At 44.6% G+C, this 288,358-nt stretch overlaps 2 protein-coding genes across 5 annotated transcripts; one reads left to right on the top strand and one right to left on the bottom strand.

The window, feature by feature from the left end:
• Window positions 1-70,443: 70,443 nt before the first annotated feature.
• Window positions 70,444-204,505, bottom strand: ndc80 (NDC80 kinetochore complex component). Of its 4 annotated transcripts, XM_041204487.1 has the most exons (18): window positions 204,352-204,368; window positions 203,055-203,092; window positions 202,876-202,968; window positions 196,551-196,613; window positions 182,546-182,672; window positions 180,628-180,800; window positions 163,531-163,633; window positions 148,240-148,338; window positions 135,635-135,728; window positions 132,113-132,219; window positions 121,792-121,936; window positions 103,384-103,589; window positions 97,686-97,838; window positions 89,275-89,364; window positions 88,641-88,733; window positions 87,596-87,726; window positions 72,939-73,041; window positions 70,444-72,166 (listed from the first exon to the last, which is right to left on the bottom strand). In XM_041204487.1, exons 1-18 carry the CDS (start codon window positions 204,352-204,354, stop codon window positions 72,044-72,046), a joined length of 1,944 nt encoding a protein of 647 aa, XP_041060421.1. In that variant the 5' UTR covers window positions 204,355-204,368; the 3' UTR covers window positions 70,444-72,043. The 4 variants fall into 4 exon arrangements, with proteins under 4 accessions (XP_041060421.1, XP_041060419.1, XP_041060420.1 ...); XM_041204485.1 differs by lacking the exons at window positions 203,055-203,092; window positions 204,352-204,368 and adding an exon at window positions 204,422-204,505; XM_041204486.1 differs by lacking the exons at window positions 203,055-203,092; window positions 204,352-204,368 and adding an exon at window positions 204,422-204,505 and having other exon boundaries at window positions 202,876-202,965.
• A 43,584-nt stretch (window positions 204,506-248,089) lies between these two features.
• On the top strand, window positions 248,090-252,246 carry LOC121287043 (zinc finger protein 229-like). The gene is made up of 2 exons (XM_041204488.1): window positions 248,090-248,224; window positions 250,731-252,246. Exon 2 carries the CDS (start codon window positions 250,741-250,743, stop codon window positions 252,127-252,129), a length of 1,389 nt encoding a protein of 462 aa, XP_041060422.1. The 5' UTR covers window positions 248,090-248,224; window positions 250,731-250,740; the 3' UTR covers window positions 252,130-252,246.
• The last annotated feature ends 36,112 nt before the right edge of the window (window positions 252,247-288,358 follow it).

Genomic DNA, 288,358 nt, shown 5'->3' with positions numbered 1-288,358 from the left:
ACACACTCACCTTGTGTCTCTCACTCCCGCACACACTCACCTTGTGTCTCTCACCCCGGCACACACTCACCTTGTGCCTCTCACTCCCGCACAGACTCACCTTGTGTCTATCACTCCCGCACACACCTTGTGTCTCTCACTCCCGCACAGACTCACCTTGTGTCTCTCACTCCCGCACACACTCACCTTGTGTCTCTCGCTCCCACACAGACTCACCTTGTGTCTCTCGCTCCCGCACACTCTCACCTTGTCTCTCGCTCCCGCACACACTCACCTTGTGTCTCTCACTCCCGCACACACTCACCTTTTTCTCTCACTCCCGCACACACTCACCTTGTGTCTCTCGCTCCCGCAAACATTCACCTTGTGTCTCTCGCTCCCGCACACTCACCTAGTGTCTCTCGCTCCAGCACACACTCACTTGTGTCTCTCGCTCCCTCACTCAACCACATTGTGTCTCTCACTCCCGCACACACTCACCTTGTGTCTCACTCCCGCACACACTCACCTTGTGTCTCTCACTCCCTTACACACTCACCTTGTGTCTCTCACTCCCTTACACACTCACCTTGTGTCTCTCACTCCCTTACACACTCACCTTGTGTCTCTCAATCCCGCACAGACTCACCTTGTGTCTCTCAGTCCCGCACAGACTCACCTTGTGTCTCTCACTCCCGCACACACTCATCTTGTGTATCTCATTGCCGCACACACTCACCTTGTGTCTCTCACTCCCGCACACACTCACCTTGTGTCTTTCACTCCCGCACACACTCACCTTGTGTCTCTCACTCCCGCACACAATCACCTTGTGTCTCTCACTCCCGCACACAATCACCTTGTGTCTCTCACTCCCGCACACACTCACCTTGTGTCTCTCACTCCCGCACACACTGACCTTGTGTCTCTCACTCCCGCACACACTGACCTTGTGTCTCTCACTCCCGCACACACTCACCTTGTGTCTCTCACTCCCGCACACACTCACTTTGTGTCTCACTCACGCACACACTCACCTTGTGTCTCTCACTCCCGCACACACTCACCTTGTGTCTCTCACTCCCACACACACTCACCTTGTGTCTCTCACTCCCACACACACTCACCTTGTGTCTCTTGCTCCAGCACACAACCAACTTGTGTCTCTAACTCCCGCACACACTCAACTTGTGTGTCTCACTCCCGCACACACTCACCTTGTGTCTCTCACTCCCGCACACACTCACCTTGTGTCTCTCACTCCCGCACACACTCACCTTGTGTCTCTCACTCCCTCACAAACTCACCTTGTGTCTCTCACTCCCGCACACACTCACCTTGTGTCTCTCACTCCCGCACACACTCACCTTGTGTCTCTCACTCCCGCACACACTCACCTTGTGTCTCTCACTCCCGCACACATTCACCTTGTGTCTCTCACTCCCGCACACACTCACCTTGTGTCTCTCACTCCCGCACACACTCACCTTGTGTCTCTCACTCCCGCACACACTCACCTTGTGTCTCACTCCCGCACACACTCACCTTGTGTCTCTCACTCCCGCACACACTCACCTTGTGTCTCTCACTCCCGCACACACTCACCTTGTGTCTCTCACTCCCGCACACACTCACCTTGTGTCTCTCACTCCCGCACACACTCACCTTGTGTCTCTCCCTCCCGCACACACTCACCTTGTGTCTCTCCCTCCCGCACACAGTCACCTTGTGTCTCTCCCTCCCGCACACACTCACCTTGTGTCTCTCCCTCCCGCACACTCTCACCTTGTTTCTCTCGCTCCCGCACACTCACCTTGTGTCTATCGCTCCATCACACACTCACCTTGTGTCTCTCACTCCCTCACACAACCACCTTGTGTCTCTCACTCCTGCACACAATCACCTAGTGTCTCTCACACCCGCTCATTCTCACCTTGTATCTCTCTCTCCCGCACACACTCACCTTGTGTCTCTCACTCCCGCACACACTCAACTTGTGTCTCTCCCTCCCGCACACACTCACCTTGTGTCTCTCGCTCCCGCACACTCACCTTGTGTCTCTCGCTCCAGCACACACTCACCTCTTGTCTCTCGCTCACTCACACAACCACCTTGTGTCTCTCGCTCACGCACACACTCACCTTGTGTGTCTCGCTCCCGCACACACTCACCTTGTGTCTCAAACTCCCGCACACACTCAACTTGTGTCTCTCACTCCCGCACACACTCACCTTGTGTCTCTCACTCCCGCAAACTCTCACCTTGTGTCTCTCACTCCCGCACACACTCACCTTGTGTCTCTCACTCCCGCACACACTCACCTTGTGTCTCTCACTCCCGCACACACTCACCTTGTGTCTATCACTCCTGCACACAGTCACCTTGTGTCTCTCACTCCCGCACAAACTCACCTTTTGTCTCTCACTCCCGCACACACTCACCTTTTGTCTCTCACTCCCGCACACACTCACCTTTTGTCTCTCACTGCTGCACACACTCACCTTGTGTCTCTCGCTCCCGCACACACTCACCTTGTGTCTCTCACTCCCGCAGACACTCACCTTGTGTCTCTCGCTCCCGCACACACTCACCTTGTGTCTCTCGCTCCCGCACACACTCACCTTGTGTCTCTCGCTCCCTCACACAACCACTTTGTGTCTCTCACTCCCTCACACAATCACCTTGTGTGTCTCACTCCCGCACACACTCACCTTGTGTGTCTCACTCCCGCACACACTCACCTTGTGTCTCTCACTCCCGCACAGACTCACCTTGTGTCTCTCACTCCTGCACAGACTCACCTTGTGTCTCTCACTCCCGCACAAACTCACCTTCTGTCTCACTCCCGCACACACTCACCTTGTGTCTCTCACTCCCACACACTCACCTTGTGTTTCTCACTCCCACACACACTCACCTTGTGTCTCACTCCCGCACACACTCTCCTTGTCTCTCTCACTCCTGCACACACTCACCTTGTGTCTCACTCCCGCACACACTCACCTTGTGTCTCACTCCCGCACACACTCACCTTGTGTCTCACTCCCGCACACACTCACCTTGTGTCTCACTCCCGCACACACTCACCTTGTGTCTCACTCCCGCACACACTCACCTTGTGTCTCTCACTCCTGCACACACTCACCTAGTGTCTCTCACTCCAGCACACACTCACCTTGTGTCTCTCACTCCCGCCCACACTCACCTTGTGTCTCTCACTCCTGCAAACACTCACCTTGTCTCTCACTCCAGCACTCAATCACCTTGTGTCTCTCACTCCAGCACACTCACCTTGTGTCTCTCGCTCCCGCACACTCACCTTGTGTCTCTCGCTCCAGCACACTCACCTTGTGTCTCTCGCTCCTGCACACACTCACCTTGTGTCTCTCGCTCACGCACACACTCACCTTGTGTCTCTCACTCCCGCACACACTCACCTTGTGCCTCTCACTCCCGCACACACTCACCTTGTGCCTCTCACTCCCGCACACACTCACCTTGTGTCTCTCACTCCCGCACACACTCACCTTGTGTCTCTCACTCCCGCACACACTCACCTTGTGTCTCTCACTCCCGCACACACTCACCTTGTGTCTCTCACTCCCGCACACACTCACCTTGTGTCTCTCACTCCCGCACACACTCACCTTGTGTCTCTCACTCCCGCACACACTCACCTTGTGTCTCTCACTCCCGCACACACTCACCTTGTGTCTCTCACTCCCGCACACACTCACCTTGTGTCTCTCACTCCCGCACACACTCACCTTGTGTCTCTCACTCCCGCACACACTCACCTTGTGTCTCTCACTCCCGCACTCACTCACCTTGTGTCTCTCACTCCCGCACACACTCACCTTGTGTCTCTCACTCCCGCACACACTCACCTTGTGTCTCTCACTCCCGCACACACTCACCTTGTGTCTCTCACTCCCGCACACACTCACCTTGTGTCTCTCACTCCCGCACACACTCACCTTGTGTCTCTCACTCCCGCACACACTCACCTTGTGTCTCACTCCAGCACACTCTCACCTTGTGTCTCTCACTCCCGCACACACTCACCTTGTGTCTCTCACTCCCGCACACACATCTTGTGTCTCACTCCCGCACACACTCACCTTGTGTCTCACTCCCGCACACACTCACCTTGTGTCTCACTCCCGCACACACTCACCTTGTGTCTCACTCCCGCACACACTCACCTTGTGTATCTCATTCCCGCACACACTCACCTTGTGTCTCTCACTCCCGCACACACTCACCTTGTGTCTCTCACCCCGGCACACACTCACCTTGTGTCTCTCACTCCCGCACTGACTCACCTTGTGTCTCTCACTCCCGCACACACTCACCTTGTGTCTCTCACTCCCGCACACACTCACCTTGTGTCTCTCACTCCCGCACAGACTCACCTTGTGTCTCTCACTCCCGCACACACTCACCTTGGGTCTCTCACTCCCGCACACACTCACCTTGTGTCTCTCACTCCCGCACACACTCACCTTGTGTCTCTCACTCCCGCACCCACTCACCTTGTGTCTCTCACTCCCACACACTTTCACCTTCTGTCTCTCACTCCCGCACACACTCGCCTTGGGTCTCTCACTCCCGCACACACTCACCTTGTGTCTCTCACTCCCGCACACACTCACCTTGTGTCTCTCATTCCCGCACACACTCACCTTATGTCTCTCACTGCCACACACATTCAGCTTGTCTCTCACTCTCACAAACCCCTCACCTTGTCTCTCAGCCCCAAACCTTGGCTCTTACCCCTACACCATGGCTCTCAACCCGTCACCTTTGTCTCACTCCCACACACCCTCACCTTGTCCCTCAGGCCCACATTTTGTCCCGCACGCCCACAACTTGGCTCTCGCTCATACACCCCCTCACCTTTTCTCTCACTCCCATAACACCTCACCTTGTCTCTCACTCACCACACCTTGGATTTCACACCCACACCTTGGCTCTCAATCCCACCCCCCCTCACCTTAACTCTCACTCCCACAAACGCCCACCTTGTCTCTCACTCTCACACATGCGCAACTTGTCTCTCAATCCCACACCTTGACTCTCACCCCCACACCTTGGCTCTCACCCTCACAAACCCTCAGCACAGCTTGTCTCTCACTCCCAAGCCCCCTAACCTTGTCTGTCGCCCCAACACTTTGTCGCTCGCCACCAAAGCTTCTCATCAAGTCCCACATCCCCTCACCTTGTGTCTCTCACTCCCGCACACACTCACCTTGTGTCTCTCGCTCGCGCAAACACTCACCTTGTGTCTCTCACTCCCGCACACACTCACCTAGTGTCTCTCGCTCCCGCACACACTCACCTAGTGTCTCTCGCTCCCGCACACACTCACCTAGTGTCTCTCGCTCCCGCAAACAATCACCTTGTGTCTCTCGCTCCCGCACACACTCACCTTGTGTCTCTCGCTCCCGCACACACTCACCTTGTGTCGCTCGCTCCCGCACACACTCACCTTGTGTCTCTCGCTCCCGCACACACTCACCTTGTGTCTCTCGCTCCCGCACACACTCAGCTTGTGTCTCTCGCTCCCGCACACACTCACCTTGTGTCTCTCGCTCCCGCACACACTCACCTTGTGTCTCTCGCTCCCGCACACTCTCACCTTGTCTCTCGCTCCCGCACACACTCACCTTGTGTCTCTCACTCCCGCACACACTCACCTTGTGTCTCTCACTCCCGCACACACTCACCTTGTGTCTCTCTCTCCCGCAAACATTCACCTTGTGTCTCTCGCTCCCGCACACTCACCTAGTGTCTCTCGCTCCAGCACACACTCACTTGTGTCTCTCGCTCCCTCACTCAACCACATTGTGTCTCTCACTCCCGCACACACTCACCTTGTGTCTCACTCCCGCACACACTCACCTTGTGTCTCTCACTCCCTTACACACTCACCTTGTGTCTCTCACTCCCTTACACACTCACCTTGTGTCTCTCACTCCCTTACACACTCACCTTGTGTCTCTCAATCCCGCACAGACTCACCTTGTGTCTCTCACTCCCGCACAGACTCACCTTGTGTCTCTCACTCCCGCACAGACTCACCTTGTGTCTCTCACTCCCGCACACACTCATCTTGTGTATCTCATTGCCGCACACACTCACCTTGTGTCTCTCACTCCCGCACACACTCACCTTGTGTCTTTCACTCCCGCACACACTCACCTTGTGTCTCTCACTCCCGCACACACTCACCTTGTGTCTCTCACTCCCGCACACACTCACCTTGTGTCTCTCACTCCCGCACACACTGACCTTGTGTCTCTCACTCCCGCACACACTGACCTTGTGTCTCTCACTCCCGCACACACTCACCTTGTGTCTCTCACTCCCGCACACAACCAACTTGTGTCTCTAACTCCCGCACACACTCAACTTGTGTGTCTCACTCCCGCACACACTCACCTTGTGTCTCTCACTCCCGCACACACTCACCTTGTGTCTCTCACTCCCGCACACACTCACCTTGTGTCTCTCACTCCCGCACACACTCACCTTGTGTCTCTCACTCCCGCACAAACTCACCTTGTGTCTCTCACTCCCGCACACACTCACCTTGTGTCTCTCACTCCCGCACACACTCACCTTGTGTCTCTCACTCCCGCACACACTCACCTTGTGTCTCACTCCCGCACACATTCAACTTGTGTCTCTCACTCCCTCACACACTCACCTTGTGTCTCTCACTCCCGCACACACTCACCTTGTGTCTCTCATTCCTGCACACTCACCTTGTGTCTCACTCCCGCACACACTCACCTTGTGTCTCTCACTCCCGCACACACTCACCTTGTGTCTCTCACTCCCGCACACACTCACCTTGTGTCTCTCACTCCCGCACACACTCACCTTGTGTCTCTCACTCCCGCACACACTCACCTAGTGTCTCTCCCTCCCGCACACAGTCACCTTGTGTCTCTCCCTCCCGCACACACTCACCTTGTGTCTCTCCCTCCCGCACACTCTCACCTTGTTTCTCTCGCTCCCGCACACTCACCTTGTGTCTATCGCTCCATCACACACTCACCTTGTGTCTCTCACTCCCTCACACAACCACCTTGTGTCTCTCACTCCCGCACACAATCACCTAGTGTCTCTCACTCCCGCACACTCTCACCTTGTGTCTCTCTCTCCCGCACACACTCACCTTGTGTCTCTCACTCCCGCACACACTCAACTTGTGTCTCTCCCTCCCGCACACACTCACCTTGTGTCTCTCGCTCCCGCACACTCACCTTGTGTCTCTCGCTCCAGCACACACTCACCTTGTGGCTCTCGCTCCCTCACACAACCACCTTGTGTCTCTCACTCCCGCACACACTCACCTTGTGTGTCTCGCTCCCGCACACACTCACCTTGTGTCTCAAACTCCCGCACACACTCAACTTGTGTCTCTCACTCCCGCACACACTCACCTTGTGTCTCTCACTCCCGCACACTCTCACCTTGTGTCTCTCACTCCCGCACACACTCACCTTGTGTCTCTCACTCCCGCACACACTCACCTTGTGTCTCTCACTCCCGCACACACTCACCTTGTGTCTCTCACTCCTGCACACAGTCACCTTGTGTCTCTCACTCCCGCACACACTCACCTTGTGTCTCTCACTCCCGCACACACTCACCTTGTGTCTCTCACTCCCGCACACACTCACCTTGTGTCTCTCACTCCTGCACACACTCACCTTGTGTCTCTCGCTCCCGCACACACTCACCTTGTGTCTCTCACTCCCGCAGACACTCACCTTGTGTCTCTCACTCCCGCACACACTCACCTTGTGTCTCTCGCTCCCGCACACACTCACCTTGTGTCTCTCGCTCCCTCACACAACCACTTTGTGTCTCTCACTCCCGCACACACTCACCTTGTGTGTCTCACTCCCGCACACACTCACCTTGTGTGTCTCACTCCCGCACACACTCACCTTGTGTCTCTCACTCCCGCACAAACTCACCTTGTGTCTCTCACTCCTGCACAGACTCACCTTGTGTCTCTCACTCCCGCACACACTCACCTTGTGTCTCTCACTCCCGCACACACTCACCTTGTGTCTCTCACTCCCGCACACACTCACCTTGTGTCTCTCACTCCCGCACACACTCACCTTGTGTCTCTCACTCCCGCACACACTCACCTTGTGTCTCTCACTCCCGCACACACTCACCTTGTGTCTCTCACTCCCGCACACACTCACCTTGTGTCTCTCACTCCCGCACACACTCACCTTGTGTCTCTCACTCCCGCACACACTCACCTTGTGTCTCTCACTCCCGCACACACTCACCTTGTGTCTCTCACTCCCGCACACACTCACCTTGTGTCTCTCACTCCCGCACACACTCACCTTGTGTCTCTCACTCCCGCACACACTCACCTTGTGTCTCTCACTCCCGCACACACTCACCTTGTGTCTCTCACTCCCGCACACACTCACCTTGTGTCTCTCACTCCCGCACACACTCACCTTGTGTCTCTCACTCCCGCACACACTCACCTTGTGTCTCTCACTCCCGCACACACTCACCTTGTGTCTCTCACTCCCGCACACACTCACCTTGTGCCTTTCGCTCCAGCACACACTCACCTTGTGCATCTCGCTCCCTCACACAACCACCTTGTGTCTCTCACTCCCGCACACACTCACCTTGTGTCTCTCACTCCCGCACACACTCACCTTGTACATCTCTCTCCCGCACACACTCACCTTGTGTCTCTCACTCCCGCACACACTCACCTTGTGTCTCTCACTCCCGCACACACTCACCTTGTGTCTCTCACTCCCGCACACACTCACCTTGTGTCTCTCACTCCCGCACACACTCACCTTGTGTCTCTCACTCCCGCACACACTCACCTTGTGTCTCTCACTCCCGCACACACTCACCTTGTGTCTCTCACTCCCGCACACACTCACCTTGTGTCTCTCACTCCCGCACACACTCACCTTGTGTCTCTCACTCCCGCACACACTCACCTTGTGTCTCTCACTCCCGCACACACTCACCTTGTGTCTCTCACTCCCGCACACACTCACCTTGTGTCTCTCACTCCCGCACACACTCACCTTGTGTCTCTCACTCCCGCACACACTCACCTTGTGTCTCTCACTCCCGCACACACTCACCTTGTGTCTCTCACTCCCGCACACACTCACCTTGTGTCTCTCACTCCCGCACACACTCACCTTGTGTCTCTCACTCCCGCACACACTCACCTTGTGTCTCTCACTCCCGCACACACTCACCTTGTGTCTCTCACTCCCGCACACACTCACCTTGTGTCTCTCACTCCCGCACACACTCACCTTGTGTCTCTCACTCCCGCACACACTCACCTTGTGTCTCACTCCAGCACACTCTCACCTTGTGTCTCTCACTCCCGCACACACTCACCTTGTGTCTCTCACTCCCGCACACACTCACCTTGTGTCTCTCACTCCCGCACACACTCACCTTGTGTCTCACTCCCGCACACACTCACCTTGTGTCTCACTCCCGCACACACTCACCTTGTGTATCTCATTCCCGCACACACTCACCTTGTGTCTCTCACTCCCGCACACACTCACCTTGTGTCTCTCACCCCGGCACACACTCACCTTGTGTCTCTCACTCCCGCACAGACTCACCTTGTGTCTCTCACTCCCGCACACACTCACCTTGTGTCTCTCACTCCCGCACAGACTCACCTTGTGTCTCTCACTCCCGCACACACTCACCTTGTGTCTCTCACTCCCGCACACACTCACCTTGTGTCTCTCACTCCCGCACACACTCACCTTGTGTCTCTCACTCCCGCACCCACTCACCTTGTGTCTCTCACTCCCACACACATTCAACTTGTGTCTCTCACTCCCGCACACACTCACCTTGTGTCTCTCACTCCCGCACACACTCACCTTGTGTCTCTCACTCCCGCACACACTCACCTTGTGTCTCTCACTCCCGCACACACTCACCTTGTGTCTCTCACTCCCGCACACACTCACCTTGTGTCTCTCACTCCCGCACACACTCACCTTGTGTCTCTCACTCCCGCACACACTCACCTTGTGTCTCTCACTCCCGCACACACTCACCTTGTGTCTCTCACTCCCGCACACACTCACCTTGTGTCTCTCACTCCCGCACACACTCACCTTGTGTCTCTCTCTCCAGCACACACTCACCTTGTGTCTCTCACTCCCGCACACACTCACCTTGTGTCTCTCACTCCCGCACACACTCACCTTGTGTCTCTCACTCCCGCACACACTCACCTTGTGTCTCTCACTCCCGCACACACTCACCTTGTGTCTCTCACTCCCGCACACACTCACCTTGTGTCTCTCACTCCCGCACACACTCACCTTGTGTCTCTCACTCCCGCACACACTCACCTTGTGTCTCTCACTCCCGCACACACTCACCTTGTGTCTCACTCCCGCACACACTCACCTTGTGTCTCTCACTCCCGCACACACTCACCTTGTGTCTCTCACTCCCGCACACACTCACCTTGTGTCTCTCACTCCCGCACACACTCACCTTGTGTCTCACTCCCGCACACACTCACCTTGTGTCTCTCACTCCCGCACACACTCACCTTGTGTCTCTCACTCCCGCACACACTCACCTTGTGTCTCTCACTCCCGCACACACTCACCTTGTGTCTCTCACTCCCGCACACACTCACCTTGTGTCTCTCACTCCCGCACACACTCACCTTGTGTCTCTCACTCCCGCACACACTCACCTTGTGTCTCTCACTCCCGCACACACTCACCTTGTGTCTCTCACTCCCGCACACACTCACCTTGTGTCTCTCACTCCCGCACACACTCACCTTGTGTCTCTCACTCCCGCACACACTCACCTTGTGTCTCTCACTCCCGCACACACTCACCTTGTGTCTCTCACTCCCGCACACACTCACCTTGTGTCTCTCACTCCCGCACACACTCACCTTGTGTCTCTCACTCCCGCACACACTCACCTTGTGTCTCTCACTCCCGCACACACTCACCTTGTGTCTCTCACTCCCGCACACACTCACCTTGTGTCTCTCACTCCCGCACACACTCACCTTGTGTCTCTCACTCCCGCACACACTCACCTTGTGTCTCTCACTCCCGCACACACTCACCTTGTGTCTCTCACTCCCGCACACACTCACCTTGTGTCTCTCACTCCCGCACACACTCACCTTGTGTCTCTCACTCCCGCACACACTCACCTTGTGTCTCTCACTCCCGCACACACTCACCTTGTGTCTCTCACTCCCGCACACACTCACCTTGTGTCTCTCACTCCCGCACACACTCACCTTGTGTCTCTCACTCCCGCACACACTCACCTTGTGTCTCTCACTTTCGCACACACTCACCTTGTGTCTCTCACTCCCGCACACACTCACCTTGTGTCTCTCACTCCCGCACACACTCACCTTGTGTCTCTCACTCCCGCACACACTCACCTTGTGTCTCTCACTCCCGCACACACTCACCTTGTGTCTCTCACTCCCGCACACACTCACCTTGTGTCTCTCACTCCCGCACACACTCACCTTGTGTCTCTCACTCCCGCACACACTCACCTTGTGTCTCTCGCTCCCGCACACACTCACCTTGTGTCTCTCGCTCCCGCACACACTCACCTTGTGTCTCTCGCTCCCGCACACACTCACCTTGTGTCTCTCACTCCCGCACACACTCACCTTGTGTCTCTCACTCCCGCACACACTCACCTTGTGTCTCTCACTCCCGCACACACTCACCTTGTGTCTCTCACTCCCGCACACACTCACCTTGTGTCTCTCACTCCCGCACACACTCACCTTGTGTCTCTCACTCCCGCACACACTCACCTTGTGTCTCTCACTCCCGCACACACTCACCTTGTGTCTCTCACTCCCGCACACACTCACCTTGTGTCTCTCACTCCCGCACACACTCACCTTGTGTCTCTCACTCCCGCACACACTCACCTTGTGTCTCTCACTCCCGCACACACTCACCTTGTGTCTCTCACTCCCGCACACACTCACCTTGTGTCTCTCACTCCCGCACACACTCACCTTGTGTCTCTCACTCCCGCACACACTCACCTTGTGTCTCTCACTCCCGCACACACTCACCTTGTGTCTCTCACTCCCGCACACACTCACCTTGTGTCTCTCACTCCCGCACACACTCACCTTGTGTCTCTCACTCCCGCACACACTCACCTTGTGTCTCTCACTCCCGCACACACTCACCTTGTGTCTCTCACTCCCGCACACACTCACCTTGTGTCTCTCACTCCCGCACACTCACCTTGTGTCTCTCACTCCCGCACACACTCACCTTGTGTCTCTCACTCCCGCACACACTCACCTTGTGTCTCTCACTCCCGCACACACTCACCTTGTGTCTCTCACTCCCGCACACACTCACCTTGTGTCTCTCACTCCCGCACACACTCACCTTGTGTCTCACTCCCGCACACACTCACCTTGTGTCTCTCACTCCGCACACACTCACCTTGTGTCTCTCACTCCCGCACACACACCTTGTGTCTCACTCCCGCACACACTCACCTTGTGTCTCACTCCCGCACACACTCACCTTGTGTCTCACTCCCGCACACACTCACCTTGTGTCTCTCACTCCCGCACACACTCACCTTGTGTCTCTCACTCCCGCACACACTCACCTTGTGTCTCTCACTCCCGCACACACTCACCTTGTGTCTCTCACTCCCGCACACACTCACCTTGTGTCTCTCACTCCCGCACACACTCACCTTGTGTCTCTCACTCCCGCACAGACTCACCTTGTGTCTCTCACTCCCGCACACACTCACCTTGTGTCTCTCACTCCCGCACACACTCACCTTGTGTCTCTCACTCCCGCACACACTCACCTTGTGTCTCTCACTCCCGCACACACTCACCTTGTGTCTCTCACTCCCGCACACACTCACCTTGTGTCTCTCACTCCCGCACACACTCACCTTGTGTCTCTCACTCCCGCACACACTCACCTTGTGTCTCTCACTCCCGCACACACTCACCTTGTGTCTCTCGCTCCCGCACACACTCACCTTGTGTCTCTCACTCCCGCACACACTCACCTTGTCTCTCGCTCCCGCACACACTCACCTTGTGTCTCTCACTCCCGCACACACTCACCTTGTGTCTCTCGCTCCCGCACACACTCACCTTGTGTCTCTCGCTCCCGCACACACTCACCTTGTGTCTCTCGCTCCCGCACACACTCACCTTGTGTCTCTCGCTCCCGCACACACTCACCTTGTGTCTCTCGCTCCCGCACACACTCACCTTGTGTCTCTCACTCCCGCACACACTCACCTTGTGTCTCTCACTCCCGCACACACTCACCTTGTGTCTCTCACTCCCGCACACACTCACCTTGTGTCTCTCACTCCCGCACACACTCACCTTGTGTCTCTCACTCCCGCACACACTCACCTTGTGTCTCTCCCTCCCGCACACACTCACCTTGTGTCTCTCACTCCCGCACACACTCACCTTGTGTCTCTCACTCCCGCACACACTCACCTTGTGTCTCTCACTCCCGCACACACTCACCTTGTGTCTCTCACTCCCGCACACACTCACCTTGTGTCTCTCGCTCCAGCACACACTCACCTTGTGTCTCTCGCTCCCTCACACAACCACCTTGTGTCTCTCACTCCCGCACACACTCACCTTCTGTCTCTCACTCCCGCACACACTCACCTTGTGTCTCTCACTCCCGCACACACTCACCTTGTGTCTCTCACTCCCGCACACACTCACCTTGTGTCTCTCACTCCCGCACTGACTCACCTTGTGTCTCTCACTCCCGCACACACTCACCTTGTGTCTCTCACTCCCGCACAGACTCACCTTGTGTCTCTCACTCCCGCACACACTCACCTTGTGTCTCTCACTCCCGCACACACTCACCTTGTGTCTCTCACTCCCGCACACACTCACCTTGTGTCTCTCACTCCCGCACCCACTCACCTTGTGTCTCTCACTCCCACACACTTCACCTTCTGTCTCTCACTCCCGCACACACTCGCCTTGGGTCTCTCACTCCCGCACACACTCACCTTGTGTCTCTCACTCCCGCACACACTCACCTTGTGTCTCTCATTCCCGCACACACTCACCTTATGTCTCTCACTGCCACACACATTCAGCTTGTCTCTCACTCTCACAAACCCCTCACCTTGTCTCTCAGCCCCACACCTTGGCTCTTACCCCTACACCATGGCTCTCAACCCGTCACCTTTGTCTCACTCCCACACACCCTCACCTTGTCCCTCAGGCCCACATTTTGGCCCGCACGCCCACAACTTGGCTCTCGCTCATACACCCCCTCACCTTTTCTCTCACTCCCATAACACCTCACCTTGTCTCTCACTCACCACACCTTGGATTTCACACCCACACCTTGGCTCTCAATCCCACCCCCCCTCACCTTAACTCTCACTCCCACAAACGCCCACCTTGTCTCTCACTCTCACACATGCGCAACTTGTCTCTCAATCCCACACCTTGACTCTCACCCCCACACCTTGGCTCTCACCCTCACACTCCCTCAGCACAGCTTGTCTCTTACTCCCAAGCCCCCTAACCTTGTCTGTCGCCCCCACACTTTGTCGCTCGCCACCAAAGCTTGTCATCAAGTCCCACATCCCCTCACCTTGTGTCTCTCACTCCCGCACACACTCACCTTGTGTCTCTCGCTCCCGCACACACTCACCTTGTGTCTCTCACTCCCGCACACACTCACCTAGTGTCTCTCGCTCCCGCACACACTCACCTAGTGTCTCTCGCTCCCGCACACACTCACCTTGTGTCTCTCGCTCCCGCACACACTCACCTTGTGTCTCTCGCTCCCGCACACACTCACCTTGTGTCTCTCGCTCCCGCACACACTCACCTTGTGTCTCTCGCTCCCGCACACACTCACCTTGTGTCTCTCGCTCCCGCACACACTCACCTTGTGTCTCTCGCTCCCGCACACACTCACCTTGTGTCTCTCGCTCCCGCACACACTCACCTTGTGTCTCTCGCTCCCGCACACACTCACCTTGTGTCTCTCGCTCCCGCACACACTCACCTTGTGTCTCTCACTCCCGCACACACTCACCTTGTGTCTCTCACTCCCGCACACACTCACCTTGTGTCTCTCACTCCCGCACACACTCACCTTGTGTCTCTCACTCCCGCACACACTCACCTTGTGTCTCTCACTCCCGCACACACTCACCTTGTGTCTCTCACTCCCGCACACACTCACCTTGTGTCTCTCACTCCCGCACACACTCACCTTGTGTCTCTGACTCCCGCACACACTCACCTTGTGTCTCTCACTCCCGCACACACTCACCTTGTGTCTCTCACTCCCGCACACACTCACCTTGTGTCTCTCACTCCCGCACACACTCACCTTGTGTCTCTCACTCCCGCACACACTCACCTTGTGTCTCTCACTCCCGCACACACTCACCTTGTGTCTCTCACTCCCGCACACACTCACCTTGTGTCTCTCACTCCCGCACACACTCACCTTGTGTCTCTCACTCCCGCACACACTCACCTTGTGTCTCTCACTCCCGCACACACTCACCTTGTGTCTCTCACTCCCGCACACACTCACCTTGTGTCTCTCACTCCCGCACACACTCACCTTGTGTCTCTCACTCCCGCACACACTCACCTTGTGTCTCTCACTCCCGCACACACTCACCTTGTGTCTCTCACTCCCGCACACACTCACCTTGTGTCTCTCACTCCCGCACACACTCACCTTGTGTCTCTCACTCCCGCACACACTCACCTTGTGTCTCTCACTCCCGCACACACTCACCTTGTGTCTCTCACTCCCGCACACACTCACCTTGTGTCTCTCACTCCCGCACACACTCACCTTGTGTCTCTCACTCCCGCACACACTCACCTTGTGTCTCTCACTCCCGCACACACTCACCTTGTGTCTCTCACTCCCGCACACACTCACCTTGTGTCTCTCGCTCCCGCACACACTCACCTTGTGTCTCTCACTCCCGCACACACTCACCTTGTGTGTCTCACTCCCGCACACACTCACCTTGTGTCTCTCACTCCCGCACACACTCACCTTGTGTCTCTCACTCCCGCACACACTCACCTTGTGTCTCTCACTCCCGCACACACTCACCTTGTGTCTCTCACTCCCGCACACACTCACCTTGTGTCTCTCACTCCCGCACACACTCACCTTGTGTCTCTCACTCCCGCACACACTCACCTTGTGTCTCTCACTCCCGCACACACTCACCTTGTGTCTCTCACTCCCGCACACACTCACCTTGTGTCTCTCACTCCCGCACACACACACACCTTGTGTCTCTCACTCCTGCACACTCACCTTGTGTCTCTCACTCCCGCACACACTCACCTTGTGTCTCTCACTCCCGCACACACTCACCTTGTGTCTCTCACTCCCGCACACACTCACCTTGTGTCTCTCACTCCCGCACACACTCACCTTGTGTCTCTCACTCCCGCACACACTCACCTTGTGTCTCTCACTCCCGCACACAGTCACCTTGTGTCTCTCCCTCCCGCACACACTCACCTTGTGTCTCTCCCTCCCGCACACTCTCACCTTGTTTCTCTCGCTCCCGCACACTCACCTTGTGTCTATCGCTCCATCACACACTCACCTTGTGTCTCTCACTCCCTCACACAACCACCTTGTGTCTCTCACTCCCGCACACAATCACCTAGTGTCTCTCACACCCGCTCACTCTCACCTTGTATCTCTCTCTCCCGCACACACTCACCTTGTGTCTCTCACTCCCGCACACACTCAACTTGTGTCTCTCCCTCCCGCACACACTCACCTTGTGTCTCTCGCTCCCGCACACTCACCTTGTGTCTCTCGCTCCAGCACACACTCACCTCTTGTCTCTCGCTCACTCACACAACCACCTTGTGTCTCTCGCTCACGCACACACTCACCTTGTGTGTCTCGCTCCCGCACACACTCACCTTGTGTCTCAAACTCCCGCACACACTCAACTTGTGTCTCTCACTCCCGCACACACTCACCTTGTGTCTCTCACTCCCGCAAACTCTCACCTTGTGTCTCTCACTCCCGCACACACTCACCTTGTGTCTCTCACTCCCGCACACACTCACCTTGTGTCTCTCACTCCCGCACACACTCACCTTGTGTCTCTCACTCCGAACACACTCACCTTGTGTCTCTCACTCCCGCACACACTCACCTTGTGTCTCTCACTCCCGCACACACTCACCTTGTGTCTCTCACTCCCGCACACACTCACCTTGTGTCTCTCACTCCCGCACACACTCACCTTGTGTCTCTCACTCCCGCACACACTCACCTTGTGTCTCTCACTCCCGCACACACTCACCTTGTGTCTCTCACTCCCGCACACACTCACCTTGTGTCTCTCACTCCCGCACACACTCACCTTGTGTCTCTCACTCCCGCACACACTCACCTTGTGTCTCTCACTCCCGCACACACTCACCTTGTGTCTCTCACTCCCGCACACACTCACCTTGTGTCTCTCACTCCCGCACACACTCACCTTGTGTCTCTCACTCCCGCACACACTCACCTTGTGTCTCTCACTCCCGCACACACTCACCTTGTGTCTCTCACTCCCGCACACACTCACCTTGTGTCTCTCACTCCCGCACACACTCACCTTGTGTCTCTCACTCCCGCACACACTCACCTTGTGTCTCTCACTCCCGCACACTCACCTTGTGTCTCTCACTCCCGCACACACTCACCTTGTGTCTCTCACTCCCGCACACACTCACCTTGTGTCTCTCACTCCCGCACACACTCACCTTGTGTCTCTCACTCCCGCACACACTCACCTTGTGTCTCTCACTCCCGCACACACTCACCTTGTGTCTCTCACTCCCGCACACACTCACCTTGTGTCTCTCACTCCAGCACACACTCACCTTGTGTCTCTCACTCCGGCACACACTCACCTTGTGTCTCTCACTCCCGCACACACATCTTGTGTCTCACTCCCGCACACACTCACCTTGTGTCTCACTCCCGCACACACTCACCTTGTGTCTCACTCCCGCACACACTCACCTTGTGTCTCTCACTCCCGCACACACTCACCTTGTGTCTCTCACTCCCGCACACACTCACCTTGTGTCTCTCACTCCCGCACACACTCACCTTGTGTCTCTCACTCCCGCACACACTCACCTTGTGTCTCTCACTCCCGCACACACTCACCTTGTGTCTCTCACTCCCGCACACACTCACCTTGTGTCTCTCACTCCCGCACACACTCACCTTGTGTCTCTCACTCCCGCACACACTCACCTTGTGTCTCTCACTCCCGCACACACTCACCTTGTGTCTCTCACTCCCGCACACACTCACCTTGTGTCTCTCACTCCCGCACACACTCACCTTGTGTCTCTCACTCCCGCACACACTCACCTTGTGTCTCTCACTCCCGCACACACTCACCTTGTGTCTCTCAGTCCCGCACACACTCACCTTGTGTCTCTCACTCCCGCACACACTCACCTTGTGTCTCTCGCTCCCGCACACACTCACCTTGTGTCTCTCGCTCCCGCACACACTCACCTTGTGTCTCTCGCTCCCGCACACACTCACCTTGTGTCTCTCACTCCCGCACACACTCACCTTGTGTCTCTCGCTCCCGCACACACTCACCTTGTGTCTCTCGCTCCCGCACACACTCACCTTGTGTCTCTCGCTCCCGCACACACTCACCTTGTGTCTCTCGCTCCCGCACACACTCACCTTGTGTCTCTCGCTCCCGCACACACTCACCTTGTGTCTCTCGCTCCCGCACACACTCACCTTGTGTCTCTCGCTCCCGCACACACTCACCTTGTGTCTCTCACTCCCGCACACACTCACCTTGTGTCTCTCACTCCCGCACACACTCACCTTGTGTCTCTCACTCCCGCACACACTCACCTTGTGTCTCTCACTCCCGCACACACTCACCTTGTGTCTCTCACTCCCGCACACACTCACCTTGTGTCTCTCACTCCCGCACACACTCACCTTGTGTCTCTCACTCCCGCACACACTCACCTTGTGTCTCTCACTCCAGCACACACTCACCTTGTGTCTCTCGCTCCAGCACACACTCAACTTGTGTCTCTCGCTCCCTCACACAACCACCTTGTGTCTCTCACTCCCGCACACACTCACCTTCTGTTTCTCACTCCCGCACACACTCACCTTGTGTCTCTCACTCCCGCACACACTCACCTTGTGTCTCTCACTCCCGCACACACTCACCTTGTGTCTCTCACTCCCGCACACACTCACCTTGTGTCTCTCACTCCTGCACACACTCATCTGGTGTGTCTCACTCCCGCACACACTCATCTGGTGTGTCTCACTCCCGCACACACTCACCTGGTTTGTCTCACTCCCGCACACACTCACCTTGTTTCTCTCACTCCCGCACACACTCACCTTGAGTCTCTCACTCCCGCACACACTCACCTTGTGTCTCTCACTCCCGCACAAACTCACCTTGTTCTCTCACTCCCGCACACACTCACCTTGTTCTCGCACTCCCGCACACACTCACCTTGTGTCTCTCACTCCCGCACACACTCACCTTGTGTCTCTCACTCCCGCACACTCTCACCTTGTGTCTCTCACTCCAGCTCACACTCACCTTGTGTCTCTAACTCCCGCACACACTCACCTTGTGTCTCACTCCCGCACACACTCACCTTGTGTCTCACTCCCGCACACACTCACCTTGTGTCTCTCACTCCCCCACACACTCACCTTGTGTCTCACTCCCGCACACAATCACCTTGTGTCTCTCACTCCCGCACAAACTCACCTTGTGTCTCTCACTCCCGCACACACTCACCTTGTGTCTCTCACTGCCACACACATTCAGCTTGTCTCTCACTCCCACAAACCCCTCACCTTGTCTCTCAGCCCCACACCTTGGCTCTTACCCCTACACCATGGCTCTCAACCCGTCACCTTTGTCTCACTCCCACACACCCTCACCTTGTCCCTCAGGCCCACATTTTGTCCCGCACGTCCACAACTTGGCTCTCACTCATACACCCCCTCACCTTTTCTCTCACTCCCATAACACCTCACCTTGTCTCTCACTCACCACACCTTGGATTTCACACCCACACCTTGGCTCTCAATCCCACCCCCCCTCACCTTAACTCTCACTCCCACAAACGCCCACTTTGTCTCTCACTCTCACACATGCGCAACTTGTCTCTCAATCCCACACCTTGACTCTCACCCCCACACCTTGGCTCTCACCCTCACAATCCCTCAGCACAGCTTGTCTCTCACTCCCAAGCCACCTAACCTTGTCTGTCGCCCCAACACTTTGTCGCTCGCCACCAAAGCTTCTCATCAAGTCCCACATCCCCTCACCTTGTGTCTCTCACTCCCGCACACACTCACCTTGTGTCTCTCGCTCGCGCACACACTCACCTTGTGTCTCTCACTCCCGCACACACTCACCTTTGTCTCTCGCTCCCGCACACACTCACCTAGTGTCTCTCGCTCCCGCACACACTCACCTAGTGTCTCTCGCTCCCGCAAACAATCACCTTGTGTCTCTCGCTCCCGCACACACTCACCTTGTGTCTCTCGCTCCCGCACACACTCACCTTGTGTCTCTCCCTCCCGCACACACTCACCTTGTGTCTCTCGCTCCCGCACACACTCACCTTGTGTCTCTTGCTCCCGCACACACTCACCTTGTGTCTCTCGCTCCCGCACACACTCACCTTGTGTCTCTCGCTCCCGCACACACTCACCTTGTGTCTCTCGCTCCCGCACACTCTCACCTTGTCTCTCGCTCCCGCACACACTCACCTTGTGTCTCTCACTCCCGCACACACTCACCTTGTGTCTCTCACTCCCGCACACACTCACCTTGTGTCTCTCACTCCCGCACACACTCACCTTGTGTCTCTCACTCCCGCACACACTCACCTTGTGTCTCTCACTCCCGCACACACTCACCTTGTGTCTCTCACTCCCGCACACACTCACCTTGTGTCTCTCACTGCCACACACATTCAGCTTGTCTCTCACTCCCACAAACCCCTCACCTTGTCTCTCAGCCCCACACTTTGGCTCTTACCGCTACACCATGCCTCTCCACCCGACACCTTTGTCTCCCTCCCACACCCCCTCACCTTGTCCCTCAGGCCCACATTTTGTCCCGCACGCCCACACCTTGGCTCTCACTCATACACCCCCTCACCTTTTCTCTCACTCCCATAACACCTCACCTTGTCTCTCACTCCCACACCTTGGATTTCACACCCACACCTTGGCTCTCAATCTCACCCCCCCTCACCTTGACTCTCACTCCCACAAACTCCCACCTTGTCTCTCACACTCACACATGCGCAACTTGTCTCTCAATCCCAAACCTTGACTCTCACCCCCACACCTTGGCTCTCACCCTCACACTCCCTCAGGACAGCTTGTCTCTTACTCCCAAGCCGCCTAACCTTGTCTGTCGCCCCAACACTTTGTCGCTCGCCACTAAAGCTTGTCATCAAGTCCCACACCCCCTCACCTAGTGTCTCTCAATCCCGCACACACTCACCTTGTGTCCCTCGCTACCGCACACATTCACATTGTGTCCCTCGCTCCCGCACACACTCACCTTGTGTCTCTCGCTCCCGCACACAATCACCTTGTGTCTCTCGCTCCCGCACACACTCACCTTGTGTCTCTCGCTCCCGCACACACTCACCTTGTGTCTCTCGCTCCCGCACACACTCACCTTGTGTCTCTCGCTCCCGCACACACTCACCTTGTGTCTCTCGCTCAAGCACACACTCGCCTTGTGTCTCTCGCTCCCGCACACACTCACCTTGTGTCTCTCGCTCCCGCACACACTCACCTTGTGTCTCTCGCTCCCGCACACACTCACCTTGTGTCTCTCGCTCCCGCACACACTCACCTTGTGTCTCTCGCTCCCGCACACACTCACCTTGTGTCTCTCGCTCCCGCACACACTCACCTTGTGTCTCTCGCTCCCGCACACACTCACCTTGTGTCTCTCGCTCCCGCACACACTCACCTTGTGTCTCTCGCTCCCGCACACACTCACCTTGTGTCTCTCACTCCCGCACACACTCACCTTGTGTCTCTCGCTCCCGCACACACTCACCTTGTGTCTCTCGCTCCCGCACACACTCACCTTGTGTCTCTCGCTCCCGCACACACTCACCTTGTGTCTCTCGCTCCCGCACACACTCACCTTGTGTCTCTCACTCCCGCACACACTCACCTTGTGTCTCTCACTCCCGCACACACTCACCTTGTGTCTCTCCCTCCCGCACACACTCACCTTGTGTCTCTCACTCCCGCACACACTCACCTTGTGTCTCTCACTCCCGCACACACTCACCTTGTGTCTCTCACTCCCGCACACACTCACCTTGTGTCTCTCACTCCCGCACACACTCACCTTGTGTCTCTCACTCCCGCACACACTCACCTTGTGTCTCTCACTCCCGCACACACTCACCTTGTGTCTCTCGCTCCCGCACACACTCACCTTGTGTCTCTCGCTCCCGCACACACTCACCTTGTGTCTCTCGCTCCCGCACACAACCACCTTGTGTCTCTCACTCCCGCACACACTCACCTTCTGTTTCTCACTCCCGCACACACTCACCTTGTGTCTCTCACTCCCGCACACACTCACCTTGTGTCTCTCACTCCCACACACACTCACCTTGTGTCTCTCACTCCCGCACACACTCAGTTTGTGTCTCTCACACCCGCACACACTCACCTTGTGTCTCTCACACCCGCACACACTCACCTTGTGTCTCTCACACCCGCACACACTCATCTGGTGTGTCTCACTCCCGCACACACTCATCTGGTGTGTCTCACTCCCGCACACACTCACCTTGTGTCTCTCACTCCCGCACACACTCACCTTGTGTCTCTCACTCCCGCACACACTCACCTTGAGTCTCTCACTCCCGCACACACTCACCTTGAGTCTCTCACTCCCGCACACACTCACCTTGTGTCTCTCACTCCCGCACACACTCACCTTGTTCTCTCACTCCCGCACACACTCACCTTGTGTCTCTCACTCCCGCACACACTCACCTTGTGTCTCTCACTCCCGCACACACTCACCTTGTGTCTCTCACTCCCGCACACACTCACCTTGTGTCTCTCACTCCCGCACACACTCACCTTGTGTCTCTCACTCCCGCACACACTCACCTTGTGTCTCTCACTCCCGCACACACTCACCTTGTGTCTCTCACTCCCGCACACACTCACCTTGTGTCTCTCACTCCCGCACACACTCACCTTGTGTCTCTCACTCCCGCACACACTCACCTTGTGTCTCTCACTCCCGCACACACTCACCTTGTGTCTCTCACTCCCGCACACACTCACCTTGTGTCTCTCACTCCCGCGCACACTCACCTTGTGTCTCCCACTCCCGCACACACTCACCTTGTGTCTCTCACTCCCGCACACACTCACCTTGTGACTCTCGCTCCCGCACACACTCACCTTGTGTCTCTCACTCCCGCACACACTCACCTTGTGTCTCTCGCTCCCGCACACACTCACCTTGTGTCTCTCGCTCCCGCACACACTCACATTGTGTGTCTCACTCCCGCACACACTCACCTTGTGTCTCTCACTCCCGCACAGACTCACCTTGTGTCTCTCACTCCCGCACAGACTCACCTTGTGTCTCTCACTCCTGCACAGACTCACCTTGTGTCTCTCACTCCCGCACAAACTCACCTTCTGTCTCACTCCCGCACACACTCACCTTGTGTCTCTCACTCCCGCACACTCACCTTGTGTTTCTCACTCCCACACACACTCACCTTGTGTCTCACTCCCGCACACACTCACCTTGTGTCTCACTCCCGCACACACTCACCTTGTGTCTCACTCCCGCACACACTCACCTTGTGTCTCACTCCCGCACACACTCACCTTGTGTCTCACTCCCGCACACACTCACCTTGTGTCTCACTCCCGCACACACTCACCTTGTGTCTCACTCCCGCACACACTCACCTTGTGTCTCACTCCCGCACACACTCACCTTGTGTCTCACTCCCGCACACACTCACCTTGTGTCTCACTCCCGCACACACTCACCTTGTGTCTCACTCCCGCACACACTCACCTTGTGTCTCACTCCCGCACACACTCACCTTGTGTCTCACTCCCGCACACACTCACCTTGTGTCTCACTCCCGCACACACTCACCTTGTGTCTCACTCCCGCACACACTCACCTTGTGTCTCTCACTCCTGCACACACTCACCTAGTGTCTCTCACTCCTGCACACACTCACCTTGTGTCTCTCACTCCCGCACACACTCACCTTGTGTCTCTCACTCCTGCAAACACTCACCTTGTCTCTCACTCCAGCACACAATCACCTTGTGTCTCTCACTCCCGCAAACACTCACCTTGTGTCTCTCGCTCCCGCACACTCACCTTGTGTCTCTCGCTCCAGCACACTCACCTTGTGTCTCTCGCTCCTGCACACACTCACCTTTTGTCTCTCGCTCACTCACACAACCACCTTGTGTCTCTCACTCCCGCACACACTCACCTTGTGTCTCTCACTCCCGCACACACTCACCTTGTGTCTCTCGCTCCCGCACACACTCACCTTGTGTCTCTCGCTCCCGCACACACTCACCTTGTGTCTCTCGCTCCCGCACACACTCACCTTTTGTCTCTCACTCCCGCACACACTCACCTTGTGTCTCTCACTCCCGCACAGACTCACCTTGTGTCTCTCACTCCCGCACACACTCACCTTGTGTCTCTCACTCCCGCACATACTCACCTTGTGTCTCTCACTCCCGCACACACTCACCTTGTGTCTCTCACTCCCGCACACACTCACCTTGTGTCTCACTCCCGCACACACTCACCTTGTGTCTCTCACTCCCGCACACACTCACCTTGTGTCTCTCACTCCCGCACACACTCACCTTGTGTCTCACTCCCGCACACACTCACCTTGTGTCTCACTCCAGCACACACTCACCTTGTGTATCTCATTCCCGCACACACTCACCTTGTGTCTCTCACTCCCGCACACACTCACCTTGTGTCTCTCAACCCGGCACACACTCACCTTGTGTCTCTCACTCCCGCACAGACTCACCTTTTGTCTCTCACTCCCGCACACACTCACCTTGTGTCTCTCACTCCCGCACAGACTCACCTTGTGTCTCTCACTCCCGCACAGACTCACCTTGTGTCTCTCACTCCCGCACACACTCACCTTGGGTCTCTCACTCCCGCACACACTCACCTTGTGTCTCTCACTCCCGCACACACTCACCTTGTGTCTCTCACTCCCGCACACACTCACCTTGTGTCTCTCACTCCCGCACACACTCACCTTGTGTCTCTCACTCCTGCACACACTCACCTTGTGTCTCTCACTCCCGCACACACTCACCTTGTGTCTCTCACTGCCACACACATTCAGCTTGTGTCTCACTCCCACAAACCCCTTCACCTTGATCTCAGACCCACACCTTGGCTCTTACACCTACACCATGGCTCTCAACGTGACACCTTGCCTCTCACTCCCACACCCCCTCACCTTGTCCCTCAGGCACACACCTTGTCCTGCACGCCCACACTGGCTCTCACTCAAACACCCCCTCACCTTTTCTCTCACTCCCATAACACCTCATCTTGTGTCTCTCACTCATGCACACACTCACCTTGTGTCTCTCACTCGTGCACACACTCACCTTGTGTCTCTCACTCCCGCACACACTCACCTTGTGTCTCTCACTCCCGCACACACTCACCTTGTGTCTCTCACTCCCCCACACACTCACCTTGTGTCTCTCACTCCCCCACACACTCACCTTGTGTCTCACTCCCGCACACAATCACCTTGTGTCTCTCACTCCCGCACAAACTCACCTTGTGTCTCTCACTCCCGCACACACTCACCTTGTGTCTCTCACTGCCACACACATTCAGCTTGTCTCTCACTCCCACAAACCCCTCACCTTGTCTCTCAGCCCCACACCTTGGCTCTTACCCCTACACCATGGCTCTCAACCCGTCACCTTTGTCTCACTCCCACACACCCTCACCTTGTCCCTCAGGCCCACATTTTGTCCCGCACGTCCACAACTTGGCTCTCACTCATACACCCCCTCACCTTTTCTCTCACTCACCACACCTTGGATTTCACACCCACACCTTGGCTCTCAATCCCACCCCCCCTCACCTTAACTCTCACTCCCACAAACGCCCACCTTGTCTCTCACTCTCACACATGCGCAACTTGTCTCTCAATCCCACACCTTGACTCTCACCCCCACACCTTGGCTCTCACCCTCACAATCCCTCAGCACAGCTTGTCTCTCACTCCCAAGCCCCCTAACCTTGTCTGTCGCCCCAACACTTTGTCGCTCGCCACCAAAGCTTCTCATCAAGTCCCACATCCCCTCACCTTGTGTCTCTCACTCCCGCACACACTCACCTTGTGTCTCTCGCTCGCGCACACACTCACCTTGTGTCTCTCACTCCCGCACACACTCACCTAGAGTCTCTCGCTCCCGCACACACTCACCTAGTGTCTCTCGCTCCTGCACACACTCACCTAGTGTCTCTCGCTCCCGCAAACAATCACCTTGTGTCTCTCGCTCCCGCACACACTCACCTTGTGTCTCTCGCTCCCGCACACACTCACCTTGTGTCTCTCGCTCCCGCACACACTCACCTTGTCTCTCGCTCCCGCACACACTCACCTTGTGTCTCTTGCTCCCGCACACACTCAGCTTGTGTCTCTCGCTCCCGCACACACTCACCTTGTGTCTCTCGCTCCCGCACACACTCACCTTGTGTCTCTCGCTCCCGCACACTCTCACCTTGTCTCTCGCTCCCGCACACACTCACCTTGTGTCTCTCACTCCCGCACACACTCACCTTGTGTCTCTCACTCCCGCACCCACTCACCTTGTTTCTCACTCCCGCACACACTCACCTTGTGTCTCTCACTCCCGCACACACTCACCTTGTGTCTCTCACTCCCGCACACACTCACCTTGTGTCTCTCACTGCCACACACATTCAGCTTGTCTCTCACTCCCACAAACCCCTCACCTTGTCTCTCAGCCCCACACCTTGGCTCTTACCGCTACACCATGGCTCTCAACCCGACACCTTTGTCTCACTCCCACACCCCCTCACCTTGTCCCTCAGGCCCACATTTTGTCCCGCACGCCCACACCTTGGCTCTCACTCATACACCCCCTCACCTTTTCTCTCACTCCCATAACACCTCACCTTGTCTCTCACTCCCACACCTTGGATTTCACACCCACACCTTGGCTCTCAATCTCACCCCCCCTCACCTTGACTCTCACTCCCACAAACTCCCACCTTGTCTCTCACACTCACACATGCGCAACTTGTCTCTCAATCCCAAACCTTGACTCGCACCCCCACACCTTGGCTCTCACCCTCACACTCCCTCAGGACAGCTTGTCTCTTACTCCCAAGCCGCCTAACCTTGTCTGTCGCCCCAACACTTTGTCGCTCGCCACTAAAGCTTGTCATCAAGTCCCACACCCCCTCACCTTGTGTCTCTCACTCCCGCACACACTCACCTTGTGTCTCTCGCTACCGCACACATTCACATTGTGTCCCTCGCTCCCGCACACACTCACCTTGTGTCTCTCGCTCCCGCACACACTCACCTTGTGTCTCACTCCCGCACACACTCACCTTGTGTCTCTCACTCCCGCACACACTCACCTTGTGTCTCACTCCCGCACTCACTCACCTTGTGTCTCACTCCCGCACACACTCACCTTGTGTCTCACTCCCGCACACCCTCACCTTGTGTCTCACTCCCGCACACCCTCACCTTGTGTCTCACTCCCTCACACACTCACCTTGTGTCTCTCACTCCCGCACACACTCACCTTGTGTCTCTCACTCCCGCACACTCTCACCTTGTGTGTCTCACTCCCGCACACACTCACCTTGTGTCTCACTCCCGCAAACACTCACCTTGTGTCTCACTCCCGCACACACTCACCTTGTGTCTCACTCCCGCACACACTCACCTTGTGTCTCACTCCCGCACACACTCACCTTGTGTCTCACTCCCGCACACACTCACCTTGTGTCTCACTCCCGCACACACTCACCTTGTGTCTCACTCCCGCACACACTCACCTTGTGTCTCACTCCCGCACACACTCACCTTGTGTCTCACTCCCGCTCACACTCACCTTGTGTCTCACTCCCGCACACACTCACCCTGTGTCTCACTCCCGCACACACTCACCTTGTGTCTCTCACTCCCGCACACACTCACCTTGTGTCTCTCACTCCAGCACACACTCACCTTGTGTCTCCTACTCCCGCACACACTCACCTTGCGTCTCTCACTGCCACACACATTCAGCTTGACTCTCACTCCCACAAACCCCTCAGCTTGTCTCTCAGCGCCACACCTTGGCTCTTACCCCTACACCATGGCTCTCAACCCGACACCTTGCCTCTCACTCCCACAGACCCTCACCTTGTCCCTCAGGCCTACATTTTGTCCCGCACGCCCACACCTTGGCTCTCACTCATACACCCCCTCACCTTTTCTCTCACTCCCATAACACCTCACCTTGTCTCACTCCCACACCTTGGATTTCACAACCACACCTTGGCTCTCAATCCGACCCCCCCTCACCTTGACTCTCACTCCCACAAACGCCCACTTGTCTCTCACTCTCACACATGCGCAACTTGTCTCTCAATCCCACACCTTGACTCTCACGCCCACACCTTGGCTCTCACCCCCACACCTTGGCTCTCACCCTCACACCTTGGCTCTCACCCTCACACCTTGGCTCTCACCCTCACACCTTGGCTCTCATCCTCACACCTTGGCTCTCACCCTCTCACTCCCTCAGCACAGCTTGTCTCTTACTCCCAAGCCCCCTAACCTTGTCTGTGGCCCCCACACATTGTCGCTCGCCACCAAAGCTTGTCAGCAAGTCCCACATCCTCTCACCTTGTGTCTCTCCCTCCCGCACACACTCACCTTGTGTCTCTCCCTCCCGCACACACTCACCTTGTGTCTCTCCCTCCCGCACACACTCACCTTGTGTCTCTCAAACCCACACACACTCACCTTGTGTCTCTCAAACCCACACACACTCACCTTGTGTCTCTCACTCCCGCACACTCACCTTGTGTGTCTCACTCCCGCACACACTCACCTTGTGTCTCACTCCCGCACACACTCACCTTGTGTCTCTCACTCCCGCACACACTCACCTTGTGTCTCTCACTCCCGCACACACTCACCTTGTGTCTCTCACTCCCGCACACACTCACCTTGTGTCTCTCACTCTCGCACACACTCACCTTTTGTCTCTCACTCTCGCACACACTCACCTTTTGTCTCTCACTCCCGCACACACTCACCTTGTGTCTCTCATTCCCGCACACACTCACCTTGTGTCTCTCATTCCCGCACACACTCACCTTGTGTCTCTCCCTCCCGCACACACTCACCTTGTGTCTCTCCCTCCCGCACACACTCACCTTGTGTCTCTCGCTCCAGCACACACTCACCTTGTGTCTCTCGCTCCCGCACACACTCACCTTAAGTCACTCACTCCGGCACACACTCACCATGTCTCTCACTCCCTCACACACTCACCATGTCTCTCAGTCCCGCAACCACTCACCTTGTGTCTCTCACTCCGGCACACACTCACCTTGTGTCTCTCACTCCCGCACACACTCACCTTGTGTCTCTCACTCCCGCACACACTCACCTTGTGTCTCTCACTCCCGCACACACTCACCTTGTGTCTCTAACACCCGCACACACTCACCTTGTATCTCTCACTCCCGCACACACTCACATTGTGTCTCACTCCCGCACACACTAACCTTGTGTCTCTCAATCCCGCACACACTCACCTTGTGTCTCTCACTCACTCACACACTCACCGTGTGTCTCTCATTCCCGCCCACACTCACGTTGTGTCTCTCACTCCCGCACACACTCACCTTGTGTCTCTCACTCCCGCACACTCACCTTGTGTCTCTCACTCCCTCACACACTCACCTTGTGTCTCTCACTCCCTCACACACTCACCTTGTGTCTCTCACTCCCTCACACACTCACCTTGTGTCTCTCACTCCCTCACACACTCACCTTGTGTCTCTCACTCCCTCACACACTCACCTTGTGTCTCTCACTCCCTCACACACTCACCTTGTGTCTCTCACTCCCTCACACACTCACCTTGTGTCTCTCACTCCCTCACACACTCACCTTGTGTCTCTCACTCCCTCACACACTCACCTTGTGTCTCTCACTCCCGCACACACTCACCTTGTGTCTCTCACTCCCGCACACTCTCACCTTGTGTCTCTCACTCCCGCACACTCTCACCTTGTGTCTCTCACTCCAGCACACACTCACCTTGTGTCTCTCACTCCCGCACACACTCACCTTGTGTCTCTCACTCCCGCACACACTCACCTTGTGTCTCTCACTCCCGCACACACTCACCTTGTGTCTCTCACTCCCGCACACACTCACCTTGTGTCTCTCACTCCGGCACACACTCACCTTGTGTCTCTCACTCCCGCACACACTCACCTTGTGTCTCTCACTCCCGCACACACTCACCTTGTGTCTCTCACTCCCGCACACACTCACCTTGTGTCTCTCACACCCGCACACACTCACCTTGTATCTCTCAAACCGCACACACTTACATTGTGTCTCACTCCCGCACACACTCACCTTGTGTCTCTCAATCCCGCACACACTCACCTTGTGTCTCTCACTCACTCACACACTCACCGTGTGTCTCTCATTCCCGCCCACACTCACGTTGTGTCTCTCACTCCCGCACACACTCACCTTGTGTCTCTCACTCCCGCACACTCACCTTGTGTCTCTCACTCCCTCACACACTCACCTTGTGTCTCTCACTCCCTCACACACTCACCTTGTGTCTCTCACCCCCGCACACACTCACCTTGTGTCTCTCATTCCCTCACACACTCACCTTGCGTCTCTCATTCCCGCACACACTCACCTTGTGTCTCTCACTCCCTCACACACTCACCTTGTGTCTCTCACTCCCTCACACACTCACCTTGTGTCTCTCACTCCCTCACACACTCACCTTGTGTCTCTCACTCCCTCACACACTCACCTTGTGTCTCTCACTCCCTCACACACTCACCTTGTGTCTCTCACTCCCGCACACACTCACCTTGTGTCTCTCACTCCCGCACACACTCACCTTGTGTCTCTCACTCCCGCACACTCTCACCTTGTGTCTCTCACTCCAGCACACATTCACCTTGTGTCTCTCACTCCCGCACACACTCACCTTGTGTCTCTCACTCCCGCACACACTCACCTTGTGTCTCTCACTCCCGCACACACTCACCTTGTGTCTCTCACTCCCGCACACACTCACCTTGTGTCTCTCACTCCCTCACACACTCACCTTGTGTCTCTCACTCCCGCACACACTCACCTTGTGTCTCTCACTCCCGCACACACTCACCTTGTGTCTCTCACTCCCGCACACACTCACCTTTTGTCTCTCACTCCCGCACACACTCACCTTGTCTCTCACTCCCGCACACACTCACCTTGTGTCTCTCACTCCCGCAAACACTCTCACCTTGTGTCTCTCACTCCCGTACAATCACATTGTGTCTCTCACTCCCGCACACAATCACATTGTGTCTCTCCCTCCCGCACACACTCACGTTGTGTCTCTCATTCCCACACACACTCACCTTGTGTCTCTCACACCCGCACACACTCACCTTGTGTCTCTCACTCCCGAACACACTCACCTTGTGTCGCTCACTCCCGCACACACTCACCTTGTGTCTCTCGCTCCCGCACACACTCACCTTGTGTCTCTCGCTCCCGCACACACTCACCTTGTGTCTCTCGCTCCCGCACACACTCACCTTGTGTCTCTCGCTCCCGCACACACTCACCTTGTGTCTCTCACTCCCGCACACACTCATCTGGTGTGTCTCACGCCCGCACACACTCACCTTGTGTCTCACTCCCGCACACACTCACCTTGTCTCTCTCACTCCCGCACACACTCACCTTGTGTCTCTCACTCCCGCACACTCAGCTTGTGTCTCTCACTCCCGCACACTCTCACCTTGTGTCTCTCACTCCCGCACACACTCACCTTGTTCGCTCACTCCCGCACACTCACCTTGTGTCTCTCACTCCCGCACACACTCACCTTGTGTCTCTCACTCCCGCACACACTCACCTTGTGTCTCTCACTCCCGCACAAACTCACCTTGTGTCTCTCACTCCCGCACACTCACCTTTACTCTCTCACTCCCGCTCACACTCACCTTGTGTCTCTCACTCCCGCACACACTCACCTTGTGTCTCTCACACCCACACACACTCACCTTTTGTGTCTCACTCCCGCACACACTCACGTTGTGTCTCTCACTCCCGCACACACTCACCTTGTGTCTCTCACTCCCGCACACACTCACCTTGTGTCTCTCACTCCCGCACACACTCACCTTGTGTCTCTCACTCCCGCACACACTCACCTTGTGTCTCTCACTCCCGCACACACTCACCTTGTGTCTCTCACTCCCGCACACACTCACCTCGTGTCTCTCACTCCCGCACACACTCACCTTGTGTCTCTCACTCCCGCACACACTCACCTCGTGTCTCTCACTCCCGCACACACTCACCTTGTGTCTCTCACTCCCGCACACACTCACCTTGTGTCTCTCACTCCTGCACACACTCACCTTGTGTCTCTCACTCCCGCAAACACTCACCTTGTGTCTCTCACTCCCGCACACACTCACCTTGTGTCTCTCACTCCCGCACACACTCACCTTGTGTCTCTCACTCCCACACACACTCACCTTGTGTCTCTCACTCCCACACACACTCACCTTGTGTCTCTCACTCCCACACACTCTCACCTTGTGTCTCTCACTCCCACACACTCTCACCTTGTGTCTCTCACTCCCGCACACACTCACCTTGTGTCTATCACTCCCGCACACACACACCTTGTGTCTCTCACTCTAGCACACACTCACCTTGTGTCTCTCACTGCCACACACACTCACCTTGTGTCTGTCAGTCCCGCACACACTCACCTTTTATCTCTCGATCCCGCACACACTCACCTTGTGTCTCTCGCTCCAGCACACACTCACCTTGTGTCTCTCGCTCCTGCACACAACCACCTGGTGTCTCTCGCTCCTGCACACAACCACCTTGTCTCTCTCGCTCCTGCACACAACCACCTTGTGTCTCACTCCCGCACACACTCACCTTGTGTCTCACTCCCGCACACACTCACCTTGTGTCTCACTCCCGCACACACTCACCTTGTGTCTCACTCCCGCACTCACTCACCTTGTGTCTCACTCCCGCACACACTCACCTTGTGTATCACTCCCGCACACACTCACCTTGTGTCTCACTCCCTCACACACTCACCTTGTGTCTCACTCCCGCACACACTCACCTTGTGTCTCTCACTCCCGCACACACTCAACTTGTGTCTCTCACTCCCGCACACTCTCACCTTGTGTGTCTCACTCCCGCACACACTCACCTTGTGTCTCACTCCCGCACACACTCACCTTGTGTCTCACTCCCGCACTCACTCACCTTGTGTCTCACTCCCGCACACACTCACCTTGTGTCTCACTCCCGCACACACTCACCTTGTGTCTCACTCCCGCACACACTCACCTTGTGTCTCACTCCCGCACACACTCACCTTGTGTCTCACTCCCGCACACACTCACCTTGTGTCTCTCACTCCCGCACACACTCACCTTGTGTCTCTCACTCCCGCACACTCTCACCTTGTGTGTCTCACTCCCGCACACACTCACCTTGTGTCTCACTCCCGCACACACTCACCTTGTGTCTCACTCCCGCACACACTCACCTTGTGTCTCACTCCCGCACACACTCACCTTGTGTCTCACTCCCGCACACACTCACCTTGTGTCTCACTCCCGCACACACTCACCTTGTGTCTCACTCCCGCAAACACTCACCTTGTGTCTCACACCCGCTCACACTCACCTTGTGTCTCACTCCCGCACACACTCACCTTGTGTCTCACTCCCGCACACACTCACCTTGTGTCTCTCACTCCCGCACACACTCACCTTGTGTCTCTCACTCCAGCACACACTCACCTTGTGTCTCCTACTCCCGCACACACTCACCTTGTGTCTCTCACTGCCACACATATTCAGCTTGACTCTCACTCCCACAAACCCCTCAGCTTGTCTCTCAGCGCCACACCTTGGCTCTTACCCCTACACCATGGCTCTCAACCCGACACCTTGCCTCTCACTCCCACAGACCCTCACCTTGTCCCTCAGGCCTACATTTTGTCCCGCACGCCCACACCTTGGCTCTCACTCATACACCCCCTCACCTTTTCTCTCACTCCCATAACACCTCACCTTGTCTCTCACTCCCACACCTTGGATTTCACAACCACACCTTGGCTCTCAATCCGACCCCCCCTCACCTTGACTCTCACTCCCACAAACGCCCACTTGTCTCTCACTCTCACACATGCGCAACTTGTCTCTCAATCCCACACCTTGACTCTCACGCCCACACCTTGGCTCTCACCCCCACACCTTGGCTCTCACCCCCACACCTTGGCTCTCACCTCCACACCTTGGCTCTCACCTCCACACTTTGGCTCTCACCTCCACACCTTGGCTCTCACCTCCACACCTTGGCTCTCACCTCCACACCTTGGCTCTCACCTCCACACCTTGGCTCTCACCTCCACACCTTGGCTCTCACCTCCACACCTTGGCTCTCACCTCCACACCTTGGCTCTCGCCCTCACACTCCCTCAGCACAGCTTGTCTCTTACTCCAAAGCCCCCTAACCTTGTCTGTGGCCCCCACACATTGTCGCTCGCCACCAAAGCTTGTCAGCAAGTCCCACATCCCCTCACCTTGTGTCTCTCCATCCCGCACACACTCACCTTGTGTCTCTCCCTCCCGCACACACTCACCTTGTGTCTCTCCCTCCCGGACACACTCACCTTGTGTCTCTCCCTCCCGCACACAATCACCTTGTGTCTCTCAAACCCACACACACTCACCTTGTGTCTCTCACTCCCGCACACTCACCTTGTGTGTCTCACTCCCGCACACACTCACCTTGTGTCTCACTCCCGCACACACTCACCTTGTGTCTCTCACTCCCGCACACACTCACCTTGTGTCTCTCACTCCCGCACACACTCACCTTGTGTCTCTCACTCCCGCACACACTCACCTTGTGTCTCTCACTCCCGCACACACTCACCTTGTGTCTCTCACTCCCGCACACACTCACCTTGTGTCTCTCACTCCCGCACACACTCACCTTGTGTCTCTCACTCCCGCACACACTCACCTTGTGTCTCTCACTCCCGCACACACTCCTTGTGTCTCTCACTCCCGCACACACTCACCTTGTGTCTCTCACTCCCGCACACACTCACCTTGTGTCTCTCACTCCCGCACACACTCACCTTGTATCTCTCACTCTCGCACACACTCACCTTTTGTCTCTCACTCCCGCACACACTCACCTTGTGTCTCTCATTCCCGCACACACTCACCTTGTGTCTCTCATTCCCGCACACACTCACCTAGTGTCTCTCCCTCCCGCACACAGTCACCTTGTGTCTCTCGCTCCAGCACACACTCACCTTGTGTCTCTCGCTCCCGCACACACTCACCTTAAGTCACTCACTCCGGCACACACTCACCATGTCTCTCACTCCCTCACACATTCACCATGTCTCTCAGTCCCGCAAACACTCACCTTGTGTCTCTCACTGCCGCACACACTCACCTTGTGTCTCTCACTGCCGCACACACTCACCTTGTGTCTCTCACTGCCGCACACACTCACCTTGTGTCTCTCACTGCCGCACACACTCACCTTGTGTCTCTCACTGCCGCACACACTCACCTTGTGTCTCTCACTCCCGCACACACTCACCTTGTGTCTCTCACTCCCGCACACACTCACCTTGTGTCTCTCACTCCCGCACACACTCACCTTGTGTCTCTCACTCCCGCATACACTCACCTTGTGTCTCTCACTCCCGCACACACTCACCTTGTGTCTCTCACTCCCGCACACACTCACCTTGTGTCTCTCACTCCCGCACACACTCACCTTGTGCCTCACTCCCGCACACACTCACCTTGTGTCTCTCACTCCCGCACACACTCACCTTGTGTCTCTCACTCCCGCACACACTCACCTTGTGTCTCTCACTCCCGCACACACTCACCTTGTGTCTCTCACTCCCGCACACACTCACCTTGTGTCTCTCACACCCGCACACACTCACCTTGTATCTCTCACTCCCGCACACACTCACTTTGTGTCTCACTCCCGCACACACTCACCTTGTGTCTCTCAATCCCGCACACACTCACCTTGTGTCTCTCACTCACTCACACACTCACCGTGTGTCTCTCATTCCCGCCCACACTCACGTTGTGTCTCTCAGTCCCGCACACACTCATCTTGTGTCTCTCACTCCCTCACACTCACCTTGTGTCTCTCACTCCCTCACACACTCACCTTGTGTCTCTCACTCCCTCACACACTCACCTTGTGTCTCTCACTCCCTCACACACTCACCTTGTGTCTCTCACTCCCGCACACTCTCACCTTGTGTCTCTCACTCCAGCACACAATCACCTTGTGTCTCTCACTCCCGCACACACTCACCTTGTGTCTCTCACTCCCGCACACACTCACCTTGTGTCTCTCACTCCCGCACACACTCACCTTGTGTCTCTCACTCCCGCACACACTCACCTTGTGTCTCTCACTCCCGCACACACTCACCTTGTGTCTCTCACTCCCGCACACACTCACCTTGTGTCTCTCACTCCCGCACACACTCACCTTGTGTCTCTCACTCCCGCACACACTCACGTTGTGTCTCTCACTCCCGCACACACTCACCTTTTGTCTCTCAATCCCGCACACACTCACCTTGTCTCTCACTCCCGCACACACTCACCTTGTGTCTCTCACTCCCGCAAACACTCTCACCTTGTGTCTCTCACTCCCGCACAATCACATTGTGTCTCTCACTCCCGCACACAATCACATTGTGTCTCTCCCTCCCGCACACACTCACCTTGTGCCTCTCATTCCCACACACACTCACCTTGTGTCTCTCACACCCGCACACACTCACCTTGTGTCTCTCACTCCCGAACACACTCACCTTGTGTCTATCACTCCCGCACACACTCACCTTGTGTCTCTCACTCCCGCAGACACTCACCTTGTGTCTCTCACTCCCGCACACGCTCACCTTGAGTCTCTCACTCTCGCACACGCTCACCTTGTGTCTCTCACTCCCACACACACTCACATTGTGTCTCTCACTCCCGCACACACTCACCTTGTGTCTCTCACTCCCGCACACACTCACCTTGTGTCTCTCACTCCCACACACACTCACCAAGTGTCTCTCACTCCCACACACACTCACCAAGTGTCTCTCACTCCCGCACACACTCACCTTGAGTCTCACGCTCCAGCACACACTCACCTTGTGTCTCTCACTCCCGCACACACTCACCTTGTGTCTCTCACTCCAGCACACAGTCACTTTGTACGTCTCTCTCCCGCAGACTTACCTTGTGTCTCTCACTCCCGCACACACTCACCTTGTGTCTCTCTCTCTGGCACACACACACCTTGTATCTGTCACTCCCGCACTCACTCACCTTGTGTCTCTCACTCCCGCACACGCTCACCTTGTGTCTCTCACTCCCGCACACGCTCACCTTGTGTCTCTCACTCCCGCACACGCTCACCTTGTGTCTCTCACTCCCGCACAAACTCACCCTGTGCCTCTCACTCCCGCACAAACTCACCTTGTGTCTCTCACTCCCGCACACACTCACCTTGTGTCTCTCACTCCCGCACACACTCACCTTGTGTCTCTCACTCCCGCACACACTCACCTTTTGTCTCTCACTCCCACACACACTCACATTGTGTCTCTCACTGCCACACACACTCACCTTGTGTCTCACACTCCCGCACACACTCAGTTTGTGTCTCTCACTCCCGCACACACTCACCTTGTGTCTCTCACTCCCGCACACACTCACCTTGTGTCTCTCACTCCCGCACACACTCACCTTGTGTCTCTCACTCCCGCACACACTCACCTTGTGTCTCTCACTCCCGCACACACTCACCTTGTGTCTCTCACTCCCGCACACACTCACCTTGTCTCTCACTCCCGCACACACTCACCTTGTGTCTCTCACTCCCGCACACACTCACCTTGTGTCTCTCACTCCCGCACACACTCACCTTGTGTCTCTCACTCCCGCACACACTCACCTTGTGTCTCTCACTCCCGCACACACTCACCTTGTGTCTCTCACTCCCGCACACACTCACCTTGTGTCTCTCACTCCCGCACACACTCACCTTGTGTCTCTCACTCCCGCACACACTCACCTTGTCTCTCACTCCCGCACACACTCACCTTGTGCCTCACTCCCGCACACACTCACCTTGTGCCTCACTCCCGCACACACTCACCTTGTGTCTCTCGCTCCCGCACGCACTCACCTTGTGTCTCTCGCTCCCGCACGCACTCACCTTGTGTCTCTCGCTCCCGCACGCACTCACCTTGTGTCTCTCACTCCCGCACGCTCTCACCTTGTGTCTCTCTCTCCCGCACGCACTCACCTTGTGTCTCTCGCTCCCGCACGCACTCACCATGTGCCTCTCGCTCCCGCACCCACTCACCTTGTGTCTCTCGAACCGCACACTCACCTTGTGTCTCTCACTCCCACACACACTCACCTTGTATGTCTCACTCCTGCACACACTCACCTTGTATTTCTCACTCCCGCACACACTCACCTTGTATGTCTCACTCCCGCACACACTCACCTTGTATGTCTCACTCCCGCACACACTCACCTTGTATGTCTCACTCCCGCACACACTCACCTTGTATGTCTCACTCCCGCACACACTCACCTTGTGTCTCACTCCCGCACACATGAAAAATGTATCTCACTCTCGCACACACTGACCTTGTGTCTCTCACTCCTGCAATCACCTTGTGTCTCTCGCTCCCGCAAGCACTCACCTTGTGTCTCTCGCTCCCGCACACACTCACCTTGTGTCTCTCGCTCCCGCACACACTCACCTTGTGTCTCTCGCTCCCGCACACACTCACCTTGTGTCTCTCACTCCCGCACACTCACCTTGTGTCTCTCACTCCCGCACACTCACCTTGTGTCTCTCACTCCCGCATCCCCTCACCTTGTGTCTCACTCCCGCATCCCCTCACCTTGTGTCTCACTCCCGCATCCCCTCACCTTGTGTCTCACTCCCGCATCCCCTCACCTTGTGTCTCACTCCCGCATCCCCTCACCTTGTGTCTCACTCCCGCATCCCCACACCTTGTGTCTCACTCCCGCATCCCCTCACCTTGTGTCTCACTCCCGCATCCGCTCACCTTGTGTCTCACTCCCGCATCCGCTCACCTTGTGTCTCACTCCCGCAACCCCTCACCTTGTGTCTCACTCCCGCAACCCCTCACCTTGTGTCTCACTCCCGCAACCCCTCACCTTGTGTCTCACTCCCACATCCCCTCACCTTGTGTCTCACTCCCGCATCCCCTCACCTTGTGTCTCACTCCCGCATCCCCTCACCTTGTGTCTCACTCCCGCATCCCCTCACCTTGTGTCTCTCACTCCCGCACACACTCACCTTGTGTCTCTCACTCCCGCACACGCTCACCTTGTGTCTCTCACTCCCGCACACGCTCACCTTGTGTCTCTCACTCCCGCACACGCTCACCTTGTGTCTCTCACTCCCGCACACGCTCACCTTGTGTCTCTCACTCCCGCACACACTCACCTTGTGTCTCTCACTCCCGCACACACTCACCTTGTGTCTCTCACTCCCGCACACACTCACCTTGTGTCTCTCACTCCCGCACACACTCACCTTGTGTCTCTCACTCCCGCACACACTCACCTTGTGCCTCTCACTCCCGCACACACTCACCTTGTGCCTCTCACTCCCGCACACACTCACCTTGTGCCTCTCACTCCCGCACACACTCACCTTGTGCCTCTCACTCCCGCACACACTCACCTGTGCCTCTCACTCCCGCACACACTCACCTTGTGCCTCTCACTCCCGCACACACTCACCTTGTGCCTCTCACTCCCGCACACACTCACCTTGTGCCTCTCACTCCCGCACACACTCACCTTGTGCCTCTCACTCCCGCACACACTCACCTTGTGCCTCTCACTCCCGCACACACTCACCTTGTGCCTCTCACTCCCGCACACACTCACCTTGTGCCTCTCACTCCCGCACACACTCACCTTGTGCCTCTCACTCCCGCACACACTCACCTTGTGCCTCTCACTCCCGCACACACTCACCTTGTGCCTCTCACTCCCGCACACACTCACCTTGTGCCTCTCACTCCCGCACACACTCACCTTGTGCCTCTCACTCCCGCACACACTCACCTTGTGCCTCTCACTCCCGCACACACTCACCTTGTGCCTCTCACTCCCGCACACACTCACCTTGTGCCTCTCACTCCCGCACACACTCACCTTGTGCCTCTCACTCCCGCACACACTCACCTTGTGCCTCTCACTCCCGCACACACTCACCTTGTGCCTCTCACTCCCGCACACACTCACCTTGTGCCTCTCACTCCCGCACACACTCACCTTGTGCCTCTCACTCCCGCACGCACTCACCTTGTGCCTCTCACTCCCGCACGCACTCACCTTGTGCCTCTCACTCCCGCACGCACTAACCTTGTGCCTCTCACTCCCGCACGCACTCACCTTGTGTCTCTCACTCCCGCACGCACTCACCTTGTGTCTCTCACTCCCGCACGCACTCACCTTGTGTCTATCTCTCCCGCACGCACTCACCTTGTCTCTCACTGCCACACACATTCAGCTTGTCTTCCAGTCCCACATCCCCTCACCTTGTGTCTCACTCCCGCATCCCCTCACCTTGTGTCTCACTCCCGCATCCCCTCACCTTGTGTCTCACTCCCGCATCCTCACCTTGTGTCTCACTCCCGCATCCCCTCACCTTGTGTCTCACTCCCGCATCCCCTCACCTTGTGTCTCACTCCCGCATCCCCACACCTTGTGTCTCACTCCCGCATCCCCTCACCTTGTGTCTCACTCCCGCATCCGCTCACCTTGTGTCTCACTCCCGCATCCGCTCACCTTGTGTCTCACTCCCGCACACACTCACCTTGTGTCTCACTCCCGCAACCCCTCACCTTGTGTCTCACTCCCGCAACCCCTCACCTTGTGTCTCACTCCCGCAACCCCTCACCTTGTGTCTCACTCCCGCATCCCCTCACCTTGTGTCTCACTCCCGCATCCCCTCACCTTGTGTCTCACTCCCGCATCCCCTCACCTTGTGTCTCACTCCCGCATCCCCTCACCTTGTGTCTCACTCCTGCAAACATTCACCTTGTGTCTCTCACTCCCGCACACCCTCACATTGTGTCTCTCACTCCCACAAACACTCACCTTGTGTCTCTCACTCCCGCACACACTCACCTTGTGTCTCTCACTCCCGCACACGCTCACCTTGTGTCTCTCACTCCCGCACACGCTCACCTTGTGTCTCTCACTCCCGCACACGCTCACCTTGTGTCTCTCACTCCCGCACACGCTGACCTTGTGTCTCTCACTCCCGCACACGCTGACCTTGTGTCTCTCACTCCCGCACACGCTGACCTTGTGTCTCTCACTCCCGCACACGCTGACCTTGTGTCTCTCACTCCCGCACACGCTGAACTTGTGTCTCTCACTCCCGCACACGCTGACCTTGTGTCTCTCACTCCCGCACACGCTGACCTTGTGTCTCTCACTCCCGCACACGCTGACCTTGTGTCTCTCACTCCCGCACACGCTGACCTTGTGTCTCTCACTCCCGCACACGCTGACCTTGTGTCTCTCACTCCCGCACACGCTGACCTTGTGTCTCTCACTCCCGCACACGCTCACCTTGTGTCTCTCACTCCCGCACACGCTCACCTTGTGTCTCTCACTCCCGCACACGCTCACCTTGTGTCTCTCACTCCCGCACACGCTCACCTTGTGTCTCTCACTCCCGCACACGCTCACCTTGTGTCTCTCACTCCCGCACACACTCACCTTGTGTCTCTCACTCCCGCACACACTCACCTTGTGCCTCTCACTCCCGCACACACTCACCTTGTGCCTCTCACTCCCGCACGCACTCACCTTGTGCCTCTCACTCCCGCACGCACTCACCTTGTGCCTCTCACTCCCGCACGCACTCACCTTGTGCCTCTCACTCCCGCACGCACTCACCTTGTGCCTCTCACTCCCGCACGCACTCACCTTGTGCCTCTCACTCCCGCACGCACTCACCTTGTGCCTCTCACTCCCGCACGCACTCACCTTGTGCCTCTCACTCCCTCACGCACTCACCTTGTGCCTCTCACTCCCGCACGCACTCACCTTGTGCCTCTCACTCCCGCACGCACTCACCTTGTGCCTCTCACTCCCGCACGCACTCACCTTGTGCCTCTCACTCCCGCACGCACTCACCTTGTGCCTCTCACTCCCGCACGCACTCACCTTGTGCCTCTCACTCCCGCACGCACTCACCTTGTGCCTCTCACTCCCGCACGCACTCACCTTGTGCCTCTCACTCCCGCACGCACTCACCTTGTGCCTCTCACTCCCGCACGCACTCACCTTGTGCCTCTCACTCCCGCACACACTCACCTTGTGCCTCTCACTCCCGCACGCACTCACCTTGTGTCTCACTCCCGCACCCACTCACCTTGTGCCTCTCACTCCCGCACGCACTCACCTTGTGCCTCTCACTCCCGCACGCACTCACCTTGTGCCTCTCACTCCCGCACGCACTCACCTTGTGTCTCTCACTCCCGCACACACTCACCTTGTGTCTCTCACTCCCGCACACACTCACGTTGTGTCTCTCACTCCCGCACACACTCACCTTTTGTCTCTCAATCCCGCACACACTCACCTTGTCTCTCACTCCCGCACACACTCACCTTGTGTCTCTCACTCCCGCAACACTCTCACCTTGTGTCTCTCACTCCCGCACAATCACATTGTGTCTCTCACTCCCGCACACAATCACATTGTGTCTCTCCCTCCCGCACACACTCACCTTGTGCCTCTCATTCCCACACACACTCACCTTGTGTCTCTCACACCCGCACACACTCACCTTGTGTCTCTCACTCCCGAACACACTCACCTTGTGTCTCTCACTCCCGCACACACTCACCTTGTGTCTCTCACTCCCGCAGACACTCACCTTGTGTCTCTCACTCCCGCACACGCTCACCTTGAGTCTCTCACTCTCGCACACGCTCACCTTGTGTCTCTCACTCCCACACACACTCACTTTGTGTCTCTCACTCCCGCACACACTCACCTTGTGTCTCTCACTCCCGCACACACTCACCTTGTGTCTCTCACTCCCACACACACTCACCAAGTGTCTCTCACTCCCACACACACTCACCAAGTGTCTCTCACTCCCGCACACACTCACCTTGAGTCTCACGCTCCAGCACACACTCACCTTGTGTCTCTCACTCCCGCACACACTCACCTTGTGTCTCTCACTCCCGCACACACTCACCTTGTGTCTCTCACTCACGCAGACACTCACCTTGTGTCTCTCACTCCCGCACACACTCACCTTGTGTCTCTCTCTCTGGCACACACACACCTTGTGTCTCTCACTCCCGCACACGCTCACCTTGTGTCTTTAACTCCCGCGCACACTCACCTTGTGTCTCTCACTCCCGCACACGCTCACCTTGTGTCTCTCACTCCCGCACACGCTCACCTTGTGTCTCTCACTCCCGCACAAACTCACCCTGTGCCTCTCACTCCCGCACAAACTCACCTTGTGTCTCTCACTCCCGCACACACTCACCTTGTGTCTCTCACTCCCGCACACACTCACCTTGTGTCTCTCACTCCCGCACACACTCACCTTTTGTCTCTCACTCCCACACACACTCACATTGTGTCTCTCACTGCCACACACACTCACCTTGTGTCTCACACTCCCGCACACACTCAGTTTGTGTCTCTCACTCCCGCACACACTCACCTTGTGTCTCTCGCTCCCGCACACACTCACCTTGTGTCTCTCGCTCCCGCACACACTCACCTTGTATGTCCCACTCCCGCACACACTCACCTTGAGTCTCTCACTACTGCAAACACTCACCTTGTGTCTCTCACTCCCACACACACTCACCTTGTCTCTCACTCCCGCACACACTCACCTTGTGTCTCTCACTCCCGCACACACTCACCTTTTGTCTCTCACTCCCGCACACACTCACCTTGTGTCTCTCACTCCCGCACACACTCACCTTGTGTCTCTCACTCCCGCACACACTCACCTTGTGTCTCTCACTCCCGCACACACTCACCTTGTGTCTCTCACTCCCGCACACACTCACCTTGTGTCTCTCACTCCCGCACACACTCACCTTGTGTCTCTCACTCCCGCACACACTCACCTTGTGCCTCACTCCCGCACACACTCACCTTGTGCCTCACTCCCGCACACACTCACCTTGTGTCTCTCGCTCCCGCACGCACTCACCTTGTGTCTCTCGCTCCCGCACGCACTCACCTTGTGTCTCTCGCTCCCGCACGCACTCACCTTGTGTCTCTCACTCCCGCACGCTCTCACCTTGTGTCTCTCGCTCCCGCACGCACTCACCTTGTGTCTCTCGCTTCCGCACGCACTCACCTTGTGCCTCTCGCTCCCGCACCCACTCACCTTGTGTCTCTCGAACCGCACACTCACCTTGTGTCTCTCACTCCCACACACACTCACCTTGTATGTCTCACTCCTGCACACACTCACCTTGTATTTCTCACTCCCGCACACACTCACCTTGTATGTCTCACTCCCGCACACACTCACCTTGTATGTCTCACTCCCGCACACACTCACCTTGTATGTCTCACTCCCGCACACACTCACCTTGTATGTCTCACTCCCGCACACACTCACCTTATGTCTCACTCCCGCACACATGAAAAATGTATCTCACTCTCGCACACACTGACCTTGTGTCTCTCACTCCTGCAATCACCTTGTGTCTCTCGCTCCCGCAAGCACTCACCTTGTGTCTCTCGCTCCCGCACACACTCACCTTGTGTCTCTCGCTCCCGCACACACTCACCTTGTGTCTCTCGCTCCCGCACACACTCACCTTGTGTCTCTCGCTCCCGCACACACTCACCTTGTGTCTCTCACTCCCGCACACTCACCTTGTGTCTCTCACTCCCGCATCCCCTCACCTTGTGTCTCACTCCCGCATCCCCTCACCTTGTGTCTCACTCCCGCATCCCCTCACCTTGTGTCTCACTCCCGGATCCCCTCACCTTGTGTCTCACTCCCGCATCCCCTCACCTTGTGTCTCACTCCCGCATCCCCACACCTTGTGTCTCACTCCCGCATCCCCTCACCTTGTGTCTCACTCCCGCATCCGCTCACCTTGTGTCTCACTCCCGCATCCGCTCACCTTGTGTCTCACTCCCGCAACCCCTCACCTTGTGTCTCAGTCCCACATCCCCTCACCTTGTCTCTAACTCCCACAACCCCTCACCTTGTGTCTCACTCCCGCATCCCCTCACCTTGTGTCTCACTCCCGCATCCCCTCACCTTGTGTCTCACTCCCGCATCCCCTCACCTTGTGTCTCACTCCCGCATTCACTCACCTTGTGTCTCTCACTCCCGCACACACTCACCTTGTGTCTCTCACTCCCGCACACGCTCACCTTGTGTCTCTCACTCCCGCACACGCTCACCTTGTGTCTCTCACTCCCGCACACGCTCACCTTGTGTCTCTCACTCCCGCACACGCTCACCTTGTGTCTCTCACTCCCGCACACGCTCACCTTGTGTCTCTCACTCCCGCACACACTCACCTTGTGTCTCTCACTCCCGCACACACTCACCTTGTGTCTCTCACTCCCGCACACACTCACCTTGTGTCTCTCACTCCCGCACACACTCACCTTGTGTCTCTCACTCCCGCACACACTCACCTTGTGTCTCTCACTCCCGCACACACTCACCTTGTGCCTCTCACTCCCGCACACACTCACCTTGTGCCTCTCACTCCCGCGCACACTCAACTTGTGCCTCTCACTTCCGCACACACTCACCTTGTGCCTCTCACTCCCGCACACACTCACCTTGTGTCTCTCACTCCCGCACACACTCACCTTGTGCCTCTCACTCCCGCACACACTCACCTTGTGCCTCTCACTCCCGCACACACTCACCTTGTGCCTCTCACTCCCGCACACACTCACCTTGTGCCTCTCACTCCCGCACACACTCACCTTGTGCCTCTCACTCCCGCACACACTCACCTTGTGCCTCTCACTCCCGCACACACTCACCTTGTGCCTCTCACTCCCGCACACACTCACCTTGTGCCTCTCACTCCCGCACACACTCACCTTGTGCCTCTCACTCCCGCACACACTCACCTTGTGCCTCTCACTCCCGCACACACTCACCTTGTGCCTCTCACTCCCGCACACACTCACCTTGTGCCTCTCACTCCCGCACACACTCACCTTGTGCCTCTCACTCCCGCACACACTCACCTTGTGCCTCTCACTCCCGCACACACTCACCTTGTGCCTCTCACTCCCGCACACACTCACCTTGTGCCTCTCACTCCCGCACACACTCACCTTGTGCCTCTCACTCCCGCACACACTCACCTTGTGCCTCTCACTCCCGCACACACTCACCTTGTGCCTCTCACTCCCGCACACACTCACCTTGTGCCTCTCACTCCCGCACACACTCACCTTGTGCCTCTCACTCCCGCACACACTCACCTTGTGCCTCTCACTCCCGCACACACTCACCTTGTGCCTCTCACTCCCGCACACACTCACCTTGTGCCTCTCACTCCCGCACACACTCACCTTGTGCCTCTCACTCCCGCACACACTCACCTTGTGCCTCTCACTCCCGCACGCACTCACCTTGTGTCTCTCACTCCCGCACGCACTCACCTTGTGTCTCTCACTCCCGCACGCACTCACCTTGTGTCTCTCACTCCCGCACGCACTCACCTTGTGTCACTCCCTCCCGCACGCACTCACCTTGTCTCTCACTGCCACACACATTCAGCTTGTCTTCCAGTCCCACATCCCCTCACCTTGTGTCTCACTCCCGCATCCCCTCACCTTGTGTCTCACTCCCGCATCCCCTCACCTTGTGTCTCACTCCCGCATCCCCTCACCTTGTGTCTCACTCCCGCATCCCCTCACCTTGACTCTAACTCCCACATCCCCTCACCTTGTGTCTCACTCCCGCATCCCCTCACCTTGTGTCTCACTCCCGCATCCCCTCACCTTGTGTCTCACTCCCGCATCTCCTCACCTTGTGTCTCACTCCCGCATCCCCTCACCTTGTGTCTCACTCCCGCACACACTCACCTTGTGTCTCACTCCCTCACACACTCACCTTGTGTCTCACTCCCGCAACCCCTCACCTTGTGTCTCACTCCCGCAACCCCTCACCTTGTCTCTAAGTCCCACATCCCCTCACCTTGTGTCTCACTCCCGCATCCCCTCACCTTGTGTCTCACTCCCACATCCCCTCACCTTGTGTCTCACTCCCGCATCCCCTCACCTTGTGTCTCACTCCCGCATCCCATCACCTTGTGCTTCACTCCCGCAAACACTCACCTTGTGTCTCTCACTCCCGCCCACACTCACCTTGTGTCTCTCACTCCCGCTCACACTCACCTTGTGTCTCTCACTCCCGCACACGCTCACCTTGCGTCTCTCACTCCCGCACACGCTCACCTTGTGTCTCTCACTCCCGCACACGCTCACCTTGTGTCTCTCACTCCCGCACACGCTCACCTTGTGTCTCTCACTCCCGCACACGCTGACCTTGTGTCTCTCACTCCCGCACACGCTGACCTTGTGTCTCTCACTCCCGCACACGCTGACCTTGTGTCTCTCACTCCCGCACACGCTGAACTTGTGTCTCTCACTCCCGCACACGCTGACCTTGTGTCTCTCACTCCCGCACACGCTGACCTTGTGTCTCTCACTCCCGCACACGCTGACCTTGTGTCTCTCACTCCCGCACACGCTGACCTTGTGTCTCTCACTCCCGCACACGCTGACCTTGTGTCTCTCACTCCCGCACACGCTGACCTTGTGTCTCTCACTCCCGCACACGCTCACCTTGTGTCTCTCACTCCCGCACACGCTCACCTTGTGTCTCTCACTCCCGCACACGCTCACCTTGTGTCTCTCACTCCCGCACACGCTCACCTTGTGTCTCTCACTCCCGCACACGCTCACCTTGTGTCTCTCACTCCCGCACACGCTCACCTTGTGTCTCTCACTCCCGCACACACTCACCTTGTGCCTCTCACTCCCGCACACACTCACCTTGTGCCTCTCACTCCCGCACACACTCACCTTGTGCCTCTCACTCCCGCACGCACTCACCTTGTGCCTCTCACTCCCGCACGCACTCACCTTGTGCCTCTCACTCCCGCACGCACTCACCTTGTGCCTCTCACTCCCGCACGCACTCACCTTGTGCCTCTCACTCCCGCACGCACTCACCTTGTGCCTCTCACTCCCGCACGCACTCACCTTGTGCCTCTCACTCCCTCACGCACTCACCTTGTGCCTCTCACTCCCGCACGCACTCACCTTGTGCCTCTCACTCCCGCACGCACTCACCTTGTGCCTCTCACTCCCGCACGCACTCACCTTGTGCCTCTCACTCCCGCACGCACTCACCTTGTGCCTCTCACTCCCGCACGCACTCACCTTGTGCCTCTCACTCCCGCACGCACTCACCTTGTGCCTCTCACTCCCGCACGCACTCACCTTGTGCCTCTCACTCCCGCACGCACTCACCTTGTGCCTCTCACTCCCGCACGCACTCACCTTGTGCCTCTCACTCCCGCACGCACTCACCTTGTGCCTCTCACTCCCGCACGCACTCACCTTGTGCCTCTCACTCCCGCACGCACTCACCTTGTGCCTCTCACTCCCGCACGCACTCACCTTGTGCCTCTCACTCCCGCACGCACTCACCTTGTGCCTCTCACTCCCGCACGCACTCACCTTGTGCCTCTCACTCCCGCACGCACTCACCTTGTGCCTCTCACTCCCGCACGCACTCACCTTGTGCCTCTCACTCCCGCACGCACTCACCTTGTGCCTCTCACTCCCGCACGCACTCACCTTGTGCCTCTCACTCCCGCACGCACTCACCTTGTGCCTCTCACTCCCGCACGCACTCACCTTGTGCCTCTCACTCCCGCACGCACTCACCTTGTGCCTCTCACTCCCGCACGCACTCACCTTGTGCCTCTCACTCCCGCACGCACTCACCTTGTGCCTCTCACTCCCGCACGCACTCACCTTGTGCCTCTCACTCCCGCACGCACTCACCTTGTGCCTCTCACTCCCGCACGCACTCACCTTGTGCCTCTCACTCCCGCACGCACTCACCTTGTGCCTCTCACTCCCGCACGCACTCACCTTGTGCCTCTCACTCCCGCACGCACTCACCTTGTGCCTCTCACTCCCGCACGCACTCACCTTGTGCCTCTCACTCCCGCACGCACTCACCTTGTGCCTCTCACTCCCGCACGCACTCACCTTGTGCCTCTCACTCCCGCACGCACTCACCTTGTGCCTCTCACTCCCGCACGCACTCACCTTGTGCCTCTCACTCCCGCACGCACTCACCTTGTGTCTCTCACTCCCGCACGCACTCACCTTGTGTCTCTCACTCCCGCACGCACTCACCTTGTGTCTCTCACTCCCGCACGCACTCACCTTGTGTCTATCTCTCCCGCACACACACACCTTATGTCTCTCACTGCCACACACATTCAGCTTGTCTTCCAGTCGCACATCCCCTCACCTTGTCTCTCACTCCCGCATCCCTTCACCTTGTGTCTCACTCCCGCATCCCCTCACCTTGTGTCTCACTCCCGCATCCCCTCACCTTGTGTCTCACTCCCGCATCCCCTCACCTTGTGTCTCACTCCCGCATCCCCTCACCTTGTGTCTCACTCCCGCATCCCCTCACCTTGTGTCTCACTCCCGCATCCCCTCACCTTGTGTCTCACTCCCGCATCCCCTCACCTTGTCTCTCACTCCCGCATCCCCTCACCTTGTCTCTCACTCCCGCACGCACTCACCTTGTGTCTCACTCCCGCACGCACTCACCTTGCGCCTCTCACTCCGGCACGCACTCACCTTGTGTCTATCTCTCCCGCACACACACACCTTATGTCTCTCACTGCCACACACATTCAGCTTGTCTTCCAGTCGCACATCCCCTCACCTTGTCTCTCACTCCCGCATCCCTTCACCTTGTGTCTCACTCCCGCATCCCCTCACCTTGTGTCTCACTCCCGCATCCCCTCACCTTGTGTCTCACTCCCGCATCCCCTCACCTTGTGTCTCACTCCCGCATCCCCTCACCTTGTGTCTCACTCCCGCATCCCCTCACCTTGTGTCTCACTCCCGCATCCCCTCACCTTGTCTCTCACTCCCGCATCCCCTCACCTTGTCTCTCACTCCCGCATCCCCTCACCTTGTCTCTCACTCCCGCACGCACTCACCTTGCGCCTCTCACTCCGGCACGCACTCACCTTGTGTCTATCTCTCCCGCACACACACACCTTGTGTCTCTCACTGCCACACACATTCAGCTTGTCTTCCAGTCGCACATCCCCTCACCTTGTCTCTCACTCCCGCATCCCTTCACCTTGTGTCTCACTCCCGCATCCCCTCACCTTGTGTCTCACTCCCGCATCCCCTCACCTTGTGTCTCACTCCCGCATCCCCTCACCTTGTCTCTCACTCCCGCATCCCCTCACCTTGTCTCTCACTCCCGCATCCCCTCACCTTGTCTCTCACTCCCGCACACACTCACCTTGCGTCTCTCACTCCGGCACACACACACCATGCGTCTCTCACTCCGGCACACACTCACCTTGCGTCTCTCACTCCCGCACACACTCACCTTGCGTCTCTCACTCCCGCACACACTCACCTTGCGTCTCTCGCCCCCTCACCTTGGCTCTCGCCCCCTCACCTTGGCTCTCGCCCCCTCACCTTGCCTCTCGCCCCCTCACCTTGCCTCTCGCCCCCTCACCTTGCCTCTCGCCCCCTCACCTTGCCTCTCGCCCCCTCACCTTGCCTCTCGCCCCCTCACCTTGCCTCTCGCCCCCTCACCTTGCCTCTCGCCCCCTCACCTTGCCTCTCGCCCCCTCACCTTGCCTCTCGCCCCCTCACCTTGCCTCTCGCCCCCTCACCTTGCCTCTCGCCCCCTCACCTTGCCTCTCGCCCCCTCACCTTGCCTCTCGCCCCCTCACCTTGCCTCTCGCCCCCTCACCTTTGCCTCTCGCCCCCTCCACCTTGCCCTCTCGCCCCCTCACCTTGACTCTCGCCCCTACCTTGCCTCTCGACCCTCACCTTGCTCTCGCCCCCTCACCTTGCTCTCGCACCCTCACTTGCCTCTCGCCCCCTCACCTTGCCTCTCGCCCCCTCACACCTCTTGCCTCTCGCCCCCTCCACCTCACCTTGCCTCTCGCCCCACTCTCCTTGCCTCTCGCCCCTTCACCTTGCCTCTCGCCCCTCACTTGCCTCTCGCCCCCTCACCTTGCCTCTAGCCCCCTCTCTTGCCTCTCGCCCCCTCACCTTGCCTCTCGCCCCCTCACCTTGCCTCTCGCCCCCTCACCTTGCCTCTCGCCCCCACGCTCCCTCACCTTGTCTCTCACCGCCAGCAACACACGCAGCCGCTCTCTCTCACCCCCCCACCCTCACACGCCCCGCCTCCCTCACCCTCACACGCCCAGCCACCCTCACCCTCACACGCCCAGCCTCCCTCACCCTCACACGCCCAGCCTCCCTCACCCTCACACGCCCAGCCTCCCTCACCCTCACACGCCCAGCCTCCCTCACCCTCACACGCCCAGCCTCCCTCACCCTCACACGCCCAGCCTCCCTCACCCTCACACGCCCAGCCTCCCTCACCCTCACACGCCCAGCCTCCCTCACCCTCACACGCCCAGCCTCCCTCACCCTCACACGCCCAGCCTCCCTCACCCTCACACGCCCAGCCTCCCTCACCCTCACACGCCCAGCCTCCCTCACCCTCACACGCCCAGCCTCCCTCACCCTCACACGCCCAGCCTCCCTCACCCTCACACGCCCAGCCTCCCTCACCCTCACACGCCCAGCCTCCCTCACCCTCACACGCCCAGCCTCCCTCACCCTCACACGCCCAGCCTCCCTCACCCTCACACGCCCAGCCTCCCTCACCCTCACACGCCCAGCCTCCCTCACCCTCACACGCCCAGCCTCCCTCACCCTCACACGCCCAGCCTCCCTCACCCTCACACGCCCAGCCTCCCTCACCCTCACACGCCCAGCCTCCCTCACCCTCACACGCCCAGCCTCCCTCACCCTCACACGCCCAGCCTCCCTCACCCTCACACGCCCAGCCTCCCTCACCCTCACACGCCCAGCCTCCCTCACCCTCACACGCCCAGCCTCCCTCACCCTCACACGCCCAGCCTCCCTCACCCTCACACGCCCAGCCTCCCTCACCCTCACACGCCCAGCCTCCCTCACCCTCACACGCCCAGCCTCCCTCACCCTCACACGCCCAGCCTCCCTCACCCTCACACGCCCAGCCTCCCTCACCCTCACACGCCCAGCCTCCCTCACCCTCACACGCCCAGCCTCCCTCACCCTCACACGCCCAGCCTCCCTCACCCTCACACGCCCAGCCTCCCTCACCCTCACACGCCCAGCCTCCCTCTCCCTCACACGCCCAGCCTCCCGCTCCCTCACACGCCCAGCCTCCCTCACACTCCCAGCCTCCCTCACACTCCCAGCCTCCCTCACACTCCCAGCCTCCCTCACACTCCCAGCCTCCCTCACACTCCCAGCCTCCCTCACACTCCCAGCCTCCCTCACACTCCCAGCCTCCCTCACACTCCCAGCCTCCCTCACACTCCCAGCCTCCCTCACACTCCCAGCCTCCCTCACACTCCCAGCCTCCCTCACACTCCCAGCCTCCCTCACACTCCCAGCCTCCCTCACACTCCCAGCCTCCCTCACACTCCCAGCCTCCCTCACACTCCCAGCCTCCCTCACACTCCCAGCCTCCCTCACACTCCCAGCCTCCCTCACACTCACAGCCTCCCTCACACTCCCAGCCTCCCTCACACTCACAGCCTCCCTCACACTCACAGCCTCCCTCACACTCACAGCCTCCCTCACACTCACAGCCTCCCTCACACTCACAGCCTCCCTCACACTCACAGCCTCCCTCACACTCACAGCCTCCCTCACACTCACAGCCTCTCTCACACTCACAGCCTCCCTCACACTCACAGCCTCTCTCACACGCACAGCCTCTCACACGCACAGCCTCTCTCACACTCACACGCACAGCCTCTCTCACACTCACACGCACAGCCTCTCTCACACTCACACGCACAGCCTCTCTCACACTCACACGCACAGCCTCTCTCACACTCACACGCACAGCCTCTCTCACACTCACACGCACAGCCTCTCTCACACTCACACGCACAGCCTCTCTCACACTCACACGCACAGCCTCTCTCACACTCACACGCACAGCCTCTCTCACACTCACACACACAGCCTCTCTCACACTCACACACACAGCCTCTCTCACACTCACACACACAGCCTCTCTCACACTCACACACACAGCCTCTCTCACACTCACACACACAGCCTCTCTCACACTCACACACACAGCCTCTCTCACACTCACACACACAGCCTCTCTCACACTCACACACACAGCCTCTCTCACACTCACACACACAGCCTCTCTCACACTCACACACACAGCCTCTCTCACACTCACACACACAGCCTCTCTCACACTCACACACACAGCCTCTCTCACACTCACACACACAGCCTCTCTCACACTCACACACACAGCCTCTCTCACACTCACACACACAGCCTCTCTCACACTCACACACACAGCCTCTCTCACACTCACACACACAGCCTCTCTCACACTCACACACACAGCCTCTCTCACACTCACACACACAGCCTCTCTCACACTCACACACACATCCTCTCTCACACTCACACACACATCCTCTCTCACACTCACACACACAGCCTCTCTCACACTCACACACACAGCCTCTCTCACACTCACAAACGCACTCTCCCCTCAACCAACACATTGAAAATTAAAAAAATATATATAGGGCAATATTGTATTATTTTGTAAAGACGACTATTTATGGGTGTGGGATTTAAGCAGGGCTGAATTTGATAGCAGTCAGTTTGTCTGGGGTTTGGAAACATGACAAGGATATAGGTGTTGAGTTTAACAAAGAAAATGACAGCACAGGAACAGGCCCTTAGGCCCTTGAAGGCTGCGCTGATCATATTGTCCATCAACGAATACATTTTGCACTTCCTGGGTGTGGATCCCTCTATTCCCATCCTATTCATGTATTTGTCAAGCTGCCTCTTAAACACCACTGTCTTACCTGCTACCACCACCTCCCCTGGCAGCGAATTCCAGACACTCACTACCCTCTGCGTAAAAAACTTGCCCTGCACATCTCCTCTATAGTTTTCTCCTCTCACCTTAAATCCATGTCCCCTAGTAATTGACTCTTCCACCCTGGGAAAAAGCTTCTGACTATCTACTCTGTCCATGCCACTCATAATTTTGTAAACTTCTATCAAGTCGCCCCTCAATCTCCGTCGCTCTAGTGAGAACAATCCGAGTTTCTCCAACCTCTCCTCGTGGCTAATAACCTCCAGACCATGCAGCATCCTGGTAAACCTCCTCTGCACCCTCTCCAATGCCTCCATATCCTTCTGGTAATGTGGTGACCAGAATTACACACAATATTCCAAGTGTGGCCTAACCAAGGTTGTATACAGCTGCAGCATGACTTCCCAGCTTTTATACTCAACACCCCTGCCGATGAAGGCAAGCATGCCATATGCCTTCCTGACTACCTTATCCACCTGCGTTGCAACCTTCAGTGACCTGTGGACCTGTACACCCAGATCCCTCTGCCCGTCGATGCACTTAAGGGTTCTGCCATTTACTGTGTAATTCCTGCCTATATTAGGCCTTCCAAAATTCAGGTACAAGTGAATAGGTTAAATCTAACATTTACATTTTTAGATAAGTTGAGAGGTTGTTTGAATACCAAAGGGGACTCAGATGTGATGTGGAAAATATTTGCATCTTGCAGGAGTTCGTAGGTAAACAAGTAATGGAGAGATGATATTTTATTGACCTAAAAGCAAAGACAAGATTGAAGCACAAAAGATCTTATGTTTGGAAGAGTTTGAGTTTCAAAGGGGTGTGAGAACGATAGAAAGAAGATGGAAAGGAAAAATGTAAATTAGAGTTACTGCAATTAGCTGGAGCTCTTCAGGGAGAGCGAACTAGGTATGGCTGGAGCTGTTGAGATAGCTGGAGCGCTGGGCTGGAGGAGGATGCAATTTGAATTATCCATCCAGTCAAGCTGGAAAAGTCTTTGGCTACAGCAAGAAGTTTTATTCTGAAATGAATTCCACCATCGGGTGGAAGGGGGTGAAGGTCATGCGGTATATCTTTATTAAAGCTATAGATGTTTGCCCTATGTAATATTATTGGATTTCATAGTTAACATCTATAAGGAAGTGTTGCCTGGAAAGTATTTACTAGTGAATTTGACCAAGTAGAGTGTTTTTGGGGAATGTTTTGTAAGACTAACCTTAATTTTGTAACTGTAATCTTGTGTGCTTAAGTTTTCTTAAGTTATGGCCCGTAAGCCAAGTTTCTGCCTGGGATTTAGTGTGCACAATTAACACCAACTGTGGTCATAACAAATTTGGGGGCTCTTTGAGGGATTATTAAAGTTCCTTGATTGTGTTGGAATTTGTGAATCCACGGGATTTGAGTATGATAAGAACACAAACTGAGGAGTTTTGTGTTGAGGGGTTTTAAAGTGGTTAGGTAGCAAGTGTAAGAACAGGATCATATGCAAATCAGCAGGGAAGCTGGAGATTTAGAAAACCTTGTGATCATAAAAATGTTAGTAACAAGGGTCAAGCTGAAGGATGCCAGTCTAATTGAAGATAGAAAGGTGGAAAGTAGAGTTGAAGGAAGGAAACTGATATGTTACCACTGTAATAAGACAAGATCAAGTTGTTGGAAGTTAGGTGGTAAACCAATTGTGGTAATTGGAACTCAAGAAAAGTTCTGGAAATCAGAGTATTGTGGGCTCTAAGATCCAGAGGCAAGAAAACTCATTATTTTTGTACAGTTGGAGCAAGAAGAATCAGTGGTAGCTAGACAAGTGGGAATGTGTTCACAACTTACCCAAGGAGTTCTGAGGGGCAGGTTGTAAAGATGTTGAAAGATTTTATATTTGAAGGGAAAATATATCCATTTGTACGGTGTAGAGTAGGAAAGGTCAAAATTTTAAGGGATACTGGAGGAGGCAGTCCTAAATGTTATGGGATAGCACTACCTGTATTCCAGAAGGCTTATTGCAGGACAGAACATTAATTAAGGGAATCCATGGCAAAGTCAAATCTATTTCATTGTGAAAAGTAAATTTGAAAAGTGATTTGAAAACAGAAGAGATGATTGTTGGGATAGTGAAGAAACTGCCCATTGCAGGAGTTCAGTTTATTCTACAGAATGATATAGCTGGATCATAGATATGGATGATGTCTACTGTAGTAGAGCAACTTGTTGAGACACAAGTAACAGAAGTGCTACAGATGCTCATCCTGGATTGTTTCTAGATTGTGTGGTAATGGGATCACAAGTACATAAGTTTAAACAGAAAGAGGAGGAATCTAAAAGGCAGGGGGAGGATACTGAAATTCAGTTGGCTGGATCAATCTTTGAAAAAATTATTCAGGAGGAGAAGATTAAAAAGGCTGAGGTTGAGATGTTTAGTTCAGTACAGTTAGTGGAATTACAGCAAAAGTATTCAGATTTGAAGAGATATCAGACGGTTTATTCTGAAACAGAATGCATTTGAGAGTGTTATTATATTAAGAACAATGTATTAATGAGAAAAAGAGACTGTCTCATATTCCAGCAGATGAAAAGTGGATGGTAGTACACCAAGCAATGATACCTTCTGGGTACTGGAATGAAATTTTGAGAGTGGCTCATGAAATTCCAATGGCTGGATATTTGGGAATTAGGAAAACTCAAGCTAAGATACAAAAAACATTTCTATTAGCCTGGAATACAGAAAGATGTAGTAAAATTCTGTCAAACATGTCACACACACAACCATAAAAAAGTTACAGCACGGGAGGCCATTCGGCCCATCTTGTCCATGCCAGCCCAAGGACACCCAGGTGCCCTTTCTAATCCCACCTTCCTGCACCCGGCCCATAGCCCTGCAGCTTACAGGACTTTAGGTGCAGATCCAGGTGCTTTTTAAGAGTTTAGAGTATCTGCCTCTACCACCAACTTGGGCAGCGAATTCCAGACACACACTACCCTCTGCGTAAAAAAGTTCTTCCTCATATCAACCCTACACCTTCTGCCACCTATCTTGAATCTATGTCCCCTGGTTCTAGAATTCATCACCGAAGGAAACAATTTTATCCTGTCCACTCTATCTATTTCCCTCATAATTTTGTACACCTCAATCAAGTCACCTCTCAGCCTTCTTTGTTCTAAGGAAAATAACCCCAACCTATCCAATCTCTCCTCGTAGCTACAATTTTCTAACCCTGGCAACATTCTTGTAAACCTCCTCTGCACTGTCTGCAGAGCTATTACATCTTTCCTGTAATGTGGTGACCAGAGCTGCACACAATACTCTAGTTGTGGCCTCACCAGTGTTTTATACAATTCCAACATTATATCCTTACTTTTTGATATTCATGTCAGGTGATAGAAAAGCCTCAGGCAATGATTAAACCTGTAATTCCAATTCCAGTCTTTTAGGAATCTTTTAACAGGTTCCTAATTGATTATGTAAGACCCCTCCCCTAAGACTGAAAGTGGAAATCGGTACTTAGTGACAATCATGGATGTGTCTACCAGATTTCCAGAAGCAATACCTTTAAGGAAAATTACAGCAAAGGTGGTTGTAGAGGAGTTAACCAAATTCTTTTCAAGGTATGGATTACAAAAAGAAATAGTCGGATCAGAATTCGAATTTCATGTCACAGCTGTCTAAAGAAGTAATGAATAAAGTAGGAATAAAGCAATTTGGATCGTCAGCCTATCACCCTAAATCACAAGGTGCCTTAGAAAGGCAGCATCAGACTTTAAAGACTCTGATTAGAGCATATTGCCAAGCCTATCCACATGATTGGGATTGAGGGATTCCATTCTTGTTATTTGCTATTAGGGATGCCCCTAATGAGTCAACAGGGTTCGGTCCTTCCGAGTTAATTTATGGTCATTTCTTTTAAGGAGGGAGATGTGAGAATGGACTTATAAAAAATATTTTGGGGAATATTGTTATTCTGTAAAGAAAGCTGGGTGTCTGTGTGTGTGCTTTAATTAAGCTGGGCAAGAGGTTGATAGGAGTCAGGCTGTCTGGGTTTTGGAAACATGAAAAGGATATATGTGTTAAGTTGAGGTACAAGTAAATAGGTTAGATCTAACATTTGCATTGTTAGGTAAGTTGAGAGGTTGTTTGAATTTCCAAGGGGAGTCAGAGGTGATAGGGAAAATGTCTGCACCTTGCAGGAGTTCATAGGTGAACAAGTAGTGGGGATATGACATTTTATTTACCTAAAAGCAAAGACAGGTGGAAACATGAAAGATCTTATACTTGGAAGAATTTGGGTTTCAAAGGGGTGTGAGAACAATAGAAAGATGATGAAAGGTAGAAAGGTGTATTAGAGCTACTTGGAAGAATTTAAAGATTTACTTCCTCCAGTAATTAGAACCCATGTTGAAGACTAGAGGGTTAAAACAGCTAAACACAGTGGAGATGGCTGACGATTATGAACTGGTCCATAAATCTAAACCTTTTTTCTCTAATCCTCACAAACCTGAGAAGATGGGATGGTGAAAGGAAGGTAAATAGCCAAAGAGAAGGGACAGCTGGGAATACCCCAGGAACTCCTCCTCAGGCCAGAAAGGAAGATGCTGAGGGTGGAAGTGATATTTGAAGGCCTAAGTATTTCCATTGTAACAAGGTGGGGCAATGCTGGATGCTGCCTGGTCTGGAGGTTATTAGCTATGAGGAGAGGTTGGAGAAACTCAGATTGTTCTCACTAGAGCAACAGAGATTGAGGAGCAACTTGATAGAAGTTTACAAAATTATGAGTGGCATGGACAGAGTAGATAGTCAGAAGCTTTTTCCCAGGGTGGAAGAGTCAATTACTAGGGGACATGGATTTAAGGTGAGAGGAGAAAACTATAGAGGAAATGTGCGGGGCAAGTTTTTTACGCAGAGGGTAGTGAGTGTCTGGAATTCGCTGCCAGAGGAGTTGGTGGAAGTAGGTACGATAGTGGTGTTTAAGAGGCAGCTTGACAAATAAATGAATAGGATGGGAATAGAGGGATACAAAGCCCGGAAGTGCAAAATATTTTAGTTGATGGGCAATATGATCAGCACAGGCTTGGAGAGCCGAAGGGCCTGTTCCTGTGCTGTACTTTTCTATGTTCTTTGTTTGCACGGGAAATCCATGGGACTTATTGGGTTACGTAAGGGTGATTCAGGAAAAGGAGCCCTGACTGAAAGTGCAACAGATCAAGTTGTAGTGTTATCTGCAGCTGTGAAACCAAATGTGGACACTGCTGAGTTCAGGAGAGGTGAATGAGGTACATGAAAGTTATAAAGAATTTTTGTCAAGGGGAAAAGTAACCCCTTATCCCTCAAATAAGACAGCTAAACCTAAAGTCATATTTAGAGATACAGGAGCCACTCAAACACTTTTGCTGGGGAATGGCAGAACTTTTCCACGAGAACACATTAAAAGCCAAAGGTTTAGTCAATATGTTGGTGGGGAGTATATACGTGTACCTTTGTGCACTTGGAATGTGATCTATTTTCTGGGACAGTGATGATAAGGGTTGTTCAGCAGTTACCTGTAGATGGAGTTGATTTACTCCTGAGAAATGATTTAGCTGGAGCGAAGGCAGTAGCTTCTCCCATAATTACAGAAAGCCCAAGTGAGGTTAAAGAGATGGAGCAGTTACAGGAAAAGGTTCCAAGAATTTTTCCTTCGTGTGTGATGACCCTAGCAATGGCTAAACAAAGTTCATGATCAAAGGTCAATGTGATACTACAGACAGATGTTTGGCTGGCTGAAACTTTTTTTTTAAAGACTTGGATAATCTGAAAGAGATGTTTAACAAATCTTCTCTAGTTGAGGCTCAACATGCTGATCCAGAGTTAAGACAGGTAGCATAATCAGCAGAAAATGAAGCTGAGGCTAAGGCAGTTCCAGAATGTTATTACATTAGAAATGGAATTCTAATGAGGAAGTGGAGACCTTCTCACAGACTTGCAGATGAGGAGTGGACGCTAGTTCATCAGGTAGTGGTAACGCCCAAATATCATAGAGGCATTATGGATAGAACATGAAATTCCTATGGCAGGACATGTAGGGATATGGAAAACTCAAGCCCAGATAAACCGGCAGTTTTACCAGCCAGGTCTTCATAAGGACATGGTACAGTTTTGTAAAACATGCATGGTAGGAAAACCACAACATGAAATCAAACCAGTATCCTTAATTCCTATACCAGTTTTTGAGGAACCATTCAGTAGCACGTTAGTGGACTGTGTTGGAGCGTTACCAAAAACGAAAGCAGGACACCTAGTATATCCTTGCTATTATGGATATGACAACTCGATTTCCAAAGGCCATCCCTTTAAGAACCATTATGGTTAAGATAATGGTAGAGAAGTTAACCCAATTTTTTTTTTTTACGCGATATGGGTTACCGGTAGAGATCCAGTCGGATCAAGGTTCCAACTTTATGTCTAAAATTTTTCAGAACATGACGGGCAGAATTTTCCCATTGGGGCGGTTGCGCAGGGGCGGGCACAGGCCCGATCGGCGCTCCCGATTGGGTCTGCGCTGCCATTTTACGTAGGCAAGCCAATTAAAGCCCGCCCAACGTGACGCATACCCAGAAGCACTGTGCCTCAGGGAGATTAGTTTAAGTTTTAAACATCTAAATAAAGAAATTAAAAACTTTTAAAACAGTGTCACGAGCTGGGACATGTCAATGAATTTTCAAAAACATTTTTATTGAATTTTTAAACACTTCATGAAGCCTCATCTCGCCCGTGGATGAGGTTCCACGAAAAATGTGAAGGCCGCCTGGGCTCTTCACCTGCCTGTCAACCTTAAGGTTGGATGGGCGGCATTCTTATCCACTTAAATTACTTTCTTAATGGCCTTAATAGGCCTTTGACAGTTTGGCAGGCGCGCAGCTGAACTGAAAATCTAAATGACGTGCGGTGATGTCGGGACGCCCGCCCGATGTCACCGCGCATCATTTCACGCTTCGGCTAGCAGGACCCACCCATGCTCGCTGACTGGAAAATTCTTCCCAATGAGTGGTTTGGGTATAAAACAGTTAAATGCTACCGCATATCATCCAAAAACACAGGGAGCTTTAGAGAGGTACCGTCAAACTCTCAAAATGATGATTAAAGTATATTGTCATGAATATCTCTATGATTGGGGCAAAGGAATGGATTTTCTTTTATTTGCTACCTGACATTCACCAAATGAGTCTACTGGTTTTAGCCCTTTTTACGGAAATGAGATAAGGGGTCCTCCGAAATTAATCAAAGAAAGGTTTTTAGGAGAGAAGGACAATGAAGGATGATATGTTAGATTATGTGTCCGGAGCCTGTAATGTGTCTCAAGAACATCTTAAAGTTTCTCACAAAAGATGAAAAAATGGACAGATAAGCAAGCTGTGACCCGAACCTTCCAACCAAGGTTTGAAGTGTTAGTATTATTGCCATTACAGGCAATATTACCTCTGAAAGCACGGTTCAGTGGTCCATACAAGATAATTCAGAGGATTAGTAAAGTAAATTATTTGATAAATACACCAGATCATAGGGAAAAGAATTGGCTGTGCCATATCAATATGATAAAACAATACTATCATAGGAAGAAAGATAGGAAAGGGCAGGTATTTCAGGTTGTAAGTATAGTGGAGGACGAAAGAGACAGTGAGTGAGGTAGATGGAGACTTAAAACAGTTCACAAATTGAACATCCTACTATCCGGTTAGCTAACATTGAAATATTAGGACAGTTAGATACTATATTTTCATACTTAAGAGGTAGGGCAACGAGAGGATCTAATGAAGTTACTTACAGAATTTAAAGGGATCTGTAGGGATAAACCAGGGTCTACAACTTTAGCCATACATGATGTGGGTGTAGGGGAATTTTCTTCTATAAAGCAATATCCTTATCGGTTAAGTACAGAGAAACAAGCAGAAGTGACAGCAGAAATTCAGCATGTTAGAAAATCGCCTAATTGAGCCCAGTTGATGTTCTTCAGTGGTGTTCGTGCCTAAACCTGATGGGTCAACCAGATTCTGCATAGGCTATAGAAAAGTCAATACGGTAACAAAAATGGATTCCTACCCAATCCGTCATCTAGGAACGTAAGCTCCAACTCATTCATACCAACGCCCATCCAGGACTCTCCACCCCCTTCCCGTCCCTCTGACACCATTCCGTCTTCTAATCCCAGCCCTTGCCGTGTATTCACCATATCCCCCGAGCAAAGGACTGTTTCATACCCTTATGCCCTCAATGAATTCTGGGCTTGGCATGATGTTGAACTTTTCTTCCGTTGCCTTCGTCTCTGTGCTCACTTCTTTGGGCAGGAATCCTCCCCCCATTCCATGGATCCTTTCACCCGCCTCCAGTATTCTTCCTCCACCTGGAGCCCTCCCTTTGGTCTCTCACCTGCTCTTGATCTTTTCATTGAGAACTGCTGGCGTGACATCGGCCGTCTCAATTTCTCTGTTCTTCTCACCCATTCTAACCTGTCTCCTGAGATAAAAACAAAAAAACTTCGGATGCTGGAAATCCAAAACAAAAATAGAATTACCTGGAAAAACTCAGCAGGTCTGGCAGCATCGGCGGAGAAGAAAAGAGTTGACGTTTCGAGTCCTCATGACCCTTCGACAGAACTTGAGTGAATCCAAGAAAGGGGTGAAATATAATTTAAAAACGTCAACTCTTTTCTTCTCCGCCGATGCTGCCAGACCTGCTGAGTGTCTCCTTCTGAACTTGCTGCACTCCGTTCTCTCAGGTCCAACCCTGACTTTGTTATCAAACCAGCTAACAAGGGTGGTACTGTTGTTGTCTGGCGTACTGATCTCTACCTTGCAGAGGCTGAGCGCCAATTCACAGACACTTCTTCCTACCTCCCGCTGGACAATGATGCCACCACCGAACATCAGGCTATTGTTTCCAAGACTGTCACTGACCTCATCTCCTCTGGAGATCTTCCCTCTGCAGCTTCCAACCTCATGGTCTCCTAACCTTGGACAATCCACTTCTACCTCCTCCCCAAAATCCACAAGCAGGACTGTCCCGGTATACCGATCAGGTCGGCCTGTTCCTGCCCCATGGAACTCACATCTTCTTTCTCTCTCCCCTTGTCCAGTCTCTTCCCACCTACATCCACGATTCTTCTGATGCCCTACATCATGCCAACAGTTTCCAGTCCCCTGGCCCCAAACACCTCCTCTTCACCATAGATGTCCAATCCCCCTACACGTCCATCCCCCACCAGGATTGTCTGAGGGCTCTCCGCTTTTTCCTTGAACAGAGATCTGAACAATTCCCATCCACCACCACTCTCCTCCGTCTGGCAGAACTTGTTCTCTCACTGAACAATTTCTCCTTAAACTCGTCTCACTTCCTCCAAATAAAAGGTGTGGCTATGGGTACCTGCATGGGCCCCAGTTATGCCTGTCTCTTTATGGGGTATGTGGAACATTCCTTGTTCCAGTCCTACTCAGGCCCCCCTCCCACAACCCTTTCTCCGGTACATCGATGACTATTTTGGTGCCGCTTCATGCTCTCATCTGGACTGGAAATTTTTTTTATTAATTTTGCTTCCAATTTCCACCTCTCCATCAGTTTCACATAGTCCATCACTGACACTTTCCTTCCCTTCCTTGACCCCTGTCTCAATTTCTGGAGATTAACTGTTCACCAACATTCATTAAAAAATCACTGACTCCCACAGCGACCTCGACCAGAACTCCTTACACCCTGCTTCCTGTAAGGACTCCATCCCATTCTCTCAGTTCCTTCGCCTACGTCGCACCTATTCCGATAATGCCACTTCTGACGTCTTCCTTTTTCCTTAGCCAAGGTTTCCCACGCATGGTGGTTGACAGGACTCTCAACCATGTCCGACCCATCTCCCACGCCTCTGCCCTCGCATCTTCCTCTCCCTCCCAGAACCATGATAGGGTCGCCTTTGTCCTCACTTTTCACCCTACCAGCCTCCGTATTCAAAGGATCATCCTCCATTTCCGCCAACGCTAGCATAATGCCACCACCAAACACATCTTCCCTTCACGCAACCCCCCCAACCCCGTCGGCATTCCACAGGGACCGTTCCCTCCATCACCCCCTACACCTCAACCCCCTCCCATAACACCTTCCCGTGTAATTGCAGAAGATGCAACACCTGCCCTTTTACTTCCCCCTCCTCACCGTCCAAGGGCCCAAACACTCCTTTACTAAGATAGGTTTGTTGAAAGGATATTGGCAAGCACCTTTAACATTGTGAGTTAAGGAGATATCGGTTTTTGTCGCACCAAATGGGCTATTCCAATGCTGAGTAATGACACATGGACTAAAAATGCTCCAGCCACTTTCCAAAGACTAATGAATCAGGTGATTACTAATGTAGTACTGGGTAGTTTACTTGGATGATTTATTGGCTTCCAGCAACACATGGAAAGAACATTTAAAACAACTGTAAGCCTTATTTAACAATTACAGTCGTCAGATCTTGCAAAAAAACGAGTATGCGAAAGCGATTTAGGGCCTATCGTAGGGCAGGGACAAGTCTTGCCAAGAACAGCAAAGGTACAGGCTTTGATGGAATTCCCTGTGCCCAAAAGTAAACATGAAATCATGAGATTTTTAGGGATGTGCGGTTTCTACTGTAAATTTGTGCCAAATTTCAGCACAATAGCAGCTCCACTAACAAAATTATTGCAAAAGAAAGCAAAGATGGTATGAAGAGAGTGCCAGACAAGGTTTTGAGAAGCTGAAGGCAATTCTAACTGATGAACCTGTATTAGCTGACCCTAATTTCACTAAACTCTTCAAGCTAGCAATCGATGCTCGTGACTTGGGGTGGGTACAGTCTTACTGCATGATGATGAATCAGGCCAAGGGAAGCCATTGGGGTACTTTCCTAAAAACTTAACTCAGCATCAAAAGAGATACTCTATGGTAGAAAAGGAATCCCTGGGATTGTTACTATCTCCTAAACATTTTTAGGTATATATCCGACATGGCTGTAAAGAAACATTAGTATATGCTGACCATAACCCTTTGGCACGTTTGGAAAAATTTAAGACTCAGAATGACAGACTGTTTTGATGGAGCTTCCTACTATAACCTTATATCCTGAAGATTGTCTGGAAAGCAAGAAAGTCAGAAAATTGAACAGATTCTGAATAAGAAGCAAATGGCTGAGTGAGTTCATGTTGAATTCTGTTTATATGTTGTAAATATCTTTTTCTGTACACTTTGCAATGAAACACATTTGAAAATGGCGTCTCATCTCTTAAGGGCTGAGGCATGTTAGAATCATATCTCTCAAGACTGAAGTTTTCTTTTACAAAATGTAAGGACCTAGCCTGATCTGGTCATTTAGATGCTAACCTGGGATTTTTTTTTTTTAAAGCAGGCCTCATCCAAGAAATCATCTGACATATATGGCACCAGAGGAGGCGTTGTTTGTTTGTGCTGAACTGCAAAGAACTTTAATGAAGATAGGAGACAAAAAGGCAATCACAAGGCACAGGAAAAATAAACTTCTAAGTTGTGAACCTGCTTGTTAGGAGTCTTGTTGGAGAATCTGAAAAAGGAAGGCTACCTTGACTGGCTCTCTCTCTACCTTGCTTAAAATTGTGTTTGGCTATCAACCTGTAGCCAGAGAACCCTCACTTGAGTGTAATTAGTCTGAATTTGGACCCGCGAAGCTGAGAACTGGTAAGAACTTCCAGGGATCCACTGGGACCAGCTTCGCACGAGAGAACTCCAGGTTGACAGTGTCGAGACCCTGCCGACTTTATCCTTTATTTTATAACACCCATCCTCCAAAGCCCATCTCTGCAGAGAGGCTCTGTTTGTCCTTTGTCTGTGTGCGCGCCCGCACGCTCGAGGATTCTTTAAGGATAGATGGTTATGCATCCCGATTACAATTGTGCGTAGTTACAAGTTAAAAGAAGTTTTGTTTTAAAATAAATTAATCATTCTGAGTTTTTGGAAAAGTCTGGTCAGTCTCTTTTCTTCTGGGTACTAGAGGTATAGGAACACAATTGGCCATTTTGGTAAGAAAATTAAACAATTAAATTAACTGTACGGCCTGTGGAGTCGTGGGGCTTGATAATTTGTGCACTCCTCCCATTTCGGTCATAACACTGTAGATAGCTGGAACATATGAACTAGCAGTAGGCAATTCAGCCCTGCCATTCAATATGATCATGGCTGATCTCATTTGGGCCTCAACTCCAATTTTCCGCCCTCTCCCCGTAACGTTTCAACCTGTTACTAATTAAAAGTTAAAAATCTGTCTATCTCCTCCTTAAATTTATTCAACATCCCTGCATCCATTGCACTCTGAGGTACATCATGCAGTGACAACACAACGCCTGGCTGTGCATCTCTATTTTATTTAATTAGTTATTCAATTTGTTTTTAAATTTCCTACCGGTTTTTAGTTTATCAATCTGTAAAATATTTCAACTATTTACCTTTAATCTGAAAGCAAGTTAGAATAGAGATTCAAAATATACTTTTTAAAATCAACTGGAACTCGCTCTCTCTGCTGAGTTGAAGCTGAAGTATTAGGCCTCAGATCCTGGGCCCCAATAGTCACCTTTAATATGAAATCAACATGGAATGGGTAGTTCAAACTAGCAGTTACTTACCAACTGATGAACTTACAATTTTCCTGTGATGTCACTCTGTTTTTTTTCACTCGGCAACAGTGACTGCAGAGGACACTCTTCCCAGACTGCTTCATGGCAATGGTGACTGCTGAGGACACTCTTCCCAGACTGCTTCACGGTGACTGCAAAGGACAGTCTCTTCCCAGACTGCTTCATGGCGACGGTGACTGCAGACAACACTCTTCCCAGCTGTGCTGGGAGAGCTAGGGATGGTTGGAGCTAGCTGGAGCTGTGAGAGCTGTTGAGATAGCTGGGCCGCTGGGCTGGAGGACGATGCATTTTGAATCATCGATCCAGTCAAGCCAAGAAAGTCTTGGGCTGCAGCAAGCAGGTTTATTCTGAAGTAAATTCCACTGCAGAGTGGAAGAGAGTAAAGATCATGTGGTACACCTTTATTGAAGCTACAGCAGTCTGCCTTGTGTAATATTACTGGATTTCATATTTAACATCAATAAGGTAGTGTTGCCTGGGTTTGACCATGTAGAGTGTTTTTGGGGAATGTTTTGTAAGATTAATCTTCATTGTGTAATTGTAATCTTGTGTACTTAAATTTTCTTTTATTTGTTAATAAAATTTTAACTTATAATTTTTTTTAAATCCCAGGAGTGTTACTGGATCTCTTACAGCTGAGATTGGTACATCTTCTTCTTGGTTTCAGAATGCCAGGAAAAGGTTATGGCCCGTAAGCCAAGTTACCACCTGGGATTTGATTGCACAGCAATTAACACCAGCTGTGGTCATAATAATACACATTCTCCACTGCACCCCCAATCCCCAGCGTACACTCTCCACCCTTGTGCACACATCCTCCCACTCTGTCTCTCACTTGCACACCCACATCTCCCACTCATACCGTCCGCTCCCCTCCCACCAACCAGGGGATCTGCTGCACCTGTCCTCCCAGGCCCGTTCCCCAGTATTCCATCACCCTTCCCCGCACCCTCCTCAACTCCGGGCCTGCTCCCCACCACTCCCGCTCCCGGGGCCACTGCCCGGTGCTCCCTCCCTCTGGGCTTGCTCCCCGGCGTTCCCTACCATTGGGCCCACCCCCAGGCACGCTCCCTCCATCTGGTGCACTCCCTTCTCCTGGGCTGTAATTGGAGGAGCTGGTCCTTGCAGAATCTTCCATTACAACTTATCCATTTGACCGGAATTTTGATAACTGGCTCCATGGGCCACATTTGAGGGCCACGTCTGGCCCATGGGTCATACGTTGGCCAAGCCTGGTTTAGAGCCAGGGGATATAATCTCAGAATTAAGGGTAGGTCAGTTAAGGCTGAGATGAGGAGGAATTTCTTCACTCAGAGGGTGGTGAATCTTTAGAATTCTTTACCCTAGAGGGCTCGGTAAGCTCAATCATTGATCATGTTCAAGACAGAGATCAATAGATTTCTGGAGACTAATGACATCAAGGGATATGCAGATAGTGCGGGAAAGTGGTGTTAAAGTAGATGATCAGCCATGATCTAATTGAATGATACAGCAGGCTCAATGGGCTGAATCACCTATCGCTGTTCCTATGTTCCTAAATAAGGGGAGTTAGAGTCCAATAAAAAAAAGTAAAAGAATATATGCTTAAGCATCCTTTGTTTGTCCTTGAGGCGTATGTTTTAAACGCTGTGGCCGATTTGGGTTAGCTCCTTTCTTGCACACAGACAGATGTAGATAATGTTGAAATTATTACGAAATCTCGGTTCCCTGTCAGGTTTCTAGTAGAATTGGCTTCTTGAACCTGGCAACACACATTCCAAGAATGAGAGAGAGAGGGAGAGAAAGCAGCCATCAGCCTGTTTCCTTTGCTGAAGATGTTTTTGCCATGGCCTATGTCAATTGCAATCTCTCTAGTGGCTGGGCAGCCTTATCTTGATATACTTCATCCTTTGTGTATTTCTAAGAGGTTTTGAGTGTGGCTTTCTGTTTCTAGTACTTTGCATTTTTCATTTAGGTTTGGATGGGTGTCTGGATTACAGAAAATGTCTCCCTTGTCACACTCCGTTGAGGGTGATTTGTTTGTTTCTCACCTTCACCTTGAAATATGGTCTTGCATTTTTTAAGCAGTTTGCTCTGCCTCAGTTCAAATTGCAAAATTTCCAGTCAGTTGAAAAATCATATCTTCAAAAACAAAGTGGGTATAGCCTCATGGCAATATTCAATGGGGAATTAATCATTTCAGGATTCCAAAGAAATCCATGGATATGGAAATTATCCATGGCAAAGATCATAAAAAATTGCAGTGGGCCATTTGGCCCCTCGAGCCTGGTCCACCATTCAATAAAATCATGGCTGATCTGATTGTGGCCTCAACTCCACTCTCCTGCCACCCATCCCCCTGCTAGATCACCCCCTCACGATCAAAACTCTGTCTAACTCAGTCTTGAATACACCCAATGATCCAGCCTCCACTGCTCTCTGAGGAAGAAATTCAGAGAAGAAATGTCTCATTTCAGTGCTAAATGGGAGATCCTTTATTATTCAGCTGTGCCTCCAGTTCTAGATTCCCCTATGAGGGGAAATATCCTCTCAGCATCTACCCTGTCAATTTGCCTCAGAACCTTATATGTTTCAATAAGATCACCTCTCGTTCTTCTAAATTCCAATGAGTATCGGCCCAAACTGCTCAACCTTTCTATATAGGAAAGCTCCAAGCTGCTGCTAATGCAAGTATATCCCTCAAGTAAGAATACCAAATGGTAAAAAATACTCTAGGTGCAGTTTCACCAATGCCCTGTAAAGCTGTAGCAACACTTGCCTACTTTTATATTCCAGTTCCCTTGCAATAAAGGCCAACATTCCATTTGCCATCCTACTGTGGAGTAGAGATTAACGATCAGCTACGATTCAGTCAGTTTGGGGAGCAGGCTCGGCGGTGGTGGTTTTGGGGATTGGATGGGCGTAGGTCTATTCTTCCGCCTATTTCTCATGCTCTTAGAAATCATTGATCGGGTACCTTGTTTTAGCCACATGTAGTAATTTTAATAGAAAAACTCTTATACAGCATTCTTTCAAAGTTTGGAGTTCTGCAGGTGCCAAACATCATTGAGCAGCTTCTGGGTTTTGGCCAGTCATTAAGAACAGTGTTTCAACTTCATCTGACTTGTTACTGAGAATGTTGCTTCATTCAACGCTTGACCTGTATGCCTGCCAGACCCATCCTCCCCTGACTTTCCCTTTCTCCAGTTGCTCTCAGAATTGTCACAGCACAGGTGGTATCCATTCAGACCATTGTATCTCTGCTGGCTCTCTGAATAAGCAATTCACCTATTTCCCCAGCCTTCTCCCGGTAACTCAGCACATTCTTCCTTGTTCCTGTCTACCACACTGACACTCCACTGTCCATGCAATGTTGCTGGTGTTTCACTATTTTAGCAGATAACCAAAGAACTATAAAATACACACACAATCAAAACATACTCTCGCTGTTTATCATCTTACTATTTTACCAACATACACCCAAGAAGCTCACATGCATGCACCGTGGAATAGGAGCACTGAGGTCAGCAAGAACTCATCAACTTGAAAAATTACTTCAAGCTGACGACAGAGTAGGATTCAGTTTTGTAAAGGTAAATGTGAGACTGTGATTAGGAAGTACCTCAACTCATGAAAATAGACTCTCAGGAATGGAAGGCAAAAACATGAACACATTTAGGAAACAACTGAATGCTGCAGCAAAGAGACTTCAGGCCATCTCTAGATACATGGACTATAAGTCAAAAGAATCCGGAAATCCTGAAAATCACACAAGCTAGCTGCTGCCAAACCGAAGACCACTTTCCCTACTCTCTTTCTATGCCAATTATCTGCCCTGTTCCTTTGCTGAGTATTGACTGACCTTTTCTCAAGTGGCCGTATTTTAAATGCGATTCTATACAGCAAGTTACAACAGATATTCAATTATAACTGAACCCAATCATATGTTAACCTCATTAAAAATCAGAGATTCTGGACAGCAATTAAGTAGATTACCTCCCTCCCCCAGAACCTGGCCAAATTGCAGTACTCCTACTTGCCCCAAGAGATCAGCTAACTTTATAAAAAGGGGTTTGAACCAGAGATCTTCCCGGGCTGGAGGGCTTGGTTACTCATTGTATGAATAAAGCAGTTTTTTAATTAAAACAATCTGTAATTGAGATAGAATTTAAGAATCACATTTTTTGAGGATTTGAATAATCAGCATTAAGAGTTATTCATATATAATCTACACTAAATAAGTATCCATAATTCTAGATTGATTACCTTCATGGGTCAAATTTAGACTGAATGGAAAAACCAATCAGAAAAACCAAGCCTCGGCTCCAAAGTTGCTCCAGCAGGATACAAGAAGACTATATCTGAAAACACATTCACCCTGATAATATTACAAATCCAGAAATGTACTGGCTTCCTGGAAGAGATTATGTTGGAGTCAAGCTTCTCACCATCTCAGTCAATAGTGGTTTGATCAGGTGGAAGGCAACACACTCCTGCAATGGTGGAAAATTATTTCTTAATGTACATTGTACATATAGAAACAAGAGACATCAAGAATGCTGTCAACCGGCTATGCACAGTTCACAGAGAGCTGCTCATCTCTTTGCATGATTCTGTTATGGACTTCAGGTCTGTTAAAAAGTCGTCTTTCAAGGATTCTTCATAATCTCTCGTGGCACATTTTTGATAATCCACAAGATAGTTCTAAACAACAACAAAAAAAAAATCACTTTAGTCCAATCAAAAGTCAGCACCCGAGGGAAAATAATTGTAATTCAACATGTAACCGCGGCTTCAATAATCTGTGTAATATGAGTATCTCTACATCAAAGAGGGTAAATACAGGAACCAAAGAAAATCAACTGAGTTTACTCTCCTCTTCCGTTTCTAACAGAGTGGTATTAAATTTAACAGTACAATAGGACGAGCACAGCCACAATCCACCTCTGCTAACCAGTGGGAGCCCTGAACAACTTCCATGCAGCCAGGGAGCTGCATGTACCAAGTGGGAAACTGAGCCACAGTCTAAGCTTGAGGCAGGGTTAGTGAAAGAAACTGTAGATGGGCTGATAGAGGACAAAGTATTTTCATGATTTCTTTGACCTGTTTTTCAGTAGCTTCCAGCACTCCAGTTGGTGTGCTGAACAATTGGTACCAAGGCTCTATTTCTGGAGCTCAAGTACAGTCCAGAACTTCTATCAGGTGCTACCAGGGATTATTCGTAGTATCATTTAGTAGCTTATTAAAGACTTCACTGTCCTGACTTGCATTGAATTTTGATTACATGATGGCTCATTAAAGTCCCAGTCTAGACAAACTCAAAAATGAAAAATGTAAATCTTTACCTGAAAAGTTTAGGAATCAGATATGTTCTATAAATAAAAATGCTACACGAGTGGTTTACAAAACGCATCAAACTAATTCCTCAATATGCATATCCCTCCCTACCACATAACTGAACATTAAAAATTCCTACCTCTACACTGGTGACATGTTGGCTCATTGTATCCAAGCACAACTGTAACTTGTTTACTATTTTTCTCTTTGATTCTGTGGTCTTCTGCTCCACTTCATCAGATCTGAGGAAAATATTGTGTAAGTACAGTATACCTCTTTCCGACTCTAATCATTTGCAGTCAGACACATTTTCCAGAAAGCGGCAGTGAAACAAAAGGCCAAGGAGGTTTTTCCCCAAAGGTGTCTACATGAACACATTAAAATATCTCAGACTTTTACGGTAAGAATCCCTGATCTCTCACTGAACCCTCTGAATGAGCTATCCACAGTTCTGTTTGAACCCTCTAGTTATTAACTCACCCTCATAACTTTCAACAACCCAATTAGATCTTCTCTTCACCTGCTGTGAAAAGAGCCCATGTTTATAACTGCACAGAAGCAGTTCTTTACCTTCTTATAAATAAAACCATTCATGATTCTATGCTTCAACCCTACTATAATTTTGATACCCTGTCCATAATTCATCCTTCTCAAAGTAAGAGAGATAAATTAGGAAATTGAAAGCCCAATCAAGCAAGCATCAGTTATCAGGAAGTTATTACAATCCATTAGGGAGAGAACGACTGAGCATTTGGATAAAGGTAAGTCACATCTAACAAATCCAGTTGATTTGAGTTAACTAACATGGCAGACAGATTATGGGAATGTTTATGGATGTTATTTACAGGGACTTCCAGAATGTATTTAACAAGGTTCCACATAAGAGACTGTTAACAAAACCAGAGAGCATCGAATTGGAGGCTACCTATTATGTCAATTGGTTCGATGAATTCTTCAAGTGAGAACCAGGTCAAATACAATAAGTTGAGAGTGGAGGTGAAGCGGAAAGTAAGACTAGCAAAGAGAGAGTCTGAGAATACAATGGCAGTCAACAGAAATGGAAACCCAAACATTTTAGACCAGCATATAAATAGGGGGTAATAAAGGGTGGAGCAGATCCTATTAAGGATAATGAGCGTGATAGGTGCTTTTGGAGCACAGGATCAACATGCTGGGAGTTACCATTGACCAGAAACTGACTGGACTAGCCATATAAATACAATGGTTACAAGAACAGGTCAGAGGCTAGGAATCCTGTGGTGAGTAACTCACCTCCTGACTCCCCAAAGCCTGTCACAGTATCTTTAAAGTGCAGGAGGCCATTCAGCCCACTGAGTCTGCACTGGCTCCCTGGAAGAGCATTCCACCTAATCCCACTCCCCTGCCTTATCCCTGTAACCATGCACATTCTCTTTTTTCAGGTAGTAATCCAATTCCCTTTTGAATACCTAGATCAAACCTGTTTCCACCACCCTTTCAAGAAGTTTGTTCCAGACTTCAACCACCTCACATTTCCCTCACATCACATTTACTCCTTTAACCAATAATTTTGAATCTGTGCCCTCTAGTTCTTGATGTTCTCTTCAGTAGGAAGTTTCTCACTATTTACCCTGTCCATACCCCTCAAGATCTTGAATACGTCTACCAAGTCCCCTCTCAGCCTTCTTTACTCCAAGGAAAACAGCCCCAAACTCTCCAGTCTATTCTCATAGTTCTTTATCCTGGGAATCATTCTTGTGAATCTCCTCTGTACTCTCTCCAATGCCTTCACATCCTTCCTCAAGTGTGGCATCCAGAACTGGACGCATTACTCCAGATGAGGCCTAACTATTGTCTTATACCAGTCCAACATGGCCTCCTTACTCTTGTACTCAATGCCCCTATTAATAAAGCTTACGAAACTATATGCTTTATTAACTGCTCTCTCAACATGCCCTGCAACCTTCAATGACCTATGTACGTATACACCGAGGTCCCTCTGTTGCTGCACCTCCTTTAGAGGTTCTCCCTTTACTTTTTACTGTCTTTCCATTTCATTCCTGCCAAAACAAATCACCTCACACTTCTCTGCACTGAACTTCATCTGCCATTTGTCTGCCCTATCCACCAACATGTCTATGTCCTTTTGAAGTTCAAGACTATCCTCTTCACACCACAGTCTAGGTCATTATTGTATATCAGAAAGAGCAAGGGTCCCATTACTGACTCCTGAGGAACTCTACTACAAACCTTCCTCCAATCTGAAAAACAATCATTTATCACAATTCTGTTTCCTGTCATTCAGCCAATTTCTTATCCAAGTGCCTACTTTCCGCTTTATTTCAATACCTAGAATTTTGCTCAAGTCCGTTGTGTGGCACTGTGTCAAATGCCTTTTGAAAATCCATATACATCAGAGCAACAGTGTTTCCTTTATCAATCTTCCCTGTTACCTCCTCAAAAAGCTCCAGCAAGTTAGTTAAACGTGATTTTCCCTCGATGAACCCATGCTGCCTTTCCTTAATTATCCTGCACTTGTCTAAGTGATCATTGATTTTATCCCATATTACAATTTCCAGAAGTTTCCCTACCAGAGGTCAAACTGACTGGCCTGTAGTTGCCAGCTTTATCCTTGCACCCATTTTTGAACACGGGTGTAACATCTGCAGTTCTCCAGTCCTCTGGCATCTCTCCTGTGTCTAAGGACGACTGGAAGATTATCACTAATGCCTCTGAAATTTCCACTCTCACTTCTCTCAGTCCCTTTGGATGCAACTCATCCGGTCCTGGTACCTTATCTTTTTTAAGTAAAGATAGCCTTTCCAACACATCCTTTCTCTTGTTTGTAAGTTCTTCTAGTGTACCACTAGAAGAGTTCCTCTCTCATATAAGATAAAAGCTAAATATTGTGGATGCTGGAAATCTGAAATAAAAACAGAAAGTGCTGGAAAAACTCAGCAGGTCTGACAGCATCTGTGGACAGAGAAACAGAGTTAATGTTTTGAGTCCGTATGGCTCTTCTTCAGAACTCTGTACCGACACAGTGTGTACCATCTACAAGATGCACTGCAGAAGTTCACCAAGGCTCCTTTAACAGCACCTTCCAAACCCACGACCACTACCATCTAGAAGGACAAGGGCAGCGGACAGATGGTAACACCACCGCCTGCAAGTTCCCCTCCAAGTCACTCACCATCCTGACTTGAGAATATATCACTATTTCTTCACTTTCGTTGGGTCAAAATCTTGGAACTCCCTCCCTAACAGCAGCGTGTGTGTACCTACACTACACAGATTGCAGCGGTTCAAGAAGACAGCTCATCACCACCTTCTCAAGGGCAATTAGGGATGGACAATAAATGCTGGCCAAGCCAGTGAAGTCCACACCCCTTGAATTAATAAAAGGGTAAAGCTAAAATACTTAATGAGTTCTTTCTATTGGTGTTTACCAAGGAACATGACATAACATCAGTAGATGCGGAGATAAGGGAGGCAAGGGATAGTGGGAAAATTGAAGGGGAGGGGGTAGTGGAGAGACTGGCTATACATAGGGTAGATAAGCCATGTTGTTACATAACAGGTTACTAAAGTAAGTGCGGGTTGAGACAACAGAGAGGCTTGCCTTAATCTTTCAAGCTTCCTTAGATGTAGCGGGGATGCCAGAGGATTGCAGAGTGGTAAATTGTGACACCCTTATTCAAGAAAAGATGTAAGGACAGTCCTAACAACCACAAGCCAGTTAAACATCAGTGGTGGGTAAAATTTTGGAATCCATATTCAGAGGGAAAAAAATCAACAAGCACTTGGAGAAGTTTCAGTTAAGTAAGGAGAGCTAGCACGTATTTGTAAAAGATTGTGCTCAACTAATTTATTTCAATTTTGTTTTTAATTAACAGAGGTTGATGAAGGGAATAGAGTGGATGTTGTTTTAAGAAAGCGTTTGACAAAGTAACACATAAAAGGCTGATTAACAAAATTGAGGCTTGTGAAACAGGATGGTCAGTGTACAGTTGGATGAAAAATTGGCTTAAGGACAGTAAGCAAGTTGCAGTAGGTGGTAGTCATTTTTCTGACTGGAGGGTCGTACACAGTGCTGTTTCCCAAGGTCAGTACTAGGGCGACTGTTTATTCCTAAACATTACTTTAGTTATGTAGATAGATTGGAGAAGTTGGGACTGTTTTCCTTGAAGAAGTTTGACAGGAGATTTGATAGAGGTATTCAAAATCATTAGGGATCTGGACAGAGTAGGTATGTTCCCATTGGTGGAAGGATCAAGAACAAGAGGGTACAGATTTAAGGTATTGGCAAAAGAAGTAATGATGACATGAGGGAAAATTCTTTCACATAATAAGTGTTTAGGATCTGGAACGCGCTGCCTGACAGTGTGGTGGAGATAAGTTCAATCAAGGCATTTGAGGGGGAATTGGATTATTACCTGAAAAGCAAGAATGTGCAGGGCTAAGGGGGCAAGGGAGGGCCAGGGTATGGCACCAGGTAACTTGCTCCTATATAGAGAGCTCTGAAGAAGCGTCATATTGGACTTGTTAACTCAGTTCCCCTTTCCACAGATGCTGCCAGACTTGCTGAGTTTTTCCAGCACTTTGTTTTCATTTAGGCCAGCAAAAAGTTGATAAAAAGGGGGAAAAAATAGAATGAAAGTTATCTAGTCACGAATATAAAAAAGTACATGGTATGAGCTTTTATATGTACATAAGAGAGTAGTTAAAGTAAATATTGGTCCCTTAGAGGCAGAGACAGCATAAATTACGAACTAAAAACAGAAAACGCTGGAAAATCTCAATGTCTGACAGCATCTGTGGAGAGAGAAACAGTTAATGTTGCTCTGAAGTGTCATATGGAGTCAAAACGTTGTGCTGAATAAACTACCTTTTGTTCCAATGTTCAAGGCTTCAGACACCACCTTAACTGGGGTGTAACCAATCCTTTGTATCACCAGCACAACCCCTTAGCCTTTGCATTCAGCGCCATCTATTTATCAAACTAACATCTCATATCCCCGCTTTAAAAAAAAACTAGTTTTTCAGCCCAATGACATGAACAGACTGAAGTTTAGTCCTGGATTTTACACTTTTCCAATCCAAAGTGAGACATCAAAATATATCCCACAGTTGCATCCCAACATTTGGCTCAGCAGCCTCCAACTCATGAGATCATTCCAAAGCAATCATGACCAGATTAAGTTCCAGAAAGCCCAAAATTAAACATGTAATGGGAATGAAAGGCTGTAACAAACAACTACAAAATAGCTTTGTGTCAGGAGAGATTTTCAGATGGACCTCACCATCAATCTTCACTATACAGGATACAAGTAACATCCCAGAAATAGCTGTAAATCAGGAAATGAAAGGGAGGGAGGAACTCAAGAAAATATACAATCACCAAGGAAGTGATACTGAGCAAATTGTTGGAGCTGTGGCTGACAAGTCCCTGGGTTGTGATGGATTTCATCCTAAGGTGTTAAAAGAAGTGGTTCGTGAGCTAGTTGATGTACTGGTTTTAATTTTCCCAAAATTCCCTAGATTTGGGGGAGGTTCCATTAGATTGGAAAATAGTAAATGTAACCCCTTTATTCAAAAAGGGAGGGAGACAAAAAGAAGGAAACTACAGCCAGTTGGCTTAACAATTGACATTGAGAAAATGCTAGAAGCTATTATTAAAGACGATATAGCAGGGCACTTGTGAAAAATTCAATGTATCGGGTAGAGCTAACATGGCTTTGTGAAAGGGAAATCATGTTTAACCAATTTATTGGAGGTCTTTGAATAAGTAACGTGTGCTGCAGATGAAGAGGAACCGGTGGATGTACTGTACTGTTCGATTTTCAAAAGGCATTTGATAAGGTGCCACATCAAAGGTTATTGCAGAAAATAAAAGTTCATGGTGTAGGGGGTAACATTTAGCATGGATGGAAGATTGGCTAGCTAACAGGAAACATAGTGGGCATAAATGGGTTATTTTCTGGTTGGCAAGACAAGTGGTGTGCCACAGAGATCAGAGCTGGGGCCTCAACTTTTTACAATTTATATAAATGACTTGGATGAAGGGACCAAGGTATGGTTGCTAAATTTGCTGATGATACAACGATAGGAAGGAAAATAAGTTGTAAAGAGGACATAAGGAGGCTACAAAGAGATATAGATAGGTTAAGTGAATGGGCAAAGATCTGGCAAATGGAGTATAATGTGGGCGAATGTGAAATTGTCCATTTTGGCAGGAAGAACAAAAAAAAAGCATATTATCTAAATAGTGAGAGCTTGCAGAGCTCAGATGCAGAGAGAGTAGGTGTCCTAGTGCATAAATTGCAAAAGGTTAATATGCAGGTACAGCAACTAAATAGGAAAACTAATAGATTGTTATTGTTTATTGTGAGGGGAATTGAATGCAAAAATTGGGAGGTTATGCTTCAGTTGTACAGGGCATTGGTGAGACCACACCTGGAGTACGGTGTACAGTATTGATCTCCTTATACAAGGAAAGATGTGTTGGAAGCAATTCAGAGAAGGTTTACTAGACTAATACTTAGAATGGGCAGGTTGTCTTACGAGGAAAGGTTGGACAGGCTAGGCTTGTATCTGCAGGAGTCTAGAAGAGTAAGAAGTGACTTAATTGAAACATGTTAGATCCTGAGGGGTCTTTAAAAAAAATCCATTCACAGGAGGTGGGCATCACTGGCTAGGCCAGCATTTATTTGCCATTCCTAAATGCCCTTGAGAAGGTGGTGGTGAGCTACCTTCTTGAACCACTGCAGTCCATGTAGGTATACCCACAGGGCTGTTAGGGTGTTCTAGAATTTTGACCCAGCTACGGTGAAGGAACAGCAATATATTTCCAAGTCAGAATGGTGAGTGACTTGGAGGAGAACTTCCAGGTGATGGTGTTCCCATTTATCTGCTGCCATTGTTCTTCGAGATGGTAGAGGTCGAGGGTTTGGAAGACGCTGTCTCAGGAGCCTTGGTGAATTCCTGCAGTGCATCTTGTAGATGGTACACACTGCTGCCACTGTGTATCGGTGGTGGAGGGAGTGAATGTTTGTGGATGTGATGCCAATCAAGCGGGCTGCTTTGTCCTGGATGGTGTCAAGCTTCTTGAGTGTTGTGGCAGCTGCACTCATCCAGGCGAGTGGTTCGCATTTCATCACATTCCTGGCTTGTGCTTTGTAGATGGTGGACAGGCTTTGGGGAGTCAGGGGGTGAGTTACTCGTCGCAGGATTCACAGCTTTTGACCTACTCTCGTAGCGACAGTATTTATATGGCTAGTCCAGTTCAGTTTCTGGTCAATGGTAACCTCCAGGATGTTGATAGTGGGGAATTCAATGATGGTGATGCCAATGAATGTCAAGGGGCAATGGTTGGATTCTTGTTGGAGATGGTGATTGCCTGGCACTTGTGTGGCGTGAAGATTACTTGCCACTTGTCAGCCCAAGCCTGGAAATTGTCCAGGTCTTGCTGCATTTGGATATGGACTGCTTCAGTATCTGAGGAGCTGTGAATGGTGCTGAACATTGTGCAATCATCAGCAAACATCCCCGCTTCTAACCTTATGATGGAAGGAAGGGTCATTGATGAAGCGGTTGAGGGTAGTTAGGCCGAGGGCACCACCCTGAGGAACTTCTGCAATGATGTCGTGCAGCTGAGGTGATTGACCTCCAACAACCACAACCACCTTCCTTCGTGCTAGGTATGACTCCAACCAGCGGAGAGTTTCCCCCACCTCTGATTCCAGTTTTGCTAGGGCTCCTTGATGCCACACTCGGTCAAATGCAGCCTTGATGTCAAGGACAGTCACTGTCACCTCACCTCAGGAGTTCAGCTCTGTTGTCCATGTTTGAACCAGGGTGAATGTGGAAAGGATGTTTCCCCTTGTGGGAGAATCTAGAACTAGGGGTCAGTGTTTAAAAATAAGGGGTTACCCATTTAAGACAGAGAGGAGAAGAAATATTTTCCCTCTGAGGGCCATGTTTTTGGAACTCTCTTCTTCAAAAGATGGTGGAAGCAGAGTCTTTGAATAGTTTTAAGGTAGAGATAGATAGATTCTTGATAAGCAAGGGGGTGAAAGGTTATTGGGGGTAGGTGGGAATGTGAAGTCGAGGTTACAATCAGATCAGTCATGATTTTATTGAATGGTGGAGCAGGCTTGAGGGGTATTATATTTTATTGACCCAAAAGTAAAGAAGGTGGAAACATGAAAGATCTTACATTTGGAAGGGTTTAAGTTTCAAAGGGGTGTGAGAACAATGCGGCTGAGATGAAAGGGTAAAAAGGTATAGAATCACTGTGGTTAGTTGTTGAGATATTGAGATAGCTGCTGAGCGAGAGAGAGAGCTAGAGATGACTGGAGATGGCTGGAACTGCTTCAGCTAAGCGCTGGGCTGGAAGAGGATGCAGTTTGAATCACCTATCCAGTCAAGCCCGAAGAGCAAGCAGTTCTATTCTGAAGTAAATTCCACCGCAGAGTACAAGAGGGTAAAGGTCATGTGGTACACCTTTATTGAAGTCACAGCAGTTTGCCTTGTGTAATATTACTGGATTTTTCATATTTAAGCATCAAAAGGGAGCGTTGCCTGGAAGGTGTTTACTTGTGGGTTTGACCAAGTAGAGTGTTTTGGGGGAATGTTTTGTAAGACTAACCTTAATTGTGTAACTATAATCTTGTGTGCTTAAGTTTTCTTTTACTGAAGACTGTAATCAACGAACATCCCCACTTCCGGCCTCATATTGGAGAGAAGGTCATTGATGAAGCAGCTGAAGATGGTTGGACCTAGAACACTACCCTGAGGAACTCCTGCAGCAATGTCCTGGGGCTGACATGGCTGGCACCCAAAAATTACAACCATCTTCCTTTGTGCTAGAAATTATCCCAACCAATGGAGAACTCACCCGCAAATTCCAATGACTTCAATTTTGCTACTGCTTCTTGATGCCACTCGGTCAAATACTCCTGATGTCAAAGGCAGCCACTTTCACTTCACCTCTTGATTGCTAGGATTAGTTAATAACTTCATTATCATTGTATCATATGACTGCCAGATGTTAGGAGGTGAATGTGCCAAAATGTGCCTTGGACTTTTTCGTCCGACATTCCTATCTCTCTAGCTTTGATTTGCTGTTGTTTTATATTGAGAGAAAAGTGGACTGAAAATATTCATTAACAACTCATGGAGATGTGAGCTTAACACAAGGTTTAATATATGCTAGTGGCCTCATAGGTCACTGCTCAGTGAGTTTGAGGACACATGGGTTATGATTTGGAGCATTAAAAATATTTATTATTGATTTGATGTGAATAATACAATGGACTTTTCCAGAGTACTATAGGAGTCTTGGCAATTTTTTCTGGCTTCAATTCCATGACTATGTTGGAAACTGAATCAGTAACCTTATTAAATATTTAATTTAATTGTTTCCAAAATGCTAAATTCAAAATGCTCAACAAAAATAGATTCCATTTAAAAACAAAAACTCAGCAAGAAAGATCCATCCATGGCTCACTGAGGAAGTTAAGGATAGTATTAGATTAAAAGAGGATTGTAACGTTGCAAGGAACAGTAGCAAGTCTGAGGCTTGGGAGTGTTTTAGAAGCCAGCAAAGGGACACAAAAAGTTGATAAAAGGGGAAAAAGTGGAATATGAGAGTAAACTAGCCAGAAATATAAAAACAGATGTTAGAGCTTTCACAAGTATATAAAAAGGAATGAGAAGCTAAAGTAAGCATTGGTCCCTTAAAAGCAGAGACAGGATAGATCTTGGGGAATGAGGAAATGGCAGAGGCATGAAAATATTTTGTGTCTGTTTTCAGAAACACAAGTTTCATACCAGAAATAGAGGGTAACCTAAGTGCTAAAAAAGAATGAGGAAATTAATATCAGCAGAGAAAAAGCATTGGAGAAAAGGGACTAAAATCCAATAAATTCCCGGGACCTGGTGGTTTAGGAACATTGGAGCAGGATTTAGATTTAAGGTGAGAGGAAATGTGCAGGGCAATTTTTTTTACACAGGGGGTAGTGAGTGTCTGGAATTCGCTGCCAGAGGAAGTGGTGGAAGCAGGTACAATAGTGGTGTTTAAGAGGCAGCTTGACAAAATAGAGGGATACGGACCCGGAAGTGCAAAATGTTTTAGCTTGACAGGCAATATGAGCAGCGCAGGCTTGGAGGGCCGAAGGACCTGTTCCTGTGCTGTACTTTTCTTTGTTCTTTGGGTAGGCTATTTGGCCCCTTGAGCCTGCTCAGCCATTCAACTAGATCATGGCTGACCATTTACCTCAATGCCATTTTCCTCCACTATCCCCCCGATATCTTTAATACCTAGAAATCTATCACTTTCCACCTCGAACATACTCAATGACTGAGCCTCCACAGCCCTCTGGGGTAGAGAATTCCAGAGATTCACCAGCCTCAGTGAAGAAATTACTCATCTCAGTCTTCAATGACGTACTTCTTATTCTAAAACTGTGTCCCTTGTTTCTAGACCACCCCCCACCCACCCCAATCAGGGGAAACATCCTTCCTGCAAATATCCTTTTGTATGCTACAATAAGGTCGCCTCTCATTCTTCTAAACTCTAGCGAATACAGGTTTAGTCACCTCATGGGGCAATCCTGCCATCTCAGGAATCAGTCTGGTAAACCTTCGTTATACTCCTTCCATGGTAAGGAGACCAAAATTGTACAAAATACCCCAGGTGCTGTTTCACCAAGGCTCTATACAACTGCTTCTGTACTCAAATCCCCTTGCAATAAAGACCAACAACCATTAGTCTTCCTAATTGCTTGCTGCACTTGCATGTCACCTTTAGGTGACTTATGAACAAGGACACCCAGATCCCTTTGGACATCAAAACTTCCCAATCTCTCACCATTTAAGAAATACTTTCCATTTCTGCTTTTCCTGCGAAAGTGGACAATTTTTAAATTTTCCACATTATATTCCATCTACCATGTTCTTGCCCACTTACTTATCCTGTCCAACCCCCCTTGAAGTCTTTTTGCATCCTCACAACTAACATTTCCAAGTTTTGTGTCAATAGCAAACTTGAAAAGATTGCATTTGGTCCCCACATCCAAATCATTGATATAGATTGTGAGTAGCTGGGGCCCAAGCACTGATCCTTGCAGTACCCCACTAGTCACAGTCAACCAACCTGGGAATGACCCACCTATTCCTATCCTTTGTTTTCTGTCCAGAAACAATCCTCAATCCATGTCAGTATATTACCCCCAATCCCATTTACTCTAATTTCACTTGCTAACCTCTTGTGTGGAACCTTATTGAAAGGCTTCTGAAATCCAAAATACACCAGATCCACTATTTCTCCCTTAACTATTCTGCTAGTTAAATCTTTAGCCCTAAAGTTCTAAAAAAGACAGCTGTAGAGATAATGGATGTGCTCGCTATGACTTTCCAAAATCCTTTAGATTTCCAAATGGTTCCATCCATCAGATTGGAAGCAGGCAAACGTAACATCGCTTTTCAAGGAGGGAGAGAGAAAACAGGGAGTGACAGGCCAGTTGGCCTAGTATCAATTGTTGGGAAAATGCTAGAATCTATTAAGGAAGTCTTAACACTGCACTTAGAAAATCATAGCATAATTAGAACAAGTCAAAGTGATATTACAAAATTTGACAAGGGTGTAACAAGTAGGGTAGGTACAGAAGAACTATTAGATGCAGTACACCTGGATTTCCAAAAGACATTTGATAAGGTGCTACACAAAAGGTTAATAGGCAAGATAAGGACTCACGAAGTTGGGGGTAATATATTAGAATGGATACAGGATTGGTTAATGGACGGGAAGCAGAGGGTGGGCATAAACGGGGAATTTTCAAGTCTGACTGTGACTAGTAGAGTGCCATAAGGATCAGTGCTGGGGTCTCTGCTATTTACAATCAGTATTAATAACTCAGATGAAGAGAAAGAGAGTAATGTATCTAAGTTTGCTGATGATACCCAACAAGATGGAAAGGTAAGCTGTGGGGAGGACACAGAGGCCTTCAAAGTAATATAGATTAATTGAGTGGGCAACTATTTGACAGATGGAGTCTAACATGTGAAGCCATTCACTTTGGTCGAAAGAATAGAAAAGCGAAATCTTTTTTTAAAAGGTGTGAAACTTGTAAACATTCATGTTCAAAGGGATTTGGGTGTGCTTGTTCAAGAAAGCAGAAAGTTAGCATTCAGGTGCAGTAAGCAATTAGGAAGGCAAATGGCATGTTGGCCTTTATTGCAAGGGTACTGGAATATAGGAACAAAGAAGTCTTGCTACAATTGTACGGGGTTTTGGTGTGCCACATCAGAAATACCGTGTGTAGTCTTGGTCTCTGTACTGGGGGTGGTATAGTGAAGGTTCACTAAATTGGTCCATGGGAATGTCCTATGAAGAGAGTTTGAGTAAACTGGGCCTATATTCTATGGAGTTTAGGTCATCACATTGAAATGTACAAGATTCTTAAGGGGCTTAATGGGGTAGACACAGAGGTTATTTCCATTGGTTGGGGAATCTAAAATACTTGGGGGGGGTGGTGGCAGAGTCTCAGGACAAGGAGCCGATCATTTAGGATTTCGCTCAAAGGGTTGCGATTCTTTGGAATTCTCTACCCTACAGGGTTGTGGATGGTCCATCGTTGAATACATTTAAGGCTGGGATGCTCTCCATAGTAGGGTTCTTAGACAAAGGAAACCTTCCCTAGGAGGATGTAGAGAAGCTTACATCTTTTAAACTAGATATGACAGCATTGCAGGTGCGGTTGGTGGGAAGAGGGGTGGTGTTATAGGTTTATGGTGGTTTAGGAGACAGATGGATGAGGGGTGACAGTAGGAAGGAGGCAAGCAGCATGAAACCCATTTTCAGTAGCCCCAAAATGAATGGACAACAATTGAGCAGTAATATCTTGGAGACAAGGTTTAGGTAAGCGTCCGACAGTTTCAGCTCTTTTTCCAACATGTTTAGAGAACAAACAAAATTGCTCAAGTTTAATCATGATAGAAAAGCATGATGTGACAGTCATGTGCTAAAGGAAATTAAGTGCAACATTTACAGAACAACTTGACACTTTTTATTCATTCACGGGATTTTTGGGCATTTATTGCCCATCCCTAATTGCCCTTGTTCAGAGGGCATTTAACCGCGTTGTGTGGGTCTGGAGTCACATGTAGGCCAGACCAGGTAAGGACAGATGTCCTAAAGGACATTAGTGAACCAGATGGGTTTTTACGACAATCGACATCAGACTTCTAATTCCAGATTTTTAATGAATTCAAATTTTTGCCATGGTGGGATTCAAACCCGGGTCCACAGAGCAATAATGTCTGTGGCATACTAGTCAGTGACAACACCTCTATGCCACTGCCTCTCCTAATAAATAAACTAATGAATTTCATGTCCTGTTTTCCACCGTTTGAAGAGGATTAACTGTTGTATAACAAGGTGTATGTGCCACGTGAGAGACGGTGCTGGGGACCAAGTATATCAAATTTAACTTTTTAAATGAAGTGACATTTTGATATTTTACTCAGCACCTCAGGTTTTGATGCAATATAACATTGTGAGAATTTAAGTGAGTTGCCATATTATTCTGAAGTCAAGATTAGATATCAAGATGGTATGCAAATGACACTAAATGAGGTACTTGGGAGTAAGAACAGGGTTCGACTGCACTTAAAGGCAGATCAATGGAAAGGGAACTCGAGATTGGTCACATTTTGATGAAAAACATTTTAACCTTGGTTATGGTCATGGGATTTTGGTGGGTAGTTTTACTGTCATCAAAATGTAGCATGTGTCATTGTCAGAAACTTAGATACTGGACGGGGAAGGCTTCAATGCTCCCTGTACTGAGTGCTAAAATTTCAATTGTGTGTCAATGCCCTTATTTGCACTATTCTGGAGCTCCTTACATGCACTGGTTGCAACCATAAGATTAGGAGAGAGTGCTGCTTGCAGCAAATGGCTTTGATTTGTGTAGATTTAAATTTAAATTTTATTTGCGTTCTTATCATAAAACCATGCTAATTTGTTCACATTTGTTCTGGAGATTTGTCCTGGCAGTAGTGGCTCTTTCTCGGAATATGATTTGACAGCATTTTCCAAACCAGTGATCACTACCACCTAAGGGCAGCAGATGCCTGGGAAAACCACCAACTGCAAGTTACTTTCCAAGTCATACACCATCTTGACTTGGAACTATATTGCCGTTCCTTCACTGCCACTGAGTCAAAATCCTGGAACTCCCTCCCTAAGGGAACTGTAGATGTAGGTATAGAATCTACACCACACGGACCTTCCCATTCTTTCATGGGATGTGTGCATCACTGGCAAGGCCGGCATTTGTTGCCCATCCCCAATTGTCCTTGAGTAGTGGGAGTAGTGAGCCATCTTCTTGAAACGACTGCAGTCCAGCTGGTGCCATGAACAAATAAAAAAAGAATGAAACTGCCTGGTTTCAAAAAGCTAAAGTACTTAGAAAACCTGTGAATCCTGCAACAATCATCTAATCTAACCTACCTTTATAGGAGAGACCAGCATTGTATCCTAAAGCAAGAGGTCTGATGTGAGAAGCAGGGAGCACCTTTTAAAACTGGGGAAATATTGAAATGGGACAATGATGCCAACTTTAAATTTCAACAGACACAGGAAAGAGCCTATGACAAAACTGTGTGTTTACACCAACCAAGTCAAGCTCAACTTTACTACTATAGCGTGACAGGCTGAAATTAAATACATTTTGTTATTCTTCACTACAAGCTAGAAGTGACAGAGGAAGAACTCCATGGATTAGATTTGAAAATTGAACCTCTACATACTGGTATTTAGCGATTTTCAGTTGTCCAATTGCTTCATCTAATTCTTCATTCAAATGCTTCTGCAACCGTTTTCTTTGGTTTTCCAGAGATTCAAGCTCCTTGACTTGTTTTGTTGTTTTTCGATCATCTTCCTAAAAAATAATTTGGATTATTAAATAGCCCCAAAATTAAAACTATTTTAAATAACTTAAGAATCTTGTGAAACATGTAGTGTTGTGCACTACATTATTAATTTGCCTACATTCACACTGTATATACCTGCTAACTGCACAGTACCCACCCAAAATCCCACCAGAGATCCTCCAGATTTGGCCACCTTAGCTTAAGAATTTTCCAAGGCTGAGGCACAAACAGAAGGCAGAATTTTATCCAGTAAAGCAGAAACCTGGAAAAACTAACCTGATTCCTAAGTGTTTTAAAGACTTGATAAAAGATTCAAAAGCTATGAGCTATAAAATTAAACCCAAGCATAACAAATGAAGGCTAAGCATATATTACTGTACCAATGATCTCCTGGCTGGTTTCCTGTCTTGCACCTATCACAAACATCAACTCATTCAAAATTCTGCTAACCATATCCTAACTGACGCCAAGCCCCATTCACTCCTCCACTCGCTGACCTACATTGGCTTCCAATCTGGCAATACTGATTTTAAAATTGTCATCCTTATTTCAATCCCTGTATGGCCTTGTCCCTCCCCATCTCTAATCTCCTTCATCTCTACAATCCACAGGTCTGTGCTTCTCCAATTCTGTTTTCTTGCACATTCCCTATTCACATTGTTACACCACTGGCAGCTATGCCTTTGACTGTCTGGGCCCTAAACTTAGAATTCCCTCCCTAAATCTCTCTACTTCCTTTTAGAAACCCCTTAAAATTTCTCTCTTTGACCAAGCTTTTGTCACCTGTCCTACTATCGCCTTACGTGTTTCCATGTCAAATTTTGTTTGATAATTTACACAATGTAACATTTTACACATTTAATAAATGCCATATAAATGCAAGTATGTTTCTTTGTTTATCAGCTACACCGAAAGGTCTCACCTCCTTTTCTTGTTCAATTGTTTCGTCCACTTTTCGGATTTGTTCTTTTAACATTTTCAGATCATTTGCTTTGTCATCTATCATGGTTTGAACCTAGGAGACAGAATAGTTATCTTCAGCATACAAACATACCAATTAGGAGCTGGAATAGGCCACTCGGCCCCTCAAGCCTGCTCCATCTTTCAGTAAGATCATGGCTGATCTGAATGTAACCTCAACTCCAGATTCCTGCCTACCCGATAATCTTTCACCCCCTTGTTAATCAAGAATCTACCTAGCTCTGCCTTGAAAATATTCAAAGACCCTGCTTCCACATCTTTTTGAGGAAGAGAGTTCCAAAGACTCTCAATCCTCTGTCTTCAATGAGCGACCCCTTATTTTTAAACAGTGACTCCTAGTTCTAGATTCTCCCACAAGTGGAAACATCCTCTCCACATCCAGCCTGTCAAGACCCCTCAAGATCTTAAAGTTTCAATTAAGTCACCTCTTACTCTTCTAAATTCCAGTGGATACAAGCCTAACCTGTCCAGCCTTTCCTCATAAGACAGTAGAAAGATACCGTTTCATAGATCCAGTGCAGGTGGTTGACATAGATTTAGTCACACTACATTTCCAACATTGATTATTTCCAAACCTGTTCCCTGGCCTCTTGCACACTCATCTTCTTGTGCTTCAGATGTTCAATGTCATCATTTATTTGCTTCAGTAGGTTCATGATGGCGAGCTGTAGAAATTAAACAAGGTCAAGTTCAGATCACATGAAAATTAGAAAAGATAGATTACCAACAGGATTCCACTGATCCTTTTTTATGGGTTACACAATTCTAAAATGCTACTTTGCATTTTCATCACTTAAAAATGGATTTCCCTTCCTTAACTGTCTTACTTATTAACCACCTTAGGGAAACGTCAAATTATCCACAAATTACCATAGTCACCTCCTGCTCAAGAGGCTCCCTGTTCTTTTCCTCATCTTGGAAAGCAGCTCCTGTCTATCCCACACCCGCTCCCAACTCTGCAGGAGTTCCTCAGGGTAGTGTCCTAGGCCCAACCATCTTCAGCTGCTTCATCAATGACCTTCCTTCCATCTTAAGGTCAGAAGTGGGGAGGTTTGCTGATGATCGCACAATGTTCAGCACCATTCACGACTCCTCAGATACTGAAGCAGTCCTTGTCCAAATGCAGCAAGACCTGGACAATATCCAGGCTTAGGCTGACAAATGGAAAGTAACATTCGTGCCACACAAGTGCCAGGCAATGGTCATCTCCAACAAGAATCTAACCATTGCCCCATGACATTCAATGGCATTACCATCGTGGAATCCCCCACTGTCAACATCCTGAGAGTTACCATTCAGCAACTGAACTGGACTAGCCATATAAATACTGTGGCTACAAGAGCAGGTCAGAGGCTAGGAATCCTCTGATGAGCAACTCACCTCCTGACTCCCCAAAGTCTGTCCACCATCTACAAAGCGCAAGTCAGGAGTGTGATGGAATACTCTCCACTTGCCTGGATGAGTGTAGCTCCCACAACAGTCAAGAAGGTTGACACCATCCAGGACAAAGCAGCCCACTTGATTGACATCCCATCCACAAACATTCACTCCCTCCACCAGCGACGCACTGTAGCAGCAGTGTGTACCATCTACAAGACGCACTGCAGGAACTCACCAAGGCTCCCTAGGCAGCACCTTCTAAACCCATGACCGCTACCATCTAGAACAAGGGCAGCAGACACTTGGGAATACCACCACCTGGAAGTTCCCCAAGTCACTCACCATTCTGACTTGGAAATATATTAACATTCCTTATTGCTGGGTCAAAATCCTGGAACAACCTCCCAAACAGCACTGTGATGTACCTACACCACATGGACTGCAGCGGTTCAAGGAGGCAGCTCACCACCACCTTCTCGAGGGCAATTAGGGATGAGCAATAAATGCTGGCCTAGCCAGCGACGTCCACATCCCATAAATTAATTTAATAAAACATTTATCTGGTTATCTAACCAGAGCAAACAAGTTCTGTCGAAGGGTCATGAGGACTTGAAACATCAACTCTTTTCTTCTCCGCCGATGCTGCCAGACCTGCTGAGTTTTTCCAGATAATTCTGTTTTTGTTTTAGTCTCCTTCAATGCTATGATTTCTAGGATTCTGTACTAGTCCTAGGAATTGTTCCAAGCATGGATTTGTCAGTGAATGATTCAGGGAGAAACTTCACAAGCTATCTCCTGTCTCCTTATGGTGTTGACAGACAGACCTGCTGTGCATTTCCAACATTCCCATTTCAGCTGGTCAACATGCAAAACTTCCTTTTATTTTTCCTTTTTGACAGCTGATTTTCTCAATCTATGAGGACTCCGATAGCAAAAACAAGCATTTTGCAAATAGACCATCCAGAGTGCAAATGGCAGTCACACAGACTCACTCCTCAAAAATCTCAGGAGAGGCATTGTAAAGATTGAAAATGTCTCCTACAGTTGTCTGTTCATCAGGGCATTGTTTTACAAAATGACTGATAAATTTTGAGGTCCAAACCAGACAATATATATCTATATACTTGCTTTATATGCTAAAGAACGTTTTCTATTTTACTCAAATACTCCCTGGAAGAACACAGATCCTGCTCAATCCCCACCCCCATTTAATGCCCCACCTAGCCTAACTCCCTCTCCTACTCAATCCCCAGCTCTACATGGTCAATATCTATACCACAATTCTTACACAACATCTTAATTCATGGTCTCCTCTACACTGGAGAGACCAAATGCAGACTGGGTGACTGCTTTGCGGAACACCTTTGGTCTGTCCAGACCTCCCTGTCACTTGCCATTTCAACACACCACCCTGCTCTCAAGTCCACATGTCCGTTCTTGGCCTGCTGCAATGTTCCAGTGAAGCTCAACGCAAACTGGAGGAACAGCACCTCATCTTCCGACTAGGCACTTTACAGTCTTCTGGGCTTAATATTGAGTTCAACAACTTCAGATCATGAGCTCTCTCCTCCATCTACACCCCCTTTTTCTAATAATTTATAATTTTTAAATAATGTATTTTTCTTTTCCCACCTATTCTTAAATTTATTTCCATTTATTGTTTATCTCCACCTTTTAGCCCATTTCGATCCCTTTCCCCCACCCCACCCCCACTAGGGCCATCTGCCACTTGCTTGACCTGCTTGCTACCCTTAATGTCCCCATTAGTACATTCTTTAGATAATATCACCGCCATCAACACCCCTTTGTCCTTTTGTCTATGAACATCTTTGGCAATCTCTTCTTTGCCTCCACCTATTACTGGCCCTCTATCCAGCTCTACCTGTCCCACCCCCCTCTACCAGCTTATATTTCACCTCATTTCTCTATTTCCTTAGTTCTGATGAAGAGTCATACAGACTCGAAACGTCAAATGTGTTCCTCTCCGCAGATGCTGTCAGACCTGCTGAGTTTTTCCAGCTATTTTTGTTTTTGTCTTAATTCGTGGGTTTAATTATTTCATATCTTTCACTTAAAAAAGCAGCCAGAAAAGCATATAATATCTGCAACACCCAAACTGGCATCCATCAGACATTTATGTTTTAGTTCATACAGAAGGTTCATGAATCGATAACTGACTAGGCCAATGGCATAAAAGAAACATGCTGGCACACACACTGCAAGGTTGAAGCCATAAGAACATCTTGACTGTGTTAACAAGATTTCTTCAATACTGTCACATTGCGTTTAAGTTCCTGCAAAATCTAGAGGTTTAATACTCACAAGTTTCTTGTAATACTTTTCTCAAATTCACTCGATAGGAAGTGAAAGAATATCCTGAGGTGACTCTTCCGATGGGGAATTGTATATTGTGTTCATGGTTTCCCTAGTACAGCTGATGTGGAATGCTCAACAAAATGATGCCATGTGATAAATTGAAGTACTTTTGTCTAGGATTTAACATGGTATCAGCTTCTTGAATTCTGTCACAGAAATTTACTCATTTACAGAAATCGTGCTTTTTGTTCTGGTTATCTAAGCTGGTGACAGCTTCCCAATTGAAGTTATCTGCTCTATTCCATTTCTTGATTGCTTAGAGAAATTTGTTGAGACAGAAACAAAGTCATTTAATTCATACACAAATGTATGATTTGTTCAAATTAGTCTGATCAGCAGCTTTTTGAATTTAACAGTTGGTTAAATTCCTTTCGTCTTTGGTGCTATTTTCATAAGAGCTTTAATAGTCAGCCTTTTTGCTGTCAAATAAATTGTTCAAAGTGGCAAGAGGCTGAATAACTTTCCCAAAAGAATATGCTTAAAGCTTCTGCAAAGTGTTGGGTAGCCATATGCTTCCAATTTGGAGAGATGGCAGAATAGGCTGGGTAAGTAAAGCATCTGCATAAATCATTCGGTTTGGTCAATCAGGTTGTTGAGCTGTAGGCAAAATTGCCACATAAGGAATATTATAGTGCAGCAAAAACAAAAAATGCTGGAAAAACTCAACAGGTCTGACAGCATCTGTGGAGAGAAAGAGAGTTAATGTTTCAATTCTGTATGACTCTGAAGAAGTTTTGTGTTTTTATTTCAGATTTCCAGCATCCACAGTATTTTGCCTTTGTGATAGTGGAGGCCTGGTTCAAATGAGGAGGATGATTAGGACTTAATATTCCTGGCAATAAGGTATTCAGCAAAGATAGGGTGACAGTATTGATGAAAGCACTATTGTTACAGCACCAGAAAGGGATGATGGTCTTCAGGGTTCAAAGGTAGATATTTATTAGAATTAAGGAGGTGAGGAGATATTATATTGCTGGGTGTATACTATAGGCAACCAAATAGTGTTGAGATAGAGGAATCAAATCAAAAATTATATAAAATAATATATTATCTAAAATTATATTATATATAATTACAATGGGCAACTTCAATTATCCAAATATAAACTGGGAAACACATTTAAGAAGAAAAAGAAATAGGAATGCCTAAAATTGATATGAGGAAACTTTCTTCCAACCCAATGAGGAAGAAAGCAGGAACAAGTTCTGGGGAATGACTGCAGGCAAGTGGAGCATATATCAATGGGAGCACTTATGGAACAGTGACCATAATATCATTAGGTTAGAGAAGTTATGGAAAAGAACAACAAATGTGAACACCGGAGGAGGATTTATTTCAGTGAGTTTGAGAGATCTGTCTCAAGTGGATTGGAATCAAAGATTGGCTGGTGAAACATTAATTGATTCTTCAGAGGAGGTACCTAAAGTACAGATTAGATTCGTGCCCACTAGGGGGAAAAGGGCATCTAAACCTAGAGATAAATGTCAGACCTATAACACAGTAGAAAGCCAAACTAAATGCAGAAAAAGCAAATAAGGGGGGGCAGAGAGAGTGCAGGAGAATAGATTAGCAGATAAGACAGGGGCCCCATAAGAACCCAAAAGTCTTTTATAAAGATATAAATAGTAAAAAGGTAGTTAAAGGAAGATTGAGTCAATTAGGGACCAAAAGGAGATATATTCTTGTGGAGGTGGGGATAATAAATTAAGCTTTCACCTATTTTCAATAGGATGCTGCAATATTATTACAGTAAAAGAGGTGGTAAGAGAAATTATATTGAATAAAACGAGATAAAGAGGTACTTAAAAGGTTGGCAATCCTCAAAGTATAAAAGCCATCTAATCTGGATTGAATTCATCGTAGATTACTGAGGGAAGTTAGAAAGGTGATAATAGAGATTCTGGCTTCAATTTTCTAATCCTTCTTAGATGGCGCTAGAGGTCTGAGCCTTTCAAATGTTAGGCCTCATTTAAAAGAAGGGAAAATGTGACAATTATAGGCCAGTTAGTCTAACAGTGGTTTGGGAAAACTTGGATAACAAATTGGAAATAAAATTAATTGTTACTTGGAAAAAGACAGCTTAATAAATGACAGTATGTATTTATTAAAGGTAAATTATGTTTCAGCAAATTAATTGAGTGCTTTAAATAAGGGTAAGGATTAATTTGATTCCTGTTGGGTGTATCGACTTCCAGAAGACTTTTGATAAAACTTGGTTAGCAAAATTGACGCCCATGGAGTTAATGGGGCAGCGATAGTGTGGATACAAAATTAACTAATGGACAGAAAGCAGGGAGTAATGGTGAATAGTTGCTGATCAGACCGGAGGGAAGTATACTGTGGAGTCTCACAGGGGTCAGTATAATCAGTGACCACTGCTCAGTTTGGTATATATTAATGAACTGGACTTGGATATACAGGGTGTAATTTCAAACTTTGTAGATGACATGAAACTCAGAAATAAAGTAATCAGTGAAGAGGACAGTAACAGGTTTGAGGACGACAGAGTTTGGGAAGCCCTAACAAAAACAAAGCCTTCTTTGTGCTGACTTTATTCCAGGTCAAACAACCTGACCAGGTCCCATAGACAAGTTGGTTCCACGCTGATACCTTGGCTCATGCCCTTGAGTCACAAAGTCTTGTATTCAAGTTCCACTCCAGACTAGAGCTGTGAAATACGCAGACACATGGCAGATGCAAATTATTGCAGAGAAGTGATGAATATTGGTAGGAAAAATGAGAGGTGCCAATTTAAACTAAACGGTACAATTTTAAAGGGGATTCTGAAACAAAAGAAACCTAGAGGTGCATGAATACAAATCTTCAAAGGTGGCAGGGCATGTTGCAAACTTTGTTAAAAAAGCATGGGGAATCTTGACTTTATAAACAGAGGCAGAGCAATGAATTTATTCTAAACCTTTATAAATCATTGGTATGGCCTCAGAATATTAAATCCAATTTTGGCCACCACACTTAGGAAAGACGTCAAGGCCTTAGAGAGGGTGTATGCAGATTTATTAGAATGGTACCAAGGATGCAGGATTTCACCTACATGAGAGAAGAGAGAAGCTGGGATTGCTTGCCTTGAGAGCCAAGGTAGTTAAGGAAAGATCTAATAGAGATGTTGAAAATCATGTAGGGTTTTGATAGAGTAAATAAAGAACAACTACTTTCTCCAGTGGCAAAAGGGTTAGCACCTATAGGAGACTGATTTAAGGGAACTGAAGAACCAGAAGAGATGAGAATATTTTCATGCAGAGAGTTATGATCTGGAATGCACTGCTTGAAATGGCAGCAAACCAGGTTAAATAGTATCTTCTAGTGGGAAAAATTTTGCAAGGCTATGGGGAGAGAGCAGAGGGATTGGGACTACTTGGTTAGTTCTGTCAAAGAACAGGCACAATGTGCCAAATGGCTTCCATCTGTGCTGCATTAATCTAGGATATAAAAAGTTAAAATTTATCTCAGTCTAAAGCTGTAAATAATTAGACATTACAAGGAAGTTGCACGTATAATGCTACCACTATTGGTGATTTGCTTTATTAATAAGTGCCAATTAAATCCTGAAAAAGATCTAATTTATTATTCTGTTCTCTTCTGAAGTTGAGTAGGATCCTCTGAAGGCACAAAATAAAATCAATAAGTGTCAAAACAAGTACTCAAGAATATTCTGTTCATTATTCCAGGCATGCCTAGGGCAAGCGATAACAATCTGGAAGACATGGGGCAGGATTTTGCAGGAGCAATGAAGGAACAGAGCTTGCATCATGATGAAAATTGCCTTGATTTCTGTGGGCTGTTGAGTGCCAACCTATGGTTTCCATAGATTTATTTAGCACAATCAGATTGAAGAATCCTCACAGAGTTTAAGCCAGGAAGTATAAATTAGAATTTTTAATCCATTGTAAAATCATGTACAGAAAGTAAAATGGGGGAAAGAAACATGGGATTGAGTGTGAAATAAGAGAGGAAGATAAAATGAAGATTTTTTTAAAGTCTCCAACACAATTCTGAAGAAATAGGATTCCACATTTGTAAAGTTACAAATTCAGTGCCAGGTTACTTGGCAATAATTATAACCTAGAGTTAAAAATTTATTTACACCTGTATGCACCAGTCCTAACTTTTTCTGCTACGTTTATTGGTCAACTAGTGAGCAAATACAGGGAGCTCACACTCTTACAGGGATTTCAATGTTGAGTCAATCATCAAGGTACTGTTACAGGATAGCAAAATAACTTGGATAGCAAATAGCAGATTTCTGCATTTCACTGCATGTGTGGACTCTGGAATTGCTGTCCAATCTATTCCAGTGAATGGTGCTAGCTTCAGTTATCCTCAACTGAAATGCAAGCCATAGGATTCACCTACAAATGGAACAAGGCAGCAAAATATCTCTGGAAAATGAGTGAAAGGAGCTCCAAAGTCCAACACCTGGGGCAGCAAAACTTTTTGCTCAGCGTGTGGGTATGCACCTGACCTGCTTGGTCGTGAAATAGCAACTGATGACGTTGGGCGAGTGTCCTGACGTCATTACGCACTCACGTGATATTTCGGTTGGCGGGCATGTATGAAAGTCAGAAGCGCGCCTGCTGATAATGAAGAGGCCTATTAAGGCTATTAAAGTAATTAACTGAGATTTTTTTGTTGCCCATTCAACATTACGGTTGGCGGGCAGGCGAATTGGCCATGCGGCTTTGCATTTTTTCAGGAAACCTCATCCCTGGGTGGGATGAGGTTTCCGATATTAATTTTAAAAAATAAAAATGCTTAGACAGAATTTTCATCATCCATATGTTCCAGTGACTGGTTCTGATGCATTATTTCACAGTTTTTAAAATCTTTAATTTTTGCGTTTAAATTCTTCAGCTCCCTGAGGCAGCTCTCTGCCCATGCTATGCTGACCTCAGCACCTGACCTCTGCCTGCCCCCACCCCAGCAGCACTGAGGCTTTCAGCGCGCCTTTCACACAGGCTGGCTGTTAATTGGTCAGCCAGCATGAAATTGTGGTTGGGAGTCCATTCCCTGACCTGCCAATTGCAGGTGCCTGCTGAACTAAAAATCCTGCCCCTAGTCCAGTAACTAAATGCATTACTTAAAAGGGAATAGTGGTAACCTAACTCATTAATGCTAATTATCATTTTCATTGATCTATGTTGACTACATGTCAATGCTTCAAATTCTCTATTATGGAATTTAAAAACACAATGTAATTAAAAAAATGTTTTACTTTTATTTTTTCAGTATTTTGTGAAGTCCTTTTCCCAGAGACAATATCCAAAAGGCTTATCTCAAAGTTTTGTGCTTGAGCATTTTCAGCTGCTTTAGGAATTAGCTTGAGTTTCCGAGCCATCGTATGATAGTCCTGCAGTCTGATTTCCAGCTAAAGTAAAGCAATGAGAAAAAGGTGATTGAAGGGGCAGTCTGTAAACCAGTACAAATGAAAAAAAATCAGCATCTTTAGAATACAGGTAGTCAGCATATCAGTTAAGTCTATGAATCAAACCTTTGATTTTCCCCTCACTACTTGTAATAATGTGAGCCACAAGATTAACCACTTGCAGAATATTCTCTCAAAGAAAGTTTACAGCATAAAAAGAGGCTGCTTGGCCCACTGTATCTGTGCCGGCCGAATCCGACTTTCCAGCATTCGGTGCGTAGCCCTACAGGTTACAGCACTTGAGGTGCATATCCAGACACCTTTTAAATGAGTTGAGGGTTTCTGCCTCTACTACCCTTTCAGGCAATGAGTTCCAGACCCCCACAACCCTCTGGGTGAAAAAATGTTTTCCTCATCTCCCCTCTAATCTCTCTGCCAATCACTTTTAAACCTACGCCCCCTAATCACCGATCTCTCTGCTAAAGTAAATAGGCCCTTCCCATCCACTCTATCCAGGCCCCTTACAATTTTGTACATCTCAATCAAATCTCCCCTCAGCCTCCTCTATTCCAAGGAGAACAACCCCAGCCTATCCAATCTTTCCTCTTAGCTGCAATTTTCCAGTCCTGGCAACATCCTCATAAATCTTGTCTGTACCCTCTCTAATGCAACTACATTCTTTCTGTAATGAGGTGGCCAGAACTGCACATAGTACTATAGTTGAGACCTAACTAATGTTTTATACAGTTCTAGCATAACCTTCCCCTGCTCTTATACCCTATGCCTCAGCATAGGAAAGGATTCCATGTGCCTTCTTAACCACCTTATCGATCGGTCCTATTTTCAGGGATCTGTGCACATTTGTTCCAAGGTCCCTCATTTCCTCTACACCTCTCAACATCTTCCCATTTATTGTGTAATCCTTGGTCTTGTCTGACCTCCCCAAATGCATCGCCTCACACTCCTCTGGGTTGAATTTCATTTGCCACTTTTCTGCCCACCTGACCAGTCCACTGATATCTTCCTGCAAAAGTGATGGAAGTCATAGGGTCATAGAGGTCTACAGCACAGAAAAAGGCCCTTCGGCCCATCGAGTCTGCACCGGTCAAACAAGTACCGAACTTTGCTAATCCCATTTTCCAGCATTAGGCCCATAGCCATGTATGCAATGACATGGCAAATGCACATCCAAATACTTCCTAAATGTTATGAGGGTATATGCCTCTACCACCCTTTCAGGCAGTGAGTTCCAGATTCCTACCACCGTCTGGGTGAAAATAATTCTTCTTCACATGCCCTCTAAACCTCCTGCTCCTTATCTTAAATCTATGCTCCCTGGTTATTGATCTCTCCAGCAAGGGGAAAAGTTTCTTCCTGTCCTTCATAAATTTATACATCTCAATTAAGTTTCCCCTCAATCTCCTCAATAACCCCAGGCTATCCAATCTCTCCTCATAACTAAAACTCTCCAGCCCGGCCAACATCCTGGTAAATCTCCTCTGCAATCTCTCTAGTGCAATTACATCCTTCTTATAATGCGAATTCCAGAACTGCACACAATACTCTAGCTGTGGTCTAACCAGCATTTTATACAGTTCCAGCATAACCTCCCTGCTCTTATATTCTATGCTTCAGTTAATAAAGGCAAGTATCCCATATACCTTCTTAACCACCTTATCTACCTGTCCCACAACCTTAAGGAACCGGTGAGCATGCACACCAAGGTCCCTCTGATTCGGGGTACTTCTCAGGGTCCGACCATTCATCGTGTATTCCCGTGCCTTATTTGTCCTGCCCAAATGCTGATGCATTTATCAGTTTATTATCCTCCTGTAATCTAAGGTTATCCTCCTCACTATTTACCACCCCACCAATTTTTGTGTCATCCACGAACTTACTGATCAACCCTCCTACATTCAAGTCTAAATCATTTATATATACCACAAACAGCAAGGGACCCAACAATGATCCCTGTGGAACCCCACTGGACACAGGCATCCAGTCACAAAAACATCCCTCGACCATCAACCTCTGCTTCCTGCCGCTCAGTCAATTCTGGATTCAACTTGCCAAATTGTCTTGGATCCCATGGGCTCTTATCTTCGTTATCAGTCTCCCATGCAAGACCTTATCAAAAGCCTTTCTGAAATCCAAGTAGACTCCGTCAAATGCATTCCCCTCATCTACACACCTGGTCACCTCTTCGAAAAATTCAATCAAATTGATCAGACATGACCTCCCCTTAACAAAACCATGCTGACTATCCTTGATTAATCCCTGCCTCTCCAAATGTAGATTAATTCTGTCCCTCAGAATTGCTTCCAATAGTTTCCCCACCACTGAGGTTTGACTGACTGGCCTGTAGTTCCCTGGCTTATCCCTTCCTCCCTCCTTGAATAAGTACCACATTGACTGCCCTCCAGTCTCTGGCACCTCTCCTGTGACCAGAGAGGTATTGCAAATTATTGCTATCTCCTCCCTTGCCTCACTCAACAGCCTGGGATACATTTCATCTGGGCCTGGATATTTATCTACTTTTAAGCCTGCTAGATAGCTTAGGAACTCCTCCCTTTCTATGCTAATTTCTTTAATTATAACACAGCCCTTCTGCCTGATTTCCTTACCCGCGTCGTCCCTTTCACTTGTGAACAGCGACACAAAGTATTCACTTAGAACCCTACCTACGTCTTCCGGCTCCACACACAAGTTACCACTATAGTCCTTAATGGGCTCTACTCTTTCCCTAGTTATTCTCTTACTCTTTGTACATGTACTTGTAAAATAACTTTGGATTTTCCTTTACTTTACCCACCAATGGTTTTCATGTCCCCTTTTTGCTCTCCTAATTTCCTTTTTAAGTTCCCCCCGACACATTCTATACTCCTCTAGGGTTGTTTTGAGCCCCCGGTATCTGCTAAAAGCCTCCCTTTTTCTCTTTATCCAATCCTGTATATCCCTCGACACCCAGGGTTCCCTGGATTTGTTGGTCCCACCCTTTGTCTTTCCTGGAAAAGTTGGCCCTGTATTCTCCCTACTTCCTTCTTGAATGAGTCCCAATGCTCTGATGCAAATTTACCTAAAAGTAGCTGCTCCCAGACCACTCTGGCCAAATCATATCTGATCTTATTAAAATCAGCCTTCCCCCAATTTAGAACTTTGATTTCTGGTCCATCCTTGTCCTTTTCCATAACAACCTTGAATTTAACAGAATTATTTGTGTATTTAAGACCGAGGTGCATAGGTTCTTGATTGGTAAGGGGATCAAAGGTTACGGGGAGAAGGCGGGAGAATGGGGTTGAGAAACTTATCAGCCATGATTGAATGGCAGAGCAGACTCGATGGGCCGAATGGCCTAACTTCTGCTCCTATGTCTTATGGTCTTATGATCATTATCTGCAAAGCGCTCCCCCACTGATACCTCTTGCCTGGCTTCATCCCCTAAAATTAAGTCCAGAACCGCCCCCTCTCTTGTAGGGCTTTCTACGTACTGGCTTAAAAAGCTCTCTTGGATGCATTTTAAGAATTCTGCTCCCTCTAAACCTATCATACTATGACTAACCCAGTTAATGTTGGGGAAGTTGAAATCTCCCACTATTACTACCCTAATATTTTCACACTTCTCTGAAATTTGCCTGCATTTCTGCTCTTCTATTTCTCTCTGTTTGGGGGCCTATAGTACACTCCCAGCAATATGACTGTTTTTCAGTTATACCCATATGGCTTCATTTGAGGAGCCTTCTAAGATGCCATCCCTCCTTACTGCTGTAATTTGTTCCTTGATCAATATTGCGATACCCCCTCCTCTTTTACCTCCTTCCCTGTCTTGCCTGAGGACCCTAAATCCTGGAATAATGAGCTGCCAATCCTGCCCCTCTCTCAACCATGTCTCTGTGACAGCAATGATATCATACTTCCATGTGTTAATTTGTGCCCTCAACTCATCTGCCTTATTCGTCAGACTCCTTGCATTAAAATAAATTAAAATCCAACCTTGTGTTGTGCCTTAACCTCCCTTGTGCCTTAACTGGCCTATAATTTTTATGCCTTTCAAACTCACTTGCTCCCTCTTCCAATGTTGGCTGTGCATCTCCCCCTGCTGAATTTCCTCTCAGGGTCTCAACTTAAGCAGTAGCATCAGCATTCATTGCCTTAGAACAGACTTCAGTAACTCAACTTTTAGTTAAGATCTAGGAAGAACCCTCTCCATCTCTCCCACTTCAAAACTAATTCTTACCATTGAAAGGAAAACATAAAGCACATTCTAGAAAAAAATACACACCTGTGAAGCAATACAACTTCAGCACTGTCACGCCAAGGGATATGGGGAAAGGCAGAAAAGATAGTTATCAGGCATCCTTGATAGGGTTTAGGTAGGGAAAGGCCAGAGCACTTGAGCCTCATTGGGAAAGCTGTTTCTCCAAACTGTTGTTTGGTTGATCTACCACTCACCACAATATAATATTTAATCTACTAAATTGACACATAGCTGTGGTTTGGTGCCAGATGTATTCTCTGGACAGAGATGTCCATTCTGTAGGCTGAGTGCTAAAAGTCAGAAAAAAGATTGGGATTTGATTGATAACTGGATGAAGAATAAGGTCAAGTATGAAGTCATCCTCATACTTGACCTAAAAAGTACTACTGTAAATAGTGAAAAGCTAGAAACAGTGGAGGTCTCAAAAATTGGAGATCCAGGCAAGTAAATGATTAAAATATAAACAGGTACAGTAAATAAACAAAAATGCTAGTTGCATGCTGGCCTTTATATCTAGAAGATTAGAATACACGGGGGTAGAAATTATGCTGCAGGAATACAAGGCCCTAGTTATACCACATCTGAAGTGCTGTGTTCAATTCTGGGCACCACATCTTAGGAAGGATATATTGGCTTTGGAGAAAGCTTGGATTTATCAGAATGATACCTGGATTCCAAGGGTTAAATTACAAGAAGAAATTACATATTCTCGGGCTGTATTTCCTCTAATTTAAAAGGTTAACAGGCAAGTTATTGAATATTTTAAGATATAAGGGGGACCAATAGGGTAGAGAAAAATTATTTCTGCTGGTTGGGTTAGCTAGAATTGGACACAGTCTAAAAATTAGAGCCAGATCTTCCAGGAGTGAAATTAGTAAACACTTCTTCAGACAAAGGGTGCTAGAAGCTGATGTTAGGTCAATAGTTAATTTCAATTCTGATTGATAGATTTCTGATAAGCATAGGTGTTGAAGGACATGGTTTTCTTTTATTTTTTCAAGGGATGTGGACGTCGCTGGCTAGGTCAGCATTTATTGCCCATCTCTAGTTGTCCTTGTAAAGATGGGGGTGAGCTGCCAGGTAAGTAGGATATAGATCAATCATGGCACCATGGAATGGTAGGAAAGGCTCGAGGGCCTAAATGGCCTACTCCTGTTCCTCGAAGTTTATTTAGTCTTGGCAAACTATAGAATCATTTTATTTACCAGCTGTAATTTTTATTTAAAATTAGAGAATAATTAACAGTTAATTAAGCACTTGTCAATTCATAGTCTCATTACACAGCCCCCTCACCATTTCCTTGGCCTTTGTCACTTTTATCTCTTCATTCCACATCCTTTTTTCTGCATCTTCAAGGCTTTTGTTCAGGAAAATTATTGTCTGATGCAGTTCATTTTTCTCATGATTGATTTTCTTAACATCAACAGCTGAGACTTCCTGTACATCGTATATCTGCTGTAACTTGTTGTTCTCCTCTTTAACTGCATCTAACTCCAGCTCTTAAGTAAAAGACACACAAAACATACATGACGATGCAACATGCACCTCTTATATTAAGATGCTTTGAAGGGAATATAAATAAGCAGTTCTACGTCTAACAGCTGATATTATACTTAGCAAATAATAATCCAACGCTAAAAGTTATTTACTGTGTTTTTGTGGACCAAGTAAGAACGACTTTGATAAGCATTAAAAAGCAAACTGTTACAACAGGCATCTTCAGTAATCTGATGAAGGGTCATGGCCTGAAACTTGAACTATCTCTCTCTCTCTCTACAGGTGCTGCCAGACTTGCTGTGCACTTCCAGCATCTGTAGTATTTTGTTTTTGTGTTGGTGTTTAATTCACTGACGCTTTTCTTCCAGGTATGCATACCTTGAAGAAATTCTGTTCTTCTGATGGGACTTTTGTTTGACTCTTTCACCATGTTCACCCTCATTGCTTTCTATTTCCCTTTGCACATATGATCAAGTATGTACAGAAATCCATTTTTACAGCCACATTTCCTTCCTCAGCAAATGTCTCCAACTCCAACTTATTCCAAGTGGATTCCAACTGAAATTCCACCCTTCATATTTCAGATCCAACCAGGATTATAGGTATCTCCAAGAGATTCAAAGTCCCCGAACTACTGTTCTTGCCGAGAATCCACATTTAGTGTGGTGAGCCACCACATGAACACTCTCCATCTCTCTCTTCAGCAACACCAACTCTATCTCAAAGCTGCCCTGGTATATAGTTTCATTTCAGGCTTTGTATCATCCAGCATTTTAAATAGAAAAACTTTTACTCTTCCTTTCAGATGTTAAGAATCAAACTCCAACAACTCATGGGTACCAACCCCCCTCCAGAATTTTCTTCCCCTTCACTTCTCTCTGACCATCCTTTCTAATTTCACCTCTCACTGTGTATTCATGATACCCCCTGACCTTCCTTTCTCCAAAACTGAACGACCTGTCCTTAGCTTTATTCCTTTATGCACCAACCTTAATAAATTTTGAGGTCAGTATGACATTGAGCTTTCCTTCGCATCATCTTCGACTTCATGCCCACTCTTTTGGACTGGAGTCTTCTCCCCTTTCAACAGGCCCTTTCACTCATCTTCTGTATTCTCCCTCCACATGGATCCCTCTCTCTGGGCTCTTATCCACTTACCTTTTCAACGAGAACTGCAGTGTGACATTGGCCATCTCAATTTCTCTGCTCCCCTCACTCTAACCCATTTCCCTCTGAGCTTGCAGCACTTTGTTCTCTTAGGTTCAACACTAATAATATCAAATCTGCCAACAAGGGTGATGAGCTCTACTAGCAGAGGCCGAACAACAACTCTCTTGAAATTTCCTCCTATCTCCCCATGGACCATGATCCTACCACCGAACATCAAGCCATTGTTTCCAGGAATATCACAGTCGTCTGGAAATCTTCTCTCCACAGCTTCCCACCTGCTTTTACCTCCTTCTCAAGATCCATAAGAAGGACTGTTCTGCGAGACCTATCATTTCAGCCTGCTCCTGCTAAATTGAACTGATTTCTTCCTATCTTGATTGTTTTTTTGCCCCTTGTCCAGGCTCTCCCATCTAGACGTGAAAAAAATCAGTTCTGATGAAAAGTCACAAACTGAAACATTAACTGCTTTTCTCTTCACAGATACTGCCAGACCAGCTACGTATTTCCAGCATTTTGTGCTTATTTCTAATTTCCAGCACCTGCAGTATTTTACTTCTGTTTTCAGGAATTTGTTTGTTTCAGATTTCTTTCTACTAATTTTGTCCCCATCCCTTCTGAAGGGATATAGTTCAACAGCAGCTGGTTGACTCCCAGTACTGTCCACAAAATTACTGTCACTGTTGTACTATCTTGCAACAAGTCTTATCTAACCTATCCAGACAAGAGAGCAATTTTACCAAGTCATGCAGCATTTGATTTTGGCATGAAATATTTTCAAAAATCCATCAATAAATTCTTAAATTTGATAAAATCAAGACATGGCTGGATCAGCTGAAGTACTCCATTGCTGCCCTCTATCAGCTGTTTCACTTGGTAGCAGCATTCAAATATTAAAAAGCCCAATACAAAAAGGAAATTTGTGAACCCCAAAATCAATTTGAACTCATTATTATTCCAACTCTCTGCTAATGCAGGAAGCCCAAGGCACCTATTTTTGAACAAATTTCAAGCTTTATGTAAGTTAGGGCATTAGAAATCAGCAAACAGCATTGAGTAAGAGCACAATCCTTTTGGAGAGTACTCAAGATATTTGTAACATTATTAAGCTGTTTAATCCATTCTAAATTAGTAAATTCAGTGTAAAATGTCTTGCAAAAATTTTTTTAAGATAATTTGATATTTTAATCCACATCCTGATTTGAAGTGAATCAACCAATCTCCACATACTGAGAAAATTGTCATCAGTTTATTTAATGGAACCTTCTATTCAGAATGAAGAATATCCTGGTAATGTAATGGAACAGGATTAATTTGGTTTTGGCACAGCCACATTCCTCACCTGAACAGGAAAGTAAATACTATAAAATAAAGAAAAACTCCTAGAAATGTTTCCAGGGTAGAGTTGTGCAAGATGTTTCTTCAAGCATCATCACCTCTAGTTTCAGAAAGCAAGAGCATATAACATTTTAGAAATTGTGTTTATCCAGCATCTTTCACAGCTTCATGAGGCCTAAAAGAACTCTACATCTAATAAACCAGATGTAGTTACTGTTTTTTGCTTTGTAAGCAAAGTTGGTAGTAAATTTATACACAATTTTCTGCAGCAGCAAATAGGTGAACAGTGTTGGTCAAGGGATGAATGTTGGCCAGGTCTACAGAAGAACTCCCTGGTCTTCACATAATCTCATAGAACATTTCACATCCACCTGATCAGTGCTGCAGCATTCTCATCATATACAGAGCAGCACTCACTGATATATTAGCCAAGTTTAAGTGTTCAAGTCCTGAAATGGCACTTAAACCCAGTTGTTCATTAATGTTCTTTCATTCGATCTATTCCAATCTAAGTGGCAGTGTTACTGAGCAAAAATGACACCAACAGGAGAACTTCACCATCTAAATCACAAAAGCATGAGAATGTAAAACTACATTGCAGACTTGTCACTAATTCTATCATTGTTCTACATGAAATAATTCACAGGCATCTGATTTGCATTCCATGGAATGGATTAGCCTGCAAAATAACCTAGCAAAAAAGTCAACATTAATTCAGCAGGAATCTCACCTGATTAGGAAGTGATAGCTCAAATGAACTATGGAGAATGTTGTCATCTTAACTTCTAAAAATGCTTTTTAGGGGTGCCTCAGAACTCAGCCTTGGAATTACTAGTGTTTTTAATTTGCATCAGAGGTTTCAGAAATGCAGTACAAAGCAGTCAAATGTGACCAAATTAGGAGGGGCAGTGGAATTGGAAGCAGCAGCTCAGAAATTACAAAATATGTAACGGGTAAGTGTAAAGCACTGCATTTAAGTAGGGAAACAAGCAACGTTCCTACTCCATGAATACTGTTTCCAGTAGAAGGGCCAGTAACCAGAAGAGAAAGGTTTAAGACAATTGGCAAAAGAACCAGAAGAGAGATGGAGATTATTTTTTCATGCAGTGTGTGACCTGGAATGCATTGTCTGAAAGGGTGATGGAAAATGTAATAACTTTAAAAAGTAAATAGATATACACTCAAAATGAAAGAATGAGTGTGGCGGAAGACAAAAAAACGTCTGAAAATGTTTTTGTGACAAAGAATCAAGTATTATGAACTGTAGTGAAATGCAAATGCTCCACATGGGTGGAATTATTAGATTTCAAAAGAGTAGAAGCATTTGTTTTCCCTTTGTTTACCTTCTATTAGCGTCAAGAATGTGGGCTAATGCATTTGTATAAAATCACCAGTGACCATAACATTTCAGCAGTGCAGAAATACAGGTTGTCCATATTAACAACAGAACCTTGAAAACTCATTCATAAATCTTTTAGTGTCAAAGTTTTACAAACACAGCTCTGACTAGTTTTGTTTGCCTTTTAGCAGAACACCTCGGTACAAAAGGAGCAATTCAAATCCATCATTCTACTCATGAACAACTTGCATCTATGCCTTTAATGCAGAAAAGGGTGCTCATTAGAAATGTGCAGGTTTTCTCCTTTAACTTGCATTACTTCCGAACAGCTGCACACTATTGATATAAATAACTGAACTGAAATTTTACTATTGCAGAAAGATTGAGTGATGTTACAATTTAGATCTTAAATTGTAATCACAGAGCATAACTACAAAATTAGCAACCACCCTCACTCACAAAGCATCGATGCTCTGCCAGTTAAACTTTCCGATAAACTATATGGACAAAGATTGTCTTCAGTAAGAATAAGGACACAGACGATTAAATACTATGTGAAACATGCTGCTGGGAATGCAGATGAGTGGTTTGTGGAATGAGATGGTCACAGTTGAAAAACGGAATTAAAATGTAGGATTCACACTCAATTACCCTTGGAAGCTGGAAATGAATTTCAGAAGAAAAATCAAAAGCAACTGCTATGTTGCCCAGATAGGCTTTTCTTGCAAATCTTGCTGCCGTTTGTGTGTATTTAATAGCAGGACAAATTAGCAAGTGAGATATCCTTAAATGCATCAAAACTATCTGTGTTGTGGTAATACTGATGCGAACACAGTTATGCTGATCAGGTTGTCATTTACAGGGATGATTCAAGATTACCAAACATCAATTTGTGTAGCAAACTGAAATGGCAAGCAAATTAGGATGAACAGGAAAAGTAATACAAGGGCAAATAAAATGATATAATTACTGTCAACTACTACGAACGTCTCACAGCTAACTGCAGGAGCTGGCAAACAGCAATGTCACGTTCTGAGAATCATGGTACTGATCTGAAGTGACAAGAGCTGAACACTAAATAGTAAGTTGCCCCAACGTGCAGAAAACTCAGCTCTCAGAAACCATAACATTCAGCATAATCATTAGAACTGTCATGAAGATATTAATGTATATAATGTTATTAGAATTATTTTAAATTGGACTTGTAGTAGGATCTGTGTCTGTGGGTATGAGTCTGTGTGTTAAGATTGGGTTAGAGCTAACTAGTCTGGGTGCTTTTATGTCTAGTAGTTTTGAGATGTTAAACAGTAAGAAAGTTAAGGTAAAGAGTACGTTTGCATTTCGTTGAATAAACCATTCAAAGACCACGGGTGAAATCTTGCACCTAGCTAGGAAACACAAAGCAATGTGTTTATATTACTAATAAAATTGGTACTATGAAAGGGGTTTTATTGTTAGAAGAGCCTCAGTTCAAAGGGCCTGGTGATACAATGAAAATTTGCATTCCAAGGGAAGGCTTGGTATAGAAAGAAAAAGAGTTTTGTGTGTCAGAGGAATGCTGCCTATAAGCCCTACCACTGTAGGGCAGCAAAAGAAACAAATTGCAAGGGCCTCATTTTGAATTTGTAAGGTCAAATGTGCTTTGCCTGGTGTCTGTTTAAAGTCTATGGGAAAAAATGCAAGGAAAGATGCAAGGATGGAAGTAATTCAATAGCCCTTTCAAAAAGCCAGCAGACAAAATGAGCTGAATAGTCTTCCTCCAAACTGTATGATTTCACAACTGAATTTTTAAAATTAATTGATGGAATGTGAGCATCACTGGCAAGACCAGCATTTATTGCCCATCCCTAATTGCTGTTGAGGTGAAGGTGGTGAGATGTCTTCTTTAATCACTGCAGCCCATTCAGTGTAGGTACACCCACACTGCTGTAATGAAGTGAGTTCCAGGATTTTGCTGCAACGACAGCGAAGGAATGACAATATAGTTTCAAGTCAGAACAGTGTGCCACTTCGAGAGAACCGGTAGATGATGCGTTCCTATTCATCTTCTATTCCTGTTCTTCTTGGTGGTAGAGATTGTGGGTTTAAAGCACACGGTCAAAGAAGCCTTGGCGAGTTGCTGCAGCACATCTTGTAGATGGTACGCACTGCTGCCACTGTGCCTCGGTAGCAGAGGGAGTGAATGCTTGAAATGGTGGATGAAGTGCTTATCAAGCAGGCTGCTTTGTCCTGCATGATATTGAGTTTCTTGAGAGTTGTTGCAGCCTCACTCATCCAGGCAAGTGAAGAGTATTCCATCACACTCCTGACTTCTGCCTTGTAGATGGTGGGTTGGCTTTGGGGAGTCAGGCGAGGTGAGGTGAACAGCCATGGGTAAAACAGAACGAGTCTGAGCAATCTAAATAAGCTCAGTGTGTCCAATAAATGCAGAAGGGTCATTAATAAAAACAGGGAGAGTTGAACTACATTGCCATACAGTAGAACATAAGTAAGAAAAGGCTGTGATCTTACCCCATTAAGCTCTGGTCATGTGGCACCTCAGTTCTACTACATCTGCTCACAAAGAAACAAGGAATACATTCAAGTGCGAGAGACACTGCAGGAAAGAGTGACGATTCTGATCCTATTGTCAGTCTTGAGTTATAAGGAAAGGTTGGAGAAACCTGAGCTTTTCAGACTAGAAGGTAATTATCTGATAGATGATATTAGAGTTATGAAAGATTGCGATGGGAAGCAAAGCTGTAAACCCAAAATATTACTTTAAGCTGAATTGTAGGTGGAGAACAAGGGGCTATGGATTCAAAGTGAAATATCGTTTTAAGTTTAGGAAATTCTTTTCCATATAGAAGGATGATTTCTGGATAGGTCACTTAAGGCAAAAAAGTGGTATTCTTTAATTGGAGACTGCAATGACATATTGGAGGTAGACATTAGGATCCTATTGGATGAATGTTGTTTTGTGATTTAGATTGCTCTCAGCACATCGTTTGGGACATTAAATGGCAAGTAACATTTGCACCACAAGAGTGCCAGGCAATTACCATCTCCAACAAGAGAGAATCTAATCATCACCCGTTGACATTCAACAGCATTACCATCACCACTCTCAACATCCTGTGGATTACCATTGACCAGAAACCGAACTGGACTAGCCATATAAGTACTATGGCGACAAAAGGAGACCACAGACCAGGAATCCTGCGGCGAGTAACTCACCTCCTGACTCCCCAAAGCCTGTCCACCATCTACAAGGCACAAGTCAGGAGTGTGATGGAATACTCTCCGCTTGGCTAGATGAGTGCAGCTCCAACAACACTCAAGAAGCTTGATACAAAGCTCGATACAATTCAGGACAAAGCAGCCTGCCTGATTGGCATCCCATCCACCACTTTCAACATTCACACCAGCAGTGTCTACCATCTGCAAGATGCGCTGCAGCAACTCGCCAAGGCTCCTTCAACAGCACTTTTCCAACCCACAACATCTACCACTTAGGACAACAGCAGCAGATGCATGGGAATAACCACCTGCAAGTCCAACTCCAAGACAAACACCCATCCTGATGTGGAACTATACCGCTGTTCCTTCACTGTCGCTGAGTCAAAATCCTGGAACTCCCTCCCTTTCAGCACCTACGCCACATGGACTGCAGCAGTTCAAGGCAGCAGCTCACCAACACCTTCTCAAGGCAATAAATGCTGGCCTAGACAGCAACATCCATATCCTGTAACTGAATAATAATTAAAAAAAAGACTGGTCTTTTTAAAATCTATGTGTGATTGTGATACAGGGACAAAATAATCATGGGTAATTTTAATCCACACATGAACTGGAAAAATCAGATTGACTGGGTGAGGAGTTCTTAGAATGCTTGAAATAATTTTTTTTAGAGCAGCATGTTCTGGAACCAACCAGAGAGCAGGTTATATTAGATTTGGCATTGTATAATGTGACAGGGTTAATTAAAGGCCTCAGAGTAAAGGCAACTCTAGGTAGCAGTGACCACAATATGACTGAATTTTATATCCAGTTTGAAAGGGGGAAGAGTGGGTCTAAGACTCTTAAACTTAAATAAGGGCAACTATGTGGGGATGAAAGCTGAGCTAGTTGAAGTGAACTCGGAAACTAGGCTAGAGGACAGATCAATAGAGAAGCAGTGGCATACGTTTAAGGGGATATTTAGAAGTATTCAGAATAAGTACATTCCTACTATAAAGAAAAATTCTAAGGGGAGGACCCACCATCCGTGGTTAACTAGAGATGTTCAGGAACGCATCAAACTTAAGGGAAAAGCATACAGCTCTGCAAAGATGAGTGGCAGGACAGATGATTGGAGAGAATATAAAGAACTGAAGAGAATGAGAAAAGGTTAATCAGGAGGAAGAAATTAGAGTATGAGAGGATGATAGCTAGAAATGTAAAAATGGATAGCAAGAGTTTCTACAGATACTTAAAGAAATGAACAAATATTTTGCTTTTTTGTTCATGATAGAGGATGCCAAAAGCATTCCAGTAGTAGCTGCAAATCAGGAGGTGAACAGGAGAAAGGAACTCGGTGAAATCAAAACCACCGGGGAAACGGTACTGAGTAAGTTAATGGAGCTGCAGGCTGGCAAGTCTCCGGATTCCAATGGACTATATCCTAGGGTCTTAAGAGAGGTGGCTAATGAAGTAGTCGATGCGCCTGTATTAATTTTTCAAATTTCGCTGGTATGTAGCAACTATAACCCCTCTATTCTATTCAAGAAGGGAGGGAGGGAGGCAGAAAACAGGAAATTATAGGCCAGTTAGCTTGATGTCAGTCGTGGGGAAGCTATTAGAATCGATCATTAAGGAGGTTATAGCCGGGCACTTAGAAGAGCTCAAGGCAATTAGGAAGAGCCAGCATGGTTTTGTGAAAAGAAAATCATGTTTAACCAATTTATTGGTTAACAATACCATAGAGGAGGAATTCCTGGAGTGTATACGGGATTTTTTTTGGACCAATACATTGAGGAACCAATGAGAGAACAGGTCATCCTCGACTGGGTATTGTGTAATGAGAAAAGAATAATTGGCAATCTAGTTGTGCAAGGCCCCTTGGGGATGAGCAACCATAATATGATAGAATTCTTCATCAAGTTGGAGAGTTACGTAGTTGATTCTGAGACTTGGGTCCTGAATCTTAATAAAGGAAACTACGACGGCATGAGGCACAAGTTGGCTATGATGGATTGGGAAACATTACTTAAAGGGATGATGGTGGATAGGCAATGGCAAATATTCAAAGAGCGCATGGGTGAACTGCAACAATTGTTCATTCCTGTCTGGCGTAAAAGTAAAAGAGGAAAGGTGGCCAAACCATGGCTTACAAGGGAAATTAGAGATAGTATTAGATGCAAGGAAGAGGCATACAAATTGGCCAGAACAAACAACAGATCTGAGGATTGAGAGCAGTTTAGAATTCAGCAAAGGAGGACCATGGGATTGATTAAGAAGGGGAAAATAGAGTGCGAGAGTAAGCTTGCAGGGAACATAAAAACTGGCTGTAAAAGTTTCTATAGGTATATGAAGAGATTAGTGAAGACAAATGTAGGTCCCTTACAGTCAGAAACAAGGAAATTTATAATGGGGAACAAATAAATGGCTGACCAACTAAATACATACTTTGGTTCTGCCTTCACAAAGGAGGACACAAATAACATGCCAGAAATGTTGGGGAACACAGGGTTTAGTGAGAGGGAGGAGCTGAAAGAAATCAGTATTAGTAGGGAAATGGTGTTGGAGAAATTGATGGGATTGAAGGCCGATAAATCCCCAGGGCCTGATAATCTACATCCCAGAGTACTTAAGTGGCCCTAGAAATACTGGATGCATTGGTGGCCAACTTCTGAGATTCTATAGACTCTGGAACAGTCCCTACAGATTGGAGGGTAGCTAATGTAACCCCACTATTAAAAAAGGGAGGTAGAGAGAAAACAAGGAATTATAGACCAGTCAACCTGACGTTTGTAGTGGGGAAAATTTTAGAGTCCATTATAAAAGACATAATGGCTGAGCACGTGGAAAACTGTGGCAGAATCGGGCAGAGTCAGCATGGATTTATGAAAGGGAAATCATGCTTGACAAATCAACTGGAATTTTTTTGAGGATGCAACTAGTAGAGTTGATGAGGAGGAGCCAGTGGATGTGGTTTATTTGGACTTTCAGAAGGCTTTCAACAAAGTTCCACATAAGAGATTGGCATGTAAAATTGAAGCGCATGGGATTGGGGGTAGTGTATTGAGATCGATAGAAAATTGGTTGGCAGACAGAAAACAAAGAGTAGGAATAAACTGATCTTTTTCCGAATGGCAGGCAGTGACTAGTGGAGTACTGCCGGGATCAGTGCTGGGACTCCAGTTATTCACAACATATATTAATGATTTAGATGAGGGAATTAAATGTAATATCTCCAAATTTGCAGATGACACAAAGCTGGGTGGGAGGGTGAGCCGTGAGGATGCAGAGATGCTTCAGCGTGATTTGGACAAGCTGAGTGAGAGGGCAAATGCATGGCAGATGCATTATAATGTGGATAAATGGGAGGTTATCCATTTTGATAGCAAAATCAGGAAGGCAGATTATCTGAATGGCTATAAATTGAGAGGGGAGAACATGCAACGAGACCTGGGTGTCCTTGTATACCAGTCATTGAAGGTAAGCGTGCAGGTGCAGCAGGCAGTAAAGAAGGCAAATGGTATGTTGGCCTCAATAGCCAGAGGATTCGAGTACAGGAACAGGGATGTCTTGCTGCAATTATACGGGGCCTTGGTGAGACCACAGCTGGAATAGTGTTTGCAGTTTTGGTCTCCTTATCTGAGGAAGGATGTACTTGCTATAGAGGGAGTGCAACAAAGGTTTACCAGAGATAAAAACAAAAATGCTGGAAATCCAAAACAAAAGCAGAATTACCTGGAAAAACTCAGCAGATCTGGCAGCATCGGCGGAAAGAAAAGAGTTGACGTTTCGAGTCCTCATGACCCTTCAACAGAACTGATCTTTCTTTACAAGGAGAGGGAAATATAAGCTGATTTAAGGTGGGGGGGCGGGGAGAGAGAAGTGGAGGGCTGGGGGGGGTGGTGTGTTAGGATAGGAGCAGATCATCAAAAGATGTCACAGACAAAAGAACACAGAGGTGTTGAAGTTGGTGATATTATCTAAACGAATGTGCTAATTAAGAATGGATGGTAGGGCACTCAAGGTATAGCTCTAGTGGGGATGGGGGAGCATAAAAGATTTAAAAATAATGGAAATAGGTGGGAAAAGAAAAATCTATATAAATTATTGGAAAAGAAAAAAAAAAGGAAGGGGGAAGAAACAGAAAGGGGGTGGGGATGGAGGAGGGAGCTCAAGACCTAAAGTTGTTGAATATTCAGTCCGGAAGGCTGTAAAGTGCCAAGTCGGAAGATGAGGTGCTGTTCCTCCAGTTTGCATTGGGCTTCACTGGAACAATGCAGCAGGCCAAGTACATTTGGGCAAGAGTGCAGGGTGGAGTGTTAAAATGGCAAGCGACAGGGAGGTTTGGGTCATTCTTGCGGACAGACCACAGGTGTACTGCAAAGCAGTCGCCCAGTTTACGTTTGGTCTCTCCAATGTAGAGGAGACCGCATTGGGAGCAACGAATACAGTAGACTAAGTTGGGGGAAATGCAAGTGAAATGCTGCTTCACTTGACGGTGAGGAGAGAGGAAGTGAAGGGGCAGGTATTACATCTTTTGCGCGGGCATGGGGAGGTGCCATAGGTGGGGGTTGAGGAGTAGGGGGTGATGGAGGAGTGGACCAGGGTGTCCCGGAGGGAACGATCCCTACGGAATGCTGACAGGGGGGGGGTGAAGGGAAGATGTGTTTGGTGGTGGCATCATGCTGGAGTTGGCGGAAATGGCGGAGGATGATCCTTTGAATGCGGAGGCTGGTGGGGTGCTAAGTGAGGACAAGGGGGACCCTATCATGTTTCTGGGAGGGAGGATGCGCAGGAGATGGGCCAGACACGGTTGAGGGCCCTGTCAACGACCGTGGGTGGAAAACCTCGGTTAAGGAAGAAGAGGACATGTCAGAGGAACTGTTTTTGAAGGTAGCATCATCGGAACAGATGCGACGGAGGCGAAGGAACTGAGAGAATGGGTTGGAGTCCTTACAGGAAGGGGGGTGTGAGGAGCTGTAGTCGAGGTAGCTGTGGGAGTTGGAAGGCTTGTAATGGATATTGATGGACAGTCTATCACCAGAGATTGAGACAGAGAGGTCAAGGAAGGGAAGGGAAGTGTCAGAGATGGACCACCTGAAAATGATGGAGGGGTGGAGATTGGAAGCAAAATTAATAAATTTTTCCAAGTCCCGACGAGAGCATGAAGCAGCACCGAAGTAATCGTCGATGTACCGGAGAAAGAGTTGTGGGAGGGGGCCGGAGTAGGACTGGAACAAGGAATGTTCCACATACCCCATAAAGAGACAGGCATAGCTGGGGCCCATGTGAGTACCCATAGCCACACCTTTTACTTGGAGGAAGTGAAAGGAGTTGAAGGAGAAATTGTTCACTGTGAGAACAAGTTCAGCCAGACAGAGGAGAGTAGTGGTGGATGGGGATTGTAACAATCCTCCGTCTGGCTGAACTTGTTCTCACACTGAACAATTTCTCCTTCAACTCCTCTCACTTCCTCCAAATAAAAGGTGTGGCTATGGGTACCCACATGGGCCCCAGCTATGCCTGTCTCTTTATGGGCTATGTGGAACATTCCTTGTTCCAATCCTACTCCGGCCCCCTCCCACAACTCTTTCTCCGGTACATCGATGATTACTTCGGTGCTGCTTCATGCTCTCGTCGGGACTTGGAAAAATTTATTAATTTTGCTTCCAGTCTCCACCCCTCCAACATTTTCAGGTGGTCCATCTCTGACACTTCCCTTCCCTTCCTTGACCTCTCTGTCTCAATCTCTGGTGATAGACTGTCCATCAATATCCATTACAAGCCTACCGACTCCCACAGATACCTCGACTACAGCTCCTCACACGCCACTCCCTGTAAGGACTCCATCCCATTCTCTCGGCTCCTTCGCCTCCGTCACATCTGTTCCGATGATGCTACCTTCAAAAACAGTTCCTCTGACATGTCCTCCTTCTTCCTTAACCGAGGTTTTCCACCCACGGTCGTTGACAGGGCCCTCAACCATGTCCGGCCCATCTCCCGCGCATCCGCCCTCACGCCTTCTCCTCCCTCCCAGAAACATGATAGGGGCCCCCTTGTCCTCACTTATCACCCCACCAGCCTCCGCATTCAAAGGATCATCCTCCGCCATATCCGCCAACTCCAGCATGATGCCACCACCAAACACATCTTCCCTTCACCCCCCCCCCGTCGGCATTCCATAGGGATCGTTCCCTCCGGGACACCCTGGTCCACTCCTCCATCACCCCCTACTCCTCAACCCCCACCTATGGCACCTCCCCATGCCCACGCAAAATAAGTAACACCTGTCCCTGCACTTCCTCTCTCCTCACCGTCCAAGGGCCCAAACACTCCTTTCAAGTGAAGCAGCATTTCACTTGCATTTCCCCCAACTTAGTCTACTGTATTCATTGCTCCCAATGCTGTCTCCTCTACATTGGAGAGACCAAACGTAAACTGGGCGACCGCTCTGCAGAACACCTGCGGTCTGTCCGCAAGAATGACCCAAACCTCTCTGTCGCTTGCCATTTTAACACTCCATCCTGCTCTCTTGCCCACATGTCTGTCCTTGGCTTGCTGCATTGTTCCAGTGAAGCCCAATGCAAACTGGAGGAACAACACCTCATCTTCCGGCTAGACACTTTACAGCCTTCCGGACTGAATATTGAATTCAACAACTTTAGGTCTTGAGCTCCCTCCTCCATCCCCACCCCTTTTCTGTTTCTTCCCCCTTCCTTTTTTTTTCTTTTCCAATAATTTATATAGATTTTTCTTTTCCCACCTATTTCCATTATTTTTAAATCTTTTATGCTCCCCCATCCCCACTAGAACTATACCTTGAGTGCCCTACCATCCATTCTTAATTAGCACATTCGTTTAGATAATATCACCAACTTCAACACCTCTGTGTTCTTTTGTCTGTGACATCTTTTGATGATCTGCTCCTATCCTAACACACCCCCCTCCACTTATCCTCCTCCCCCACCCCCTCCATTTATCCTCCTCCCCCACCCACCCCCCCCACCACCTTAAACCAGCTGATATTTCCCTCTCCTTGTAAAGAAAGATCAGTTCTGTTGAAGGGTCATGAGGAATCAAAACGTCAACTCTTTTCTTCTCCGCCGATGCTGCCAGACCTGCTGAGTTTTTCCAGGTAATTCTGTTTTTGTAAAGGTTTACCAGACTGATTCCTGGGATGGCGAGACTGACATATGAGGAGAAATTGAGTCAATTTGGTTTATATTCGCTGGAGTTCAGAAGAATGAGGGGGATCTCATAGAAACCTATAAAATTCTAACAGGACTTAACAAGGTAGATGCAGGAAGGATGTTCTCGATGGTGGGGGAGTCCAGAACCAGGGGTCACAGTCTGAGGGTATGGGGTAGACCATTTAGGACAGAGATGAGGAGAAGTTTCTTCACCCAGAGAGTGGTGAGCCTGTGGAATTCGTTACCACAGAAAGTAGTTAAGACAAAAACATTGTATGCTTTCAAGGAGTTGGATATAGCTCTTGGAGTGAAAGGGGGGTCCAAGGGTATAGGGAGAAAGCGGGAGCAGGCTATTGAGTTGGATGATCAGCCATGATCATAATGAATGGCGGTACAGGCTCGAAGGGCCGAATGGCCTATTCCTGCTCCTGGTTTCTATGTCTATGTTTCTATGAATGGCAAAGCAGGCTCGAGGGGCTGAATGGTCTATTCCTGTTCCTATTTCTTATGTTCTTATGTTCTATCCCACCCCCAAACCCCACCACAAGCTATATTTGTGGGGGCATGTCTTCAACACAGTTGAGTAAGGTCACTAGCACTCACCCCAATGTGTCAGTAGAAGGTCGCAGTGGACAAAAGCACCAGAGCAGAGCCTTCCCAGCTGAAAATTCAAGTTTAAAAGTTCCTCATTCCAGAATGATATAAGAAGATGTTGCTTTTAAATGTTTGGTTTTTCAGAAAATTTTGATAGGATTCACACCAACTTCTGGAAGGACCCCGTCAGGAAGTGATTAGAACTTAAAAAACAGGATGCAATCAGAGTAGAACCTGATTTCATCTCCCTCTGACCATTGGCAAGGCCCATAGGCCCAACTGGAATTTCAGGCCAAAATTTTCATCGATGTGAAAACAGTCAATAAGAGAAGGTATTTTACTCAGCCAGTTAATATCAAAAAGCAGGATGTTTTTTTAACACAGAGGTGTGACAATGTGGAACATGCTGCCACACGGAGTCATTGAAGTAGATAGCTTGCACATTTCTACAGCGGTCAGATGCATTAACAGGAGAAGTGAAATGGGGGCAGGGTGGAAGAGGTGATTAGAGCAGGTGATTTATATGGAGCATAGACACCAGCTTAGACTATTTGGGTCGAATGGCACTTCTCACTGCTACACAAGTTGATCAGCATCATCAGATACAGAGGCCAATTCAAATAGCTTTGTTGTGAGAAAATAGTTGTTTAGTAGTACAAAACTTGAGTATTGCTGGGTAAAAAAAAGAGACATGCTGTCGAAGTTTTTCATCTTGCACTCATCAGGGAAAATTTCCAAAAAACCAATTGTAAAGGGAACAACAACTTATACTGCGTTGCTGTGGTGAATGCACCAAGGAACAGTTAACTACCAAGCTTTTGTTTCCATTTAAATCAGGCAGGTCAGCTCTACTTGGTCAAGGTATTGCCAAGGCAAATGAAGCAGGGAATGGCTGTCCCCCAAGCTTTTGTTTAGTTGAAAAAGGCAAAGGACAGGGCCCAGTAAGTGAGCCGCACTGCAAGCCCGGCTGATCATCTTAAATTCAGCATAATTTATGCACAATCAATTGGACAATTACTGTCCAATCACGTAATCATGGTCTCCAACCAGCCCATGCTTGCAAAACTCAAAACATAGGGCAGAATTTTGTCCTTGGCATGCGGGATTGGTAGGGACAGTCGGGAAGCCACCCACGATCAGCAGCACTCAGTGATTTTTTTGCGGGCGGGCCAATTAAGCCCCTCCCTCCTCCCCACCCTCCCTAGCATGACACGCGAGCAGCAGCGCTAAGCACTACCTGTGCGGGCGGGGGGAGGAGTGCGAGCAGGCCTAGCGCGCACTTTGTACATGCACACGAAAGAGCGCTGAATAATCGCCCTGAGGCACAGACTCTGTCACATGAGCAGGGACATGTTTTTAATTAAAATTTAAAAGTTATTTCATTTTTATTTGATTTTGGAAACCTCATTTCACCCATGGATGAGGTTTCCAAAAAAATGCAAAGGCCATTTGGCCTTTTTGTCTGCCAATCAACCATTAGGTTGAACGGGCAGTGAAAAATTAAGCACAATTGATTATTTAATGGCCTTAATAGGCCTTTTAATTGTCGGCTGGCGCGCTGCCGGCTCTGGCGGTGCCCACCAACTGAACTATTGCACAAGTGCGCAGTGATGTCAGCACACTCAGCCGATGTTACTGCGCGTCATTTCATGCTTGGTTAGTGCACCCACCTGCCAAGCTAAAAATTCTGGCCATAGTGTCCAACAATAGATGAGATTCCGTGATTAGATAGCACTTGCCAAACAATCCTGACTGTGCTAAGAATTACACAGACAATTGATTTAAAACTGTCAGTCGAGTTTCAAGTATGGTTCACTTACGCATGCTTGAAGCTACATATATTCACACACAGGGCACTGCCCTTTGCAGACAAAAAGAGCTTGTCCACGGATTACATCTTTTTCAACTAAATAAAACCTTGGGGGACAGCCGTTCCCTGTTTCATTTCCCATGGCAATGCCTTGACCAATCAGCATTGACCTGCATGGTTTGAATTTGATCAGAAGCTTGGCAGTTAACTGTTCCTTAGGACCTTCTCCATGGCAAGGCCTCAACCAGAACCCACTTGCCAACCAATCAGCTCGCTCTTCTCATGCAACATAAATTGTTGTTCCCTTTACAACTGGTATTCTTGGGAATCTGTCCTGATGAGTACAAGACAGAAAGTTTTGAGAGCATGTCTAATGGAACAGAACATTGGCTAGCAGAATGGGCATGGAATTTCATGCAGAAAAGTGTGAGGTGATGCATTTTGGCAGAAGGGAAAAAGAGGGGCATTATAGATTAAATTGCAGTTCTAAAAAGTGAACGTGTCAGAAGGACTTGGGGTTCAAGTGCATAGGTCTTTGAAAATGGCAGAACATAGAGAGAGCAGTTTGCAAAGCATATGGGATCTTGAGCTTCATAAATAAAGATGTCAAGTGCAAAAGCTGAGAAGTTATGCTGAACCTATATAAAGCTCTCCTATAAAAGGTCACAATGAGGGAATAGTGTCCAGTTTTGGCCACACTCCAGGAATGGCGTTAAGGTCTCTGAGATGGTACATAGGAGATTTACCGGAATGGTTTCAGAGACGAGGGATTTAAAAAAATATATATATATTCTTTTGTGGGAAGTGGGCATTGCTGGCAAGGCTAGCATTTGATGCAATTCACAATTGCCCTTGAGAAGGTAAGCCGCCTTCTTAAACAGTCCTCTAATTACAAGTTTGGGATGGAGAAGCTGGGGCTGTTCTTCGAGGCTGAGGGCAGATTTGATAAAAGTGTAGAAAAGATTATGACAGGTTTATCTAATGTAGACAAAGAAAAGCTGTTCCCCTTAGCTAATGGGGTAAGGGCTAGGGGACACAGATTTAAGGCTTTGGGCAAAAGGTGGGGGGAAAATGTGAGCAAGAGCATTTTTTTTTTTTTACACAATGAGTGGTAATGACCTGAAACACTCTAGAAATGTAGTGGAAGCAGAGGTGAATACTTTCAAAAGAAAACTGGATGGGCACTTGAGTGAAATAAACTTACAGGGCTCTGGGAATCAAGCAAGTGAATGGGACTGATTGGATTGCTCTGCACAGGTGTGGACTCAGTAGGCTGAATGGTCTCCTCCTGTGCCTTAATGACTGAAATATGACCAATACAAAAAAGGAAAAAGCCAACTTATAATACAAATTATTTTGCAATTATTTTTGGAACCCTATAATTACTTCATTAAGATACCTCAAATGAGTTAATTTTAAAATTGTGATACAGTTTTCAGTGTGTTGGAAACCATCGTAACTGTATTACTAATTATTCTGCAGTGGAGATACGTTATTTTACGATCAAAATTGTTCAACAGCTTCTCCTTTCTCTCCACAATCCAAGTCTAAAATATGAAGATAAATACCTGCAGACTCGATTTCATCTTTGATCCCTTTTGCTTTCTGCTCCAGAAGAGCTTTGTGCTGCTCCATTTCTTCGAGATATTTCTTGTATTTCTGTTGGTCCTTTTGCAAACTTGTTCTGGTTTTCTCCAGTGCCTGAACCCTGCCCTGAAATCAAAAGTCAAGTTAATGAAGAAATTCCCCCACTATGCGCCAGCTATGGGTTTCTTCACTTAAGTTTAGGGCTCAACTTTTACCCACACATCTAACAACAGGGCAATATTTTCTATAAGTAATAGATTTCTAAAATAAATGAATGAATTGTTTAGTTCCTCGTGAACGTACACCACCTTGGGAAGTGTACATTACTGAATTTGGACTGAGGCGGGAAAAGCGTCAGTATTTTGCTACTAGAATACTGTGCATTGAGTGCATCTTTGGAAACATGATATCTTGCACCTCGTGGGCATCACCATACGAAGTGCATAATTAATTCCAATGATATTGGACTTGAAAGCTCCACTGCAAGAGTAACTAATGGCCGATGGTCTAAAAAACATGATGCCTGTACCATGACACCACAGAGAAAATGGGTTTCAACCTCACCAAGTGATTGAACACAACAGCTGCCCCAAATCCCTCTTCTGAATGGCATGAGTGTTGCAACCCCTACCCTCTCCACCCCAATCCAAGCAAATTTCAGGCCTCGCCTTCCACACCTATGCAGCAAGATTTAGCTCCCAACTCTTGACACCCCACATAAGCCTTGTCAAAACTTCAGAACAATGAGAGGGGGAGCGACCAAGGTTGGGGATTGAGAGGATGTGACCAGTTGGTTGGTGAAGAGCAAAAGAGCAGGACTGAGGCGAAGAGAAAAAACCATTATCTGTATTTATGTGGCTCTTTCAATGTAAGAAAACATCTCCTGGAATGTGATTAAACAAAATTTGACAGTGAGCCACAGAGATTGCAGAGGTGACAAAAACTTTTGTCGAAGAGGGAGGTTTTAAAGGCGGTCTAAAAGGGGGAGGGGAGGAAGAGAGGCAGAGAGGTTTAGGAAGAAAATTCCACAGCTTAGAACCTTGGTAGCTGAAGGCATGTCCGCCAAAGGTGGACAGATTAAAAATGGGGGCTATTCAATTGATCAGAATCAGAATAGCCACAAGTATGAGACAGTGATGGAGCAATAACAAGCATGTTATTTTAAATTGTGAATAAAATTGCTTAGAAGGTAACAAACATCCCAATTACAGTCTGGAAAGGACCACACAAATCCTGTCTGTAACAGCTGGAAGAGATTACGGAGACAGGAAAGGGCTGGAGGGATTCGAAAACAAGAATGAGAATTTTAAAATCGAGGTGCTATTTAACTGGGAATGAAAGAGACTGCCAACTGTCTACTGGAATAGTGAAGTCTAGAGTACAGTCATGGTAAGGATTTCAGCAGATGAACAGGCCCAGGCAATATTACAGGTAACAGATAACCTTAGTGATGGCATGGATATGTGGTCAGTCAAATATAGCCCCAAGGCAGCAAACAGTCTGACTCAGCCGCAGGGAGAAGGATGGAGTTAGTGGCTAGGGAACAGAGTTTCTAGAGTAGACAAAGGAAATTGCTTCAGTCTTCCCCATATTTAGCCTCATCTGGAAATGGATGTCTGACAAGCCATCTCACATTTAAGAGACAGTGGAAACATAAGCACAAAAATAAAAGGAGCAGGAGTAGGCTATTTTGGCCCCTCAGTCCTGCCCCACCATTCAATAAATGATATTGAGTGGGGGGGGGAAAGAGGGGGGCTGCAGAGAAATCTGCCCTCAAAGGCCCCCCAAAAAGCCCATGAATAGCTAAAGACATGTGAGGGAAAATTCGTCCTCATGTGTGGAAATGAAGTAATCTGTGAACAGCTGTTTCTCCAACCAGAGACTGTTCTCTCCCGTGACTGCGGGAGGGCCAGCGGGTGAAGGTGGACCAGAGAGGGTGGGGCCAGGGGGAACCTTGGGGGCAGTCCACGAGGGAGGGAGAACCCACAATGGGGTGGAGTAGGCAAGGGAGAACCTGTGGGGATTTGGAAGTGACACTGCTGGGTGAATGAATGGGGTGTGGTGGAGAGGAGTGCAGGAAGTGAGGCAGACTGTGTCCTCATTCTGCTGTTGACAAATAAATCTTTCAGTTCTTTGCCTGTTAAAAACTAATGTTACATTATATTGGCTCAGTGAATTGAGATCCCCTTTTAACTTCTGAAAATGATTGTTAACCACATTAATTTGTTGGATCATTGTGTAATGTGTTGTAATTAAGGAAAGACTTTTTGTGACAGACATACACCCACCCCGATACTCATACACACACCCCTGCCACCCACACACTGCCCCACTGACACCCCCACATGCACACTCTTTTCTTGAGATTTACTCAAGAGCTAATCCTTGATTTTGGAGGCTACTTTTTCATTCTCAGTAAATCCTTTATTAGGTGATGCAGTCACATAGTAATGGTTACCTTCTCTAGTTGTCGTTTGGTAGTACAGAACTTGAGTATTGCTGAAAAAAGAGACATGCTGAATCTTTTCATCTTGCACTCATAAGGACACTTCGCAAGAAAATCAATATAAGGGGAAAACAATTTATACTGTATGCGAAGAGAGTGACAATTGGTTGGCAAGTGGACTCTGATTGGTAGAGGCATTGCCATGGCGAATCCACCAGTGATGGTGACTGACAGTTAACTGCCAGGCATTGTTTGTGATTTAAACTGCACAGCTTGACCTTGACTGGTCAAGGCATTGCCCTGAGGAATGAATCAGCGAATGGATGTAACTTATTTTGTTTAGCTGAAACAGGTGCAATGTGTGTACATGTTCTTTCTGTTTGCAAAGAACAGGGCCCTGTGTATTAATATATGTAGCGTCCAGTGCACACAAATGTGCCACACTGCGAGCCCGACTGACAACCTTAAATTGGTTGACAGCGTAATTCTTAGCACACAGAGGATTATTTAGCAAATGCTGTCCAGTTGCGGAATCATATCCAATGTTGGACACTGTGTTTTGAGTTTTGCAAGCATGGACTGATTGTAAGTGGTCTGTACCTTGCCCATTTGCGATCAGCAGCTGGGACATGCTGTTTAATACAATCCTGCAGTCTTTGGGACGTATGGCCTATATACTTAGCGTTAGACTGGCACTAAAATTCATTAACCACGTTACTCATTTGAGAGTATGGGTTGATTAGGAAGAACCAGCATGGATTTCTAAAGGGGAAATTGTGTTCAACTAACTTGCTGGAGTTTTTTGAAGAGGTAATAGAGAGAGTAGATGAGGGCAATGCAGTTGATGTAGTGTACATGGATTTTAAAAGACATTCAGTGCCACACAACAGCCTTGAGAAAAGTCTCAGCTCATGGAACAAAAGGGACAGTAACAATATGAATACAATATTGGCTGAGCAATAGGAAACAGAGAGTAATAATATTTTTCGGGCTGGAGGACTGTTTCCAGTGGAGTTCTCCAGGGGTTGGTACTGGGACCCTTGCTTTTCCAGATATATATTAATGATTTAGATCTTGGTGTGCATGGTATAATTTCAAAGTTTGCAGATGGTACAAAACTTGGAAGCATTCTAAACTGTAAGGAGGACAGTGAAGAACTTCAAAAGGACATAGACAAATTGATGGAGTAGACAGATAAATGGCAGGTGAAGTGTGGCAGATAGGTGGCAATGTGGAGAAGTGTGAGGTGATTCATTTTGGTAGGAACATGGAAAGACAATATAAAATAAGGGGTACAATTCTTAAAGGGGTGCAGGAGCAGAGGAACCTGGGTATATCTGTGCATAATTCATTAAAGGTGCCAGGACAGGTGGAGAGAGCAATTAATAAAGCACATAGTATCCTGGGCTTTATTAATAAGGGCATAGAGTACAAAAGCAAGAGGTTATGCTGAGCTTATATAAGACACTAGTTAAACCTCAGCTGGAATATTGTGTACTGTTCTGGGTGCCACACTATAGGAAGGATGTGAACGTATTGGAGAGTGCAGAAGAGACTTACAAGAATGGTTCCACGGATGAAAAACTTCAGTTATGAAGATAGATTGGAGAGGTCGGGACTGTTCTCCTTGGAGAGGAGAAGGCTAAGAGGAAAGTTGATAGAGATGTTCAAAATTATGAGGGGTCTAGATAGAATCAAGAGGGAGAGGACACAGGTTTGAAGTGATTTTCAAAAGAAGCAAACGTGAAGTGAGAAAATTTTTTTTTCACACAGCGAGTGGTTTGAGTCTGGAATGGGCCAAATGGCTTCCTTCTGTGTTGTAACAATACTGTGATTCTGAGAGATAGACAGAACACCTTTTTGGCTTGACGGCAGCATCCTGTTAGAGGCGAATACCACTCGTGTTGCTACTGCATAGTAGCAGCTTTAAACAGCTAGCTTCACCTGCTGCTCAAATTTTCGAGATACCTTGCCCTTCTGGGCTTGCGGTAGACTGTGATAGAGAACTCCTGGCAGATTTCTCAACTAGTACGTCAAGGAAGGGAAGTCCATTTCAAAAGTGAATTTGAGCGCAGCCTGGAGCCATTAAGACATGCAAGGAACTTATTACATGTAGCAGTGGATTTAAATATTATCCACATATCAGTAATATGCGAGGAGTAGGAGTTAGGTGTCATTCCATCAAAGACACGTTTCTCATAGAACTCAACAAAGATGTGTGCGAGAGCTGAGCCTAGAGGGTATCCCATGGCAGCACTATCTAAGTGGGCATACATGGCGTCATTAAAACTGAACTCAACTGTGTGGGTTACCAAGTTCATAAGCGCAATGAATACTGATTCATGCAATGGTCTAGATCGCCATGATATATGCAGTGCAAATATATATGGCTTCCTTAAATGGAACACTGGTGAATAGGCTAGCAATGTCAAATGAACATATGGACACAGCATTGCTACTGATATGCAAGGCCTGCATGGCCTTCGCAAAAGGAATCCTTCACTGTATATGTAGAAAACTTAAGTGTCAAAACTGGTTGTAACAATTCGCCCAACCATTTGGCCAATTCATGTTGTGCAGAACTGGTCATAGATAAGATAAAATAAAGGTACAATGTCTTGATCAATCAGGGTCAAGCTGCCTGATTTAAATTTTGAACAATGCTTGGCAGTTAACTGTTAGCCACCATCACTGGTGCATTCTCCATGGCAATGCCTCTATCAATCAGTGTCCACTTGCCAACCAATCAGCATTCTCTTCACATACAGTATAAATTGTTTTCCCCTCATATTGGCATTCCTGCGAAATGTCCTGATGAGTGCAAGATGAAAAGCTTCGACACGTCTCTTTTTTCGGCAATACTCAACTTCTGCACTACCAAATGACAACTAGAGAAGGTAACATTACTATGTGAGTGCATCACCTAATAAAGGATTTACTGAGAATGAGAATGAAAAAGTAGCCTCCGAAAATCAAAAAGTAGCCTCCAAAAATCAAAAAGTAGCTCCTGAGGAAATCTCAAGACTCAAGAGCAGCCCTCCAGCAGGGGCGGGTGGGGGAACAAATAAAAAAAAAATTCCTGTTCTCCAATTGCTGGAATCGCACTGGAACCACAGAGGTCAGGGGCTCCTCAGGGTAGTGTTCTAGGCCATCTTCAGCTGCTTTATCAATGACTTTCTTTCCATCATAGGGCAGAAATTTGCTCATGATTGCAGTGTTCAATTCTATTTAGAACTCTTCAGATAATGAAGCAGTCCATATCCACATGCAACATGATCTGGGCAACTTTCACTCAGGCTTGCGCTGACGTGTGGTGCAGATGTTTCTCACCACTTAAATGCCAGGTAATGACCAAGAGAGAGTGTAACCATTTCCTGTTGACATTCATTAGCATTGCCATTGCCGAATCCATTTACATCCGGGAGTCGCCAATGACCATAAACTTAAATGGACCCACCAAATAAATACAGTGGTTATAAGAGGTCAGAATCTGAGTAATCCACAGTAAGTGGCGAGGAGAGAGTGGCGTAGTGGTAATGTCACTGAACTAGTAACCCAGAGGACCAAGCTAATGCTCTGGGGACACGGATTTAAATCCCACCATGGCAGCTGGTGGAATTTAAATTCACTTAATGAACCTAGAATTAAAAAGCTGGTATAATGGTGACCATGAAATCATTATCAATTGCCGTAAAAACCCATCTGGTTCATTAATGTCCTTTAGGAAAGGAAATCTGCTGTGCTTACCTGGTCTGGCCTACATGTGACTCTGATTCCAGAGCCACATCAATGTGGTTCACTCTTAAATGCCCTCTGAAATGGCCTAGCAAGCCACTCAGTTGTACCAAACCACTAGAAAGTCTAAAAGAAATGAAACCACTCGGAATTCCCAGCATTGACCTAGGCACCAGAAATGAAAATGACACACCCAGCGTCAAGCCTGCGAAGTCCTCCTTGCAAAGTCTTCTTGGGGCTTGTGCCTGACACAGCCATACTCACGGAATCATACCATAAAGACAATGTCCCAGACACCACCATCACCATTCCTGGGCATGTCCTGTCCCACCAACTGGACCAGAGGTGACGAGACAGTGATATACAGTCGGGGGGGAGTTGCCCTGGGCGTCCTCAACAGTGACTGTCATAGCATCAAGTTAAACATGGACAAGGAAACCTCCTGCCGGTTACCATCTACCATCCCCCAGCAGCTGATGAATCAGTACTCCTCCATGTTGAAGACCACTTGGAGGAAGCATTGAGCGTAGCAATGGCACACAACATACTCTAGGTAACAACAGTGGCTCGGTAGCACCACTACTAAATAGTAGTTTAGCAGTAGGGCACAGTATAAACCAGGAAATACTTGGAGCACATTAGAAAGGTGCGGCAATAATCATGGGTGATTTTAATATGCATATAGACTGGGCTAACCAAATTGGCAAGGGTAGCCTTGAGGGAAAGTTCATAGAGTGTATTAGAGATTGTTTCTTGGAGCAATATGTTGTGGAACCAACCAGGGAGCAGGCAATTCTGGATTTAGTTTTTGTAATGAGATGGGATTAATTAATGATCTCATAGTAAAGGATCCTCTAGGGAAGAGTGATCATAGCATGATAGAATTTCAAGTTCAGTTTGAGAGCGAGAAACTTGAGTCCCACACAAGTGTTCTGGAGTGAAACAAAAGGTAACTAAATTAGGTATGAGGGCAGATTTGGCCCTAGTGGACTGGGCAGGAAGACTACAAAGTAGGACAGTGGCAAATATTTAATTCCTCCCAAGTAAAATTTTTCCCAATGAGAAAGAAACATGGTAAGAGGGGGAAGAAGCATCCATGGCTAAGCAAGGAAGTTAAAGATAACTTAAAGGCAAAAACTAAGGCAAACTAAATTGCAAAGGCAGGCTGGAAGATTGGGAAACTTTTAAAGATCAACAAAAGGTTACTTAAAAAAATAGAGAGCAATGATAAATTATGAAAGAAAATTAGTGCGAATGTAAAAACTGATAGCAAAAGCTTCTACAAGTATATAAAAGGAAAGAGAGTAGTTGAAGTGAATGTTGGTCCCTTGGAGGACAAGACTGGGGACTTAATAGTGGGGAACGCAGAAATGGCAGAGACGCATAATCAATATTTTGCCTGTTTTCAGTGGAGGACACTAGTACCAGCCCAATAGTAACAGATAATGCAGAGGATATAGAGAAGGAAGAAACTAAGAACAATCACCATCACTAGAGAAAAAGTACTGAGGAAACTATTGGGATTAAAGGGTGACAAGTCCCCAGGACCTGATGGCCTACATCCCAGGGTCTTAAAGGAAGTGTCAGCAGAGATGGTGGATGCATTGGCTATAATATTCCAAAATTCCCTGGATTCTGGAAAGGTTCCAGTGGATTGAAAAAATGCTAATATTCAAAAAGGTGGGGGGGGGGGGGGGGGGGGGGGGGGGGGGAGAGATGGTGGGGAGAAGGGGGGTGGTGGTGGAGGCAGAGGGTAGGAAACTATAGACCAGTTAGTTTAACGTCTGTCATTGGGAAATTGTTGGAATCCATTATTAAGGAAGTAGTAGTGGGGCATTTGGAAAGTCAAAATGCAATCCATCAGAGTCAGCATGGTTTTATGAAGAGTAAATCGTGTTTGACTAATTTGCTAGAGTTCTTTGAAGATGTGACATGCAAAGTGGATAACTGGGATCCTGTAGATGTAGGATATCTGGACTTCCAGAAGGCCTTTAATAAGGTGCCGCACAAAAGATAAGATCACATGGGTAATATATTAGCTTGGATAGAGGATTGGCTAACCAACAGAAAGCAGAGAGTAGGAATAAATGGGTCTTTTTCTGGATGGCAAGCTGTAAGTGCCACAGGGTTCGGTCCTTGGGCCCCAACTATTTACAATCTATATTAATGACTTGGATTCAAGGATAGAAGGTACGAAAACTAAATTTGCAGATGACACCAAAATAGGTGGGAAAGTAAGTTGCAATGAAGAAATAAGAAATTTATAAATGGATATGGACAGGTTAGGTGAATGGGCCAGAATTTGGCAGATGGAGTTTAACGTGGATAAGTGTGAGGTTATCTATTTTAGTAGGAAGAATAAAAGGGCGACTTATTATTTAAATAGAGAGAAACTTCAGAATGCTTCAGTGCAGAGGGATCTGGGTGTCCTTGTGCATGAATCGCAGAAAGCTAGTATGCAGGTACAGCAGGTAATAAGGAAGGCAAATGGAATTTTAGCATTTATTGCTAAAGGAGTAGAGTATAAAATAGGGAAATGTTGTTGCAACTGTACAAGGCATTGGTGAGACCGTACCTGGAGTACTGTGCACAGTTTGGTCCCCTTACTTGAGGGAGGATGTAGTTGCATTGGAGGTGGTTCAGAGGAGGTTCACTAGATTGATTCCAGAGATGCGGGGCTTGTCTTATGAGGAGAGATTGAGCAGTTTAGGCCCATACTCGATAGAGTTTAGAAGAATGAGAGGATATCTAATTGAGATATATAGGATGCTAAAGGGGATAGACAAAGTAGACGTGGAGTGGATATTTCCCTTTCTGGGGCATTCTAGAATGAGAGGCCATAGTTTTAGGCTAAGGGGTGGTAGATTTAAATCCGAGATGAGGAGAAATTACTTTTCTCTAAGGGTCGTGAATCTGTGGAATTCACTACCTCAGAGTGCAGTGGATGCCGGGGCGCTGAATAAATTTGAGGAGATAGACAGATTTTTAATTAGTAATGGGTTGAAAGGTTATGGGGAGAGGGTTGGAAATTGGAGTTGAGGCCAAAATGAGATCAGCCATGATCATAATGAATGGCGGGGCAGGCTCAAGGGGCTGAATTGCCTACTCCTGCTCCTATTTCTTACGTTCTTACTGACTGAGCTGGCTAAGTCCTAAAAGATACAGGAGCTGGACCTTTGGCAGGTAGTGAGGGAATCAACAAGATAGAGAAACACGCTTGGCCTTGTCCTCACTAATCTAACTATCTATTGCAGATGCATCTGTCCATGACAGTATTAGTAGGAGTGACGGCTGCACAGTCCTCATGGAGATGAAACCCGTCTTCACATTGAGAATACCCCCATCCCGTTGTGACACTAGCACCGTGCTAAATGGGATAGATTTCAAACAAATCTAGCAAGTCAAAACTGGGCATCCATGAGGCGCTGTTGGCCATTAGCAGCAATAGAATTGTATTCAATCACAATCTGTAACCTCACAGCCTGGCATATCCCCTATTCTAGCATTACCACCAAGCCATGAGATCAACCCTGGTTCATTGAAGAGTGCCAGGAGCAGCATCAGGCATTCCTAAAAATGAAGTGTCAACCTGATGAAATGACAACACAGGACTACTTGCATGCCAAACAGCATAAGCAGCAAGCGATAGACAGAGCTATTGATTCCGCAACCAACAGATCAGATGTAAGCAGGCAAGTTTAAAAGTCCTTGACAGCTCCCCAGTCAATGGTATTACCATCACTGAATCTCCCACTATCAACATCCTGGGGCTTATCATTGACCAGAAACTGAACTGGACTGGCCATATAAATACCAACCATATCCAGTGATCCAAAATCCCAGAATTAATTATTCACACTACAAACTACAAATTATTGCACTGAAATTTTGAATTGAAGATTAGTAAAATGCAGAAAAATTAAAAGGCAAACTAACAGTTCCATTTTCATACTCTGCTATAATGAAACAAGTGCATAGATTTGCTGTAAATTTATTTCATTACAATGGCATTTCATAAGAGATTAGGATAATGGGAAACAGAACACTTCAAGTGTAGATTATGTAAACATGGAAAAATACAACGAATGAGAAAGCAAATGCACTGAATGAATGTTACTAACCGGTTCATTCTGCTTCTCTGTCTCCAGCTTTTCCAGCTCCTCTGTCAATCTCCTATTTTCTGCAGTGACAGCTTCAAACTGGGCTTCATCCACCCCAAAATGCTGCTCTATAATACAAATTCTGATTTTCATTTTCAATAGGTACATGGTCAAGAGTGCCAGCCAAACCATACCTTAGTACACTATTTATGGACTCAGAAGGATTACATTCTTAGGAACATTTCAATTAATCCAATAATGAGCTAAATGACACCAATCAAAAGGTCCCAGACCCAATATCTGGTCTGTGGTAACCAGAGGCCAAAAACAAAGTCATGGTCCCAATTGCTCCCAGAAATGTACAAATGTTGACTGAATGCACCAAAAAAAGTCAACACCTTTGGGGCAAAAAGGGGAGGAGGTAATTGCAGAAAACTCAGGAGTTCTACAGTAATCCTAGGATAGTGCAGATTTAGATTTGATATAAGAGAAACGTTTGGTCCCATCATCCTTTCGGAGTTTATTCAGTTTCTCAGCTTGCAGCAAGAAAATAAGAATTCCAAAGGCGAAATATCAATAAAGGATGCCAGTGCAGAAAAAACATTTATACTATGTTGATAGGTAAAAGCTCCTCCCTTTTAAAGGCATACAAATTTTATTTTTCTATTGGTTATCTATGAATATGGCAAAAACTTACTGACAACATGCAGTTATTTCTAGGCAAACAACTGTGATTATCTTTTGGCAAACATTTTTCCACTTCCTTCAAAAATATACTTATCAGTGGCGCACGTAATTTTTAAAACGCCAGATCAAAGGCCTTGCAAAAATCCACTTAAATTGGTTTCAACTATAACCAGGGAGAGGTGCAGAGCCAAGGACGATAATGTAGAACTTCACATTGATTCATATTGGCTGAAAGAACATGGAGAGACAATATCAAATAAAGGGTTCAACTGGACTTGAGTGTATTTCTATTTAAGTCATTGAGGCGGCAGGACAGGTTGAGAGAGCAGCTAATAAAGCATACAGTATCCTAGGCTAAGAGTACAAAAGCAAGGAGGTTATGTTGAACTTGTATAGGACACTAGTTCGGTTTCAGTTGGAGCACTGCATCCAGTTCTGGGCGCTGCACTTAGGGAGGACCTGAAGGCATTGGAAATAGTGCAGAAAAGGTTCATGAGAATGGTTCCAGTGAAGAGAAACTAGTTATGAAAATAGATTTGAGAAATTAGGGCTGTTTTCCTTGGAGTAAAGGCAGCTAAGAGGAGATTTGAGAGAGGTTTTTTAAAATTATGAGTGGCCTGGACAGATAGGGAGAAACAGTTCCCACTCATGAAACAATCAAGAATGGGAGGGCACAGATTTAAAATGTGATTCAAATAATACTTAAGACACAGATTTCCAGGTGAAGCAGCGATTTACTTGCACTTCTTTAAATTTAGTCTACTGTATTAGCTGCTCACACTGCAGTCTCCTCTGTATTTGGGAGAGTAAATGCAGACTGTGATGATTGCTTTGTGGAACACCTTTGCTCAGTCCTCAAGTATGACCCCAACCTACCAGTTGCTTGCCATTTCAATGCACCATCTTGCTCTCATGCTCAAATTTCTGCCCTCGGCCTATTACACAGTTTCAGTGAAGCCCAACACAAGCTGGAGGAATAGCACCTCATCTACTAATTAAGCACTTTATAGCCTTCTGGACTCAACATTGAGTTGAACAACTTCAGACCATGAACTCTGTCTCTACTTTGATTTTTATCCCCACAGTGACAGTCTGTATCTTGTTCGCGTGTTTTTGCTTTCAGATAACACTGACCCTTTTTCTGCTAGTAACACATTGTTATTTTGCTTTCAGACAATGCTAATGTGAGGGACTAAGACCTCAGCCTGTATAGTTTTTATAAAATATATAGAAGTATGCTTATTGCTGTCTCTAAAAATATAAAACTGGACAAACACCTAACATGGCTGAATCTATATCTATCTGTGACCTTCAAACAAAAGAAGCTACCTGGCAGTATAAGGGAAGCTCACACATCATTATCTCTGGACAGCCACTAGCAATACATTGTGGGCTGCACAGACCAAATTCAATGAGAGCTATACAAAGGCCACTTGCTAAGACAAAGCACCCCGCAACCTTCATTTAAATTCTTAATGGTTGAGACATTCAACAATCTCGCTGACCCAGATGAGGGATACACATCCCTGTCAAAGTGGAGAGGTGGAAGTCATGTGACATGGGCATCTCACTTGTGGAACCAGTGATATTGCCTTGTGGAACTGCAAAGTCAGTCTGCCATTTTACCACCTAACTCGCAGTGTCACAGATCAGGAGCTCTGGCCTAGGTTGGACACCCGGCCCCAACTACACTGATTCCACTGGAAATTCTATACTATCACCTAGAAGACTGATTCATCTCTGCATGCCTATCTCATCACGTGAAGTCAACACCACTGGAAAAGTGAATGATACAACATTGGTTTTCAGCCCTCCAACCTCAGTGAAAAAATACCTCATTGACCTTTGATCCTGGACTCGAACTCAAAAGAAATAATATTTCCTTTCTCTGTGATCTCTGCACTGTAAACCTTTCCTTCCTCTATCTTTTACTGTATGAATACAAAGGAGGCAACGTTGCAATCCTCCACCCATGTTCTGAGTGTGTGCAAATAAACCAACCCCTTGAGTTTATCCGATCTCAAGTTTGATGTGGGGTTAACAGAAAACTGGAACACATCAAAACTGAGGGGTTGGAAAATATGCCACTGCTTATAAAGGGGGAAGCAAAGAAAACAGTTGGACAGGTGGTGAGAGGAGAAATTAGTGCTGTTTACATTAACCACCACCCCCCCCCTCCTGTCCATAACAGCTGAGCTTTATTATTCTGCTATTAACACCTACTCTGGATCAAAGCTTTAGTCTTTAATACTATTACCACTCCCTTTGTGTTGTGCTCCATGATATCTTTGTTTTTTAATCTCTCTTGCCCTCCAACCTATCCATGACCTTCTATATTGCTCCAACTGCCCCTCCCACTCTTTTTCAACAGCATAATAGCCATCACATTTCTACCCCTCACCAGTTCTCAAGAAAAGTCCTTTGGGCTTGAAACGTTAACTCTGTTCTCTCTCCTCTGATGCTGCCAGATCTGCTGAATTTTTCCAGCATTTGTTTTTATTACAGATTTGAAGTGATTGACAAAAGAAGCAAAAGCAATATGAGAAAAAACATTCTCACGCATAGAGTTGTTAAAGTCTGGAATGCACCACCTGACAGTGTGGTGGAGGCAGGTCCAATCAGTGTAAGGTTATGGGGTGAAGGCAGGAGCATAGCACTAAGTGGGTTGATGATTCAGAGAGCTAGTGCAGACACAATAGGCTGAATGGCCTCCTTCTGCATTGTAACAATTCTTTGAATCTGTGACTTCCACATAGATATCACAGGTGCAAAATGAATCCATTGTTCTAGTCAGTGTACTGTGTAGACAAGGATGGGGGCTGTGGGAGAAATATGGTCAATATGAGTCATACTCACTCAGCAAAGTCAAATTCTCAAGGTTCAAGTCTTCATAGTCGTCTATGCCAGAAAGGTAACGTGAATAACACTTATTCGTATAGTCAATGAACAGCTATAAAATGAGTAAACAAGAATTACAAATACATTTCAGTTCCTTTGGAAAATTTTCTTTCCAAAACAGTAAGTGAAAGAACAAGAAAAAGACAATTTCCCATCCACCAGCCCCCATAACAAAGTATTTTAAAAACTTATATTAACATCTTTAATGTAATAAACCGTCCCAAGGCAGCATTATAATACAAACATTTGGCACTGAACCACATACGGCAATACTAGTCAGAGACCAAAAGCATAGTCCGAGAGGTAGGTTTTAAGAAGTGTTTTAAAAGAGAAAAGTGATGTAGAGGCAGAAGGGGATATGGAGGGAATTTCAGAGATTAGGGTCTAGACAGCTGCAGGTAGAATAATTAAAATCGAGAATGTTCAAGAGGCCAGCATTAGATGAGCACAGATTTCGGAGAGAGAGATTGGAGATAGGCAGCAGCTAGGCCATGGAGAGATTTGAAAACAAAGATTAGAATTTTAAAATCAAGACTTTGCTTGACCCAGGAGTACACAGAGGTGATAGGTGAACTGGACTTGGTGTGAGTTCAGGCAGGGGCAGCAGATTTTTAGATGACCTCAAATTTACAGATGGTAGAATGAGAGAAACCAGCCAGGAGTGCATTGAGATGATCAAGTTTGGAGGTAACAAAGACACGAAAGAATGTTTCAGCAGCTATTGAGACAGGGCCAAAGTCAGGTGATGTTACGGAGGTGGAATTAGGCGGTCTTAGTGAAGATATGAATACGGCTGAAGGCTTATCTCAGGGTCAAATACAACACCAAGATTACAAACAGACTGGTTTAATCTCAGACTGGTTTAATCTCAGACTGTTGCTAGGAAAAGGGATAGAGTCAATAGCTAGGAACAGAGTTCAGAATGGGGACCAAAAACCATGGTTTCAACCTTCCCAATATTTAATTGGGGGAAATTTCTATTCATCCAGGGCTGGAAGTCAGTTGAACAGTCTGACAATTTACAGATAGAGGAGTCATCGAGAGGGGTGGTGGTGAGGTAGTGCTGGGTGTTGTCAGTGTACATGTGAAAATCAGATGTCTATGGTATCCTTTCAACTCGGCATCCTTTGGACTTAAGGGAACAGAGATGAGGGCCTTACTGAAGGAACAGCCAAGGTGAGAAACAGTAATAGTTTTAATGGGGACCAGGCATCAAAGGTGGAGCTGAAGATGAGATTGAGCAAATTAGTAGCTGCAGAAATGTTGTGGCAAATGCAGAGCCAAAGTCTAAACAGTTGGAATTTTGAACGTGCATTTCTAAGTGAATTGGGTGTAAAATGGATCTAAGCCATATGGCGAAGTATAAAACAAGACAGATCTTTTCTTTGATAATAGGTTTTTTAACAGGATGCAGCATTACAGGTCTCTGCCTCATAACTACTAATCAGCCCAATGTCTCAGCAGTCCTTTTTATATGCATTCAAAGGCAATTAATCAATTAATAACCACCACCTGCCTACCCTTAACCTTAACATTCAGGATGGAGCTGATAAGTAGCAAGTAACATTTGTGCCACATAAGTGCCAGGCAATGACCATCTCCAACAAGAGAGAATCTAACCATCTCCACTTTACTTCAATGGCATTATGAATGCTGAATCCCCCACGATCAACATCCATTGACCAGAAAATGAATTGGACCAGCCACATAAATACTGTGGCTACAAGAGCAGGTCAGACGCTGGAAACTCTGCAAATAGTAGCTCACCTCCTGACTCCCAAAGTCTGTCCACCATCTACAAGGCAAAGGTCAGGAGTGTGATGGAATATTCTCCACTTGCCTGGATGAGTGCAGCTCCAACACTCAAGAAGCTTGACACCATCCAAGACAAAGCAGCCCATTTGATTGGCACCCATCCACCACCTTACTCCATCTACCACCACACACTGGCAAAAGTGTGTTCCATCTACAAGATGTACTGTGCAGCAATTCACCAAATCCATGACCTGTACTACCTCAAAAGACAAGGGCAGCAGATGCATGGGAATACCACCACCTACAAGTTCCTCTCCAAGTCACACCCTGTCCTGACTTGGAACTATATCACCGTTCCTTCACTGATGCCAGGTCAAAATCCTGGAACTCCCTTCCTAACTGCACTGTAGGTGTACCTACACCACATGGACTACAGCAGCTCAAGGAGGCAGTTCAGCACCACGTTCTCAAGGCCAATTAGGGATGGGCAATAAATGCTGACTTAGCCAGCGATGCTGACATCCTGTAAAAGAATAAAAAATATATATAATTGACATAGCATTAACACTGGGTGGGGGGCTAGTGTTTCCCGGGTTGATGCTGAAGGAAGTAGAGTTGAGGCGTTGAAGGGGGATGGGACTGAAGAGTGGTACAGGGAGGTGATCAGAGATGGCTTTATTACTTACACGATGGGACTAGCAAGACCACGAGTGTGGTTGTGAATCTGGGTTGAGGTGTTTAAATGGAGGGAAAGACGTAAGAGGGAGGGGAGTTAAGTTTGCAGAAGTTATAGTTGAAGTCTCCGACGTGGGGTAATTGAAATAATTGGATATTAAGACTGACATTAAGACATATTTTAACAGCTTTAAAAGTAGACAAGTGTAGTTAAGAGAGCTCTTTCTAAACATGATGCGAAATACAGCCAACACATAGGCATAATGGGTATGGTATTGTGGAGACCCAACGAACAATCACATCATGAAACTTAATGACCTTCACAGGATAGGTAAACAAATGTTAGGGTGATAAGAGCACAGATTGGAAGGCATCAGAACCAAGGCATTTCTCAGCCTACCAGTGAGATAAGAGACATCTGCAGCCCGAATAATTCTGCTCATTAGGTATGTAACTGGAGGTTGTACTAGGCAGTACAGTGAAATATGATAAACAAAAGACATAAATGTGCTACGCAGCCTTCGTATTGGGAACACAATGCTGGTAAATAAAAGTCCCAGGTTACTCGCAGCTTACAGACTCGTGGTTTCTTTTTCCACAACATCTCCAAGAGGAGAAGAAATTACTGCACAGGATTCTATTTGAATCTGCTGCACGTCTCAGCTCCACCTATTTTACTACCTTTAATAACATATCCACCAAACTAGGGGAGGTGGTGGCATAGTAGTATTGTCACTGGACTAGTATTCCAGGAACCTAGGGTAGTACTCTGGGGACCCGAGTTGAAATGGTGAAATTTGAATTCAATAAAAATCTTCTGGAATTAAAACTCTGATGATGACAACGCCATTGCCGATTGTCATAAAAATCCATCTGGTTCACTAATGTCCTTTAGGGAAGGAAATCTGCCATCCTTACCTGGTCTGGCCTACATGCAACTCCAAACCCACAGCAGTGTGGTTGACTCTGAAATGCCCTATGAACAAAGACAACTGGGGATGGGCAATAAATGCTGGCCTAGCCAGCGATGCCCATATCTCATGAATAAATAAAAAATACTGAAAAAAGGATAACCACAGATGTAACAAGGCCCAACATGGGTGTCGTCAGCTAGGCCAGCATTCATTGCCCATCCCTAATTGCCCTCGAGAAGTTGGTGGTGAGCTGCCTTCTTGAACCATTGCAATCCATGTGGTGTAGGTATACCCACAGTGTTGTTAGGAAGGATGAGTGCTAAACAGGCTAAAAAATTCACTACACTTCAAGTGTTTTTGTTGTTGGACCTTACTGTGAGATTTTGCTGACAATGAAAAGTTTTTGACATTAGTCACTGCTCATAGTCATAAAGATCTACAGCACAGAAAAAGGCTTCAGCCCATCGAGTCTGCACCGGTCAAACTACTCTAATTCCATTTTCCAGCACTAGGCCCACAGCCTTGAATGCCATGGCATTGCAAGTGCATATCCAAATACTACTTAAATGTTATGAGGGTTTCTGCCTCTACCACCCTTTCAGGCAGTGAGTTCCAGATTCTCACCACCCTCTGGGCAAAAAAATTCTTCCTCACATCCCCTCTAAACCTCCTGCCCCTTACCTTAAATCTATGCCCCCTGGTTATTGATCCCTCCAAGGGGAAAAGTTCCTTCCTGTCTACCCGATCTATGTCCCTCATAATTTTATACGCCTCAGTCATGTCCCCCTCAATCTCCTCTGCTCCAGGGAAAATAACCCCAGTCTACCCAATCTCTCCTCATAACTAAAACTCTCCAGCCCAGGCAACAATGTAATAAATCTCCTCTGCACTCTCTTCATTGCAATCACATCATTCCTATAATGCGGGTTCCAGAGCTGCACGCAATACTCTAGCTGTGGCCTAACCAGCTTTTTATGCAGGGAAAGGCAGTAGTCAATTTGTGCACATCAATAAACGTGATAATGGCCAGATAATTTGCTGTAGTAATGTTGACTAGGAGATGTGCAAGACCAGGACATCAGGTGAACCAGAGAAGCTGGGATTCTCTCCTAACAACATAGGTTGAGGAGGGGTGTGGATTTAATATATCTGAAGAGTGACTCTCAAAAGGAAATTGGTTATTTGCTTAAAAAGGAAAAATTTACAGTGCAATGGAGAAGCAGCAAGGAAGTGTACTAATGGATAAACAAAAACAAAAATACCTGGAAAAACTCAGCAGGTCTGGGAGCATCTGCGGAGAGGAGCACAGTTAACGTTTTGAGTCCGTATGACTCTTCAACAGAACTAAGGAAAATTAGAAATATAGGCTTGTTCAAGGCCCGGGGAGGTGGGGGGGGACACAAGAAGAGCTGGATAGAGGGCCAGTGATAGGTGGAGATAACCAAAAGATGTCACAGACAGAAGGACAAAGAGGTGTCGACATGGGATTTTGGAGCAGGAAGATCTCTAATGTTCATCTGAACCAGTAAACAACAGTACTTTGGTTTCATGTCTAATTATAAAAATGCCATGACCTACCATTGCCTATAATGTAGCATGTCAGTAGTAAATGGTTTAAAATTTGAATGGCTTAAAATTGATAAGGTTATGGTATTGGATAAGCTGTCTGTACTTAGAGTTTATAAATAGAGGACTGGACGGGATGCAACCAAGGTAACCAAGAGAAGTGAAAGTGGAAATTGTAGAGGCACTGACCACAAATTTCCAGTCTTCTTTAGATTCAGGGATGGTGTCAGAGGACTGTAAAATTGCAAATCTTACACTTTTTTTTGAGTAAGGATGTAAAGATAAAGCCCAGCAGCTACAGGCAAGTTAGTTTAACGTGGGAAAGCTTCCAGAAATAGTAATTTGTGTCAAAATTAATTGTCATTTGGGCAACTGCAGGTTAATTAAGGAAAGCCAATACAGATTTTTCAGAGCAAATGTTTAGCTAATTTGAAGTTTTTTGATGAGGTAATGCTTTTGATGTGGAGTACATGGACTGCCAAAGATGCCACACAACAGACCAGTGGACAAAGTTATAGATCGTGGAATAAAAGAGACAATAGCAACATGTATACAAAACTGTTTGAGGGACAGGTAACAACGAGTAATGGTTAATGGATGCTTTCTGGGCTGCAGGAAGATTTGTTGAAGAGTTCCCCAGTGGTTTATACAAATTAATGACCTAGACCATGGTGTATAGGGCGCAATTTCAAAATTTGCAGATAATATAAAACTTGGAAGCATTGCAAACCATGAGGAGGGAAGTGTAAAACTCCAAAAGGATGTAGACTGGTCGGCGGAATGGACAGACAAATGGCAAATGAAATTTAATGCACAGAAGTGTGAAGTAATTCGTTTTGGTAGGAAATATGTGAACAGACAATATAAAATAAAGGGTGTAATTCTAAAAGGGGGGTGCTGGAGCACAGGACCTGGGTGTATATGTGCCTAAGTCATTGAAGGTGGCAGGACAGATTGAGAGCACAGATAATAAAGCATACAGTACCCTGGGTTTTATTAGTAGACACTTAGCGGAGAAAAGCAAGGAAGTTATATTAAACACATTCAGCCTTAACTGGAGTGTAGCGCCAGTTCTGGGTGCCTGTCATGAAAGTATAATAATTCTTATATTGTTATTTATTGTAAAAATAGGTTAATAGTGGGGTTTGGATAGTTTGTGTTATGAGTGAGAGAATGAGTGTGTGTGTGCATTGGGGATTTAATTGAATTGGAGACAGCTGGTCTGGAGGGTTTGACTCAATAAAAGAAGCTAGGTTTGAAATGCTAAATATATAAACATGGCTGAAGTATAACAATATAAGGTAAGGAGAATTTGCATTTTTAGATAAATCAGGGCAGTCTGAATTTCAAAGAAATGGTAAGAGGTTTACACCTGGCCAGAGAAGCTATGCCAATCAGTGTGTTTATTTTTTCCCCAAAGGTCACTGACAATATTGGCACCATGAAAAGATTTATATAATGAGAAAGGTAAAGTTCAAAGACATACGTGAACAATGGAATTTACATTAAAAGAAAAAAAATGTATAAAGGAAAATGAGACTGAGTTAGGGAAGGCATTGTAAGATCTACCAGATGTGTGAGAAGCCTTCAGTATTTGTGCATTAAGCCTGCTGTCTATAGAAAATGAAGCTGGGAAAAGCCACTTTGAATTCTACGGTCCACAGGCAAGTGTTGACTTGCCTGGATGTTTGAAATCATTTTTTTCTTTTTAAACTGTTGCCTTAACTGGGGTGCAGCTGAAGCTAAATTAATTAGGGGTTTTAGGAGTTATTATAGTAGTAATTTGTAGATCTATGTACCTCCTTGAAATTTTTTCTTTTGTTAATAAATGTTTAATTTAGTGTTTTTTAAAAAATCTCTGAAGTCTTGGTGGACTTATTACTTCTGAATTCAGGGCGTGCATTTCGAAATAAATACAAATTGCAAAACCATTGTGATAGCCTGATCAAATTTCCCTTGTCAATTTAATCCGCCTGGCACACATCATCTGCTGCGTCATAACAAATTGGGATATTTGATATTGGGAGTAGGAGATATAACCCCGATTGGGTCACAAGATGTATCTAAAGGTAAGTTAACAGGGTTGGTGGATAAGTTGCAGCTCAGGTTACCTGAAGGGGCAAAAATAGCAGACATAGTTGAAGTGATAGCACAACATTTAAAGTTGGAAGCGATGCCTGTCATTAGTGAGTCACAGCTGGAGATTGAGAGACTTCAGTTAGAAATGAAGAAGCTTGAATTTGAACAAGGAACTGAAAAAACTTGAACAGGAAGCAAAAGAGAAAGAAAAAAAATGGAAATGACAAAACTGGAACTAGAGGCAAGAGAGAAAGAAAGGGCATTCCAAAGGGAGCTGGCAGAAAGGCAGAAGAGAGAAAAGAAACAGGATTGGGAATCTGAAATGGCGAGGTTAGAAAAGGAGGAAAGGGAGAAGAAAACAAGAGTACCAACTTAAAAAGCTGGACTTTAAAAAGAGGAGACATCAGACACTGATGAAAGTTCTGATGATGAAAAAAACCTCAACTGAAAACCCATTAGGGAGATGTTTAAATTTGTGCAAGTTATTCCAAAGTTTGAAGATAGAGATGTGGAAGCGTTTTTTATTTCATTTGAGAAGATAGCTAAACAGATGAAATGGCCACAAGAAAACTGAACATTGCTGTTACAAGCTGGTTAGAGTAGAGCACGAGAGGTTTATGCTTCACTGTCAGAAGAAATGTCGGTGGATTATGATGTGGTAAAAATGGCTATTTTGAGTGCACGAGTTGGTTCCTGAGGCACACTGGCAGAAATTTAAGAATATGAGAAAACAGCCTGGGAAAACTTACATTGAGTTTGAGAGAGTAAAACAATGTAATTTTGACCAGTGGATGCAGGCATTTAAGATAGAGACAACAAATGTAGCTCTTAGAAGTAATTCTTTTGAAAGAATTTAAGGATTCAATTCCTTTGGTAGTGAGAACTCATGTGGAGGAACAGGGTTAAAACGATAAGACAAACAGCAGAAATGGATGATTATGAGTTAGTTCATAGAGCTAAACCTTTTTTTACATCATCCTTTTAAATCAGAGAAGGATAGAAGGTGGGAAGCTGAAAGGAAGGTGGGTAGCCAGGGGAAAGGAGGAATGGGTGGAAATTCCCAGGAAGCTTTCTCTCAGACTAAAACAGAAGGTGCTGAGGGTACAAGTGACACTCGAAAATTGAGGTGTTTTCATTGTAATAAAGTTGGGCACACAAAGTCAATGTGTTGGAAATTACAAAGAAAATCTGTTGAAATTATTGGCATGCAGAAAAGTTTTGGAGGTAAAAGTACTGTGGGTTCTGAGGTTCAAGCACAGGAAAAACCAGTGGTTTGTGTACAGGTAGAATCAATGATAAGGATAGAAGAGGGAATGTGTTCACAATTTACCCAAGAGAGTTCTGAGGAGCAGGTTGCAGAAATGTTTAAAGATTTTATATGTGAAGGGGAAGTCTTACCATGTGAACAGGGTGGAGTAGGTAAAGATGTTAAAATGTTAAGAGACATAGGGGCTAGTCAATCCTTAATGTTGTGAGATAGTGATATTTGTTGTTCAGAGGGAGTATTTCAGGAACAGGTGATAATAAGTTGGGTTCATGGAGATGGTAAACCTATTCCATTGTGGAAAGTAAATTTAAAGCTAAGTGGAAAACAGGTGAGGTGCTTGTTGGAGCAGTGGAAAAATTGCCCATTGCAGGGGTTTCAATTTATTTTAGGTAATGATATGGCTGGGTCACAGATGTGGGTGATGCCTATGGTAGTTGAGAAGCCTGTAGAAGTGTTTTCAACAGAATTGTTTCAGAAAAAGTAGCCTGGATTGTTTCCAGGTTGCGTGGTAACAAGATCACAAGCTCACAGGTTGAAACAGGAAGAAGAGGAAGTTAAAAGGCAGGGAAAAGGTGTTGAAGTTCAATTAGCTGACACTGTCTTTGATAAGATTGTTCAGGAAGAAAGAATGGAAGAGAATGCAGCTGAAGTATTTAGCTCAAAGCAGTTGGTAGAGTTACAGAAAGAGGATCCACAAATAAAACAGTTAATCAGACAGCTTACTCAGAAAAAGAGGCAAAATGTATTCCAGGATGTTATTACCTTAAGGGTAATGCGTTGATGAGAAAGCGGTGGCCGGATCAGGTTTCAGCAGATGAAAACTGGATGGAAGTACATTAGATTGTCTCCATCTATTAACCTCCCATCTATACCATTTGGGTATAGAAATGAGACACTGAAGTCTTGGTGGACTTAATACTTAGGAATTCAGGGCACGCATCTCGAAATAAGTAGAAATTGCTAAACCATTGTGATAGCATGATCAAGTTTCCCTTGTGAATTTGATCCGCCTGGCACACATCATATGCCGCGTCATAACAATGCCACATGTTAGGAAGGATGTGAAGAGCACAGAAAAGATTAATGAGAATAGTCCTGGAGATGTGGAACTTCAGTTATGTAGATGGATTGGGACTGTTTTCCCTGGAGAAGCCTGAGAGGAAACTTGATAAACGTATTCAAAATCATGAGGGGTCTGGACAGAGTAGATTGGGAAACAATGTTCCCCATTGGTGGAAGAATCGAGAATGAGAGAGCACAGGTGAAAGAAGCAATGGTGAACCAAGGAAAACTTTTTTATGCAGCAAGTGGTTAGGACCTGCAATGCTCAGACAGCGTGTTGAAGGCAGGTTCAATGGAGGCATTTAAGAGGGAATTGGATGTTATCTGAAAAGGAAAAATGTGCAGCACTACAGGGAGAAAGCAGGTGAATGGCACAAGGTAAATTGCTCCAATAGACACGAAGGCAGAATGGCTTCCTCCTGTGCTATACCAATCCATAATATGCATCCTTGTAAATCTCCGCAACCTCTCCAATGCCTTGATATCCTTTTTATGTATGCTAAGATCTTGCTTAACATTGTAGCTCCTTACCAAAAAGTTAAAGATTAAATGAAGAACGTTAAGCAAATCAGATTTTCCCTCTCATAACCAATATAAAAGCTGTCCACCAGTCTTTTGGCACTATACCTTTTCTAATGAATTATGACATGTGCAGCCTTGCCTTTCTCTTCCTTAGATTCATTTCAAATATGTGGATGGAATCCAACTGGGACCAGAGGCTTGATCCTGAGTTTGATTAGTTTATTTAATTTATTTTTATTTTGAACGTATTTATCTCATTGCAAATCACATCATTCAAAGTCACATTTATCTCCCATATCTCCCTAGTAAATACCGAAATGAAACAATTATTTAATATCATCTCCCTATCTTTACCTGTGCTATCATCCTATCTATCTCTTAATGATCCTATTCCCATTTTTAAATGCTGTGTATAATATTTTACTATTTTCTTTTATGTTCCTTGATAATTTAATTTCATTGTTCCTCTTTGCTTCCTAATTGTTTTTTTATTGCTCTCCTAATCTCTTTGTATTCACTCTAATCATGCATTCTCTGCTGTCAATGTACTTAATGGATGTCTATTTTTTAATCCTCAATTGTACCCTTAAGCTTTTATTCATCCATGGAGTCTCACTGGTATTTAGTTTGTTCTTTGCTTTTATAAGAATATATTTTCCCTGCACTCTGTTGAACAATCTTTTAAATTTTGTTCCACATTGTTTCTTGCCAATTTGCCCATTTTATTTTCCCAAATTCTTTTCTGAGCCCCTCAAAATTAGCTTTTCTCTCCAATAACTTGCATTTCATCGTACTTATATCCCTCTCTATTGTCTTAAAGCACATTATATTATGGCCACTCTGTCTTAGAAGCTCCCCTTCATTTACGAATCTTATCTGCTCTACTTCATTTCCCATTAGTAGATACAAAAGTGAATCTTCCCTGTTTGAGCTTTTTACATATTGGGTAAGAAAGGAGTCCTGTACATATTGTAAGAAATCCATTCCTGTATCCCCTTTACCTACCTCGTCTGCCCAATTAATATCAGGGTAGTTGAAATCCCTCATGATTATTTTATGTTGTTTACTCAATTCCCTAATTACAGCCACTCCATTTCCTACTTTTCCTTCTTTACCTTTTCTAAATGTCATACCCTGTAATATTTAATTCTCACTCCCGATTTTTCTGGATCCATGTTTCAGTAATCCCTACTATGTCTGATTCCTGATGCATGATTGCCTCCAGTTCCCATTTTATTACAGACATTGTGTGCACTGTACCTACATTTTAACCCATTTTTAATATGGTTTCCTGCAACTTCATTTTTAATTATCTTTTTAACTTCTGTTCTATAACTCTTATTATTCCCTTGCCATCAATGTCCTCCCTTACTTTATTCTTTCCTATTCTCTCCTTCCAGTTTTGTAGATTCCCCCCCAATCTTTGGAGGAGGATGGTGGGATCAACTGTCTCAAAGGCTGCAAATAGGACGAGGGGGAATAGTTTGTCCGTCACAATCACAGAGAGGGAGAAATAAAATTGGGAATGAAAGACCACATTGCGAGAAAGGAAGGAAAAATAAGACTTCAAGAAAGTAATTTTAAAACTCTTCCCACCGACCCCCGCTCCCCCCACAGTTCAAAACTTGACTCAGCAGTTGTGAAAGTCAATTTCTGACGCAATCACAAGGTATTTACAATTTCAATGACTAGGCTTAACTTGGTGGCAACTTTTTTTTAATTCATTCATGGGATGTCGGCATCGCTGGCTAGGCGAGCATTTATTGCCCACACCTAATTGCCCTTGAGAAAGTGATGGTGAGCTGCCTTCTTGAACAATTGCAGTCTATGACCTAGTCACAGCGCTATTAGGAAGGGAATTCCAGGATTTTGATCCCGCGACAGTGAAAGAATAACAATATATTTCCAAGGCAGGATGGTGAGTGACTTGGAGGGGAACTTCCAGGTGGTGGTATTCCCATGCATTTGCTGCCCGTGTCATTTTAGGTGGTAGAGGTCACAGGTTTGGAAGGTGCTGTCTAAGGAACCTTGGTGAGTTCCTGCAGTGCATTTTATGGATGGTGCTACTGCTACTACTGTGTGTCGGTGATGGAGGGAGTGAACATTTGGGGATGGGGTGCCAGTCAAGCGGGTGGCTTTGTCCTGGGTGGTGTCAAGTTTCTTGAGTGTTGTTGGAGCTGGATTCATCCAGGCAAGTGGGGAATATTCCATCACATTCCTGACCTGTGATTTGTAGATGGTGGACAGGTTTTGGGGAGTCGGGAAGTAAGTTACTTGCTGCAGGATGCCTAGTCTCTGACCTGCTCTTGTAGCACAGTATTTATATGGCTAGTCCAGTTCAGCTTCTGGTCAATGGTAATCCCCAGAATGTTGACAGTGGTGGGATTTGGTGATGGTAATGCTATTGAATGGGTAAAATGCAGTAAGTTCCTTAAAACAAAACATTGAGACCAAGGGGCAGGTGCCATTTTTGCAAGGCTAACAAATGGTGAAGCAGCACAATTTAGTTAGCCTATTGTGGATTATTCGTATTTAACTGAGCGTTGCTGTTCCGTGTTAATATGACTGCAAATTCTGGTTCCTAATAACTCAGAAATAAAAAAAAGAGACCTACATATTAACAAACTGATAAAAATTGATTGTATATTGGATTGGAGTAACCGTTCAATGGCAAAAGCTGATAAAACCCACATATAGTTAGAGGATAATTAGTGATTACGTACCCTATTATTATGCACACCATCGTTCGTCACAGTTTCTACTACATCCCAGTCCTTATCGGCACCAAAGAGGATCTTATCCGGATCAACGGAATTGATCAGCTGTGGGCAAAGTAAATAAGAATAATCATTAGAGTTAAATTTATGCAAGCAGCACTGACCGTAGAGATTGCACTCCCAAAATAGATCAGCAGCTTTCTGCTGGATTTAGAACTGCTGCCAAAAGGCTTACAATAAACAAGATCTTCCTGAAGTCAAGGGTCTCCAAGGACCATGTAAGAGCACGTTATTGCCAAAACTTCAGTGACATAGGCAGAGTCTTTCTCCCAGCTCAAATATAGATGTGGGAGTTCAGGAGAGTGAGTCACCTAAGGCAGGGACAGAGAGATGTTTCAAAACAGCTAAAAAGTAACCTGGAAGGGGACAAGGAAGAACCAGTTATTGCATCTTATGTTGCAGTCAACATGGGAAAGAACAGGGGCGAGGCCTTGATGAGGAAGTGGCAGGAACTAATTAAAAAGGTCCACAAGTATGGTAATCTCAGGGTTATTACCCAATTAGCATAGTGAATCAGGAAAGGCAACAAACAGCCAAGACTGATGTTGGAAGGAGGGATTGTAGATCATAGGACACTAGCACCAGTGCTATTTGAGGGCATAACTATACTGCTCGGACCAAGGTCCTAGTGGAAAGGATAATTAGGATTAACTTTAAATGGGTAAAGGGATGGAGGATCACCATATCCTAAATATATGACAGCAAGATCAGAGTACAATAGAGATAAAGGTAAATACTCAGGGAACAGGAAAGCTAAGGAATAGTAAGCTATTCAGTGAGGTCAAACCAATACAATTGTGTAAATTAGGTTTACAGGGCATTTAATTGTCATAAATAAGCTTGGTTAGCTGTCGGTTCAAAATGGCAATAAAGGAGACGACTCAAAAAATGGCAGAAATGGGTATTAAAATGTTCAGGAAAGTTAGGGAAGGAAAGAAAGGAGGGGTTGGCAGCGTTGATAGAATACAATAGTGCTGGAGAGAGAGGAGCCTTGGAGGGTTCAGGTTCAGAATGTTTGATTGGAGTTAGGAAATGATAGTGGGGCCATTACATTATTTGATGCAATCCATGGGCCAACAACTGACAGGAAAGATGTCGAAAGGCAAATTTGAAAAGTAATTACAAAGGGGTGCAAGAATTATAGAGTGGTGATAATGGGGGACTTCAATTATGCTCATCAGGCTAGGATAGCAATAATGTAAAAGGCAAAGAGGAGAGCTTCTCAAGTTTTCTGGGGAGAATTTTCTTCAACAGTACATTACTGGCCCACTGAGGAAGAAGGCTAGGGTTCAGAATGCACAGGGGTGGGGTGGACCACTTTGCCCTTGAAACGTCACAAAAAGCCTGTGAAAAATTACAAAGAATCAAAGAACCGGTATGGTGCAGACGACCATTTAGTCTATTGTGTCTGCACCAGTTCTCTGAATGAGCAACTGACATAGTTTCATTCTCCCACTTTCTCCCCGTAACCCTGCACATTCTCCCTTTTCAGGTAAGTCTACATACATACAAACATATGAATTAGGAGTAGGCCACTCAGCCCCTCAAGCCTGCCCTGTCATTCAATAAGATCCTCAATAAGTAACTTCAAACTCTCATTCCTGCCTACCGCTGGTAACCTTTCACTCCTTGCTGATCAAGAATCCATTTACCCCTGCCTTAAAAATATTCAAAGACTCTGCTTCCACCGCCTTTTGAGGAAGAGAGTTCCAAAGACACATGACTCAAAAAATTTCTCATCTGTCTTAAATAGGTGACCCCTTAATTTTAAACAGCGACCCCTAGATCCAGATTGTCACACAAGAGGAAACATCCTTTCCACCTCAACCCTGTCAAGACCCCTCTGGATCTTATATGTTTCACTCAAGTCGCTTCGGACTCTTCTAAACTACTGCGGATACAAGCCAAGCCTGTCCAACACAAGACAAACCGTATTAGTCTTGTAAGCCTCTGAACTGCTTCCAATGCATTTACATGAGGAGGCCAATATCGTACACAGTACTCCAGGTGCAGTCTCAACAATACTGTATAACTCGAGCATAACCTCCCTACTTTTGTATTCAATTCCCCTCACAATAAATGATAACATTCTATTAGCTTTCCTAATTACTTGTTGCTCCTGCAAACTAGTCTTTTGTGATTCATGCACGAAGCCACCCAGATCCCTCTGCTTCACAGAGCTCTGCAATCTCTCACCATTTAGATAATATACTTATTTATTCTTCCTGCCAAAATGGAGAATTTCACATATTCCCACATTACAAGCCTATCTATACACCTTTGTAGCCTCAAGTCCTCTTCACAACCTACTTTCCTACTGATCTTTGTGCCATCAGCAAACTTAGCAACCATATCTTCATCCAAGTCATTTATATAAATTGTAAAAAGTTGAGGCCCCAGCACTGATCCTTATGGTACACCACTTGTTACATCTGCCAACCAGAAAATGACCCATTTATAACTACTCTACTTCTTGTTAGCTAGTCAGTCTTCTAACCATCCCAATATGTTACCCCTTACACCATGAGCTTTTAATTTCCGCAATAAGCTTTCATGTGATGGCTTCTAGAAATCTAAGTACAGTGCATCCACCGGTTCCCCTTTACCAACAGCACATGCTACTTCTTCAAAGAACTCCAATAAATTGGTTAAACATGATTTCCTTTGCACAAAACTACACTGATTACCTTGAATTTTTCCAAGTGCCCAGCTACAACATCTGTAAAAATAGGTTCCAACATTTTCCATGTGACGGGTGTTAAGTTAACTGGCCTGTAGTTTCCTGCTTTCTGCCTCCCTTTTTGAATAAAGGAGTTACTTTCGCTATTTTCCATTCTAATGGAACCTTCCCCGAATCTAGGGAGTATTGAAAAATTAAAGCCAATGCATCAACTATCTCACGCGCCACTTCTTTTAAGACCCTAGGATGAAGCCTATCAGGACCCAGGGACCTGTGAGCCCACAGCTCCAACAATTTGCTCAGTAACCTTCCCTGCTGATTGTAATTTTCTTGAGTTCTTCCCTCCCTTCCATTTCCTGATTTACAGCTATTTCTGAAAGTTACTTGTATCCTCTATAGTGAAGACCAACGCAAAACACCTGTTCAATTCCCGTGTCATCTCATTTTTCAATAATTCCCAAGACTCACTTTCTATAGGACCAATGTTCACTTTGTTAACTTTTCTTTTTTAAATATCTATAGAAACTTACTATGTCTTTGTATTTCTAGCTAGCTTTCTCCCATACTCTAATTTTTCCATCCTTATTAATCTCTTAGTCTTTCTTTGCTTTTGTTTTTAATCTTCTGTCCAATCCTCTGACCTGCCACCCATCTTTGCACAATTATATGCTTTTTCTTTAAGTTTGATACTAACTTTAATTTTTTTTAGTTAAGCACGGATAGTGGGTCCTCCCCTTGGAATTTTTCTTTCTCGTTGGAATGTAGCTAGTCTGTGTATTCTGAAATATCTCTTTAAATGTGTGCCACTGTATCTCTATTGACCTATCTCTTAAACTAATTTGCCAGTTCACTTTAGCTAGCTCTACTCTTATGCCCTCATAATTGCCCTTATTTAAGTTAAAATACTAGTCTTGGACCCACTCTTCTCTCCCTCAAACAGAAAGTAAAAGTCAATCATGTTATGCTCACTGCTACTGTGGGACACCTTCATTATTAGGTCATTAATTAATTCTATTTTTAAGATCCTAGTTGATGTTACTACTGGATAAGCCAGATCCCAGTGTTGAACGTGGCTTGATAGATTCTAATTTTTATTTTTTGTTTAGATAGGTAGAGAGTGGCTACTGAACAGAATCACAGGAGTCAGCTGATGGACTTTTAATAAAAGAATAAAACATTTATTAAACAAGGAAAAATGAACTATATTACAATACTCTTTCACCCACAACTAAACCTTTACACATACAGGTTCATAAGGAAAATACAAGTTGCAAAAGCTATCTTATACTCTGATGTTCACAGTAAGTACACAGTCCACATAAACTAATAGGCGACCTGTGGTCAGGCACACCACATTCTGAAACCAAGTGACAGATGCCACCTCAAACAGATATCATGGGTTGCTCATCAACCCCCCAGACGCTTGTCACACCGTGAGCCAACCAATCTCACTGCACTCCATCTTTCACACGAGGGTTTCGAATCCCCACAGAACCCACTTTGAAATCTTCTCCATAACGACACTTTCCTTCGGATGCCTTCCACAAGGGTCAACCTCCAGGGTTTCAAACTCCTTCAATGTTCCTAGATTGCCATGTGCATTCAAGCTTTGCGTTCCATGCATGCACTCTCAGATACTCAGCCATGCCAACAGAACACCACTGCTTCACATGCCCATTGTAAGGAATCACCAACCTTTAGCTGTATCCTCGAATCTACTGGTATCTTGCAAGCCTATTTCGCTTTGTGTGCGCATCTTGTTCCCTTTAAGCTTGGAGCCTTCCTCTCTGCTCCTTACTTTCGCTTCCAGTGAACAGGATCTTGTTCAGATTCCTGTTCTTCTCCCTGGACTTCACCATCTTCCTGGGACCTTTCTCCTGTTCCACTCCCTGGATTTGGGACTTTTCATTCTTTAGAACTTGCTTCCTGCAGTTTTCTCTCCTGTATCCAGCTTCTCCTGGCACCTACTTCCAACTGAACTAAAAAAACTGCTGTTCTGTTTCTCCATGTGTCTGTGGGCCCCCTGTTGCTAGGCAGCAGCCCAACTTTTCTACTTTGTGTGTTTTAACTTTCCTTCAAGAATCGTAAAACCTCACTAAAATGCAGGCATCTTTTAAAGCGAAACCAAAACTCAAGTTCCTCTTTCTTAAGACCAATACAGAAACACAAATTAAACTTAAAGCTAAAACTCATTCCTAATACCCCCCCCAATACAAAAATAACTGACTTAAACTATCTCAAGTTCCTAACACTGTCTCATTGCACCATACGAGGTCTAGTATAAAACAAAAACAGAATTACCTGTAAAAACTCAGCAAGTCTGGCAGCCTCGGCGGAGAAGAAAAGAGTTGACGTTTCGGGTCCTCATGACCCTTCAACAGAACAGACCTGCTGAGATGCTGCCAGACCTGCTGAGTTTTTCCAGGTAATTCTGTTTTTGTTATGGATTTCCAGCATCCGCAGTTTTTTTGTTTTTATCTCTGAGGTCTAGTATAGCCTGCTCTCTGGTTGGCTGCAGAACATGCTGTTCTAAGAAACTATCCTGAAAATATTCTATGAATTCCTCATATAGGCTACCTTTGCCCGTCTGATTTTCCCAGTCTAGATACAGATTAAAATCCCCTATGATTATTGCTGTACCTTTTTGACAAGCTCCCATTATTTTTTTCTTTGTACTCCTTCCTTCCGTGTGTTTACTGTTAGGGGCCCTATAATCATCCAGAAGTGACTTCTTGCCTTTATTATTTCTCATCTCTACCAAAACCGCTTCTACAGCCTGGTTTCCTGAACTTTGGTCATCCCTCTTGTGTGAATGGATGTTTTTTTTTTAAATGTCTTTGGGTGGGTAATATTGTGTTAGTCTGTAAAGAAGGCTGGATGTCTGTGTGTGAGATTTAATTAAGCTGGTCAAGAGATTGATAGGAATCAGGTTGTTGGCAGGGGGCAGGGGGGCTGCTGAAGCATGAAAAGGATAGGTGTTAAATTTGAGGTACAAGTTAATAGGTTAGGACGTTTGCATTTTAGGTAAGTTGAGAGTCTCTTTGAATATCAAAGGGGAGGCAGCAGTAACATGAAGGATCTTTACATCTTGCAGGAGTTCCAGATGTAAATAATAGTGGGGATGTTATATTTTCTTGACCTGAAAGCAAAGACAAAATAGAGACATAAAAGATTTTATATTTGGAGAGATGAGTTTCAAAAAAAATGTGATAATAATGGAACTGGAGATAAAAGAGGGGAAAAAAGTTATTTTAGAGTGTAGAAATAGCTGGAGCTGTTTGAGCTGTTGAGCTCTGGGCTGGAAGAGTATGCCATTTGAACCAGCCATCCAGTCAAGACAGAAAAGTCTGGGCTGCAATCTGAAGTGGATTCCACCGCAGAGTGGAAGAGGGTAGAGGTCATTTAGAGGCCTTTATTGAAACCACAGCAGTTTGCCTTGTGTAATATTACTGGATTTCTTTATAGTTATCAACAAAACAGTGTTGTCTGAAGGTGTTTACTTGTGGGTCTGGCCAAGTAGAGTGTCTTTTTGGGGAATGTTTTGTAAGAATAAGCTTAATTGGATAACTGTAATCTTGTGTACTTAAGTTTTATTTTATTCTTGTTAATAAAAATTTTTAATTATAATTTTTAAAAATACCACAGGTGTTACTGGGCCTCTTACTGCTCTATTGTTCTAATATCATTATTAATTAACAGAGCCATCTCTTCCACCTTTTCCTAGCTTCCGGTCATCCCTAAATGTCACGTACCCTTCAATATACAGGTCCCAATGTGTGTCATCCTGCAGCCATGTCTCCATAATGGCTATCGGATTGTACTTATTTATTTCTATTTGCGCTAACAGTTCTTCTGTTTTGTTTCGAATACTATGTGCATTCAGATACAGAGCTTTTAATTTTGTCCTTTTATTATTTTTGTAATCTCTAGTCTTATCTGTTAATTTACTCTTTCATTTGTACTCTTTCCCTTCCTGTCAAGGTCTGTTTATCCTTTCCCATACTAATACCTTTTTCTTTTGCCTTGCCTTTACTCTTTGATTTACCACATCTTCCCAAATTTATTTTCTTGCCCCCATTATTTAGTTTAAAACTCTCTCTACTTCTCTAGTTATGCAGCTTGCCTTAACACTGGTCCCAGCACGGTTCAGGTGTAGATTTACCTCTGTCGTTGGTACCTACATGAACCACAACCACTGGATCCTCCCCCTGCCATTAAGTTGCTCTCCAGCCCTGAGCAGATATCCCGAAACCTGGCACTGGGCAGGCAAAACAGCCATCCAGAATCGCACTCTGGATTGCAGAGAACACTATCTATCCCTCTGACTATGCAGTTTCCTATCACAACAATCCTCTTCATTATCCCCACTTGAATGGCAACCTTCACCATGGTGCCATGATCAGTCTGCTGTTCCACCTTGCCGTCCTTCTCCTCATCCACATAGGTAGCAAGCACCTTGTACCTGTTGGACAAAGTCAGGGGCTGAAGCTCCCCCATCCCTACATGCTGGCTCCCCTTACCTACCTGACTCGCAGTCACATCCTCCTGTCCCTGACCAACTCTAAAATTCTGCCTAACCTAAACAGAGTGACTGCCTCCTGGAAGAAAGTTCCAGGTGACTCTCCTACTCCCTGATGCCCCACAATATCTGCAACTCAGACTCCAGCTCAGCAACTCAAAGCCAAAGTTGCTTAAGCTGCAGACACTTTCTGCAGATACAGTTGTCCGGGACTCCCATGCATTCCACATATTCCCACATGCTGCAGTCACAGCACACCAACAGTCCTGCCATTTCTGTCCAACTTTATTTAATTAGTCAATTAGTTCATAATTTACACAGATAAAATAACAGAAAGTTGCATCCACCTAACTTGGAGACGGGAAGGGAAACTCCTTCAGCACTGAAGTATGAAAAAAAGTAAAAAATGGAGGATCTCTTTTTCCCTGTGCACTGAATTCCTAACTTCTCACTTAATCGACCCCTCACTCGTGCAGTCTCATGTCCCTTTCTGCCTAGGGAGAAAATGTTCCCCCTGGATCGAGAACAAGAGGGCACATATTAATTAGTAAGCGAAGCAATAGTGAAATTAGGAAATACTTCTTCACGTCTGATTCCCCTTTGAATGTTTCAATTGAATTTGCCAGGCAGTGCATTCCAAACCCTAACCACTTGCTGCGTGAAACCAATTTTCCTCATGTCACTACTGCTTCTTTAACTAATTACTTTAAATCTGTGCCCTCTCGTTCTTGATTCTTTCACAAGTGGGAACATTTCCTCCCTATCTACTCTGTCCAGACTCATGATTTTGAATACGTCTATTAAATTTCCTCTCAGCCTTCTCTTCGCTAAGGAAAACAGTCCTATCTTCTCAAATTTATCTTCATAACTGAAGTTCCTCATCCCTGGAATCATTCTCGTGATTTTTTCCTGCAGTTTCTCTAATGCCTTCACGTCCTAAGTGTAACACCCAGAATTGGACGCAATACTCTAGCTGAGGTTGAATTAGTCATTTAAACAAGTTCAACATAATTTCCTTGCATGTGGACTCTATGCCACTATTAATAAACCCAGAATACTGTACGCTTTAATAACTGCTCTCTCAACCTGTCCTGTCACTTTCAATGACTTAGGCACATATACCCACAGGTCCCTCTGCTACTGCATCTCATGAGAGTTGTACCCTCTATTTTGTACTGTCATTCCATGTTCTTTCTACCAAAATTAATCGCTTCACATTTCTCGGCATTGAATTTCATTTGCCACCTGTCCACCCATTCCAACAACTTTTCCATGTCCTTTTGAAGTTTTACACTGCCCTCCTCATAGTTCACAATGCTTCTGAATTTTGTATCATCTGCAAACTTTGAAATTGCGCCCTGTATGCCAAGATCTAGGTCATTAACATATCAGGAGGTGATACACTTTGGAAGGAATAATTTGACAAGGCATGACACTAGGGAACAAAGGGACCTTGGCATGTGTGTCCATAGATCTCTAAAGGCAGAGGGGCATGTTAGTGGGGTGGAGAAAAAGGCATATGGGATACTTGCCTTTATCAATCGAGGCATACATTACACAGGTAGGGAGGTCATGTTGGAGTTATATAGAAGCTTGGTGAGGCCATAGCTGGCGTACTGTGTGCAGTTATGGTCGCCACATTATAGGAAGGACGTGATTGCATTGGAGGGGGTGCAGAGGAGATTCACCGGGGTGTTGCCTGGGATGAAACATTTAAGTTATGAAGAAAGGTTGGATAGACTTGGGTTGTTTTCGTTGGAGCAGAGAAGAGGCCCTTCGGCCCATCGAGAGGCAACCTGATCGAGGTGTACGAGGTTATGAGGGGCATGGACAGGGTGGATAGGGAGCAGCCATTCCCCTTAGTTGAAGGGTCAGTCACAGGGGGACACAAGTTCAAGGCGAGGGGCAGGAGGTTTAGGGAGGATGTGAGTAAAAACTTTTTTACCCAGAGGATGGTGACGGTCTGGAATGCACTGCCTGGGAGAGTGATGGAGGCGGGTTGCCTCACATCCTTTAAAAAGTACCTGGATGAGCACTTGGCACGTCATAACATTCAAGGCTATGGGCCAAGTGCTGGTAAATAGGATTAGGTCAGCAGGTCGGGTGTATCTCACGTGTCGGTGCAGACTCAATGGTCCGAAGGGCCTCTTCTGCACTGTGCGATTCTATGATTCTGTGAAAACCAAAGGTTCCTACATTGATACCTGGGAAACTCCGCTACAAACGTTCCTCCAGCCCAAAAACATCCATTAATCACTATTCTGTACCCTACCACTCAGCCAATTCCATATCCTTGTTGCTACTGCTCTTTTTAATCCATGAACTATACCTTTGCTCACAAGTCCGTTGTGCGGCGCTGTATCAAATATCTTTCAGAAGTTCACGTGCACCACATCAACAGCATCGCCCTCATCAACCCCTATAAGACCATAAGATGTAGGAGCAGATGTAGGCCATTCAGCCCATCGAGCCTGCTCCGCCATTCAATGAGATCATGGCTGATCTGATAATCCTGAACTCCACTTTCCTTCCTTTTCCCCATAAGCCTCGATTCGCTTATTGATTAAAAATCTATCTCAGCCTTGAATATACTTAACAACCCAGCATCTACAGCCCCCTGCGGGAAAGAATTCCAGATTCACTACCGTCGAGAGAAGAAATTCCTCATCATCTGTTTAAATGGGCTCTGACTTACTCTGAGATTACCATCTAGTCCTAGGCTCTCCAACAAGGGGAATCAGCCTCTCAGCATCTACCCTATCACGCCCCCTAAGAATCTTATACACCTCTCATTCTTCTAAGCTCCAATGAGTACAGGCCCTCTCTTTTACCTCTTCAAAAAACTCCAACAAGTTAGTTAGTTTCCCTTAAGAAATCCATGTTGGCTTTCCTTAATTAACCCACATTTGTCCATGTGACTATTAACTTTGTCCCGAATTACTATTGCTAGAAGTTTCCCCTGCTACAGAAGTTAAACTGACTGGCCTGTAGTTGCTGGGCTTATCCTTACACCCTTTCAAGAACAAGGGCGTAACGTTTGCAATTCTGCAGTCCTCTGGCACCACCCAAGTCTAAGGAAAACTGGAAAATAATGGCCAGCGTCTCCGCAACTTCTGCAATCACTTCCCTCAGTATCCTTGGGTGCGTCTTATCCAGTCATGGTGCTTTATCAACTTTAAGTACAGATAAACTATCCAATGTATCCTCTTTTTCAATATTAAACCCTTCCAGTGTCTGAATTATCTCTTCTTTTACCATGCCTTGGGTAACGTCATCTTCCTTAGGTAAAGGCAGATGCAAAGCATTTATTTAATAGCTCAGCTATGCCCTCTGCCTCCATGTGTAAATCCCCTTTTTGGTCCTTCAACACCCCTACTGTCAATACCTCATTAAATACATTGTTATGGTTTAAAGGCAATTACATTGCTAAAACAGGTGATGGGTATTTGCACTCATATGAATAGGGATAGCTGGGACACTGGGGGGGTTGGAGCAGTGCTAACTGTGAACTAAGTCAATAAACTCTCTCCAGCAAAGAAAGCAGCTGTGTCTGTGTTATAACTTCACCAATCGGTGTAGATCCGAATAACACCTACTCCTCCTTTTACCACTCTTTTATTATTTACATGCCTATAGAAGACCTTGGGATTCTCTTTTATGTTAGCTCCCAGTCTCTTTTTATACTCCCTCATTGCTTCTCTTACTTGCTTCTTCACCTCCCCTCTGAACCTTCTATATTCAGCCTGGTTCTCAGTTGTAGTTTCTACCTGACAACTATCGTATACGTACTTTTCTCCTTTATCTTAATTTCTAGCTACTTTGTCATCCAGGGAGGTCTGGATTTGTTTGCCCTACCTTTCCCTTTCGAGGGAATATTTCTTGATCATGCCCGAATTAGCTCTTCTTTGAATGTAGTCCATTGATCAACTACCGTTTTTCCTGCCAACCTTTGGCTCAAAGACAAGGGTGAGAAATTCAAAACATTGAAAGAAAGATTGGAGGAGTTGCAAGCGTAGGAAAGACAGTACTGTGGGGGGTTGCTGTCTCTCTCATGCTCGTTGCTTCAGCGACTCCAATGACAGGGTCTCTGTCTCCCATACTTGTTGTTCCTTGAGAGACATAATCTATGATAGGAGAAGCAGCAAGGGTGGGAGGGAGGGAGGGAAGGAACCTATCATTGGAGGTGAAGGAGTAATTATCCTGCCCAGTTCCACTGCCGCCATGCAGGAGACATCTGGCTGCGCTATCAATCACTTCAGCCCATCAATATCCTCTGGAGCCAAGCAACCGAGGAAAGGAAGCAAAGGACATGAGAATGCATTCAGTAGAGTTTCACAGAAGCCACGCTGGAATTCAAAGTAGCATTCAGAGAGCTAGAGAAGTGATTTACTGTGTTCTGATGAAGAGAAAAAAGATTTGAGGGAAAAGAAAGGGCAGACTTAAGTGTAATACAGGAAAGCAGTTTCAATATAAGCAACAAACAATCTCTTTAACAGTTACCAAATACAAGAAAACCAAGCTTGAAAACTAGCAAAAGCTGACAAACAACCTCAAAAAAGCTGGCAGAGGCAATACATAGTTGACAACTCAAGAAAAATCTTGCTTATAAGTCTATGACATGTGAATAAAAATAGTTCCATGGGCTTGTGATTTACAATGCAGGTATACTCAACTTTTATTAGGAAAAAAACTATAAGTACAAGAAGTCCTGAAGGGATAAACACAAATGCTAAAGGTACAAAATTGATGGTGAATTTCTGGGACAGAGGGGGGGAATCTGAGGATATACTCAGCTGTAACTTATGAATTGTATTTATAATTTAAATTTGAGAGAAAATACCAAGGAACTAAAGAAGAATGGTGCCCAGAACTCCTCATGTTAGCTGCTTTTAATGACTGGCACTTGGTTAGTGAAAATGAAAAAGCAGCCTCGAAAACCAAAATGTACTCAATAATATTAAGAGGGGCAATTTTTTTCTCAAAATTACCCCGCAGGAGAAATTGCTGTATCTAGTTCTGGAGAATGAGGTTGTCAAGTGGATCAAGTCTCAGAATGGGAATATTTAGAAAACAGTGATCATAGTATCATAAGGCTTGGATTAGCTATGTAGAACAACAAGGAGCAATCCAGAGTAAAACTATTTAAATCAGTGGGTTGAGAATGGATTTGTCCCAAGTAAATTTGAATCAACAAATGGAAGGCAGAACAGTTACAGAACAATGGGCTGCCTTTAAAGAGGAAATGGTTTGGGTTCAATCGAGGTACATTCCAAAGAGGGAAGGTGGGGCACCAAAGCCTGAGTTTTCAGGACAAAGAAAGAAATAGACGGTAAAATGAAGCTGTTAAAGGTACATATTATCAACCTGATATCTATTATAAAGTGAGAACCAATCTGAATGTAGAAACATCAGAGGAGATGTGAAAAAGGATATAGGAGGGAACAAAGTGCTCAGCTAACATAAAAGGGAATCCAGAAGTCTGCTACAGAGATATATAAATAAAAAAATGATGGTAAAAGGAGGTGGGAGTTGATTAGGGATCAAAAAGGCAACTTACACAGGGAGGCAAAAGGCATAGCTATGGCACTAAATGAGTACTTTGCATCTGTATTTACCAATGAAGATGGTGCCCAAGTCACAATGAAAAGGAAGGTAGCTGAGATACTGGCTGGGCAAAAAAGTTGATAAATTGGTGGTATTAGAAAGGCCAGTGTATTTAAAGTTGCTAAGTCACTAGTACCAGATTGGTGGCATCTGAGGATGCTGAGGGAGTGGTGCCAGAGGAGAGAAATGACAATCTGGGACAAAATTAACAGTCACAGGGACAGACGTGCAATAATTAAGGAAACCAACATGGATTTGGAAAGTCAAATCCTATTTACTGTACAATTGAATTTTTGACGACATAATGGAAAGTTGATGAGGTGTACATAGACTTCCAAAAGTGTTTGATTAAATGCTGGTAAGCCTGTTATGTGGCAAAGTTAAAGTCCATGGAATAAAGGGATAGTGGCAGTCGGGATGGATATAAAGTTGGCTGAGTGACAGGAAACAGGGTGGTGATGGTTACTTTTCAGACTGGAGGAAGCTATACAGTGGTTCTCCAGGAGTGGTACTAGGACCACTGCTTTTCTTCATGTATATTAATGACTTAGACTTGGGTGTACAGGGCACAATTTCAGAATTTGTAGATAGCTCAAAACTTGAAGTTGTGAACTATAAGGATAATGACAGACAGGCTGGTGGAGTAGATGAACAGGTGGCAGATGAAATTTAATGTAGAGAAACGTGAAGATACACATTCTGGTAGCAAGAATGAGGAGAGACAGTGTAGACTGACAAGTGCGATTCTAAAGGGGCTGCAGAAAGCTTTGAAGTTGGCAAAGCAGATTGAAAAAAGTGGCTAAAAAGGCATACAGGATCCTAAGTTTTATAAACAGAGGTATAGAGCACAAAAGCGAGAAAGTGAAGAAGAAACTTTATAAAACACTGGTTCACTCTCTGGAGGACTCCGGCAATTCTGGACGCCGCCGTTTAGGAAGGGTATCAAGGTTTTAGGGAGTGCAGAAAGGACTTATGAGAATGATCCCAAGGATAAGTTACTTCACTTAAAATGACAGGTTGAAATGCTTAGGCTGTTTTCCTTTGAGAAGAGAAGGTTGAAAGGAGATTTGATAGAGGTGCTAAGATGGTGGAAGTTGATGCTATAAATAATTTTAAAAGGGAGATGAGAAGCTACTTACGGATGAGGAATAAGGTATGGACAATAAGCTGGGTTGTGGATCCAAGCACAACTGATCTTTGAAAGAGCCAACACATATATAACTAAATGGCTTCCTTCTTTACTGCAAGTTTCTACAGTTTTATCATGGAGATTTCAAATATCTTCAAATGCACTGGTAGGGAGGATGTGAAAGGATGGCTATGCTTAGACTGGATAAGTCCCCGAATATGGATGGCTTGCATCCCAGGTTGCTAAGGGCATTGGAGGCAGAGATAGTGGAAGGAGTGGCCATAATCTTCCAATCTTCCCTGGAAACTGAGAAGGGGACAGAAAGTGGCAAATATGACACCCTTATTCAAGATAGGGTGTAAGGACATTCCTAATAACTGCAGGCCAGTCAGTTTAGCATGACGGGTAATGTTTTAGAAACTACCAGGGACAAAAAACAATTAATTATTAATGAAGAACTATCACAAATTTGTATAGGAAGATTGTGTTTAACTAACAGGGTGTTTAATGAAATAACAGGAGGTTGATGAGGGGAATGTGATGGATGTTGTTTACATGGATTTTAAGTGTTTGACAAAGTGCCAGCTAAAAGGTTGGTCAACAAAAAATAAGACTGATGGAGGTCAGTGTCAGCTTGGATAAAGGTTGGTTTACGAGCAGAAATGAAACCATGGTAAATGGTTTCTATGGTTAACTTTCAGACTGAAGGATGGCAGTGCTTTTCCCCCCAGGGTCAACTTTTTGATGCATATAAATGGCGTGGATATTGGCATACAGAGTAAAATTTCAAAACTTGATACCAAACTTGGAAAGATATTCCAGCCTCAAAAGATACAAAGTTATTTTTCAATTCATTCTCAGGATGAAAATGTCACTGGTCAAGGCTGGCATTTTGTTGCCCATCCCTAGTTGCCCTGAGAAAGTGGTGGTGAGTCCACTGATGCATTCAAGGGCTTGGCTAGGCCACTTCAAAGATTTAACCACATTGTGTTGGTATGAGAATGGAGTCACTTGGCAGCCAGACCAGGTAATGAACCACTTGGGTTCTACAATAATTCAACAATTTCATAGTCATTTGTACTCATGCCCGGTTATTTCTAGGTTATTTTTTCAAACTGATGTGTGCAGCTGACAATTCAAGATTACGCTAGAGTAGCCCAATGTTTCAGTGCACATTTGAAATACAAGAGACTCCCTGTCCACATGCCCAATTGGCAGTAAATATTATCCAAAGCACACTTCAAGCTTCCTTAAAATATATACACCTCCAATCTTTTCTTTTACTTAACGATTAGAGATTCTTACCTTAATATGGTCCATCAGCCAAACCAATGCACCGAGAATTAGTGGCCAAGTGTGGGGAGCTCCAACTGTATACATTGAGCTTTTTGACAATGGAAAGGGATACCTTAAGTGAATAAAGAAATCAGCCCCCAATGAATAAGGATATATCTTAATTTATTTTGCACTGTCTTCCACACACCATGTAATATTGTCCTGCCAAATATACACCAACAAGAATAAGCTTGTGAAACATCAGATACTTGCCTTATTAGTTGAGGTATTGAATACAAGAGCGAGGAGGTTATGACAGAACTGTATAAAACATTAGTTAGGCCACATCTGGGGTACTGTGTGCAGTTCTGGTCACCACACTATAGGAAGAGTGTGATTGTACTGGAGAGGGTGCAGAGGAGATTCACCAAGATGTTGCCTGGGCTGGAACGTTTCAGCTATGAAGAGACTAGATAGGTTGGGGCTTTTTCCTTAGAGGAGAGAAGGCTGAGGGGGGACCTGATAAGGGGCATAGATGGTGGATAGGAAGAAACTTTTCCCCTTAGTGGAGAGGTCAATAATCATGAGACATAGATTTAAGGTAAGGGGCAGGAGGTTTGGAGGGGATTTGAAGAAAGTTTTTTCACCTAGAGGGTGGGGGAGGTATCTGGGACACTCTGCCTGAAAGAGTGGTAGAGACGGGAACACTCACAACCTTTAAGAAGTATTTAAATGAACACTCGAAATGCCATAGCATACAAGGCTACAGGCCAAGTGCTGGAAAATGGATTAGAGGTTAGAGTAGATAGGGGCTTGATGACTGCTGTGAATATGATGGACCAAAGGGCCTCTTTGCATGCTGTAAAACCCTATGACTCTTTCACTGAACTGCCTCACTGTTAATTGTCATTGTTCTACAACAAACATGATCAAATCTTAAGCCAAGAAAACCTTACTAACTTTCTACTGTCTCCCAATACCCAATGCTTATTTTAGATACTGCAAAATATTCAAGAACAGTTTCATCAATTCAGTTCAAGACTAACAAAAATTTATTCAAAGAAAAGCTTGCACATTCATTAAACGTGAGGGGTTCAGACAGAGTAGATCGAGAGTAACTGTTCCCATTGGTGGATTCAAGTTTTACGAAGGCTCCATAATGTTGAACTCTATCAAATACTGCCTTGATGTTAAAGGGCAGTCATTCTCACTTCACCTCTGGATTTCAGCTCTTTTGTCCATATTTGGGCTCAAGCTGTTAATAGAGGTTGGAACAGGGTGCTTGCGGTGCACATTGGACGGCAGGTGAGTTAGTGCCACTTGATAGCACTGTCAATTACACTTTCCATCTCTTTTCTGATGATTGAGAATAGGCTTATATTGTGTTAATTGACCAGAGCAGGTTTGATCTGCTTATTGCAGCAAGGACATACCGGGGCAATTTTCCACATTATCAGAAAAGTGCCAGTGTTGTAGCTGTACTACAAAAGTTTAGCTAGAGGAGCAGCTAGTTAAGGAGCACAAGTCTTCAGCACAACAGACAAGATATTGGGCTCAATTTCCTTTGCTGCATACAGTATGCTCAGCCATTCCTTGATAGCTCATGGAATGAATCAAATTGGCTGAAGACTGACATCTGTGGATGGCGGGGACCTCAGGAAGAGGCTGAGATGGGTTATCCATCTGTATGGCTGTCTATTATTTTAATCAAGATAGCAATGAATTGTAAAAAGCTAAGGGCCCAATACAGATTCCTGGGGGACACCATTAGTCACATCCTGTCAGTATCCATTATTCCTACTTTTCATTTTAATTCATTTATGGGATGTGGGGAGCAATAGCAAGACCAACATTAGAGAGTTGATGGAGTAGTGGTATTGTCGCAGAATTAGTAATCCAGAGACCCAGGTTAATGCTCCGGGGACCCAGGTTCAAATCCCGCCACAGCAGATGGTGGAATTTGAATTCAATAAAAATCTGGAATTAAAAGTCTAATGATGATCAGGAAACCATTGTCAATTGTTCAAAAATTGTAGAAAAGATTGTAAAAACCCATCTGATTCACTAATGCCCTTTATGGAAGGATATCTGTTGTCCTTACCTAGTTTGGCCTACACATGACTCCAGACCCACAACAATGTGGTTGACTCTTAAAGTATCCTCTGAAATAGCCTAGCAACCCACTCAGTTGTGTCAAACAGCTATAAAGTCACCAAAAAGGAATGAAACCGGACGGACCACCCAGCATCGACCGAGGCACCGGAAATGCCAACGCAATCTCCACACTGTCGACTCTGCAAAGTCCTCCTTACTGACAACTGGGGGCTAGTGCCAAAATTGGGAGATCTGTCTCACAAACTATTCAAGCAACTGCCTGACATAGTCATCCTCACTGAATCATACCTTACAGATAATGTCCCAGACACCTCCATCACTATTGCTGGGCATGTCCTGTCCCACTGGCAAATCAGGCCCAGCAAAGGTGGCGGCACAATGATATAAGTCAGGAGGGAGCTGCCTGGGAGTCCTCAACGTTGACTCCAGACCCCATGAAGTCTCATAGCATCAGGTCAAACATGGGCAAGGAAAGCTCCTGCTGATTACCACGTACCGCACCTCCCTCAGCTGATGAATCAGTGCTTCCCCATGTTGAACATCATTTAGAGGAAGCACTGAGGGTGGTAAAGGCACAAAATGTTCTCTGGGTCGGGGACTTCAATGTCTGTCACGAAGAGTGGCTTGGTAGCGCCACTACTGACAGAGCTGGTCAAGTCCTAAATGACACAGCTGCTAGATCAGGTCTGCGGCAGGTGGTGAGGGATCCAACAAGGAAAACATACTTGACCTCACCCTTACCAACCTGCCTGCCGCAGATGCATCTGTTCATGACAGTATCAGTAGGAGTGACCATTGTAGAGACAAAGTCCCGCCTTCACATTGAGGATACCCTCCAGCGTGTTGTGTGGCACTACCACCGTGCTAAAATGGCATAGATTTGAAACAGATCTAGCAACTCAGGACTGGGCATCCATGAGACGCTGTGGGTCATCATTAGCAGCAGAATTGCAGGGATTATACTCGGACACTATCTGTAACCTCACAGACGGCATATCCCCACTCTAGCATTACCATCAAGCCAGGGAATCAACCCTGGTTCAATGAAGAGTGCAGGAGGGCATGCCAGGAGCAGCACCAGGCATATCTAAAAATGAGGTGTCAACCTGGTGAAGCTAACTCGCAAGACAACTTGCGTGCCAAACAGCATATGCAGCAAGTGATAGACAGGGCGAAGTGATCCCAAACCAACGGCTCAGATCTAAGCACTGCAGTCCTACTACATCCGATCGTGAATAGTGGTGGACAATTAAACAACACACTGGAGGCGGCGGCTCCACAAATATCCCCATCGTCCATGATGGATAAGTCCAGCACTTCAGTGACTAACAAGCCCAGAGAACCATGGATGACCAGAGAAATCAGGATATGATGAGAAGGAGAAGAGAGGCTTTTAGCAGGTACAAGGGGAGCAAATCATCAGAGGCATTAGTGGAGTACAAAAATGCAGGGTGGAGCTTAAGAAAGCAATTAGGGAAGCAAATGAGAAAGCTCTGGCTGGTAAAAGTAGGGAAAATCCCAAGATATTCTATAAGTATATCAACAGGAAGAGAATAACCAGGGAAAGAGTAGGGACCAAGGGGGCAATCTATGGGTGGAGCAAGTGGACATCGGTAAAGCGTTGAATGAATACTTAACATCCGTCTTCACCCAAGAGAATGAGGATGAAGGTACAGATCCCGGGGAGAGAGACTGTGAGGTTCTTGAGCAAATTAATATCGGGAGTGACAAGGTATTGGAGCTGTTGGCAGGCTTAAAAATGGACAAATCTCCTGGTACAGATGATGTGTGTCCCAGACTGCTGAGGGAGGCAAGGGGGGAGATCGCAGGGGCTCTGACTCAAATCTTGAATAAAGAGAGGCTGGCGACAGGGAAGATCACAGGGGCTCTGACCCAAATCTTTAATAAAGAGAGGCTGGCCACAGGGGAGGTGCCAGAGGACTGGAGAACAGCCAATGTGGTTCCGCTATTTAGGAAGGGTTGTAGAGATAAGCCAGGGAACTACAGGCCAGTGAATCTCATGTCAGTGGTAGGGGAACTATTAGAGTAAATTCTGAAGGAGAGAATCCAACTCCACTTGGAGAGGCAAGATTTAATCAGGGATAGTCAGCATGGCTTTGTCAGAGGGAGGTCATGCCTAACAAATTTGATTGAATTTTTTGAGGTGACCAGGTGTCTAGATGAGGGTAGTGCAGTTGATGTAGTTTATATGGATTTCAGCAAAGCCTTTGACAAGGTCCCACATAGGAGACTTATAAAGAAGGCAAATGCACATGGGATACAGGGTAATTTGATAAAGGTGGATTCAAAATTGGCTTAGTTGTAGGAGACAGAGGGTATTGACAGGAGGATACTTCAGTCACTGGAAGCCAGTGTCTAGTGGCATCCCACAGGTATCTGTGCTGGGTCCCCTATTATTTGTCATTCATATAAACAACATAGATTACTATGTGGGGGGTAGGATTAGTAAGTTTGCGGATGACACAAAGATTGGCCGGGTGGTTAACAGTGAGGTTGAGTGTCTTGGGCTACAGGAAGATACAGACGGGATGGTCAAATGGGCAGATAAGTGGCAGGTGGAATTTAATCCTGAAAAGTGTGAAGTGATACACTTTGGAAGGAGTAATTTGACAAGGAAATATTCAATGAACGGCATGACACTAGCAAGTTTTGAGGAAGAAAGGGACCTTGGCGTGTGTGTCCATAGATCTCTGAAGGCGGAGGGGCATGTTAGTGGGGTGGTGAAAAAGGCATATGGGACACTTGCCTTTATCAATCGAGGCATAGATTACAAAAGTAGGGAGGTCATGTTGGAGTTGTAGAGAAGCTTGGTGAGGCCACAGCTGGAGTACTGTGTGCAGTTCTGGTCACCACATTATAGGAAGGATGTGATTGCATTGGAGTGGGTGCAGAGGAGATTCACCAGGATATTGCCTGGGATGAAACATTTAAGTTATGAAGAGAGGTTAGATAGACTTGGGTTGTTTTTGTTGGAGCAGAGAAGACTGAGAGGCAACCTGATCGAGGTGTACAAGATTATGAGAAGCATGAACAGGGTGGACAGGGAGCAGCTGTTCCCCTTAGCTGAAGGGTCAGTCACAAGGGGACACAAGTTCAAGACGAGGAGCAGGAGGTTTAGGGGGATGTGAGGGAAAGCTTTTTTACCCAGAGGGTGGTGACGGTGTGGAATGCACTGCCTGGGAGGGTGGTGGAGGCGGGTTGCCTGACATCCTTTAAAAAGTGCCTGGATGAGCACTTGGCACGTCATAACATTCAAGGCTATGGGTCAAGTGCTGGTAAATGGGATTAGGTAGGTAGGTTAGGTGTTTCGCACGTGTCGGTGCAGACTCAAGGGGCTGAAGGGCCTCTTCTGCACCACGAAATTCTGTGAAAAGAAAAGGCTGAAGCATTTACAATAATCTTCAGTCAAAAGTGCAGAGAGGATGATATATCTCAGCCTCCTTCGCCAGAGGTCCCCAGCATCACAGTCTTCAGCCAATTTGATTCACTCCAAGTGATATCAAGAAACAGCTGAAGGCACTGGATACTGCAAAGGCCATGGGCCCTGACAATATTCCGGAAATAGTACTGAAGACTTGTGCTCCTGAACTTGCTACGCCTCTAGCCAAGCTGTTCCAGTACAGCTACAACACTGGCATCTACCAGGCTATGTGGAAAATTTCCCAGGTTTGTCCTGCACACAAAAAGCAAGACAAATCCAATCCGGCCAATTACCGACCCATCAATCTACTCTCCAACATCAGTAAAGTAATGCAGTGCGTCATCAACAGTGCTATTAAGTGGCACTTGCTTAGCATTAACCTGCTCATTGATGCCCAGCTTGGGTACCGCCAGGGCCACTCAGCTCCTGATCTCATCACAGCCTTGATTCAAACATGGGCAAAAGAGCTGAACTCCGAGGTGAAGTGAGAGTGACTGCGCTTGACATCAAGGCCGCATTTGACCGAGTGTGACATCAAGGAACCCTAGCAAAGCTGGAGCCAATGGGATGATCTCCCACATGGGAGACAACTCTCCACTGGTTGGAGTCATACCTAGCACAAAGAAAATAGTTGTGGTTGTTGGAGGTCAGTCATCACAGCCCCAGGACATCACAACAGGAGTTCTTCAGGGTAGTGTCCTCTGCCCAACCACCTTCAGCTGCTTCATCAATGACCTCCCTTCCATCATAAGGTCAGAAGTGGATATGTTCACTGATGACTGCACAATGTTCAGCACCATTCGCAACACCTCAGATACTGAAGCAGTCAAGTCCAAATGCAGCAAGACCTGGACAATATCCAGACTTGGGCTGACAAGTGGCAAGTAACATTCGCACCGCATAAGTGTCAGGCAATGGCCATCTCCAACGAGACAGAATCCAACCATTGCCTCTTGATGTTCAATGACAATGACTGACTCCCCTACTGCCAACATTCTGAGGGTTACCATTGACCAGAAACTGAACTGGACTAGCCATATAAATACTGTGGCTACAAGAGCAGGTCAGAGGCTAGGAATCCTGTGGCGAGTGACTCACCTCCTGACTCCCCAAAGCTTGTCCACCATCTACAAGGCACAAGTCAGGAGTGTGATGGAATACTCCCAACTTGCCTGGATGAGTGCAGCTCCCACAACACTCAAGAAGCTTGACACCATCCAGGACAAAGCAGCCCGCTTGATGTGCACCACATCCACAAACACTCACTTCCTCCACCACTGATGCACAGTAGCAGCAGTGTGCACCACCTACAAATGCACTGCAGGAATTCACCAAGGCTCCTTCAATAGCACCTTCCAAACCCATGACCACTACCATCTAGAAGGACAAAGGCAGCAGATAGATGGGAACACCACCACCACCTGGAAGTTCCCCTCCAAGTCACTCACCATGCTGACTTTGAAATATATCGCCGTTCCTTCACTATCGCTGGGTCAAAATCCTGGAACTCCATTCCTAACAGCACGGTGGGTGTACCTACAACACATGGACTACAGTGGTTCAAGGCGGCAGTTCACCACCGCCATCTCAAGAGCAACTCGTGATGGGCAAGAAAAGTTGGCTCAGCCAGCAATGCCCACGTCCAATGAATGAATAAAAACAAATTTAGTGCCACCCCTAATTGGCATTGGAATGCTGATGAGCCGTGTTTTTGAGCTGCTCTAGTCAGTGTGGTGTAGGATATCTACAGTGTTGTTAGGGCTCTATCTCCTGACCTTTTGCCTACCTACATCAATAGGTTGCCTCCAATTCCACATGCTCTCATTTTCGTTAACATTTTATTATGTGGAACATTGTCAAATCTCTGAGAACTCTTCCAGAAAGCACAGTCAGCTGACCTCGTGGTCAATCTCACTAAGAGCAAGTTCGCTAAGGCTCAGGTGACCTATCCAGGACATATAGGGGGTCAAGGACAAGTACTACCCAAGTACAAGCAGTAGCATAGTTCTTCATTCCCACAACAAAGCCGGAAATCAGGAGGTTCTTGGGGATATGTGCGTTCCACATAAGTTCGTCCCAAATTTCAGCACAGTAGTCGCCCCGCTGACAGGCCCACTACAGAAAAATGTCTAGGTAGTATGGGCTGAGAAATGCCAGACAGCTTTCGAAAAGCTGAAAGCCATTTTAATGGGGAAGCCTGGGCTTGAAGCCCTGAACTTTAAACAAGCATTTAATGTAGCCATCAGCGCGAGTGACAGGGTTAGGGGCAGTTATCCTCTAGGAAGGCAAATCAGGGATAGAGACTGATCGGGTATTTCTCCAAAAAACTAAACAAGCATTGGAAACGGTACTCCACAGTATAGCACGAAACCCTCAGTTTATTACCGGCTCTCAAACACTTTGAGATATATGTCTGAAATCGATACAGAGAGACCACAATCTATACTGACCACAACCTATTAACTTCTGTGGAAAAGTTTAAGACATAGGATGCCAGGTTATTCCGCTGGAATTTATTTCTCCAACCGTGCCACCGAAAAATCACCCACATTGCCGGGAAATCAAATGTGATTACAGACGCCCAATCCAGAACTTAGAAAGACCTGGCTAGAACTGAAGAGATAATATTAACCAAGGCTAGGAGAATCAATGTGCGCTTGTTGTTTTTTATTTGCTTTGTAATGAAATGAGAATGAATCTCATTTCATTCATAGTGCGGGGGGGGGGGGGGGGGGGGGGGGGGGAGGAGAGAGTGTCATGAAAAGCCAATTACAGCCATGAATTACGGGCATATTGAACTTTTTAAGGAAGCCGTATGTGTTTTTAAAGAAATACAGGCAAGGACACTGAGCAAAACATAGATGACGATGTAGTGACCACTTTCTGGAAAAATTCTCATGTGGATTATATTGACAGACCTGTCCTGAGAGAACATGGAATGTCACACCTGAAAAGGTGTTGTGGCCTTCTTCAAGCAGACACTTAAAAGGAAGACAGGAAAAATGCAAAAGACTGAATTTTAATCTCCTGTGGTTGTAGAGGCAAAGACAGATTACCAGCAGTCATTTAAAATCCATCTCTTGTTGATTCATATCTCAGAATGTGTAAAATGGTTGGGATCAAATAAAAACAGATTCTGGGTGCAAGGCATGGTTTTTATCCTTACAGGAACACAGAGGGAAAAATGGATTAAAAAGCTAGTTGCAGAGCAGTGCAGCATGTGCTAGTGTGGTATGCTATGAGTGTGACAGCAAGACGACGACCAACCAGTCACGCCTGCAGTTGCAGGCAAAGTCTCTCTCTCTGTTGCTGGAGGCAAAGCTCAGTGGAAGCCACAACCAAAAAAGACAGGACAGCTTCTTCAGCTATCCTGCAGAAACAAATGTCTCCAAACCCACTGCGAAACTGCCAAAGTCAACTCTACTGAAATCACCCAACTTAACAAGCACAACATCTTGCCATCCCTGCCTCATGGACAAGTCAAAAACTGATTCGTATATATTTGTAAACGTTTATTTGGACTCAACTTATGTCCGGGCTGTGTGTATGTGTGTTGCATTATTATTTTTCACGTGTTTTTAGTAACTAAAACTTCTTTCTATGACTCGAGAGCCAGATTAAATTAGCCCCTTCAAAAAAAAAACATTTGGACTGGAAAAGATATCCACGGGGGAAGGGATCCCTTCTAAATTAACCTTGTCGCGACCAACTGAGGAGATTGAATAAAGAAGGGAAGCCAGCTCATTCCTCCTCATCGGGAGCAGAAGAAAATTGGGGTCCTGTTCAGGAAGTTATCAAATTGGGAGAGCCTTGCCCAGGGACTGGTCGTAACATTATATATTTTTTTTTGACAAAGGGTGTAGCATATGCTCCAGTCCTCTGGCACCACCGACCATGTCTGAAGAGCATTGGAAGATTATGGTCAGTGCCTCCACAATTTCCCCCCATAGTTCCCGAATATCTTCAAATACATCTAATTCAGTTCTGGCCACTTATCAACTTGATGTGTAGCCAATCTTTCTAATATTTATCAACCTCTATCCATCCCTATTTTTAGTTCATCTAACTAATACTTCTTTCATTATGACTTTGGCAGCATCTTGGTAAAAAGAGATGCAAAATATTCATTTAGTACCTTAGCCATGTGCTCTAACTCTATGAGCAGATTCCTTTTTGGTCCCTAATTGGCCCTATTCCACCCCATGCTATCCTTTTACTATTTACATGCTGGATAGGTGTATTCATTTGCATATTAGCATCTTTGCATGCTCTTGCCTTATTTCCTTTTCATCCCCTCTGAAGTTTCTATATTGAGCCTGGTTCTAACTTGCATCAGCCAGACATGTGTCATACACACCATTTTCTGCTTCATCTTACTCTCTCCTTCTTCATCCAGGGACCTTTGGCTTTGATTGCCTTATCTTTCCCCCTCAAGACAATGTACCTCAACTGTACTCAAACCATCTCCACTTTAAAGTCAGCCCATTGTTTTACCTGCCTATCTTTAATTCCAATTTATCTGGGACAGATTAATTCTTGTTCAACTGAAATAGATCCTCTCCAATTCAGTATTTTTATACCAGATTGCGCCATTGTCCTTTTCTAAAGCTAACCTAAGCTTTATGAAAGCTTTACAAGAATGTTGCCAGGGCTTCAAAACTGCAGCTATGAGATTGGATAGGCTAGGGCTGTTTTCCTTAGAACAGAGGAGGCTAAGGGGTGACCTAATTGAGGTGCACAAACTACGGAGGGGCTCAGAGAGGGTAGACAGGAAAGACTTGTTTCTCCTAGCTGAGGGTCAATTACCAGAGGGCATAAATTTAAGGCGATTGGTAGAAGGAATAGAGGGGACATGAAGAAAAGCTTTTTCGCCTAGAGCGTGGTGGGCGTCTGGAATTCACTGCCTAAATTGGTGGTTGAGGCTGAAATGCTCAACTCATTTAAAAGGTACCTGGATCTGCATCCGAAGTGCTATAACTTGCAAGGTTACGAGCCAGGTGCTGGAAAGTGGGATTAAAATGAGCAGCTAGTTTCTCTTTTTGGCACAGGCTGAATGGCCTCTTTCTGCACCGTAAATTTTCAATGGTTCTATGATACGATGATCATAGTTCCCTAAATGTTGCCCTACTGACACGCAATCCATTTGACACACATCATTCCTCAAGACCAGGTCCAGCACTGTTGGCCAGAAACATACGAGCAAAAACATTCTCTTGGACGCACTTTTCCCTCTCTGCATCTTCCCTGAAAACTGTTCCTCTTTTTCATTGTTTGGTGGCCATTCAAGAACATCCATTAGTGTAATGGTACCACTATTTTTTCTTAACACCAACCAAACAGATTCTGTCCTTGGCCCTCCTGGACATTAATCTCCAGCACTAAAATTCTCCTTAATAAATATTGCCAACCCTTCTGTTTTCTTTCCTTTGCTATCTTTCCTGAACATGTTACCATCGAGTGAACAGCACAGAAGAGGGCTATTTGACCAACCGAGTCCATGCCAGCTCTCTGCTGAACAACTCAGTCTGCCCCTTTACCTCACTCTATCCCAAATGCCCTGCAAGGTTGTTCCCCTGAAGTGCCTACCCAATTTCCTTCAGAAACATATATCATTACCTCTTCCACTCCCCCCACCGTATGCAAAATGTTCTAGGTCATTGCCAATCACCATGTTAAAAAAAGGTTCTTCCTCACATTTCCCTGCACCCCTTGCCCAAAACCTTAAATTTGTGTCCTCTGGCCCTGGTACCACCAGCTAATGGGAGTAGCTTTTCTTCATCTACCTGATTTAAATCTTTCAACTTTTCTAACCTAACCATGCAGCTAAAATTCCTCATCCCCAGAGCTATTCTGCTAAATCGTTGTCTCTTCTTAAGGACCTTGACTTCCTTTCTAAAGTGTGGTAGCAAGAACTGGAAACAATACCTAGTTGTGGCCTAACCAGAGCTCTATTTATGAAAATCAGGTCCCATATGCTTTCTTAACCACTCTCAATATGTTGTGCCACCTTCAAAGATCTATGCACATGTAGCTCCAGGTCACTCTGACCCAGCACACTGTTTAGAAATGTGCCATTAAGTCGATAGTGCCTCTCCCTATCACTTCTGCAAAAATGCATCACCTCACACCTCCCAGTATTGAATTCCATCCACCACTTATCTGCCCATTCTACTAGCCTACATCCTGTCCCAGTTGATTGGTATCATCCTCACTGTTTGCCACACCTCCAAGTTTGGTATCATTGACATACTTTGAAATTTTACTCTATATCTTGAAACTTGACTCTATATTTCAATATCCAAGTCATTATATAGGTATACTTCAAAAAAAAGCACTGGTGATCAAAGAAGGGCAAGTGGATGAAGTGACAGTTGGCGACCATATCAGGGACAGTGATCACAATTCAGTTAGATTTAGCATTACCATGGAAAAGGACAGAGATAAGGCAGGAGACTTTTGTCTTGAACTGGGGAAGGCTAATTTTGCAGAAATGAGAAGGGACTTGGCTGAGGTGGACTGGACAGCATTGTTGGAGGATAAAACAGTGGGAAGCACTAAAAAACGAGATCCTTATTGTACAAAATAGACATGTCCCCTACAAAAATAAGAGTAGTACTGCCAAATCTAGACCCCCCCTGGTTGTCTAGAGGAATACAGGGGAAGATCAAACAGAAAAAGAAAGCATACGATAGGCACAAAGAACTAAGCACTGCAGATAGCCTAAATGAATATAGGAAATGTAGGGATGAAGTAAAAAAGGAAATAAGGAAATCAAAGAGGGGACATGAAAAAAGATTAGCAAGTAAAGTTAAAAATAACCCAAAGATGTTTTACCAATACATTAATGCTAAAAGGTTAGTTAAGGAAAAAGTGGGACCTATCAGAGATGAAGATGGAAACTTGTGTGTAGATGCAAAGGCTGTGGGAAGGGTTTTGAATTAATATTTTGTCTCCGTGTTTAGAGGAAAGGGAGGATGTAGATATAGTAGTCCAGGAGGAACAATGCGAGATATTGGATGGGGTAGTCATAAAGAGAGAGGAAGTACTCGAAGGATTGAAATTCTTGAAAGTTGATAAGTCACCAGGGCCAGATGGATTGTTTCGGAGGCTGAAGGAAGTCAGGGAGAAGTTGCAGATGCCTTGAGGATGATTTTCCAATCTTCACTGATACGGGGAGGTACCGGAGGACTGGAGAAACGCAAACGTAGTTCCATTGTGTAAAAAGGGATCAAAGGGAATGCCAAACAATTATAGGCCAGTTAGTCTTACATCGGTGGTGAGCAAATTAGTAGAATCAATGCTGAGAGATAGAATTAACTGTCTTGTGGAAAGGCATGGACTAGTCAGGGATGGTCAGCATGGATTTGTTAAAGGAAGGTCTTGCCTCACAAGTTTGATTGAATTCTTTGAAGAAGTGACAAGAAGGATTGATGAAGGTAGTGCAGTGGATGTTGCATATGTGGATTTTAGCAAGGCATTTGACAAGGCAGATTGGTCAGGGAAGTAAAAGCCCATGGGATTCAGGGTAATGTGGCAAACTGGATAAAAGGTTGGCTTTGTAACAGGAAACAAAGGGTCGATGGATGCCCTTGCAAATGGAAAGTTGTCTCAAGTGGTGTTCCACAGGGCTCGGTGTTGGGACCCTTGCTGTTTGTGTTATATATTAATAATATGGATGTGAACGTGAGGGGCACGATTGGGAAATTTGCAGATGACACAAAGATTGGCCGAGTAGTGGATAGTGTAGAGGACAGTCATAATCTCCAAAACGATATAGATGGGTTGGTGGAGAGGGCAGTAAAGTGGCAGATGGATTCTAACATACAGAAGTGTGAGGTCATACATTTAGGGATGTCAAACAGTTACAGGGATTACACAATAAATGGGAATATACTAAGAGGGGGAGATGAAATGAGAGATCTTGGCGTACAAGTACACAGGTCCCTGAAGGCAGCAGTTCAAGTAGACAAGGTTGTAAAGAAGGCACATGGAATGCTCTCCTTCACTGGCAGAGGTATAGAATATAAAAGTAAGGATATAATGTTGGAATTGTATAAAACACTGGTGAGGCCACAACTGGAGCACTGTGTGCAGTTCTGGTCACCACATTACAGGAAGGATGTAATAGCTCTGGAGAGAGTGCAGAGGAGGTTTACAAGAATGTTGCCAGGATTAGAAAAGTGTAGCTACGAGGAGAGATTGGATAGGTTGGGTTATTCTCCTTAGAACAAAGAAGGCTGAGAGGTGACATGAATGAGGTGTACTTATGAGGGGGATAGAGTAGACAGGATAAAATTGCTTCCCTTGGTGCAGAATTCTAGAACCAGGGGATTCAAGATAAGTGGCAGGTGTAGGGGGGACATGGGGAGGAACTTTTTTACGCAGAGTGTAGTGTGTGTCTGGAATTCGCTGCCCAAGTTGGTGGTAGAGGCAAAAACTCTAAACTCTTTTAAAAAGTACCTGGATCTGCACCTTAAGTGCTGTAAGCTGCAGGGCTATGGGCCAGGTGCAGGAAAGTGGGATTAGAAAGGGCACTTGGGTATCCTCAGGCTGGCATGGACAACATGGGTCGAATGGCCTCCTTCTGTGCTGTAAATATTCTATGGTTCTATGGTGCTTGGGGAATACCACTGTCTACCATCCGTCAGTCTGAAAACAATCATTACCACAACTCGCCGTTTTCTGTCCTCAATCCAATTATTTTTTATCCAAGCTAACACTGACCCTCCTATCCCACGGCTCTCAATTTTGATAATTGGTCTTTTATGTGGTACTTTGTCAAGCACCGTAAAATCTTTATAGACAAACTTCATTCCATTCCCTTCATCAACCTTCTGTTACCTCATCAAAAAACTCATTTAGGTTAATCAAACATGCCTTATACAAATTTTTATAGCCAGGAATACTCAGTACTCAGTCCTGTCCTTTTTTGAATCAGTCTCCATTACCAGCACATCATATGCTGATGTGGCGATCCCTGAACCTGCAGGCTCACCAACCTGATTTACCATGGTTTATGCATTTATATACAAAACTTAACTTAGACCTTGTCCTCCCTCTTAGTCTGACTGCACCTGATACCTCACTATTTCTAACTCTACTGCTACCTTTTTATTTTAATGCTACATCCTGGTTCCCATCCCACGACACTCCTCCACCAACTTAGCTCAAACTCTCCCCTATCATGAAGGGGTATTAATGTATATAATGTTATTGGATTTTTTTTTTTTTTAATAGAGGTTTAGTCTATGTGTGTGTTAATCGGATTAAAGCCAGCTAGTCTGGGTGCTTTGATATATGGTAGTTGAGATATAAACAGTAAGGTAAAGGGTGCATTTGCATTTTGTTAAATAAACCATTCAAGAGTGGGAATGAAATCTTACACCAAGAAATGTTTATATTACTAATAAAATTGAAAAGGGTTCAAAGGGCCTGGTGATACAATGAGAATTTACGTTCAAAAAGGCTGGATATAACAGAAAGGAGTTTGTATGTGCAGTTCAGAGGCGTGTAATATCTTAGCTGCTGTAAGCCTACAACTGTCCGCAAAGGAACCAAATTGATAGGAACATAATTTTGAATTCGTTAAGGTGAAAATGCTTTGCCCGGTGTCTGCTTAAAGCCTATGAGCTGTTGTTGCCTTAGTGGAGATTTGGGAATTTGTTAAAAGTTATGCCAGTATTTGTTGTAAGTTAATAAATGTTTCATTTAGTTTAATATAAAAACCTCTTGAGAACTGGTGATCTTATTCCTGAATTTAGAGCTGCAACTCAAAACATACCAAATGAAAATATAGGTTATGACAGTTGTTTAAAGTTTCCCTCTGGGATTTTAAATAGCTCTAACAACTGCTGTGTCATAACACCCAATAGCACTGGAAAACCACACCAAGACATAGGTCCTGGCTCTGTTGAGGTTCAACCCATCCAGCTTGTATAGGCCCCAGCTCCCTCAGACCTGCTCCCAATGTCTCATAAAGCACTCCCCCGAACCATCTCTCCAGCCATGCTTGATCTTCTATATTCTCCTACTTCTATACTCACTAGCATGTAGTAACCTCTAGATTGATTTTGGTTCCACCTCTGATACTGTTCTGTCTTCATACAAACTCTCCCTTTTAGGTTTATACAATCTCTCTCATTGTTTGTTCACCAAGGTTGCTCATTGAGCAAGTACAGCTCTTTTAGGAGCATGAACACTTATTTACAAACACCTCCCATCCTGAAAAGTGTGAGGTGACACACTTTGGAAGGAGTAATTTGACAAGGAAATATTCAATGAACGGCATGACACTAGGAAGTTCTGAGGAACAAAAGGACCTTGGCGTGTGTGTCCATAGGTCTCTGAAGACAGAGGGGCATGTTAGTGGGGTGGTGAAAAAGGCATATGGGATACTTGCCTCTATCAATAGAGGCATAGATTAGAAAAGTAGGGAGGTCATGTTGGAGTTGTACAGAACATTAGTGAGGCCACAGCTGGAGTACTGTGTGCAGTTCTGGTCGTCACATAATAGGAAGGATGTGATTGCACTGGAGGGGGTGCAGAGGAGATTCACCAGGATGTTGCCCAGAATGAAACATCTAAGTTATGAAGAGAGGTTGGATAGACTTGGGTTGTTTTCAGTGGAGCAGAGAAGACTGAGGGGCGACCTGATCGAAGTGTACAAGATTATGAGGGGCATGGGCAGGGTGGATAGGGAGCAGCTGTTCCCCTTAGTTGAAGGGTCAGTCACAAGGGGACATAAGTTCAAGGTGAGGGACAGGAGGTTTTGGGGTGATGTGAGGAAAAGCTTTTTTACCCAGAGAGTGGTGAGAGTCTGGAATGCGCTGCCTGGGAGGGTGCTGGAGGCGGGTTGCCTCACATCCTTTAAAAAGTACCTGGAGGAGCATTTGGCACATCTTAACATTCAAGGCTATGGGCCAAGTGCTGGTAAATGGGATTAGGGAGGTAGGTCAGGGATTTCTCACGTGTCAGTGCAGACTCGATGGGCTGAAGGGTCTCTTCTGCACTGAGAGATTCTGTTCTGTGAACAGGGTCATCTGTAAATTGTTCTTATGTTTTGCTATCACAGAGCGTAGACTCATTCTGCTATCTTACTTTATGCCACCATTAGCACCTTCTTTAGTTTTTAACACTGCCATTAACATTCCTTTTGTCTTGTGTCCATGATATCTTTTTCAAATCTCTCCTGAGCTCCCACCTTTCCCTGAACTTCTATTTTGCTCCATCTGCTCCATCCTCTTCAACGGTATAAAATCCATCATATTTCTACTTCTCTTCAGCTCGAAGAAGTCATACGGACTCAAAACGTTTCTCTCTCCACAGATGCTGCCAGTCTGAGTTTTTCCAGCATTTTTTGTTTGTATTTCAGATTTCCAGCATCGGCAGTATTTTGCTTTTATTATAGTACTGAAGAAATGCTGCATTATCAGCCTGGACCACATGTTCACATTCTCCAGAAGTGCTTATGCAACATCTTGTGACTTTGAAGATAACATGGTACCTGGAGACAAGCTAACACATACACTACAGCTCTGCAAACACAGTAACTTCAATGTTTCCAGTCTTACCCAAGAGATTTAAAGATCCTGGGAATTTCTTCTTCAAACTTTGAATCAGGCATCTGGTAAGATTGATCGAGCAAGTTATACAAAAAGGAGAAGATCTTCAGAAATTCCTTGGTAGTGGGTGATTGCAGACTCTTTGTCGAGATAGAATGTGGATAACCACATTCCCCGAGGAACTAAAAAAAATAGGATAAAATATTTTCATAACTTTTTGCTAAAATCTCAAATCACAAACAAAATTCTGATATAACATATATTCATGAGAATTCCATGAACCAGACTCCTTCTTTTCAATGCCCTTTGAACATACACCACTGTGTTTGACAGAATGGACCAGAATAATCTAATGACATATGCATGAGCTTCCACATCCCTGTGATAAGAAACATTAGCTTCTATTGGGTCTTTCATTACACACACCAGCCCATATCCTACCAATTCATTGTAGCAAGCAAGGCAGGAAGAATCAGGATGCTGTACCTTCACACTGCCCGGTAGCAGGAGTTACTAGTAGGTTAGTCATTCTCACCTAAAAAAATTTTTTACCCACTGTAAGGATAAATATTAAAGTGACTACTTCCAGCATTGTGCAAATCATTCGGAGTCTTCAAGATCAGTTATTCCATCCAATTAGATGATGTTTTAAAAATGACTCATTTAGTTTAGATGTCATCATTGGTATTACAGCATCTGTAGGTACCTTAGGAGCTCAAACTTGAAAAATGTACTGTTTCAATTCAGTAGCTAAGCCATAAGATAATTCAAAATTTTAAGAAAAAATTGCATCAGCTTCTGTTAAAGAGAACTAATATCTCAATGAGAGGATGAGGAAATGATACAATTTTATCATGGAGAATGCTTTGAAATCTGTACAATTTCATTTTAGGAAGACCCAAAAAGGACACTGAAAAAGTCATCTGGTTCAGCAAGCTTGTGGTCATGCTTTGATCAATTTTCTGCAGAATTGATTTATGAATGAGTCTGTGCTTAAAAAAGTGATTTTGCATAAGTTTAAAAAACTGTAGTCTAGAAGACCAGGTCAGAGCTTGAGATGCTAATGGGTCCAGTATCATAGAGATCTCTGCAAGATCTTAGGATATTAAGCAATTAATGATCTCATCTCAGATGGACAAACATTCCCATCCATTGTGGGGTAATCTTCTATTAATATGGTCACACCTGGAGGTGTCTCAGGAGAATACATACTGCAGAGTTACTAATCTTTTTGTCTTGCTGATAAAGCTTGCAATGTAAACTTGCTGGAAAATCTGCAATAATGCAAGTGTGTCACAACTCCATCCCGCTGCTTCTTGAGATCAGAATTAACAAAAAAAAGGAAAACCTTGTGCTTGGGAGAGAATGCAGTTTAAACAAAGGACAAATTGGAGCAGTTCTTGACCTGGAACTGGAAGCTAAAACAAAGGTGGTCAGTTTTTGTGCAGCTCAAAGCTGTTCAGAAAAGCAATGCCAAAAACTAAAACAGCCAGGCTACAGAGGGGCACCTGGTTTATCTAAGTTCCTGATTTTGAGACATTGTGAAAATCACGTAGAATATGCTATATATACATATACCATCCGTAAACAAGAAAGACTAACAATTTGCACCTGTCCTTGTCTCACTAAGTGTTGCTTGCTCCACTGTTGAAAGAATTTGAGAACTGCATAACACATCAATTCAGATTTTCCACTTTGAATTACCAGGTTCTATTATTACACCCAGTTATACTTTTGTATCATTAGACATTGGGAAGTTTGGCCCAAGTCACTCAGGCTGTTTAGAATGATCAACATCAACATATGAGAGATTATCCAAGACAGGCTCAAAACTTGTAATACTATCCACATGAACACACCTTTGTACACCATTGCCCCACTCCTCTAACCAATCATTTGAAATTATACCAGTTTAAAGTGAAAATACCTCACAAAGCTGTCGAATGCACTGTTGTACAAAAGCCTTATCGTGAAGCGGTCTAGGATCTTTTATCTTTTCCGTGCCTCCACATGCTCCATATAGGTTTGCAGAAAATGTTCCAAGGCTACTTGTTCTACAATAAAAACATTGAAGTTTAGAATAAACATCTTCAAACGCTAATTGTTCAATACCCAAATAGGAGGGGAAAAAAAGCAAGCACCCCAAAGCAGCAATGTAATAATGACCAGATAATGTGATGTTGGTCGAGGAATGGATACTGGCCAGGACACCAGGGAGAACTCCAACAGTATAAGTAGCGCAGCGGTGCAATGATCAGCGCTTAGGCCTCCTCTGCCATTTATAATCTATATTAATAACTAAGTTGAAGGGCCAAGTGTAATGAATTAAAGTTGATTGATGATACAAAACTAGGTGGGAAAGTAAGTTGTGAGGAGGATGCAAAGAGGCTGTAAAAGAGATGTGGGCAAGGAGATGGAGCATAATATAGAAGTGCAAAATTATCCATTTTGGAAAGAAGAATGGAAAGCAATTTTTTGTTTTTAAAAAGGCACACGACTACAAAACGTCAGTCTGAGGTCCTTGTACATGAATCACAAAGTTAACATGAAGGTTCAGTAAGCAGTTAGGAAGGCAAATAGTATGTGAGCTTTTGTTACAGAAAGGCTGGAGCACAAGGCTAATTATGTATGGCTTTGACCAGACCACACTATGAATACTGTGTACAGTTTTTCTCTCTTTACCCAAGGAAGGATATACTTGCCTTGAAGAAGGGCAAAGGTTCTCTAGATTGATTTATGGGATGAGGGCTGTCCTATTAGGAATAAAATGGGCCTATATTCTTTTGAAGGGACCTGTAATATTTTGTTTAAAGCAGACAAAGTTTGAGATCCAAGGTACTCACTAAAGAGAATAAAGCAGTAAGATTCCACAGTTTTTGAACAGACAAAATAAACTTAACTATACAAGGTCAGGCCAGAAGATAAAACAATCTCTTTGGGACATCCCTGTGCCACGACCCCTCTCAGGTATCGTGCCCTCTTTCCGGGTCCTGCTATCACCACTTTTTCCCCACAAAGGCGCACTGAACACTTGGCCCTGGCCCAAAGATCTCTGAAAGCTGTAGCCTGCTCCCAATCCATGCATACATGGATGGGACTTATAGTTCCCAGCCTCCACTCAGGAATCAGGCAAATTGGGATTCTTAACACTCTGACACCTCCAGTGCACTTTCCCTTTGCGCAACCTTTAGCAGCTCTGCCTTCAGGCTCTGGAATATTCTCTCTCCCAACCCTTCCATTATGCTCTCCTCCATTCATGTCCTTCTCAAAATCCACCTCTTTGACCAAACTTGTCACCCATTCTGTTAGACTAAAGCTCAGCGTCGAGTTTTGTTCAATTATTCTGTAAGGGACCTTAGAACAGTCTTTATTTTAAGGATGTTTATATAATTGCAAGTTGATTCAATGCAATTTCTATTCAGAAGCATAAAGGTTGAGAAATTAAAAGTCTTGACTTCAAGATCTGCATTTTAGTCAATATCTGGTGAAATCAGCTCTGGACAAGCACTTATTACTGCAGCATGTGCAAAGTAGCAAAAAACACACCAAATAATCTCCTTCACATAAGAAATTAACTTGTGCTGGGGGTACAAAAGATTTACCCCAAAACTTTTTAAAATTCTATTCTTTAAAGTGATAAATAGATTGGATCTTAGTGAAGTGCAGAACTCCTTTTTGCAATGCAGTGCTAGCACAGAGAGAAGAGCCTGGGGAGCAGGAAGTGGGTGGATGCAAGGAGGTAGACAAGGGGAAAGAGTAAAATAAAAATTCTGCCCTCATTTAATTTTAGAACAAATTACAATGTACACATAGGTAGTAAGTATGACTACAAAAAGACTCAACATCAAGACAAATACAGTAAGCTTTGTGTTATCCAGCGTTGTACAAACTGGAATGCTCTAGTAACTGGAATTTCTGATATCCCCCCAATGCAAATAGTCACTTTACCAACCAGAAGCCAATCAGAAGTTATCCAGGTCCTTAAGTTTTCCCAGTGCCATCGGGTCACCTAGGTACAGCTAGCCAAGCTTCTGATAGAGGCACTGATAGTCCTTCTTTTGGTAATCGCCTTTGTAATTTGTGTGTTTGGTATTGCTTTGTGCATTACTTTGAATTATAAACCTTATCCTGCCATTATGGCATCCAATAAACCAGAAAAAAGCCAAGGTGAGATGTGCAACTGTTATGTTAACATTGAAACAACAAAACGGCCACTTGTAGACGTATTGCAAAGGGCGAGACTCAGAAGGTTTTGATAAAAGAATATAAAATATTGGCTCATCCACAATATACAATATCAGGGCTCAGAAAAAACAATTGCTTAATTTTTTTGTGAGTTCCAAATCAAATAAAGCTGTTGAAGGATGCCGCACTCTATATGTGCCTAAATCAGAGCAGCTAAACAGTGTTTCATATGAATGGTTTTCACTGAAACATTCAGATGATGCCCCTATCTCCAACCCAATGCTCACTGAAAAGGCAAGAATTTTTTAATGAGGAAATTTCAGGAGAGTTCAAAACAGCACAAGCAGAGAGACCTCCAAGAGAGCTTAAAAAATAACGTAAGGGGGGGAGGTCCGAGAGTTCAAAACATATTGAGACGGGATGTGTCCCAGAGCTGGGACGGGGGCTCAGTCTGTGAGCACACCACATTTGGAAAAAAAAAATAAAAAGTTACGTCACAGGGAAACAGATAAGTGATTCATTGATGAGTATTTTGCTCATTTATCTTTCAAAACTCAGGTAATTTATCAGTAATTGTAACATTTTATTAGTATTCGTAAAGCTTAATAAGCGATAAAGCTTATTGAGAGCAGTAGTGTTTTTGGTTACGTTTCAAAAAAGTTAATCATCACGTAATAAAGATGGCAGGGTGGGTGATGTGTTGGAACTGCATGATGTGGCAACTCCCACATGCCATTGTGATCCAGGGCAAACACACCTGCCATAAGAGTCTGCAGCTGCAGGAACTTCAGCTCAGAGTTTATGAGCTGAAGGCCAAGCTGCAGACACGGTAACACATCAGGGAGGGGAGTTACCTGGACAATTTGTACCATTAGGTGGTCACAGCCCTTAGGGTCTTCTGATTTCATCCATGGGCAGGGACAGGAGGATGTGACTGCAAGTGAGTCAGGTACGCAGACCCAGAACATAGAAGTGGAGGAGCATCAATCTTTGCAACTATCACGTTTGATGCTCATGCAACCAGTATGGATGAAAGCGGGGGCTGCAAGGTGGATGAGCGAACTGACTATGGCACCATGATACAGGTAGCCATTCAAATGGGGCAGCTAACAGGAACAGAGTGGTAGTCAGAGGGCTAGATACAGTTCTCTGCAGCTGAGAGCGAGAGTTCAGAAGGCTGTGTTGCCTGCCCAGTGCCAGGATTCAGAAAATCTGCTCTGGGCTAGAGAAAGGAACTTACAAACATACATACTAACATACTGATCAAGAATGGCCACTCGGCCCTTCAAGTCTGCTCTGCCATTCAATAAGATCATGGCTGCTCTGATAGTAACTTCAACCCCACATTCCTGCCTACCCCCGATAACCTTTCACCCCCTTGTTAATCAAGAATATATCTAGCTCTGCCTTAAAATTATTCAAAGGCTCTGTTTCCACAGCTTATTAAGGAAGAGTTCCAAAGACTCATGAACCTCAGAAAAAAAATTCTCATCTCTGTCCTGAATGGGCGACCCTCTATTTTTAAAGTAACCCCTAGTTCTAGATTCTCCCACAAGAGAAAAGTTTGCATCCATTCTGTCAAGACTCCTCAGGACCTTAAAGGTTTCAATCAAGTCGCCTCTTATTCTTCTAAACTCCAGTGGTATTGGTCTAGTAAACCTTCTCTGAACTGCTTGTAACGCATTTACATCTTTCCTTAAATAAGGAGACCAATACTGTACTCCAGTTGTGGTCTCACCAGTGCACTATATAAATGAAGCATAATCGCCCTACTTTTGTAATAAATTCCCCTCCCAACAAACTATAACATTCTATTAGCTTTCCTAATTACTTGCTGTAACTGCATATTAGCCTTTTGTGATTAGTGCACTAAGGCACCCAGATCTCTCAATCTTAGAGCTCTGCAATCTCTCACCATTTAGATAAGTTTGCTTTCTTCTTCCTGCCAAAATGGACCATTTCATATTTGCCCGCATTATACTTGTCATGACAGCGGATCACAGCCAGAATTACTTGCGAACATATTGAACTTTTTGAAGACGGCGTGATTTTTAAAAATGATATACAAGTAAAAGCTGGCTGAGACTGTAAAGTTAACCATTTTATGGAAAATTCCTGTGTGGATTATACTTGACCAACTAGTCCATAGAACCTGGAATGTTGCACCTAAAAAGGTGTCGAAGCCCACCTCAGACAGACACTTGAAAAGGAGATACAATGCAAAAGACTGAACTTTAATCTCCTGTGGTTGCAAAGACAATGGAGGCTGATTACCATCTCAACAGAAACCATCTCCTGTTGAGTTACATCTCAGAATGTGGAAATGGTCTGAGATGAAAGAAAGCAGATTCTGAGTTAACGATGTTTGTTTTCGGGAATATACAAGAAAAGGGGTTAAAAAGCAATCTGCAAATCTGATCAGTGTTCTAATTCTGGTGTGCTGTGAAGGTCACAGCAGAAGAACAGCACTAGGCATCCCCGCAGCTTGCATGTAAAAGTCTCTCCTAGCTCTCTCTCTGCCTGGAGGCAAGTCAGCAAAGCCACAGTCAAAAAGGGAACAGGACAACTCCTTCAGCTAACCTGCAGAAACAAGTGTCACCAAACCAACTGCTCAGCACCTAAGTCAGCTCTACCAGAATCGCCCAAATTAACGACCGCAACGTTTCGCCATCTACTCCTCACGGACAAGCCGAAGACTGATTCACATATCTTTTTTAACTTTTATTTTTACTCAACTCCATTGTTCAGATCTGTGTGTTTGTGTTTTGCATTTATATTATTTTTCTCAGTTTTTAGTAAGTAATAAACTTACTCTTTCTTTGATTCAAGAAAGCCTGGTTAAATTGGTTCCTTCAAAAACAAATACATTTGGGCTGGGAAAAGGTATTCACGAGGAAAGGGATCCATTTAAATTGAACTTTGATGTGACCAACTGAGGGGGTTGAAAAAAGGGGAGCCAGCTCATTCCTCCTCACCCGGGAGCATAACAAAATTGAGGTCTCATTCGGGAAGTTAACAATTTGGGGTATCTCGTCTAGGATTATATATTGGGGGTCCAGTCGTAACATATTCCATTTGCCAGATCTTTGCCCACTTCCTTAACCTATGCCCCGTTGTGGCCTCCTTGTGTCCCTTTCACAATTTAATTTGCTACTTATTTTTGTGCAGTCAGCGAATTTCACAACCATACCGTTGGTCCCTTTGTCCAAGTCAACTTATATACATTGTAAGAAGTTGAGGCCCCACCATGGATCTCTGCGGCACACCACTCATTACATCCTGACAACCAGAAAGGCACCCATTTAGGCCAACTTTGTTTTCTGTTAGCTAGCCAATCTTCTATCCATGCCAATATACTATCCCTACACCACGAACTTCTTATTTTCTGCAACAACATTTGATGTGGCACCTTATCAAATGCTTTCTGGAAATCTAAGTACCGGTTCCCTTTTATCCACAGCACATGCGACTCCTTCAAAGAACTCCAATAAATGGGCTCAACATGATTTCCAGTTCATAAAACCATGTTGACTCTGTCTGATTGCCTTGAATAAGTGCCTAATAATAGCTTCTAACATTTTCCCTAAGGCAGATGTTAGGCTAATTGGCCTGTCATTTCCTGCTTTCTGTCTCCCTCCCTTTTTGAATAGAGGAATAACATTTGCAATTTTCCAATCTAACGGATCCTTTCCCGAATCTAGGGAATTTTAGAAAATTAAAACATCAACTATCTCACTATTCACCTCTTTCAAAACCCAGTCCATCCAGACCCAGGGATTTGTCAGCCCACAGCCTCAACAATTTGCTCAATACCACTTCTTCCCTGCTGATTGTAATTTTGAGTTCCTCCCTCCCTTCCATTTTCCGATTTACAACTATTTCTGGAATGTTACTTGTGCCCTCTCTAATGAAGATTGATGCAAAATACCTGTTTAATTCATCCACCATCTCCCTACTTTCCATTATCAATTCCCCAGATGGACTTTCTACAGGACCAACACTTTGTTAACTTTTTCCTTATTTAAATATTTATGGAAACTCTTACAATCTGTCTTTATATTTCTAGCTATCTTTCTCTCATACTGTAATATTTCCCTCCTTAATTAATCTTTTTGTCATTCTTTGCAGTTCTTTATATTCTGTCCAATTTTGTGACCTGCCACTCTTCTTTATACAATTATATTCTTTTCCTTTAAGTTTGATACTGTCTTTAACTTTTTTAATTAACCATGGATGATGGGTTAGAACTTTTCTTTCTCATTGGAATGTATTTTTTCTGTGCATTCTGAAATATCCCTTTAAATGTCTGCCACTGCATCTCTATTGACCTATCCCTTAATCTCATTTTCCAGTTCACTTTCATGCCCAAATAATTGACCTTGTTTAAGTTTAATATACAAGTCTTCGATACACTCCTCTCTCCCTCAAACCGAATGCAAAATTAAATCATACTATGATCGCTGCTACCTAGGGGTGTCTTCACTATGAGGTTATCAATTAATCCTATCTCGTTGCACAATACCAGGTCTAGTATAGCCTGCTCTCTGCTTAGCTCCAGAGCCTGCTATTCTAAGAAACTATCCTGAAAACATTCTATGAACGCACCCATGCTACCTTTGCCCATCTAATTTTTCCAGTCTATATGTAGATTAAAATCCCCCATGATTATCGCTGAACCTTTTTGGCAAGCTCTCACTATCACTTCCTTTATATTCTGTCCTACCATGTATAGTTACAATTAGGGGCCTGTACACCACTCCAACTAATGACTTCTTGCCTTTATCATTTCTCATCTCAACCAAACTGCTTCTATATCCTGGTTTCCTGAACTTAGGTCATCCCGCTCAAATGCGCCAATACCATCATTAATTAACAGAGCCACCTCTCTACCTTTTCTGTACTTCCTGTTCCTTCCTAAATGGCACATATCCTTCAATATTCAGGTCCCAATCTCTGTCATCCTGTGTCTCCGTAATGGCTATCAGATCATACTTATTCATATTTATTTGCGGTAACAGTTCATCTGTTTTGTTTCCAATGCTGCATGCGTTTGGATACAGAGCCTTTAGTTTTAGCCTTTTACTATTTTTGCAGCATCTAGGTTTATCTATTAATTTACTCTCAGATTTGTACTCTCTGTCCCTTCCTGTCATGGTCTGTGTATCATTTCCCATATTAGTACTTTTCTCTCTTGCCTTGTCGCTACTCTTTCATTTACCACATCTTCCCAAATTTGATCGCTTGCCCCCACCATTTAATTCAAAACCCTTACTTCCCTAATTATGCAGCTCGTGAAGACACCAGCCCCAACATGGTTCAGGTGCAGACCTCCCAATGGTACAGATCCCTCTTTCCCCAATATGGTGCCAGTGCCACACAAAGTGGAACCCATTTCTCCCACACCAGTCTTTGAGCCATGCATTAATCTCTCTAATCTAATTTGTCCTATGCCAATTTGCACATGGCTCAGGTAAAGGTCCAGAAATTATTACCTTTGAGGTTCTGCTTCTTAATTTGGTGCCTAGCTCCTCATACTGACTATACAGAACCTTCTTAGTTGTCCTGCCTATGTCATTGGTACCTATATGGACTATATGGACCTGGACCACTGGATTCCGCCCCCCCATCCCCCTCCCACTGTAAGTTCCTCTCCAGCCTCAGCAAATGTCCCTGGTACTGGGCAGACAACATAGCCACCAGGACTCTCGCTCTTTGCTACAGAGAACAATGTCAATCATCCTTACTATACTGTCCCCTACTACCGCTACACCTCTTTGTGCTCCCACCACATGAATGGCTTCCTGTACCATAGTGCCATGATCAGTCAGCTCTTCCACCCTGCAGCCCCCACTCTCATCCAAACAAGCTGGAAAAACCTCAAACCTGCTGGACAATTGCAGAGGCTGACACTCCTACCCTCTGGGTCCCCTTATCCGCCTCAACTGCAGTCACACCCTCCTGCCCCTGGCTACCTTCCAAATCAGAAGATCCTATCCTAACGAGCGTGACTGCCTTCTGGTACAAAGCGTCCAGGTGACTCTCACCCTCAGAGTCATAGCGCTCTACAGCACAGAAATCCCTGATACGTTGTAGTGACCGCATTCAGACTCCCACTCAATGATTCTGTGCCGAAGCTCCTCAAGCTGCAGACACTTACTGGTTACCCTGGAAACACTGGTATCCAGTAGCTCCCACATGCTGCAGCCATGACATGTCACCTGTCCTGCCATACGAATGTGCTTTAATTAATTACATAATTGTTTTATTTAATTATTTTTTTCCTTCATATATTTGTTATTCTCATCACAAATTCCTGTACGACTTTAAACCTAGGAATAGAATAGACCTTAACCGCTTACCGGATACTCACCAAACAGCTCGTTTCTTCCCCTGGAAGAACCAATTCCTACAGGGTGAAAAAGTTAGAAAAAGCAAAGGAGAACCTCCCTCCCCTCCTCACTGAACTCCCTCAGCTCACCAAACTCTCTCATTCCATTGAGCGCACATTCCGGTGCTGATTGCACCAAGAACGTCTGAATTCATATGTTCTGAACAAAGGGATTAGCTGAGCCCTGGCACAGAAAAAGCTAGTTTCCCTAACTGACTATTTCAGCTGCTGACACTGGATAGCTCTATCACCCTAAGGTCCCTGGATAAGATTTAGAATTTGAACAGTACTTGCAGTTAAATGTTAAAGACAAACAATATTCGATTTTTAAATATCTTTCTAAATTTCCCTCAGCTCACCAAACTCTCATATTCCGTTGAGGTCACACTCCAGTGCAGCGGGAGTGGGAGGATCCAGTGGCATGAACCATGTAGGTATCAACATAGCAGAACCTCTTTTCTAGTTCTGAGTATGAGCAGCTAAGGTCTAAATTAAAACCCAGAACCTCAAAGGTAATACTCTCTGGACTATTATCTGAGCCATAAGCAAATTGGCATAGGGCAAATAAGATTATAGAGTTAAACGTGTGGCTCAAAGTTTGGTGTGGAAGAAATGGGCTTTGATTCATGGGACATTGGCACCAGTACTGGAGAAAGTGGAGCTGTATTGTTCAGACAGTCTTCACCTGAACACTGCTGGGATCAGTATTCTGGCAGATCGTATAACTAGGGCGAAAGAGAGGGCTGTAAACTAGTGGGGGCTAGGGATCAGGGATTGACAGGATGTGATAAATAAAGTAGCAAAGACAAGGCAAGAGAACAAAGTATCAATAAGGGAAATAATGATCACAGTGTGACAGCAAGGGACAGAATGTACAAACCAAGACTAGAGGTTAAAAAAGTAAAAAGGCAAAACTAAAGGCTCTATACCTGAATGCATGTAACATTCGTAACAAAGCACATGAATTGACAGCTTAAATACTAAAAATACCGATGATCTGATGGACATTACAGAGAAATGGCTGCAAGATGACAAAGGCTGGAACCTAAATAATCAAGGGTACGTGACCATAAGACATAGGAGCAGAAGTTAGGCTAATTGGCCCATCGAGTCTGCACCGCCATTCAATCATGGCTGATAAGTTTCTCAACCCCATTCTCCCGCCTTCTCCCTGTAACCTTTGATCCCCTTACCAATCAAGAAGCTATCTATCTCGGTCTTAAATATACTCAATGACCTGGCCTCCACAGCCTTCTGTGGCAATGAATTCCATAGATTCACCACTCTCTGGCTAAAGAAGTTTCTCCTCATCTCTGTTCTAAAAGATCTTCCCTCTACTCTGAGGCTGTGCCCTCGGGTCCTAGTCTCTCCTACTAATGGAAACATCTTCCCCACATCCACTCTATCCAGGCCTTTCAGTATTCTGTAAGTTTCAATCAGATCCCCCCTCATCCTTCTAAACTCCAAGTATAGACCCAGAGTCCTTAAACGTTCCTCATATGTTAAGCCTTTCATTCTTGGGATCATTCTCATGAACTTCCTCTGGACCCTCCCAGGGCCAGCACATCCTTCCTGAGATACAGGGCCCAAAATTGCTCACAATATTCTAAACGTGGTCTGACCAGAGCCTTGTAAAGCCTCAGCAGCACATCCCTGCTTTAATGTTCTAGTCCTCTCGAAATAAATACCAACATTGCATTTGCCTTCCTAACTACCAACTCAACCTGCAAGTTAACCTTAAGAGAATCCTGGAATAGGACTCCCAAGTCCCTTTGCACTCCAGACTTCTGAATTCTCTCCCCATTTAGAAAATAGTCTATGCCTCTATTCTTCCTACCAAAGTGCATGACCCCACATTGTATTCCATCTGCCACTTCTTTGCCCATTCTCCTAATCTGTCCAAATCCTTTTGTAGCCTCCCCGCCTCCTCAATACTACCTGTCCCTCCACCTATCTTTGTATCATCTGCAAACTTAGCCAGGATGCCCTCAGTTTCTTCATCTAGATCATTAATATAAAAAGTGAAAAGTTGTGGTCCCAACACTGACCCCTGTGGAACTCCACTAGTCACTGACCACCATCCTAAGAAGGACCCCCCTATCCCCACTCTCTGCCTCCTGCCAGACAGCCAATCTTCTATCCGTGCTGATGCCTTGTCTCTAACACCATGGGCTCTTATCTTACTGAGCAGCCTCCTGTGCGGCACCTTGTCAAAGACATTCTGGAAGTCCAAGCAGATAGCATCCATTGGCTCTCCTTTGTCTAACCTACTCGTTACCTCCTCAAAGAATTCTAATAGATTTGTCAGGCATGACCTCCCCTTAATGAAACCATGCTGACTTTGTCCAATTTTAACATGCACTTTCAAGTATTCTGAAATCTCATCCTTAATAACGGACTCTAAAATCTTACCAACAACCGACGTCAGGCTAAATCGGCCTGTAATTTCCCCGTCTTTTGTCTCACACCCTTCTTAAACAGGGGGGTTACATTAGCGATTTTCCAGTCCGCTGGGACCCTCCCTGACTCCAGTGATTCTAAAAGGTCATCACTAATGCCTCCACTATCTCTTCAGCTATCTCCTTCAGAACTCTGGGGTGTAATCCATCTGGTCCAGGGGATTTATCCACCTTCAGACCTTTCAGTTTTCCTAGCACCTTCTCCTCGGTAATGGCCACCATACTCACCTCTGCCCGCCCCCCCCCCTCCCCACCGACTCTCTTGAACTTTGGGGATGTTACTCGCGTCTTCCACTGTGAAGACTGACGCAAAGTACCTATTCAGTTCCTCCGCCATTTCTTTGTTCCCCACTACTACTTCTCCAGCCTCATTTTCCAGCGGCCCGATGTCCACTTTTGCCTCTCTCTTACCCTTTATATATCTAAAAAAAAACTCTTGCAATCTTCTTTTATATTACTGGCTAGTTTACCCTCATATTTAATCTTTTCCCTCCTTACTTCTTTTTTAGTTGTCCTCTGTTGGTCTTTGTAGGCTTCCCAATCCCCTGGTTTCCTACTGCTTTTCACCACATTGTATGCTTTCTCTTTAGCTTCTATGCTGTCCCCGTCTTCCCTTGTCAGCCAAGGTTGCCTCGCCCTTCTTTTAGTATGTTTCTTCTTCCTAGGGATGAATTTTTGCTGTATCTCCCAAATTACTCCCAGAAACTCCTGCCATTGCTGTTCCACTGTCTTTCCTGCTAGGCTCATCTCCCAGTCAATTCTGGCCAGCTCCTCCATCATGCCTCTGTAGTTGCCTTTATTCAACTTTAATACCGTTACATCTGATTCCAGCTTTCTCCTCTCAAATTGCAGGGTAAATTCTATCATATTATGGTCACTTCCTCCTAAGGGTTCCTTCACCTTAAGCTCCCTTGTCAAATCTGACTCATTACACATCACTAAATCTAGAATTGCCTGTTCCCTAGTGGGATCCACCACAAGCTGCTCCAAAAAGCCATCTCGTAGACATTCCACAAATTCCTTTTCTTGGGATCCACTACCAACCTGATTTTCCCAGTCTACCTGCATATTGAAATCCCCCATGATCACTGGAACCTTGCCTTTCTTACACACCTTTTCTATCTCCTGGTGCATCTTGTGCCCCACATCCTGACTACTGTTCGGAGGCCTGTACATAACTCCCATTATGGTTTTTTTATCTTTGTGGTTTCTCAACTCTACCCACACAGATTCTATACCATCTGACCCTACATCATTTCTTGCTATCGATTTAATTTCATTTCTTACTAACAATGCAACCCCACCCCCTCTGCCAACCTGCCTATCTTTTCAATAGGATGTATATCCTTGGATATTTAGCTCCCAGTCCTGATCCCCTTGCAGCCCTGTCTCCATAATGCCCACCACATCATACTCTACCGATGTCCTCTTGCTCCACCCATAGATTGCCCCCTTGGTCCCTAAGGGGACCGACAGATTGTCCCCTTATCTTTCCCGGGTTATCCTCTTCCCATTGATATACTTAAAGAATATCTTGGGATTTTAACTTTTACCAGCCAGAGCTTTCTCGTATTCCCTCTTTGCTCTCCTAATTGCTTTCTTAAGCTCCGCCCTGCACTTACTGTACTTCACTAATGCCTTCGCTGATTTGCTCCCCTAAAAGCTTCTCTTTTCTTTCTCATTGTATCCTGAATATCCCTGGTCATCCATGGTTCTCTGGGCTTGTTACTCCTTCCTATCACCCTGGAGGGAACACGTTGAGCCTGTACCCTCCCCATTTTCTTTTTGAACAACCCCCACTGCTCCTCTGTAGATTTCTCCACAAGTAGCTGTTCCCAGTCTACCATGGCCAGATCCTGCCTTATTTTACTAAAATCCGCTCTCCCCCAATCCAAAACATTTTTTTGCAACTTGTCTATTTCTTTGTCTATAACAAGCTACCACCATCAACACCTCTCTGTCCTTTTGTCTATGACATCTTTTGGCAATCTCCTCATATCACTGGCCCTCTATCCAGCTCTACCTGTCCCACCCCACCTTAAACCAGCTTATATTTCACCTCTTTTCTATTTTTCCTTAGTTCTGATGAAGTCATTTGGACTCGAAACGTTAACTGTATCTCTCTCCGCAGATGCTGTCAGGCCTGCTGAGTTTTTCCAGGTATTTTTGTTTTTGTTCTAGATTTCCAGCATCTGCAGCATTTTGCTTTTAAATTGTACCATGTTGTGGTCACTACCACTAAAATGCTCCACCACCATCTCAGCCACCTGTCCGGCTTCATTCCCCAGAATTAGGTCCAGCATTGCACCGTTCCTTGCTGGACCCTCTACATATTGATCTAAAAGGTTCTCCTGTACACATCTCAAGACATCCACTCCACCCAAGCCCTTAACACTATGTCTATCCCAATTAATGTTGGGATAGTTGAAATCACGTAGTATAATTACCCTATAGTTATTGTTTTTACACGCCTCTGCAAATTGTGCACATAGTTGCTCCTCAATTTCCCGCTATCTCGGGGTCTATAATAAACACCTAACAATGTGGCTGCCCCTTTTTTATTCCTAAGCTCTACACATAAAGCTTCATTCGATGCCCCCTCCAAGATATCATCTCTCCTTACTGCAGTAACTGATGCAACTAACAATGCAACGCCTCCTCCTCTTTTACCCCTCCTGTCTCGCCTGAAGATTCTATGTTCCAGAATGTTGAGCTGCCAATCCTGCCCCTCCCTCAACCAAATCCCAGTGATGGTTACTATATTACAATTCCACTATCAATTAGAAAACTATTTTTTGAAGGGTGAGGATGTGGGGGGTGCTGGGGTAAAGAGCAAGAAATCAGATAGAACAACACAATTTTGAAAAAAATTCTCAGGGGAAGTTAAATGCTGACATTACCTTCTTCCAAAGAAGCTGGTTCTTCTCTCAGAGGTTCCTGAACCAAACCGTGTGCGTGACACACTAAAAGACAAAGTTTAGCAGAAGATAAATCTCATGCAATCAGTAATCAAACATAAAACAATGTCCCCTCCTTCCCGGAACCACAATAAGTATATCCCTTGTCCTCACTTTCCACCCCACCAGCTTCCATATTCAAAGGATCATCTGCCACCTCCAGTAAGATGCCACCTAACACATCTTCCTCTTCCCTCCCTTGTCAGCGTTCCGAAGGGACCATTCACTCCGTGACACCCTAGTCAACGACTCTATCACTGCCCAACACATCATTCCCTTCCCATCATTCCCTTCCCTTCCCAAAGTGTAATAGCTGCCCCTTTGCCTCTTTTCTCCTCACTGCCCAAGGCCCAGACAGTTCTTTCAGGTGAAGCAATGATTTACTTGTATTTCTTCCAATTTAATTTACTGGAATCACTGTCCACAAGGCAGTCTCCTTTAAATTGAGGAGACTAAACACAGGCTGGGTGACCACTTTGTGGAACACATTTACTCAGTCCACAAACATGACCCCAACCTTCCTGTCGCTTGCCATTTCAATGGTGATCTTGCTCTCATGCTCACATTTCTGTCCTCAGCCTGCTATAATGTTCTAGTGAAACCCAACGCAAGCTGGGGGAACAGCACCTCAACCTTCCAATTAGGCTCTTTAAAGCCTTTTGGACTCAACATTGAGTACAACTTCAGACCATGAGCTCTGCCCTCCATTTTGATTCACCCGCCACCTCCCAGTCTGTAGCTTATCATTTTTTGCTTTCAGGCAGAGCTGATCTTTATTCTGCTAAGTAAACCTACTCTGGACCAATGCTTTGTTTCTTTACTAGTGTCAGTATCACTCCCTTTGCCTTTTGTTCCATGACATCTTTGGTATTTAATCTTCTCCACCCTCTGGCCTTCCCTTTTGCTCCACTGGATCCTTCCCCACACTTTCTCAAAAGCATAAAGCCTTTCATATCAGTTCCAAAGAGTCTCATATTGGATTCTAAACATCAACTCTCTTCACAGATGCTGGCAGACCTGCTGGATATTCCAGCACTTTGTTTTTATTTCAGATCACAGCATCCACTGTATTTTGCTTTTATTGAAAAAATCCAATTATATAAAAATTAAAAACATAAAACAGGTTTAAATGATAACGGTACAGGGTAGGGCTTTATTTCCCTGCACGGAATCATAGAATTCAGTCTGTCATGTCTGTGCTGGTTCTCAGCAAGAGTAGGTAATGCCCTTTACCGTAGCCCTGCAAATTTCACTTAATTATCCAAAGTTTATCCTCAAAATATCCTCTTCACAGTAAGTTGTGTGTTATCTGCAAACTTTGTAATTGTGTCCTACACACCAAAGTATAGGTCATTAATGTATGTCAAGAGAAGCAGTGGTCCAAGTACCAAACTCCTTGCGAAGCCCATTTAGCCCTTCCACCAGTTTGAAAAACAATCCTTTCCCACTGCTCTTTGGCACTCAGCCAACTTTGCACCCTTGGTCTCATGGGTTTCAACTTTGCTGACATTCAAATTCATGAAGCACAATTTTCCCTTAACAAATTCATAATGTTTAATTTTGTCACAGATTATCGTTTCTAAAAGCTTTCCCATCACCAAGAGGTTAAATTGACTGGCCTTAGATCCTTTTTTAAAAAATATTTAACATTTGCAATTCTCCAATCCCCTGGCACCACCCCTATAGCTAAGGGTACTTCACTTCGTATACGCGGAAACATCCTATCCAGGCCTGATGACATGAATTTTTAAATACAGTCAGCCTAATACCCCTTCCATAAATTTTTAGCCCATCCAGGGTCTCAACTACCTCCTCTTTCACTGTGACAGCATCCTCTTCCTTGGTAAAGAAAGATTCAAAGTAATCACACATTGTTACAGTGCAGAAGGAAGTCTTTTGGCCTATCGTGTCTGCACCAACTTTCCGAATGAGCATTATGACTCAAAGTTGCTCTCCTGACTTTTCCCCGTAACCCTGAACATTGTTTTTATTTAAATAATCATCTAATGCCCTCTTGGATGCCTCGATTGAACCTGCCTCCACCAACCACAATTCCAGACAATGTATTCCAGACCCGAACCACTCGCTGTGTGAAAACGTTTTTTCTCACATCGCATTTGTTTCTTTTGCAAATCAGTTAAATTTTTTTAAAAATATTTGTTCATAGGATCTCCATCTAGGTGAGCATTTATTACCCATTCTCAATTGCCCTTGTTCAGTGGGCAGTTTTCAACCACTTTGCTGTGGGTCTGGAATCACATGTAGGCCAGACCAGATAAGGACAGCAGACTTCCTTCCCTAAAGGACCCAGGTCCCTTGCTCCTGCACACCCTTTTTGTTGTACCCCTTATTTTATATTCTCTCCAAGCTCTTCCTACAAAAATAAATCACCTCACACTTCTCTGCATTGAACTTCATCTGCCACCTGTCTGCCCACTCCACCAACTTGTCTATGCCCTTTTGAAGTTCTACACTCCTCCTCATAGTTTACAATTCTTCTAAGGTTTTTTTTATCATCTGAAAACTCTGAAATTGTCCCTGCACACCAAGATCTAGATCATCAGGAAAAGCAAAGGTCTCAATGCAACCCCTGGGGAACTCCACAACAAACCTTCCTCTAGCCCGAAAAATATATATTAACCATTACTCACTATTTTATATCCATGCTGCTACTGTCCTTTTATTCCATAAGCTATAACTTTTCTCAGGTCTGCTGTACAGCACTGTATTGAATGCCTTTTGGAAGTCCATATACACCACATCAACAGCATTCCCCTTATCAACCCTCTCTGTTACCTCTTCAAAACCCTCCAGCAAGTTAGTTAAACACGATTTTCCCTTAATAAACCCATGCTGGTTTTTCTTAACCCACCCACATTTTTCCATGTGACTATTAATTCTAACCCAAATAATTGTTTCTAGAAGCCCCCCCCCCCCCCCACCCCCCACCACCAAAGTTAAACTGACTGGTCTGTAATTGCTAGGCTTATGCTTACAATCTTTTTTGAATAAGGATACTTATTTAATATCTCAGCCATGCTCTGACTCCATGCATAAATCTTTTTGCTCTCTAATTGGTTCCACCTCTGCTCTTACAATTAACATGCTGATAGAAGACTTTTGGATTCCCTTTCATATGAGCTGCCAATCTCTTCTTATACACTCTTTGCTTCCAATTTTTTTTCACTTCACCTCTGAACTTTTTATATTCAGTTAGATCTCAGGTTGACAATACAAGTGAGAATCAGTCATTTGCACCATTTTACTGCTTCACCTTACTTTCTCTCGTCATCCAAGTAGTTCTGACTTTGCTTGTCCTATATTCCCCCTTTGTGGGAATGTACTTCAACTGTACCCGAATTCTCTCCTCTTTAAAGGTAGCCCATTGTTCTATTAGTTTTTCCTGCCAATCTTTGATCCCAATTTATCTGGGCCACTGAAATTGGGACCTCCTCCAATTAAATACCTTCACTCTGGATTGTTCCTTGTCCTTTTCCATGGTGTCATTGTCCCCTAAATGCTTCCATGCTAACAACATATCACTTGATTCACTTCATGCCCAAAATAATCCAACAATGCCTCCTTCCTCATTTGGCCAAAAAAATACTGATCAAGAAAATTCTCCTCAACGAGATTCAGAAATTCTTGCCCCTCTTTGTCCTTTACACCGTTGCTATCACACTCTAAAGATAATTAAAGTAAAATATAACTACTCTATAATTTTTGCACTTCTCTAATTTCTTTGCAAATTTGTTTTTCTATATCCTTTCCAATAATTATTAACCTATAGAATACACCTAGCAGCCTAAAGGTATTTCTTGTTTCTAAACAATTAGATTCTGCCCCTGACCACTCCAGGCCATCCTCTCTCCAACACGACAATATTGTTTTTAATCAATACTGCCATCTCCTCCTTTAACAGTCCAAATGGCCCAAGAACCTAATGTCCTACCTCGTGCACCATCTCATCAGACATGCACTTATCTACTTCTATACTCACTAGCGTGTGACACTGGGAGTAATCTGGAGATTACTAGCTTTGAGGCCCTGCTTGTCTCCTTCCTAGCCCCCTAAAATCTGCCTGCAGCACTTCATTCTAATTTCTACCAATGTCATTTGTACCTACATGGACCACAAGTTTCCCCCGCCTCCTCCATTCAGAGTGCTCAGTGACATCCTTGACCTGACACCAGAGGAAATGTACCTGGATTAACATCTGTAGCCACAGAAACACCTGACTGCTCCCCTAACTATAGAATCCCCTATCATTATTGTGTGCCAAATCTTCCTCCTGCCACTATGAACAGCTGGGCCAGCCTTGGAATCACAGACTATGATCTGGCTGCATTCCTTAGAGGAACCATCACTCTCACCAATACTAGGAACTGAATACCGGCTGAACAGCAATATGCACTCCAAAGCTCTTTCACTACCTGCCTGGTCTTTTTTTGACTGCCAGATGGTCACCTATTCTCTCGCTGCCTGCATAGCCTTAAGCTGCAGGCTGGCCACCTCTATGTGTGCTATTCACAAAGCTCAGCTGCTTCTCAGACTCAGCTCCCCCAGCTGACGACACTTCCTGCATGTGGTTGTCCAAGATGCGAGAAGCATTCTGGAGTTCCCATATGGCACAGGAGTGCACTCCATGGGATTAAGACGCTCTGCCATCTATTTATTAGACAATTAATTGACTTAACAGAAATAAACTTAAGATTTAAATACTCACCAATCACCTGCTGCCCTTATGCTGATATCAATAATAGGGAGGTAAACTTAAATGCTTTTATTTAACTTTTATTAACTACATACCTCACATTTTAATGTTTTTATATTTCTATCCCTTATTATTTCATTTTAACTTTATCCCCTAGATCTGATTAACTGAATACTGATGGTAACATGGTAAATCATGATTTTAATAATCTGGTCTATACATGCACAAGACAAAGACACACTCAACTAGAACTAATTCTGCATGGTCTGGAGGGGACACTATTGAAACCTCAGCAAGGCTCCACACTGGTGAGTTCCAGCTATGGTGATGACTCATACAAAGTATGAAACTCGATAGAAATGTCATCATTGCCTCTGAGCCAACTGGTAATCAAGCTGCCTGTGATTCCCAACAAAGCGGATTCTCCATTTTACCATTGTGTGACTTCTAAAATTGGGCAAATGTGGTTGAATGTATACAATATAAAATATGAAAGTTTGCAGATATAAAAATAGGGATTGGAAGTCAACCAATGGGCAGGAGCAACATGGAGATAAAATTGGCTAAGTGATTGAAACAGTTGTGGATGGCTGATTTCAGGGCTGGGGGGGAGTTTACAGTTGGGTTCCCCAAAGCTCAGTACTAGGACCACTGATGTTTTTATATACATTAATCACAGAATCTTTACAGTACAGGTGACCATTTGGCCCATTGAGTCTGCACTGGCTCACTGCCACTCCCCTGCCTTATCCCTATGACATTGCTCATTCTTTTCTTTTCAGGCAGCAGTCAATTCGCATTGGAATATCTCGATTGAACCTGCCTCCACCACCCTCTCAGGAAGTTCCTTCCAGACTTCAACCGCCCTCTGGGTTAAAAAAATTTTCCTCACATCACTCCTTTTGCCTATTATTTTGAATCTGTGTCCTCAATTCTTGCTATTTCTCACTATCTGTACCCCTCATGATCTTGAGCACCTCTATCAAGTCTCCTCTCAGCCTTATCTCCAAGGAAAACAGTCCCAACCTCTCCAATCTATCCTCTTGGCTACAGTTCTTTATCCCTGAAATCATTCTTGTGAATCTCCTCTGCACTCTCTCCAAAGTCTTCACAAATTCCTCAAGTATGGCACCCTGAACTGGATGCAGTATTCCAAATGAGGCCTAACTAGTATGTTATACAAGTTCAACATGACCTCCTTACTCTTGTACTCAATGCCCCTACTAACTGCCATGGTGGAATTCAAACCCATGTTCCCAGAGGATTAGCCTGGGCTTCTGAATTTCTAGTCCAGCGACTTAACATCTATGCCACCGCCTGGAAATCCTAACAGCACAAGGCCTGCAGCAGTTCAAGCAGGCAGCTCACCACCACCTGCTCTCGGGAAATAAACACTGGCCTTCCCAGCAATGCCCACATCCCACATAAGAATTAAAAAATATTGAATGGCAAAACAGGATAGAGGGACTCTACTCGTGCACCAATTTATGTTCTCTGCCAAGTTTGGTGATTTCCATCTGTAACCCCTAAAGAAAAGCAAGTTGCTGCACATACCTTTGAGGTGTGATCAGCCCGTATCTGGTGGCCTCACTAACCCTGTGAGGTTGCAATGCTCTGTGACTGTTAGGATTGTGGTTCATTTTGCTGCTTTGAATTAAAAAATAACAAAGAATTTTCATGCAGCTGCTACACTAAACTGTACACAAATCACACAAGGTACTTCAGGTATGTACCATTGCTTCCTGACAATTCTTCCACTGTTACGAGTGACCTGAAACACATGTGCGGTCAAATTACGATCTTTATTGCAACAGTATTTCTTTGAATACAGGGTTTCTCTCTCACATCCCCTCCTCTCGCGCATGCTCCTCTCCATTCTGGGCGCATGTGCTCTCCCAATCCTAGGTGCGTGCGTGAGCTCTCCCCCTCTCAAGCGTACATGCATCTCACTCTCTCCAGTGCTCTCATCATTAGCGCGCGCCCCCTCTCGCACACACGCGCAGCTTCCCCCACCTCACACACCCTTCCAACCCCCCCTCGCTGCCCCGTCTCTTGCGCACGCACACTGTCCCTCCCCCTCCTCCGCCCGACCTCTCACGCGCCCCTCCCTCCCCCACCACCACCTCCAACGCGCGACACTCCCCCCACCACCACCTCCTCCCGCGCGCGCCTCCTCCCCCCACCAACTCCCGCGTGCGCGCCCCCTCCCCACCACCTCATGCGCGCGCGCCCCCTCCCCCCCACCACCACCCGCGCGCACCCCTCCCCCCCACCACCACCCGCGCGCACCCCTCCCCCCCACCACCACCCGCGCGCACCCCTCCCCCCACCACCAACCCCGCGTGCGCCCCTCCCCCACCACCACCCACCGTGCGCGCCCCTCCCCCCCACCCCACCGACCCCCGCACGCACCCCTCCCCCCACCTCCCGCGCGCGCCCCCTGCCCACCCCCAACTCCCGCGCACACCCCCCTCCCCCATCACCTCAAACTTCCCTGCCCTCACGCCTGCCCGCGCCCCCCTTTCTCTCCCTTCGCGCCCGCCTGCCCACCCCCACCTCCCGCGCACACCCCCCTCCCACACCACCTCAAACTTCCCTGCCCTCACGCCTGCCCGCGCCCCCCTTTCTCTCCCTTCGCGCCCGCCCCCGCCCCCCAACACCGCCTCCCCCGCGTACCCCCACCCCCCAACACCGCCTCCCCCGCGTACCCCCACCGCCCCCACCACCGCGCGCCCCCAACCCCCCCACCACTGCCAACCCCCGCGTGCCCCCCACCACCTCGAACCCCCCCGCCACCCACCATCTCGAACCCACCCCCCCACTTCTCTCCACTCGCGCCCGTCCCCCCCCCTTCTCTCCCCTCGCGCCCGCCCGCGTCCCCCTTCTCTCCCCTCGCGCCCGCCCGCGCCCCCCTTCTCTCCCCTCCCGCCCGCGCCCCCCTTCTCTCCCCTCCCGCCCGCGCCCCCCTTCTCTCCCATCGCGCCCGCCCGCGTCCCTTCTCTCCCATCGCGCCCGCCTCCGCTTCTCTACCATCACACGCCTGCCCCTTCTCTTGCGCACACAGACACAAACAGGAACTAACTGAATCTCCATTCCTCACCCAGTCTCCCCGCTCTCTCTACAATTTAGAATTGGCGCCCTAAGCAACATCAAAATAACGGTCACCGGAAACGGAACCGCGTCACACGCCTCACACAACGTCAACCCATGATGTCACTGGGAGGAGCTGCCGGCTGTGATTGGTTGGCTCTGGGCTGGGCCAGGAGCACATCCGAAGAAGTTAGAGATAAAAACAGAATAACCTGGAAAAACTCAGCAGGTCTGGCAGCATCGGCGGAGAAAAAAAGAGTTGACGTTTCGAGTCCTCATGACCCTTCAACAGAACTGAGTGAATATAAGGAGAGGGGTGAAATATAAGCTGGTTTAAGGGGAAGGGGTGGAGAGAAGGCGGGGTGGTGGTTGTAAGGACAAGCAAGCAGTGATAGGAGCAGATCATCAAAAGATGTCACAGACAAAAGAACACAGAGGTGTTGAAGTTGGTGATATTATCTAAACGAATGTGCTAATTAAGAATGGATGGTAGGGCACTCAAGGTATAGCTCTAGTGGGGGTGGGGGGAGCATAAAAGATTAAAAAATATTTAAAAATAATGGGAAAAGGTGGGAAAAGAAAAATCTATATAATTTATTGGAAAAAAACAAAAGGAAGGGGGAAGAAACAGAAAGGGGGTGGGGATGGAGGAGGGAGCTCAAGACCTAAAGTTGTTGAATTCAATATTCAGTCCGGAAGGCTGTAAAGTGCCTAGTCGGAAGATGAGGTGCTGTTCCTCCAGTTTGCATTGGGCTTCACTGGAACAGTGCAGCAAGCCAAGGACAGACATGTGGGCAAGAGAGCAGGGTGGAGTGTTAAAATGGCAAGCGACAGGGAGGTTTGGGTCATTTTTGCGGACAGACCGCAGGTGTTCTGCAAAGCGGTCGCCCAGTTTACGTTTGGTGTCTCCAATGTAGAGGAGACCACATTGGGAGTAACGCATACAGTAGACTAAGTTGGGGGAAATGCTGGTGAAATGCTGCTTCACTTGAAAAGAGTTTTTGGGCCCTTGGATGGTGAGGAGAGAGGAAGTGAAGGGGCAGGTATTACATCTTTTGTGTGGGCATGGGGAGGTGCCATAGGTGGGGGTTGAGGAGTAGGGGGTGATGGAGGAGTGGACCAGGGTGTCCCGGAGGGAATGATCCCTACGAAATGCCGACAGGTGGGGTGAAGGGAAGATGTGTTTGGTGGTGGCATCATGCTGGAGTTGGCGGAAATGGCGGAGGATGATCCTTTGAATGCGGAGGCTGGTGGGGTGATAAGTGAGGACAAGGGGGACCCTATCATGTTTCTGGGAGGGAGGAGAAGGCGTGAGGGCGGATATGCGGGAGATGGGCCGGACACTGTTGAGGGCCCTGTCAACGACCGTGGGTGGAAAACCTGGGTTAAGGAAGAAGGAGGACATGTCAGAGAAACTGTTTTTGAAGGTAGCATCATCGGAACAGATGCGATGGAGGCGAAGGAACTGAGAGAATGGGATGGAGTCCTTACAGGAAGCGGGATGTGAGGAGCTGTAGTGAAGGTATCTGTGGGAGTCGGTTGGCTTGTAATGGTTATTGGTGGACAGTCTATCACCAGAGATTGAGACAGAGAGGGAAGGGAAGTGTCAGAGATGGACCACGTGAAAATGATGGAGGGGTGGAGATTGGAAGCAAAATTAATAAATTTTTCCAAGTCCCAACGAGAGCATGAAGCAGCGCCGAAGTAATCATCGATGTACCGGAGAAAGAGTTGTGGGAGGGGGCCGGAGTAGTACTGGAACAAGGAATGTTCCACATACCCCATAAAGAGACAGGCATAGCTGGGGCCCATGCGGGTACCCATAGCCACACCTTTTATTTGGAGGAAGTGAGAGAAGTTGAAGGAGAAATTGTTCACTGAGAACAAGTTCAGCCAGACAGAGGAGAGTAATGGTGGATGAGGATTGTTCGGGCCTCTGTTCAAGGAAGAAGCTAAGGGCCCTCAGACCATCCTGGTGGGGGATGGAGGTGTAGAGGGATTGGACGTCCATGGTGAAGAGGAAGCGGTTGGGGCCAGGGAACTGGAAATTGTTGATGTGACGTAAGGTGTCGGAGGAATCATGGATGTAGGTGGGAAGGGACTGGACAAGGGGAGAGAGAAGGGAGGCAAGATAACGAGAAATGAGTTCTGTAGGGCAGGAGCAAACTGACACGATCGGTCTACCGAGACAGTTCTGTTTGTGGATTTTGGGTAGGAGGTAGAAGCGGGCTGTCCGAGGTTGGGCGACTATCAGGTTGGAACCTGTGATAGGAAGATCCCCAGAGGAGATGAGGTCAGTGACAGTCTCCTCTGGTGATCTTCCCCCCATAGCTTCCAACCTGATAGTCGCCCAACCTCGGACGGCCCGCTTCTTCCTCCTACCCAATATCCCTGGTGTTAGACTGTCCACCAATATCCATTACAAGCCTACCGACTCCAACAGCTACCTCAATTACAGCTCCTCACACCCCGCTTCCTGTAAGGACTCCATCCCATTCTCTCAGTTCCTTCGCCTCCGTCGCATCTGTTCCGATGATGCTAACTTCAAAAACAGTTCCTCTGACATGTCCTCCTTCTTCCTTAACCGAGGTTTTCCACCCACGGTCGTTGACAGGGCCCTCAACCGTGTCTGGCCCATCTCCCACACATCCGCCCTCACGCCTTCTCCTCCCTCTCAGAAACATGATAGGATCCCCCTTGTCCTCACTTATCACCCCACCAGCCTCTGCATTCAAAGGATCATCCTCCGCCATTTCCGCCAACTCCAGCATGATGCCACCACCAAACACATCTTTCCTTCACCCCACCTGTCGGCATTTCATAGGGATCGTTCCCTCCGGGACACCCTGGTCCACTCCTCCATCACCCCCTACTCCTTAACCCCCACCTATGGCACCTCTCCATGCCCACGCAAAAGATGTAACACCTGCCCCTTCACTTCCTCTCTCCTCACCGTCCAAGGGCCCAAACACTCCTTTCAAGTGAAGCAGCATTTCACTTGCATTTCCCCCAACTTAGTCTACTGTAGTCGTTGCTCCCAATGCGGTCTCCCCGACATTGGAGAGACCAAATGTAAACTGGGCGACCGCTTTGCAGAACACCTGCGGTCTGTCTGCAAGAATGACCCAAACCTCCCTGTCGCTTGCCATTTTAACACTCCACCCTGCTCCCTTGCCCACATGTCTGTCCTTGGCTTGCTGCATTGTTCCAGTGAAGCCCAACGCAAACTGGAGGAACAGCACCTCATCTTCCGACTAGGCACTTTACAGCCTTCCGGACTGAATATTGAATTCAACAACTTTAGGTCTTGAGCTCCATCCCCACCCCCTTTCTGTTTCTTCCCCCTTCCTTTTGTTTTTTTCCAATAAATTATATAGATTTTTCTTTTCCCACCTTTTCCCATTATTTTTAAATATTTTTTAATCTTTTATGCTCCCCCCACCCCCACTAGAGCTATACCTTGAGTGCCCTACCATCCATTCTTAATTAGCACATTCGTTTAGATATCACCAACTTCAACACCTCTGTGTTCTTTTGTCTGTGACATCTTTTGATGATCTGCTCCTATCATTGCTTGCTTGTCCCTACAACCACACCACCCCCCTCCACTTCTCTCCCCGCACCCAACCCCCCCTCCCCCCACACCTTAAACCAGCTTATATTTCACCCCTTTCCTTGGATTCACCTAGTTCTGTTGAAGGGTCATGAGGACTCGAAACGTCAACTCTTTTCTTCTCCGCCAATGCCGCCAGACCTGCTGAGTTTTTCCAGGTAATTCTATTTTTGTTCCGGAGAAGTCAGAGTGTTTCGTGGAGCCGCTTGTGAGCAGACAGCCCAAGAGATAGCTGCAGGAGAGGGAGAGCAACAAAGCAGGTCTTGAAGGAGGAGGGAGTTTTAGAGCTGCTGAGTTCTTGGGCCGTAAATGTGGGGCAAAAGGGGAACTGGAGAAAAGGCCAGAATGGAAGTAACAAAGAGAGTGGTCATGGAATAAAAGGGACAGAACAACATCTGCATACAAAGGAGCACAGTTAGCGTTTCGAGTCCGAATGACCTTTCAACAGAATTAAGTAAAAATAGAAGAGAAGTGAAATATAAGCTGGTTTAAGGGAACGGTGGGGCAGGTAGAGCTGAATAGAGGGCCAGTGATGGATGGAGATAACCAAAAGATGTCACAGACAAAAGGACAAAGAGGAGGTGGGGGTGGGGTGAAGGAATCGAAAAAGGCTAAAAAATAGAGATAAAACAATAAGACATAGGAGCAGAAATTAGGCCAATCAGCTCATCGAGTCTGCTCCGCCATTCAATCATGGCTGATAAGTTTCTCAACCCCATTCTCCCGCCTTCTCCCTGTAACCTTTGATCCCCTTAGCAATGAAGAACGTATCTATCTCGGTCTTAAATACACTCAATGACCTGGCCTCCACAGCCTGCTGTGGAAAAGAATTCCATAGATTCTCTGGCTAAAGCAGTCTCTCCTCAGCTCTGTTCTAAAAGGTCTTCCCTTTACTCTGAGGCTGTGCCCTCAGGTCCTAGTCTCTCCTGCTAATGGAAACATTTTCCCCATGTCCACTCTATCCAGGCCTTTCAGTATTCTGTAAGTTTCAATCAGATCCCCCACTTCATCCTTCTAAACTCCATCAAGTATAGACCCAGAGTCCTTAACTGTTCCTCATATGTTAAGCCTTTCATTCTTGGGATCATTCTCATGAACCTCCTCTGGACCCTCACCAGGGCCAGCACATCCTTCCTGAGATACGGGGCCCAAAATTGCTCACAATATTCTAAATGTGGTCTGACTAGAGCCTTGTAAAGTCTCAGCAGCACATCCCTGCTTTTATATTCTGGTCCTCTCGAAATAAATGCCAACATTGCATTTGCCTTCCTAACTACTGACTCAACCTGCAAGTTAACCTTAAGAGAATCCTGGAATAGGACTCCCAAGTCCCTTTGCATTCCAGATTTCTGAATTCTCTCCACATTTAGAAAATAGTCCATGCCTCTATTCTTCCTACCAAAGTGCATGACCTCACTTCCCCACGTTGTATTCCACCTGCCACTTCTTTGCCCATTCACCTAACCTGTCCAAATCCTTCTGCAGCCTCCCCACCTCCTCAATACTACCTGTCCCTCCACCTATCTTTGTATAATCTACAAACTTAGCCAGTATGCCCTCAGTTCCTTCATCTAGATCATTTATGTATAAAGTGAAAAGTTGTGGTCCCAACACTGACCCCTGTGGAACTCCACTAGTCACCAGCCGCCATCCTGAGAAGGACTCCCTTATCCCCACTCTCTGCCTCCTGCCAGACAGCCAATCTTCTTTCGATGCTAATACCTTGTCTCTAACACCATGGGCTCTTATCTTACTGAGCAGCCTCCTGTGCGGCACCTTGTCAAAGGCCTTCTGGAAGTCCAAGTAGATAACATCCATTGGCTCTCCTTTTTCTAACCTACTCGTTACCTCCCCTTGATGAAACCACGCTGACTTTGCCCTATTTTACCATGCACTTCCAAGTATTCTGAAATCTCATCCTTAATAACGGACTCTAAAATCTTACCAATGACCGACGTCAGGCTAATTGGCCTATAATTTCCCGCCTTTTGCCTCACTCCCTTCTTAAACAGGGGGGTTAAATTAGCGATTTTCCAATCCTCTGGAACACTCCCTGACTCCAGTGATTCCTGAAAGATCACCACTAATGCCTCCACTATCTCTTCAGCTATCTCCTTCAGAACTCTGGGGTGTAATCCATCTGGTCCAGGTGATTTATCCACCTTCAGACCTTTCAGTTTTCCTAGCACCTTCTCCTTTGTAATGGCCATCATACTCACCACTGCCCCCCGGCTCTCTCGAACTTTGGGGATGTCACTCGTGTCTTCTGACGCAAAGTACCTATTCAGTTCCTCCGCCATTTCTTTGTTCCCCACTACTACTTCTCCAGCCTCATTTTCCAGCGGCCCAAAGTCCACTTTTGCCTCTCTCTTACCCTTTATATATCTATAAAACTCTTGCAATCTTCTTTTATATTACTGGCTAGTTTACCCTCATTTCATCTTCTCCCTCCTTAATTCTTTTTTAATTGTCCTCTGTTGGATTTTGTAGGCTTCCCAATCCCTTGGTTTCCCACTGCTCTTCGCTGCATTGTGTGCTTTCTCGTTAGCTTTTATGTTGTCCCTGACTACCCTTGTCAGCCATGGTTGCCTCGTCCTCCCTTTAGTATGCTTCTTCTTCCTAGGGATGAATTTTTGCTGTGTCTCCCAAATTACTTCCAGAAGCTCCTGCCATTGCTGTTCCACTGTTTTTCCTGCTAGGCCCAGCTCCCAGTCAATTCTGGCCAGCTCCTCCCTCATGCCTCTGTAGTTGCCTTTATTCAACTGTAATACTGTTACATCTGATTCCAATGTTTTCCTCTCAAATTGCAGGGTAAATTCTATCATATTATGGTCACTTCCTCCTAAGGGTTCCTTCACCTTAAGCTCCCTTATCAAATCTGACTCATTACACATCACTAAATCTAGAATTGCCTGTTCCCTAGTGGGCTCCACCACAAGCTGCTCCAAAAAGCCATCTTGTAGACATTCCACAAATTCCTTTTCTGGGGATCCACTACCAACCTGATTTTCCCAGTCTGCCTGCATATTGAAATCCCCCATGATCACTGTAACCTTGCCTTTCTTACACACATTTTCTATCTCCTGGTGTATCTTGTGCCCCACATCCTGACTACTGTTCGGAGGCCTGTACATAACTCCCATTATGGTTTTTTCACCTTTGCGGTTCCTCAACTCTACCCACACAGATTCTACATCATCTGACCCTACATCATTTCTTGCTATCGATTTAATTTAATTTCTTACTAACAAAGCAACCCCACCCCCTCTGCCAACCTGCCTATCTTTTCAATAGGATGTATATCCTTGGATATTTAACTCCCAGTCCTGATCCCCTTGCAGCCATATCTCCGCAATGCCCACCACATTATACCTGCCAATTTCAATCTGCGCCACAAGCTCATTTACCTCATTTCGTCGACTGCGTGCATTCAGATTCAACACCTTCAGTCCTGTATTTCCTGTCCCCTTTCTCATTGTCATCCCTTTATCCAATGGATGGAAATACATTTTAAAATAATGGAAATAGGTGGGAAAAGAAAAATCTATATAAATTATTGGAAAAAAAGGGGGGGGATCGGAAAGGGGGTGGGGATGGAGGAGAGAGTTCATGATCTAAAATTGTTGAACTCAATATTCAGTCCGAAAGGCTGTAAAGTGCCTAGTCGGAAGATGAGGTGCTGTTCCTCCAGTTTGCGTTGAGCTTCACTGGAACAATGCAACAGGCCAAGGACAGATATGTGGGCATGAGAGCAGGGTGGAGTGCTGAAACGGCCAGCGACAGGGAGGTCTAGGTAATGCTTGTGGACAGACTGAAGGTGTTCTGCAAAGCGGTCACCCAGTCTGCGTTTGGTCTCTCTAATGTAGAGGAAACCGCATTGGGAGCAACGAATGCAGTAGACTAAATTGAGGGAAGTGCAAGTGAAATGCTACTTCACTTGAAAGGAGTGTTTGGGCCCTTGGACGGTGAGAAGAGGGGAAGCAAAGGGGCAGGTGTTGCACCTTCTGTGGCTGCATAGGAAGGTGCCGTGGGAGGGTGTTGAGATTCTATGTATTCTATGTATTCTATGCCTCGGCTAATAAAGGCAAGTATCCCATATGCCTTCCTAACCACCTTATCTACCTGTCCTGCTACCTTAAGGGACCGGTGGACATGCACTCCAAGGTCCCTCTGATCCTCAGTACTTCCCAGGGTCCTACCATTCATTGTGTATTCCTGTGCTTTGTTTGTCCTGCGCAAGTGCATCACCTAACACTTACCCAGATTAAATTCCATTTGCCACTGAGCAGCACCTCTGACCAGCCCATCTATATCCTCCTGTAATCTAAGGCTATCCTCCTCGCTATTTACCACCCCACCAATTTTCGTGTCATCTGCGAACTTACTGATCAACCCTCCTACATTCAAGTCTAAATTGTTTATATATACCACAAACAGCAAGGGACCCAACACCATGTGGAACCCCCCTGGACACAGGCATCCAGTCACAAAAACACCCCTTGACCATCACCCTCCTCTTCCTGCCACTCAGCCAATTCTGGATCTGGCAATTTGCCAAACTGCGTTGGATCCCATGGGCTCTTAGTGATCTTATCAGTCTCCTATGCGGGACCTTATCAAAAGCCTTTCTGAAATCCAAGTAGACTCCGTCAAATGCATTCCCCTCATCTACACACCTGGTCACCTCTTCAAAAAATTCAATCAAATTGATCAGACATGACCTCCCCTTAACAAAACCATGCTGACTGTCCTTGATTAATCCCTGCCTCTCCAAGTGTAGATTAATTCTGTCCCTCAGAATTGCTTCCAATAGTTTCCCCACCACTGAGGTTAGACTGACTGGCCTGTAGTTCCCTGGTTTATCCCTTCCTCCCTTCCTGAATAACAGTACCACATAGGCTGTCCACCAGTCTCTCGCACCTCTCCTGTGGCCAGAGAGGTATTGAAAATTATTGTCAGTGCCCCAGCTATCTTCTCCCTTGCCTCGTTCAACAGCCTGGGATACATTTCATCCGGGCCTGGAAATTTATCTACTTTTAAGCCTGCCAAGTTGCTTAAAAATTCCTCCCTTTCTATGCTAATTTCTTTAATTATATCACAGACCTTCTGCCTGATTTCTTTACCCACGTCGTCCCTCTCACTTGTGAATGCCAACACACAAGTTATCACTATGGTCATTAATGGGCCCTACTCTTTCCCTATTTATCCTCTTACTCTTAATGTACTTGCAAAATAACTTTGGATTTTCCTTTATTTTACCTGCCAATGTTTTTTCATGCCCCCTTTTTGCTCTCCTAATTTCCTTTATAAGTTCCCCCTGACACATTCTATACTCCTCTAGGGCTTCTGCTGTTTTGAGCCCTCGGTATCTGCCATAAGTCTCCCTTTTATCTTTATCCAATCCTGTATATCCCTCGACATTCAGGGTTCTCTGGATTGTTGGTCCCACCCTTTGTCTTTACTGGAATATGCTGGCCCTGTACTCTCCCTAATTCCTTCTTGAATGAGTCCCACTGCTCTGACGCAGATTTACCTAAAAGTAGCTGCTCCCAGTCCACTCTGGCCAAATCATATCTGATCTTATTAAAATCGACCTTCCCCCAATTTAGAACTCTGATTTCTGGCCCACCCTTGTCCTTTTCCATAACAACCTTGAAGTTAACAGAGTTATGATCACTAGCTGCAAAATGCTCCCCCACCGATACCTCTACCACCTGCCTGGCTTCATTCCCTAAAATTAAGTCCAGGACTGCCCCCTCTTTTGTAGGACCTTCTACATACTGGCTTAAAAAGCTCTCCTGGATGCATTTTAAGAATCCCGCTCCCTCTAAACCTATCACACTATGACTAACCCAGTTAGTTGTTGGGGAAGTTGAAATCCCCCACTATTACTACCCTATTATTTTTACCCTACTCTGAAATTTGCCTACATATCTGCTCTTCTATTTCTCTCTGACTGTTTGGGGTTCTATCGTACACTCCCAGCAATGTGATTGCTGCTTTTTTGTTTTTCAGTTCGACTCATATGGCTTCATTTGAGGAGCCTTCTAAGATGTCATCCCTCCTTACTGCTGTAATTGATTCCTTGATCAATATTGTGATACACCCTCCCCTTTTACCTCTTTCCCTGTCTCGCCTGAAGACCCTATATCGTGGAATATTGAGCTGCCAGTCCTGCCCCTCTCTCAACCGTGTCTCTGTGACAGTAATGACATCAGACTTCCATGTGTTAATTTGTGCCTTATTCGTCAGACTCCTTGCATTAAAATAAATACCATCCAGCCTTGCCAAACTCCCTTGTGCCTTAACTGGCCTATAATTTCTATGTCTTCCAGACTCACTTGCTCTCTCTTCTAATTTTGGCTGTGCATCTCCCCCTGCTGAACATCCTCTCAGGATCCCATCCTCCTGCCAACTTGGTTTAAACCCTCCCCAACAGCTCTAGCAAACTTCCCCGCAAGGATTTGGTCCCATTCCAGTTCAGGTGCAACTTGTCTGCCTTGTACAGGTCCCACCACCCCCAGAAACAGTCCCAATGTCCCAGAATTCTAAAGCCCTCCCTCCTGCACCATCTCTCCAGCCACCCATTCATCTGGACTAACCTCCTATTTCTATATTCACTAGCGCGTGGCACCGGAAGTAATCCAAAGATTACTACCTTTGAGGTCCTGTTTTTTAATCTTTTTCCCATCTCTCTAAATTCTGCTTGCAGGACCTCATCCCTCTTTCTACTTATGTCGTTGGTACCAATATGTACCACAATCTTTTTATGTTTGCCCTCCCCGTTTAGAATGCTCTGCAGCCATTCAGTGACATCCTTGACCCTGGCACCAGAGAGGCAACATACCATCCTGGAGTCACGTCTATGGCCGCAGAAACGCCTGTCTGTTCCCTTTACTATCAAGTCTCCTACCACTATTGCTCTTCCCCTCTTTTTCCTCCACCTCTGTGCAGCTGAGCCACTCACCGTGCCATGAGCGTGGCTGCACTCTCACAATTTTCAAACATAGATAAATGGTTCTCGAGTCAGATGCACCCTGGGGATTTCCTGACTACCTGCCTGACACCCTTCTTATGACTGATGGTCACCCATTCCCTCTCTGTTTGCACTTCCATAAGCTATGGGGTGGCCACATCTAAAAATGTGCTATCCACGATGAGTATTGATTGGAGAATCTAACACTTTTCCTTGGAGATAAGAAAGTTGAGAGGAGATTTGTTCAAAATCATGAGTGGTCTGGAGTATAGGGAGAAATTTGTTCCCATCAGTGAAGGATGGAGAACCAGAAGACACCAGTTTAAGATGATTGGCAAAAGAAGCAATCATGACATAAGTAGTTGGAATGAGTCTGAGAAAATGGTGAAGGCAGGTTCAGTCGTGTCCATCATAAGAGAATTTAATCATTATCTGAAGAGGAAGGATTTGTAGCTCTATGGGGAAAGTGGGGTAATGGGAATAGATGAATTACTCTTGCAGAAAACCAGCAGAGGCACAACAGGCTAAGTGGCCTCCTGTGTTGTACCCATTCCATTATTCTATGAAGAGATTAAACATGAGGGTATTTTAAGTTGCTTGTGTTGGGGGTTAGAGGTAATTTAGGTCAGTGAGGACAGGAGTGATCAGTTTCCCTGGCTTGATGTGAGATAGGAGATAGAAGCAATGTTTTGGATGTGCTCAAGTTTCCAGAGGGTGGAGGATGAGAGTCTGGCTAGGAGTACTTTGAAATACTCAAATTTAGAGATAACAAATCCATAAATGAGGGCTTTAGCAGCAGATGAGCTCAGACAGGGCGGGTATGGAATCAGAAGCACAACTTTGGGTCAAATACGATATTGAGGATGTGAACTGTTATGATCCCAGCTGAGGTTACCCCTGGACAAGCCTGGTCCCAGAGTGGAACCCAGCTTGATAGATCCTAAATTGTTTGTTTAGATATGTGGAGAGTAGCTACTGAACAGGCACAGGAATCAGATGATGAACTTTTAACAAAAGAATAAAACATTTATTAAACAAGGAAAGATGAACTATATTACAATACTCCACCCACAATACTCCTTCACCCAACTATACCTTTACAGATATATACAGATTTGTAAGGATAACACAAGTTACAAAAGCTATGTCCATAGTAAGTACACAGTTCATGGATCAATAAGCACCTGTGGTCAGACACACCACACTATGAAACCAACTGACAGATGCCACCTCAACCAGATGCTATAGATCTCTCATCAACTACCCCCAGACACTTGTCACAACATGAGCAAACCCGATTAGCTGCATTCTGTCTTTTACACAAGGGTTTCCAATCTCCACTCTCCAAGACCTTACCTTGGAATCTTAATCCTTTTTCCTATCTCCTATTTCTTTCAGATGCCTCCCGCAAGGGCTCACCTCCAGGGTTTCGATCTCTCCTTCTGATGTTCCTCTCCCCTGGGTCACATGTGCATTCAAGCTGTCTGCCACACACTCTCTCTCACTGACTCAGCCATCAACAGTACAACATTGCTTCACATGCCCATAGCAAAGAGTTACAAACCTCCAGTTGTCTCTTTGGACCTTCTTACCTCTTGCAAGTTGTTCTCGCTTTAAATCTGATCTCTGCAGCTTGAAGTTTAAACTTGAAGCTTGGAGCATTTCTCTGCCTCACACTCTTAACTTCACTTAACAGAACCTTTTCCAGGTTCCTGTCCTTCATTTGACTAGAAGATCTGCTTTGGACTTTCCCTTCTTCCACTCCCCTGGATTTTGGGGTCTTTTCTTTAGCTTGGGACTGGCTTTCTGTCCCCTTTGCTCCAGTCTTTGCTCTGGCAGCTTCGTTCAAAACCAACTGAACTCAAACAGCTTCCAAAATCAAATTGCTGTTTCCCTTCTGTGTGTATGTGTCTGTGGGAGGCACCTACCTCTCTGGATCCCTGTTGCTAAATAATAGCGCTGTTTTTTACACTCTTGTTTGCTTAACCTTAGCTGCAACAGTCATAAAAACCTCATTAGAAATGGGGGCACCTTTTTAAAGTGAAACTAAAACTCAATTTGATCTTTCTTATTGCACAGATACAGAAATATAAATCAAACTTAAACTTTAAAGCTAAAACTCATTCCTAACACCTACAAATACCGAAATAACTTACTTAAACTGGCAGGGAGTTTGTGGCATGTGCTTAAGATAAATGTTTTGGTCTTCCCAGCATTTAGCTGGTGGCAATTCCAGCCCATCCCAGAATGGATTTCAGTTAAACTGTCTGACAGCATTGAAAGAATGGGGCAAGCAATTATAGGTTGAAGTGTGTAGATGTTGTTATAAAGAGGCAGACACCCTATAGATGAGGAAGAAGATGGGGGCAAAAGGTAGAGTTTGGAGGAAATGATGCACTGGTGGTAAGAGAATTCTTTGTAGGAGGTGCTCTGGCTACAATTGGAGAGGTAAGAGAAGCAAGTGAGGGCAATGTGTGATGTTGTTGCCCTTGTCAAAGGCTGGAGAGGAATCAGAAAGGACAAGAAAAGTTAATGAACTTAGGTCACTGTTACAGAAGTTGTCATTTGCCTTTTAAGTTATGTGTCAGAACTGTGGTATGAACAGAATACTAATTGGAGAGATTCAGACATGGTGTAAGGCGAATGATGGAAAATTCATTTGCAGGGTGTGAGATTGCAAGGCGAGCATTTATTACCCATCCCTAATTGCCCTTAAGACAGTAGTGGTAAGCCACCTTCTTGACAGTTGTTATCCATGTTGTGTAGGTACACTCAGTGCTATTGGGAAGGGAGTTCCAGATTTTTACCCAGCGACAGTGAAGGACCGGCAATTTAATTCACAGTCAAGATGGCAGTAAGACTTGGAGGGGAACTCGCCCATATCTTTCTAGGTAAAGGACATAAGAAATAGCGTTACAGTCTCTGTAGAAACTGATAACCTTTAAAAAGAGTTTTAGTGAAGAGTCATTTGGTAGTACAGAGTGTTGGTGAAAAAGAGATGGTGTGGAAGCTTTTTGTCTTGGTCTCATCAGGACAGATTTGCAAGAAGTTGAAAACTAAAGGGAATAACAGTTCATACTGCATGAAAGGAGAGTGCTAATTGTTTGGCAGTGGACTCTGGTTGGTAGAGGTGTTGCCATGGAGAATGCAGTAGGGAACAGTTAACTATCACAAAAACAGAAAATGCTGGAAGAACTCAGCAGGTCTAGCAGCATGTGTGAAGAAAGAAACAGAGTTAATGTTTTGAGTCCGCATGACTTCTTCAGAGCTAAAGAGTAGAAATGTGATGGAATTTATACTGTTTAGTGGGGATGGAGCAGGTGAAGCTGGATAGAAAGTCAGCGATAGGAGGGGGATAAGGAGAAATTGACAAAGATGAACCGTTAACTGCCCTTCAACATGCCACAGCTCCCCATGGACCCCTATTACTGGACCATCAGTAAGGCAAGGCTCCAGGAAGAACTTAACTGCCAACCTGTGAGAATATGAAGGATACCATGGCATGAGCTTTGCCATATGGAATGCTGTGATTGTGCCAGGGCTTCAGGCAGGGAAGCACATCATGATTGCAGCCCATGGCAACAGTTTGCATGGCATCGTCCAGCACCTTAAGAGTATGTCAGATACTGCAATCACGAAACTCAATCTGCCAACTGGTATTCCAATCATTTACAAGCTGGATATATAGCTGAATCCCACTGAACCAATAAAGCTCCTGGGAGATGAAGTGACTCAAGGCAGCCGTGTAGGCCATAGCACCACAAGGGGAGGTCAAGAAGTGAACCAGACAGAAAATGTCTTGCAAGCCTTTGAGTGATGAAAAGTGCCTGAAACTACATCATGTCGAATTTAACAACATTTACTGTTAAACCATGGTTTTATCATGAAGTTATTTACCATGAAGAAATGTTAAATTAAACATGACATAAAATAAGTTTCTTCTTTCCTCTCCTCCTAAAGTTGTCTCATGGTCTCTTGAAGGCAGTGGCCAATGCCAGACACAGAAATCAAATGAAGGAAATTCCTATGAAATTAGAAAGGGCACCTTGGCGTCCTCAGGCTGGCATGGACAAGATGGGCCGAATGGCCTCCTTCTGTGCTGTAACTTTTCTATGGTTCTAATATTCCCATAAACTCACGCAAAATGTGTCCAATTTGTCATGGACTGTGCAAGAATTCCAAAAACTCATCTCTGTCTGAAATGGGAGATCCCTTATTTTTAAACTCTGGCACCTGATTCTACATTCTGCCATGAGAGGAAACATCCTCTCAGCTCCTACCTTGTTAAGCCCCCTCAGGATCTTACCAATCAGATCAGATCTCATTCTTCTAAACTCCAATGAGCATAGAATAGGGCCAACCTCCACAATCTTTCCTCATATGATAACCCCAGGCATCAGCCTAGGGAACCTTCTCTGAACTGCTTCAAATACAAATATATCCCTCCTTAAATAAGGAGACCAAAACTGTACAACTGTACATTTCAGGTGTGGTCCCACCAATGTTCTGTAGAGTTGTAGCAAAACTTCCCTATTTTTATACTCCATCCCTTTGCAATAAAGGCCAACATTCAATTTGCCTTCCTAATTTCTCATTGTACCTGCATGCTAACTTTTTATGATTCATGTACAAGGAGACCCAGATCCCTCTGTACTGCAGCATTCTGCAGTTCTCCCTCCACTTAAATAATATTCTGATTTTGTATTCTTGGTGCCAATGTAGATAACCTCACACAAAACCATAGAAAAGTTATAGCATAGAAGGAGGCCATTCGACCCATCTTCTCCATGCCAGCCCAATGCCACTCTGGTGCCATTTCTAATCCCACCTTTCTGCACCCGACCCACAGCCCTGCAGCTTACAGCACTCAAGGTGCAGATCCAGATACTTTTTAAAAGAGTTTAGAGTTTCTGCCTCTACCACCAACTTGGGCAGTGAATTCCAGACACCCACTATCGCTGCGTAAAAAAGTTCTTCCTCATGTCCCCCCTACACCTTCTGCCACTTATCTTGAATCTATGTCCCCTGGTTCTAGAATTCTCCACCAAAGGAAACAATTTTAACCTATCTACTCTATCTATTCCCCTCATAATTTTGTACACCTCAATCAAGTCACCTCTTAGCCTTCTTTGTTCTAAGGAAAATAACCCCAACCTATCCAATCTCTTCTCGTAGCTACACTTTTCTAACCCTGGCAACTTTCTTGTAGACCTCCTTTGCACTCTCTTACATTTCGCATATTATACACCATCTGCCAAGTTTTTGCCCAATTATGACCTATCTATATCTCTGTATGCTCCTCAAAACCTGCTTTCCTAGCATAAACCTGTTTTCTTGGACTCGAACTCAAGTTCTGTCAAAGGGTCATGAGGACTCGAAACGTCAACTCTTTTCTTCTCCGCCGATGCTGCCAGACCTGCTGAGTTTTTCCAGGTAATTCTGTTTTTGTTTTGGATTTCCAGCATCCGCAGTTTTTTTGTTTTTATTTCCTAGCAATCTTTGTATCATCAGCAAATTTGGCTAAAATACATTCATTCGATTTATCCAAATCATCAATATAGATTGTAAATAGTTGAGGCCTTAGATCTCTGTGCACCCCACTAGTTACAGTTTGCCAACCTGAAAATGACCCATTTATCCCAATTCTCTGTTTCCTGTCAGCCAACCCTCTATCCATCCTACTACATCACCAATATATCAGATGGCAATCTTGTCTTGTAAACTTGTACGTGGCACCTTATCGAATGCCGTTTTGAAATCCAAGTACACTACATCTACTGGTTCCCCTTTATTGGTTTTTTCACTGCAGCTGCTTGGTACAGTTTTTTGATGCAGATATGCCAAATCTGAGGAAATAAGGGACACTTCATGTGGATAGCTAGAAAGACCGAGATGGGGGTTAAGATACTGGCAAGATGGTAGGGGAAGTGAGGCTGATGTGCTGGCAACACTGGTGAGCGTGGAGCAAGTGGTGGGCTGGTGGGGAGCCTGGGGCGGAGGTGAGTGCAAGACTGCAGACTGGGGTGGCATTGTCAATGGAGAGTTTGTGATTGGGACATGGTTGTGAACCTGAAAGTCCCTAGTCAAGAATCTGTACACAGGTGGTAGATGCACGAAAGTCACTGGACATTTGTGATGGGATAGATGTGTCTTTGGCAGCAGCATCTGTGACTGAGCAGTTAAAAGAACACAAGAATAAGGAGCAGAAGTAGGCCATTTGGCTCTTTGAGCCTGCTCTGTCAATCGATAAGACCATGGCTAATCTGATTGTGGCCTTAACTCCACTTTCCTGCCTGGTCCCCATAATGCTTGACTCCTTTGTCAATCAAAAATCTGTCTAACTCAACCTTGAAAATATTCAATGACCCAGCCTCCACTTCTCTCGAGGGAGCCTAAGAGCCCTCTGAAAGAAAAATGTTTTCCTCATCTCAGTCTCGGTTCTTTTTAGAATACCCTTTACCCAGATGAAGAGGGGGCTAGAAATGTTGCCCTGAATAAAGGCTAGAGCTAGGTATATATCCATGGCACTATCCTCAAGTTAATGTGATTAACTTGAAATAATAATATAAGCACAGGCAAGACAAGAGATATTAATTAAAAATGAATTAGCAAAATAATGAATTAATTAAACATTGTAAAGATGGCAGGGCAGGTGATCTGTGGTGGCTGCAGAATGTGGGAACTTGTGATCCAAGGCAAGCATGTCTGCAGTAAGTGTCTATGGCCAGAGGAACTCCAGCTCAGAGTCCTTGAGCTGAGGCCCAGCTGCAGATTCTGCGACACATCAGGGAGGGATTAAAGTTAACAAAAACAGAAAATGCTGGAAAAACTCAGCAGGTCTAACAGCATCTGTGGAGAGAAAAAGAAAGAGTAAATGTCCATATGACTTCTTCAGAGCCAAAGAGAAGTAAAAATGTGATGAAAGTTATACTGTTTAAGGGGGGTGCAGCAGGTGAAACTGGATAGGTGGAGGCAAAGGAGAGAGTGCCTGAAATGCTGTGCACAAAGGGGTGTTAATGATAGTGATACTGGCTAAAGGAGGTGCTGATGGTGGCATTAAGGTAAGAAAGCAGAATGTGATAATACCAGGACAAGGGTGAGCACTCTGGAAAGAACAACATGAACAAGTGACAGATGGACCTAGTGGAGGCAGGGTAGGGGGAGGGGATAGTGGTGGGAAAAAAGATTGAAAATAGAATAAAAGGTGGGGATAAACCAATGAATAAAAATGAAAAGAAATAAAAATAAGTTGATAAAAATTTAAACATTTTAAAAATTAAAATTAAAAATTTAAGATGAATATTGAAAAAGCGGGGGGGGGGGGCGGTTAAAAAAGAGGGTGAGGATGGAGGAGAGAGTTCATGGTCTGAAGTTGTTGAATTCAATGTTAAGTCCGGAAGGCTGTAAAGTGCCGAATCAGAAGGTGAGGTGCTGTTCTTCCAGTTTGCGTTGAGCTTCACTGGAACATTGCAGCAGGCCAAAGACAGACATGTGGGCATAAGAGTAGGATGTTGAAATGGCAAGTGACAGGAAGGTCTGGGTCATGCTTGCAGACAGTCTGAAAGTGTTCCACAAAGCAGTCACCCAGTCCGTGTTTGCCTCTCCAATGAGGAGGAGACTGCATTGGGAGCAGTGAATGCAGTGGACCAAACTGAAGGTGGTGCAAGTAAAGCACTGGAGGAGGTAAAGGGGCAGGTGTTGCATTTTGTGCAATTGCATGTGAAGGTGCTGTGGGAGGGGTGTGAGATGTTGGAGGTGATGGAGGAGTGGACCAGCGTATCCTGGAAGGAATGGTCCCTACAGAATGCTGACAGGAACAGGTGAAGGGAAGATGTGTTTGGTGGTGGCATCATGCTGGAGTTGGCGGAAATGGTGGAGGATGATCCTTTGAATGCAGAGGCTGGTGGGATGAAAAGTGAGGACTAGGGGGACCCTACCATGGTTCTGGGAGGGAGAGGAAAGTGTGAGGGCAGACATGCGGGAGATGGGTCAGACATGGTTGAGGGCCTTGTCAACCACAGTGGGTGGGAAACCTCGGTTAAGGAAGGAGGAAGACAAGTCAGAAGCGCCATTTTGGAAAGTGGCATCATTGGAATAGCTGTGACAGAGGCAAAGGAACTGAGAGAATGGATTGGAGTCCTTACAGGAAGCAGGGTGTGAGGAGGTGTATTTGAGTTAGCTGTGGGAGTCAATAGGCTTGTAATGAATATTGGAGGACAGTCTATCTCCAGAAATTGAGACAGAGAGGTCAAAGAAGGGAAGGGAAGTGTCAGAGATGGACCATGTGAAGGTGATGGAGGGTTCGAAATTGGAAGCAAAACTGATAAATTTTTCCAGGTATAGACAAGAGCATGAAACAGCACCAAAACAGTCAATGATGTACTGAAAAAAGTGTTATGGGAAGGGGCCTGAGTAGAACTGGAACAAGGAATGTTCCACATACCCCATAAAGAGACAGGGATAACTGGGGCCCATGCGGGTACCCACCTTTTTTATCCATTTATTTTTATTTTTATTTATTTAATTTTTATTCATTGTTTTATCCCCACCTTTTATGCTATTTTCAATCTTTTTTCCCATCACCATCCCCTCCGCCTACCCCACTCCCACTAGGGCCATCTGTCACTTGTTCATGTTGTTCTTTCCAGAGTGCTCACCATTGTCCTGCTGTTACCACATTCTGCTTTCTGACCTTAATGCCACCATCAGCACCTCATTTAGCCAGTATCACTACCATTAACACGCCTTTGTCCTTTTGTCCATGACATCTCTGGCAATCTTTCCTTTGCATCCACCTATCACTGGCTTCAAATATTAACTCTGTTTTTCTCTCCACAGATGCTGTTAAACCTGCTGAGTTTTCCAGCATTTTCTGTTTTGTTTCAGATTTCCAGCATCTGCAGTATTTTGCTTTTATCTTAGGGGGAAAGTTACCTGGATACTTTGTTCCATGAGGTCGTCACAACCCTTAGGATAGGGTCTTCTGATTTGGTCCATGGTCAGGGACAGGAGGGTGTGACTGTGATTAAGAAAGGTATGGGGAACGAGAACGCAGAAATGGAGGAGCCTCAGCCTTTGCAATTGTCCAACAGGTTCGAAGCTCTTGCAGCAGAAAGTGGTGGATGAGTGAACTGACCATGGTACAGGAAGCCATTCAAGTGGGAGCAGGAAATAGGGATGTTGTGGTAGTTGGGACAGTAAAGTCAGTGGGATAGAAGCAGTTGTCTGTTGCCAAGTGCAAGAGTCCAGACAGCTGTCTTGTCTGCCCGGTGCCAGGGCTCGGGACATCTGCTCTGGGCTGGAGAGGAATTAGCAGTTGAAGGGGGAGTGTCCAGTTGTCGTCGTCCACATGGCTACCAATGGCATAGGTCAGACTACAAAAAAAGTTCTGCTTAGAGAATATGAGCAGCTAGAGGTTAAATTTAAAAGCAGAACATCAAAGGTAAAAAATCTCTGGATTATTACCTGAGCCATGAGCAAAATTGGTGTAGGGTAAATTAGAAAGTTAAATGCATGGCTCAAAGATCAGTGTGGGATAAATGGATTTTCTTTCATGTGGTACTGGTATCAGTACTGGGGAAAATGGAAACTGTACTGTTGGGATGGTCTTCATCTGAACTCTGCTGGGACTAGTGTTCTGGCAAGACATATAACTAAGGTGGTAAAGAGGTTTTAAACTAAATAGTGGGGTTCAGTGCGGGAGGGAGAGGTGGTGGTGGGCGAGGGATCAAGTGAGAGAAGATATGATATGTTAAAGAGAGGACAAGGTAAGAACTGAAAGAAATGATAATCAGAGGGTGGCAGAAAGGCACCAACTAACAATGCAACAGCAGATAAGGCCAGATGTTGTGAAAACAATAAAAAGACAGAATTAAAGGCATTCTATCTGAATGCACACAGCATTCACAACAAGGTAGATGAATTGATGGCAGGAATAGAAGTAAACAGGTATGATCTAACTGTCATTAAGGAGGCTTGGCTGCAGGGTGACCAAGGTGACCAATGCTCAAGGGTGTTTGGCATTCAGGAAGGGTAGGGAAAATGGATAAGGAGGTTGGGTAATGCTATTAATAAAGGATGAGGTCAGTCCATTAATGAGAAAAGATCTTAGATTGGAAGATCAAGATGTAGAATCAGTTTGGGTGGAGTTGAGAAAGAATAAGGGGCAGCCAACATTAACAGGAGTTGTTTGTGGGCCACCAAACAGTAAGAGTAACATAGGGCATGGTACTAATCAGGAAATTAGATTTGCATGTTGTAGTATAAGGGCCTGGCTCATATAGAGTTAACATGGGACTGAGTACGATACCGCCCACACACAGATGTAAGAGAACACCTGACCTGCACCTAGGGGTCAGTGTAGTGTGGGACAGAGCTGTGTGCACAAGCAAGCATGGAGACAGCTCCTAGTTCGAACCATTTACCATATGTACATAGTTCTTGTAGTTAATAAATACATACATTTAACCTACTTAAGACTACAAAGTCTCCATTAAGACTTCCTGAATGGTATTCAACACCCAACAACTTGGTGGCAGCTCTTGGAAAAACCCAGAACCTCAGAAAAGCTGGAGCAGAACTTTAAAAGCTGGAATGTTAAAGGAGCAGCATTTTGATCTAACTGAAAGTACCTGAAGTGATGGCACAGAGGGAGATCGCCTGAGAGAAGCTCCATCACAGACTTGGGAACAGGGGCTGAAATGTTCCCTATTTTAATTTCAGATTTCCAGCATTCAATATCTTAATTTCAGTCTTCTAGTATTCCATATTTTAATTTCAGATTTCCAGCATTTCCTATATTTATTTCAGATTTCTAGTATTCCCGGTCTTAATTCCAGATTTCTAGTATTCCCTACCTTAATTTCAGATTTCCGGCATTCCTCATCTCAATTTCTGATTTCTAGAATTCCCCATAATTTATTTCCGATTCCCAGTATTTGCTATCTTCATTTCAGATTTCTAGAGTTCCCTATTTAAATTTCACATTTCCAGCATTCCCCATTTAATTTCAGATTTTTAGTATTCCCTTTCTTAATTTCAGATATCTATTATTCCCTATTTTCATTTCACATTCCCAGTATTCCCTATCTTAATTTCAGATTTCTAGAATTTTGCATCTTCATTTCAGATTTCCAGCATTCCCCAACTTAATGTCTGATTTCTCGTATTCCCTTTCTTATTTTCAGAATATTAGCATTCCCCATTTTATTTTCAGATTCCCACCATTTCCCATCTTAATTTCAGATTTCTAGTGTTCCTTAACTTAATTTCAGGTTTCCAGCATTCCCTATCTTTATTTCAGATTCTCGGTATTCACTATCTTAATTTTAGATTTCTAGTATTCCCTGTCTTAATTTTAGATTCCTAGTATTTGCTATCTTAATTTCAGAGTTCTAGTATTCCCTATCTCAATTTCAGATTTCCAGCATTCCCTAACTAATTTTAGATTCCCAGTATTCGCTATCTTAATTTCAGATTGCTAGTATTCCCTATCTTAATTTCAGATTTCTAGTATTTCTACCTTAATTTCAGAATACTAGCATTCCTTCTTAAAATGAGATTTCCAGCATTCCCTATTTTAAAATTAGGTTTCCAGCATTCCCTATCTTAATTTCATACTTGCAGCAATCCCTTTCTTTATTTCAGATTCCCAGTATTCGCTATCTTAATTTCAGAATCCTAGTATTCCCTGTCTCAATTTCAGATTTCCAGCATTCCCTATCTTAATTTTAGATTCCCAATATTCGCCATCTTAATTTCAGATTTCTAGTATTCCCTAGCTATATTTGAGATTCCCAGCAATCCCTATCTTAATTTCACATTCCCAGTATTGCTTATTTTAAATTTAGATTTCCAGCATTCCCTATCTTAATTACAGATTTCCAGTATTCCCAATCATAATTTCTGATTTCCGGCATTCCCTATCTCAATTTCAGATTTCTAGTTTTATCTGCCTTCTTCATTTCAGATTTCTAGTATTCCCCTATTTAAATTTCACATTTCCAGCATTCCCCATCTTAATCTCAGATTTTTAGTATTCCCTTTCTTAATTTCAGATATCTAGTATTCCCTATCATCATTTCACATTCCCAGTATTCCCTATCTTAATTTCAGATTTCTAGAATTTTGTATATTAATTTCAGACTTCCAGCATTTCCCATCTAAATTTCAGATTTCCAGCATTCCCTACCTTAATTTCAGATTTCTAGTATTTCCTATCTTAATTTGAGATTTCCGGCATTCCCCATCTGAATTTCAGATTTCTAGTATTCCCTATCTTGATTTTGGATTCCCAGTATTCGCTATCTTCATTTCAGATTTCTAGTATTCCCTATTTAAATTTCACATTTCCAGCATTCCCCATCTTAATTTCAGATTTTTAGTATTCCCTTTCTTAATTTCAGATATCTAGTATTCCCTATCTTCATTTCACTTTCCCAGTATTCCCCATGTTAATTTCAGATGTCTAGAAATTTGTACCTTAATTTCAGATTTCCAGCAATGCCTATCTTAATTTCACATTCCCGTTATTCCTTATTTTAAATTCAGTTTTCTGGCATTCCCTATCATTATTTTAGATTTCTAGCATTCCCTATCCTAATTACAGATTTCTAGTATTCCCTATCTTAATTTCTGATTTCCGGCATTCCCTATCTTAATTTCAGATTTCTAGTTTTATCTGTCTTTATTTCAGATTCCCAGTATTTGCTTTCTTCATTTCAGATTTCTAGTATTCCCTATTTAAATGTCACATTTCCAGCATTCCACATCTTAATTTCAGATTTCTAATATTCCCTTTCTTAATTTCAGATATCTAGTATTCCCTATGTTCATTTCACATTCCCAGTATTGCTTATCTTAATTTCAGATTGCTAGAAGTTTGTAACTCAAATTAAGATTTCCAGCAATCCCTATATTAATTTCAGCTATCCAGAATTCCCTATTTAATTGCAAATTTCCAGCATTCCTCACCTCAATTTCAGATTTCTAGCATTCCCTATCTCAATTTCAGATTTCCAGCATTCCCTATCTAATTTTAGATTTCCAGTATTTCCTATCTTAATTTCAGATTGCTAGTATTCCCTATCTTAATTTCAGATATCCGGCATTCCCCATCTGAACTTCAGATTTCTAGTATTCCCTGTCTTTATTTCAATTCCCAGTATTCGCTATCTTCATTTCAGATTTCTAGTATTCCCTATTTTAATTTCAGATTCTTAGTATTCCCTATCTTAATTTTAGATTTCTAGTATTCCCTATCTTAATTTCAGATTTCCAGCATTCCCTATCTGAATTTCAGAATTCTAGCATTCCTTCTATTAATATGAGATTTCCAGCATTCCCTATTTTAAAATTAGGTTTCCAGCGTTCCCTATCTTAATTTCATACTTCCAGCAATCCCTTTCTTTATTTCAGATTCCCAGTATTCGCTATCTTAATTTCAGATTTCCAGCATTCCCTATCTTAATTTTAGATTCCCAGTATTTGCCATCTTAATTTCAGATTTCTAGTATCCCCTATCTATATTTGAGATTCCCCGCAATCCCTATCTTAATTTCACATTCCCAGTATTGCTTATTTTAAATTAAGATTTCCAGCATTCCCTATCTTGTTTACAGATTTCTAGTATTCCCTATCTTAATTTCTGATTTCTAGTTTTATCTGTCTTTATTTCAGATTCCCAGTATTTGCTTTCTTCATTTCAGATTTCTAGTATTCCCTATTGAAATGTCACATTTCCAGCATTCCACATCTTAATTTCAGATTTCTAACATTACCTTTCTTAATTTCAGATATTTGGTTTTCCCTATGTTCATTTCACTTTCCCAGTATTGCTTATCTTAATTTCAGATTTCTAGAAGTTTGTAACTTAATTTAAGATTTCCAGCAATCCCTATATTAATTTCAGCTATCCAGAATTCCCTATTTAATTGCAAATTTCCAGCATTCCCCATCTCAATTTCAGATTTCTAGTATTCCCTATCTCAATTTCAGATTTCCAGCATTCCCTATCTAATTTTAGATTCCCAGTATTTGCTATCTTAATTTCAGATTGCTAGTATTCCCTATTTTAATTTCAGATTTCTAGTATTTCTATCTTAATTTCAGATTTCTGGCATTCCCCATCTCAATTTCAGATTTCTAGTATTCCCTGTCTTTATTTCGATTCCCAGTATTCGCTATCTTCATTTCAGATTTCTAGTATTCCCTATTTTAATTTCAAATTTCCAGCATTCAAAATCTGAATTTCAGAATTCTAGCATTCCTTCTATTAATATGAGATTTCCAGCATTCCCTATCTTTATTTTAGATTTCTAGCATTCCCTATCTTAATTTTAGATTTCTAATATTCCCTATCTTAATTTTAGATTTCTCGTATTCTGTATTTTAAATTCAGATTTCTAGCATTCCGTTTCCTACGTTCAGATTTCTGCTATTCCCTATCATTATTCCAGATTTCTAGCATCCACTATTTTAGTTTCAGATTTCAAGCATTCAATAACTTAATTTCAGATTTCTCGTATCCCCTATCTATATTTGAGATTCCCCGCAATCCCTATCTTAATTTCACATTCCCAGTATTGCTTATTTTAAATTTAGATTTCCAGCATTCCCTATCTTGATTACAGATTTCTAGTATTCCCTATCTTAAGTTCTGATTTCTAATTTTATCTGTCTTTATTTCAGATTCCCAGTATTTGCTTTCTTCATTTCAGATTTCTAGTATTCCCTATTTAAATGTCACATTTCCAGCATTCCACATCTTAATTTCAGATTTCTAACATTCCCTTTCTTAATATCAGATATTTGGTATACCCTATGTTCATTTCACTTTCCCAGTATTGCTTATCTTAATTTCAGATTTCTAGAAGTTTGTAACTTAATTTAAGATTTCCAGCAATCCCTATATTAACTTCAGCTATCCAGAATTCCCTATTTAATTGCAAATTTCCAGCATTCCCCATCTCAATTTCAGATTTCTAGTATTCCCTATCTCAATTTCAGATTTCCAGCATTCCCTACCTAATTTCAGATTTCTAGTATTCCCTGTCTTTATTTCGATTCCAAGTATTCGCTATCTTCAATTCAGATTTCTAGTATTCCCTATTTTAATTTCAAATTTCCAGCATTCCCTATCTGAATTTCAGAATTCTAGCATTCATTCTATTAATATGAGATTTCCAGCATTCCCTATCTTTATTTTAGATTTCTAGCATTCCCTATCTTAATTTTAGATTTCTAATATTCCCTATCTTAATTTTAGATTTCTCGTATTCTGTATTTTAAATTCAGATTTCTAGCATTCCGTTTCCTACGTTCAGATTTCTGCTATTCCCTATCTTTATTCCAGATTTCTAGCATCCACTATTTTAGTTTCAGATTTCAAGCATTCTATATCTTAATTTCAGATTTCTCGTATCCCCTATCTATATTTGAGATTCCCCGCAATCCCTATCTTAATTTCACATTCCCAGTATTGCTTATTTTAAATTTAGATTTCCAGCATTCCCTATCTTGATTACAGATTTCTAGTATTCCCTATCTTAATTTCTGATTTCTAATTTTATCTGTCTTTATTTCAGATTCCCAGTATTTGCTTTCTTCATTTCAGATTTCTAGTATTCCCTATTTAAATGTCACATTTCCAGCATTCCACATCTTAATTTCAGATTTCTAACATTCCCTTTCTTAATTTCAGATATTTGGTATTCCCTATGTTCATTTCACTTTCCCAGTATTGCTTATCTTAATTTCAGATTTTTAGATGTTTGTAACTTAATTTAAGATTTCCAGCAATCCCTATATTAATTTCAGCTATCCAGAATTCCCTATTTAATTGCAAATTTCCAGCATTCCCCATCTCAATTTCAGATTTGTAGTATTCCCTATCTCAATTTCAGATTTCCAGCATTCCCTATCTAATTTTAGATTCCCAGTATTCCCTATCTTAATTTCAGATTTCTAGTATTTCTATCTTAATTTCAGATTTCCGGCATTCCCCATCTCAATTTCAGATTTCTAGTATTCCCTGTCTTTATTTCGATTCCCAGTATTCGCTATCTTCATTTCAGATTTCTAGTATTCCCTATTTTAATTTCAAATTTCCAGCATTCCATATTTGAATTTCAGAATTCTAGCATTCCTTCTACTAATATGAGATTTCTAGCATTCCCTATCTTAATTTTAGATTTTTAATATTCCCTATCTTAATTTTAGATTTCTCGTATTCTGTATTTTAAATTCAGATTTCTAGCATTCTGTTTCCTACGTTCAGATTTCTGCTATTCCCTATCTTTATTCCAGATTTCTAGCATCCACTATTTTAGTTTCAGATTTCAAGCATTCAATATCTTAATTTCAGATTTCTAGTGTTCCCTATTTTAATTTCAGATTTCCAGCATTCAATATCTTAATTTCAGATTTCCGGCATTCCCCATCTCAATTTCTGATTTCTAGAATTCCCCATAATTTATTTTGGATTCCCAGTATTCGCTATCTTCATTTCAGATTTCTAGAGTTCCCTATTTAAATTTCACATTTCCAGCATTCCCCATCTGAATTTCAGATTTTTAGTATTCCTTTTCTTAATTTCAGATATCTAGTATTCCCTATCTTCATTTCACATTCCCAGTATTCCCTATCTTCATTTCAGATTGCTAAAATTTTGTATCTTAATTTCAGATTTCCAGCATTCCCCAACTTAATTTCTGATTTCTCGTATTCCCTTTCTTATTTTCAGAATATTAGCATTCCCCATTTTACTTTCAGATTTCCAGCATTTCCCATCTTAATTTCAGATTTCTAGTGTTCCCTGTCTTAATTTCCAATTTCCAGCATTCCCTATTTTTATTTCAGATTCTCAGTATTCCCTATCTTAATTTTAGATTTCTAGTATTCCCTGTCTTAATTTCAGATTTCCAGCATTCCCCAACTTAATTTCTGATTTCTCGTATTCCCTTTCTTATTTTCAGAATATTAGCATTCCCTATTTTACTTTCAGATTTCCAGCATTTCCCATCTTCATTTCAGATTTCTAGTGTTCCCTGTCTTAATTTCCAATTTCCAGCATTCCCTATTTTTATTTCAGATTCTTAGTATTCCCTATCTTAATTTTAGATTTCTAGTATTCCCTATCTTAATTTCAGATTTCCAGCATTCCCTATCTGAATTTCAGAATTCTAGCATTCCTTCTATTAATATGAGATTTCCAGCATTCCCTATTTTAAAATTAGGTTTCCAGCGTTCCCTATCTTAATTTCATACTTCCAGCAATCCCTTTCTTTATTTCAGATTCCCAGTATTCACTATCTTAATTTCAGATTTCCAGCATTCCCTATCTTAATTTTAGATTCCCAGTATTTGCCATCTTAATTTCAGATTTCTAGTATCCCCTATCTATATTTGAGATTCCCCGCAATCCCTATCTTAATTTCACATTCCCAGTATTGCTTATTTTAAATTAAGATTTCCAGCATTCCCTATCTTGTTTACAGATTTCTAGTATTCCCTATCTTAATTTCTGATTTCTAGTTTTATCTGTCTTTATTTCAGATTCCCAGTATTTGCTTTCTTCATTTCAGATTTCTAGTATTCCCTATTGAAATGTCACATTTCCAGCATTCCACATCTTAATTTCAGATTTCTAACATTACCTTTCTTAATTTCAGATATTTGGTTTTCCCTATGTTCATTTCACTTTCCCAGTATTGCTTATCTTAATTTCAGATTTCTAGAAGTTTGTAACTTAATTTAAGATTTCCAGCAATCCCTATATTAATTTCAGCTATCCAGAATTCCCTATTTAATTGCAAATTTCCAGCATTCCCCATCTCAATTTCAGATTTCTAGTATTCCCTATCTCAATTTCAGATTTCCAGCATTCCCTATCTAATTTTAGATTCCCAGTATTTGCTATCTTAATTTCAGATTGCTAGTATTCCCTATTTTAATTTCAGATTTCTAGTATTTCTATCTTAATTTCAGATTTCTGGCATTCCCCATCTCAATTTCAGATTTCTAGTATTCCCTGTCTTTATTTCGATTCCCAGTATTCGCTATCTTCATTTCAGATTTCTAGTATTCCCTATTTTAATTTCAAATTTCCAGCATTCAAAATCTGAATTTCAGAATTCTAGCATTCCTTCTATTAATATGAGATTTCCAGCATTCCCTATCTTTATTTTAGATTTCTAGCATTCCCTATCTTAATTTTAGATTTCTAATATTCCCTATCTTAATTTTAGATTTCTCGTATTCTGTATTTTAAATTCAGATTTCTAGCATTCCGTTTCCTACGTTCAGATTTCTGCTATTCCCTATCATTATTCCAGATTTCTAGCATCCACTATTTTAGTTTCAGATTTCAAGCATTCAATAACTTAATTTCAGATTTCTCGTATCCCCTATCTATATTTGAGATTCCCCGCAATCCCTATCTTAATTTCACATTCCCAGTATTGCTTATTTTAAATTTAGATTTCCAGCATTCCCTATCTTGATTACAGATTTCTAGTATTCCCTATCTTAAGTTCTGATTTCTAATTTTATCTGTCTTTATTTCAGATTCCCAGTATTTGCTTTCTTCATTTCAGATTTCTAGTATTCCCTATTTAAATGTCACATTTCCAGCATTCCACATCTTAATTTCAGATTTCTAACATTCCCTTTCTTAATATCAGATATTTGGTATACCCTATGTTCATTTCACTTTCCCAGTATTGCTTATCTTAATTTCAGATTTCTAGAAGTTTGTAACTTAATTTAAGATTTCCAGCAATCCCTATATTAACTTCAGCTATCCAGAATTCCCTATTTAATTGCAAATTTCCAGCATTCCCCATCTCAATTTCAGATTTCTAGTATTCCCTATCTCAATTTCAGATTTCCAGCATTCCCTACCTAATTTCAGATTTCTAGTATTCCCTGTCTTTATTTCGATTCCAAGTATTCGCTATCTTCAATTCAGATTTCTAGTATTCCCTATTTTAATTTCAAATTTCCAGCATTCCCTATCTGAATTTCAGAATTCTAGCATTCATTCTATTAATATGAGATTTCCAGCATTCCCTATCTTTATTTTAGATTTCTAGCATTCCCTATCTTAATTTTAGATTTCTAATATTCCCTATCTTAATTTTAGATTTCTCGTATTCTGTATTTTAAATTCAGATTTCTAGCATTCCGTTTCCTACGTTCAGATTTCTGCTATTCCCTATCTTTATTCCAGATTTCTAGCATCCACTATTTTAGTTTCAGATTTCAAGCATTCTATATCTTAATTTCAGATTTCTCGTATCCCCTATCTATATTTGAGATTCCCCGCAATCCCTATCTTAATTTCACATTCCCAGTATTGCTTATTTTAAATTTAGATTTCCAGCATTCCCTATCTTGATTACAGATTTCTAGTATTCCCTATCTTAATTTCTGATTTCTAATTTTATCTGTCTTTATTTCAGATTCCCAGTATTTGCTTTCTTCATTTCAGATTTCTAGTATTCCCTATTTAAATGTCACATTTCCAGCATTCCACATCTTAATTTCAGATTTCTAACATTCCCTTTCTTAATTTCAGATATTTGGTATTCCCTATGTTCATTTCACTTTCCCAGTATTGCTTATCTTAATTTCAGATTTTTAGATGTTTGTAACTTAATTTAAGATTTCCAGCAATCCCTATATTAATTTCAGCTATCCAGAATTCCCTATTTAATTGCAAATTTCCAGCATTCCCCATCTCAATTTCAGATTTGTAGTATTCCCTATCTCAATTTCAGATTTCCAGCATTCCCTATCTAATTTTAGATTCCCAGTATTCCCTATCTTAATTTCAGATTTCTAGTATTTCTATCTTAATTTCAGATTTCCGGCATTCCCCATCTCAATTTCAGATTTCTAGTATTCCCTGTCTTTATTTCGATTCCCAGTATTCGCTATCTTCATTTCAGATTTCTAGTATTCCCTATTTTAATTTCAAATTTCCAGCATTCCATATTTGAATTTCAGAATTCTAGCATTCCTTCTACTAATATGAGATTTCTAGCATTCCCTATCTTAATTTTAGATTTTTAATATTCCCTATCTTAATTTTAGATTTCTCGTATTCTGTATTTTAAATTCAGATTTCTAGCATTCTGTTTCCTACGTTCAGATTTCTGCTATTCCCTATCTTTATTCCAGATTTCTAGCATCCACTATTTTAGTTTCAGATTTCAAGCATTCAATATCTTAATTTCAGATTTCTAGTGTTCCCTATTTTAATTTCAGATTTCCAGCATTCAATATCTTAATTTCAGATTTCCGGCATTCCCCATCTCAATTTCTGATTTCTAGAATTCCCCATAATTTATTTTGGATTCCCAGTATTCGCTATCTTCATTTCAGATTTCTAGAGTTCCCTATTTAAATTTCACATTTCCAGCATTCCCCATCTGAATTTCAGATTTTTAGTATTCCTTTTCTTAATTTCAGATATCTAGTATTCCCTATCTTCATTTCACATTCCCAGTATTCCCTATCTTCATTTCAGATTGCTAAAATTTTGTATCTTAATTTCAGATTTCCAGCATTCCCCAACTTAATTTCTGATTTCTCGTATTCCCTTTCTTATTTTCAGAATATTAGCATTCCCCATTTTACTTTCAGATTTCCAGCATTTCCCATCTTAATTTCAGATTTCTAGTGTTCCCTGTCTTAATTTCCAATTTCCAGCATTCCCTATTTTTATTTCAGATTCTCAGTATTCCCTATCTTAATTTTAGATTTCTAGTATTCCCTGTCTTAATTTCAGATTTCCAGCATTCCCCAACTTAATTTCTGATTTCTCGTATTCCCTTTCTTATTTTCAGAATATTAGCATTCCCTATTTTACTTTCAGATTTCCAGCATTTCCCATCTTCATTTCAGATTTCTAGTGTTCCCTGTCTTAATTTCCAATTTCCAGCATTCCCTATTTTTATTTCAGATTCTTAGTATTCCCTATCTTAATTTTAGATTTCTAGTATTCCCTATCTTAATTTCAGATTTCCAGCATTCCCTATCTGAATTTCAGAATTCTAGCATTCCTTCTATTAATATGAGATTTCCAGCATTCCCTATTTTAAAATTAGGTTTCCAGCGTTCCCTATCTTAATTTCATACTTCCAGCAATCCCTTTCTTTATTTCAGATTCCCAGTATTCGCTATCTTAATTTCAGATTTCCAGCATTCCCTATCTTAATTTTAGATTCCCAGTATTTGCCATCTTAATTTCAGATTTCTAGTATCCCCTATCTATATTTGAGATTCCCCGCAATCCCTATCTTAATTTCACATTCCCAGTATTGCTTATTTTAAATTAAGATTTCCAGCATTCCCTATCTTGTTTACAGATTTCTAGTATTCCCTATCTTAATTTCTGATTTCTAGTTTTATCTGTCTTTATTTCAGATTCCCAGTATTTGCTTTCTTCATTTCAGATTTCTAGTATTCCCTATTGAAATGTCACATTTCCAGCATTCCACATCTTAATTTCAGATTTCTAACATTACCTTTCTTAATTTCAGATATTTGGTTTTCCCTATGTTCATTTCACTTTCCCAGTATTGCTTATCTTAATTTCAGATTTCTAGAAGTTTGTAACTTAATTTAAGATTTCCAGCAATCCCTATATTAATTTCAGCTATCCAGAATTCCCTATTTAATTGCAAATTTCCAGCATTCCCCATCTCAATTTCAGATTTCTAGTATTCCCTATCTCAATTTCAGATTTCCAGCATTCCCTATCTAATTTTAGATTCCCAGTATTTGCTATCTTAATTTCAGATTGCTAGTATTCCCTATTTTAATTTCAGATTTCTAGTATTTCTATCTTAATTTCAGATTTCTGGCATTCCCCATCTCAATTTCAGATTTCTAGTATTCCCTGTCTTTATTTCGATTCCCAGTATTCGCTATCTTCATTTCAGATTTCTAGTATTCCCTATTTTAATTTCAAATTTCCAGCATTCAAAATCTGAATTTCAGAATTCTAGCATTCCTTCTATTAATATGAGATTTCCAGCATTCCCTATCTTTATTTTAGATTTCTAGCATTCCCTATCTTAATTTTAGATTTCTAATATTCCCTATCTTAATTTTAGATTTCTCGTATTCTGTATTTTAAATTCAGATTTCTAGCATTCCGTTTCCTACGTTCAGATTTCTGCTATTCCCTATCATTATTCCAGATTTCTAGCATCCACTATTTTAGTTTCAGATTTCAAGCATTCAATAACTTAATTTCAGATTTCTCGTATCCCCTATCTATATTTGAGATTCCCCGCAATCCCTATCTTAATTTCACATTCCCAGTATTGCTTATTTTAAATTTAGATTTCCAGCATTCCCTATCTTGATTACAGATTTCTAGTATTCCCTATCTTAAGTTCTGATTTCTAATTTTATCTGTCTTTATTTCAGATTCCCAGTATTTGCTTTCTTCATTTCAGATTTCTAGTATTCCCTATTTAAATGTCACATTTCCAGCATTCCACATCTTAATTTCAGATTTCTAACATTCCCTTTCTTAATATCAGATATTTGGTATTCCCTATGTTCATTTCACTTTCCCAGTATTGCTTATCTTAATTTCAGATTTCTAGAAGTTTGTAACTTAATTTAAGATTTCCAGCAATCCCTATATTAACTTCAGCTATCCAGAATTCCCTATTTAATTGCAAATTTCCAGCATTCCCCATCTCAATTTCAGATTTCTAGTATTCCCTATCTCAATTTCAGATTTCCAGCATTCCCTACCTAATTTCAGATTTCTAGTATTCCCTGTCTTTATTTCGATTCCAAGTATTCGCTATCTTCAATTCAGATTTCTAGTATTCCCTATTTTAATTTCAAATTTCCAGCATTCCCTATCTGAATTTCAGAATTCTAGCATTCATTCTATTAATATGAGATTTCCAGCATTCCCTATCTTTATTTTAGATTTCTAGCATTCCCTATCTTAATTTTAGATTTCTAATATTCCCTATCTTAATTTTAGATTTCTCGTATTCTGTATTTTAAATTCAGATTTCTAGCATTCCGTTTCCTACGTTCAGATTTCTGCTATTCCCTATCTTTATTCCAGATTTCTAGCATCCACTATTTTAGTTTCAGATTTCAAGCATTCTATATCTTAATTTCAGATTTCTCGTATCCCCTATCTATATTTGAGATTCCCCGCAATCCCTATCTTAATTTCACATTCCCAGTATTGCTTATTTTAAATTTAGATTTCCAGCATTCCCTATCTTGATTACAGATTTCTAGTATTCCCTATCTTAATTTCTGATTTCTAATTTTATCTGTCTTTATTTCAGATTCCCAGTATTTGCTTTCTTCATTTCAGATTTCTAGTATTCCCTATTTAAATGTCACATTTCCAGCATTCCACATCTTAATTTCAGATTTCTAACATTCCCTTTCTTAATTTCAGATATTTGGTATTCCCTATGTTCATTTCACTTTCCCAGTATTGCTTATCTTAATTTCAGATTTTTAGATGTTTGTAACTTAATTTAAGATTTCCAGCAATCCCTATATTAATTTCAGCTATCCAGAATTCCCTATTTAATTGCAAATTTCCGGCATTCCCCATCTCAATTTCAGATTTGTAGTATTCCCTATCTCAATTTCAGATTTCCAGCATTCCCTATCTAATTTTAGATTCCCAGTATTCCCTATCTTAATTTCAGATTTCTAGTATTTCTATCTTAATTTCAGATTTCCGGCATTCCCCATCTCAATTTCAGATTTCTAGTATTCCCTGTCTTTATTTCGATTCCCAGTATTCGCTATCTTCATTTCAGATTTCTAGTATTCCCTATTTTAATTTCAAATTTCCAGCATTCCATATTTGAATTTCAGAATTCTAGCATTCCTTCTACTAATATGAGATTTCTAGCATTCCCTATCTTAATTTTAGATTTTTAATATTCCCTATCTTAATTTTAGATTTCTCGTATTCTGTATTTTAAATTCAGATTTCTAGCATTCCGTTTCCTACGTTCAGATTTCTGCTATTCCCTATCTTTATTCCAGATTTCTAGCATCCACTATTTTAGTTTCAGATTTCAAGCATTCAATATCTTAATTTCAGATTTCTAGTGTTCCCTATTTTAATTTCAGATTTCCAGCATTCAATATCTTAATTTCAGATTTCCGGCATTCCCCATCTCAATTTCTGATTTCTAGAATTCCCCATAATTTATTTTGGATTCCCAGTATTCGCTATCTTCATTTCAGATTTCTAGAGTTCCCTATTTAAATTTCACATTTCCAGCATTCCCCATCTGAATTTCAGATTTTTAGTATTCCTTTTCTTAATTTCAGATATCTAGTATTCCCTATATTCATTTCACATTCCCAGTATTCCCTATCTTCATTTCAGATTGCTAAAATTTTGTATCTTAATTTCAGATTTCCAGCATTCCCCAGCTTAATTTCTGATTTCTCGTATTCCTTTTCTTATTTTCAGAATATTAGCATTCCCCATTTTACTTTCAGATTTCCAGCATTTCCCATCTTAATTTCAGATTTCTAGTGTTCCCTGTCTTAACTTCCAATTTCCAGCATTCCCTATTTTTATTTCAGATTCTCAGTATTCCCTATCTTAATTTTAGATTTCTAGTATTCCTTGTCTTAATTTCAGATTTCCAGCCGTCCCTATCTTAATTTCAGATTTCCAGCATTCCCTATCTGAATTTCAGATTTCTAGTATTCCTTCTTTTAATATGAGATTTCCAGCATTCCCTATTTTAAAATTAGTTTTCCAGCATTCCCTATCTTAATTTCATGCTTCCAGCAATCCCTTTCTTTATTTCAGATTCTCAGTATTCGCTATCTTAATTTCAGATTTGTAGTATTTCCTATATCAATTTCAGATTTCCAGCTGTCCCTATCTTAATTTTAGATGCCCAGTATTCGCTATCTGATTTTCAGATTTCTAGTATTCCCTATCTATATTTGAGATTCCCAGCAATCCCTATCTTAATTTCACATTCCCAGTATTACTTATTTTAAATTCAGATTTCCAGCAATCCCTATCTTAATTTCAGATTTCTAATATGCCCTATCTTAATTTCAGATTTCCGGCATTCCCTACCTCAATTTCAGATTTCTGGTATTCTCTGTCTTTATTTTGGATTCCTAGTATTCGCTATCTTCATTTCAGATTTCTAGTATTCCCTCTATAAATTTCACATTTCCAGCATTCCACATCTTAATTTCAGATTTTTAGTATTCCCTTTCTTAATTTCAGATATCTAGTATTCCCTAACTTCATTTCACATTCCCAGTATTCCCTATCTTAATTTCAGATTTCTAGAATTTTGTATCTTCATTTCAGATTTCCAACATTCCCCATCTTAATTTCTAATTTCTCGTATTCCCTGTCTTAATTTCAGAATTCTAGCATTCCCCATTTTAATTTCAGATTTCCAGTATTTCTCATCTTAATTTCAGATGACTAGTGTTCTCTGTCTCAATTTCAGATTTCCAGCATTCCCTATCTTTATTTCAGATTCTCGGTATTCACTATTCTAATTTTAGATTTCTAGTATTCTCTGTCTTAATTTCAGATTCCCAGTATTCACTATCTTAATTTCAGATTTCTAGTATTCCCTATCTCAATTTCAGCTTTGCAGCATTCCCTATCGAATTTTAGATTCCCAGTATTCGCCATCTTAATTTCAGATTTCTAGTATTCCCTATCTATATTTGAGATTCTAGGCAATCCCTATCTTAATTTCACATTCCCAGTATTACTTATTTTAAATTCAGAATTCCAGCATTCCCTATCTTGATTTCAGATTTCTAGTATTCCCTATTTCAATTTCAGATTTCTAGCATTCCCTATCTTAATTTTAGATTCCCAGTATTCGCTATCTTAATTTCAGATTTCTACTATTCCCTATCCATATTAGAGGTTCCCAGCAATCCCTATCTTAATTTCACATTCCCAGTATTCCTTATTTTAAATTCAGATTTCCCGCATTCCTTATCTTTATTTTAGATTTCTAGCATTCCTTATCTTAATTTTAGATTTCTCGTATTCTGTATTTTGAATTCAGATTTCTAGCATTCCGTTTCCTAATTTCAGATTTCTGCTATTCCCTATCTTTTTTTCCAGATTTCTAGTATCCCCTATTTTAGTTTCAGATTTCAAGCATTCAATATCTTAATTTCAAATTTCTAGTGTTCCCTATTTTAATTTCAGATTTCTAGCATTCAATATTGTAATTTCAGTCTGCTAGTATTCCATATTTTAATTTCATATTTCCAACATTTCCTATATATCTATTTCAGATTTCTAGTATTCCCTGTCTTAATTCCAGATTTCTAGTATTCCCTATCTTAAGTTCAGATATCCGGCATTCCCCATCTCAATTTCTGATTTCTAGAATTCCCCATAATTTATTTCGGATTCCCAGTATTCGCTATCTTCATTTCAGGTTTTTCGTATTCCCCATTTAAATTTCACGTTTCCAGCATTCCCCATCTTAATTTCAGATTTTTAGTATTCACTTTCTTAATTTCAGATATCTAGTATTCCCTATCGTCATTTCACATTCCCAGTATTCCCTATCTTAATTTCAGATTTCTAGAATTTTGTATCTTAATTCCAGATTTCTAGCATTCCCCATCTTAATTTCTGATTTCTCGTATTCCCTGTATTAATTTCAGAATTCTAGCATTCACCATTTTAATTTCAGATCTCCAGCATTCCCTAACTTAATTTCAGATTTCTGGTATTTCCTATCTTAATTTCAGATTTCCGGCATTCCCCATCTCAATTTCAGATATCTAGAAATCCCTCTCTTCATTTCACTTTGCCAGTATTCCTCATCTTAATTTCAGATTTCTTGAAATTTGTACCTTAATTTCAGATTTCCTGCAATCCCTATCTTAATTTCATGTTTCTAGTATTCACTATTTTAATTTCAAATTTCCAGCTTTCCCTATCTGAATTTCATATTTCTACTATTCTTTCTTTTAATATGAGATTTCCAGCATTCCCTATCTTACTTTCAGATTTCCGGCGTTCTCTATCTCAATTTCAGATTTCTGGTATTCTCTGTCATTATTTCGGATTCCTAGTATTCACTATCTTCATTTCAGCTTTCTAGTATTCCCTATTTAAATTTCACATTTCCAGCATTCCACATCTTAATTTCAAATTGTTAGTATTCCTTTTCTTAATTTCAGATATCTAGTATTCCCTACCTTAATTTCAGATTTCTAGAATTTTGTATCTTCATTTCAGATTTCCAGCATTCCCCATCTTAATTTCAGATTTTTAGTATTCGCTTTCTTAATTTCAGATATCTAGTATTCCCTATCGTCATTTCACATTCCCAGTATTCTCTATCTTAATTTCAGATTTCTAGAATTTTGTATCTTAATTCCAGATTTCTAGCATTCCCCATCTTAATTTCTGATTTCTCGTATTCCCTGTATTAATTTCAGAATTCTAGCATTCGCCATTTTAATTTCAGATTTCCAGCATTCCCTAACTTAATTTCAGATTTCTGGTATTTCCTATCTTAATTTCAGATTTCCGGCATTCCCCATCTCAATTTCAGATATCTAGAATTCCCTCTCTTCATTTCACTTTGCCAGTATTCCTCATCTTAATTTCAGATTTCTTGAAATTTGTACCTTAATTTCAGATTTCCTGCAATCCCTATCTTAATTTCATGTTTCTAGTATTCCCTATTTTAATTTCAAATTTCCAGCATTCCCTATCTTACTTTCAGATTTCCGGCATTCTCTATCTCAATTTCAGATTTCTGGTATTCTCTGTCATTATTTCGGATTCCTAGTATTCACTATCTTCATTTCAGCTTTCAAGAATTCCCTATTTAAATTTCACATTTCCAGCATTCCACATCTTAATTTCAAATTGTTAGTATTCCTTTTCTTAATTTCAGATATCTAGTATTCCCTATCTTCATTTCACATTCCCAGTATTCCCTACCTTAATTTCAGATTTCTAGAATTTTGTATCTTCATTTCAGATTTCCAGCATTCCCCATCTTAATTTCTGATTTCTCATATTCCCTGTATTAATTTCAGAATTCTAGCATTCCCCATTTTAATTTCAGATCTCCAGCATTTCCCATCTTAATTTCAGATTTCCAGCATTCCCTAACTTAATTTCAGATTTCTAGTATTCCTATCTTAATTTCGGATTTCCGGCATTCCCCATCTCAATTTCAGATATCTAGAATTCCCTCTCTTCATTTCACTTTGCCAGTATTCCTCATCTTAATTTCAGATTTCTTGAAATTTGCACCTTAGTTTCAGATTTCCAGCAATGCCTATCTTAATTTCAGGTTTTAAGTATTCCCTATTTTAATTTCAAATTTCCAGCATTCCACATCTGAATTTCAGATTTCTAGTATTCCCTATCTTTATATTGGATTCCCAGAATTCGCTATCTTTACTTCAGATTGCTAATATTCCCTATTTAAGTTTCACATTTCCTGCATTCCACATCATTATTTGAGATTTTTAGTATTCCCTTTCTTAATTTCAGACATCTAGTATTCCCTATGTTCATTTCACATTCCCAGTATTCCCTATCTTAATTTCAGATTTCTAGAATTTTGTATCTTCATTTCAGATTTCCAGCATTCCACATCTTAATTTCAGATTTTTTGTATTCCCTTTCTTAATTTCAGATATCTAGTATTCCCTATCTTCATTTCACTTTCCCAGTATTGCCTATCTTAATTTCAGATTTCTAGAAGTTTGTACCTTAATTTAAGATTTCCAGCAATCCCTATATTAATTTCAGCTTTCTATTATTCCCTATTTTAATTTCAAATTTCCAGCATTCCCCATCTCAATTTCAGATTTCTAGAATTAACTATCTTTGTTTTGGATTCCCAGTATTCGCTATCTTGATTTCAGGTTTTTCGTATTCCCCATTTAAATCTCACATTTCCAGCATTCCACATCTTAATTTCAGATTTTTAGTATTCCCTTTCTTAATTTCAGACATCTAGCATTCCCTATTGTCATTTCACATTCCCAGTATTCCCTATCTTAATTTCAGATTTCTAGAATTTTGTATATGAATTTCAGATTTCCAGCATTCCCCATCTTAATTTCTGATTTCTCGTATTCCCTGTATTAATTTTAGAATTCTAGCATTCCCCATTTTAATTTCAGATTTCCAGCATTTCCCATCTTAATTTCAGATTTCCAGCATTCTTTACCTTAATTTCAGATTTCTAGTATTTCCTATCTTAATTTCAGATTTCCGGCATTCCCCATCTCAATTTCAGATATCTAGAATTCCCTATCTTCATTTCACTTTCCCAGTATTCCCCATCTTAATTTCAAATTTCTAGAAATTTGTACCTTAATTTCAGATTTCCAGCAATCCCTATCTTAACTTCAGGTATCTAGTATTCCCTATTTTAATTTCAAATTTCCAGCATTCCCTATCTGAATTTCATATTTCTAGTATTCCTTCTTTTAATATGAGATTTACAGCATTCCCTATTTTAAATTCAGTTTTCCAGCATTCCCTATCTTAATTTCATACTTCCAGCAATCCATTTCTTTATTTCAGATTCCCAGTATTTGCTATCTTAATTTCAGATTTCTAGTATTCCCTATCTATATTTGAGATTCCCAGCAATCCCTATCTTAATTTCAGATTCCCAGTATTCCTTATTTTAAATTCAGATTTCCAGCATTCCTTATCTTTACTTTAGATTTCTAGCATTCCCTATCTTAATTTTAGATTTCTAATATTCCCTATCTTAATTTTAGATTTCTCGTATTCCGTATTTTAAATTCAGATTTCTAGCATTTCGTTTCCTAATTTCAGATTTCTGCTATTCCCTATCTTTATTCCAGATTTCTAGTATCCCCTATTTTAGTTTCAGATTTCAAGCATTCAATATTTTAGTTTCAGATTTCCAGTGTTCCCTATTTTAATTTCAGATTTCCAGCATTCAATATTGTAATTTCAGTCTTCTAGTATTCCATATTTTAATTTCAGATTTTCAACATTTCCTATATTTATTTCAGATTTCTAGTATTCCCTGTCTTAATTCCAGATTTCTAGTATTCCCTAGCTTAACTTCAGATATCCAGCATTCCCCATCTCAATTTCTGATTTCTAGAATTCCCCATAATTTATTTCGGATTCCCAGTATTTGCTATCTTCATTTCAGGTTTTTCGTATTCCCTATTTAAATTTCACATTTCCAGCATTCAATATTGTAATTTCAGTCTTCTAGTATTCCATATTTTAATTTCAGATTTTCAACATTTCCTGTATTAATTTCCGATTTTTAGTATTCCCTTTCTTAATTTCAGATATCTAATATTCCCTATCGTCATTTCACATTCCCAGTATTCCCTATCTTAATTTCAGATTTCTAGAATTTTGTATCATAATTTCAGATTTCCAACATTCCCCATCTTAATTTCTAATTTCTCGTGTTCCTTGTATTAATTTCAGAATTCTAGCATTCCCCATTTGAATTTCAGATCTCCAGCATTTCCCATCTTAATTTCAGATTTCCAGTATTCCCTAACTTAATTTCAGATTTCTAGTATTTCCTATCTTAATTTTAGATTTCCCACATTCCCCATCTCAATTTCAGATATCTAGAATTCCCTATTTTAATTTCAAATTTCCAGCATTCCCTATCTTAATTTCAGATTTCTAATATTCCCTATCTTAATTTCAGATTTCCAGCATTCCCTATCTCAATTTCAGATTTCTGGTATTCTCTGTCTTTATTTCAGATTCCTAGTATTCACTATCTTCATTTCAGCTTTCTAGTATTCCCTATTTAAATTTCAAATTTCCAGCATTCCACATCTTAATTTCAGATTTTTAGTATTCCCTTTCTTAATTTCAAATATCTAATATTCCATATCTTCATTTCACATTCCCAGTATTCCCTATCTTAATTTCAGATTTCTAGAATTTTGTATCTTAATTTCAGATTTCCAGCATTCCCCATCTTAATTTCTGATTTCTCGTATTCCCTGTCTTAATTTCAGAATTCTAGCATTCCCCATTTTAATTTCAGATTTCCAGCATTTCCCATCTTAATTTCAGATGTCTAGTGTTCTCTGTCTTAATTTCAGATTTCCAGCATTCCCTATCTTTATTTCAGATTCTCGTTATTCACTATCCTAATTTTAGATTTCTAGTATTCTCTGTCTTAATTTCAGATTCCCAGTATTCGCTATCTTAACTTCAGATTTCTAGTATTCCCCATCGCAATTTCAACTTCGCAGCATTCCCTATCGAATTTTAGATTCCCAGTATTCGCTATATTAATTTCAGATTTCTAGTATTCCCTATCTCAATTTCAGATTTCCAGCATTCCCTATCTTAATTTTAGATTCCCAGTATTCGCTATCTTAATTTCAGATTTCTAGTATTCCCTATCTATATTTGAGATTACCAGCAATCCCTATCTTAATTTCACATTCCCAGTATTACTTATTTTTAATTCAGGTTTCCAGCATTCCCTAACTGAATTTCAGATTTCTTGTATTCTCTGTCTTTATTTTGAATTCCCAGTATTCGCTATCTCCATTTCAGATTTCTAATATTCCCTATTTAAATTTCACATTTCCAGCATTCCACATCTTAATTTCAGATTTTTTGTATTTCCTTTCTTAATTTCAGATATCTAGTATTCCCTATGTTCATATCACTTTCCCAGTATTGCCGATCTTAATTTCAGATTTCTAGAAGTTTGTACCTTAATTTAAGATTTCCAGCAATCCCTATATTAATTTCAGCTTTCTAGTATTCCCTATTTTAATTTCAAATTTCCAGCATTCCCCATCTCAATTTCAGATTTCTAGTATTCCCTATCTTTATTTTGGATTCCCAGTATTCACTTATCTTCATTTCAGATTTCTAGTATTCCTTATTTAAATTTCACATTTCCAGCATTCCACATCTTAATTTCAGGTTTTTGTATTCCCTTTCTGAATTTCAGATATCTAGTATTCCCTATCTTCATTTCATTTTCCCAGTATTCTCCATCTGAATTTCAGATTTCTAGTATTCCCTATTTAAATTTCACATTTCCAGCATTCCACATCTTAATTTCAGATTTCTAGTATTCCCTTTCTTAATTTCAGATATCCAGTATTCCCTATGTTAATTTCACTTTCCCAGTATTGCCGATCTTAATTTCAGATTTCCAGCATTCAATATCTTAATTTAAGATTTCCAGCAATCCCTATATTAATTTCAGCTTTCTAGTATTCCCTATTTTAATTTCAAATTTCCAGCATTCCCCATCTCAATTTCAGATTTCTAGTATTCCCTATCTTCATATTGGATTCTCAGTATTCGCTATCTTTACTTCAGATTTCTAGTATTCCCTATTTAAATTTCACATTTCCTGCATTCCACATCTTAATTTAAGATTTTTTGTATTCCCTTTCTTAATTTCAGACATCTAGTATTCCCTATCTTCATTTCACTTTCCCATTATTGCCTATCTTAATTTCCGATATTTAGAATTTTGTACCTCAATTTAAGTTTTCCAGCAATGCCTACATTAATTTCAGATTTTACTATTCCCTATCTCAATTTCAGATTTCCAGCATTCCCTATGTTAATTTTAGATTCCCAGTATTCATTATTTTAATTTCAGATTTCTAGTATTCCCTATCTATATTTGAGATTCCCAGCAATCCCTATTTTAATTTCACATTCCCAATATTTCTTATTTTAAATTCAGATTTCCCGCATTCCCTATCTTTATTTTAGATTTCTAGCATTCCCTATCTTAATTTCAGATTTCTAATATTCCCTATCTTAATTTCAGATTTCTCTTATTCCCTATTTTATATTCAGATTTCCAGCATTCCCTATCTTTATTTCAGAATTCTAGTATTCCCACTGTTCTGACATTCGAGCCTCTCATTCTCAGCTTTATTGATTCATCGTGATTGACAAACCAAGTGGACCATTGGGAGCTGAGGCCCGAGGCAGAGCGTTGGGTTGGAATCGCTGAAGAGCCAATGGAGTTAGGGGAAAGGCGGGACCTCCGGCTGCGAACCAGCTCTGGGCTTTGTCTTTGTTACCGCTCTTCTTCCCACAGTTGAAAGATTTTTAGTCGATAAAATATCGGAAAATTATCAAATAATAGATTTTCTGAACTTTAATATGAAAATTGGAACTTGTGAGCTCGAGCAGCATAATTGTGAGTGAAATCTTTTCAGCACGGTTTGTGGAGAAAACTGTTAAAACTGGTGCGGGAAAGAGACCCGTGGGAGGGAAGAAACCCCGGGGAATGAGGTGAGGGGGAGAGATCCCGGGGAGTGGGGGGGTGGGGGGGGATTGATTCCGGGGAGTGGGGGGGGGGGTATTGACGGGGGAGATAGGTAGACGGCGGGTAGACCCCAGGGGGGCGAGGGGTAGAGACCCGCTGTGGGGGAGTCGGCGGGGTGGAGAGGGCAGAGACCCCAGGGCGGTGTGGGGAGGGCGCTGGGAGAGAGACCCGGGGTTGCGGTAGTGGGGTGGGGGGTGTGACAGAGAGAGATAGACCCCGAGGAGGGGAATTGGGGGTGGGGGTGGGGGCGGTTGAGTGAGAGTGAGAGACTGGAGGGGGATAGAAACGCCGCGGGTGGGGGGGTGGGTGGCGGGTGTGAGACCCCAGGTGAGGGAGAGACCTTGGGGGGGCGGGAGGAGAGAACCTTGGTGGGGTGGGGTGGGAAGGGAGAGAGACACACACACGGGCGGCAGTGGTGGGGGAGAGGGGAGAGACCCCAGATATGGTAGGGGGAGAGATCCCAGGATAGGTGGGGGGATGGGCAAGAGAGACTGGTGGGGAGGAGAGATCCGTGTGGGAGGGTGGGGGTGACTAGGGAGAGATCCTGGTGGGGGGATGGAAGGGGAGAGAGACCCCGTCGGGGGGAGGGCTGAGGGAGACCCCACTGGGACGAAGAGAGGCACTATGGGGTGGGAGGGGTGACCTCTTTCGTGGAGGGGGGGGAGGGGCGAGAGAGGCTCTGGGTTTGGTTGGTGGGGGGGTGGGCAGAGAGGCCCCGGGGTTGGGAGTTGGGGGGGGAGGGGCCCCCGGGGTGGGGGGGGTGGGGGGGGAGAGGGAGAGAGAAACATCCTGGGGGGTGGGGAAGGAGAGACCCCAGAGGGGGAGAGAGAGAGAGACCCTGATGGGGGGACAGAGAGAGAACCTGGAGGGTGGGGGGAGGGGAGAGAGACCCCAGGGCAGGGTAGAAGGGGAAGCGAGAGAGAGAGATCCCCGGGGTTGGGTGGGAGGGAGGGAGAGTCTGACCCTGGGGTCCAGAGTGGGGGAGGGAGAGACCTTGGTGGAGGGTTGGGAGAGAGACCCCCAAGGGGATGGGGGAAAAGACACGGAGAGATTGACCTGGGGTGGGTTGGTTTTGGGGGGTGGGGGGCGGTGGGTGTGGTGGGGGTGCTGGGGGGTGGTGGTGTGGGGAATGGGACCTAGGCTGGGGGGGAAGACCTGCAGTGGGTGGTGGGGACCTGGTAGGAGGTCTGGGGTTGGCTGGAGACAGATAGGCCAGGGGCCTGGAGTCTGCACCTATTGAGGGGCTGGAATCTGAGACAGTCAGTTGGCAGAAGCCACTGAGGGGATTGGAGGCTGGGGCAGTCACTGGAGCTGGAGACAATGGTACTCAAGATCTGCACACTTGCAGTTGACCCGCTCTTGTAGCATTCTCTGACCAAAAGTGTATTCCTTCCCTTTCTAAACACCAAAAGGAAAGACTTGTATTTACATAGCACCTTTCACAACTCAGAATGTCCCAAAATGTTTTACTGTAAATTAAGTACTTATGAATTGTGTTTACTGATGTAATGTGAGAAACATGGCAGAAATTTGTATGCAGCTATTTTTCACAAACAACAATGTGATAATGACCAGATCAACTGCTTTTGTTATGTTGATTGAGGGCTAAATATTGTTCAGGTCTCTTGGGATAACTCCTGCTCCTCTGAGTAATGTGATGGGAACTTTTACATACACTTGAGAGAGCAGTAAGGGCCTTGGTTTAATTTGTCTTCCAAGACACCGCACCTCCGACAATGCAGCACTCTTTCAGTACTGCAATGGATTGTCAGTCTAGATTATTGGGCTCCAGTGGATCTTGAACCCACAACCTTCTGAATCAGAGGCCAAGGTGCTACCAACTGACACCAGCATTGTTAGAGCTGCCTTTAAAGTGTTTGCATGTTTCTTTAAAATATTCTCTAATCCTTTCTTGCTTTTGAGACACCTTTCACTTCAGACCAGGAGAGATTAGCTCAATGGTATGGCAAAATTTGGGTCCACAACAATTAGCCTCAATGTTGCTGGGCTAAAGTCAGAAAAAATAAGCCAGAGTTCTTACATCCAATGGCGATGGTAATTCAGGCTAGAAAGTACACATGTCCTCTCAAATTAAATATCCTGATTTGAGTTACAGTGTCAGTTCATGCATGAAGAATGGTCAGATGTGGTGTTTCCGGAGCTGCCCCCAGCCAGAATCATTGCCTTCAAGAGAGAAGGGCCAAAGTATTAGTAGTTGGATTGAAGAATGCTGATTCCAAACTTTGATGCCGAGAGGAGGGAGAGTTGTGTGGGTTGGATTTTAGAGCTTAGGAGGAATGTTAGACAGAAACTTGAACTGTGTTCTAAATTAGTACCTGATCTTTGCAGTAATTACTTCGGTAAACTCACTTCACAGGGTATCAGTAATGGAGAATTTACAGATGGGAAGCTCAAACCAAACATCACATCAAGATCTTCCAGAGTTGCACCTTTCACTAGGACCTGAAGCTCATCAACCTTTGAATATGGAAGAGATGCACACCATTCAGAAAGGTGAGAAGCCATACGTGTGTTCTATATGTGGGCGAACCTTCAGCCGGTCGTTCAATCTGGAGAGACACAAGCGAAACCACACTGGGGAGCAACCCTATAAATGTGGAGACTGTGGGAAGGGATTTAGCTATCCTTCTGAGTTGGAAACTCATCGACGTAGCCACACTGGGGAGAAACCATTCACCTGCTCTGTGTGTGGCAAGCGATTCAGTCAATTGTCCAGCCTGCAGACACACCAGGGAATTCATACTACACAGAAGCCGTTCAGTTGCTCAGTGTGTGGGAAAGGGTTCATTCGGCCGGCTTACCTTGAAATCCATCGACGCAGTCACACTGGAGAGAGGCCTTTCACCTGCTCTGTCTGTGGGAAAGGATTCACTCAGTCTTCCCACCTATTGACACACCAGCGAGTTCACACTGGGGAGAGGCCATTTTCCTGCTCTGTATGCACAAAAAGATTTACTCAGTTGTCGAGCCTGTTGGCACATCAACGAGTTCACATGGGAGAGAGGCCATTCACCTGCTCAGTGTGTGGAAAGGGATTCAAAACCCTTCCCAGGCTAGAAACTCATCAACGTAGTCACACTATGGAGAAACCGGTCATCTGCTCGGTGTGTGGGAAAGGATTTAATTGCCCAGCTCATCTAGAAATTCATCAGCGTAGTCACACCGGAGAAAGGCCTTTCAGCTGCTCTGTTTGTGAAAAGAGATTCATTTGTTCATCGCACTTGATGAAACACCAACGCATTCACACTGGGGAGAGGCCGTTCAGCTGCTCCGTGTGTGGGAAGAGATTCAATTGTGCATCCTACCTGGAAATTCATCGACGCAGTCACACTGGAGAGAGGCCTTTCACCTGCTCTGTGTGTGGGAAAGGATTCACTTGTAGCTCCAACCTGCTGACGCACCAACGAGTTCACACTGGGGAGGGGCCATTTACCTGCTCTGTGTGTGGAAAGGGTTTTAAGACCCTGTCCAAGCTGGAAACTCATCGACACATTCACACTGGGGAGAGGCCGTTCACCTGCTCTGTGTGTGGGAAAGAGTTCAATTACCCATCCCAGCTAGAAACTCATCGCCGCAGTCACACTGGGGAGAGGCCATTTACCTGCTCTGTGTGTGGGAAGGGATTCACTCGATCATACCATCTGCTCATTCATCAGCGAGTTCATTCTGGAGAGAGGCCATTTAAATGTTCTGTTTGTGGAAAGGGATTCACTTGTTCACCTGACCTGCTGAGACACCAGCAAGCTCATGTCTGATGACACTGAGTGGATTTTGCTGCTGGATTTTCCTGTGAATCACATCCAGGACTGAACCATGTTCACTCTGGCAGTCGGGGTTTATTTCTGCTGATGTGAATAACCCTTAGAATTGGGCTGGGCTTTAATATTCTGGATCTAGGTCCAATAAATCAGCTTTGTTCTAAACATATGGTGTGTTGAGTATTTTCTGTCTTCAAAATAAGATGAGCTGTAGTGCCCCTATAAGAGCCACTGTTTCAGATCCTTAAATCAGCAGTTTTACTAAAATGATCATTTATTTTCAAACTTCAATCTTTGGTGCAAAATATAAACTTCAGTTTTGGCTTTTTAAAATCTCAAGCATTGTTGGCTGCTGTTTGCTGACAACTCCTATTTCTTGAATATTATGCATGAGAACCTTACTCACCAGAAAGGAGCCTTGCTGGGGATTGAGCGCCTCAAATGTTGGTTCAGCGATCCCTTCGGCACACGACCAAAACAAGAACAGCCCAAATAACACAGAGTGAATTGACACTGTGGTTGGTTTAGATCAGCCAGGAGAAGATTAGTGGCAGTCACTGCAATGAGATGTCATGTGCAAAATTTTGTCTGATAAATTTGAGTGAATAATTATGTCAGACTATTGTAAATTTGCCCTTTTATTTAGGAAAATAACATTATTCATTTCATCTTGAGCAGAGACAACAACAGAAATTAATATTAAGTTGATTAAGCATCTTAATTGCTAAATGACAAACAACTGATCTAAGTAATAAAAATGGAGTATCATTCAGAACAGGATGTTGAGCAGACCTTTGTTTTGAAACAGAACTACTTTGTGGCTACACAAAGTAATCCTTTCTTAACTTCTTCAAGTATGTTTACAGCTGCATCGTAAGGAAAGGTCAGATGAATTGTCAGAATATAAAGAGTGCCAGAGAATGACTAAAAGGTTAATCAGGAGAAAGAAATTAGAGTATGAGCGAAAACTAGGTAGAAATGTAAAAATGAATAGCAAGAGTTTCTACAGGTTTTTAAATAGGAAAAGAGTAAGTAAAGTGAGTGTTTGTCCTCTACAGAGTGACAGTGGGGAGTCAATAGTAGATAATTAGGAAATGGCAGATGAAATGAAAAAATACTTTGTTTCTGTGTTCACTATAGAAGATACAAAAAAGTAATAGCTGTAAATCAAGAGGTGGAGGGGAATCACGAGAAGCAGTATTGAGCAAACTGATGGAGCTGCTGGCTGACAAGTCTCCAGGTTCCAATGGACTTCATCCTAGGATCTTAAAAGATGCATTGGTGTTAATTTTCCAAAATTCCCTAGATTCTAGAAAGGTTCCATCAGACTGGAAAGTAGCAAATATAACCCCTGTATTAAAGGAGGGAGTGAAGCAGGAAACTAGGCCAGTTAGCTTGATAAAAACAAAAAAACTGCGGATGCTGGAAATCCAAAACAAAAACAGTTAGCTTGATATCTGTTCTGGGGAAGGTGTTAGATGCAATCATTAAAGAGGTTACGATAGTGTACTTAGAAAAACAAGGTAACTGAGAAGAGTCAGCATAATTTTGTGAAAGGGAAATCATGTTTAACCAATTTATTAGAGTTCTCTGAAGCAGTAACTTGCATCATGAATAAAGATGTGTTGTACCTGGATTTGCAGAAGGCATTTGATAAGATGCCACATCAAAGGTTTTTGTGGAAAATAAAAGCTCATTGTGTAGGGAGTAACATATTAGCCTGGATAGAGGATTGGCTGGCTGGCAGACAATGGAGAGTATGCATAAATGGGTCCTTTTCTGATTGGCAGGATATGATGAGTGGAGTCCCACAGGGGTCTGTGCTGGGGCCTCAACTTTTTACAATTTACATCAATGACTTAGATGAGGGGAGCGAAGGCATGGTAGCTAAATTTGCAGATGACAAAGATAGGTAGGAAAGTATGTTGTGAAGAAGATATAAGGAGCTTGCAGATTGATATAGATACGTTGAGTGAGTAAGTGGGCAAAAATATGGCAAGTGGAGTATAATGTGGGAAAATGTGAAGTTGTTCATTTTGGCAGGAAGAATAAAAAAGCAGAGTTTTACTTAAATGGAGAATTTAGAGGTACAGAGGGATCTTGGTGTTCTCATGCACGAGTCACAAAAAGTTGGTATGCAGGTACAGCAAGTAATTAAGGCTAATTGAATGCTATCCTTTATTACGAGAGCAATTGAACATAAAAGTGAGGATGTTATGCTTTAGTTATACAGGACATTGGTGAGACCACATCTCGAATATTGTGTGCGGTTTTGGTCCCTTTATTCAAGGAAGGACATAAATGCGTTGGAGGTCGATCTAGATTTACTATATTTATACCTAGAATGAGTGGATTGTCTTATGAGGCAAGGTTGGACAGACTGGAGTTTAGAAGAGTGAGGAGTGACTTGACTGAAATATATAAGATCCTGAATGGTGTTGACAAGGTAGACGTGGAAAGGATGTTTCCAGTGAGTCCAGAACTAGGGGACACCCTTTTAGGATAGAGATGAGGAGAATTTTTTTCTCTCAGAGGATTGTGCAACTTTGGAACCCTGCCTCAGAAAGTGGTGGAGGCAGGGTCACTGAATATTTTTAAGGCAGAGGTAGATAGATTCTTGTTAGGCAAGGGAATCAAAGTTTATGGGGGTGGATGGGAATGCAGAACTCGAAACACAAACAGATCAACCATGATCTTATTGAATGGTGCGGCAGGCTCGAGTGGCCAAATGGCCTACTTCTGCTCCTATTTTGTATGCTCGTAGATGCAGCCGCGAATTGACCATCAGTCACTCTGCACCTGACATCAGTTTGAAATTCTGTAAGCAATTTATTTGAAACAACAGTACTTGCAGCCAAAGCTTTTACTATTGATCCTTTGTAAGCCTAATCACTCAATACCCACCTAAACCTATAATCTTACAGTTCCTACCCTGAGGGGGAGAAGCCATTCTTAGTCATTTACATTATAAAATGAGGCCATTCGCCCCTTGAGTCCATGCTTGCACCCCACAGAGAAATCCAGTTAGTCCCACTCCCCCACTCAGACCCTATAGCCCTGCAAGTTTACTTCCTTCAAGTGCCCATCCAATTTATTTTTGAAATCATTGATTGTTTTTACTTCCACCACCCTTCTGGTTGGAGACAGCAACACAAAAATCCTTGAAACTAACAAAATGCAGCATGGAAGGGTTTCTGAGCTTGACAGGCGATGATCAGAAAATTTAACAAACAAGCTTTGAGGAGTTGAGAGATGGTGGCTGGCTGCTTGGTCAGCCAGGAGATCTGCTGGAGTTCTTTCTGGTTGGTGTCAAATCAGCAGACTGAACTGTGAGGCTCAAAATGTAATATTAAAATGATCCAAAAGGCTAGAAGCATGGGGTAATTTGACATTGTCCATTAACTGCAGCTTCACAAACAGTTTCTATGTTTCTGGCCAAAATCCATTGTTTCCCTTAGGAATAAAATTGTGGCTGTTAACACCTCTTCAATGTCTCTGTCTTTGTTATCCTCCCAGCTGGGGAGAGGGGATGGGGGTGGTTGGGGCAGGCAGGTCGTCAGTTAATCGTCTAGTTTCGCGATTATACTGTGGCCTTACTATAGGGTGTGAGATTCCACAAGGATGAGAGTGGAACTGTTTTGTTCTTGTAATCTCTGTTGGAAGCTTCTGGAACAGATGGCCAATCTTCTGAGTTATGTGACTTGTAGCAGCTGCCTTGTGGTTCAACCAAAGTCCATTTTGAAAATAGCAAAAAATAGTAAAGTTTGATATACACAGGTTTGATTTCTTCTCGTATCTTATTGACATGATGACATCTTTCCGAAAATGTGGTGACCAGAACTGGATGCAGTAGTGTAGTTGGGGCCTAACCAGAGCTTTATAAAGATTTGTCTTAACTTCCCTGACTTTGCACTCAATGCTTCTATTTATCAAGCCCAAGGTCCCATATGCTCTGCGAACCACTCTCAGTATGTCCTACCACCTTCAAAGTTCAATGAACACGCACCCACAGGTCCCTCTGTTCTTGCAAGCTCTAGAATTGTGCCATTAATTTTATAATGCCTCTGCCTATTAATTCTGCCAAAATACATCACACTTCTCTGTATTAAATTCTACCTGCCACTTGTCTGTTTAACAGCTTTCTTCACAGAATCACAGAGATGTTACAGTGCAGTAGGAAGCCATTTGGCCTCTCGCGTCTGTGCCAGCTCTCGAATGTGAAATTCACTTTGCAATATTCCCCTGCCTTCTCCCCATAAGTCTGCAAGTTATTGCTTTTCATGTAACAGTCTAATTCCCTTTTGAATGCTTTGATTGAACCTGCCTCCACACACTCTTAGGCAGTGCCTTTCAGACTTTAACCACTTGTTGCATGAGTAAGTTTTTTTTCATATTGCTTTTACATCTTTTGCAAATTGCTTTTAAATCTGTGCCCTCTCATTCTTGATCTCTTCACTAGTAGGAACAGTTTCCTCTAATTTGTCCAGACCCCTCACAATTTTAAACACCTCTATCAGGTCTACTCTCAACCTTCTCCATTATCAACCATATGGCCAAGTTCTGAATTGTCTGCAAATTTCTTATTTATACCCCCTATGTTTAAGTCCAAAACATCTAGAAATAGGGAAGGTGCCAGAGGATTGGAGACTGGCAAATACGACAGCTTTATTCAACAAAGTGTGTTAGCAATTACAAGCTGTTTAGTTTAACATCAGTTGTGGTAAGGTTTTGGAATCCACAATTGGGATGGATGGGATTGGGGGGTGGGGGGGGGGGGGGGGGTGGGGGGGGGGGTGGGGGTGGGGGGGGGGGGGGGTTAGTGGGCACAGGGTGTGAATCAACAGGCACTTGGAGAGGCTTGAGATAATTAAGCAGAGCCAGCACAGATTTATAAAAGGTGGATTGTGCTAGATGAAGTTTTTGGTGAAGTAACAGAAGGATGATGAAGGGGATGCAATGGATGTTATCCATGTGGATTTTAAGAAAACATTTGCCAAAGTACCACATAAAGCGCTGCTTAACAAAATTGAGGCTTACAGAACAGGAGATCAGCACCTAATGTTATGATCCCAGATGATGTTACCACTAGACAAGCCTGATCCCACGGTGGAACCTGGCTTGACGGATCCTAACCATTACTTGTTTGTTTAGATACATGGAGAGTGGCTACTGAACCAGCATCAGTTAATGAACTTTTAACAAAAGAATAAAACATTTCTTAAACCTGAAAGGATGAACTATATTACAATACTCTTTCACCCACAACTATACTTTTACAGATATATACAGATTTGTAAGTTACACAATCCATGTAGACCAATAGGCTAGACACACCACACTCTGAAACCAAGTGGCAGATATCACCTCAATCAGGTGCTATGAATCTCTTATCAGCTCCCCCCAGATGCTTGTTAAACTGTGATCCAATCTGTCTCACTGAACTCCATCTTTCACACAAGGGTTTCCAACCTCCTTGCTCTAAGAACTTGCCTTGGAATCTTCTCCCAAACCGATGCTTTCTCTCAGACACCGTCTACAAGGGTCAACCTCCGGGGTTTTGAACTCTCCTCTCGATGTTCCTCTCCCCTTGGATCATCACATCACAGGCATGTGCTTTTTCCATGCACTCTCACCAACTCAGCCATCAACAGTACACCACATGCCCATAGCAAAATCTTACAGACCTTCAACCTTCTCTTTTTGAACTCCTGGCCACTCACAATCCTATATCATTTTGATTCTAATTCCTGCAGCTTTTCTTCCTGTAAGCTTAAAGCTTGGAGCCTTCCTCTGCTCCTCACTTTTAAATACCCAACAACACTAAAGAAGCTTGACACCATCCAGGACAAAGCAGCCAGCTTGATTGGCACCCCTACCACAAACATTCACTCCCACCACCACCAATGCACAGCAGCAGCAGTGTGTACCATCTACAAGATGGACTGCAAGAACTCACCAAGGCTCCTTCAACAGGACCTTCCAAGCTCGTGACCTCCATCAACTAAGATGCCAAGGGCAGCAGAAACACCACCACCTGGAAGTTGCCCTCCAAGCCACTCACCACCCTGACTTGGAAATATATTGCCATTCCTTCACAGTTGCTGGTGTTAGGAAATAGATATAGTAAGTTATATTTGCATTTGTGAGTGTTAGGAATGAGTTTTAGCTTTAATGTTTAAGCTTGATTTGTATTTCTGTGTGTGTTAAGAAAGGTCAAATTTAGTTTTAGTTTTACTTTAGAAGGTGCCTGCATTTCTAATGAGAGTTTTATGACCGTTGCAGCTAAGTTAAAAAAACATGAGTAGAGAAACTGGACTCTTGTCTAGCAACCATGGTCCAGAGAGGCAGGACCCTCCCACACAAGCACATAGAGGAAACTAGAAACAGCAGTTTTGATTTGCAAACTGTTTGAGTTCAGTTGATTTTGAAAGTAGTTGCCAGGAGAGATTGGAGGAAAGGGCACATATAGCTAGTCCCAAGCTAAAGAAAAGATCCCAAAACACAGGGGAGTGGAACAGGAGAAAGTCCCAAGCAGACCAGAAGTTCAGCCCAGACTAGAAAGTCAAAGGGAAGGACAGGAACCTAGAAAAGGTCCTGTTAAGTGAAGTTAAGAGTGAGGGACAGAGAGAAAGGCTCCAACCTTCAGATTTAAAGAGACAAAAGCTGCAGAAAGCAGATTTAAAGTGAGAACAGCTTGCAAGAGACAAGAAGGTCCAAAGAGACAAATAAAGGTCTGTAACTCTTTGCTTTGGGAATGTGAATCATTGGTATACCATTGGCAGCTGAGTCGGTGAGAGTGTGTGCATGGAAGATAGGAGAGAAAAACATAAGAAGGAAAGTTCAACATCCTGGAGGTGAACCCTTGTGGAAGGTATCTGAGAGAAAGCGTTAGTTTGACAGAAGATTTCAAAGTGAGTTCTTGGAAAGTAGAGATTGGAAGCGCTCGTGAAAGACAGAGTTCAGTGAGACTGGTTGGCTCACGGTGTGACAAGCATCTGGAGGGAGTTGAGAGATCCATAGCATCTGGTTTGGTAGCATCTGTCACGTGGTTTCAGAGTGTGGTGTGTCTGACCACAGGTCACCTATTGGTTTACATGAACTGTGTATTTAGTGTGAACGTTAGAGCACAAGATAGCTTTTGTAACTTGTGTTATCCTTACAAATCTGTATATAACCGTAAAGGTATAGTTGTGAGTGAAGGAGTATTGTAATATAGTTCATCTTTTCTTGTTTAATAAATGTTTTATGCTTTTATTAAAAGTTAATTAGCTGGTAAACTGTTCAGTAGCCCCTCTTCACGTATTTAAACAAAGTTAGGATCAACCAAGCAGGGTTCCACCCTGGGATCTGGCTTGTTCAGTGATGACCCAGTGTTATGATCCTCAGCTGAGGTTTTAACCTGGAATCCTGGAACTCCCGCCCTAACAGCTCAGCGCTACCTGTACGGGTGGGGTGGGGAGGGAGAGTCAGGGCCTTCTCATAGCACGGAGCTGCCTCGGGGAGGTTAAGTAGGTAATAAAACCTTTTCATAAATAAAGTAAAAAATTATTTAAAATTTGTCCCCTTATGTGCCAGTGTCCCATGAGCTGGGCCATGTTTGTGAATTTAGCAAAAATTAATTATTTTATAAAACCTTCAGGAAAGGGATGAGGTTTCCTGAAAAATGTGAAGGCCGCTTGAGCTCTTTGCCCGCTTGCCAACCTTAAGGTTGGACGGGCAGCATTGTTAACAACTTTAATTACTTTTTTAATGGCCTTAATAGGCCGTTGACAGTTTGGCAGGTGCACAGCTGCCTCTGGCGCGTGCCTGCTGAACGAAATTTCGAAATGACGCGCGATCACGCTGGGACGCACACCCAGCATCATCGCGCATCATTTTACACGTCGGCATGATGGGCCCGCCCCTGCAGGCTAACAGTAATATTCTGCCCTTGGAAATGCAATAGACTTGAGCAAGTACAGAGGCCAGGAAAGGAGGATGGAACAAAAAGGAAGGGGGTAACAGGGGAATGCGGCAAATAGGGATGTAGGTGTAAGGGAGGAGGCAGATATAAGGGAAGGAGTCTGGACGGGACAAGGAGTCTGGGAGGAGGAAAAAGTTCAGAGCGGGGAAGGAGTTTGAGGGGGGATGGAGTCCAGGGGGAGGAGGGAGTAAGGATGGAGGAGGAAGTAATAGCGGGGACTGTCCAGGTGAACATGCAGGGGGAGGGGTGTGTGGAGTCAATGATTCCCTCCTGGGGAGTGAACTGAGGTTGGGCATGGTAAGAGGAAATGGTAAGTATGAGGGCTGCAGATTGAGCTGGAAGGGTGGGAGGCTGAGGGTGTGACTATAATGGTAGAAGGGACGGTGAGGGTAGTTGGTAGGGACTCAGAAGCAGACTCAGGTGGTGGGACGGAGTTGGTCAGGGAGGTCAATGTGGGTTGGGGCGGAATTCTCAGGAAAGTAAAGAATGTGCACGTTCACCTGGTCATCCTGGAAAGGGTTTTGGTTGGTAAGTGACAGTGGGAAGGTGGAAAGTGATGCCAGGGCAGTCAACAGTGTGAGGAAAATACATGGTGAATGGGGGACATGATAAGATAGGGGAGCTTATGATAAGCTCAATGATGACCATGTTTTTCAAATCAAAATTGAGCAGAGCCTCGTGTTGGACAGGCGCAGGTGCTGCATGGCAGTGCAATCAGTGGGTGGGTGGAGGTGAAGGTCAGCTCAGACCTGAAAGAGAACCCCAGCAGGCAGCATTAAAAATGCTCAGGACAGTGAGAAGAGTGTGATGGAGAAAGGATCCACGTGCATGTGAGAGTGCTTGCACAAGGCTCCGAAAGGCTCTGCCGCATACACACTTCTCCCTCCAGAGTCACTCCTGGGCTTTGTTAATGTTTGTGTGGTGAGTGGAGCCATGGACAGGATGTGGTCACGAGTTCCAAAGGATATGAGCCTGATGGAGATGTGAGGGTGTGTGTGAGAGTTAGGGATGTTGTCCCTTTAGGTGTGAGATCCCTGTGGATGTGTGATGGATGTTGTGAGTGTGTGAGTTGAGAGTGATGAGAAGAATGACTTACCCTGGCAGAATGGATGAGAGCATTCATCCTCTTCCTGCACTGGATGGCTGTCCTCCCCTGTGCTCCGGTGGCACTGACTGCTGCTGCCACCGCCTCCTAGGCTGGATTGGTGATTCTGGTGGAACCTCTTGCAATCACAGTGGAGGTAGAGGACATTGTGCGGCCTTCCAACGTGTCCAGCAGGCATCCCAGAGAGGTGTCGCTAAAGTTTGGGGCTGCCGTATTGTTTGCTTTCGGGGCCATGTGTCGCTTGGAGCAGTCCTGGTCTGAAGACATGCAGTAAGCTGCTCTCTGTGCTTTAAATGTGGTGCCCAGAGTGAGGAATGAAAGCACAGATCACAGCAGAGCTACCAAATCCAAGCCTGCCCGCCAGCATGTTTTCCGTGAATGTATTACTAATGCAGCAGGATGACCCAGGAATGGGATGATAAGGCACGAAAACCCGCCATTGCGGCCAATGGGTAAAATGTATTTTTTCCCGCCTGCTACCTCACTTTGTGCAAATCTGGGATGATTCCACCCTAAGTGTGTGGGCAAGGACATGGCAGATAGAATATAATGTGGAAAAATGTAAAGCTATTCATTTTGGAAGGAAAAACAGAAATGCAGAGTATTTCTTAAATGGTGCGAGATTGGGAAGTGTTGATGTCCAAAGAGACTTGGGTGCCCTTGTTCACAAATCACTGAAAACTAACATGCAGATGCAGCAAGAAGTTAGGAACACAAATGGTATGTTTTTCTTTATTGCAAGAGGATTGTGTACAGGAGTAAAGATGTCTTGCTGCAGCTGTACAGGGTCTTGTTGAGACCACACCTGGAGTATTGGCCTCATTACCTAAGGAAGGATACACTTGTTGTAGAGGGAGTGCAACAAAGGTTCTCCAGGCTGATTCCTAGGATGGCAGGATTGTCAAATGGAAGTTTGTTCTGGGAGGAGATAAATTGAACATTAACATTGTCAGCCCAACAACACTTATTTGAATTTGGGATAATTTTGCAATGTGAGAAGTGTAGCACAATTTAGCAGGCTACTTCTTGGGAACTAAGATGCTATCTAAGATAAAGAACAAACAAGCAAAGCATGTCAATGCCTGGAATCAAATAGGAAATTACTGTACAGTTTCTCCAGGCCCCATGGTTGAGATAAGATAGTAACTATTGCATGTGTAATGAGGAAATGATTGAGGTAAGAGTTGGGAAAAGAAGGATACAACACCAAATGGGAATGGGAGTATCACCTTGGGTACAGTTGGAATATATCAATCTGGTACTGATGTATATTCTGCTGAAAGGAAAATGTAGCTGACTCTAGTAAGTTGATAGCCTCTTCTAGAGCTATTTGTGCCTTTGCCAATGAACTTTTAGGAGAACTGAATTTGATAGCTTGGGCCATCAGCCAAGAAGAAAACCCTTTTAAATGATTAAGGCACTGGCACATACACCATAGACAAAATGACTTTGAGACAATTAAGATGGTAATGGTCAGAGGGAGTAAAATTAAAGTAAAAATAACAGAAATTTTGAGTTGGAACAATTGAAGACTAAGGAGAAATAATGCTTAATAAGAATTATCCACAACATGAATACAGGTGGAGGGAGAGCTGAGTCCATGCATAATCTGCTGTTTTAATTATATGTACTTATATGATAAAAGTCCAAAAATTAATAACAATCCTGCTAAAGAATAAGGAATATCATTGTAGGTGGGGAGTTCCCTTGCAAATAGATTCTGACCAAGGAACCCATTTCACAGGCAACTCCAAAGTGTGAAAGTGGAGGTAAGATAGCAGCAAGAAGCTACTGACAGGGAGAAAGGGGCCTGAGCTTAAGCCACCAAAACTTTCTGAGGTAGGGGACAGAGTAATGGTAAAGATAGTGCCATCTAACCCAGGACTGGCACCCCATTGCATTGGGCTTCACATGGCCGTAATGGCCAGTGATACCTGTGTGTGGTTAAACATGCCAGGAGGAAGTAGATGGAAACATTGGTCATAGGTTAAACCCTATGTCTCATGTTCTGTTTCTCCCAACAGAAGAGCCAGCAGCAGATCTCTTAATTGTTTAGTATCAGGTAAACCACTAGAGGAATGGTGGTTGGTGAGTGACCGTGGAACCATAGAAAAGTTACAAGACAGAAGGAGGCCATTCGGCCCATCTTGTCCATGCCAGCCTGAGGACACCCAGGTGCCCTTTCTAATCACACCTTCCTGCACCCAGCCCATTGCCCTGCAGCTTACAGCACTTAAGGTGCAGATCCAGGTACTTTTTAAAAGAGTTTAGAGTTTCTGTCTCTACCACCAACTTGGGCAGCGAATTCCACTAACCTCTGCGTAAAAAATTCTTCCTCATGTCCTCCCTACACCTTCTGCCACTTATCTTGAATCTATGTCCCCTGGTTCTAGAATTCTGCACCAAGGAAAACAATTTTATTCTGTCCACTCTATTTATTCCCTCTTAATTTTGTACACCTCAATCAAGTCACCTCTCAGCTTTCTTTGTTCTAAGGAAAATAACCCCAACCTATCCAATCTCTACTCATAGCTACACTTTTCTAACCCTGGCAACATTCTTGTAAACCTCCTCTGCACTCTCTCCAGAGCTATTACATCCTTCCTGTAATGTGGTGACCAGAACTGCACACAATACTCCAGTTGTGGCCTCACCAGTGTTTTATACAATTCCAACATTATATCCTTACTTTTATATTCTATACCTCTGCCAGTGAAGGAGAGCATTCCATATGCCTTCTTTACAACCTTGTCTACTTGAACTACTGCCTTCAGGGACCTGTGTATTTGTACGCCAAGATCTCTCATTTCATCTCCCCCTCTTAGTATATTCCCATTTATTGTGTAATCCCTGTAACTATTTGACCTCCCTAAATGTATGACCTCACACTTCTGTATGTTAGAATCCATCTGCCACTTTACTGCCCACTCCACCAACCCATCTATATCATTTTGGAGATTATGGCTGTCCTCTACACTGTCCACTACTCAGCCAATCTTCACGTCATCTGCAAATTTCCCAGTTGTGCCCCCCATGTTCTCGTCCAAATTGTTAATATATAACACAAACAGCAAGGGTCCCAGCACCAAGCCCTGTGGAACACCACTTGAGACAACTTTCCATTCGCAAGGGCATCCATCAACCATTACCCTTTGTTTCCTGTTACAAAGCCAACCTTTTATCCAGTTTGTCACGTTACCCTGAATCCCATGGGCTTTTACTTTCCTGAACAATCTGCCATGGTTTCTCACTTCCCAGGGAACCTGCCATTTTCCCACACCCAACCTGCCCCCAGCCCATCCACACCACAGCCAGGGCATCAAAACAAAGCACAGTTGTGGAGTTTAAAGACCATTTCGATCCTTACTGGGAAATAGTGCAACTTTAATCATTTACCATTCCTCATACAGCTGAACAGAAGAGTTAATGACAGTGACAGTGACAGTGATCGCCTTTCTAACAACCGCAGCAGCATGGAAGGCTCCCACTGTGCACATTAACAGGACCACATTCATACAACTACCCAAGTGTGGGAAAGAAGAATGGATAAAGAAATACAATATGTGGATCTCAGATAAGAACACCTCAAGTTCACGCACACAACCCAAATAACTGTAGCATCCATAGGACCAAATTTGGGTAAGGCAAAAGTAATTCTTCAACTGCACCTTCCAAACCCACGACATCTAGAAGGACAAGTGCAGCAGATGGATGGGAACACCACCACCAGGAAGTTCCCCTTCAAGTCACTCACCATCCTGACTTGGAAATATATCGTCATTCCTTCACTGCGCTGGGTCAAAACCCTGGAACTCCCTCCCTAACAGCACTGTGGGTATACCTACACCACATGGACTGCAGCGGTTCAAGAAGGCAGCTCACCACTGCCTTCTCAAGGGCAACTTCCTATGTGCAATAAATGGTGGCCCAGTCAGCAAAGCCCACATCCTGTAAATGAATAAAAATACATTCTAAGAGCCACCCTGAATTGACCTGGCATGGTGCTGTGCTTGAGGAACCCTGGGTACAACGCAATAGCAAATGTGGGCAACCCTGAAGGATGGTATTTCTTATACCAGGCTTGAAGGACAATGCTGTCAAGAACTGTGAACCAACATTATTATTGATTAGGATGTGTTGATGTGAGATGTTATGATTTGTCAACATGAGGCTGTCGGAAGCCAACACTGTCCCACCACCATGATGATGGCAATATTAGAAAAGGCAATCCAGAGGTGTTATAACATGACGTCATCATGGTCACGCTAGAGGGAATGTGCAACCTGAGTAGCAAAATCTGAGCAATAAAGGTCAATTGTAATGATAGGGTTATAATCCAGGGTCAGTTGCTTGGACAAATTGCAGCAGTCAATCAGTGATTACAAGAATCCAGCAGTAAGAGAGCCTAAGGACAAAAAGAAACAAAGGCAGAATTTTCCCCCTGTCTGGGAGCAAGTTCAGGAGTGGGCGCGCCTCCTATCAGTACCCCCGATTGGGGGCACGCCGCCATTTTACATGGGTGAGCCAATTAAGGCCCGCCCAGCATGATGTCCACCAAGTAGCGCTCTGCGCTCGCTGTGCGGGCGGGGGAGATTCCCTAAGCTGAGAGTGCACTCTTTCATGCATCCGTGTGAAAGAGCACACTCATCTCCCTGAGGCTAAGTGCTGTTTCAGAAAGATCGGTACTAAATTCAAAAATGTTAAATATAGAAAAATAAAATTTCCCTGACATGTCCCCTCATGTGACACTGTCACATGAGTTTGGACACGTCTATCTCTTTTAATTAAACTTTTATTACATTTCTAAAAACCTACATGAAACTTATCCCGTCCGTGGGTGAGGTTTCATGTTTTTTCTGAAGCTTGCCAGGGCTCCCGGCCTGCCCGCCAACTTTAAGGTTGGATGGGCAGGTCCTTTAACGAGTTCAATTAGTTTTTAAATGGCCTCAATAGGCTGATTTGGCTGCGTCCCCGCTGACCTGAAAATTGAAATGACGCGGGGTGACGTCCAACATCATCCCACATCATTTTATGTGTCAGCGAGCAGGCCCCGTACCCTCAATATCCTGCCCAAAGTATATTTGGGCAGTACAAATTCAATTTTCCCTCACAGCGATGGAACTACAAAGAAGTTGGCAGATTGGGTTAGGTCTGTGGGTGTGTAGAGTAGAATCATGTGGATATGTGGTGATTAGGATTGATAGCACATTGCTCATGACCACTGACAAGTACTGAATCACATTATAGAATATGCACGTAAGATCAATAGGCAGCGACTCCATGGTAAAGGTCACAGTGGAGCCTTTTAAATAGGTCTTCTGGGTGGTCCAAGCACTTCAAGACTTTTTAAAACTTTTAAATTTTGGACACCTCTTTACATGAAAATTTGCTGAAATTTCACAACTGGTCTATGAGAAAGTGGGGCAAATTACTACAACAGGGTCCTTTGTGTTTACTACAAAAGATAATGAGGTAGATGCAAGAAGGATGTTCCCAGTGGTGGAAGAGTCTAGAACCAGGGGTCACAGTCTGAGGATATGGGGTAGACCATTTAGGAATGAGATGAGGAGAAATTTCTTCACCCAGAAAGTGGTGAGCCTGTGGAATTCGTTACCACAGAAAGTAGTTGAGACCAAAACATTGTATATTTTCAAGAAGGAGTTAGATATAGCTCTTGGGGTGAAAGGTTTCAAAGGGTATGGGGAGAAAGCGGGAGCAGGCTTTTGAGTTGGATGATCAACCGTGATCGTAATGAATGGCTGAGCAGGCTTGAGGGGTTGAATGGCCTACTTCTGCTCCTAGTTTCTATGATTAAAACTATTAACTGAGGAAGTCCAAAAAGGAATTACTTAGAATAGAGAGATCCAAAAACAGATTTAGTAACTCACATCAAAATGGGATACAAAGTTGCTACAGCAGCCTTTAACATTAATGGGGGAATTATTCCTATCCAATTTCACTCATAAAATTTTACACCCATGGAATAAAGATATATAAGTTGAGGAAAAATTATGACAGTGGCTCTTCAGAGTCTTATTAAAGAGAAGCCCTTACAAGGGAAAAGCAAAATTGAAATTGGGACTGAACAATCAGATGTTTAAAAGTGTAATGCAAATGACAGTCCTTGAGAGAAGAGCAACCAGAGTCATATACGATAGTGGGATAGTTTAATAAATAGTGAAACTATAGCTTGGAAATACAAAAAACCAGAAATGGATTTAGAACATTTACCACAGATGGAAGACCCTGACCCAGAAGATGTATAAAGAGATCTGGGTGTCCTTGCACACCAATTGCTGAAAGCAAGCATGCAGGTGCAGCAAGCAGTTAAGAAGGCAAATGGTATGTTGGCCTTCATTGCGAGAGGACTTGAGTACAGGAGCAAGGATGTCTTACTGCTTTGGTGAAACTACACCTGGAGTATTGTGTGCAGTTTTGGTCTCCTCACCTAAGAATGGATATACTTGCCATAGAGGGAGTGCATTGAAGGTTCACCAGACTGATTCCTGGGATGACGGGATTGTCATATGAGAAGAGATTGGGTCAATTAGGCCTGTATTCACTGGAGATTAGAAGAATGAGTAGGGATCTCATTGAAACGTATAAAATTCTGATGGGGCTGGACAGATTGGACACAGGGATGATGTTTCCTCTGGCTGGGTGGGTCTAGAACAAGGGGGCTAACAATCTCAGGATAAGGGGCAGACCATTTAGGACTGAGATAAGGAGAAACTTCTACCCTAAAAGGTGAACCTGTGGAATTCTCTACCACAGAAATCTGTGGAGGCCAAGTCACTGAATATATCTAAGAAGGAAATAGATAGATTTCTGGACTCCAAAGGTGGCAAGGGGTATGGGGAGAGAGTGGGAGTATGGCATTGAAATAGAGGATCAGCCATGATCATACTGAATGGCAGAGCAGGCTCGAAGGGCTGACTGGCCTACTCTTGCTTCTATTTTCTATGTTTATGATGAGATAAACACTGAACAGGAAAAACCTTTAAATCAACACATTGAAGTGATACATTGTCATGGATCAGCTCAAAAGGTCAGGAAGAAAATAGACTATACAACTATGGCTGGAACAGGCATGATAAAAGGTAAGTTTACGAATGAAACGAACTTTCAGGTAGAAAAAACAATTTCAAAGAATGTAGGTCCACATAACACAGATTATGCTGAAGTGGCATCTTAGAAATTGCACTTTTAGAAGTCTCAGATCAACCAACTCTTACCTGTACAGATTATTGTGCTAGAGGTTATAATCAAGATAACCCTTTCTGGGAATGAAATGACTTTAAAAACCATAGGAATAAACCCAGACACCATATAAGAAAAAGGAAAAATATAACCAGTCTTAGAAAGACTAAACCAGATTGTCAGGTAAAACATGTCAAAGGACATGCAAAGGATGATATACATTCCTTAAGGAATTCTTTGACAGACTTGGCAGGAAAAGCAGCAGGAGTTAAGCCACCAGATGAAAAATATTCCAGTAATTACTAGAGCAAAAACCGTAGAAAATACCGATTTAGAGCTACAACAATCACTATCTTTGTCTCAGCTGAATCCACCAGGATGTTGTTACGGATTAATTTAAACAGCCCTAATTACTCCTTTCACCACCTGTCTGTAAGTAGAAAGGCATTTTTGATTTCTGATTTCCCCCTTTATAAGTGGTAGCATATTTTCCCCAACCCTTCAGTTTTGGAGTGATCCAATCCTTTATTAACAACCCCACAGCAAACTCGAGATAAGGTAAAATCAGATGTTTGGTTGATTTTACACACACACAAAACACAGGAATAGGTTTCACAACATCCACGCCTTTTTGCGCTCATACAATAAAAGAGGGATAAGGGAAAGAAAGGGGTTCAGGGCAAGACCATGATAAAATAAGAGTTATGGTTTCACATGAGTCCAGAACCCAGAATCAAAAGTTCAATGGGGCATTCCTTCAGAGGTTAGCAAGCTTAAACTGTTGCAGGGTGATCCATCTTCCCAGAAGTGAGAACTTCCACAATGGAAGAAGGTATGTCAAGATGAATAAGTCTTAAGGCACCAGTACAGGAGTTCTAATATTCCAGTAGTGGACATAAAAACATGGGTTTGTCCTTGTTTTGGCTTTATTGTGAAAGTATTATTCTGGACAGATGTTTATAAAAATAAGGATATGTATATGCACATTTTGAGCCAATTTCTTTTGGAACTGTTATACAACAAGCAGGTTTAAAATCTTTAACAATCAAAATGCTATATAATTTGTTGACTCAGAAAATAGTAGGTAACAAAATGAGTCAAAATTATTGGAACACAGAAAGATGCAAAGAAAATGCAATGAAACATTGTGAAACTCAGTTTAAGAGCTTATGGAATAAAAGCAAATCAAGAAGAATTGATGCACTTATAAAACCAATAGTGAATAGAATTTCAGAGAATTGTTCCATGGGAAGTAGATCCGATATATTTATCACATCTGAAGAAGATAAAGATTATTCCACTCTTATGGGAGCTTGGATATTAACTCCAAAAGAAAAGTTGCAATGACAAGCACAACTTGGATTCCAGATGAAACAAAAATTAATTTGAGATTGACAAATATAGCTACATTGATTAGCCATTTGAGGGGACAAGAAATTGTCTTGGTGAAAACAAATCAGAATTTTAGAGAGCTTATAGGACAATCAAACAGACTTTTAACTAGAGGAGGGTAATAAAATTCCCAACTGGTTAGATGATATTGGAAAAACTGTTTCATATCTCATGCCAGGAAATAGGAGAGGTAATAGCTTCAGTATTCTTTTGGACAGGAAACACTGCTCCAGGATTGCTCAGATCTATCGTTGTTGCAGGGTTTGTCCTTCTAATAATGATTTTAAAACAACAAAATTTATTTAAGTATGCAGTCTTCTGATGTAGAGGACTAGATTGTTAAACTACTCTTCTACTGAGACTCCGCTCCTGATAAACACGATTTCTTTACCCGACGCTGAAACATTGAATCAGCAGATTCATGATGGTTTCTTGAGACAAGAGGCGATCCAGAGCTAGACTTACAAACATTCTCACTATCAGAAGTGAACTTTCAGTGTAAAACTGTGGTAAATTATGTCACTTTAAAAAATACGGAACATCAGGTTGGTTCTTTAAAATCTTTGGACATCAGTAAACCGATTACACTTCAGGATCAAAACTAAAATTACAGCTCAAAGATTCTTACAATAAAGTACGATGGCTGATGTAAGTATCCTTTTGAAGAAAATTTTGCCATGAATGGCCATGTTGAGCAGATGTATGATTTTGGCTTTTTATCTGAGATAAAAGAGAAATAGGCTTGGAACCATGGTTATTCATGACAAGGATTTCTTTTATACACTCCACATATATGTAAGAGTAATGCTCCATGCTTGGTGCAACACTCTTTGCATTTGGCCTATGATTTGAAATTATTAAGCCTTTTGATTATTGGATATTAAGTTTTAGTACTTTATATGCATTAAATCTCATGGGATTTAAAATATCTTTGTTATTATTTTGGAAGATTGTTTTAAGATTGGTAAGATCTGATGCCAGGCCATTCTGGTTGGGCTTGTTTGTAAGATGGTCAGTACTATTGATCACTGGAATAGAAACCATGATTGCTTACTAGTGCATCTGAACATACTGCAAAGACAGCAAATTCAACTACATCAAATACTGCTTCAAATATTGACTGTAACATATTATTAATTGGAACATATGGCATTCTACTTAATTGGCATTATTATACAATCATTATCCCATTGTGGGTATTATTGGAGGTGTATTAATGTAGATACTTAAAGCAGCTCTCACTTTTGCCACTCCATATGCTGGGCAGGAAGATTTATATTTCATGTCATTCACAAATAGATAGAAACTCATACATTAAATGGCTTCATTTAAGTGGTTATTGGAATGATGATAATTGTATTTGCTTACTATGAACCTTTTATCCATGATGATTTTATTCCAGGCACAGCTTATAGCCCTGTCCTACAGTTCGAGAAAGTTGCACTGAACCCCAATGGTGACAAATGGGAACTCGATCTACAAGAAACTCCCCCACACAGAACCCATCACTCCAACAGTGACATAGTATTGAAACCCTTCCACTTGACTACGGAGCCATTGATTAGGATTATGCAACATGTTCAAACTAATAATAATCTTCCGATGAGATATGATGCAACATCATGGGTAAGTCCATGGTGTCGAAAAATGACTGTCTTTGATGCGAGAAAACAAAATTAAACAACTTTGATTACCACTGTAGTGACGGTAATGATGGAGATGAATTGTTATGTTACTTACTTGAAGAGGTATTACCCTAATATGATAATCTGGAGGGACACCCTCATGTTGCTGAATTATCACCAGCTGTAGATTGGGAAAAATCCCAACCTCATAAATGACATGTTGCCACATTCTCACTGAAAAAAATTAAAAATCCTAGTGTTATTCACACGCCAGCACATCCTCTTTTTAGATGTCACTTTGAAGATTTAAACTTTAAGCAACACTTAGAGGGCCTTAGATCAGAACCATTGTTTTCTTACAGGGAATGTTCGTTCTTGGTTTTGAGCATCATTTGTGAAAGTCTGTCAGTAAGACAGAGAGAATTCAACAGTGCCAAAAATTCAATAATACAGAGATTCAAGAATTTAAAGAATGATCGTTTACACACTGTAATGTGATGTTGACATAATTAGCCACTAGAAACCATGCTGCCCAATTGGAACACCGGAGGATTCTTTTTTAAAAATTCATTCACGGGGATGTGGGCTTCGCTGATTGGGCCAACGTTTATTGCCCATACCCAGTTGCCCTTGAGAAGGTGGTGGTGAGTTGCCTTCTTGAACCACTGCAGTCCATGTGGTGTAGGTACGCCTACAGTGCTGTTAGGGAGGGAGTTCCAGGATTTTGACCCTGCGACAGTGAAGGAACGGCGATATATTTCCAAGTCAGGAAGGTGAGTGACATGGATGGGAGCTTCTAGGTGGTGGTGTTCCCATGTGTCTCTTGCCCTTGTCCTTCTAGATGGTAGTGGTCGTGGGTTTGGAAGGTGCTGTCGACGGAGCCTTGGTGAATTCCTGCAGTGCATCTTGTAGATGGTACACACTGCTGCTACGTATGTCAGTGGAAGAGGGAGTGAATGTTTGTGGATGGGGTGCCAATCAAGCAGGCTGCTTTGTCCTGGATGGTGTCAAGCTTCTTGAGAGTTGTGGGAGCTGCATTCATCCTGGCAGTTGGAGAGTATTCCATTACACTGCTGACCTGTGCCTTGTAGATGGTGGACAAGCTTTGGGGTGTCAGAAGGTGAGTTACACATCACACAACTCCCAGCCTCTGACCTACTCTTGTAGCCACGGTATTTATATGGCTAGTCCAGTTCAGTTTCTGGTCAGTGGTAACCCCCAGGATATTGATAGTGGGGATTCAGCGATGGTAATGCCATTGAACATCAAGGGGCAAATGATTGGATTCTCTCTTGTTGGAGATGGTCATTGCCTGGCACTTGTGTGGCACGAATGTTACTTGCCACTTGTTGGCCCAAACCTGGATAGTGTCCAGGTCTTGCTGCAATTTGACATGGACTGCTTCAGTGCCTGAGGAGTCACGAATGGTGCTGAACACGATGCAATCATCAGCAAACATCCCCATTTCTGATCTTATAATGGAAGGAAGGTCATTGATGAAGCAGCTGAAGATGGTTGGGCCAGGGACGCTACCCTGAGGAACTCCTGCAATCATGTCCTGGAGCTGAGATGACTGACCTCCAACAACCACAACCATCTTCTTTTGTGTTAGGCATGACTCCAACCACTGAAGAGTGTTCCCCCTGATTCCTATTGACCCCAGTTTTGCTAGGGCTCCTTGATGCCACACTCGGTCAAATACTGCCTTGATATCAAGGGCAGTCACTCTCACCTCACCTCGGGAGTTCAGCTCTTTTTCCCATGTTTGAACCAAGGCTGTAATGAGGTCAGGAGCTGAGTGGCCCTGGCAGAACACAACCTGTGTGCCAGTGAGCAGGTTATTGCTAAGCAAATGCCACTTGATGGCACTGTTGATGACTCCTTCCATTACTTTACTGATGTTCGAGAGTAGACTGATGGGGCAGTAATTGGCAGGGTTGGATTTGTCCTGCTTTTTGTGAACAGGGTATACTTGGCAATTTTCCTCATTGCCGTGTAGATGCCAGCGTTGTAGCTGTACTGGAACAGCTTAGCTAGGGGCGCGGCAAGTTCATGAGCACAAGTCTTTAGTGCTATTGCCAGAATATTGTCAGGGCTTATAGCCTTTGCAGTATCCAGTGCCTTCAGCTGTTTCTTGATATCACGTGGAGTGAATCAAATTGGTTGAAGACTGGCATCTCTGATGCTGGGGACCTCCGGAGGAGGCCGAGATGGAACATCCATTCGGCACTCTTGGCTGAAGATTGTAGCAAGTGCTTCAGCCTTATCTTTTGCACTGATATGCTGGGCTCCTCCATCATTGAGGATGGGATATTTGTGGAGCCGCCTCCTCCAGTAAGTTTTTAATTGTCCACCACCATTCATGACTGGATGTGGCAGGACTGCAGGGCTTAGTTCTGATCCGTTGGTTGTGGATCTATTGGATGAAGAGTAGGGTGTTAAGGAATTTACTAAAGTCCAGTCCTTAACTCAGTTACAGAGAAAAATTGAACCTTTGCCAAGAGCAGAGAGAAACAACGTCACACGCAAATAAACGCAGAAAGCCTTGAGAAGGCTTTGCCAGACATGGCCTAGAGGTGATTTACAATAAGCTAAGGACATCTACACACACAAAAACACATTAATCGATCCTCCAAGAATTCTAAAACAAAGGAACTTAACAGTATAATTGATTATGTTATTCTTAAAGGAAAAGATTTTCTTTAAATTAGGCTATTAGGTAAACATCTGGATCAGATCTGCATGGCTGATAGAAGAGAGTAGAGATAATACAGATCACCCCTGTCATCTGAGACAAAGCAGAAACTATGCTTTATACTTTGATAGTAAGTATAAACTTAGCATGTTATTTATTTGAATATCCTACCTTTATTTTGGTGGATTTGTATCTTTCATTTACTCCTACATAGGTTAGTTTATTTATTTACTTTACACTTAGTAATATTGCACCTAGTCAAGTGTAAAGACTGACAATAAGTTTGACTGAGGACATTTACCTTGTTGGGGATAAAGATAGCAGAACCCTGACACCAGAACCATCTTCCTTTGTGCTAGGTATCCAACCAATGGAGAGTTTTCCCTCAGATTCCCATTGGCCCCAATTTTGCTAGGGCTCCTTGATGCCACACTCAGTCAAATGCAGCCTTAATGTCAAGGGCTGCCACTCTCACCTCACCTTGGGAGTTCAGTTCTTCTGTTCAAGTTTTGACCAAGGCTGTGATAAGATCAGAAGCTGAGTGCCTGGTGGAAGCCAAACTGAGGGTGGGGTTTTCCAGCCCTGCCTATCAACTGGATCGTCTGACCCCACCGAAAATCAATGGACTTCTGGCTGGGCCACTGAATCCCCCACGTTGGGTCTTGCCACAACGGGCTGGAAAATCTGAATGTCAGTTTGCAGGTTATTGTTGCGAAGTGTTGTTTGATAGCACTGTCAACAACACCTTCCATCACTTTGCTGATGATTGAGAATAGACTGATGGGGCAGTAGTTGGCTGCATTGGATTTGTCCTGCTTTTTTGTGGACAGGACATACCTGGGCAATTTTCCACATAGCCGGGTAGATGTCATGTTGTAGCTGTACTGGAACAGCTTGGCTATGGCCAGGGCTAGTTCTGAAGCCCAGGGGCAGAATCTTCTGGTCAGCGTGTGGGGGTGGGCCCTGCATGCTGATGCAGTTTGTGTCCCGATGTCACCGTATGTCATTTGATCTTTAGTTCGGGGGGTGCGCACCGAAGTTGGCTGCACACCCGCTGAACTGTTAAGGCCATTAGGAACTAAGTTAAGTATTTGTCAGGACTGCCCGTCCAACCTTAAGGTTGGTGGGCAGGCAAAGAGCTCAGGCGGCCTTCGCATTTTTCATGAAACCTCATCCATGGGGGGGATAAGGTTTCATGAAGGGCTTATTAATGAAATAAAAAGTTTTATCAAAATTCATGAACACTGGGCAGAATTTTTCCGTCGGCGAGCTGGGGGCGGGGCCCGCTCGCCGATGCGAAAGTGACGTGGGATGATGTCGGGGGAACCCCCGATATCATTGCACCCCATTTAAATATTCAGGAAGTCGGGCGGACAGTGTGATCAGCTGTCCGCCTGCTGACCTGTCAATAGCCAATTGAGGCCATTGACAGGGTAGTTAAACCAATTAAAGGCCCTGCCCGTCCAACCTTAAGGTTGGTGGGCAGGCCAGGAGCCCCAGCGGGAATAGAAAAAACATGAAACCTCATCCACCAGCAGGATGAGGTTTCAAGTCTGTTTTAAAAAAGTTTAATAAAGTATTTGTGATATTTATTAACATGTCCCATCTTGTGTGATACTGTCACATGAGGGGGACATGTTAATAATTTTTTTTTATTTTTCTATTTTTAAAGTTTCAAACACTGTCAGTGCTCTCCCTGAGGCAGCACTTAGTCTCAGGGAGATGTGCGCTCTTTCATGCGTTTGCGAGAAAGAGTGCACTCTGACAGTTGGGGAATCCTTCCCCCCCTGCACAGGAAGTGCATAGCCCTTAATTAGCCCGCCCATTTAAAAAGGCGGTGGGGCCCGTTTCGGCGGCGGCGATCGGCTGCCCACCCGCTCATCAAGGGCAAAATTCTGCCCACTGTCACATGAGGGGACATGTCTGGATAATTTTATTTTCTCTATTTTTCAATGCTTCATAATGAAATTAATCTCCCTGAGGCAGCTCCGTGCCTCAGAGAGATTTCTGTGCTCTTTTGCGTGCATGCGCAGAAGAGCACAGCCCCAACTCTCCCTCCTCCCCCCTCTGCACAGGTACTGCTGAGCGCTTCCGGGTGCGCATCACGCTGAATGGGCCTTAATTGGCCCGCCCATGCAAAATGGCGGTGTGCAGCAAATCACAGGTGGCGAGTGGCTCCGCGCCCCCCTGCGCCCGCGCCCGCTTCCGACTGGCCTGCCTGACAGGGAGAAATGTCCCCCCCAGGTCTTCAGTCCGATAGCTGGAATGTTGTCAGGACCCACAGCCTTTGCATGTCCAGTGCCTTCAGCCATGACTTGATAATCACAGGGAGTGAGCTGAATTGGCTGAAGACTGGCATCTGTGATGCTGGAGACCTCCGGAGGAGGCCAATATGTTTAAGTTTCACATGTGTTGGAGTTTTGACATTGGGCCTCCAGGCCACCCATTTAAATATTCATGTCTAAGTAAATAATTATTTAATTTTATCTACCACTTTCAACTAAACACAATTTAAAATTTTTGCATTCAACATAGGTATAAGGTGAATGATTATTAATATCAATTTTCGTTTAATTTCATTTAAGTTCGTAATTATATTCAAGTGATCATTGTAATATTTATGCTTAACCAATAAACTTCCAGCAAATAAATGTGTACCTTCCTAAAATTAGACTGGAGTTCATTTTATCAAAGTAAATTTTAGTCCCAGTCTGCTAAAAGACTGATCATTATATTTTTCCTGTTTAACATTTCCTTTATTATTTCCTCTAAAGGAAATCTTTCAAGGATTTGATAATTCACCAAAACCAACTCAAAAACAAAATACTGTGGAAGCTGAAGTCTGAAATAAAAACCAAAAAAACACTGTAAATACTCAGCAACTCAGGCAGCATCGGTGGAAAGAGAAACAGATTTAACATATCAGAAAGGACTTTTTAAAAATTCATTCATGAGATGTGGGCTTCGCTGGCTGGGCCAGCATTTATTGCCCATCCCTAGTTGCCTTGAGAAGGTTGCCTTCTTGAACCGCTGCAGTCCATGTGATGTAGGTACAACCACAGTGCTTTTAACGAGGGAGTTCCAGGATTTTGACCCAGCGACAGTGAAGGAACAGCAATCGATATATTTCCAAATCAGGATGGTGAGTGGCTTCGAGGGGAACTTCCAAGGGGTGGTGTTCCCATCTATCTGCTGCCCTTATCCTTCTAGATGGTAGTGGCTGTGCGTTTGGAAGTTGCTGTCTAAGGGGCCTTGGTGAGTTCCTGTAGTGCATGAAACCTTAACTCTGCTTCCCTTTCCACAAATGCTGCTCGGCTTACTTACTCTTTAATCATTCTTCCTAATTTCTGATTGTAGAATTTAACTATTTGTGGGTCAATTGATGTGTTGGAAAGGAATGGGAGGGGTTTCAACTCTGGCAAGGAAGGAAATGAACTTTGGTGGAATTTACAACGAGCTGCTTATGTGCCCAGACAAAAGCTAAAGGTCACCCCCAATGGGGGTTATTTTAAATATTGGTGATGGTGCAAAATGGATGATACTGAATTGGTCACCCATTATGCAATTCTCTCAATTTCCCTTTCCATTGACATCAATACAAAGGCCTGTGTTTTGTGGTCAGTGGTGAAGCAAGACTACATGCCACTGAGCTCAAAGGGTTGGGCTGACATGTGGCAAGTAACATTCATGCCTAGCAAGTGCCAGGCAGTGACCATCTCCAAAAAGAGAGAATCTAACCATTGCACCTTGACATTCAATGGCATTACCATCACTGAAACCCCCACCATCAACATCCTGTCAGAGGCTAGGAATTCTGTGGTGAGTAACTCACCTCCTGACTTCCCAAAGCCTGTCCGCCATCTACAAGGCACAAGTCAGGAGTGTAATGGAATACTCCCCACTTGCCTGGATGAGTGCAGCTCCCACAATACTCAAGAAGCTTGACACTGTCCAGGACAAAGCAGCCCACTTGATTGGCACCCCATCCATAAACATTCACTCTTTCTCGAACCACCATAGTTCATCCAGTCTAGGTATACCCACATTGTTTTTAGGGAGGGAGTTGAGGATTTTGATCCAGTGACAGTAAAGGAAATGGTGAAATATTTCTGAGTCAAGATAGTGAGTGACTTGGAGACGAACCTGCAGCTGGTTGTGTTCCAATGTGTCTACTGCCCTTGTTCTTTCAGGTGGTCGATGTCACAGGTCTGTGAAGGAGCCTTGGCGAGTCGCTATAAGGCAGGTGCACTGGTACACACTGCATCACTATGCACCAGTGGTGAGCAGCCACTAGTGGGCTGTTTTGCTTCAATGGTGTCGAGCTTCTTGAGTGTTGTGGGAGCTGCACTCATCCAGGCAAGTGGGGAATATTCCATCACACTCCTGACTTGCACCTTGTAGATGGTGGACAGGCTTTGGGGAGTCAGGAGGTGAGTTACTCAAAGCAGAATTCCCAGCCTCTGACCTGCCCTTGTTGCCACAGTATTTCTGTCACTTGTCCAGTTAAGTTTCTGTCAATTGTAGCCTCCAACATATTGATAATGAGGTATTTAGCAATGGTAATGCATTTGAATGTTTGTGAACCCTCAGGTGTCTCTGTCATCACACATCCTTTAAAGCTGTACCATTTATTTCATTCAGCTTCTCCTCTTTCTTCCTACCATAAATACATAACTTCACATATGTCTGCATTAAACTATCTTTGTAGTACACTAGTCTATGTCAGTGTGTTAATCTGTCTTATTTTACTGCTCCTATGTTAACAAGCACATGACATATCCTAATCCAGAGATGAGTAAATTTGATGTCCTGTTCTTTAGGTTCCTCCCAGATTGTGAAAATTTGAACCAAACAGTTTCCTTCCCATGTCTTTGGTTTCAATAGACACCATGATATCTGTGAGCTACAGGAAGTGTTCAAGGCCCGGATTCATGTTCCCTAACCCAAGGACTTGATGGACAAGGAAGGTGCAATTGTACTGTGGCCACACAGATTAAAATGTCGATTTGCAAATCCTTCCAACATATGCCAGTGGCAGACGGGAGGAGTGGGGGTGATTCCTGGGCAGCCATGTGATGGAAAGAAACTGCTACCTCAACCATCATTATCCTTCGCTCTAGGGTACAACATTCATGTAAAAGTGTATGTTGCCACAGTAACACAGACTCCATGAGAGGCCAGGTAACAGTTTGATGGATGGCTGATGTGGATCATATTGGTGCCAGCAACATGCGGTTCAATCCTTGTTCTGGCTGGCATGCATCTGGAACCTGCCTCCTCACCCTACCCATAATGGAGGCACCATGGGTTGAACCTGCCTTTGGACTGACAACTCAAGAAGAAAAAGATTTGTCAGCTGCCCACCTTGTCGCCCAAAGGGTTTAGCAGATGGGATAAGCTAATGTATGACATAGATGATGACGCCAATTAGTCATGTGTTAGGCTTGAGAGAGAAAGATTGGAATCATGCCCAGGAGCTGCTTGCCTGCTCTGTGACCTGTTTAGATGTGGTACTACTAAACAAATGTCAAGCAGATACCAGAATATGTCCACAGTATGTCTAAGAACCAAGTCCCACCCCTCGAGGCCAAGACAGAAGGACCCAATCTCAGAAGTTGGTAGCAGCTCAGAATACTCCCTCCCTGTAGAATGATCTGCAGCTGTTCTGTAAACCCTAGAACAAGGGCGGCAACAGCTCCTCTTTATCTAATCATTTGAATAATTGTATCATTTTAACAATTCAATTAGGTCTTTTAACCTTAGGGAAGACAAATAAAATGCTTATAATCTCAACTCATTATTTAATTTCTTCCACCTGATATCTTTTTGGTAAGCTTGCAGTCATCCCCTCCATATATACCTTCCCTGACGTGCCTAGTGCCCAAAACTGATAGCAATCCTCTATTGAAAAATAGGGAAGTAAAAACAGGACTTGGCCATTCATCCTTTCCAGGCTGTTCCCCCATAGATCTGTACCGCAAAACCAATGCTGTCCTTACATATTCCCGAATATATTTGCCCTTTGCTGACAGGATTGAATCTAGGACCTCCTAGTCCTGTCGTTCATTACAATAGTTTGTAGCATGAAAATCATGGACTGACTTTAGCTTCAATATGATTCATTTTAATTTGCAATTTTTGTTACAAATGCATCGTGGTATCTATCAAGTCCTATCGGCACTGTATGGGAATCGGCTACGTTTTCATTCTGTGTTGTTGCAGTAGAACATCTCGCATCATGTCTGTTTGATTACTGCCATGTCACATGATTCAAGGTTGATAGAAAAGAACAGGTGATTAAAGATGGATGGATGTACTCCAATAGCCACCTCCGAACAAATATCCTTCGCAGGCCAACCTCATTCAAATCATATTCAGATCATCCAAACCATACCTCGCAAACACCAACTTGGAAATAGATACTCCTGTGAGATAGATAAGGAAATACATTCAGGCTCTGTAGTAATGTTAAAATATTTGTCATTGTTTTAAACACTTCTCATAAAATATACATTTCAAAAATGTATTTTGCCTTTTTATTTTATTCCAAATGATTGTATAAATGAAAAGGTGGGTAAACTGAAGAGGAAGATGGAGTAAGTGCTAAAAATAGGGAAAAAAGGTTCTGAAGTTGTTAGTAGAACTGAAGGTGAGTGAGTCTCTAAGTCTTGACTGTGAGCATCCAAAGCTGTTGAAAGAGGTTCAAGAATGGTTAAAGGAGGTTCTGGTCAAATCTATTCAAATTGCTGTGCTGCATGACTTGTGCAGATGAAACACCTTTCTTCAGGAGAGAGAGAGAGTGAAATACCAGATAGCTAACAACAGATGAGTTAGTCTGAAGTTGTTATATATTCAAACTATTCATTTGGCTGCAATGTAAATGATCCTTCATTGTCTCTAGCCATCTTTTCACCAGCATCTCAAGGTGATTGATCCTTAACAACAAAGAATATTTCATAGGTTCTCAGACCCATAGATGGGAGGGAGTCACTCCTACATTTGCAGCATCCCTCTGGGTGTTAATAAGTAGTTAACAGCCCAAGCACTGATCTGCTCTCACCATATACTACACTTCTGACTTTGAGGTGAGAATGTGACCATTAAATGGAATATTGGCTCAATAATCTGAAGCCAATTGTGAATTGGCTCCATAATTTAGGATTCAAGAGAAAAAATGAGCATTTAGAAATGTGTTGGTTAATCAAAAACAGCCAACATGACTTTATTAAAGGCAAGTCAAGTTATAAAAAAATACAGCTTTAACTTTTATGCAACAGATTGGTTAGATGCACAATATGCATTTTATATAGATTGTCAGCAGGTGTTCCATTAGATCTCACAAAGTTTGTGATTTTTAGATTGCAGACACAAAGAGCTGAATGGCATCCCAATGTGTTGTTTACATGTAAGCTTATGAATCTCTCTCCTTTGGGGTTGCTAATGAGCACCTGAACTGCGCATTAAAGATTCAATCAAGAGTGCAGGAGGGCATGCCAAGAACAGCACCAGGCATAACGAAAAATGAGTTGTCAAGTTGGTGATGCTGCAACACAGGACTTGCATGTCAACAGCAGGAACAGCAAGTGATAGACAGAGAAAAGTGATCCCAAAACCAACAGATCAAATCTAAGCTCCGTAGTCCTGCCACATCCAGTCGTGAATGCTGGAGGACAATTAAGCAATTCACTGGAGGAGGAAGCTCCACAAATACCCCCATCCTCAATGATGGGGGAGCCCAGCACATCAGTGCAAAAGATAAGTTTGCAACCATCTGCAGCCAGAAGTGCCGAGTGGATGATCCATCTCGGCTCCTCTGTAGGTCCCCAGCATCACAGATGCCAGTCTTCAGCCAATTCAATTCACTCCTCTTGATATCAAGAAACGGGCAGAATGAGGTTTCCAAAAGCAAATAAAAATAAAATAAACACTTCAGTTTGTGCTCGGCCTGCTCACCCTCCTTCTCCCCACCCGCACAGGCAGTGCTGAGCGCTTCCGCTCACGATTCATGCTGGGCCGGCCTTAATTGGCCCACCAGCGTGAAATCATTGTCCGGTGCCAATTGCCGCCGGTGGTCAGCTTCTCAACTGCCCCGCCGAGCCCCGCCCACCAAGGGCAAAATTCTGCCCTTTCTGCACTTGAGTTGTATAAAAGATTTTTTCAAAAGAAGGGAAATGTCATGATAATAGTTGACTGTGGCAGTGGACTCCAGTATTAGATACTGTACAGTATTCCGTTGTAGATAGGGGGTCACCTGACCTGGGTGTAGTAGGTCGGATAACACTTGTTGGAACCTGCCTTGATAGAGTTCAGTTATAGCAGATATGTGTTCATGTTAGGAAAGTGTGTTATCAGTAAAGTTAGCTCAGCTACAATGTCAACAGCCTATGTACATCATTGAAACAAAAAACAAGACAGTGGTTAGCCACCTTCCTGAACCACTGCAGTTCATTCACAATGTTTGGAAGGGAGTTCCAGGCTTTTAACCCAACATGAAAGGATGGCAGTATAGTTCCAAGTTAGATGGGGGTGTGACTGAGAGGTGAATTTGGAGGTCACTAGCGTTCCCATTTGTCTGCTGCCCCTCTGCCTTGTGCTCGCGGTGGTAGATGTCGTGGGTTTGAAAGGTGCTGTTGAAGGCACCTTGGTGAGTTGCTGCAGTATATTTGTAGATGTTATACACTGTTGCCCCAGTTGTGGAGGAAGTGAATGCTTAAGGTACCGATGGGGTGCTGATCAAGCATGACGCTTTGTCATGAATGGTGCTGAGCTTCTTCAATGTTGTCAGAGCTGCACACATCCAGTCAAATTTGGAGTATTCCATTACACTTCTGATTTGTGCCTTGTAGATGGTGGACAGGTTTTGGGGAGTCAGGAGGTGAGTTACTCTCCACAGAATTCCCATGATCTGACCTGCTCTTGTAGCCACAGTATTCATATAGCTGGTCCAGTTCAGTTTCTGAGAGGCAAATTACATGTTGACCTTTATTTCAAGGGGACAGGATACAAGAACAAGGAAGTCTTGCTACAAATGTACAGGCTTTTGGTGAGACCACACCTGGAGTACTGTGTGCAGTTTTGTTCTTCATACTTATGGAAGGAGATGCTTGGTTTGGAGGTGGTACAGTGAAGGTTCACTTGATTGGTTCCTTTGATGAGAGGTTGTCCTATGAGGAGAGGCTGAGTAAATTGGGCCCATACTGTGTGGAGTTTAGAAGAATGGGTGGGGAAATATACAAGATTCTGAAGGACAGTGGGTTGAATATTTAGGACTGAGATGAGTAGAAATATTTTCATTTAAAGGTTGGTTTTAGATCTAGTAATGTGTAATGAGGTAGGAGTAATAAGAGATTTCATAGTTAAGGATCCTCTAAGGGGTAGTGAACACAACATGGTAGAATTTCAAATTCAGTTTGAGGGCGAGCAACTCGGGTCTCAAACCAGTGTCCTCAACTTAAATAAGGGCAATTACAGAGATATGAAGAAAGAGTTGTCTAAAGTGGGCTGGGAAAATAGACTAAGGGGAAGGTTAATGGATGAGCAGTGGGACATTTAAGTAGATATTTCATAATGCTCAGCAAATATTTATCCTGGTCAAAAACAAGGGCTCGATGAGAAGGATGAACCACCCATGGTTAACAAAGGCGGTCAACGGGAGTATCCAATCAAAAACTAAGGCATACAAAGCGACGAAAACTAGTAGTAGGCCAGAGAATTGGGAATTTTTTTAGGAACCAGCAATGGGTGACTAAGAAGCTAATAAAGAGGGAGAAAATTGATTATGAAAGTAAATTGGCAAGAAATATAAAAACAAACAGCAAGAGCTTTTACAGGTGTATAAAAAGAAAGAGAATAGCCAAAGTGAGTGTGGGACCCTTGGAGGATGCAACTGGAGAACTGATAATAGGGAACAGGGAAATGGCAGATAATTTAAATCAATATTTTGCAAAGGTCTTCACGGTGGAGGACACTATAAACATTCCAAAGGTATCAGATAAGCAAGGAACTAATGGGAGGAAAGATCTTGTAACAGTCTCTATTGTGAGGGACAAAGCTAATCTGACTAAAGGCAGTCAAGTCACCAGGACCTAATGGCCTGTGTCCAAGGATTTTAAAGGAAGTGGCTGCAGACATTATGGAGGCATTGTTCAAAATATTACAAAACTCACTGGATTCCTGGAGGGTCTTGCGGAATGGAAAACTGCTAATATGGCACCCCTGTTCAAGAAGGGAGGGAAACAAAAAAACAGGAAACTATAGGCCAGTCAGCCTAACATCTGTCATTGGGAAAATGCTAGCGTCCCTTATTAAGGAAGAAATAGCAGGACATTTAGAGAAGCTTAAGGCAATCAAACAGAGTCAGTATGGTTGTGTGAAAGGGAAATCATGTTTGACAAATTTACTAGAGTTCTTTGAGGATATAACAAGCAGAGTTGATAAAGGCGAATCGGTAAATATAATGAATTTGGATTTCCAGAAGGCATTCCACAAGGTGCCACATAAAAGCTTATCACACAAGATAGGAACTCATGGTTTTGGGGGTAATGTATTAGTGTGGATTGAGGATTGGTTAACACACAGAAGACAGAGAGTTGGGTTTAATGAGCCTTTTTCAGGTTGGAAAGATGTAACTAGTGCAGTGCCACAAGGATCAGTCCTAGGGCCTCAATTATTTACTATCTATATTAATGATTTGGAGGAGGGGGCCAGAGTGTAATGTATCCAAATTTGCTGACAATACAAAAATATGTGGGAGGTCATGTGATGAGGACATAAGAAATCTGCAAGCGGATATAGTTAAGTTGACTGAGTGGGCAAAAGCTTGGCAGATGGAGTTTAATGTAGGAAGGTGTGAAGTCATGCACTTGGTAGGAAGAATCAAAAGGGAGACTATTATTTAAATAGAGAGAGACTCCAAAAAGTGCAGCACAGAGGGATCTGGATGTTCTTGTGCATGAAACACAAAAAGTTAGCATGCAGGTGCAACAAGTAATTAAGAAGGCAAATGGAATTTTGGCCTGTATTGCTAGGGGGTTGGAGTTTTAAATAGGGAAGTCTTGTTACAACTGTACAGGGTGTTGGTGAGGCCACACCTGGAGTACAGTGTACAGCTTTGGTCCCCGTATTTAAGAAAGGATATACTGACATTGGAGACAGTTCAAAAGAAATTCACCAGGCTGATTCCTAGGATGAAGGGGTTGACTTGTCAAGAATGGCTAAACAGGTTAGGCCTTTATCCATTAGAGTTTAGAAGAGTGAGGGGTGATTTTATTGAAACGTGCAAGATTCTGAGGGGTTTGACAGGCTAGATGTTGAAAAGATGTTTCCACTAGTGGGGGAATCTTGAAACTAGGGGACATAGTTACAAATAATGGGCCATTCATTTAAAACTGAGATATGAAGGAATTTCTCCTCAGAGGGTATTGAATGTCTGGAATTCTTTACCCAGAGAGTTGTGGAGGCTAGATCACTGAAAGTATTTATAGAGGAGGAAGGTAGATTTTTGAAATATCGGGGAGCTGAGGGCTATGAGGAGCTGGCATGAAAGAGGAGTTGAGGCTTGGGGCAGATCAGCCATGATCTTATTGAATGTTGGGGCAGGCTTGGGGGCTGAATGGCCTACTCCTGCTGCGATTTCTCATGTTCTTATGTAATGAATCTTTGGAATACACTACCTTAGGGATGGATGCTCCATAGCTGAATGCATTTAAGGCTGAGATAAGGAGATTTTGATCTTGCAGAGCATCAAGGGATTAGGGGAGTGGGGGGAATTTGGAATTGAGGCAGAAGATCAACCATGATGGCATTGAATGGCGGAGCAGGCCTGAGGAGGCCATATAGTCTACGTTTGTTCCTAATTAAGTTTTTCTGTTCACAATGCAAATTTGACACATTGGAAGTAGACTCATCCTAAGACTTTGAAACAAAAGTTAATTTAAATGATGAGAAATTGTCTGAAGTTATACATTAAAGGGTCTGCAATGCCTTCATGCAAGGAAACAGGATATTGAAAGACCAATTGGGTCACACTGTGGACTGAAGCCGGTAATGACCAGTCAGGGCCTTTTGGCACAGCAACCGTGAATCACTCAGTATGATTGTACTGAATGATCTCCTTTCTATACATTCCCCTTTTACTGTGGTTAGAGCTTTAGGAAACCTGCCAGGTTCAGTAAACAAGATAAATCCGTATGCTCAGCAGCCTAGCCAAATACATTTCCGGCAGCGTTCAATTGCTGTTTAATGGAAATGACACTGTAGAGATATTCAAATTAATCTCCTCAGAAAATGCGTTTTATTCAGTTGAATAAAAGTGAGCTGTTTAAATATTGCTGATTGGAGATATCTTGTGTTACATCCCGAAACTGCAGGCATAAAACCTTCATCAACTCATTGAGGAGATAAATGAGCAGTTGGAAACTTCCGGATTCAGGTAAAATTGTGTTTCTCTTTCTGTGCTCAAGCAATTATGCACTTTTTAGTATAGTTGCCCGGCATTACATTATTATAATCAACTTGCAAACATTTGAAATGAAATTTGTCACCTTCATGAGACTGTAATGTAGTGTAGTAAGTTGCAGCATTCTTTCCAGTGTGAGTGCCCACCTCTGAACTAAATCATCATTACAGCTTTGGAGCTTTTGGGGCCATTATCCTCACCTACTGATGGTTACAGACATTGAAACTCTGTTAAAAACAAAAAAACTGCGGATGCTGGAAATCCAAAACAAAAACAGAATTACCTGGAAAAACTCAGCAGGTCTGGCAGCATCGGCGGAGAAGAAAAGAGTTGACGTTTCGAGTCCTCATGACCCTTCGACAGTTCTGTCGAAGGGTCATGAGGACTCGAAACGTCAACTCTTTTCTTCTCCGCCGATGCTGCCAGACCTGCTGAGTTTTTCCATTGAAACTCTGTGCCCTTGTCTATGGGTAACCAACTCCTGCTGTTTTGGTAATACTCAGGTCTTAATGTTTCGTTCCTGCCTTTATGCCTTGTTGAAATTTACATAATTACCTTTCTTATATTGAATTACATAGGATATATATGTCATTCAGCCCAATCACTCTATGCTGTCCTCTGCCCAAATTTTCCCATCGAAATATGCCATGGTAACCCTTTACCTTCAATGCCTGTCTAACTTCCCTTTAGATCCAACTAATCAGAATGACAGGATCACAGAATTATTACAGCACAGAAGGAGACCATTTGGCCCATCGTGTCTGCACCGGCGCTCATTTTGAGCAATTCACTTAGTTCCATTCTCCTGCCTTCTCCTCGTAACCCTGCACATTCTTCCTCTTCAGTTAAATCTAATTCCCTTTTGAATGCTTCAATTGAATCTGCCTTTACTACACACTCAGGCAGACCATTCCAGCCCCTAACCACTTGCTACATAAAAAAACATTTTCCTCATATTACTGTTGCTTCTTTTACTAATTACTTCAAACCTGTGTTCTCGATCCTTTCACAAGTGGGAACAGTTTCTCACTATCTACTCTGTCCAGACCCCTCATGATTTCAAACACCTCTATCAAATTTCCTCTCAGCCTTCTCTGCTCCAAGGAAATCAAGTCACTTCTTACTCTTCTAAACTCCAGTGGATACAACCCTAACCTACCCATTCCTGGTATTAGCCTAATAAATCTTCTCTGAACTGCTTCTAACGCATTTATATCTTTCCTTAAATAAGGAGACCAATACTGTACACAATAGACCAGATGTGGTCTCACCAATGCTCTGTACAACTGAAACATAACCTCCCTTCTGTATTCAATTCTCCTCACAGTAAATGATAACATTCTATTAGTTTTCCTAATTACTTGCTGTACCTGCACACTAGCTTTTTGTGATTCATGCACTAGGACACCCAGATCTCTCTAAATCTCAGAGTTCTGCAATCTCTCACCATTTAGAAAATATGCTTCTCTTTTATTCTTCCTGTCAAAAGAGACAATTTCACATTTGCCCATATTTTACTTCATTTGAACTTCACCTACAGCAGAAGATCTTTCCTGAAAATCTGAAAGAAAATGGTTTTCTAAGGAAAGATGCTCTGAAATCGAGCAGCGTCAAAAACGGAGCGCAGCCGACTAACTGAGTGAAGTCTTGGAGCATGGTGAGAGGAGAGTTCCGGGAAGGAGCGAGAAGGAGGTGTTTGTTTTCTCTTTCTATCTTACTCACCCCTTAGAACTTGGTTCTTGCTCTACTACAGTGACAGGAGCTGGCTGTTTGGTGAGTATCTGCTAAG

Source organism: Carcharodon carcharias, chromosome 14 (assembly GCF_017639515.1).
Source record: "Carcharodon carcharias isolate sCarCar2 chromosome 14, sCarCar2.pri, whole genome shotgun sequence".
Classification (NCBI taxonomy): Eukaryota; Metazoa; Chordata; class Chondrichthyes; order Lamniformes; family Lamnidae; genus Carcharodon; species Carcharodon carcharias.
The sequence above is the reverse complement of the archived record's forward strand: the minus strand, read 5'-3'. Positions and strand labels throughout refer to the sequence as shown.

Bases quoted from the DNA above. Each gene is read 5' to 3' on its own strand.
- LOC121287043 (XM_041204488.1), top strand. From the start codon at position 250,741: ATGGAGAATTTACAGATGGGAAGCTCAAACCAAACATCACATCAAGAT.
- ndc80 (XM_041204484.1), bottom strand. From the start codon at position 203,266: ATGCATGTACGCTTGAGAGGGGGAGAGCTCACGCACGCACCTAGGATT. The intron at 180,801-182,545 runs GTATTTTCACTT...TATTTTTTTTAG, and splicing joins GCATTCGACAGCTTTGTGAG to TTCCTCGGGGAATGTGGTTA. The intron at 135,729-148,239 runs GTACGTAATCAC...CTCATTTTATAG, and splicing joins ATGGTGTGCATAATAATAGG to CTGTTCATTGACTATACGAA.